Below are 288,358 nucleotides of genomic sequence, written 5' to 3' on the forward strand. Positions count from 1 at the left end.
TCCCCTCTAACACTTTGTAGCATTTGCATTGACAGCAAGAAGAATCCGTTCAGACTAAAATTCAGCTAAAACATTTGAGATAACAGCTACATCATGAACCACAGGAAATAAAAAAGACTCCTACCTGCTAATAAAAACTTCAATTAGAGGTAACCAAGACATGGATCCTGACAGAAAATATTAGCATTTGAATATACTTACTATTTCTCTTTTGAAAAAATACTTCCAGGAATGCAGATACACCTTAACCATTACTCTTTCTGAAGAAGAATATCTTTGGAGAAAATAAAGCCCATCTTAGAACACAGTGTGGGGCTTCTACTCTACACAGACACAATTCTACAACAAAAGCCACATGGCAAATTGCAGGGCTTAAAAGCATCACTTCTTTAGGATACTCTGGAAGTCTTAAGGTTTAAATATTCTTCCCTATCCCCTTATGGTGTTTTGCAAGTGAGAACAAAAAGTTGTTTATTATTAGATCATGATTATTTTTAAACAATGCTCAACAGGGAAATATTCTTCTGCCAGAAGATCTATACACGCTACTCAGCGCAACAATAAATTGAATTTAGAGGATGCATGTTCCTGATTTGAACATGGGTTTGTTGCATGATCTGAAGTAACACGTTCCTTGCCTCATTTTTACAGAATCACAGAAAAGTGTGTATTAGTCCTTTGGATACCTTGCAGTTCAACCTCTTATTCAAAGGAAGACTAATTTCAATTGTTCATGGTGCAGAACAAAAGAACAAGAAGCAATTGTCACAAATTGCAGAAGGGGAAACCTCAAGGCAACCGCTTCTGTTGTGATGAACTTCTTGAGCACAGGAACAAGTGCTTAGAGAGCTCTCAGGAATTCGTGCTGGGAAGCCTCAAAACTCAAATACACCAAGGCCTGCAAAACCCGATATAACTTTGAAACTAGACTTGCTTTATTCTAGGGGCCCTTTGCCAATGGACAGCAAGCACTGTGTTCAGAATTTCCCCTTAGTTTCATTACCAAGAAGCCCAGCTAAACAACAGAGTTGCTTAAAGAAAAATAAATAGCAGTGCTTCATACAGGGCTGAAACAGACTTCATCACTTGAGTAATTAGCCATACCCTGGAGTTTGTGCAAAACACAGATATTTAAGCACAGTTTCTATGACTACCATCATTCTGCTCATTATCTCTGAAGGATTAGCCTGCGGATTCTCTTGAAAAGGTGTTAAGAAGGGGGAATCATGATGGAATACTATTACTTGGGATTTGATGGGTGTTAGGAGTACAGCAAATAATTTTTTTCAGAACATTACTTTCAAGACCTTCTCTATCTTGGTCAAGTGTATTTGTGCTTTTGGCTCATGACTAGCCATTTACAAACCTGCAAAGAGTTTTCCAGACAGAAACAAGTGAGCAGAGTTCAGAACTGCAGCCCAAAGATGGTTCAACATGTCTTCTCCTCCTCCAGCACAGCAGGAAAAGGTCAGCAAGCTAAAGACTCTACTTACAAACAGCTTTAATTTCATTAAGGTTAGGGAAGTGGATGGAAGGGACAGAGGAGATTTCCTTTAAGAATTAGAGGAGCCCAAAGTAAATAATTTCTCTCTACGAATTTTGTTTTTATGTCTGAATCTGTGAGAAGAAGGAGCTGTCTCCAAGAGGATCATGCTCTGTAGAACCAATGCAAAAGGAGCTTCCATCTCCCTGAGGAAACCCATGGACTTCAAAGTGTGTTTTCATTCCAAAAAGAGACTAAAAAGAAAATATCTTGGAAATTTCCACAAGAAGAAATAATTTTTCTCCAATGTCATTAAAAAGGCTTTTTGAGCACTTATGCAATTCAGGTTCTGATACAAAATTTTAGAAATCAGCACGTTGTTCAAACATCTGGAGAAATTAGATGAACTTACATAAGAAGTCACTTAGTGCTGTTTTTTCCCTTGAGTCCTTATTTTGCAGCCATAGCACCAGACAGACCTTGAAAGAACGGGTGAGCACTAAGCTGAACCTCAATTACCCTGGGCAAGTCTTTATTCTCTGCACAGCTGGATTTGAAAGGCTCAGAAGAAGCTCTGCTGTCTTGCATCAAGGAAAAAATCATGGCAAATGAATGATAAGCAACAAGAGCAAAATAATTCAGGACACATTTTCAGGCTTACCAACACAAATGGAAAGAAGCAGCATCTTCTAGATGCTGCTCACTGTGTGCTCTAGTCTTAGGTGACTTCTGCTGCCAGCTTTGTACAACTGAGGCTAGAATGCCTACAGGCTTTAAATGGCTCCCTAAAGTCTGAAAGGGAAACTAGCAGCATTTCAAAGTACTAATAAGAAACTTGGGATTCCTTCTCTCCTGTTATAGGAGTAGAAATTCACAGGAGGCCATCTCCTATTAAACTAGCTGCAGCCATTCTATAGCTCATTTTAAAAAGCCACAGCAAAACCCACCAACCAAAACATCAACACACTGCAAATTCCAGAATACTAATTATTGAAAATTTTAAGAGCAATTGTATGGTTTTGGGACTTTAGAAGTGCTGTAGGAACTTCATAGGGGTTTGAAATGTTCAGTTATACCTTACATGATTTGGCAGCTGCATTAGTATAGTCACAGTGGTACAGCACCACAACAGCCATCAGAGCTTTTCAGAACACAGCATTCTTGTACTCGAGACTGAACTCTCTTGGTTTCTGGGGAAAAAGTGTTCCCACTTGCTCTGCAGATGTCCAAGCAGAAATTAATTTTTAGGAAAAGTCTCTTCTTCTGGGTTGTTACCATACAAAGTACAGCAGAGTTTTCTTAAGCAAGAGAGCTCCCACCCTTCCAACATTGACAGAAAGGTGATGGCTGTAATGCAAGGCACCCAGTCTCCCTGTCCAACAAAGCAATATGAAAAATAAAGGCCTCATCTCAAAGTTCCAAAAACCTAGAGGAGTAGGTTTGATTAAAGTTCAGCCATCTCTTAAATTTCTCCATGCCCAGACACAAAATTGATGCTTATAGGAATTGGTTCTGGAAGCCCAGAAATGGCTCCCTCTGCTGCAAGCCCCAGCAGTCTTTTCAGCAGCCACAGGCAGGAGAACAGCAATGCAGCAGCTGTAGGTGAGAGAACCTATAATCCATGGGAGACTGAGATCACACACTCCCAGCTTAATATTCAGTCCTACATCTTTTTGCTTTTATGCAGAAACAGTTGTCTTCCTGCTTGCTTCCTGACAGCATTTAGTGCCATGGTCTGGTTGACATGGTGGTATTAGGTCATAGGTTGGATTTGATTTCAGAGCTCTTTTCCAGCCTGATTCTGTGATTCCTGGTATTATTTCCTTTTAATTTTTTTAAATATACCTTTAAGAGGCTTAAATCACTATAGTTCCCCCACAGCATGGTTAATGAAACATATTAATCTGTCAAGCAATTTAAGACAACTGATGGATAGCAAATGAACCCAATATTTGTGTCACTGTTAAACAGATTTGGAGTGTACCTCTAGTGGCAGGCTGCATCTCTAACAGGATCAACTTCAGCTTGCTATGTGTCACAAAGTACAAATTGGCTGCTGGTGTGTGCCTGGAGGTCCTGGGTCATAGATTGAATTAAGGAAATTTCTGGGTAATTGCCTAAACAGATTTGGACTGAAATCTTTAACCACTGTTTTATTGACAAAACAAGAATTCTGCCTTCTGCCATTTTTGGGTCACCGGTTCTGTGCTGGCTTTTGCCTACCAGGATTGGAGATGGCTCTTGGTTTGAGTTCTGTGGTGCAATATCTAGGCCATGCTCATGCCTAAATGGACCCTGCCCTAGGAAAGGTGGAGAAGTTGTAAACACTACAAAAACACAGAGAGAAGAAGGAAACTCCATGTTCTTTTTGTGATGTTCCAGAAAATTCCACCATCCAGTGAAAGTGGAGGGTGGGAAATGACATCTAGGAAAAACCTTTCAGTCCTGCACTTCTGGAGAGCAAGAGACAGATACAGGCTCTGTGAAATCCAGAAGCAAAAATGTCCTTTTGGTGGCTGAGTGGATGGATGATTGCAGCTACAGCCAACATTGTACTTGCAGTTAAATCCCCTCAGTACTTTACCCCAACTCACAATGTCTGCACACACAACAGAAGGATGGGCACTCCAGCTGTCTGTTACATGGTTTGTTCTGCATGTTGTAGAAAGGAACATTTTGGAAACGGAAACATCTTCACAAGAGCAAAGTCTCCATTTGCCTTTCCAAATTCTTTCCTTTCTATAAAGCTGAGCCTTGAAGGAACAGTAAGCAGTATATAACCTGATCAGGGTCACAAAGCTTTATGTCCGAGCAGAACAGTATAGTTCAGTTCATATTGGATAAACAAAACTTGTGGATTTGTATGCACACCAGAAAATAGCCATCTAATTCCCTACCTTCCTTTCTTCCCCGTCACTAACATACTTTTTGTGAAAAGATTTAGAGCTCAGGGGGGTTGTATTCTCCTGCAGTGAAGTGTGGCCATCTTAAGAAGCTTATAATCCTAGATGCTAGCACTATTCATGATATTCCCTTGGATCTCCAGGGCCTAAACCACAAAACTACCTGAAAATGCACGTCCCTCCTCACACTCCTGCTCTCTCCTTTACTCTGACAGCAGGCTATGCAACACCCACATATTTGTTTTCCAGTACCAATGCTATCACACTGAGAAGGTACTGTGATATGCTTAGTTTTAAGGAACATTTTGCTTTACAACAGGCTGGCCTTGAATAAAAAGGTAACTTGTTCCCCAACCCAGTAATAACTCTTACAAAGGCAACCTCCACACATGGACCATCCAAAATGGTAATTTTTTTTCTCATGAACAGAGAGCCTCTTCTCAAGGCATTAGAAGTGCCATATGAATCTTTATTCTGTATCACAATACTCCAGGCAATGATAGTATGATGACAAAAAAAGACCCTTTTAACCACCATTTTGGGCTATATTTTCTATGTATGTAATGAAAAAAAAAAGAAGTCTCATACATTTCTCTGTCTTTCAGGAAGACAGATTGTGGCAAATTGGAGTCCCTTTGTATAATACATTACTGAAAGTTGATTGATTAGTTCAAATACTGATTGGCTCAGTATTAATAACTGCAATTATTATGTTTATATTGTGTATAGCCATCTCCTGAAATCTCTGGGACAACAGAAAAATAGACTTCATCTTCTTTAGTATAAGCTTATTAGGTAAGATCGAGTATAATTCAGATTTAAACATTCACTGGTAACAGGAAACTAATCAGATAGAAGGAGGCAAAGATACAAGTTTTTATATCCATTTCTTCTTATTATTAATTCTATAATTGATTATAATTAATTGACTTATAATTCAATATTTTCATTGCAATAATGCTTAAGCAATCCCACTGAGATTCATTCTCCTATGCAATGTACAAATATGTTGACATGACCCCCAAAAGGGCTGGATGGTTGCCAGTCCCACCCTGCACCTGCAGGCACATAACATGATTTAAAGGCTAAGTCTACAACGTTTTTGACAAGAGTTGTACATTTCCTGCTAGCACAAGCTCCTGAGCTAGGAAAGGTGAAATGAACAGGAACAAACATTTTATCATGTTTTTCTATTGTGCTCACACACAATGCAAATTCTGCAGCTCTGTCTCTGCAGCTGAAGTGAAAATAGTTCAATATGGAGCACACATTGATCCAAGCACATTCCCAAAGCCCACTCAAGAGGATACAAGCACTATCATTTTGGCTATGCACACCATCTACCCCTATGCTTGTGAGTGAGTTAAGTAGCTCACAGGCAAAACAGGATTTTTCATTCGTTGCAGTGTTGCGCCAGAAAACCTTTCAGAACTTTAAGTGATCAAAAACATATGGAAATTCTGTGTATTTACACATACTGACACACAGCTTTGTGTGCATGCATAAATACATGCCTCTGTGTGCATACAAACAGCCCCTTGATACCCTCCTATACCCAGAGAATCAAATTTAAATTAGCAGCTTAAAACAAAGAGCAGAGAACATTCACAAAAATTCTCAGACAGGGAACAATGGAGGAGTTGCCCAAATATCCTCATACCTTCTCCTGGGATGCATGGGATGGTCCTGGATGGACCAAAAGTGATACCTCTCAGTAAATCCCATCAGCTTCAGTAAGGCACAGGAAATCCAGATCCTCTCAATATTCAGTCCCAAGGACTTGCAGGGTAGTAGAGACAAGCACCCCAAGACACAGGCCAGCAAGGCTGGCACAGGTACCTTGACTCTCAAGTAACACAATCATCAGCTGTGTCAACTCTGCACACCATTACCAGATCTGCAACCCATTAAGCCCCACCTTGTTTCAATTGGACTAATTAACTACTACTTTGAAGCACTTTTCTCTTAGCTGTACCCTACTGTTGCCAGATTAATTCATACTAACTAGAAAGAAATTTTGTGCTGTGAAGAAACCTGATAGAAAGCATATGTATTTACACAGAATAGCAATAGTAAAACAAACGAAAAATCACCTTTCTGGCAGCTAAAGAGCTGCACAGCATTATATAGGTGTGCTCTTGTACCATTTGGCTCAGCTGGAATCACAGGAGAAAAACACCAGCCTGCTTCAGGGACCAAAACCTTCCTCTGCATTTAATGCTTGCATTAGTTCCTGCAATATTCAGCAAGACCTTTCAAGCTTCAGCTAGTGATGAAATCTGAGCCTTGGAAAACTCACCTTAATTAGCTGAGATGGGCTGTGAGCGGTGACAGCCATGGGCTGTCTCTGGTGTAAAGAGGGCAAAATTGTTCTCCATCAGCACAGACCTGAGCCCACCCTGGCTCTGCATCAGGTTTGGTGATGCAGGAGCTTTGATGGGTTTGCAAGAGGTGAAATGGGGACAGGCACCCAGACATCTGAGCCCCAAAATCTCTTCTCCCTTCTCTGCAAACTGCCACAGGCAAGTCAGGGGCAGCTGGGAGCAGCTCAGCTCCCCTCTTGGCACCTGGAATGGCAACCCCGTTGTCAGCCCCATTTCCAAGTTTCCCATCCACTGCTCTATCAATGGTAAGCTCAGCACAGTGGTCAGTGTTGGCTGCGAGACCAGCACAGGCTCCTGCAGGCTTGATGTGGCATAAACCCACGAGTCCAGAAGTTTGTTTTATCCAGAGACTTAAAAAAATAATGAAGTCAGTCTCTCCTCCTCAAGCTTGACTGCAGCATTTCTAACAACACCTCTCACCTCTGCCTGAGTCTTCAAAATCACTTTCCTTAAAATAAAAGGGTGCCTTTAACACTCTTCTGATTCTTCATGTTAAAATAATACTAGCAAGTGGTTTAGAAAACAAAATAGCTTAGAAAATAAAATGCACCCAGATTTAATTTTTTTTTAAATAGAAAAACCCACAACTTTCATCATGCACCACGGAAGTCAATGGAATATCTGCTGCTTCTTAGAACACTTTTTAAGGCTAGCGTTTTACTGTGAGCAGAGAAAGTCTTAATTTTGCTTCTTGGCCTCATTTAAATTAGCTTTGGGTGGAAGAAGACACACTTTATATAATTAGATATGACATACCCATTTTAACAAAATAAAACCATCAATACATTAGTCCCCACATATGCATTAGCTGGTCAGCCTATTCCATTTAGTAACACTCACTTTCTCCCTGTGGAGCTCCAGCTGGCCTCAGACAGAGGAGGCTTGAACTGTTCTTGGTTTGTTTAGTGCCAGGTCTTTTATCAAGGGAACAGAAGAGACACCTATTGACTGACTAAGAGACATCTAGACTAACTTGTTTTGGGAATCTTCACCTTTAAACCTCTGAGTAAAAAGTGATGATTCTTTAAAGCTGTCGGGTAGTCAGTAAAGAAGCACCATGTCTGAAGTCATTCTTTAGGAAAAGGACAACATCTTAGAAGATAGCAATAAACATACTGTAGACTTACTGCAAAGATAATCCAAATCTCATGTTCATTTGAATAACACGCTTCCCATCATGTTGACAGCCACAGAGATAAAGAGAGGCAGAAGAAGGTGCTACAGGACTCTTTAATATTCCTGTCAGCCATGGAGTTTAATTTGATCTCTTTATTTATTTGCACCTGAAGAAAATTAAATTCTATAATTTCTCCCTTGCTCTGAGACGAATAAAATGTATTTTTCCCAGACATGACAATCAAATGCTGATCACAGTGACAGTTGCCAGCCCTAGTAGTCCGTAAACAAATTAATTCCATTAAGATCTAATGATTCGCCATTGTGAAAATGCACCACTAATATTTAGATTCCACGCATCTCCAGACACAGGCTTTTGAAGCAGTCATGAATATTATTGTGAAACAGCCAGTAGGAATACAAGTTTCATCTAAACAAAGGTTCTTGTCAAAAACAAACTTAATGAAACCCCTACAGTATTGATTTTGCTCATTTGACAAGCAAACAGCATTTCTCAGGTAATCAGCATTCCTCACTCGTATCAGTTTTTTCCTCCTGTCATACCTGTGGTGACAGCCCATCTTTCCATATCTTCCCATGTTAGCTGCCTGCTGCCCTCTGAAGGTCCACATAAAGGAGACTCCAGCCCTGCACTGCCCACTGAATGGCCATAGCTGGAGTTTCATGGTATTTCCAGGTCTCTGTCCCTCTGCATCTGATGTAGATGCAGGACAAGACAGTTGTGCAGCTGCTGCATGGCACGGGCAGTCCCCACTGTGGCTCCTACCTACAGCCCAGTGCTGGAAGGCAGAGGTGGCTAGTTCATCTTTCTGGCTGGTTTTATGGCCACATAGCTTAACTTATATAAAAAAGCTGTGCTATTGCTCTTATCCAGCTGCATTTGACTCTGCATCATCTTTTAGCCTCTGCAACATTGCAGCTCTTTATTTTGAAAATGCATTGTGGAAGTGGACTGTAGAGTGGCCTGAACTTCCTGATGGTCATGAAAAGCAAGGAAGGACTGCTTTGTTATAATTAGAGTACCAAATTATGGAAAACCTAATGATGGTATGAAGTACTAAGGCCTGAACAACAGGCCCTGAGCAAAAGCTGACCTCTAGGTGAACCTTCCAACCACACATTATATTTATTTATTTGTTTATTAACAAAGTATTGTTATATGTGTTCATTTATTGGCAAAACATGTATTTACCAGTCCATATCTAGAAACCAGGTAAGGCTGGTTATTAGGAGAGTGTAGAATCAAAGACAACTTCCTTGGCTCCTCCTTGAGCCCTGGCCAGGGTTTGCAAGAATGCCAACAGAAGAATGAAATTAGAAATTATGTCAGCTTGTTTGTTTTACAGTATAAAAGCTGAGCTACTATCGCAACAAATTTGGGGGAGCCTTGTGTCCTGCCAGGTGGATGTACCATAGGTTTTACCAGTTACTGGGTGTGGTTCTGCAGTCCTTAGCAGTGACAGCTTCCCCTCCACAGCTGATGTCTGGATTTGGATGATGCTAAAGTATCAGGGCAACTGGTGATGCATCTTTCTTAATCATTATAGGCATTCTTTTGCAGCAATGATTAGGTGCATTGCTTAGCTTATCCTTTTGTGATTCTTTGCAATTTTACACTATAGTAAATTATGCTCTTCCTTAGGTTGGTGTCTGGGTCTGCGTCTCTGACCCTACGCACTGGTAAAACATGGTATCAGACTTCAGGTCTTCACTTATTAGACAAGGATACGTGTTTATACAACTTAAAATTTCCAGAATATTGTGGAGACCAAAAGAACAGCTGGGCTCAGAGAAGAAATTGGCAAGTTTCTGATCGAAAAAAAAATCCACTAACCTTTCCCTCAGTTTGCTCTCCTTGAGAAATGTTTTGTCTTTTATCAGGGACAAGGAGAGACAGGCTATTCTGCAAATCCCCAGCAAGTGCTCCATCAAACCATCACCTTTGCTGCAGCTAATTATTTCACTCCAGCAGAGTTCTTATCAGAGTCTGTGCATTTCTCTGCAAACAGGGAAAATAACATGCTGCTATTCCTCTGTGTCTCTGACAGCTCCAGCTATGTGTATCTCACTGTATTCACAGAGAATATCAGTAGTGATGGAAGAAGGAAGAAAAACGTCCTCAGAGAAAAAAAAAATCTGAAGTGTTTCACCAGCATAACCTTGTAAGACTTACACAATAAATATTTTTCCCTTTTTTATTGTGCATATTAATTTCTCAGATTAAAACTGTGCTGTGATGCCATGTAAATCAATTACCACACTACAGGGCTTCAATATTTCAACAGAGCAGTCCCTGAAGAATGCCCAAAAGAAATCACTTCCTTAAAATTATTTTCTTCTTCCAGTACATCTTCAATAATCTTAGCACTCAAACATTTCCAAGCCCTTCAAAAAATATTGTTGAAGATTAATTTTTAATTAGCTTTCTAAAAGACTTCCCTATTACAACACATAAAGTGCTGTAACTCACAAAGAAGCCTTGTAGACAAGCTGTATTTCTTTTTATGGGTTGCAACTTATGCAGTTAATTAAATGCTGCCAAACACATTCTCCCCATTGTACAGCTCTGTAACCTATTAAAACACTTTCTTCTGGTGCACACACGCTGTACTCTTGTAACTATTCTGCACACCGGCTTTTAACTAAAGGATACAAGAATTATTTTTACACTCATCAGTGAGCCACTTAGAAAATGTAGTAAATCTCAAGTCTGGGAAGGTGAACGGCATCTGCGCACTAAAAGCACGAAAAGGCCGCGTCTGATTTCTCACTTCTCTTCTCACAGCGGTAGGGACAGCCGAAGTGACCCGAAGGGCTGGGGCTGCGGGCAGGGGGCTGCAGGGAGGGGACACGCTGCGCTTGGCCTCGCCAGGCGAGCTGCGGGAGGAGCGGGGCTCAGAGAGCGTGGGGTGACTCAGCCCTGCAACAGGCGCATCCCTGCCGGCTCTGCGGCTCCGTGCCAGCAGCGCCACGGCTCCTGCAGGAACAAGGCTCCGAAATACTGCCTCCCAAAAGAAAAGCGACCGCTGCAAGTCCAGTCATGGAAAGCTCTCTTAATGTTTCATTGCTATGTGTTTGTGTCTAAGTTAAGTCAGGTGTGACAGGTTCCTTAGCCGCGTATCACAGATTCACAGTGAAAGCAGCTGGCTGAAGGGAGAAGCTTTCTTATGGGAAAGGTTGTCGGGCTGCTGGCTCCTTCAGCGGGGAATGAAAACACTCAGTGAGGAGCACCTGTGATAAAGGAAACTGAAAAACAGAGTTACCACACAGCAAAGAATTGCAGAAGATACCTCACAAATGCAATTGCTTGGAATTGGGCAATAAAAAGGCATGGAAGACATGGAAGAGTGACTGTCTCCAGCATTTGGAAAATAATGGAAGGAAATTAAAAACTTTTCACATTTTGGAACCAAGTGCAGTGAGGACTATCCAGCAAATGCTGTAATTCTGTACAGCAGGAGCCAGCACAAGTGGCAGGGCAGACTTCTATGACAGGACCCTGTCTGCAAGAGCTGAAACATCCAAACTTTTTCACAAGAAGTAAATTACATCCAAACATGCCCCTGTTCTAAGAAAAATAGAATTTAGAGGCAAAATCAGAAAAAATGAGACTGGATATGAAGGATCCCTTTTTTTTTTTTTTTTTGTAGGAATGATTTGATTTTGAATTGAGAAAACAAAACACAACTACGAGTCTGTAAAATCTGGGAATAAAGAGCTAGATCAGATCTATTTTTTTAAGGGTGCGTGGGTCTGGATTTCATTTAGAGAATGCATACAATAAAGGAATAAAAACCTCTATACATAAAATTAATTCTCAGATATCTTTAATGGGACAGGCAGATTTTTAGTGTTCCACTGCCCAGCTACCAGAAATAGCCATTGTTAATAACTGTACAAATGTTTTTATGAAGTTTACTGACTGAACTAAAAAACAAACTGAATTTACCAGCTGTAGCAGGGAGAAGTGTTGTAAGCAATTGATGTAAATATTTAGGACATTAAATGTTTGGTAATGCAATTGCATCCCACTAGCAGGACATTCTTATCATTATGGTTGAAGCTCAATATTTTAAATAATTTTTAATGGTTCTGGCCCATTTCTGTAAATAGGGAGAGTTCAGTACGCACTTCCAATATGCCTCATGGGAGGAAATACTGTTACAGAGTACTCTGTAAGTTAAAATTTCTTCCTGGTACATTTTTCCCCTAAAATGTGGTACCACAGCTTTCTAAAACAGCTTCCTAAAGGAATACAGGGCAAAGTATCTGTTGACAGCATCCTGGGAGGACAAGAGCAGATCAGAATGAAAGGCTACAGAAAGGCTTCCCCAAAAGGGTTCAACAAAAAGAGATGAAATTAAAGAGATAACTTGAAGGTCACCTAAATGAAATCACTAGGAGAGAGACTGAAAACAATACAACTAACACAGAGGCATGAAGGCACAATGAACTCTGAAGGAACACCCACACTGGCATTGTCATCCTCTGCTCATCTCCATGTCCTTATACAGACAGGAGCTGGAATGTCCCCCTAAGAAGGGATTTTCCTGCTTTAAAAGCCTTAAAATGTAGCTATCATCTTTGCATGATGCATTTACACCAAAAGACAGAGCAAGTTTTCTACAAACACCTCAGAAGGCAACATAAGGCACAGTATATGTGCAAGAAAATGATGAACTTTGGGTGTGAGCAACATATGCCCCCAGAATTCTTGCTGAAATAGAGTGTTACTGCACACAGGCACATTCAGTGGAGACCAATTATGGCAAAAACTGGCAGTAATGCAGTTTTTGCTGCATAGAGAAGGATTACACCTTGAGAAAACTGACCTTTTTCAGCTTTAGCTGTCTGCTTTTCACAAACTGCAGCATTAGCTGCTGATGGCAGGCATGCTCCTAAGAGCACCTGATCAATCTCAGGCTCTCAAGAACCATAGGAAAAATAATGTAAGGCATGCAATATCCATGTATGAGAATTAACTCATGAGAAATTACATAGTGTGTATTTATAGAAGCAATAATAAAATATGAGATAGTTGCAGAAAGTAATTAAAACTGATTTTATTGGGTGGCTGTGGAATTCTGGCTATATTACCAATTCAAATCACCATGGCTTTCTGTAACTGCTGGCTTGAAATTTACAGGTGAGAGAAAAGTGCTGCCAGAGGCACTACAGGCTGACCTGCTTCTAAAAACACACGAAGGTCACTGTGTTAGGCGAAACACAAAGGAAAAATCATCTACTGCACTGGCCAGTAATCTGTTTTCTCTGTCAACCTGTGTGAAACTTCAGCATTGGAAAAAATACAAGGCTAGGATCATGATCTACCTCAAGTACCTGTGTTGTCTTCCTTCTAGAAACGAGGATGCAGAAGAAGGATCTTTTTTTTCAATATTTCCACAAAATGAAGCAAATGTGAAAGTCTTAGAAAAGGACTGAAAACCAACAACAATCAAAAGAGAAGGAAAAATGCCCCTTTGAGAATAGCCAAGACATAGGGGGCACCTGCAAGGTGTAACAAGTACTGATAAGCAGCCCACATAGCTGGGTTTTGCAACACAATAGTAACATTAGATAATTTTCTGTTGGTAGAGTGGAAAAGAAGTAAAGAACAGCAACTGTTGCTTCAAGAGAAGCTAAATATTACAAGACAAACCAGTGACCCAAACCAGTTATGCCAGGAGATGAAGGAGATGAAAGAAAGGGAAAAGGGGGTCTGAGCACTTTCCTCCAACAGACCCTTTCTTAAGTTTCTTCTGTCTTGTATATTCTATTTAAGTCTTCTTCTTGAACCTTACTCACAAAGTCACATAAAAGAAGTTGAAATAAATATATATATCTTATGTTCCAGATGGGGGCTTCAGCAAAGTGACACCTTTCTCCTTGACTAAAGAGAAAAACTTTCACCAAAAGAAATTTAGGAAAATTATGAAATTTTTGAAAGAGGATAATTCTGCCATTTTCATCTCTCTTTTTGGTACTCCACACAAAAATACTTTGGATTTAATATTCCTGTCCATATTTAAAGTCCCTTTACTACCCTTAAGCCTAAGACTGCTTCTTTTTAAGTCAAAGGGAAGCTAATTGAAAAACTGAGGTAATTACATCTCATGGCAAGCTAATTGAAAAACTGAGGTAATTACATCTCATGGCATCTCCTCAAGTCATTGTTAATATCTGGACCTAAGGCTAAAGGAACTCGTCACCCTTCTCTGCTGAGCTTTGACTCCTGCTCCCCGCCCTTGCTGTGTCACCACCAGTAGCCACGCACACAGCAGCAGTAAAATGCAGCAGCAGTGAAGGGCGTGAATGCTTTTCGAACCTGTGCAATTCAGGATGATCAGAAGCGTACAGGAAATCACACTTCATTGGTGAATGTCCCGGGGAGCAATTAGGGAAGAGATACAAGAGCTGACAAAGCACCAGGCAGAGTCTGACCGGAGAGCAAACGTGTCGCTTTCACTCCGTGCAATGCCGTGGCTTTTATCCGCTACCCCCGGCCCACACATTGTCCAGTCCCGTTTTCCAGCCAGGCCGGGCCCGCCGTGCCCCGGGCCGGCGCGCGCGGCTGACATCTGGCGGCCCAGCGCGCGCGGCTGACATCTGGCGGCCCAGCGCGCGCGGCTGACATCTGGCGGCCCAGCGCGCGCTGCAGCCGCCGCCGGGCTCCTGCGAGCGGCCGCTGACCTCCGACCCGAAACGGAGCTCGCCGTCCCCCTCTTGGCCCGAACTCCTGCGTGGGCACGACAGCAAACGTCGCAAATTCGAACCCGAACCTCACATCTCGCAGCGTTAAGCTCCTCCAGAGAGTAAGCGACACTCCAGCAATAGACTGCAACTCCTTGCTTCCTCTCCTTTGCCGTACCAAGGCTTGCTGCTGACAATCTTACAAAAGTACAAGCAATCGACTGTATCACAAGCATTCTTAAAATAGAGAGAAATAGTCTGCAGCATCGTCAAAAAGCATTTTTTTCCTCCGTGAAATCATTCTACTTGCAGGTACTTCCACCTTTTGCCTATAGCAACAGATTTAAGTGAGCCAAGCCTCTCTTGATGAGAAATAGTAAGTGTAAGCTATTAAACTCATCATTTGAATGGGTCCCAGAGGAAGTTTTTTGGTTTGGCTTTTTATTTTTTTAAATGTTGGCAATTATTTTGCCTAAACATGTGAGGAAGGAATCTACACAGTTTACTTGCTCTGCTAGTCCTTTGTCTTCCAGTTTTTCCCTACTTGCTTTCTTTCAGAGAAGAGAGGACTTCCAGACTGGCAGACCTAAAACAAAACAGCCAGATGCTGCAAGGAAAACTCTCACTTAGCTTTGACAAGAGACATGGAAGGTTGGTAAATGGTTTATATCACTTCCCAGCATTCAAGTCCCAACTTTTTTTACTTCTAAACAGCTCCACTAAAACTGCCAAGCTTTTCACCTTAATCATTTGTCTCATATTCCCAGAGCTCAAGCACAGAACCGGAGCTTCAAGGAAACTAGAGATTTTTATGCAGCTACAAAAGCCACTTAAAGGCCCTTTAAAAACTTTTTTAGAGTTGCAAGGCTACATTTGTAGCAATTCTATGCTTTTTTCATTAACTTTTTTATTTGAGGAAAAAAATTGTCAATTGCTTGAGATGGAGTTTAAAGATATTCTAAATTAGAACTTCCAAACCAATTCATCCCCAGAAGCATTTATGCAATATGCATTTAGGGTCTGGTGTATTACACTCTAGTGAACTTCTCAAGAAAATTATTTATACAGAGGCACTTTGACAAAGCTTAGAAAGGGAATTAAAGCAGCACATCAGGAAAATTTGGCCTCTCCTCCTTCCTGAAACCTTAGACATACTGCTAAAAACCAAGGTTAGTAGTAATGTACTTCCACCATGCTGACACAACACAGTTCCCTTAGTCATGATCCAGGGAAAGAAGCTGGGCTCTTAAGCCAGGCTCATGTGTGACCTGTTTTTCCCTCTGCTCCAGAGACAGACTCCAGGTCCCTTGAGGCAGCACCACCCCATGAGCCATCCCTTTCTGTACAGTCAGCATGTGGCCTTCTAGCTTCTGGTCTGGATTGTTAGGGCTTCAGGCCCTCATATGGGATCTCCATCCAGACAAACTTTGTTTCTTGCCCAGCCAGTTTGCACGCAGTACCTCCCCACCCTGTATAGTTCCAGTGAAGAGACCTTGAATTAATGCTGCAGAACTTATTTTCTTTGGTCATCCTTCAACCTCCCCTCAAACCACAAGCTTACTAGTTTAGTCAGCTGTGTTTGCAGTGAAGGAAGCTCAAATGTAGAGCCCCCCAGGTAACTATGATACCATACTGAAGAAGCAAGAAGACACCTCTGTGTGCTTTAAACAACAAATGAAAAGAAAAAAGTTCAATGAGTTAGCCTATATTTGTAATGGGATTCTATCCTCCTTATTTATGCCACTTGCAAGTGTGAGTTAATTAATAATTCTGCTGGCTTGCTGCATACACATCATCATGCCTATTAATCATGCTTGGTGAAGGAACACCGATTTTCCTTATCTGCTTTTGGTTTTGCTACATCATTGCGTGCAATTCTTAATACATTACTTTCTTGTCAGGATTTCTACCTGAGAGTCCAATGCTCCAGTTAATAAACTGGAGCATAAGGTTCAGTGTTCTACAATCCTTACTTTTCCAAGTGCAAAGACAACTTTTTTCCTCAGCTGATGTTGCTGTTCCCAACTTCACTTGTAAGCAGCAGAGGAATTTGGCATTGGGCACATTTCATGATTACTGGGGGAATAAGGAAACTAACTGGCTTTGAGAATTGAATGGGTTAAAGTTCAATTTTCCCTCTAATCAGCAGGGGCAAACAGGTCTTGAATATTTATATTTGAATAGAAAGCAAATTCTGTTGCTATACTCACTATTGGTAAGGGGCAAGGGGGGAGGAGACAGAAATTGCTTCTATTTGTTGCCTTGGGTACCAAAGGATGACTGTTGTTTTTCTTCCCCACAGCAAAACCCCAGCACTTCCACTGCAACTGCAGTTGTCAGAATTTGGACCGTCTCCAAGGTTCACCAGGTAGAGCAGATACATCTTGATTTCCTTTTTAATCTCCCAGCAAGTGAATCTATTGCATGAAGGACCAGTGGACAAACTTCCTATCTGTTAGTAGTTGGTTTTAAGTTCATGGCTTTGTAAGATACCACTTTTCACTTACTATTTCTCAACTACTCATCACATGATTCAAATTATATCTGAAAGTTCATTACAGTAGGTCTTAACCAGCATCCTCATCCACCAAAATGAGCATATCTAGCATACCAAGGAAAAAGCAACTGAAACATCATTAAATACAGAAAATCTTAGGCTTCCAGAACTCCTTCCAAAGGCATTTATAACATTGTTTAAAATCCTACAACATACACAAGGCTGAGGGCACAGAGGAACAACAGCAGTTATTAATGAAATGCAATTGGCTGTACCCTGCAATACAACGGCTCAGCTATCAACTCTCTAAAGTAATTCAGAGAAAAAAGAAGTGTCTTCTTCTGTAACTACTACAGAGCTAAAAATATGTTGAAGTCTGCTCATGATTTGAGTGCTTGCTTCTAGCCTTAAGAAAATGGTGAGGTTAAGAAATTGTTTTTCAGCCTTCTACCCTAAATATGTTCTCTTGAAGTAGATTCCCCTTTGGAATTACACTGTCCCAGGTGAAAAGACTCAGAGCTTTTGCCATCTATCCATTTTAAGCTTTAGTATTATGAACTTGACAAAAATAGGAAAATCACTTTTAATGTAAAAAATCCAAGGAGACACACAAAACTCAGGTAAATATAAGGTGTATCTTTAGGACTCCCTTTCCTGTATAAATAGGCTTATAATTTCTCAGTGATAGGGAATTGTTGGGTTATCAGAGACAAACCAAGGATAAACAGGCTATCAAACATACTTTGACAAAAAAAATCTGGGCTTTGACAGTTTTGCTTTTCTTTTGTCAAAAAAGTATTGAGGAAAAGTCCCAACCAGCAATTTAGTCCCTTCTAAATGCAAACAATATATCAATGACACAAAAGGGACTGACTGGCTGTGACTGCCCCACCATTTGTGTACAAACACAGCAGCAGGTTACAGCCACAGTAACACAGTAGGCTGCATGATCAAAAAAGTAAAGGTAAACAAAAGGCTGACTATTAATCAGTAGAGACTTTGAAGAAAACACCTTGTCAGCTCCTATAGGTGGTTAGCTTTAAGGGCAGAGAACTGCATTTCGGCTTGTTTAAAGAGCCGAAACTTGGCACAGCACGGTGCTACCGCGCTGTTCTTCCATCAACTGCTTACCTCTGGAATTTGAAGCTAGAGGCTTTAAACCATACATTCTTTCAAGCTTATTGACTTATCTCTTACTTACACCCTTAAAGCACAGAGATACTGTGGTGGTGAATGCTGGCAGTAACAGATTCTCTGTCCCTCTGCAGTGTACTACTGCAGGATCTGTACTTTTGGGAGATGAGATCTACAGTACAGCTCCAAGCATTCAACTTCTGCAGCTCAGTTATGAGCCAAGGCTTTCTGTACCATTGTCTGAGCCCTCAGAGACCCATTCAGAGCTCACTCTTCCAGTTTGCAGCAGGTACTTATTTCTGTATAGCCTAGATCTAGATGATGGAGTAACACTTCTCCCTCATCCTTGTGCTTCACATTAATTTATTAAATCCCTTCTCCAAGGTAAAGGTGGAGCTGTTCCAAGAGATAACGCTTCAGTGAAAAAGACAAACTTATCCTGACATTTGAGGCAATAAGCTGTAACATCATTCTTCTTTAGGATGTATTTGCACATTTGCTGCCCACTCATAAATGGGGAGCAACCAATTAATACAGCTTTATAGAAGTAGTATTAATCAACAGTGGTTGAAATAGGATCCTTTCATTCAAAGGAAAATACCTAGTATCCTAATGAATTTAGGGTGGAAGAGAACAAAGAGACAACATTTGTTATATGAACCAGGAAATCAATCCTAAGCTATAATAGCTTTGACCAATCATGAGAATCTTGAAAAAAACCCCAATCAAAAACAAACACTAAACTTTGTGTAATTATTCCCTAATGTGGCAGTTACTGGCTAAATCATTGCAACCAGTTGTGACTGGAATTGTTCCTTGCCAAAGTTAAACTTTAACTTGTGAGAAACCTGTGCTGTGAAAGAAAAGTATGTACAGCTGTGGTGTATTCAGTTCCCAGGCTGAGTTAGAGCTCCTCTTTGTGTGTGAACTCAAGGCATTTACTGCTGCAGCTGTTGTTTACTGCTGAGACGTGGTGCCTTTGATCACAGCTCTGAAAGTGCTTTACAAAAAAGGATGAAGTCCTTGTGCTCATCTTACGGACCAGCGCTACAATGTAAGCAAAGAGAAATTCAGTTACTTTGCCAAGATCAAAAGCCAAACTTGCCCAGGAACCATTGGAACCAGGGTGTGATCTCCAGTTTGTACTGCCTGCAGCTGAAACTTTCCTGCTGAACTCATCGCACTGAAAACTGCAGAAAAGTAAAGCCATTTTAGAAGATGCTGTTCACTGTTGTATTTTCAAGACTAAATACTAAAACATCACAAAGTAATAAGATAGTATTTACTTCATTCAAAGGTAAGCAAAAGTTTTCAGAAGCTTACATCTAACTGGACTTTAAACAATTTGTAGAACTCCTAAAGAACTTGACTTTTACAACCTCAAACATGAATTAAACAGGCTGCATCAATTCAATGCAATTATATGGGCAACGTTTTTAAAATCTTCCTTGAAACAGCACTGTTAATTATTGTTGAAAGTGGCATGGGAAAGGTCACTGAACTGATAACACTTAGATATAGTGTTTTTAACTCTTTGATACTGGACGCCTCTGAGGACAAGCCTACCTAGACAAGCTATTAGACAAAGACTCAATGTAGCAAATTGATTTCTTACACTCGTGAGGATGATTTTATATAAGGATTGAATGGGGCAGTTGAGAAAGGCACACAGGAAAATAATAAGGCAACCTGGACATTGGCCTAAAATGAGGACAGATGTATTTACTTATAAATATGGTAACAATAAAGCAATGAGAGAGAAGAGTGAATTAGACTAGTTTTACATGGTTGTATAAAACCACAGTAAAGATGAGGAAGAACCAAACATCTTAGTATAGTGAACAAGATTATAAGTAAATTAGTATAATTTACGAGAAGTATCATGACCAGAATACAAATCATAAAGGCCAAGCCTTATTAAATATGGGGAAATGATGGAAATGTTGCTTTACTTATCAGAGATTCATATGCTTGCTCAGTAGTCCAAAACACAAGAACTACAGGTTTTGAAGAAAACCTGTGAACTTATCTGAAAAGGGGACACTCCTCAATCTCCCTTCCCCAAACTGACAAAACTAGATTTCAGTACCTGAAGGACTTGAATATTGGCTGAGAAATAAATTGAAAAAATAAATTAGAAACTTTGGATCAAGGGTATGACTTCAAACAAATTCAGTGTGAGAGAAATGTGATTCAAGGGCAGGACCCGGGACCTGGTGTTGTGGAACTTCATACAATTGGCCTTGGCCCATTTGTCCAGCCTGTCCAGATCCCTCCACAGTCTTCCTTCCTTCCCATGATCAACACTCACACCCAACTTGGTGTCATCCGACCTGCTGCCACCTCTTACACCATGCTGAACCAAGACTCTTTAGTTTGAACTTTTGACTTCCTTTTCAGTGAGAAAAAGCTAACTGGCTTGCATTATGAGAATTAGATGCTTGTAGTACCTGTATCTCGCTGCTTCACATGGTCAGGCCTGAACTGCTGTTTTTAAGTACTTTACTTCACATGAAGGCTTTTGTGGACTACAGGATCTCTGGGATTTTTTAGTGTTAACAGCAAGATAAACTTGAAGTGGACTATATGGAAAACAAAGAAATAAAGACAAAACTTCTATACTTGGGCTTCTTTTCAACTGTAACCCAGCCTCATTATTTTCTGACTTCCACAGGTATTCAAAAAAATTCATCAGGTACCACAATTAATACTTTTCAAAACAAGTACTACAATCATTGTACGCAAAAGCTGGAGTAATTGTCTCTTTTTGAGAAGTACTCACTGTATGTGTATTCATACTATACTTTTATCATAGAATTACCTCCAGCAATATCTGTTGGAGCAAATATAAGCCAGACCCCCTCCACTTGCCTGACACACAGCATTGCCATTCTTCTTCCTTGCAAACCCTCAAAGGGTTTTAAAGGGAGAAAAACTGTTCTAGGAGCATATATACAGCTCTAAGAGTATCTCTCTTTGCTTTTAGTATCTACAAGCACATAATATGCAGACACTACGAGTGCCCCTGACTTTCTCTAAGGGATTCAGAACCCTGTTTAAGAAATACAAATTGGTGATAGGCACACTTTACTTCTAAATGTACTGTACAGCTGTGGAAAAAGAGCATCATGGTAGCTCTGCAGGCCTGAAAGAATATACATATTCATTCTGTAGAGTTTCCCTAACTTGGTAAAATGATCAAGCTTGATGACTCCATACTATGACACTCTTAATATGCTTTAGATAGCATCTGTTATTTGCATCCTCTAGCTATAGATGATGACAGTACAGGTTTTCTTCTTAATAGCCTGTTTCTATAAACCAATAGAATTTAGTTAACTAGAGAACCACCACAGTGAAAACCCCCCAAACCTGAAAAGATATGCTAAAAGATAAAACCTAAAAGATATGCTTTTGGTGGGTTCAAGTTGAGGTACAATAAATGAATAAGACAGGGCTATTCCCTTGCTCACAAGTATCTGTCCAACAAGTATTTCTTGTAGGTAAACTAGGATGTTGCTATCTTAGCCCCAAAGCCAGCCATCAAGCAGCTGCATCACAAATAAGAAGCAATCAGGGCCTTGGTGATGAGAATTTTGACTATCAAGAGCAGAGCCACCAATGCCAATAACTTCCAGGGTTCTACAGTGAGAAAAATGAATATTTTGATGAAAGTGTGATAGAAAAGTGAATCACTGTTACTTCTCCCCTAAACATTTCAGGTGGCACACGCACTGAAGGAGACACACAGGTATCACTAATGACAGAGTCAAAAAGGCATACAACATGTGAAGGCCACTTCTGGAACAGTGGTGGATTCCCTTTGGGTGAATACCCTGTCCCTGGAAATAGCCTGCAAGGCTCTCCAGCACTCCCAGGAGCCATGTTCTCAATACTACTTAAGTGATTGGAAAATATATGTCTAGTATGTGTCTTTCCCTTACCTAGACTGCTGGCAGATATACCTGATGTTTGATTCACTTGCTTCTTAGCACAACTACCTCTATCAGGCTTGGAAATAAAATACTGCATCCTCCCAACCACTGATAGCATTTACCAGGCAGAATAAATGGCATCTAGCACAAGGCACAAATGTCACTTTTGGTCTGGAAGGCAGCAGAGAGTAAAAAGGCTTTGTAAAATATTATTGCCTAATTCCCTCTGCCATAAAAGCGAGTTTAGAAACTTTTGAATTATGCAAGTGATTTGCAAAACAGTGAGCAGAATGAACAGTGCTATTGTTTATTTTCTCCTCTACCCCAGATTTGCAGACTTCCACCTGCTTTCATAAGGACTGGCAAGCCCTCAGATGACTAGACCGTTCATGGTGACTACAGCTACACCAAAGAGCTTATGTAGGTGTATCTGAAGCTGGCAGGAAGACAAGAGCACATGTGCAAATTCTCTAGCATGGGGAGAACTCAGTAGCTACAGTAAGAATGGCTGCCCTGGGCACCTTTCTTTGGAGAAGCACTAACAGTGTTCTGCTTCTGAGTTCACAGTTGTGGCCTCTCCACCTCCCCTTCAGAGACAGGAGTACTCATCAATGTCTTCAGCAGCTCTAAGCAATTCAAGTTGTCAGATCCTGTAACTGCATACTTTATGTGGTGGGAGGCAAGACAGATGTTCTTAGATGTAACACAAATGTTTTTAACAAGTCCACTTAGCAGTGTTGCAGAGCATGAGACTTCATATTAGTGACTGCTCAAAGAACTAACACTAAATGTGATAACTGACTGAAATTTGACTAGTTTGGTCACCTGGGGTGAATTGATGACTTTGCTTCTAAAGCAAATCGCAAATATTTTGAACAGATTAAAGCTATTACATCAAGCAGCACTGAACTCAGGCCATCCTGATGCCAAATCTCAACTACTGAAGCAATTCACTAAGGCCTAGATCTGAGAATGGTCATTATGTCTTTATTTTTGAAATCAAAGAAAAAAAAAAAACAACTGAAGAATTGCAATTACCAAAATCACTTAGGAAAAATATTTTAGATTGTATGAATAAAATATGAGATATTTTAATTATAACTTGCTTAAATGTCAGTGGTGGAGTACCCCAGGGCTTGATAAAAGAGCTGATAAGGTTTAACACCTCCATTACCAACCCAGATGTTAGGACAGGGTGTATTCTCAGCAATACACAGACAATCTAAAATAGCAGGAGTGGCTGATGCACCAGATAGTGGTGCTGCCAGGCAGAGAGACCTGGACAGGCTGGAAAACTGGGCTTAGAGCAATCTCATGCAGCAGAAATGCATTTGGGGAGGAACAAGCCCACACACCAGTACACATTGGGGACCAACCATCTGGGAACTGGCTTTGCAGAAAATGACTTGAGAATCCTGATGGACAAGAAGTTGAACAGAAGCCAGCAATGTGTCCTTACAGTAAAGACAGCCAACAGTTCTCTGCATTTGTAATGGTGCCAGCAGATTGATGGAGGTCATCCTACTCAGCACTGGTGAGGTCACACCTGGAGTGCTGGGTCCAGTTCTGGGCTCCCAGTACAATAAAAGATATGGACTTGGTAAAACAAATCCAGTGCAGCACCACAAAGACTGGCAAGGGACTCGCATCTGTGGAAAGGCTGAGAGAGCTGGGTCTGGAGAAGAATCCAGGAGGATCTTATTGTTTACAAATAGCTGATAACAGGGTAAAGAGAGAGGTAGGCTCTTCTCAGCAGTGTCCAGTGACAGGATGAGAGGCAATGGGCACAAACAAAAAAACAAAACAAAAAGCAAACAAGCAAAACCAAAACCAATCAATGAACAAGAAAAAAAGCAAAACAACCCAAACCCCCCAATTAACATGAAATTCGATCTGAATATGAGCAAATGTTTTTACTGTGAGGATGGTAAAACACTGGAAGAGACTGCCCAGAGAAGCTGTGGTGTCTCCATCTGTGCAGATACCCAGACCTTCAATGGACATGGTTCTTGGGCAGCCTGCTTTATCAAAGGGGCTTAGACTGTTTCATCTCCAGAAGTCTTTTCCAACCTAAATGACCCTGTGATTCTGTGAAATAAAAAGTAAAAACATCCTACCTGCATAGCTCTGTATTCCATTCTCAAACTTACTAGATGAAAAGCACTTATTTTGGTAAAAGAAACTATTTTATCAGACTACCTATATAAAGGATGTTGGATTTCTATTAGCATTGGGATAAATTACTCTTATTTGGTTTGTTCAGGAAGAATTTCACTACGTCCTGGCAAGGATACTGGACCTAATTTAGAATACCTAATACTGCAGTCTTAAGCACCACCAACTGCATCAAAAATGTAATAGATAACAGAGTCTCCTTAGCTCCTCATAGTGCATACACCATAGTGATCTGAATAGTTACATTAAAAAAGAAGGTGGTTGGTGACATTGTGGTCTTTTCCATTACCTCACACTTGTATGCAGATCTTTGTATTACCATTGTAACTCTGTGTATAAAATAAACTGCCTCTGCAGCTTGGCTTACAATCTGGGCTCCATACTGACACTCACAGGCCACATAAATATTTGTTATGCAGCCAGTCTCACTACAAACTGAGTGCAGGCATGTCTTTATAAGATTGGGCTTGCAACTTTATGAATTCAATATACAACTCAATATATTTCTATTTGAATTTCACTGTATCTTGCCTGTTGTCACTGTGCAAATGCATACTTCCTAAATGAAAAATGGGCTAATGCACCCATGACATGATCAAGGAAGAGGGAAGTTCAGAAAAGGTGTTAAAAATATTATAAGAAAAATACTGGGTTCATTTGCCTAAAAAATACCCCCACAAACCTAACAAAAAACCTCAAAGTAACAAACCCCTCAAAGAACCAATGGACCCTCCCAACAGAACCCCACAACAGAAGGATGTTATTATTTACCTGTATTCTTGATGCTGAGTTTATTTATATCCACCACTCTATCTCCTCTAAGACACTCAACCAACATTGTAAAAAGCATCAAAAGAATATTATGGTCACATCAAAGGAAAAAACAAGCTTATGTCAAATGTTTCTGCCCACATCAAGTGCAAGATATTACAGGAATGCTCATGTTACTGTACTGGATTCTTAATCTTAGAGTAACAATTACATTACAATTTTCCAAGAACAGGTTGGCCATAGTCTATAGCTCCTGGTTATTCACCAGAGAACTCCTTTGTACATGTTAAGAAAACAATAAAATGTATTTTTCAAGAAAATTCAGGTCACTTTGCAATACAGTAGCTACAAAACATTTATTTTTTTAAATAAAAACATTTAAATCATCACGTTTTGTAAAACAGTATATCAAGTATTTATCTCAATCTTTGTAGTGTAAGCACCTTCAGTTTTATGCTAAAACAATCAACATAAATTATTATTTGGTCAGGCTATCAACCTACATTGAAATAAATATCCTTTTAACTAAGACAGGTCACTTAATGCATACCAGATTTCTGTATCTTTACAGAAAATTTCTCTGGTGAGACATGAATTACCAACTGAAATAATGATCGAAAGAATTGTTTTTTCTTTTTAATTACAGTGAAGACTGGCCTAGAATTTTAAACTATAAAGACAATTATAAAGCACTACAGACTATAGCTTAAAAAAACTGCATCACATCAGGGAAATATTTGAGATGGCTTACCTAAACTGTGTCAGAATAAGAGATGGAATACAAACTCCTAAATTACTTACAATGCACTGGGCTGGCCATATCATATGTCCCAATCTTATGGGAAATTGTTCATTGAACAGGAATAAAAATCTGTTTAATTACAAGAGAGATAAGTCACTAATAAATGAAAACAATACAGCTCAAAGAGCTTTTTATGCTGATACTATTGATAACAAAACACAGGGTGCAAAATTCAACACTTGAAATTATATAAATCTTAAAAATACAGAACTTAAGAGAAGTTTACAAACCAAAATAATTCAGCACCTGAGATTTTCCTGTAGAAAGCCAAACAGAGATACTTTCTTCAGAAACATGTAATACAATCAGCTCCTTTCTCTCAGTATCACACACAGGAATAATCAAGAAAGAGTTGCAATATACATAATGCTCAAAAATTCTAATTAAGCCTTGAAGATAAATGTGCTGTTAATCTATACTTAATATTTGATTAATGACTTTGTTTTGCAAAAACATTCTGTATTAAAACCGGAACAACCTATTAAAGTGTCCTGATGAAATTAAAGTTGAAACAGAAGACAAAGAACAGTATGTGACTTGAATCATGTTGACAGAAAACCAGGAATACAGCAACATAAACAGGTTTAAAGAAAATGTAGGAACAATCTGCTATGCAAGCATTTAGATTTACAGACAACTAGTGGTTCTGTCTTAACTTTTGGTAAACTAATACTTTAAGGAAATTGTTTTCTATTTCCACATTGAGAGCTGTTAAGTTACATTTTATGTGTTCTGCTCCGTGTGATTAAGACTTCATGATTTCGTTTGTATAATTGTATGTCATCTTCAAGGTGGATATTGTAGTGCATACAGTCTTAGAACAGAAACTTTCTTTTTTAATCCCTTGGATTTGAAGCTTTAAGCAACTGTGTATTCTATTTGAACTCCCAGACCCCAGAGTAAAGGAGAAGAAAAGATTTAAACACAAGTCTTAACAAAACAGCATTCAGATGGGAACACAGTAGTTTTAGTCTAACATTATCTAATTTTATTTATGAAAACTATTTAAATGTCAAATGATCTGCAAAATTAAGACTTCAAATACTGGAAAATAAGGGATGTTCCTTTAATTCTGAAAGATGCTTTCATCAAGGAAAGTATACCGTGCATTTGGTTTTATTTAATCATTCACTTAGTGATACTGTAAAAAATTAAACTACTAGTGTTATCAAAGCTAAATGTTCCTCCCCCCACAATTAACTACTTGGAATTTTCTGGAAACTTTCTGTCACTGAAAGCCAGTCAAGCACATCTGTTTCTGTCCTTTGATTCCTAAATATGAGTAAGCAGGCACTCAGTAGTACCTTGGGAAGAAAAGCTACAGAAATTATACTGAAAAATTTAATATTAAATTATAGCAGTTCTAAAATTAAGTGCAATAAAATGCACCATTGACTCACTTAAAACCAATTATCCTTAAAACCCACCAACTTTCTTCAATACAAGGTGCAGCAGAGTTTAAAAAACAAGAAGGGGGACAAACCCCTCTACCACAAACAAAAAATTCAAACTCAAGAATATTGCTTTCAGTGCAAACACTGTAGTCTTCAAAAGGTTAAGAGTACAAATATTTACGTTCCAGTGTATCCTCACCTACAAGGAATGTTGTTTCACATTACAAAGTATGTCAAATACCTTTACTCCAATCACAATACTGAAGTTTACCCTCTCAAATCGATATGGTGGCTGAAACTGAAATGTTTATATAAGCAGTGTAACTTTCTGGAGAAACTAAGAAAGTTCACATAATAACCAAGGGCAAAAACTGCAAATTCAGCTCCTGGTTCTTAACCAATTTCAGTATCAATGCCTGCAAGCAACCACTTCGTAATGAAGAGTGAACAGAGCCTCCTGTACCTGCACCTTAAACACCTTGTCCCTCTCCCTGAACCTACAAGCCACAGAGGCAAGCTGCAGACCACCACTTCTTAGGTGAAACTCTTCTTGACAGAGCACAACCTTGCTCTATATGTCATTCGTTTTTTTTAATGTGCGAAAGTTCAATTTCTAGCAAAAACTCTCAAACCTAAAGAAAACTTCTGTGACACGGCAGAGGGAAGTGGACATTTTACTTTAATCATTCAAAATATACTTACGAAGTTCACCTAGAATACGATTTTGCAGCATTGTGCTTTTACAGCTACTAGCTGGGATACCAAGGAACATTTAAAAAAGGCACCTACTACACTTAATTAGCTGCCCATTTTAATAATTTTGGTACTATTTGTCACAGTACATCAAAAAACAGCAGCACAAAGTGTTAGACAGACAAGAATTTTGTATTTGTTCCCCTTTATGAAGCAAGCAGTTTTAAAATGAAAGGCACTCAGGACAGAAACTCTCTCTCCAGTTCATATATAGATGGCCGACAAGCTTTGCTCTTCATTCTGCATAAAGGCACAGTACAGTCTCTGTTTTGACCTTCCACATCAATATCAAGCAATGAGGGCATGTGGCAGTTAGTTCTTTCCTCAGTATCTGGCAAGAAGTTAACATCTGGATCTACATTGTCCTCTGAACATTCAGAGTCTTTAGAGTTTGGCTTAATAATACGTGGAATGATCTGCCATGCATCGATTTTACTTCTTAGAGAAGAAGGTCTAGGCCTTGAGATAGTATTGACAGCACTTTGCTTTTCATTTGAAACACCACTGTGATTGCTTCTTTGTTGAGAAGATGGGGAGGGCAGAGTTCCAGGAACTGACAGGACCGGGAGTCTGGAGACATCATTGGTTGAAGCAACTCCATTAGCTAGGGGAAAGAAAGCCCAAACAAAGAAATGCAAATTTAAACTACGTGACTTCTTGAATTCCTTGCCATTTGTAAAACTGGGTTGCCATAAACACTAGTGGCTTTTCTTCCACCAGAAAAATGAAGAGGTTTGTACATTATGGGGAATCTCCTAAGACAAGACCAGTGGTGCTCAAGTAACGTGTTTGCATATAGACTCACTGCAACTGGCAATCACAATTTATTTTTTCTTGCTACGAAAGAGATGCAGACAAAAAGCACTAACCCCCCAATAACTGGATGAATATTCATACTGGAATAAAGTCCCATGAACTTCTCCAGTTTTTCTGAAAAATCACACATGCATAGAGCATAATGAAGAATAACATATTTAACCCACCCCAGAATATCAGTATTGAAATTTAGAACTTCTTTTCAAAAACTCATTGATCATGAGCTTATCCATTTACATGTACAGCAGATTTAAAGACATTATTTTGCACTTAAATTTTTATCAGCAGCTTAACTTAAAGATTCTTGGAAGTTCTTAATTACCTACCTGTGGTCTGAAAATGGCTCCCATCTGATAAGGTTCGTCTGTGACCCAACATACTTAACTTTGTGGAGGAATCTTTTGGCACATTTTGAGACTCTTGTTTCAGACCAAGACTTAAAGGCTGATTTTTCAATATTGTCGAAACTGTGTTAGGAGCCAGCTGTATCCTTTGTTCTCTCTTACTTTCAGAAGTTTGAGATGAAAAGTTGTCCGTGGAACTACATTGACCACAATCACCAAGCACAGTGCTTACAAAAGCATCTTCACTATCAGGTTGAAGCAGGCATTTTGTGGAAATGGAGGGCATAGAGAGAAGATTCACAGTATCTGAGGCTGGATTTAAGGATGGAATATTTGTTTCCTCTTTCTTGTACTGCAGTCGTGTAGGGCTGGCACTCCTGCGGAATTTCGAAGCACGCTGAAATATTCCATCACGCTTCTTCCTCTCATCTTTAGGCAAGAGTTCATCTGGACCCTGTGATTTGTTCAGCTCTCTGATATCTAAGCCCAGGGCAACGGATGCAAGGAAGACAGCACACCCATACAGCACTGAATCAGTCTTCTTTTTGTGCAGTGTCCTGCTCAGACTGTTTGTAGGTGTCATTTGAGGAGTACTGTTTGTAGAACTAGCTGAGGTTCCTTCTTCAAAGCTCTCGTGTTCTACTGTGTTCTCTCCCTGATCATCTTTCCAAAGAGGTAGATTAATATAGGCCTGATTGGGCAACTTAATTGGCTTTGGTCTTTTACTGTCCAAACCTTCAGGGATAAGTTTCTTATCAGTACAGGCACCTGTAAAACATCAGATTATTCTTTAAGATTATAATTCAACTGTTAAGCTATTGCACGTCTGCATATGTGCATCATTATTTCCTTTAAAATGCACAAGTATTAACGTTGAAGGATGCTGTACAATCCATTTAGATGCTGTCAGAAGATCAGACTCAGATTTTGAGTTTCAGAAACACATCCTACACCTAAACCTCTTGGTGTTTGCAACACTTTGATAATGCTTTTTAAATAACATGGAAAATATTTCGGTGTATGGATTACAAAAAAGTAATTTACTATACACAAACTGGCAGATAAGATCTGGAACATATTCTTTACAATACTTTCAATTCAGCTGAGTTCCGAAATCCAGTCAGTTATTAGAAATTTTTCCAATTAATTAATTAGGTCATGGTGGTCTGGAGTAAAAAGTAAATTTGACATCTTACACCTAATGACAAATAAAAAGGAGGTATTATTTGACTTGCATGTGTTATTCTACTATAAACTACTGAATGCTAGAGAATAAACACAGAAGCATTTGAAATTCAAGTATGGTAACTTTGTGTGCAGGGTTATAGTAGTAAGCTAATAAATCTACAAAATTACTATTTGTGAAGCCTTGATTTATACCCCTACCACTATACATGAAGATTAAAATGTCTTTTTCCAGCAGTGTCCAAACACTTTACTATTTCCTCTTCCAGATGGCATGAATCTAGCTGCTGATATGGACACCAGGATATATCACAGGCTTTTTTCCTGACACTGGTAACTTAATTTTCTCAGATAAGAGAATCCACAGTATAGAAAAAGGGTGTGCAGAAGTCAAAATTATTACGAATATTTTATCGTCACGCCCCACTATAGCAATGGTCATAAAACGCAGCATGCAGCTATTATGCTCCTGATCCTAAAGGGACCAAATATGTTTTTCCTTATGATTTTACCTGTAAACAGCAATATGTTGTCTAAAACACTTTAGGATTTGAAAACTACATTTCTGTCTTGAAAATTTAGATTATAGGTATTTCTCAAAAAACCTAGGAACTAATATCTGGGAATGTATCAGGGCTTACAGGTTTTTTAAAAACTATGCATTTCTGCAACAACTATGCAGATTGCACAACAATGTCAATGAATATTTAAATGTCATAACAATTACTGATTTAGGTTCTTTTTAAAAGAAACAAAAAAGTGGTGACTGCACACCTCATATACAGAGTAGCCTGCAACTCAAAAACATGGAAAAAATCTGTATATGCTTCTGTTACAGACTATGTGTACACAGACTACAGACTATGTGTGTTTCACACAGACTACGTGTATTTCTTAGTTGCTAATGATGTAAATACAGGGTTTTTTTGCAGAGGAAAACGGTTGGCAGCATGATTTTTCCTGCGTAATATTCCGCGTAATCCTTTAAGGAATTCAAGCAATACAATTTATAACATTGGAGGTGATCTTAATAATATTATATGGCTACTTTCACTTTTTCAAAAACAGCTCTTACCTTGGTCCACAAAGAGTGAAGCTAAGGGCACACCCTTCTGATTTTTCATTAAAACAGTTGACCAAGGGTTGCTGCCATCTGAAAGGGGTCTTACTCTGCAATAACAATAGTTATTTTGAGATTACAGATACCATGCTCACATAAACTTTGTAAGAAAATTACTTCCTTTTCCTATAAACCTGCAGTACATAACTTGAAAACCTTTCCAAAGGTAAAAAGAAAGATGGAGTAGCATTGAATCATATGATTATAAATGTAAACACGTCTTAATGTCAGGTATTCTTTTTATGATAAAAATTTCATGTCTAAAAAGAAAGCAAATGAAAAATGGGCCTTCACTACCTATTGAACAACACAGGTTTGTGAAAACCTGGACAATAGTTTCATTGTCTCAAAGAAATGATGCAAATATTGGAAGTTTATTAAACATTGTGACTTATAAACAAAAATAATATAAAGCCTGTTCCAACTGATTGTCTGTAACCAACTCCTGACACAGGTAACTGAGTGGATATCCCTACCAAGAAAAATAAAGAAAGGCACTATAAATAATTGTATATACTAGAGAAACAAAGAAAAGTATTCTTACTATCTCTGGTTTTGAGCCATTGGAAAACATAATGTGTAAATAAAGCTGTCCAGCTGATTTTCATAACATTTTTACCCTCTGTTTGTCAGCATAAAGGATGTTGCTGGTGTGAACTCTGCCTCACATATGCCAAATCAGTCAGTCTTACTTAATCATGCTGAAAGTACCCAGTGGGGGCCATGCTTGCAATTCCTCAATATAATGTGAGGAAGGGCAAGAAAGATGGGCCATGAATGTCTGGTATGCACTGGCAGCTCAGCATCCCAGTATGCTCCAAATCTCAAAAAAAACTGAGATAAATGGTAATAGATAAGAATCAATAAAACTTTAACATAAGTAGGTGTTTTATCCTCAAGATTAAGTGGGGGAGCTACTCATCAGTAATGTAATTTCTAAATTAATTAAAGGTAGGATTTCTTGCTGTAACTAGACACAGAACTTTTTTCACGCACTACTTATGCCACCAAGAAGGCTTTAATAGTATCGGAAAACCAAAATGTAGTAGACATACTTGTCCTTACAATCTGCACGATCCTTTGTTTGAACTGAACTTGGTCCCCATGTACAACCTTTCTTTTTAAAATTCCTCTTCACATCTTCAAACTCTTCTTGGTGATATGTTGTGCTCCTTCCCCAAGTTCTGTTGCTTTCATCTGAAGTTACTGGAGATTGGATTTAAAAACACAAAACCCACCCATATAAATACTATTTCTAAATCCAAAATATTTTGACAGAACAAAATATCTTCTGCACTGCAAAACCATTTTGACACAGTAACACATAGGAGTAGAAAAAAAAAAAGAGATTTTTTTTTCTTTAAAAAAAAACACCACGCAAACTTCAATGATCCAAAACAAGAAAGAAAAGTAATTTATGAGCTGATGAGAGACCCAGATCAAAGATAAAGCAGCAAAGCAATCACATTTTCCATGCTCCCCTTAACTGAGAACCTTATATTTAGGTAATTCAGACAAGTGAATTAGACTGAGCACTTAAGTTCAATGAATAAAATATATTCTGTAGACAACTGGTATCAAAAGAAATAAATACTCCAGTTGTGACTATGATTAACATTTTCTTTCTCACTACACCAAAACAAATTATACTTTAAAGTGTCTAGCCTCCATTAAATGCTTAGTCTGTCACTGTCTCAGCTGATAAATTAAACAGAACCAGCACCTTGGAAACATAACAAAATCTTGCCTTTTTTCATAACCCCACAGGGAAGTTCATATTCACTTGTGATATCTACATCTTGCTGGTACACATATACACTGTTTCTTCGGCCATTAGCTGTGTGTGTATCTGTTTTTGGAATCACTGAGGAAAAATTAAGAGAACGTAGCAGAGATCTTAGTCAAATTGATTTCAGAAACAGAACTGTTTCCCTCATATTTTTATCTTTGAGTCATAAAGCCTGGATCTATAAAGGCATTAAGCATCTTCTAATGATGGATTTTCATGGTAGGGTTTAAAGGATCCTCTTTCTAGCACCCGACCTGGGAGGGTATATTTTCACATGCCACTGACTAACTGAAGCATTGGCTTGGAGTCACGATGGCATGCTAACAGATACGATGGCGAGACCTAGGAGAAAAACAACGTAGCCAGTTACAACAGCATGATAAATGAGGGGGCATTTACATGTCCATGGTTCTGCTTTTCCTTCACTGTACAGATTCTCCGCCTTCCTCACCATCCACCTTGCCAGCAAAGCTCACCCTGTAGACTGCCAGTGCACTTGCCTACCGTACACTCTCATTTTGAACCACATTCCTATGGAATATGTACCTTAGTGGCTTTCCTTTTCCCTCCAAAACTCCTTTCAAAATCAGCAGCATTTGTTTTAATAAGAAATTTACTAGATTTTTCTTTTAACTTAATTTTTAGATTTGAAAGCTAGACTTGCTCAAGACAAAGTGAAGCAGTCAAGTAACCAGTTGTTACAAACGCCTGTTCAAATCGCCTGTATTTGAGCAAGTCGTCTTGAAACAAAGACACTTTGAAGTTAAATCAAGATAAAACATTATTGTGGGAAAGGGAATTTATTTTGCACAGGTGCAGATGGGTGTGGAAGCTAAATTGTTTCAGCTAGATACTCCTGAGATATCTGATAAGCTTTTAGGTGAAAACCTAAGGATCCAAACCCAGAAGCAGACATGTACTTCTTTTAAATGAGAGCCTTTATGCTGTCCTGTGTGTTCAAGCACTATGAATACAAATGCCTGCTCAAATACAAAAGAAAAAAAATCCTCAGTGGTACTTAGCACACATGCAAGGAGTGGCACTGCAACAGCTTACACAGGGCTATGCAATAAAAAAAGCACACACAGAAAACTCAAGTTTTCAGAACCATGCCAATACCTGACATTTGCTTCATTTCCAAGCATTTCCACACAGAGCAAGAAGAATCAAAGATAAATTGAGATAGTAAAATGTAATTACATATAAACTAAGAAAAGCCTTTCTTTACCTTTCTGCAAAAACCAAAGCCAATCAACCAGAAAAACCCATCACATTTTGAGGACAGGAAACTATTGACAACACAAATGCTCTGTCAGCCAACATCTGAAAAAGACTCCAGTTGATTTTCCTTCCATCTCAAATTTTCATTATAAAAAAGCAAGACAGAGTTTGTCTACCTCTCTCCTTTATCCACAATGTTGCCAACTGTATCTACTGCGTCTCAAACAAATACTGAAGTGCCTGAGAAGACATCACTGCTCCCCTTTAGACATTAACAATGAAAAGGATTTCATAAGGCGGAGTTGTTACAAAGGAGATGACAGATTTGATTTCTATCCAACTTAAAGTGTCAGGCTGGTCTAAAATACAATCAATCTTTACAGACTAGCTACAGAACAGTATGGAAAAAATCCTCATGCATTCTGATTTCCCTTTCTCCTCATTTATAGCTGGCAAAGCCAGATTCTGAAGTAATCTCCCTCACAGGTGACTGTTCTTGCAAGAGAAGATAGCCAACATCCATAAGCACTCAGCTGGAACAGGTTCCACTGATTTAATAGAGAGAGAGAAGCTTAAGGCATTCCTCTCTGAATGTGGATAATTAGACAATCTACTTTGCACAATAGATCAGACAGTACAAATTGAAGCAGTGAATCCTGTAGGAACAGTTTTATATATGTATATGTCATTCCCAAATATGCTTCTCTGCAATAACATGATCATACTCCTGGTAGCTCCACTGTGTGACCATGAACATACCTTCCTTTCTGTTATCAGTATACATACTAATGTAGACCTACAAATGTACCCACAATTTTTTTGTCTCTTTTTCCTAAAAATCTAAAGCAAGATTTCTTCGGGATTTATACCTGTTGAAAGCTTGATGCTCTTTTGACATAAGAAAGCTGGGTTATTGGCTCTTTCTTTGATCTTTCCATCTTACAAGACTCCCTTACTCTCTGAATCTTTCTTTTCCTCCAATACCTACTAAAAACTTGTTTTCCATCTTACTTGGGTCCTAAATGTGATGCTTTGCCTTTTGTCAAATTTTGATTGGTCATTGTTTTATCCCAGTTTACAAATTGGTTCCCAAAGTAATTAAGTAAAGATACAATTTAAAGCATTCACAATCACTTTGAATTACTGAAAATTATTTAGCGTTTTAGCAAGATTATCCCTCCTTTCAAAGAAGTTACAACTGTTAGAACCAATCAAGGGATGTGGAAATCAGACAGAAATCTGCCTGGAATCTGATACTACTACCAACATTTCGGTATGTATATAGAACATCCTCTATTGATCAAACGAGCAGAGACTTACATTGTATAGCTCGAAGACGAGGAATTATTGTGGGGCTACTTGATGGGCTAGAGCTGTTACTGTTTAAACTCCTCCTCTTATCCAGATTGGGAGATGCCTGCACTGTTATCTTGTGCTGGAAATCTGTAAGAGAACAAAGCAAATCAGTTTTAACATTCTGAATAAAAAACTTCTCAGAAGAACATTCTGCTATACTTCTTAAAACCAAGTTATATAATGAATTAGACTTCATTATATGTCATTTATTTATACAGGTAAGAGATATACATATTAAAAACATTGAAAAACTCTAAATGCAACAATTTAGATTTTGAGTCAAACAGGCAAGACTTCACACCTTCAAGTAATAGTCTTGCAAGAACATGAATAACAGCAAGTAGGTCCAAGCGGACCTGGATCTGAGACACAGCCACAGCATAAGCTGTTATTCAATCTTTTGGGTTGTCACAGGAGGGATAAAAAATACCCCTCAGTATTTAATCTCGAATTAATCAATACTCATTCCAATGAGATTTGCCTCATTGTTTTTAGCATGTAATTCATATATGCCATAAAAAAGCAGTAACAAAAAGTCACATTTATACATGACAGAAAATCATGACAGTAAACTAAAGAATTACCAATATTTTTAGCACAGTAGTAAAAAAAACCCAACAAATACTGCGGAGGAAAAAATTTATGAAATTAACCTTAATATGACACTCTAATTCTCATCATCAATGCAAATATATTGTACACTATTCTTACAATAGAATTGTCTCAAAGACAAGTTCATCTGGATGATCTTGGTAACAAGGAGCTAACTGCTATTCTGAATGAAAATATTTATTTTATCACTGTTTCAATTTAAATACAAACAGAACTGGAAACAAAGGACCAAATATTCAATTGAAGCTTGCAATCCAGCATAAATCTAACTAAAAGCCATAAATGTACCATGTTTGTCTGGGAGGCTGTAGGGTGCTTTTATCTTATTTGCTCTTATTTTTAAAGTAAGGAAAAATATTTCACTAGTGCTGAAATAGTACTCTAAATAGTACTGCCCTCTTGGTGTCTTTCTATCTACCAGATAGCTACAATTTGGTCAGACTTGTGTTAACACAGCATCAAGTTCTTAATGCATTTGTAATAAACTGTCAGACTTGACCTGGAAGCCACTGAAAGGAAGCCCACCAAACCCAGGATGCCGGTAATGAATTTGAAATAATAATGAAAGCTTTCCAACCATTGGTGAAACCATGAGTTTGTGTAGTGTTATCTGGTGGCAACATTAAAAAGGCACCTCTGAACCAGCCCCTCAGAACTGAAAGACCCACACTGTCTACAAACACGCCTCCTTTGCAAATGGGGCATTTTAACGCATTCATAGGCAGAATGAAATGCTCTAGCACTCAAATTATACTATATTTGTATTCTGAAATCATCATCTGCTGCTATTAATATGTTTTCTTGCAAGAAATAAGGCACTGAAGATTGTAACTACTGTGTTGTACTTGCAACTGCACTAAGTGTGCAGTTTGGACCTACTGCATCTGCACATCCCCAGCCCTCTCGAAGCATTGTTTTTCTGCTCGGTATTTGCAATTTTAGGGCAAACAGCACTAATCATGATAGAAAGTTCTGGCATGCAGTAAAAAGTACCTTCCTGTCTGTACAGAAATAATGATAACAAAAATCTGAACTTTGAACCAGTATTAAATCAAGTGGCTCTCATGCTAGTGACCTTTCCCTCCAAATGGGATGCACTTCTAGCTGAATCATTCTTCCAGATGAAATGAGGATTCATTTCATGAGAATATGGTATGTGAAAGCTTTTCCTTGTGGGAAGGGAGCTATACAATTCTTACCAAACACTTCTGTGCATTACAGTGCAAGAACCTGACAACAAAATAAAATAGTAGCTAACACTGAAAACACGAACCATGGAAGTGAAGAAGCTGGCATATTTAATCATTACATATACAGTGAACTTTTAAAAAATTGCAGACCTGAAGGCAAACTAATTCTGTGTCCATCTTTCAGTTTTAACCGGCTTCTTTTAAACTTCCCCTTCCTCTTCTTTACATTGGGTTTCTCTTGGTTTAACTGGAATATCATGATATTCAGCTCACGCTCCAGTACATCGATCTCGCGTTCCGCTAACTGCTGCTCACGGCGCTTCAGTAATTCTTCTTGAGATTTTTGCTGAAGAGCTGCTCTTGTCAACTCCTCTTCTCGGGATCGAAGCTCCTGAAGACACGATTCACAAAAATAAAACTTAGTAATAACATGAAGGCAGTATTAAAGGACAAAAGAAGTGCACAGTAGGTTGTATTTCCTGATTTATTTTTATGATGCACTATATACATGCAACATGCCCAATCTTCTGCAAGTCCTCCATTCTCAACAAACCAAGACTGTATTCAGAATCAAGCATTACACACATTTCCTTTAAACTAATTAACTTGAGTCACTCCACTTAAAGCAGGTAAGCAGTAGCAATGGGGACAATACATGCAATCAAAGATTATCAGCTAAAAGCCCTGCAGAAAATGCACTTCAAGTATTTCACATGATGAGAAGCTCTTGCACAGCATGAGGGCTGCTATTAGACAGCTCCTACACTTTAACATAAGGCCAATGACCTGACGAATACACAAATTATTGCCTTTATCTTAAATTCTCTAACCTTTCCTGTTTCTCAGCAACGTATTAAGTAGCACTTTTCTATCTAGAAAAACAATCAGTATTACACTGAATAGGGATGAGTGCAATAGGATAAACTAAGTCATAAGACAGCTGTTTCTTAATTAAATCTAGCAGGTATCTCTAACATCAAACAGCTACTAACCACTGAATTACAGCACACAGACTCCCCAGCCACCAGTCTCAGAAAAGTTTTCTTCTTTATTATTTTTTAATTTTGGAAAAGGGAAAGCTTTAGTAAGGAAGCTAGTTAGTTTTTTGGGGTAAATGAATTCCCAAGGCTAAATAACTGTAAACATAGCATTTTAAAATTATCTTAATCTTCAGTTTCTAAAATCTGTTAAAATACATCTGAAATTTAAGGCCTCCCTAAGTTTAGACCTTCCTTAATAGTATGGGGCGTATTACACAGGAGACAGAAGGAACATTTACAGTCTGTATTGCTAATAACATTGTACGGAAAGTATAGGGAAAGGAGAACTAGATGTGACACATACTATATATGTTTCTCATTACTTTTTTTTTCTTCATACTATTGTATAAATTCCAGTTAATTCAACTCAGAAAACTATCATTTGGAACAAAGCTATGCTAGAAGTTCAGGGTATCTAAAAAATTTATTTCTATTTAAAATGAATTTATTTTTACACTACACAATTTCATAATTGAGGTGTTGCTTGGTTTTGTCTTCAGAACTATCTAATTCTGCTCATTGGTTGTATGTTGTATGTCAGAATTCCTTATTCCAGCAATGCTGTATGCCAGAAGAATTCCTTATTTCATACCCTTAAAGAAAAAACTACTTCCTGAACTGTATTATTTCAGTGTTTTCAAATGAGGGGATGTTCAAATGTTCTTGCCAAAAAGACTATGGATGTCAAAAGACAAGTTGGCACTGAAGTAAAATGGTTCAGTGAGAAGTGTCTGCTCTTCACAAAGATACTTTCTGGGATTTTTTGCTGCTATAGCACACATACATTGCTTATCATGGGTTTAAAATTTAAGTGATATGACTGACAAATTTCATATGGTATACTAATTTTGAGTGAGCTTGTCTCAACACAATATTGGAAACCAATTTTTTTTAAAGATATTTAATAACTTAATTTAGAGACTCCTGAAAATCCTCACTTTCCTCCTCCTCTGTCCACACAAAACAGGGCAACCTAAAACAAGGGTTGAAAGCAGAAACTACATTAATTCAGATTTAGAAAAGAGATACTAAAAAGTTTAAACAGAGAAGATACTTATTACTGCATTAGGTACAGTAATAAAGGTGCATTAGGAGACACTGTTGATTTTCCTCCTTTCACAGCCCTCAAATCCAGGTACCATAAAGCTCAGAACAGGCAGAAACTGAGGGCCTGTACTGAAATGGTAGACAGTTTAGAGGAAGTAAAAGCGTTTCCTCAGTGAGAGATTAAGTATTTACTCTTTTCCAAATAAACTAATTAAAACCAAACTTACTGCAATTAGTTAGGCAATGTTTCCACATCACTCTACAATTAAAACACCCATTGTAAGGAAGCTTGGAAAGAATTCTGTATTTCAGTTGCTCAAGAACATTTGTCAAAATAAGATTGTGATCTTCTCTTCGAGTAGGCGTCACCCTCACTCATTTGCAGTAAGCCCTTGAGGAAATTCCTCTAGCTACAGAAGTTCCTCTTTTACAGGAGGAATGAGACTTCATGCAGAGGATTTTTGTATTATTATTATTATTATTATATAAATATTTTATAGACATTACTTTCACTCTAGTAGCTCATAGCAAAATTGATAATATGGCAAATTAAAACCCCTGAATATATGAAAATCTTGTCTAAGTCAAAGTTACATGTTTTCAGCCTTAGAGAAGTATACCTCATTAGGGTAGATGCCTCTGGAGATGCACTTAACTTAGCAGATTAAAAGTAAATTTCATTTTATTTTTTCCCCTCTCTGAGCTTAACTCACTTTTGCACCCAAAATATGACTCTTCTTGTAAACCTTTTCACCTGCTTATTTAATGCTAGATTTGATTTAGTCACATTTTTCTTAGGAAATCTCATACTAGAGTAACGCCTCCAGAAAAACAGAAAATTAACAAAAAACCTGAACAGGAAGGCCTGTTACAATTGCTCCCAGAGTAAAAAGAGGAAAATGGTTGGTTAAGCAGTTGCTGGAGGGGCCAAAAACAGAGTTATGTTCTATGGCAGGTTGAGGCAAGTGAACACAGTAGCTGGTGACCCCACGGCAAGTAAAAAAGGAAGCCTCTACTCTCTGTAGAGGGACTATAACTCAACTGCAAAGGATGAGACCTGACAGGTCCTGAGGCACACAACTCAGCTCTAGCACTCTGTATGCCTACTGCAGGCAGAGCAGACCACACCACATACTTACCCACTTCTGTGAACCAAAATGAAGAGGGAAATGCAGAGGGTAGAAGAAACAGTAGAGAGGAAGTATGTAATAATACTGCAATCTTATAGGTGATCAGTAAATTCTAAAACCACTATGCCGATATTTCAGTACATGTAAAGAAGCCATGGGATACAGTCACATAACAGGATAAAAGGCTTTTCATTCTCATAGCTGAGGAGAATGTTCAACAGCAGTTGAAAATTTGCAGTCATATAGATTAGCTTAAGGGATAAATCCAATTTAACTGATACATGCAAACATACAAGGAAAAAAAGCACATTTTAAAAAAGAGCCTAGAATGCAACATTTACAGATCTACAACCTCTTTTCTTTGGGGAGACAGGTGTGGATATCTTTCTTTTTCAACTGTCTCTATATTTGCATGAGTACACTGGTAAGCAACAATTCAAAAGTTCAAAGTGTGCTGTATCACAAACATGCATAGACACATACCCTTCCTTAACTGCCATGCAACTGGAAAAATCAACTTACTTTTTCCTTGGTCCTCAATTCATTAAATATCTGCTGAATTTCCAATTTCCAGTCATCCTGCATGGAGTGGAAAGACTCTTGAGGCATTTCAGTCATAACTGCCCCTTCAATGGCAGTAAGCTGTTCAAGAATTAAGGCAAACGATGGTCGGATATGAGGGTCCTGCTCCCAGCATTCTAGAATTTATCAAAATCCCGTCAGTTTGTAATAGCACATAGAACTTTTTGAACAACTACGTGAATTTCAAGTTACTTGCAACTGCATTTCAACTTCTAATGTGTTCTCTCTACCTGCAAGGCATCCCCAGCCCTGTCTCAATCTACAGAGGTGACATCTACCTACCTGTATTCAGAGGATTGTTTTTGTATTAATAGTAAATTTTTTTGTCTAGTTTTAGCATCTGATATAGCAAAACTAGCAATATTGTATGGAAAGAATAAACAAAAAGGTAGAAAAAAAATCACTAAACACAAGGAAATAGCCATTAGCAAGCAATGTTTATTTCTCTCTAAAATATTTCCAAAACATTTTTGACACTCATGAAGAAACAATGAAAATTAAAAGGCATTTGCAATTCTTTTCCTTGGGATTTTAATCTTATCTTGTATTAATCCATAGTAGAATCCCATAATTTATGAAAATTAATGCAATTTCAGAGTAGAAAAAATATCTGTGAAATCAGAGCACAAACTGTACTGTTGCTACTGAAAAACTTATATGCAACACCGTAACACTGTATGGCTCCCTCAGAAACACACCCAACTCTCTGTAACACCAGATAGCTGTGTAAAGAAAAGCAAAATACTTGGTACACAGCACACTATCAAATGAGGAACTTATTTGGCAACTCATGATTATTTCATGCCCCCAAAATGTAACTATTTAAATACATAGGAAGAAACAATGTGGATACCTTTCATTAGCTTTGCAAATGGTTCAGGGCAGGTGGATGGAATGGGCAAAGTAAGCTTATTGACAGCTACTCCATAAGCCACAGCGAGGCCATCAATGCCACGGTAAGGAACTTCTCCTGTAAGCAGTTCCCACAGCAACACTCCGTAACTACAAAAGGTAATTTTTAAACAGTTATTTTCTGAGAAAGAAACAAGAACACAAGAAAACACAAACAAGTATCCATCCAACCATGTACTCAAATTCATGAGGATTTTCCAGTCAAAGGTGAATACCTTTAAGTCAGCTCTACTTTTGTCATTGTGCACCTTTCCGGTTATAGTGATCAAGCAAATTGGGTGCAAATTTAAGACTGGCTCGCACTCTTATTCAAAATGTAAGCCTGAAGCCCCTTCTATAGAAATGCTAGTTTCACATATATCTGACTTACAATAGGAAGTCTGAATGACAGGAAAACAAGCAACCTTCTCCCCACAAAAAACAAAAAAAAAAAAAAAAAAAAAAAACAATAAAAAGAAATCCTCAGTAGAGCATTCAGGCCATTCCCCTTTCCAAATATTTCCCAGTAATTTACCTAGAGGGACATATTTTTTCTTTTTTAAATAACAGTAACAGAAATTACAGAAAACTCCCATCTTTATCTGGAATTTGAATTTCTAATCCCATCATCTATATATGAAGGCCAGTGAACTTGTCACTTCCCAAAGAAGATGCGACAAGTTTGAGAAATTATTTCATGCACACACAATGAATTTCTTCATACTAGAAAAAAATCCCACCCACAAAATAAAAAAAAAAAACAACATTATTTTTAGCAAAAGGTGGTGGCATGAAGAGATCTTTTCTCAGAGTCAGGAACAGAAATCAAGAATCACGGGAATTCCTATTACCAGTAACAATAACCATAAGAACTTCTGCAATGCTCCCCACTCAAAGAAGAGCCGGGTGTTGCTTTTACCTTTTTTGGGTCTGTATGCCCAATGCTTGGCTTGTTCAAATTACTCAAGCCCCTACAAAGGGCAGGGACGGCACACTGGCGGCTGTGGCTCCAGAGCTCCTATTCTGCCACCACTGAAATGGACAGCTTTCACAGTCATTTTTGTGGAAGTGGGAATTATTCCTTTCAGAATGTTAGCCTAAAGTGGACTTTATGACTGGATTGGTTTTTGTTCCTTCCTTCATCCCCCACGCCCCCTCCACTTCTCTTCCTGCCAGGGAACCACTACCTGTAGAACAAGGATACAAAGGATAACCTATTGCTGCTTTTGAAAAATAAAGTAAGCAGGCAAAGGAAAAAACAATACAAACTACCGCTCTTGCCCCTTCATTCCAAGTGTGCCAAGAAGCCACCTGCAAGTTTTGCAGGACTAGACTGAACTCTACAACACGAGAAGAAAAGCATTCTGCACTGGGGAAGTGAGGACTATGCACTCCTTAGGACTAGAAATGACACCTCAAGTGGAGGTGTCAGATGTGACAGGGAGAAGAACACATATCGGTTAAGGTTTTCCATTGATATCTGCTTAATAAGAAGAAGTCAGTCAGCATTATGTAACACCTTACAGCATCACTTTAATAAATAATAAAACAGCAAACTACACAATATCAGCAGTACTTTGTTATCTATGGTCTGTTTGTCTGACAATTTTTGCATCTCATAAAATCTTAAAAACTAATGAATTTACAGTGCTAACACTTCATCAAAAGCTGAAGAAAACAGTCTGCACCTGCGTCCAATAGAAAAAGGAATTTAAAAAGTCTTGAGCTTCTTAATAATTTCCTCCTGATTTTTCTGGCCTAATTTCTGCATTTGTTTGTATACTCAAAGAAGGTTAAAATAATTAATTCCAATTAGTTTTAAAACAGTGGTATTCTGACCATATTGAATACAACACTTCCTGTGGTACATACACATTTTATACCTGATGGAGGAATTCTCCTAAACTACGGCTCATGTGTGTCTTTGGAGAAAGCATAAAAAACTCCCCATCTCTCAGCAAGCACAGACTGTTCTAAATTCAAGTAATTCCCTTGTTCAGACTATTCCATGCATATTTTAGCATGAACTCTGAAGATAAGCAAAATATTAAATTTAACTAAGAAGAAGTCACCTTTTATAAAAAAGTTGTCACACTATCAGCTTTAGTTATATTTACAATTCAAGCCTTTAATCTTAAAGAGCTCTCAACAATGCCAAGAAGGTGGTTGCAAAGTTTTAAACAGACAATACAGTAACAGCCTTTTAATGAAAGCAGTCTTAATGTCAAGTACCAAGAGCCAGCACTATGGTGGGGAAAAACTGTAAGGAGGAAGTCTAAAGACATTATGTTCTTGATAGCTGGAGTTTTTAACTACTTCAGCATAGCAGTTTTTAACTACTATTAGGGAGGTACTAATCTGCCATTATCTAGGAAAACAACTACTTGTTAACTGTCTCAGTTACACAAGTAGCTACTTAGTGTATTAAATTTCACCAGCTCTGGTACAATTGTCTTATGCACACAGCCTGAGCTTCTAAGAAACAGCTTTTCTTTAAAGAGCAAAAGCCATGTCCCTTTCCATCACCAGCAAAAGGCAAAGCCACAACCATGTAATTGAAATACATATTTCTAAACCACAAAAATGAATACACCTCCAAAAATATGTTAAATATTTTATTAAAATTATTTTTCCTTCAATCAAATGTGATTTAACCCTTACTGCATCTCACTCCAGTGAAAACTTGCTGATTTTACATATTTTAGGAGCTGAAAGTCTGTAGGTAAGGTTCTCGAAGCTTATTTTACTCTACAATCCATCTTCTAGAGCAGAGGTTACTAGGATTCACTGCTAGGTGAATTGCTTCAAATTTATACAAATGTTCCAGGCAAGAGCAATTACTAATTCTGCTGTACAGTAGATGCTTCCTGGCTTTGCCAAGGGCTTGTACAACCAGGACACACATTACTCTAAAGACCACTACTGAAGCACACCATCAGCACTTGGAAACCTGTAGGCATATTTGGACTTTCAGGCTCCACACAAAACCAATACTGACACACCACTCAGAAATGTGTGATGATTGACAGAAGGGCAGGGTTGGAACAGCAGAATTCTTGTTTGGGAATTTGGAAGCATGTGTCAGAGTAAAATAAATACAGTAGTTGAAGCTCTGGTCTGGAAAGCAAAAGGATACACGTGCAGGGCCTGGAAAGCACTAGTTCTGCTATCTAGGATGACACCTGAGAACATACAGCCTGGAAGGCTCTGCATGAAAATACTCCCACAACATTTCTGAGCACTGGCAGATTCTGGAAGACTAGCTGGAAGTGTAAGTTGCCTCAACTTGTGCAGCCTCAATTGCTCTTTTTTTGCCTAATCAGAGGTCTGCAGATTTCATTCAGAGCCTCAGCACGCAGTATGTGTAACTGAGGTTTTGAAATTTGCTGAAACATACTGTGTTTTTGTCTTACAGAGACCCATATACTTAAATTGGTAAACTGAAGGCTTTTTAAAACAAAAACCACTCCTGTAACCAGGATATTCTTTATTTGCTTTTCTTTTAAAGAAAGAGTAAAGATAAGCAACAGAATAGATCAAGATGCAGTGAGGAGAAAATGTTTAGAAGCTAAGAAGGTCTAAACTATACTGCAAAAACACAGCCTTTCTACTTAAAAACCTCTCCTGTTAGACTTCCATCATTGAACTAAATACTTACATTTTTACAAGAGAGGCGTGCAGAAGAGAAGGCGAAGAAGAGAAATACTGTAGGTTCCAAAAATGTAAACTAATGTTGCAGCAGAATATAAAATAATTGCACCAAAGCATACCCCCTCAGATACCTAAAATCACAGCAACAAGACTGGACAGGACCTGTAATTAAGCATGGAATACAGCTGATTAGGGAAACGCCTACACCCAACCTCCATCCCGCAAAAGAAAAAAAAAATAAGAAAAAAGTAAGAAAGAATGGAAAAAAATAGATTGAGGCCAAAGATGCTTCCCAACTGGGCATCAACTGAGACTAATACAAATAAAATTGGTTCCAGAGACAAGACAAATGTGTGTCACAAAACAGCAGTGCAGATACAGAATCATCATGAGAATACCAAAAGTATTACTTCATGCTGTAGAATATCATGCATTTAAGCAAAACAGGACCCTATTTAAGAATTACACAATACAGAACATGCATAAAGCAGCAGAAGAAAACAGATGAAAGTCCTCCCCTCCTTCCCCAAATAGCTATCTTGGACCCTTCAGAGCAAACATATCAAAAAGAAAGGAAATGCAGACTTTTCAAGGTGGGGCACAGCAGCTTTTAGAGCCTATTGTGCAATCACTGCTTTTCTGCACTCACAAAACAGAACTAAATTAAAACTGAAGTTTAAATTACCTTTCTACAGTACATGTATCCCACATAACACCACTCAAAAATAGCATCGGTAGTGAGAGCCATATTATTTATATTATCCACAATAACATCTTAAACGAGAAATTCACAAATTTAACACAGGGCATTTCCCACCTTTAAAATTAGAGAGCAAGTAAAAACAAATTTGTGCTGAATACACTCTCCTTAATCCAGCTACTGGAAGCAAAATCTCTGTAAATGTAGAAGCTTCAACCCAGTATTAACTTTTATACACAATCACATTCCAGATTCCTAAAACCAGCACTAATTCAAGTTAAAACCTGGCAAAGTTCTGGTTTGCACATTATTATTATTTATCAGGCATATAAGGCAAGAATTGGTTGGTCCCATTTTTAAACAGACTGAGAGTTTTCAGACATTTAATATGAAATAAACCTACCAAATCAATCCAGATCTATCATACATTAATGTATCAAGAGCACAAAGTTACTAAGACTCCAGAGAAATACTTGGGTATGTTAGCCAACTAATATTTTAATGGTTTCTCTTAATGAGAACTTGCTTTAAAAAAAATATTCTTTATTTTCCCTCCTCCTCCCCCAGTTTGTAAGTAATGGATAATAAATTGTATAACAACTGAAGTAGATATTTTAAAATGCATTTGGTCTTAGAAGAGCTAAGCTAGCCATATGTAGAGGCAATAACCTAGCAAACCACCAAAAAATAATTCTGTCAAAACCCTTAACACAGTTCCACTGAACATGGCCTTCAGCAGAAAAAACTTCTTACCTCCAAATATCACTTCCTTTAGAAAACATGGAGGACTTGATAACTTCTGGAGCCATCCATGCATAAGTTCCTGCTGCACTCATTTTGGTTGTTCTGTGCCACTCTCTAGCCAGACCAAAGTCTGTAATCTTCAGAGTTTTATTACAAATGTCATCATGCTCCATCTTCTCTAGCAGTAAAACTGCAAAAGATTGAGTTTGTAAATTAATGCAATGGCAACAAAAATATACATTTCTGTTACTAATTTCACACACAACTTGTATTGCACAGATAATTGTATACTTTTAGTGTTGAGAAAATATTATTGCAATTTTTATTTGCATGAAAATATTTTTTGATAATTTTAAGCTATTCCAAACTATAGAACCAAGAAAGACCTACAGCGTCATGAGCTTTTTATGCAACTGTAGGAGCATATATTAAATTAGTACAAGAAATACACTTGGAAAGATGGAAAGTAAATCAGATCATTTAAGAAAGCCCAGAATCCTAATATGCCAGATGATGACAGACTGCCAGAAAATTATCCACTTTGCAACCAGATTCTGGAATAATAAAAACAGCAGCAGAAGTAAACCAAAACCAAATGTTAAGAATTCTTATAAAAGACTGATAAAACAAAGCAGCATTATGTCACCGTATAAAATTCTTAATAGCGCACTCCATCCTGGCTCCTACTCATTTTTGAAAGCATGTAGCAACTGAAAGAGGTGCGGGGAAGAACACAAGCAGGGTATTCAAAACAAAATAATCACAGCTACAAGGAATGGTTAATAGACAAGCAGCCATTTCCTAGCCTTCCCCTAGGAAAAGAAACATTTACAAACAAAAACCTAAATAACAATGCCTTGTTATTGAAGAAAACTAGAGGTAATAATTGTTCAAAGTTTCTCACTACAAGAAATGGACACCATTGGGTAAAACTAGCAGATGAGACTCAAACACGTGTCAGTCGTTCACATAACACATAGGTGAACTTTGCAACAAGATTCTGAACTTTGGAATTCTTGGCATGGTATGTGAATATTATTATTTAACATAGATTTAAAAAGCATCTTCACAAATTCACAGAAGTAGACTTGATATAGGGAATTTATATCAAAAAAGTAGGTTTATTTTCATGAAATCCCTGGACCACAAATCAGAACAAAGTTGGGAAACTATATGCCAGGGAAATTAGTTTGCCTTAGGAGTCCCCAGCTGGCAACAGGCCACTGGACTCATATCCAGTCCCTTTTATGTTATACACACTGCACCTTCAGAAATGTTAAAGACTAAGTTATCCTTTTTATGCTGTTGCATCCCACAGTGCCTGACTTGTTCAATGAGACAACATTATTGACAGAGTTGTAGCACCTCTTCAGGAAACAGTGTTACAAGAAGAGAACTGCGTAATTCTCAGTTCTCTTGAACTCCCTCACAAGGAGGGATACAACAGATGGAAAGGAATCATTTTAACACACCATAATTTAAATTCCATATTCAGTTCCTCTGTCACTGTTTGAGAGCAGCTGTCAGTTTTAACTTTCTGTTAAAATAATCTCCTGGGACAAAGACCAAAAATTAAATTAGAAGCATAAACGTGTGGTTTCTAGCTGTATGTAGAGCAAAACACAGTACAGGAAACCCAGTAACAAAAAAAGCAGGCAAAGACTTCCCCTCCTTTACAGAAGAAAAACTGATGACCTCGCACTTGCAATTGAAAGATACAATTCTTACTGGTAGAGATTAACTCTTACAAATATTTCAAAAATTACATCAAATCCAGATAAAAGGAAGAGAACCCACATTCCATTTTCAATAAGCTTCTTAACAGAGCAAGAGAAATGAAGGCCAAAATGGTACAGACAAACCAAGACCTCACCAATGAGAACCACCAGAACAGGTTAAATTCATGCAAGTCCTTATACTTTTATACTTGAATCAAAGACCTATTGTTTGCTGTTCCATTTCAAACATGTTCAGCAGAATTCCTGACATTCCTTGTCAGTCAATGTGACCGAAACCAAAAACAGTCAGTCTTGCAAAAGGTAATAACTGGCATGTGACCAAGTTTCATCCTACAAAGGGACAACATTTCTTAGCAGTTCAAACTTCCCTTTCCGGCTGGTAGCCAGGCAAACAATACCACACACACATTACTTAGCAGCTGGGCAGTAAAAATGCTCAGCATAGCTGAGTAGCACTCTGTGAGAGCTTACCTTGGAGTAGCTTAGCAACCTTTACTATAGCATCCTTCTGCCTCTTCCATAGCTTCCTGGCCCTTGCTGGCTGCTAACCTGGGAGAAGCTATTTTACAACCACCAGTTTGCCCTGTTTACTCAGCATCCCCCTTGTTTCTTTTCCAAACCTTTAAATTGTCTTTTCTGGCTCCAATATACATGGCAATGTTAAGTTTAACACTTTTGGTTTTACTTCAATGTTTTTCAGACTTTTTATTTTCCACGAAGAATCAAGTTCATACTTACATTCTACCTTTGCTCCTGGCAAGCACAGCCCAAAATATTTAGATGTGCAAAGACTATTTGAAAATAAAACCCACCAACAACCACAGATTAGATTAGGTATGCAGAAATGCAGGAAAATCCTATGTGCTTACTTATTTACAAGTAAGTAGGACATAGGATAAAGATATTTATCTAACTCCTTATTTATTTTTACATAAGCAAAACCATATACAATGTTTCTGAATGATTCAAAATCGAAGGAGATTAAGTTTGGTCCAAATGTAAAACTCTACCTTGGCTCCTTACCCAAATATTCCAGCCAGAAATAAAAAAAATGACCAAGCAGTTTAAGGTTGCTTATGATTTCTACCTGCAACACCATTTTCAACTAAATTCTGAGTTATTACATCTCTCTTTGTGACTCTACCTTTCAGCAATGAGATCAAGGAGAAAGCAAATCTGTTAACATCACAAAGCAAAGGTTTGGGTGACAAATAACAGGCACTCCTTGAATATATGAGACAATACGTGCCCAGAAATATTTACAGCAGGGCAACAAAGAGATGTTATTTTCAATAATTCCTGAAATATAAATCAGCAAGTTAAAGATAAAAGCCAGGTAAGTCAGAGAGAAAAATAAAGTGCTATGCAGTAAACTGGCATTAAAAGGGGTAGATAAGCTATCTTGGAATCATAAAGCTTGGAAAAAATCTCCAAGTTCATCAGGTCCAACCTTTGGCCAAACAGCACCATGTCAACTAAACCTTAGCACGAAGTACCACATCCATTCGTTTCTGGAACATTTGCAGAGATGGTGACTCCAACACCTCCCTGGGCAGCACAGTCAGTCAGAAGGTAGTGCCCACTCTAAGAAAGAACAGACCTTCATACTAAAAAAATATGCAGATTTGCATAAGATCAATCATAAAATCTATAGCTATAAAGAAGAGATGAAGGAAGAAGAAATGCCTGGCTGTTCTGACTAACAGAAAACTAGCAAGCTACATGTAGCTGTGCAAGTAGTTCATTCAATTCTAAAATACACTAAAGAAGGCTTAGTTCAGTAGAAACAGGGAGGTATCAATATAATTTTACAAAGCATAACACCTCATGAAATATTGAATGACTAAACCTGCACATGCATGTCCAACAACAAGAACTGAAGCAGACATAGAAAATAGAATAGTTAGGATCTAGTAATGTCTTTTATATAGGTAAAAATCAGAAGAGCTTGTCCTTTTTGCTAGCCTAAACAAAGGTTTAGAGAAGTTATGACAACAGAAGTTACCCGTACCTAACAATAGAATGCAGTCCTACAGTACTGGTGCTCTTAACAACAAAATATTTTCCTAGGTGCTCTGGCTGGTCCAGTTCTTACAGGTACACTTCTGATTAAACTCAGTTCTAGACCTGCAGTTAGCAGGGTAGGGAATTTTATTGTCTATTTTCTCCCATCCCCATTTCAGACATCCTTTGCAGTGTAATACAGAGTTCACTCCTCAAAAAAAGTATCAAGATCCAACACACATTCCTGTTAAATCTAATGGTCCCTGAAACAATATTGCCATTAATCTTTCTTCCTTTCTGCACTATCATTGTTACAGCTGGAATATTTTTCTACTGATTTTATGTCACAATGCAAATATTTAATGGTATAACACTATGCAGGTAAGATGTTTTCCACACTTTTAGAAACCAAAATCTAACACTTTGCCATGGAGCTAGCCAGTACTTCCTAAGTCTGTGTTCCTCTAATTAGAACTGACCTAGCAACAATTCTTTGCCACACCACTACTGTTTCCATGCAAAGTGTTCTTAGTCAAGAAAAGCACAGAAATTGTGCTTGAAAAGGAGGCACGAGCCCCAGGAAAATCCTCCTCAAATGCTCCCAGTTGCCACTCCTTTTCCTGTGCCATTCCCATCCCATCAGTCCCATCTCCAAACTCTCCACACAGGCAATAAAGCTCTTTTTAATGTGAGCAGAAGCTGAAATATGCATAAAGTAGCAGACCAAGTCTGGCCAGAGTTGAACAAGAACTGCATTCTCTGTGCTTTTGAACTTGGGTTGAAATTTTATTGGGGAAAAGGAAAAAGTAAGCAAGAGCCTACATATAGACCGATAAGCCTGAAATAATAGAACACGGCACATCTAGACAAAGCAGATTCCTGGGGGCGCAGGTCTGGCAAACTCAAGTACAGAACGACACCCCCACTGCTACTTTCAAGACTAAGCTGAAAGCCTGGACAAGAAACAGAAGTACTAATTTAAATTGAAGGACTTTGTTTAAAGCATAATTCTAAATAAAAGGCTCACATTCCTGCCTCAGCTTCTCTCTTTTTTATTAGTTAAAATTCACATAATTTAAGAAACAGTATTTACAGCAAGCCTGAGGGAGGCCTGGACAAACATTTTAGGCAGGACATCTAGGAAACCTATACCTAGAACTAAGGTCTTCAATGCTACTCTTTTAATGCAGGTTATTTCCAACGGTGTTAGTTTTCTTTTTGGTTCCAAGTACGTATAGACTGTATTTATCCAAACTTATCTAGCCAAAGTCCCCATTTAAGACAACACTTCAGTTGAAATTTTTTTTAATCCAAAGACTTCATACAGTTAAAGTCAGTTTTATTGCATGAACAATGCGTTCCAGTGTTTTCAGATGACTTTTTTCAGTTACCACACATATAAAATGATTAACAAGATATTCTGAGAGAAGCCAAAGAAAAGGATTTAACACCTTTTCGGTAGTTCAAATGTACTGAATTCAAACTGCCTTCTAATACTTAAAAAAAAAATCCTGAAATATTGAAGTCCATTCTATCCCACCTATCATCTTTGTACTTTCTATTACACCCTCTTTATATTACCTATTTTGTTAGTACTAAAAATAAAACATTAAGCAACTTATTTTCCCACGATAGTCAATTGCTACCAACCATTTCTTGCTACTTTATCTACAGTTTGCTAAACAGGTGACTATCATGGGCTTTGCAAATATAAGCTATTTAATACCGCAGCTATTTAAGTTACTATGATTACAGGTAAGAATGCCTACATATCCACTACATTTACCACCACTGATAAAGTCATTCTTAGAGAATACTATAAAGGAAAGAAAGTCGTTATGCTGTACAACTCAATTTGCAAATAGAGATTGTCCAGACAATGCTGCTACTGTCTTTCTTCCCCCTGCACTCAGCCAGTTCCCTCTCCAACTGTTTGCAAGCAAATCTGGTTCCTGTTTGTTCACTAAATCAACATGCAACAAAACCAGCAGGGTGACCCCTGCATCTTTACCTGGAGACTAACAGGCAGAAAAAAAACCTTATTAAATGTTGTATATTCAATTAATGAAACACAATACCTTGTCCATATTAAGAGACCTACCTCCATCATTTGGAACTGTTATTTGGCTCCAATTATAATGGGAAATTAAAATGCCAACATTGCTTATAGAAGCCATATCCAGATTTTAAACTGTACATTAAGTATCATAGTGCAAAAAATTAGGTGTGCAAACCACAAATTAAATATCTCAGTGAGAACATTAACAGATCAGAAACTCTTCTGTATATACAGAAGATTATATTTTTGCCTATGCAGCACTGCTTTTTAAATACATTCCTTTTCTCCCATGGGTTCTCAGGATGGGTTCTGCTATCTCTGTAGCTACTATCTGTCAGATTGTGATGGTCTCACCAGATTAAGTTCAGAGGTCACCATCAGCAAGGGAATTTTATCCTTTAAACACTGATTACACATAAAGGAGACTTTATTCTATGGATACCGTGCTCTTCTATTATCTATGTAATTTAACAGACGGCATACAACCAGTTCTTAATTTTCACACTAAACTGAAAGGAACAGTTTGTACTTATATGCATTTGTCTAAAAATATCCAGATTAAAAAAAAATCCAAAACAACCAACAACCCAAGAAATGTACCTCAAAGGAGCCAACATATACTAAAAGAAAAAAAAAATCCTGAACAAAGTGTTCCCAGTTGGAAAGCCAAAACAAGACAAGACTTGACACAAAAAGTCCTCGACATCATGAATTGACAAATACACACCAACCTCATAAGAAAAGCACTACATATCCTACATCTCACTGTAGGATATGTGGGAAAAGAAAAGCACAAAGGATAAGAATGACTAGGAGTCACCTGCCTTCTGAAGAAAATGGAGGGAGAAGGAAAGAGAGGAAAAGGGACAAGAGATTTCAACAGCTCCAACACAGCTTGCGTCACCATTTTTTGCTTCCCCTTCACTTCTTTAATAGCTATTATTAAAGCAACTTTGGGCAAATGGAAACTTGAGAGAAAGAAGCAGTTTTAACAAGTTATTGGCACAGACTACAGATGCGGCAAGTTATTTTACTGCATGCCATTTGTGCTTCACTTGCTCTTCAGATAGGTCTGTAATGCAAAACAGAAATTTCTATTGTGCTGTAAGAGAAGTACTAGAGGTAACAAGCATTTGTAATTAAACATTCAAATAAATGTAATTTAAATACTAGATCAGCAGTAAATTCTGAAAATTTAGGATTTGGATAATACATCAGCAAAAAATCAAAAGCAGACCGGACACCAAACATTCTCAAGTTCTCTTTAATAAAATATTGAACTTAACTCTCCTATTTAAAAACTAAATTTAAGAAAAAACAACCTCATTAAAGCAATTCCTCCATAATTTCACAATTACATGGAAGTCAATCAATACTGAAAACTTAGCTTTAAAACTCAAAACACTCAGTTGTGTTCTATCTACCAGGAATTTCCTCACTTATTTGAAACAGCATAAAAAGTCTTTGTCAATATGTAACATATCAGGTACAGTTTCCTCCAGGAGAAACTTGGAGAAAACATTAATTTCCTGCCTAACCCAAATTTAAGACCTGGCCATTCCCTAAATCAATATGTGTCATACAGCATACAGGCAGTGCAGATGAAGTTTATAATCTCACAAATGGCATCCAGGGGCAAGAGCTGACAGAGGTTACCTTCCTTCAGAACTAACAATTTAAGTTATCTATCATTAGTCAAATCACCTTTTCAGTATTTCGTTTTGAAGCTATGAATATTTCATCCAAATCTGGCTTGGATTTATAGTTATATTTCTGAAGTCAATAGAACATGACTCAATGCAGTTTGATATTTCAAGCTAATCAGAAGAATACACAGCTTCTGAGTACACGGAAGTATTTACATAGTTGGCATACTTTTCCTGATCATAACACATTACACTCCACAATTACGAACTTCCTTGTTGCTTTATTTTTTGTAACTTATCTCAAAGGTGCATTTGATGTGTTAAAATTAGAATATTTAATATTAAAAAAAGTCACATCAAAATGATCAAAATGAAATAAAGTTTAATAGAAATACATAGATACATACCTAAAAATTAAAAAGACATTCTATTTTCAAAGGTGACTTACTAGCAAAGCTGAAGTAAAGAGGTGTAGTTTGATGTCACAACCAAGACAGTAAGAGCCTGCTGCCACTGAAACACTTACCTTAACCTCCTCTTCATTTATAGCCCCTCACCCTCTACAGCTTTTTCCCCCCAGACTGAGTCTAGCAGCTGGGTAGTCTTGGGAGACTCAACCAGCCAGATAGCTCAGCAGAAAATGAAGCCTGCAAATAAACCAGCTTAGAGTAGCTTCCTGCTGAATCTCTCCGAAGTTTTAACCTGACCTACTGACCACACAGGCAGAGACTGAGATGTGTAGATTCTGCTGACAGGTGGAAGGGGGAGAAGCTGCCTGGAGGTGGCTGGGGCAGCCTCCTCATGTATCTAATAGCTGCCCGATGAACCCACTGTGGCACCTGTTGCAACAAGTGGGAAGTCAAGCAATAGAAACAGGTCAACTCTTTTACATGTAGTTTTAGTCAGAGATTTAAAGATAGGATCCAGCTTTGCTACGTTTTTTTTTTCCCATTATAAAATCCCCTTTGACGAAATCTACTCTTGGAAAGAACCCATTAAATAAACCAAAACCAACTCCTGGGTCCCTTTGAAGATGCCAACTACTATGAATCCAAATTCTGGTTGTAGATATTTAGTCAGGTTTAGTCATTAAGTTCTGTTAGAATTTCATCAGTTAACAGGAAAACCTGCTAACACAATTTCTATGAGGAATCTTAATAGGTTACAATTTATAAAGCATTTTTAGGTTGTCAGTTTCTTTTATAAAGAATATTTGAAAGAGTCTTGCTGTTTTAACAAAAAATAAAAAAGCCAAACAACCTGTTACCCACCAAACAAAGCAGAAAAAAAAACCAGACCATTTTTGAGTCCACTTTTTTTTTTTAAATACAAAACTTGGGAGGAAAAAAAAATCCCATCAAAATAGATTCTGTGGGGTAGGATTCCTGCATTCCATCCTTGCAGTTTCTTCATTACCCTCTCAGGGCTGTGCATTTTCAAGAACAGCAAAGTTCTTGAAAGAAAGAAAACACTTATTTTGAAATGAGAACTCTACAAACTTCCCAGTGCTGTCCTCTTGAGAAGAGAAAATGAAAGGGAAGGCTGATTGTTTGTCTCAATAGCATAACATTAAGCAATGAGTTAAAAAGTACAATATTTTTCCTTTCTACATAATACAGGAGGAAATAAAAGCAATTAACTTCAGGAAGAACAGTGGCATCTAATCCTAATAGAAAAGAAAATCACAAAACTGTCTGAACATTTAGAACTAAAATATAAACAGTTCCAAGGGTTAACTTGTCCCATAATGAACCACAGCAATGAAGCATTTACTCCTACATTTCTGAGAGGGAGGGCCGACTTATCAGCTCTGAGTTAATAGTACACCTGCCAAAACACAGATTTTAGTCACTATGAAGAGAACAAAGAATGATTATGTAGCCAACACTGGCATGTCTAGGACTGATTTAACTGGAGCTATGACCCCCATCCTACACAAAAAAAGGTTAAAGCTGGCAAGAAGCTCCAAGAAGGAAGAACACTTCTGTGGTGACATTATACAAATATGTAATTTTTCTGACTTACCATATTTAATCCATGAATTTAACATGCAGTAAGAGGGCTAAAATTTAAACATCCACTTATTTTCAGTGACTGGATTGAGGTAGGCTCTTAGTAACATTTGGTCAAGCAAGGTAAAAATGATGAAATGTAGTTTAAAGCTGTCAGTCCAGGAATGTACATTACACCAGTTGATATTTTTGTACTGTGAATATATACAGCCAAGTAATTTGGTATTTATCTGTTTGTAGCTATATAATCTGTATTTATGTTTACTTAATGCCCTAATTTTGCTTCTAATAAACAAAGAAATACCAAAGCTCAAAAAAAAAAAAAAATCTGCATTTGCAGAAGCATTATTAGTGAAAAGTCATTGAAACAAATTTCAATGCCTTAAATTTAACAAATAATCAAAAATAAATTTCAAGGTCAGAAATTACCCTGCACTGCAACCACTCCTTGCAAATGTTTATCGTACAAGGTCAGTCTGTTTCAGAACTTGAAACACTGAAGCAAGTTTAGAAGAAAGTTCAGACTCAGTGGTAAGAAAACTTAGAGACTGCAAACAAAAAGCCATTCTCTTCTAAGGTCAAAGAAACCACAAAACAGCATTCAACATCCAAATACAGTTCAGTGATGTGTTGCTTCTCTATTCTTTTGAGGTTGCAGAACATTTTCATGAAACTTTTAATATTTGCAAAGAGGGTCCAAAGACATGCTCTGTCCCTGCAGCTCCAATGCAGATGGGGGAATAATCTGTAACTGACAACTGAGTTATATCTCGATTTCTTCTAATGCTTGGATAACACCACCAATGTCTAAATCCCAACCACACTTTGCAGTCAGTTTATTTAAGTACAATACCTCATTTAACAAGTGTTATGGTCAGCAGTTAAACTTATTTTTCACTGTTTAGGGGAATTAACAAAATTGTATATGTATTTTAACAGCTAATGGGAGGTGTTTAGCTGTCTGGTTTTCCACTGACCTTTGTGGAAATGGGTTGCTTGCTCGGCATAATTTTCAGAGGCAAAAATGTATATGAACATATCTTTAGGGTATTAGCTATAAAAAAAAGAGCCAAATAATGCTTGAAGTCTTCTTTAAGACACAAATATTAAAAACACTCTTATCCGAAGTCCTACATTTCAATTTATAATGCTACCCCAAAACAGAACTCTTTATCATCAAAAACAGTGAGCAAACACAACATACAGACTAGAATGTGACTCCCCACATTCTCCATGAAGAGGTCACCAGAAACCCTGGTGCAAATGAAAGTCCTGGAGAAACCTGCTAGGAATGAGTATAACAAAGCAGAAAAAAAAAAAATCTTCCAAAAGTTATAAAACAGATCACTTGGTGTTTTACAATGACAGAACAAAGACAGAGAGAAGAAGACATGAAAAACCAAGTTAGATCCAGAGAAAGATCAAAGTAATATTATTCTGGACTAAATAATTCAACCTGTTAGAGATGCAGTCTCAACACCAAATAAGAAACAACTCTCTACAGCTGTCAGATGGACATAGTTGGGAAAACATTACAACAAAAGTCTGAATTAAAAATGAGTTATAAATAGGGGTATTAAAAGTTCATGAAGTTTTAATTAATCAAATTACATATAGCTAGTGTTTCAGCCCAGAGTCTTGTTTTCAGCATAAAGCACTACATGTAAATATACTTCAGCCTTGTTAAGTTTGAGGGACTTTGTTCTAAATTAATGAGTAATCTTTCTCACCTGTTAATGTCCAGACTTGAGACATAGAAAAACATCAAACAGAAGCAAAATTAGAAGACCGTAATTGCAATGAAATAAATGGCAACTGTAGTTAAGTCTTCATCTACAAATAAAATAACTGCTGGATATTATTCCTCCTCTGAAAGCTTTGACTGTAGAAATATTGTATTACAGAGCAGTAGTTCACAAAATTTCATTTAATGGATATTGTACTAAAATCATAATGTTCCTGAATATTATTTTTAAATGCTGAAACACATCCCTCAACTTGAAATTAGGCCTCTACAACATTTTAACACTATAGTAATTAACACTTTAGTTATTTCTATGGTGAATCGAGACAATTGCAGCAACCAGTTACTCAAAATTGTTCTCTCTTGAATTCCAGCATCTTTCTGGACATAAACTATACAACATATTTATATGCAACAAGCATATATATCAAGTGAATATTAAAACAGGTATAACACATAGCATTGCCTTTGATGAACTGGAAAAAGATAATACTTTAGCTCAAGGCTGCTAAGCATTTGATGCTGCCACAGAATCCAGCTAACCTTCAGGGCCTCTCAAAAAAATAGAATCCCTATCTACATAGTCCGAGCACACATGAAATAATGAAAAAAAATTTACTGGGAGCAATGTTTCATGAAACACAGAACTGTTTCATGTGACATAAGGACATTCAAAATAAAAATTTCCTGGAATTCAATGGCACACTAACTTTAAGTAGATCACAACGTTCAAAACAGATGTTGTTTCCCAAATTAATGAAATTTTGCAATCCTACTGATATTTGCATGAAGGTGGTTTGATTTTGGTTTTCTGTGGGTTTTTTTAAGAATACTTAGCCAACAAGGTTATAAAAACCAGTGCTCCTTCCTGCATATACACTTCCAGATGCTTCAGGATGTATGACCAGCTCTTAATGTTGCAATGCAGCAGCATTATTCTTACAGCAAAGCACAAGGCAGGGCTGCCGCCTCTCAGAGATGGGATAGGAACATGGTACACCTGGCATAATTTCTAACTTTATGTGATTTTAAGTAATTAAGAACAATGTAAAGCATTTAAATACCGTGACTTCCTATATGAAGGCAGCATGGAAAACAACAGCCTACTGATTTTAAAATGCTAAATAACTTCTGGCCTACTATTCTACCTGATTGACAGTTATCAAAGTGATGCCACACTCTCAAAGACGTGGTTCCAATGAGTTTTATGAAAACCGGCTGCCTTCCGGCAGAGGAACTTCAGTTAGTTCTGCCAGGAAAAACATCCACTCCCCTCCAGACCTCAGAGACACCAGCCACCAGCAGCTTAGCAGCTAGCCAGGCAGTACAAGCAATGTCAAACCAATTACAGCATATGCAGCATGCTACAGGAGGTGCCTGAGTCACCCAGCATTGGAGATAGACACCTTGGCACAGTCAGGCTTAGCCCATCAGGGACACTGGAGATGTGGAAGCCAACAAGAGACTGTAAGTTCTACAAATGGGAGTGCCAAGAGGAGGAGACTGAGATGCAGAATACATCAGGTTTTTTAGTTTTGTTACACCACAATAGGTGAGCAGTAATTGGCACAGTGCTACCGACAGAAAAAACTCCAAGTTTCATGGCCATCAGTGGGCATCTTGAAACTTTCAAAGGAAGTTACGTTGAAGCTCAAATCTACTGAAAAGTCATTTCTCTTCTCTCTCAAAACTACCAAAGACAATTGCAATAATATAAGAATGTAATTTTGAATTCTCTTGGTAATTGTACAAGATTCCACATTTCAAACATTTAATAACAGCTGTAATTGTGATGTGAAAAAGTCTTAACCTCTTCAAAACAGTAAAGAGACAAATTATGCACCCTAGTGATTTCAGAACACATAAAATCAGTTCAGAAAATGGCAGATAGGCTTAACTCTAGTTTCTTACTCTTCCTCTCCTTGAACAGCTAGCCTAAAGTTGCTATACAGAGAAGTTTGAGAGAAAGCAGTTTTTACTAATTCTGGAAAACATCTCCATCTTATTTTAGAAGGTGTTTAATAGAATAACTTGAGCAATTCTGCTACAAATAACCTGTAAAAGCAAAGAACCAGAGATAATTTGTTCTTGCTTTTTTTCAAACTCCAGGACACCTTGCCTCAACAAAAGCTACTGAGTCAACAGTTCTGTGAAAACACATTACACTTCCTTTTAAGATTTTAAAATCAAATGGTTTCTATTCTCTAACTGCTACTCATTATACTAGTTTGAAGAACATGACATTACAGTGGGTTGCTGTCTCGTATGTTTGATTCCTTGGAATTCCAAGTAGTTCTCATTAGAACTGTCACTTCCATGGCCTTATTCAACAACCCTTGGAACTCAAGCTGACCTCAACAATTTCAAAAAGCAATATAAACTCAATGCCCTTCACAGAGCTGAGGGCTGCAAAGGACCCTGGATTGTTGGAGGAGCTGGTGAAAACCACAGCAAACTGAACCCTGCTGGCATATCCATCTATGACAAGTGAGCACAGAGCTCTTTATCAGTACTGTGTTAGTACACTTAACCTACACATAATCAACTCTGTAATCATGGATAGGTCTATGCCATAAGCAAGATATTCTGAACTTATTGCAATGCTTCCTACAAGTACACAAGGCTGCTGCACTAGACATAAAGCGTGTTTTTTTTAAAGGCAGAAGTAGCGCACAGTCTGAAATCAACCCCAGAATTCCAAACCTCAATTTTCTCTACCCTTGACTCAGAAAGTGAAAATGTGGCATACTCTACCTGAACATATTACTAGCTTTCTTCAGGATACAATAATCAGGGGAGGCTATGCTGAGCCCTTAAACTACCACAGGTATTGAAACTAATGGAGTGTCCTTGCTCAGAAGCAAGGAATTTTATCCCATCAGAGAAAAAAGTTGCCCTTCCAAAGAGTCAGAAAAACAGCTGAGATGTGGTAAAAAGACACAAATAACTATTAGTGTCTAGTCTTGTAGATGAATTCCTGTCTTTTATTTCCAGTAAATCCTAATTTTTTTTCATAATCAGCTGGCATGCTTAATCAAGAATAAATTCCTACCCAGAAGACAGAGTTAGAAATATTTGAGTATTTTCACAATTTTTAAGACATTTTTTCGGTTAAAGCATCAATTCATTCAGAATTCCTTGACTAACAATGATGGCTTGAAAAAAAAAAAAAATTCTTCCATGATTTTTATTCAGATTTTAGATTAGGTAAAGCTCACGTCTTTAACTTTAGATTATGCCCTTAATCTATAAAGTAAATTGAGGAATGTAAGAACTGCTTATGAGAAGTTATCCTCAAAACAGGCCATGATCTTTGTCAGTGAAACTTCTCACCACTTCAGCCACACAAGATTTTATAAAGCAACAGCTTTATTAAATTTGCAAGGCAACATTAGAGACCATGGTTACTACGTTCCATTTAATCACACTTATCTAAAGCTAAGATTTCTTTACACCTTTGTTTTGTCTGCTTCTGAAAAGCCTGAAAATTTAAATCTATTTTTCGTGGACTCCAGGACTGAAGAAACTCCCTCTGCTGTTAATAAAATTCATGAGTTACATTTTACTTCCCTGTTCAGCCCTCAAAACCAAGTTTGTTAGTTTTCCTCTCCAATATGGAAAACATTTGTTTACCTATTAATTGCCCTTACTCAGGCAGAAACACAAACCTTTTCCCAGCTCCCAAAAGGAAACCAATGAAACAAGAGCATTCAAACCTAGATTGTCACTGCTGTTAATAAAAACTGGCTGCTCTCATGGCCCTTCTGTTTGTGGCACTTTCTCTTCAGTCCTGTCAATTTGGCATCAGTGAAACTACACTAGATAAGCCACAGAGATCCCAACTCCATAAAACTGCACTAAGTAACATGCTTGCCTTGGAGATGCTTGCTATTGCCTGCCAACCACAAGCCCAGACATATACCTTTTCTGGATCAAATACACTGGTAGAAGGGGCTCCCTTTCCCTGGCTGGAAAAATTAGTTCCTGCCTGCTTGCTAGGGAAATAGTTTGAGAAGCATTCCTTTCCACACCATATTAAGGGCAGTCATTTTTCTATTTTATTGTCTGAGTAAGAAAAAACATCCTTCTTAACAAAAATGACTAAGCCAGCACAAAACTGATACATTCATATACTACCTAGAGCTGCTTAAGGGTGAGCACTGACTCACCACCACTAGCAGTGCCTGGAAAGCAGCTACGAGCAGGTGAGGAATGGGTGCTGCCAGACCCCTGCCTGGAGCTGCAGCCACTGCAGAGCTGTTACTATCCATGCCAAGCAAATCGCTCAGTCAACCCTGGCAGCATTCCACTCCCACTGTGCAAGACTGCAAAAGACTACAGAACAAGAATGAAGGGAAATTTCAATGAATGGATGAGTTACCATAACAGGGGATACTGCCATGACTTGCAGTCGTTTTAAATTCATGTTGTTAAACAGTATATGGTACCACCAGTGCACCATTGTCTTCTAACACAATCTTTTAGGTGGAAGGTCAAGAGACATAATTCTATTTAGCACATTCAGTACTTCTTCAAACTAAGAACTTTGTTTGAAGTATCTTGCTAAGATTAAGAAATACAGGTGAGAGACCTAACTAGCTCAAATTAAGTACATCTGCAACAGGAGTTAGCAATGAAAGCAGTGAATAGGCACATCTGCTGAGGTTATAATCAGAATTATATATTTTTTAAATGCTCTGCCATTACCCCATCATATGAAAAGATGATAATGGTTATCAGTTCTCAGCAGTACCCAACTCAGCTCCCAGTGTTATGCTAAACCACAGGGTTATGAATTTATTTCAGACACGAACTTTGTCACTGAACATGCTTCTAGCATGCAGCAGCCCACTCTGTCTAAGGAAAGCCACTAAATAAATACTCCAAGTGCAGCAGCTCGTTCTGAGCACAGCAGCAAACTAAAAGGGCACAAGCGGGGCTACAGACCACTTGCTAGAAATAAAGGTGTTGGCCATGACGCTAAATGTCCAAGATTTCACCGCCTGTGCTACAAACAGAATCACAAACACAGCTGAGCTAGGTTCTTTCTTTATCAAACAAATAGTGAGAGTATTCTCAGAACAGTCAGTCCCATGACTGAGCCTTGTCTTAACAGCCCATGCATGGTGACCTTCAAGACACACAGCCTCTTAAACAAAGTGCTTCAAACTTGAACGAAGCTTTTTTATTTCTACTGGACTACTTAAGGACTCCTAACTGGGAAAAAAAAAAAAAAGACTAACACATTGCTGCACTTTTGGAGCATTCAGAACAAAAATGAAAGAGTTGAGATTTCGGGAAACACACAGATTTCCACCTTCAGGTCATCATTTCTAAACACAACTACAACGGCAATCCATAAACACTCCAGCTTTCCAAATGCACAGTGGCCAAAATCTCAGATGCTTCTGTATTGTCAGATGGACCAAGGAGCCATTAAGCACAAATTGAGCAACTCCCTCATTGCTGCAGGTGCAGCCAAGGGATGAAAGCAAATCTGGCATCTGAACAACAGTTTCTACTGGTTTTAAGGTACTTGTCTTTTCCACCTCAATGGTGGCTAACTGGGTAAATTTTAACAATGTTAAATGCATGCAGTGAAAACCAGAAACACATATGATTGTTCGGCAGTGAGAAAGAAGTGATACCCTTATTAAATCTTTTCTTTACAAGGCGCTTGGTTCCTTGGGTAAGTTTTAAAAGGCAGGAGTAAAAACAGCCTTGCACATCTGCAATTGTGGTTGCGCACAGGATTTTATCCCGCTCAAAGGGAGCTTCCCTCCGAGGGGGCAGGACTTTGCGTGTGCTGAAGGTACCCCCGGTTCCTCCCGACCTTTCCACGAGTTCGTGGCCAGCTCACAGCCCGGCAAACCGACCTGCCGCTTGCCCAAGCTTCTGGCACGGGGTGCCCAAGTTGCGACATCCATCCCCCGGTGGAACAGGGCTCTCGGACGGAGCCCGTCCAGGCCCGGCCACCCGCCTCCGCAGCCAGCGCCGCCACGCCGGGCTCACGCCGGGTCACCCCCGGCCCAGCGGCCTAGGGCGGGGACATCCCCTCGCCGTCGCGGTCCGAAGGTCCCTCGTCACCTCCCCCCAGCGCCCCGCCCGAGACTCACTGTTGCTCGACTTGAGGTCCCGGTGCAGGATGGGGACGATGGCCTCGTCGTGCAGGTAGAGCATGCCGCGGGCGATCTGCACCGCCCAGTTCACCAAGATGTGCGGGGGGATGCGGCGGCCCCCGCGGGCGGCCGCGGCCCCGGGGGCGGCGGCCAGGGCCCTGTTGAGGGATCCGCCGCGGGCGAACTCCATGACGAGGCAGAGGTTTGGCTCTCGCAGACAGACCCCGTGCAGGGCGATGATGTTGGGGTGCCGCAGCATGGAGAAGAGCTTGGCCTCCTGCCGCACGCTCTCCGCCGTGGCCGTGATGTCCTCGTCGGGGTCCTGCCGTGCCGCCTTCACGGCCACCTCGCGGCCCCGCCAGGTGGCCCGGTACACCTTCCCGAAGCCCCCAACGCCGATGATCTCCTGCAGCTCCAGGTGCTGGAAGTCGATCTCCGTTAGGGTCCCCGCGGGGTCCCCCCGCCCGCCGCCCCCCGCCGCCGCTCCACCGCGGGGCTGGCGGGTCACGTAGTTGGCCGGGAAGATGCCGAGGCGGTGGCGGATCTTCCCCGCCCACCAGCCGTCGTCGCCGGACACCGCCGCGTCCTGCGACAGCACCTCCACCACGTCCCCTCGCCGCAGGCTCAGCTCATCCTCGCCGCTCGCCTCGTAGTCGTACAGCGCCGTCCACAGCGGGCACGGACCCCCGCTGCCACCGGCGGCCGCCGCCGCCGCCCCGGCGCCCGGTAGAGCCATGGCAGCGACCTCAGCCCCGGCGGCCACCAGCAGCAGCGCCGCCGACGCGAGAGCGCCCGCCCAGCCGCATCCTCACCTGCCGCCGCCGCCGAGCGGGAGCCGCGGGAGGGGAGGGCGGGGCGCGGGCAGGGGCGGGGCCTCCCGGCCCCGGTCGCAGCCGCCGCCGCGGGGCTCCGGCGGGGAGAGCGCAGGCGCGCGCGGGAAAGGCGGGGAGGGCAGCGCCGGTGCCCCGCGCCCGCCCGCCCGGGCCCGCCCATTGGCCGCCCGCCGTCACGTGGCGCGGGTGCGGTCCCGCGGAGCCGGGGGACGAGGCGGAGTGGGCTGTGCCCCCCCTTGGGTCCCTCAAGGGCTGCGGGTCGGGCTCAGGGCTCGTGCCTCCGCCGCAGTTTCCCCTCTCCTTCCTTGTGCGGTTTTGGGGCGCCTTTGGAACAAACCCCAAGAGGGTTCTGAAGAAACCGAACTTCCTCGGTTCGTGCTTGCTCTGCCACCTGCCTCCGCCGCTCGTGGGCTGTCTCACGGAATGGGTCAGGTTGGAAGGGACCACAGGCGGTCATCTGTTCCAAGCTTCCTGCTCAAGCAGGGCCATCCTAGAGCACGTGGCACAGGATTGAGGCCAGGTGGTTCTTGAACATCTCCAGTGAAGGAGACTCCACAACCTCTCCAGACAATCTGTTCCAGAGCTCAGTCACTCTCACAGTGAAGTTCTTCCTCATATTCAGGTGGAATTTATTGTGCGTCAGTTTCTGCCTGTTGCCTCTTGTCCTATTGCTCAGCCCCACTGAGAAGAGCCTGGCTCCGTCCTCTTGGCACCCTCCCTTTAGATACTGACAGACATTGATGAGGTCCCTTCTCAGTCATCTCTTCTCGAGGCTGAACAGGCCCAGCTCCCTCAGCCTGTCCTTGTGAGAGATGCTCCAGGCCCTTAATTCTTTGTTGCCCTCCTCTGGACCCACTCCAACTCTCCCCTGCTCACCACGCTGTCCATGCACAGGCTGAGAGAGTCCCAGCCCTGTGTGGTGTGATCACACAATCCTTTCAGTTAAGAGGTTGCCTGAAAATAGCAAATGCTGGGTATGTGCTATTTCTGGATAAAGATTCTCCTGGTTTTAAGTGGAAAAATCGTATCACTTTCTAAACTACAGTTGTCGTTTCCTTGGAAGTTGGAGGGAAGTGTGTGGGCTGGGGACGCCCTCCCGTCTCGCCAGTGTGGTGGGAAACAGTGGTTCAAAGTGGAAGGAAATGAGTTTTCATGCCAGGAGCCAATCACTGTGCTGTGGGACCTGTGGTTATGGATGTGGCCTCCTCAGCAGAGGCCCTGAGGAGGACAGTAAAGGCTCAAGAAAGGTGTAAAACTGCACTGCTGCGTTGAATGACCTGATGCGATGAACACTCAATGTTTTGTAGAAAAACCTACATTCAGAGCACCATACATCTCTACATAAACACATAATTTGCAGCTGGATACCACAGAAGGAAGGTTTGAACATAAAGACAGTAATTTAAAAAAATACAGTATTAAAAAAATCATAAATTCTTGTTTATCCCTCTGTATTTATAGCTATACACCAGACAAAAATACAATTATGCTAAAGTGACTTACTGAACCACATTAACCAAAAAGAAAGAATGCAGAACCAGCATGTCTATCAAGTCTTCTCCCATTTCCTTTAATATAACATTGCCTTGCAGCTATTCAGAGAGGTAATTACAAGCCTTTCCCTTATCTGCATATTTGCCTTATTATAAAAGCCATAAAGTGTGTTGTAATACAAGTGTTCTGCCACACAAATTCCACCTTGTACTTTGTTATCTAAAAGAATCTGCAGGAACTAATTAAGTGTGGAATGTTTTGGGTCAGACAAGGTATTGGTTGCAGTACAGTCAAATGTTTAAATATTTATCTAGAGCTATTATTCCAAAATTTGCTTTCTGAAGTGCCACTGTCCACTAGCAATCACTGCACTAGGGTTAGACTTTGTGCAGTGTTTCTTCAGCACCCAGCGTTCCAGGATTTTGGTGTATATTTCCAATAATGGAAATATTATGACCCGAAACAGTGTAAAGTGCCCTTAACTTTCCTGACGGCACCACCTAGTGGAATTACCGGTTAAAAGAGCGCCGTACAGGCGGCTCAGACCTTCACTGGCATCTCTCTGTTGAGAAAAGAGGTCCCTTTTTTCATCTTTGGCACTCCTGCAACCGTGTAGCTACAATACTGTGCATCTACGTTGTGTCCAGAACACATATCCGGACCTGGAGGGTACAGGAACCCTTCATAACTGCAAGTATCGTTATACCAAAAAAAAATACTTGGTGTCAGCATTATCCAAAGATGAGGATGAGTTCAAAGATTCGAGTGATGTGTGGACAATGTCATGGTTTAACCCCAGTCAGCAGCCAAGCCCCATGCAGGCACTCACTCACTCCCCCACCAGCAGGATTGAGGAGAATCAGAAGAGTAAAAATGAGAAAACTTGTGGGTTGAGATAAGACAATATAATAGGGAAAGAAAAGCCATGCTCACAAGCAAAGCAAAACAAGGAATTAATTCACTACTTTCCATGGGCAGGCAGGTGTTCAGCCATCTCCAGGAGAGCAGGACCCCATCACATTTAAGTTACTTGGGAAGACAAACACCATCACTCCAAGTGTCCCCCTCTTCCTCCTTCTTCCCCCCACTTTATATACTAAGCATGATGTTATATGGTCTAGAATATCCCTTTGGGCAGTTTCAGTCACCTGCCCCTCCCAGTTTTTCTTTTTTGTACCACCTCGCTGGCAGGACATGAGACACAGAAAGTTCCTCGATTTAAGACAAACATGACATAGCAACAAACAAAATATCACTCTTTTATCAACAGTATTCTCATATAGAATCCAACACATGGTGCTGGACCAGCTACCAAGAAGAAAAATGACACTGTCCCAGCCACAACCAGCTAAAACCAACAAGTCAACCTAATATCAATTGCAGTCTGCATTATCTAGGCCTTCCACATTGTAACCTACATGAGTTAGAGGTCTCAAAAAACAGAAGAGAAGAGGTTTTCAAGAAGCTTTCTATTTGCACCCTAGTTTACCCACCTTTCTATTTTGGAGCTATGCATGTAAACAAAATTATTTGCTAGTCTGCCTGTGAGAAAATTACTTCAGTAGTTTCTGAAACTTAACATTTTTAATTATCATACATCAAAACATTATTATTAGCTGCATATTGCACTTGATTCAATCATTACAATTGGTTTAATAAACTTTGACATCTTTGAAAAGAACCTGCAAAGGATAAAAAAGATCACTCAACAAGGCAGAAGTTTGGGCAAGATGTGTTTACAGCAGTAGCACATGAGGCACGGCCAGGACTGTGCCTCCTTCATTCAGCTCAGGAACAGCTAAGGAAACTTCCTGAGGTCACAGTGAGCAAGTATTCAAGTCCCAAGGCTGTAGATCCTCAGGTATCTAATGGTGGCAGTGCTGCTGAGGGAGACAATTCCATTCCTCCCCTGCTCCCAACTGCTTGTTCATAATGCTTTATCATCCCTCCCATCAAGCCAAAACTAGCATCCAGCACAGCCACATCGCCTGCAACATCAGGAAGAAGGCTGAGGTATGTGGTTCATGAGCTCACAATTACTGTAATAGCATTTGTGGTCTCTTGCCTTTGTAAAAAAAAATCCACACAAAGTACAGCACAATGGCATGTTTGGTCTGTGAAACTGAAGCCAAGGTCAGGAACAATTGAAGCAGGGTAAATTTGGTGATGTATGCAAGATGATAGATGTATCCATTACATACATGCATCCTTCACAAAATTGACTGCAATAAAGGTCTATACATGTGCAACAGTCCCTGGAAGGGGCCGGTGAGACACTTAAAATTGAATTTCACTGCTATTTTCTGATGGTCAGGGATGGGAGGTGGTGAGCACCGTGTGAGGTCAGCCCTGGTGCTCACAACCCACCCTTGCACCCCTTCCATCGGAAGTGTCCCATAAGAATATTCCTGGTATCATTATGCTCATTCTTCACCGACTTTAGTCTCCCCTGCTCAAGGCTTCCAATCAGCTCCATCACCTTGTCAGCCCCCCTCTCGCCCACTTCGCCTATGCTTCCCCCAGCCCGCCCCTACCTCCTCACTCCACTAGTTTGAGGTTAGCTGCATGAAACCCTTCAACGAAGGCAGACTGGGCTTTTCCCTAAACCCACTCTTGAAAGAATCCGAATTTTTTTTTTTTTTTTTTTTTTGAGGAATTTCCCCCATCCCGCCCAAAACACATCTCAAGTCAACGCACAACGGGTGACACTAAAGTTGGGCAGAGCTCGCAGATCGGAAACTCGTGATGTATCGGGCAGGATCAGTGAGAACCCGGAGGTGGGGGAGTGGCCGGCGAGGAGCGCAGCCCAGCTGGCGGCCGCCGGGGCTGCCCCTGTGCCGCGCTCTTTTTGCACCTGTGAACGCACCTCGCGGTGCCCGGGGCGGGACGCGGCCGTGACGGACACCCCCGCGCCAGAACCGCCCCCCCTCCGCCGCTTCTCGGCCCGGCCCGGCCCGGCCCCGCTCCGCCCCGCTGCCTCCGAGCGCTGCCGCCGCTCCCGGCAGCCGGGCGCGGACCCCGGTGGGGCGGCGGCCCCGGCCCCGCAGCGGGGCAGAGCGGACGCCGTGCCCGGCGGGGGGCGGCCCGTGACGGTGCCCTCCCGGCGGCGGCGCCCGGGGTGGGGCGGGCGGGAGGGATGCTCGGCGTCGCGGGGCACCATGGGAGAATCCGCGGGCGCCCGGCATGGCGGCGGCGGCGGCGGGCGGCTGAGGGGCGGCGGTGGCGGCGGCGGGGGGCGGCCATGGTGTCGCCCATGGTGTCGCCGGCGGCGCGGCTGGTGGGGCAGGGCGTGTGGGCGGCGCTGACCGGGGGCTGGTACCACGACCCGGAGCAGGGCGCCTTCACCAACAGCTGCCACCTCTATCTGTGGCTGTTCCTGCTGACGCTGCCCATGGCCCTGCACCTGGTGAGAGGGGCTGGGGGGCGGGCGGGAGCGGGTGCCGGGGTGGGAGCCGCGGGCCTCGGCCCGCAGGCGGCGGCAGCGAGGGCGTGTGCGCTCAGCCGGCTGTAAACTGCCCTCTGGGGGGCTTAGATATTGGGCATTCGGGGCTTTACCTGGGGGTTTTGTGTCTAAGGGTTAACGGGGTGAGTCCGCCGGCTGCGCTAGGCAGGGGCCGGACCCTTATCCCTGCCGAAGGAGTTGGGTAGGGGTGCAGTGATGGCCTCTGCAAGTGCTGAATGACCCTGGGGACCTTTGTTCAAAAATCTCTTTTGGAGACAGGTGTTTTGTGGTTTTTTTTTTTTTTTTTTTTTTTTTTTTTTTAAGTTTGATCCAGTCTTACTCTGCCGAGAAGGGTAAATAAATGGAAAAATCCAGACACCATGGAATTAATAGGCCTTGCTGAATGTCACTGGTGCATCACATGGCTTTTTGTGACATGCAGCTCCCTTTGTCCTGAAATTTAAACTTTGCAAGTGGTAGTAACTATTTTCTTTGCTGGACTTTAAATTTATTTTCCTGAAAAGCTTGAAACTTTTGCTCTTGTTTTTGTCTGTTTTCCTACTGTGTGAGAAAAGCTTAAAGTATGCTGGATCATCGAATCTATTTTGGTGTGTCCTTCAGTGATTATAGGGTAATATTGCTTCCGTTAGAAGCAGTTTCCATTCATTTGGTTCCTGGAGTGACTCAACTAAATTCTCAAGTTCTAAATAGGTTTCTTCACCCTACATAGTCAGATATGGGCCTGATTATCAAAAGGAAAGAGCATTTATGAATCACCTTGCAATCCCGGTGGAAACCACATCTTGTATTTTTAAGTATGAATTGGTATTGGATTTTGTGGCATGGATTGCAGTGAATTCCTGTAAGAATGGCTCATGGAGTTAATGAACCAGAAGAACAATATGTTTCTTCTGATTGAGTGCATATTTCCTATGCAAACTAGCAAGTTGTAGGATTGTCTTGTATTGTAGGATTTGCTGTCCTAGTCATAAATGTGATTAAGAAGGAAAAAAATTGAAGGCTAACTTTTTTGTCCCAGTTGATATAAGTATGTATCTGGAAGGATTCGTTGTGGGAAACTTCTGAACTGAAGAAGGTGTGGGGGTTGCACAAAAGAACACTGGACTGTAGGTCAGAGCTAAGGTAAAAGTAATTCTTTAAGGGGAGAAAATGTGACTTATCTACGGAACTCTCTTGGGCATCATGTTTACCTGTCTAGATGGACTTGATTTTTCTGCAGACTGACTGACCTTCTGATGAATCATCTGGTTAAATGTAGGACTTATGTTCTTGAGCTAACATATTGCTATGGGAATTCTTTGTCCTTGATGAGAATAAAGCATTTATTATGATGGCTGCCTAACTATAATTATATTCTTACATATTTTCTTGTTTTCAAGTGGCTTGTTTCTAAGGCTTTGTAAACTTTATGTAAGACATCTATTCTTGCCACTTAGAAACTTGAACCTGCTTTTTAGATAAAGGTTTTTTCTGGTTTATGAGAAATTTTATTTGTAATATTCAGCAATATTTGGGGTGATATTTATGTTACATACTTAACACCAATATTTTGGATTCAGCAAAAGCAGTCAGTGATGTTTCTTGAAATGGCAAAATGAAAACAGATTAGAGTACTCCTTTTTAAATTTTTCATTTGCTTGGGATAATCTTTTGTTGAAGTCAGGAAGTCTCTTTGAAACAGTGTGATTTGAATTAAGTGTCAAAACTCATCCATCTGTTTTTAGTTTTTTCACAGTGGCTCAGCAGAGGCGTGCTGATGGTAGCATTGAGGAGCTTAAAGTATCAAGTTGTTTCTGTTGTGTGGATTGAGAATTTCTTTCTCTAGCTTATTCAGCATAGCTTACTTTGGTACTAAGGATTCCTTAATTAGCTTTCCCCACCCCTGAAAATGCATCTCTGTGTTTCCATTACTTTGTTTTCTTTATCATTTAAGCATTAAAAATGTACATTGGATATTTGGAGCATCATTGCCGTTCAAATCAACTTTCAAAATTGTAATGAGATCTCTTCTAACTGTGCCTTATCAACTTTCATAATATATTAAGAATTAAAGTTATCTTGTTCCACCAAACAGTTGAGGATCCCTAGGTGTTTTGCACATGAAAATAGTGATAACTTTTTAGTATTCAGCCCCAGTAAAACACCAGTGAACTAGAGATGCAACTTCAGGAAATACTTGTGCTATAGCTTATTTTACAAGCTGCAAGAGAATGTGCATCGTATTTGGGTGACTGCCCAAAACAACGTACTGAATGTTTCTCCTGCCTTTTGTTGGACAGGGAACCCTTGAACTTACAGGCTTGTTACTTCTCACACACTAGATCTTCAAATCATGCTGTGGTAGGAGAAGTACAACATGGCAGTATAAGGGTGTGGGCACATAAATTACTCAGAGGTAAACTGTGATAAAACTAGCAGTGTGTCAGCTGCTTCCAGTCCCACTTGGCTGCCTTTTACCCCACTCTGTCTCTCTGTAAAAGTTAAGAATACATATATCTCTGCAGCAGAGAGATAGGCTACCCTGTTATGTACTATATTTATTGTGTGGTAGGACACACTTAGAACTCAATGTACACCCCTGGAATTTTATTTGCTACCTGCTTTCCCATATTTTATATTGTGTGATGGATATCTCTTAATATTGATTCACCTTAATTAACAGATAAACACGGATCTTTGGCCCCAGTGTCATATCTCCTATTCATGTCTCTGTTGGTAGTGGCTGACTGAACATTTGTTTGGTAGTTCCCTTATTTGTGTTCTGTAGCACACCAGAGACAGTGAGGCCCAGGTGCAGCACTGCCTTGCTTTAGATGCCTCAGGGGCTCAAGCAGTGGGTGGGATGCATCTGGGTCTAAGCATCCTTTATCATTCAGCCCAATTTACAAGGCGTGGTATTTTGTTCAAAGGTTACATACCTTTATGTACATATCTCAGTCACCTCCACCTTTGTGCTACTTGAATAAGCCAATAGACACGTGAAGGGGAATGTGGCTGTTCTTCTGAGAACAATCTCTGGGTAGGCAGAAGGCCCAAGCAAAGGTGCTCCTTATGTGGTGATGTCAACCCTGTTGCATTTGCAGCAGTAAGTTGGGCCACACTTGGGGCACACCAGCCTGCATTTCTGGCTGTGACCCCACGCTATTCTGGTGCACGGTACAACAACAGAAGCTACTGGAGAACAAAAAGTACATTATGGTAGAGTTTTTAATGGGACGAAAGAACGAAGAAAACTAGGGCTACAGCTTCCATAGAAACCTGTGGGAAGTCATGAAGCCTGCTTTCTAATGAATTTGTATTTGTGGATTTTTTTTTCATAGCTTCTAATAAGATGTCAACTCAATTGAAGCTTTTCCTGTCACTGGGGTGGCATCAAAAGGTCAGAGAGCTGTGTGGGTTCCTCTCACTAATGGAGGAGGTATGCTGCTGTGACCTTGCCCAGTGGGGTGTATTCTCTTAAAGTTTGCTGAATAACTTTTTAATTCTTTGTCTACCTTTAGCTGAGGGGATGGAGGGAGATGATGAATACACATACACATGGTGTGATTATAAAACCTCATTTTCATAGAAAACCAGGCTAATTATAACTATTAGTGCATCAAAAATGACTCTATCATCTAATTCCTCAGTGGCCTGTAACTTAGTTCCTCCTTAGTGTGGATTTGATAGCTTTCACCTGTCTGTCCCTGAGAACACCAACTGCAGTCATATGACACTGGTACCTTATGCAAGAGGCCTGATTCAGAGAATGGAGGGCTTTCCATTATCATCTTTCTCCTAATTCCTCACGTCGACAGGGAGCAACCTGCTGGCTTGCAGTACTCAGCCTGCCCCAAGATTCAGAGTATTAAAGATGCACTGGCCATTGGCAGTCTTGGTGTGGTGAGCACACTGAAACACAGCATGTCTCGGACAGATAGGCACAGAGACCACGGGCTGGCTCAGGGCACAGCTCCTGTAGGTCTGGTCACAAGGCAGGGATGAGGACATGCAGCACTCAGCATTTGCTAAAACTGGCCCTGTTTTCCACTCAAAAATCTAGGAGCTTCCTTTGAGCCTCTCTTGTAGCATGGCACGCATAGGCTGAGCTACTGGAAATCTATTTTTGTTGTGTCCTCTTGACATTATTCATATAATATTTATTAAGCTTTATGAATGTCACCTATAAAGCATTTCTTTTCTTAGTGGGCCATTCTGAGTTATTATTTAATAATGAGTGGTTGATATGTGCCTTTTAGTGTATATTTGAAGAGATTCCTTGGAAGGTGAACGAATCTCTCTTAAACAGTCGCTCTTTGTGAAACCAAACAATTTCTTGCTCATTTTATAAAAACATTAGTCATAAACCACAAATTCTTTAACCTCAAGTTCTTCAACCTCATCTACTAAGCCTTATACCCTGAGAACATGACCTTGCAAATGGATCCTCTCTCTGGCTTGAGTTCACTAAATAACTGAAGGGTATGCTGGGAGTTGGTATTTACACAGAACCATGAAGTACTCTTACCAGACTTAAGCCTCAACTTGTAGAAAGTTGTGTTTGTCTTATTAGGGATCACTGGTAGTACGTATGTCCTAAGTAGCTCCTCCACTATTGTGGAATAGATTCTTTGTATCTGAGTCAGAATAGTCATAAAAAAGGATTTGCCTGAAAATTTTCACGTGTATATCTTGATGGTATGAAGTCCCAGTGAGCCAAAAGCAGCATCAGAATTGCATCCCACTTGCTTGTCACAACACAGAAATGATTCAACATATTAATTTCAACATCAAGATAAATGTGGTGACTTGTTCTAAAGATGAAATAAGCATGCCTTGTTCCCATCCCTTTATCTGTGTGATTGGTATGATTTATTTATGAATTTGAAAAAAAATATTTAGTCCCAAAGTAAAGACTTTTCTTAAAAATTGTCTTCAGCAGGCTTTTAGCAAGTCCTGAGTATTGGAAACCTTTTTTGTTTTTGTGTGTTGCTTGGGTTTTCTTGTTGTTGTTCCTGTGTGAGAATGTAGTAAATTTCTGTTTAAATAAATCCCCTGAAACTTTAAGAGAGATTAAATTCACTGTGAGACTGCAGCTGTGTAATGACAATACATAAGCATGTTCCATGACTATAATGGTAAAGACTTGGATACTTAAAGTATAACTGCAACTGTCCATTGCTATGATTTGCCCTTTACTGTAAGGAAGTATTTGTATATAAAAAAGTTGTTAGTATGTCATGTCTGTGAAAGAGCTTTACAGACTATAGTTGAACTGTAATTAATTTTAATGACTAAGGGCTGTGGTGCTCATCACAGATCATCAAACAGATCACAGAGAGCTGCAAATTAACAATTATGTACTTTAGAAAAAGAATTCAAAGAGGTTGTGTCATTGTTTAACCTCAGCTGGCAACTAAGCATTGCCTAGTCAATCGCTCATTCCTTGAACATCGGCCGGAACAGGATGCCTCTCTGTGTTTTTATTCGTTTGTTTTGACTAGTCCTGACTAATTATTTAAAATTCCTCAGTGGATAAGGTATTTGGGAAAATGTTGTGAGGCATTAGGAAATGGACATCAAACGGCAGTGTTCTACTGTTGAGTCGTAACTGACATATAAAGTAAGATGACAGAATTTTTCTAAAGGTTTCGAGTTTGTAGATAACTAATGTTTCATTTTGTGTCTGTATTTTTATGAATTCATAGTTCAGGAAAGGCTGCAGCTGCATTAACATGGGATGGCAGTATTTTGAAAAGCTTTATAATGTATGTCAATGGTGAGATTTTGCTGATTTTGATAATAAATAATATCCACAGCTAATAAAAAGAAGAATAGATCTTGTGAAATGGTTTGAAACTTGAACAAACCCTTAAAACTTTTCTGTGAGCAGAACTCAATACATATATTGTATTTAGAAGTTTTAGCAGCATTTTCTCAAAGCAAACTGTTATCATTGTGTCCTCATTATTTCTTTCTGTAGGCTTTTCCAGCAAATGCAGTGACAGTTTTTGTGTACTGCAGCTCGGTGACAGTTTTCTTCACAGTAATAAAGGTGATCAGCTACCGTTTGCATCTTATGTTTGATAAAGGCGAAGTAATTCAACAGAAGCTCTCAAGAAAAAATGGAAGGCAATGTAAAGATACAGAGGTTCAAAAAGGAGAAGCGGTTCAGTCTTCAAATTGTAGGTAAGGTTTTCCTTGCATTGCTGGCACATTATGTAAAATGGGTGAGTTTGCACCATGGTCCTGCATGGCAGAAATATCTGTTGAAAGCAAGAATACTCCTTACAGCTGTATAAAGAATGACACTTTCAAAAATTGCTTAATGCTTTTCAGCTGGGTAGCTGAAATGTTCTTGTGGTGAAGCAGGCAGAGCTGCACCTGATTCAGAGGTTGGGCAGCAGCTGGGCACCATGAAGGTGGCAGAGGAGATATGTACTGGAGGTGCTAATAGATGCTGAAGAAAACGTGGCAAAAGTTTTCTGGGGAAGCCTTAAATGGTTGCTCCTTCCTCTTCCTACTGTGCTTACCTGCTGGGAAGAGGCAGGGAAGTGGCAGGCACCTGTTGGTAAAGAAAATGCTTTAATATCATGGCTTTGGAAGTCAAAGCAACCTCATGTTGCCTTTGTGTGCTTTTAGTAACTTCTCTCTCAGATCACACCTAGATGTGCAAGTTGCTTTTCCCCCTTATGTTTTACTGTGACTGCTTATGATTCTTCTGTGGTCCTGTTCATGAGGTAAGCTAGTACTGCTTTTATTTCTCAGGGGCATTTGGTAGGTTGTTGTAGCTTCTCTACCGAGGAGACAAGTACTATTAGTCTGAGCTGCATATAATCAATAAGGCTGCTTCTAGGCTGTGATGGTATTGAAGGTAAAAACAATAGTGAGATGGAGACTAGTACTGACATTTTCCAGATTTGTGTATTGGTAGAATGTTCCTGCTGGTTGTTCAAGCTTGAGTCATACAAAGAAATGAAGCTGTCAAGTGGCTTTAGGTGATACCAAGTGTTATGACAGATGTGCAAAATGCTGAAATAAGGTATCTAAAAGTGACAGAAGCATAGAAGTGTCCAAAGCAAGCTTAAATTGTGTAGCTTTGTTAAAACTACCAGTCAAGCTTCAACAGAGAGCTCTGTATAAAAGACCTTTGGGTATTTTTTTATTCATTTGCAGTTGCTATTGTTAGCTCTGTGCCGGCTAAGTAGTATCAAGATTGTGTTCCTCTGTGCTGCTGCTCTTCTGTGTCTTTACACATGCACATCTGTGCTACACTCCTGGCACTGATATTGTTGGGACATTCAAGGTCTGCCTCCATCAGGACTTTTCTGAGAAAAGCCTCTGTGTGTCACTAACCATACGACATTTTTATATTAGATGGGGTTATGCCTTTCAGATTGTTTTGGCTAAGAAGTGAGGGTAGAATAACTTAAAAGTTGCATGTTAAATCACGTGACTGTTCCTCCCAGGTTGATCTGTGTATGCACAACAATCCATTAATTAGTACTTGGTCAGAAAATGAAGATCTTAATATTATTTTGACTAGATGGATGACAGAATTTTTTAAACAGACCTTGATAGTTGACAGGTTGGTTGAACAATTTTCTGAAGGCAGTTAACTAAAAAAAAATGTTTTGGAAAGATGATAGAGACCCCCAGATAAATAATTTTATAGCTTATGTACAGCTTTAGAATTTTAAAAATAAATTTTTGGTGAAATAAGCAACCCCATGAACAAATAGAAAAGCCCAACCCCATGCTTTTCAACATTTCACTGTCGTGTTTTTCTGGTTTATTTTTTTGGATTTTTATTGTTAAAATGAATTTTTGTTGTGCTATACCTAAGAAAGAGAATGTTTATAGGTTATTGATAGTAAACTTTGTCCAGAAATACCTGCTTATATACATGGAAAACCTAGTAGAACATATGTGTAAAAGGAGTTAGTGGATAGTTAATGTATCCACAAAGGAACTGATCAATAAATTGTCTTATAATATATGAAATTAGTAATGGTTGTATTTTTGCTTTGCCTAGACCAGAGCAAAAAGTTTTTCTGGTCTAACGATTGTATTAGTACTCTCCTTCTTGCATTTCAAGTAGGTGGTTATGGGAGATTTCCAGATAAACAGGCAATTAGATAAGGCTTACATACTCCAGGACTTACAAAGTAAAAACTGTGAAAGGAGTAGCTTTTGATTGTCATATGTCTAAGGAAAAACCCCAAATTGACCTTTGTGCCAATAAATCTGTTTGTGTGTTAGGCAGGCTAAATGGCACTATATAGGCATAGGGAGGTTGAAGAGATGTCATTGTATTTCTCGTAGCTCTACTTCTGAAGACACCATGATCATTTTACATTGAGGCGTTTTTATTCTTTTGGTTTTATCAAGTTGTCTTGGTGAGGAAGTGCAGAAAGGTGTTACAATATTTTTACAGTCCTGTGCTTTTATCATTGGAGGGGAAAGAAGTGCTGTTACTTCATTGTGCTGTGCTGCTTCTTCCCATTTTGTTCTCATTCGTGAGCTGTTTCCCAAAGCTCACTGTGATGCCCTGTGGTAAGAAGCATTGACTTATCTTTTGTGTGCTTCCCCTTCAGCAATAACTCGGGGGATCATGTCGTCAGTGAGACCAGCCAAAATGGCTCTACCCAGACAATTCCTGACAGTTCCAGAGTGCAGGCCCCCCACTCGCAGGACTCACCTGGAGCCACGGTTAGTATGTGCACTCCTCCAGCAGTGTCCTCACCTCCAGCAGTGCACACTCACCACACACGGTGTTGTGTTGCCAGGTGCTCATTGCTTGCAACACAGGCCTGCTCCAAGCAGGAAGGGTCATTCCATGCATCTACTGGGTATGCCACTGCTGCTTGTCAGCCTTGTCCTAAAGGTTTGAGCTTTGCAGAGCTGGAGCTATCATACATAATGCTGCACTTCTTAGGAGGGCTCTCTCTGCTCTGTAGATAGCAAGTGGCCTTTGTAAATCTTGCCAAGAGCAACTAGTTTTTTTGGGCTGCTTTGAGAGGAGGGAGAGGCTAATGAAATCGGCATTATTTTGTTGTCTCTGAAGGCATCTGCTCCTGTAGCATTAATAATTTGGTTTTGTGTAACTAGACTTATGCTTATAAAAGGAACCAAAACCATCTCTTCAGTATTTAAACGATGCATAAAAGCCATTTAAATCTAGGAGGTGTCAAGAGGAGGTTAAAAGTACATACATTTGCACTCAACACCATTGGCTGTGCTTAATAAATCAAAGGTATATGAAGTGATGAAGGTGATGTATGTAAATGTTATTAAAGAAAAAAAATAGGAAACACTCATGATAAGTTGAAGAAATGTTCAAAAAATTAAGAAACAGAATAACACTGTCTGTGTAATCTTAAGCTACTCCCCTTGCATACTGTGATAACATCTTTAATTATGTGATACCATGCTATTTTTTTCTACAGGACTCCTGCCTCAGTCAGTGCAGAGGATGGTTAGTGATTTCTGAATAAGTGGCTATTTGATACTTCATTCTGTCTTCATATTCCTCCACGCCCACCCTTTATTCCTATTTACTACAAATTATTCAAATCCTGATCTGAATCAGAACTATTTCTTCATTTCCTGGAGTGTTTTAACCTTTTTGTAGCATCTGTGTGATTCAGAGACATTAATAGTTCTTTTTGTTTGGTTGGTTTTTTTTATGAAGTAAAATATTTTTCACCTTGTTTCTGTCCTACTCTCCAGTATTCTGGTATTTGTCCATTCTGTAAACCTATGCCTCCTTGGGATCTCATCCTAGTCTCCCACTTCCAAACATGTCGGTTGGGTCTTGTCAAACCAAGTGTCCTGTTCTTGCTGCCAGGATACCACCATGAAATTTTAGAGAATAGTAATAATTTGCTCTTGATATTAATGCCTGTCAGTCAGAAGAGAGCCACAGTCATTTTTTTCAACTTTTTGTTCTTAATTGCACTTAGGCTGTTGAATTTAAACCCCTGAAGTATTCCTCTGGGGTGTTGTGTTTCGTTTTCAGCTCCCCAGTTAGTTTCCAGGCACATTGACCTGCTGATGAGAATCCCAGCAGAGACTAACAAGGTGATTGAGGAGCATGATGTATGAGGACAGGCAGATGGGATGTTTCAGCCTTTGTAAGGCTCAACTCTTTTGTAACCATACAAGTAGAGCTTAGTGCTGTCTTCAGTTTTCTAATAGTAAGCACGTGTAGCACACTCTTCTCAGAGGTGCCCAGTGGCAGGATAAGAACCAGTTGCAGCCATGGAAAGCTACAGTTAGATCAATTACATTTCATGTATTTTGTGTGGGGTTGTTTTGGTTTATGGTGGTTTGTGTGTTGTTTTTTTTTTTTTCCCTACCAAGTGAGTGGTCAAATACTGGATGAAGTTTTCCAGAGAAGTTGTGAAATCTCCTTCTTTGGAGATTTTCAAAGCTCTGTTGGAGATGACCCTGAGCTACCTGCTCAAACTGTACCTGCTTTGAGTGTGTGTGTATGGCAGAGGGGATTTGGACTAAATGACCTTCAAAGCTTTCTTGGAATCTAAACAATTTTATATTAATTTAATATCTCTGTTCTCTGGTTTTCCATTGAGAAATACTTAACCAATGCTGGAGGTCAAACTTTTCATTCTAGCGCTTTGGAAACACATAGCTGGAAAAGTGGAACAGATCTAATGTGGAACGTTCTATTCCTTAATGATTAAAAAAATATATCTGGATTAGGCAATTTTTTTTTTTAAAGAACATCTTGCTTTTCTTTCCCCTCCCCCAAATCACACACAATTTCAGTGATGCAATTTGGAGCATGATTGTTCTGTAACCATCTCCCTCACCCACCCCTTGCATTTTGTGCAAGGTACATGTTCAAATTCCAGTGATTTTAAGCAGCTTACCAGTGCTGTCATTAACCTTTGATTAGGTAGCTATTGATAGCTACATTGATAGACCTTTTTTTCCCCAACAGAATTTAATAAATGACCATGTTAATCTTGTGTGTTTCTTTTCATTTTTTTAGGACCTGCCAACACGGGAAACTATTGAAGATCTTAGAGGTATTTGGACCGCTTTATAAATCCCCTAAACTGTTGCTTGGCACAAAAAGTAATGGCACAGGGGACCCCATGGCAGGTTCTGTTGTGCCTCCTATTAGGATCTGAGTTGAAGAGCCAGAACTAAATTTCAAGGGTATTCTAACAGACTAAGCTTTCTCTACTGTCATCCAAGCTGTTTGGGATGCAGCCTTTTGAGGGGTGTGCAAATAGCTCTCCCCATTTTGATTCAGGGAGATGAAAGAGCCTTGCCTCACATTCTTAGGAAGCTCTGAGCTTCTGTAAAGCATTAAATTAGTAAGCTAACACTTGGATTGCATCTTAGAACCCTTGAACATGTGGCTGTAAATTTCTGTTGTGGCTGTCAACCTTTAGCTCTGTGTTGTATATTCCAGTACACCTTACTTTACCTACATTTCCAGTGCTTGAGATGTCTTAATATTTTACATCTTATTTTGTTTTTGTTAAGGCTGATCACTATATCCTGTGTGACCATTTAGGAATTGCAGAAAGTGATGTAGCAAACCTGCAGCATTGGCTTATTCTTTTTTTCACCTCTCCCTATGTGGGGATAGTTCTGTAAAACATTTTGATTTTGAAACTAGCTGTTTCTTCAGCTATTTTGACTACTTAAATAGACACGCTGCTACGCTTGTCCTGACTTGGAAGGGGTCTATCTTGCTTTTGTAGTATTTCATATGTAGCTACCAAAAAAAAAAAAAGCCCTCTTTGCTTTAGAACTGTTTTAATCAGCTGCATCATCTGTGCTTCCTTTGTTCTGCTCTTGATCAGGTTTTGCTGGTTAAAGATCATACTTTAATAATGCTTAGTGTTCATGTGAGACCTAATGTCCAAATGTTTTTTCCTAGGTGTTATGGTACTAGAAGATCAGACTACACCACCAGCTTCATCTACCTCACCCTGTATCAAAGCAGATACATTACCTGTTTCTGCAACCTCTGGTTCAGTTGCCAGCTCATCAGCAATAGCAAGAAAACCAGCTGCTATGGAAACATTTCCTGGTGATGGAGTAAATCAAAAAGGATTTAATGGACGGCCTTGTGGCCACTATGGATCCCAAGATATTCTTGTGGACAGAGACGTAGCTAAAAACTTCTCCAATATTTCTTCATCACAAGGTGATATTTTAAGGACTGGAGTTTCTTCAGAGCCATGGGACAGTGAAAATTCAGTTATTTCAGACCATTTAAGTAATCCTAAAAGCTACAAAAGAGAGAAATTGCCAGATGGATCACCACAGACAGGCTTTACCAATAACTGCCCACAGTGCAATGCTATTGCAACCAAAGAGCACGAGCACATGGAAAGTTCTTGCAATGCTGGTAATAGCCATGAGGACCTTGATTGCTCAGACAGTGAGACTGCTGTTGCAGTTGTGGACAATTCTCTTCCCGGAGACCAGCTGTGTGAGCCCATTAAAATTGTCATCACAATGAGTACTACACCAAACACCACCCTTAGTGACCTACCGGGCTCTGTCCATTTACAGGCCCTGGAAAGTGAGAGGACAAGCTCAGCCCTTGACTCTGGTGTAGTTAGAGCAGGCTGGTCAAGTCAGCAAACTAATGAACAGCTCAGAATCCCTGTTATCACGTTTGACCTGTCTGATGACAGTAAAGCTAAGCCTTGCTCAGAAGTTAGTGAAAGTGATAGAACTCCAGAAATGTTGAGACCAGAGCTGTCATCCAACCAATGCTCTGGCTATGAATCGGGTGATGCAGTAAAGGAGCTCAGCAACCCAGCAAATTCACCTCTTGAAACTAACACTTGTTCAGATCCAAATCAGGAAAATGCTTTGGAAAATGTCCAGACTGTGGATTTAAGTTCCAAGGAAGACTTGCATAACCTAGATCCGCAGTCCTGCAGAACTGCTCATGAAAAGAGGCACATGCGGGTGTTGAGTGTAGACAGTGGGACAGATGTGCTTTTAAGTAAGAATTTCGTGGAGGTATCTGATAAAGAAAAGACCTTACCAACCTCTAAATCAGATCTAGAAGCTAAAGAAGGTCAGATGCCCAACGAATCTAACTTTCTAGAATTTGTCTCCCTCTTGGAATCCATTAATACCTCAAAGATGAAGACACCTAATCAATCCACTGTCAAAACAGAGACAACAAAGGAAAATGGCCTTGTTGGAGGTATTATGCATGGATTACAATTCTTTTGGAATAAAGATGTTGTGAAGAGTTTGATTACTTAGAGCAGCTTAGCTGGATATCTGCAGTAAGGCAAATTCCCAGAGAAAGACTGGTTTTGCTAATAGAGCCAGGGTAGGGCTGGACTTGGTGGGACAAAGTGGTATTAATGAAAGTGTGTGATAGTGTCAGCTGCACTTTTAAAATACTTTTATCTTCTTGAAGAAAACTGTTTTTCTTCTTCTAGGAAACTAGTGATAAGCTTAGTATCCATTATGTATTTAGTATTCTGTACTAAAATAGTGTGCCTGGATTGTTGGAGTGCCAGAAGTGTGCAAAAATGTGTGTAGCTATAGCATTACACCTGCCCTTGCACATCTTACCAGGTGCATGTTGAGGAGTTGTCTGTGTGCCTCAAAGTATGAAAGCTGGAATTGTCCCTGGAGATGGTTCAACTTTTAGCTAATGTGTGCACACACACATATATTTCTAAATTTCCTGAATGGTTGTGGGTTGGCTTATAATTAAAAAAAAAAGGTAAAAATTCTCAATGGGGAAGAGTTTTGATTTTCAGTCACTTTAAAATATTTGCGTTTTAAGGATGGAAGTATGGCTGTTTTCAGTGAAAGCCCCCAGTGTTTTAATGAAAAATAGTATATTCCTGTGCATGTTTCCATTTAATCAAGAGGGCTTTTATTTAGAACAAAATCAGTCACCTAACTTAAAAATCGATATGCAGTACAATTTATAGCTCTTGTATAGAAATTTCTGGTTTTTATCAGCATTGTCATTGCTGTCACTGAACTCTGTGACCCTTTTCTGTTGGGAAGGACTATTGTTTGTAATGTCTCTAGCAGCCCTCCAGCAAAATTAGTAGGGCCATGTAATGAGGATGTGAGATACAGTGCAGTGAAGGCAGATGCAATCTCGGGGTACTTCCCCAAGTGATCAGCACAATTGTTTTAGAAGATCTGAGTCAAAGTGAAATAAGGCAATCTGTATCTTCCCCTTCTCCAAAATGTTCGGTTTACTTAAGATCCTATAATAAGCTGTTTTAAGAAAGCCAAAGAGGATGCAGTCTCAATATTAGTTTGCATGGAAGGTAAGAAACTTGATGGTACCCTAGAAGAGCAGCTTGGCCCTCCTGTTTTGTCTGCTTTGCCCTGTTCCACCAGCTTGCTCCTGCAAAAACCTTCCATTACATGAAAAATGCCCAACTGACTTGGAAGGTTTTTAAAACTATTGTGGAATGTGTGCTTTTATCTTGTTAAAAAAAAAGTAGATTTATCTTTTCAGTGGGTCATTTTCTTTTAGATTCCATTTACCTTTCACTCTGTCTTTCTCTAAGTCTGTCCTATCCAATGTATTACACCCCATCTCATTCCATCTTTCACCTGGGTTCATTTTTGCTTCCACTTTTTCTAGTTCTGTGCCTTTCCTTTCTCAGTTTAGGCACTCCCCTCCTGTGCCACCTCCTTATTTGTCTTACTCTTCATATTGGCACACTCTCTTCTTTCCTTCTTATGAAGGAATTGAGAGCAGGGTAAGTGCAGGAGAAGTGAATTTTGCTTTTCCTAGACCTGCTGCCTCTCTTCTGGGTTATCTTACCCATCTCTCCCGCCTTCTCAGGCTGTTTATTCTTCACTGCAGTTTCTGTCCTTCTCTGTCGAGTTTATCAGCCTGCCCTGCTGGCTCCAGTCTGTGCTCTGGTTGCCCAAGACAAGTGCTGAGCAAGCCCTGCTTCTCACCTGAGCCTGCTGAGCCCTGCTGGATTCCTGGGGTGCAGTCACCTGCCTGCGCAGCAGCACGCAGCAATGTGAGGGGTGCAGCAAGCCGATTGTGATTTTTTTTTTTTTTTTTTTTTTTCTGATCCTCAGCCAGAAAAAGGAGTGTTTACCCAATAATTGTACTTCTGAGTGATGTGACTTAGCTTGAAAATAGAATTTTAGAGGTAAATTTAAATGAAAATTAAAAAAAGAGAAAGTGCAGCTAATCTATAAAGGCCTTTCAGATAAGTACACTCAGGTAATATGAACAGTCAAGGTTGCTGCATGAAAGAAAGCAGTGAGTGATCAGAGTAAGTCAGACTCGGATTCCACAGTGAAAACAAAACCCAACCCCCAACCCCAAAACTTACTAATGTGTGTGTTGTTATTGTGCTTTAGATCTAGTTAACAAGATTCTTAATGAGGGAAGAGAAGAATTCTACTCTTCCCTCAAACCAAACTCTCATTTAGTGACTTGAACTGAATTTCATAGAACCATAGAATGGTTTTGTTTGGAAGAGACCTTAAACATCATCCAATTCCAAACCCTTGCCATGGACAGGGACACCTTGCACTAGGTCAGGATGCTCAAAGCCCCATCCAACCTGGCCTTGAACACTTCTACAGATGGTAGATCTGCATCTGGTCTGGGCAACCTGTTTTGGTGCCTCAACACCCTCAGAGTAAAAACTTTCTTTCTAATATCTATTCTAAATCTTCTTATTTTCTGAAGTCTGTATTTTTGTGAGATAGTGAAGTTGAGCTGCATACATGTGTAATTGTCTCCGTTTGCATTGTGGGCTCAGCAAGTATCATCCAGAAACAGTCAAGGGACTGGAAAGAGGGTGCCCTGCAGGAGCAGGGATGGCAGCTGTGGATTCTGCACCTTGAACTGGTGCTGTGGGAAAAAGGAGATTCAGTCTGAACTCCTTGAGCTTGGGAGAGGTAGTTCAAAGGCAGTTATTTTTAAGAGCAAGTAGGCTTTGTTTTCCAGCCTAGTCAGAATGTGCTGTTTGTTGAAATAAATTACCGTCATTACTGGCAGCTTCCCCTATGCAATACTGAATTTTAGGAATGAGAGCCTTTAATTTGTTTACAGCCTTGCAATTGCAAATATGCTTTAATAATATAGTATCTTGGAACAGATCTGAATAAACATTATTCCCACATTAGAGTGGTTGTTAAGTGTGTGTGTGGGAATACAGAGTCAAGCTATGTACCAGTTGTTTTGAGGGAGGAGGTTGGTTCTGTTTGGTTTTTGTTCTTTTAACCTTGCACACTGTCTAATTGGCAAAAGTTAGCAATATATGTCTGGTCCAAATGAGCATGAAATGCACCCCAGAAAGATTTTTATTAGGCAATGTGAAAAACTTGGCAAATTCCTGGAAAGCTGGATATTCAGAGCTGTGCGAAAGAAAGCTGATATTTTGCATAATTTGTGGAAGGTGGAGAAGTGTGCTCATCAGAGCAGTCTGGCAAGTGAGTGTATGTCATGGATGGGTCTTTGTTATGGGTGGTCCCGCGCAGAACTTGGGTGTTCTGTGGAAATAGAAGAGTTATCATCCCGACCGCATAACCCTTTGCCAGTAGACAGCTTGGTAAAATGCAGTACAAGAAAATTAAAGCCTTTCTTTACACTTCTAAGGGTGCCAGATTTAACTTGTTAAAATACAGGATATAAAAGCTCTAAGAGCTATTCTATAGCCACTCCACTTCTAGATTGTGAGAAAATACCACTGACACTGTTGCTTTAACTGACTGTCAGACCAGTGTCCTTTCAGTTTTGAATCACACTTATACCACCCACATGATGAAAGTGTGTTGTAGGGCAACTGCAAAATTTTTTTCAGTTTTCTAGAGGTGTAAGAAAACCTGGGTTTACTGGCTGCTTTGTGTCCCTCTGATGTGTCTTGAACCAAGTAAGAGCAGTTGTGCATCACTTACGCAGGGCAAAGCCTCCTGTAGGTCCCCTTTGGCACAGCTGGCTTGTAATCTAGAACAGGCAGTATTATCACCCAGGGAGCAAAGCCTGCCGTGGGAGTGGTGGGGACTGGCACAGGAGAAACTAAACCAGGGCTGCATGGCCCGAATTTAGATGTTTTGCAGGCTCTTTTTAGAAAAGGTACTCATCATTCTGGGCAGTGCACAAACCACAACCTCGAGTGAGTTGTTCTGGATCCCAAGCAATTACCCTTCTCCTATAAAAAAACTAAAACATACTCCTGTGGGTATTTTTAGACTATTTTTTTTCCCTGGTATGTGGGAAATAGGACTATCACATGCCATATAGTCAGGGGGAAGAGGGATCTTGTGCTTTGAGTCACTGGTGCAGTTGACAGTCATAGTGGGAAGTGACAGCAGGTGATTTTGCTGGCAGGTGGGTAGCACCTAGAAAATAAAGCCCTGCCTTTATTGTGCTAGCTCATCTCTTGGAGCAGCTGTGTATCACCACTAACTCTTGTGCCAGAGAGGGGCTACATGGCATGTGATGTACCTCTTTGGATATGGAGGAGCCTGGTTCCATTCTCTGACTCTGATGCTCAATGTGTAAGGCTTGACAGGCTAAAATTTTAAAATTTCAGTCTTTAAGTTGGAGAGATAGTAGTATGTATGATGACAAGTCTGATATCTGCAAAAAATATGTTATTTCAGAGGTCTGTATTCTGATGTAATTGGTAGGTATAATGATTAGGGTACTAATTCCTAGCTCTGCTGCTGACACAGGAGATTGTTTCAAGCAAGTCACTTCCTGTAGCAGGTACCATGCCTATTGCTAGTTTTTCCTGTTGCTTCAGGATTAATGTGGCAATCCTCATTAATGGATAATGCCATGTGCTGCTTCAGTGTCCATGCTGAACTCTTGTAGCAATTATTGGATGATGTGGTATTCCCTGGGCACTCCCATTATTTGGTGGATGACCAGCTTAAATGTCAGTTTTTTCTTTTAATGTATTTGTGGCATAATAGGCAAATTTGGGTTGAGAAGAAAGTGCATAAGCTAGATGTTTCTGCTAAAGCAGTTGGTGAAGAAAGGATTAGGGAAGTTCTTAGGATTTATAATCCACATATATGAATGGCACAGTTCAGCTTGTAGAACTTTGGTTTCATGCTGGTACTAACAAAAGCATAGAGCGATTTGAAATAATTTCTTTGTGGCTGAACAGGCAGCAAATATATTTTAAAGTGAAAATTTCTATTTAGGAGCATAATGTTGAAGAAAGAAGATTCTGTAGAAAAGCAATTAATGAACAGAAGAGAGACAAGCTTAATTAGCTTAATTCTGCTTGCCCAGGTTTCAAACCAGATGGTATTTGAAATTATGACAGCGGTGGCATTTTGTTTTACAGGAGTGAGCTATGAAGGCTGGGATAGGGATATGTAAATAAAAGCTGAGGAAGAAGGTTTGGAAGACTCCAGTAAGGGGCCACAAATAGTAAGAATGTTTTTGAGGAAAGTTACAGAGCAATACAATTTAATTCTAATTACCTAATAATAAGGCAGCTTTAAGGTTGAGATACACTGATAGTTGGTTGTCATGATTACTGTATCAAAGAATTAAAGAATGGTTTAGATTGGAAGGGACCTTAATAAATATCATCTAGTTCCAACACCCCCCCCACCCTTCTCGCTGGGCAGGGATGCCTTTCACTAGACCAGGTTGCTCAGAGGCCCATCCAACCTGGCCTTGAACACTTCCAGGAATGAGGCATCTATAACTTCTCAGGGCAAGCTGTACCAGTTCCTCACCACCCTCACAGTGAAGATTTCCTTTCAAATATCCAATCTAAACTTCCCCTCTTCCAGTGGAAAGACATTCCTCCTTGTTCTATCATTACACACTCTTGTAAACAAGTCCCTCTTCATTTTTCTTGTGGTCTCTCTTCAGGTACCAAAAGGCTGCAATTAGGTCTGCCTGGAGCTTTCTCTAGGCTGAAATCTCAGCCAACTCTCCCACCCTTTCTTTGCAGGAGAGAGGTTCCATCCCTCTGATCATCTTGGTGGCCCTTCTCTGGGCTCACTGTATTAACATATGTACAAAGGCTGTTTCATTTTAGCTGTAAAATTGTTCACAGCCTCCTCCTAGAGTAGAACAAGGGTTTGTCTATAAAGATGATCTGGGATGCTTCGAATCTGTTCTACAAGTGAAAAAGTTACACGGAAAAAGAAAGTATGGTACTGTAACTGCTTTTAAGTTGGGAGCTTATTTGTCAGCACTGGGATGATATACTTGTAAGTAATGTTGATATGCTGTTAAAAGTTGTTAGTGCAGAAAAACTGTTTACTGAAAGTATCTTATGTATGGGACCTGTATGAATTGTTCCTTTTCATAAGTATTTTACCACGGTAACTTAAGCTTGTGTCTTGTGTTCTGTCAAAATATGAAAACGGTGTACAGACCAAAACCTGGCTGTTTATGCAGGACTATTCTGAATCACCCTGCCCCAAGACTGATTTAGCCATGAGTTCTGATACTTACACCTCACATGTCTGAGTCATGTGGCATATAATTTCCAGATAAATTATGTGGTTATTGCAGAGCTTAGGTCTGATCTTGATACTACTGTGAGCCCAGCCATGCATGAGCCGGAGACGTGTGGAGCAGTGGATAAGGGTAAATGACACAGGGAAAAGTGCAAGTACACTGCCATGTCGTCCTCTTTAGTCTGCTCTTGCACTTGGGAAAGGTTTTTCCTGGTGTTTGAGCTTTGCCAGCACAATTTCCATGCAGGGAGCGTTTGGTGACGTAGAGCCGATTGCGTACTCTGGCAGGGCACTCCTAGTCTAGACACCTCTATCTTCATTTAAATACTGAAGGTGTAAGTCACCTGGAAGAAGATGAGTAATAATCTTGAAAACCAGTCACAAAGCCATCATGGCCCACTTTTCCAGTGCTGGAAGTACTCATCACCATGGTATTGTCTGATTGGCAAATAAAGCCTGTAAGAAGCAGTATGTTTAGGGTTTTGTTATTATGACTCTTTACCACAGTAGGAAAAAGAAGTCTGCAAGGCTTGTGGTTTGGAATGGAAAAGTGAGAAGCATATTCTGAAACCACTAGATAATCAGATTTAAAAAAAAATTTAATTGTTCCAGCCCTAAAGCTGGTTTGGGGCACTATGGGACCAATTAGGTTATTTAAACCACAGTTTCTGATCTCTATCAATTATTCTTACAGCTTGAACAGCCCAAGCCGTTAGGAAGGTCATTTTGATTAGGTATCTGTGGCTCCATCACCACCCACAGGTATGGTTACATCATTAAGGGGGTGCTTCAGTAATGACACAGTTTCTGCTTAAACTGGAGTTTAAGTGTTTAAGTCTTTAACTAGGAGAGGGAGAAATTATTGTCTCTTCCCCTAAATGCCTTCCCCCCTGCCCCTAGATAGAATAAAATAGACCTGGGAGACCTATTGAATTTTGCCTCCATGCACAACAAAGTATTTCCCTACACCCAACTTGTGCTCGTTTCATTGTTTTTTTAGCACAGGCACTAGGGTGTAAGGGGGCTTTGTCCTGTGAGTCGAAACTGCTATAGAGGTGTTTTAGCTCATGAAGGTGGGTTTGTTTATAGAAATAATGTGTTGGTCAATCAGCTGATGCAGTTGGAGGAAAACAAGACAGATGATCTGAAAGGTCTGCATATGCAAAAGCTTGTTTAATTTTTCAGTTTTATCAGCTGACCTTTTAAAAGGTAAAACATCTCTTTATAAGCATTCATTCTGTTTTATCCTTAGACCAAATTAGATATGACACCACTGTTTCATGACTGGTGATTCTTACAGGTTAGGATGGTAATTATATTGATGAGGTATGGAATTTTCAGTGGGGCAAAATTTTTGTGGTTTATTCCTTGATCTGAGGTGTTTAAACAGCAGGTATTGCAAGAAGTCTGAGTAAGTATGTTTCAATACACTTTGCTTGGTGCAAAAAGCTATAGGACTTAGTAAGGCATATCCAACAAGCACCCCTTTTTTCCATTTAAAGCATTTAATTGCACAACTGCACAGGGTGCTGATGAAATCATTGTCTTAGTTGCACTTGAAAACCCTAACAGGTAATTGTTTTGGTTTATAAACAAAATGCAGTTGAAAAATGTTTCACTATTCACTACAAGTATGTTGTACACATACATATATGAAAAAAATGACATGCATGTGTGGAGAGGCAATATAATTGTACTCAAAGTAGTAGAAATTGGACAAATACTTCATGTGTATTTTTAAATCTATAGTTCTGTATTTTCCAAGCATAGGCTAATCTGCTGTGAAATTGTTTTGCCAGTTTGCCCTTCGTCCTGCACCAGGTGTGTGGCCAGTGGGAAAGAGAGATTAGGCACCTTTCTGCTTTCCTGTCCAAGAGCTCTATTTCCTTTGAAGGTGCTGCTTTCCCTTCTGTAAAGGGGAATGGGCCAGTGCTTCTGCTTTTCCACTGCCAGCGTACACAGCTTGGGAACAAATTACAGCCCCCAGGGAAGCAGCCTCTTACCATTCTAAATTAGGAAGATATTGTTTCCCTCTGAAACAATAGGAGAAGCAAAGCAGAAATTCTCTCGTTTGTCCTCTACTTAACACAGTGTGTTCTTGAAACAGCCCATTCATAAGGGTCAGAGTACCTCCTCATCCAGATTTGTGGTTGTATTGTTTTACGTAATGGTAGTGCTTTCCATAAAACTAGCAAATACTGCAGTGTTTTAGATTTTCATTTTTAGATGCTCTTGTTCAGTAGTTTACGAATGAAACTCTCGAAAGCTGTCTGTGGAGAGTGGCTCTACTTCACTGCCCTGTTTTCCAGATAGCCAGATGACGGAGAGAAAAGAAGAAATGGTGGGAACAGAAAAGCACTGTGAGCAACTTCCTAAACAGGAAAGATCAGATGTACAAAGCCAAGATCGTGCTAGTACTAGTCCGGTGCTACCAGAGTCTGCCAAATTTGCAGCACTGTAAGGCCAGTTTACTTTACAGTTTTGTACTTCAAAGATATGATGTAAGCTGTTATGTTTCACTGAGTAGAAATGACATAAACTTTTAATTAACCTCTCTTTCTTTTTGTTTTATTGAGAACAAGAAAAAAGTTCCTCATAGTAGTTTTGAAACATTTTTGTGTCAAGTTACCAGGGCAGCAGGCAAAGGCAGATAATCTACCGAGTAACTTCTCAGCAAGACAGTTCTGTCTTGCAAGTAATAAGTGGACCTGAGGCGTCTGTGCAAGATGAGCTCTCCGTGGATGCCATGCACGTGTTCATAGATGAAAATGGTGAGTTTATCTAGTTGGGATAATTGCAATGCATGAGGAAATTTCTAAACACTTCAGATGTCCTGGAAGACTATTTCCTTTGTCTGTTACCGGTTGCATGTTTTCCTGTGTGTGTGGAAAAAAAAGGACTTGGTAATTTAAAGTCAGATGAGCAATAAAGAGAGTTTTCCAGATCCACCAATGACCATCACAGACCTGAGCCTTACACAGTGCCTGAAGTTTATCTTGCAAACATCATCCTCAAAAGATGCTGGCTAGGCCAGAAGACAACTTCTGTCCCATCAGAAGAACCCCTGGTGTTTTCTGCCTTACTAGAGGTTTTGCACTGACCTGGCTGGGCAAAATATGACTCCTCTTTACAGTTTTGTTCTTCAGCTGGCTCAGACTGACCTCTTGGTATGGTGGTGCTTGTTGTCATTTGGAGTTGTGATCTACTACTCCTTTAAAGAAAATTAATGAGTGACCTAGTCTTGCCCCCCGCATATAGTTGGGATCACACTGCTCTGAAGCTGTTCTTGGAGTCTGAAGCTGTAGAATGGGTTTGAGCCTTGTTTAGTGCCCTGTGAGGTACTGACTCATACCTCTGAAAGACAGCTGTCCCAAAAGCCCTGTTTCCTTTAAAGTTACCTTCCAAACCAGCATGGAGTGCGTGCTCATGATAATGGGTCTGTGACCCTGGAGATACTTTGATTTTCTTCGTGTTCCTCCTGACTCTGCTGGCAGCCTATAGCCGCAGCTGTGCTGTGCCCAGAAGGGCAGCAGCTGCCAGTGGGGCAGGTGATGCAGCCTCTGGGTCAGCCAGCACCCACCCTTGGCTTTATGCTCTCTCTGCAAACAGGGAGGAGCTGTGGCTGCACTTGTAGGAGAACGTTTTGCTGCTGTGGCTGCACTTGTAGGAGAACGTTTTGCTGCTTTGTACTTCCTGACATCACCTTTGTGAATTGAAAGAGGGAAATGTGATTTCACATTTTATGGTGAACTCTACAAATTGATGTGCTTTGTGTTTAATTTACATGCCTTTTAAATTTTCACTGTGACTTCTGTGTTTCGATTTTTCTCAGGTTTTCAGTTGTTCAAATGTTAATTTGCTTTCTGAAATCTAAAATGACCCTAATGCACAGACTGAAAAATACATATTTATAAATGTGCCTGACATAGAATGTGTATTTTATAAATTTTTTGTGTACACAAATGATTGCATCACTGAACTGACATTTTTTCCCTCTGTATTTTCTAAAGGAGAAATCAGATCCTGCTATTTAAAAGCTGGCTGTCAGAAGGAAGGAAATTTTAGACATCAGCTATCAAATTGTGATTGTATGTCAAATGCTCAGTAAGTAAGCCCTTATTTTTAGAAACGTTGAAAGTTTTAATTGCTGGAAACAATGAAACTGTAGCTGTAAAAGATGCATATGAAGGGGAATAGTGGTGAATAAATGTGCTAACCTTTTCTAGAGAAGTCAAAGTGGAAAATTTTTTTTTGCTTTCTGCTAAAACACTGACAGCTTTATAAGAATATAGGAAAGAAAAAGTGAAAATGAAAATCAGAACTATGCACTTGGCTTTATTTATTTTCTGGGAATAGCCAAAGTCAAATGTAGCTATTATAAATGAAATTCTAAACAAAGTAAGTGGGACTGTCCTACCAACCTTGTCTTGTTTGCTTCCCATACCTGTTGCATTCTTTACAGATTTTTAGTGCTGTGTCTGTATCAGTCATTGACCTGTGGATTCTAGCAGCAGAGCCTTTCCGCTTGCATTAAATCTCTAATGGTAATTTGCTGCTGCAAAGATGAGCTGATCCAAACAATTTTCTTTTTTTGAAATTTCTTTTTTTGTATATTTCCATATAAATCCTGTATTTGTTACTATGGTTTCCACACTCTTCCATGTAATCTGTTGTTTGCATATCTGTAAAAAGAATTGTAGCTATTCGTAAGTATTTCAATGAAATAATTTTTGTTTTCATACTATTTTACAGAATTTGGAGAAGTCGAGGTAGGGAGTGAGAATTGCCTTTTTTTTAATAGCAAGCAAATATTATTCTTCAAGTGTTTGGTTTCAGTGGAGGTTTTTAAAAAACTTTGGACCATGTTAAAAACCGCTTTAGCATTTTAGATAGAATGCTAGTATGAGAGACATGAGAATAATACTTTTATTTGTCAGTGGGCAAAGAATAAAAAATAAGAAAAAATAGAATAGTAGAAATAATCTGTTTTGAGCAAAATAGACCCCCCCTCACCCCGCCACCATCCTGGTGGAGTTCAGTTTTGACCTAAAAAATCAAACATTTTACTTGGATTCTATTTATTTCTTGCAACTTTCTTTGTTTCACCTTGCACAGAGCACTCTTCTGCTCCCTCTTACTCTAACTATGAATTTGAATCTGTCCTAAATTCAGAAATAGTTTTCTGTCCCCTGACTTTTTTTTATCAAAGAAGGACCTTCTTTGATAAAGAAGGAAAGTCCTTCTTTATCAAAGAAGGAAAGTTCAGATATTCATTACAGGCATTTACATGCATGTAATTTCTTAAGATGAGCACCTTTGCTGGAAGTCTCAGAGTAAAGTGATAGTTCAGACCAGGGAATGAAACAGACCAGCAAATAGGAGTGGGTTCCCAAGACTGTTTCTTTGTGGGAGTCAATGGGAAAACACGAACATGAGCTTTTCCAAGAAGAGAGCAGCATGAAGGAACGTGCAAAGCAGAAGTTAATATGAAAAATGAGGAAAGGGGACAAAGAAGCTTGAAGTATGCTTAAGCTGTTTTTTTCAGGGGCAGTTTGTAATGTCTAGGCCAGAGAGATTAGTGAGAGCTGTTTGTTCAGTGGGCGGTTTCTACCATCTGTGAGTAGACTGAAGTGCAGGAAGGAAGGAGTTTTTGTATTTTCTTCAGGTGTTCACTATCAAGTAGTTTTGTATTTAGACAATGTGGAGCACTTACAGCATATAGAAAATGGAAGTGCAAACCTGCTTTAAGGACAATACAGGAATGATGCATCTTTCCCTCTCCTCTGTCCCCACCTGCAGGCTTGCTCATCAGCTGTGTCATGTTAGTTTCTTTTTTGCTTTTTAAAGATAAATCAATAATCAGTGAAGGAAAGGCTATTATTGAAGAAAAAGGCAAATAGGATTAAAAAAAAAAAAGCACGAGGTGCAATCAACAAGTGCTTCACTTAATCTCTTCTGTGTGTCTGTCTGGAGAGGGTCCTTAACAAAAACTATTGCATTGAGGGTGGGCCCTCTCTGGAGATGTTCATCGTAAGAGTAGTCCATACCAACAGGAGATGATGCTGTTATGGAAGGATATTAGAAAAGAGACACAGAAAGCACCTCTGAGATGAACATGACTAATCTACCAGCCCATGAAAAAGTTAACTAAGGAGAAGACAATGATTTTGACAGTACAGCTTCATGAGCAATTGAAATGGTGCAGAAACATGCAATAGCTTTGGCCTGTTGTCTGAATTCTTAAATGAGACATCCAAATTAGATTTCATGTGTCAGGAGATGCAGGACAAAACTAATGCCTAGCCAAAAGAGGTGTCATCCTCCTTTCATAGGAGTGGGTGGATTTTGGTCTCATGGAGCTCATATTTCAGAAATTAGAATAAGCACAAACAGCAATAAAAAGGTTTGCAGTAGATATATATGAGCTCTTAAAACACTTACCACCAATCATGCTTGCTTTATACTATTAAGATTAAGCAGCTCCTAAAGGGAAAAGATCAAACTGAGTTGAGCAAGTGGAGTAACCATGTGGATTTGAATGGACTGTGCCCTGATGTGCTTCTTTATGAGGAGAATTGACCCAGGACAAGAGGTCTCTTGCTTTGTGGGAATTGATGGGAGAGGCAGCAGACCTGTTGCTGGTGTCTAGGAGCTGTGATGCTTCTGGGATGCTGCAGTTGTGAAAGGGGAAGGAATTTTGACTGGAGAGGGTATTAACTGTGGCTGGTTTGTCAAGAGTAAAGTAATTGCCTTATGAATTGGCCATAGGTAACTATCTTTTAACAGTGTTATGCAAAACTGAAGTAGATGTTTAAATATTACTCAAAAAAGTTCTAAACTTTAGGGCAAACTAATTAATGTTTTATGATCTTCAATTCAAATTCTGACTTTCTATTTCTGTCTACTGAGTCCTACTATTGTCTTCTCTGTTTGTAGGCTTAAGCATTTCACATCAGATTATTAGGAACTGAAATTAAAGTAGTATTCCTATGGCCCATTTTATCTTCTTGGCATAACATCTGAAATTAATCTCTCACAAATAATTCACTGTCACAGAAGTGAGGATGTGTTAGGTTTTATTTTTCTTCTTTGTTTTTGTGTGCTTCCTGCTTTTCATTTGCTTGGGAAAGGCTGGATGTATAACAGTGGATTGCAATGTGCCAGAGAAAGCAGATGTCCAAATCTGAAGGAGTCTGTGATTTCTTCCTTCAGACACTCCTTGACATTACAGGCAATACTGTTAAAGGGGATAGACTTTGTCTTGTCACCTCTTTTTGATTTTGCAGTGTTATGAGATGTTCTTTGGAGTATTCTCAAGTTTATAAATATTAATATATATTCCATCAGTTTCTACTTATTTTCTTTGTTTGGTTTTGGTTTTTTAGCTTTATTGTTGGCTTTTTCAACTATAGTAGTTGTTCCTAATATTACCTGGACCTACAGTCTTTGTCCTGGAAAATTTTCAGAGCTTCTTAAATGTAATATGAGCACTTCCAAAACTTTGCCTTAATTCTATTAAAGATTAGTGAAAATCAGAATTTTTTCAGATTGTTTTTGGTCTTGGTTCTTGCCAAATTGTCTCTCACTTGTCTAGCAGTCTAACTTTTAAAATATTTGAAGACCTAGCCAAGTTAAATCTTGAGGAGGTTTATATGTTGTAATTATCACCAAAAGCAGGTAATTCCTTTTCCATCATAATCTCCACTTTGATGGGTGATTCTTGTCACTGAGTTTGGTAAATTATTTAAACATTGGCAGGACTGATCAAGTCCCCAGTTATCGTCAGTGTAATTACCCTGACCCCACTTTTGTCTGTTGGCTTGCCAACAGCACCTCTTGCCAGCAGTCCCAGTGGAATGGGCTCCCTGCTGAGCTAATTGCATCTAAATTTGATGCTCCCATTACTCTGCCAATTTCACCTGTAGCCATAAATTGCTTTGTGACAAAAAGTATAAACTCTATTCCCAGCTCATGGATTACGTTAGAAATTAGTACAAAAAGACCATTTGAACCAATTCTGAAGTGAGTCACCAAGACATGTGGTGGAGCCTGGCTTTCTTGGAGGTGCACAGAACACCTGCTTGCCCCGAGTCTTGGTGCGACAAAGCCATCATTCCAAACATCCTCCTTTCCTCCTTCTTCACCTAGATTTATATGCTGTGTGCCATATTGTAGGGAATGTCCCTTTGGTCAGGTGGGGTCAGCTATCCTGGCTTTGTCTCCTCTCAGCTGCTTCTGCACCCCCAGCCTCCCCACTGATAGGGTGCTGTGAGGAGCAGAGAAAGGCCCTGGGGCTCTGTGTGAGGGCTGCTCAGAAACAGCTAAAGCATACCTGTGTTGTCAACACCATTTCCAATAAAAATCCAAAACATAGCTCCCTAATACTAGCTACTATTAAGAAAAGTAACTCTGTTCCAACCAAAACCAGTACAAACAGAAAGAAGGATTACCTAAGTCTTGGCAAAAAGCACCTTTATCTCAGGTGGAGATTCTCCTTGTTGTATGGCGCTTGAATTTTCATTTGTAAACTTGCTCTATAACTTTAAAAAAAATATTCCAGTTTGAGCCTTATTCTGCTTTCTTGGTCATGTATCTTTTAATTTATCTGTAAAATTATTAAAACTTTTTGTAGGATAAAATTATATTCATGTGTGTTTCATTACTACACGTGGCTCAACCATACCAGTACAATCATGCATCCATATTGCACTTTCCAGACATGTTCTGTCTGAGCAGTTGATCCTGTGAACTCCTCACTTTTTTCAGATGAAGCTCTGACACTGAAACCAGGCTTCTAAAAAGCTATATTATAGTTAAAATGTTTTGCAATACAGTTAGAGACCTCCATTTAAAACAATTGCTTAGATTTTTTTGCTTGTTTTGAGAATAATTTTAATTTTGGTATCATTGGGGCCAAAAGTTTTAAAAAAAGTATTTGCAGCAAACTAGTGGCTAATAAGAACTAAAAACATAATTTAAGGTACAGTTGTCAGTACAGCTGCAGAGTGCTGGTGTTTCTGGCCCTGGGCAAAAGAGAGAATGTCAGATCAGTGAGCTAACTTATTTGATTTACATTCTCACCCCAAAATAAGCTGCTTGAGTGTGTTATGCTATATGAAAGTCTATCTGAATGACTTAGTGGTACTATACGTCTCCTTCATAAGTCCACTAATACTTAGTATGTTCACTGCTGGAAAATTCCCTGAACCTGTGAGGTTATTTCTCACAGGAGAGAGTAGATTTTTTTTTTTTTCTGGTGTTTCAAAATGTTTTAGAATGACCAAAAAGTGTATCCCTAGAGCATCTTTGTATTTTTCAGCAAGGTGACCCAAATAAAACAATCCCCCACTGCTCCTGTAATAAGCTGCTGAATCTTAAAGATTTCTTAATGCTATTTGTCAGGTTGTGCAGTTCTGCAGCTGAGCGTGTTTTGAAATGGATGCGACAAATATTACAGAGTTCTCTTTGGGATTCAGTGATTTCAGATGAACTGCTCCCGTGGGCATAGAGCTGCTTGAACACAGAAATGAGCGGGGGTGTGCACTGAAAATGGTAATAATGTTTGTGTTGTAATGAAGCCATGGATTTTTCTGAGGAGTACTCTTTACAAACTCAGTAGCATTTTCCTGATGGCTTGTCAGGGGCAGGAGGAAACCCTTGCGTTAAGCTTGGCCAGTTAAAATCCTTTCCTTTTTTTGTGTAGGGGTTTTTAGCCCTGGTTTCACTGAACACTAGGCAGTGTTTTGAACAGAATGAGACTCAGAGGTGAGAGGGGACCATGCTGCCACATGATGGCAGCAAAATCCTGCTCAGGACTAAGAGCTTATTGAGTGCTTTATGTGTTGGGGCTGTTTTCTCTTCTATACCCTGCCCTCCCATAAGGAGAGCAAAAAGGAATGTTTTAAAGTATTTTGGAGATAACACAACTGTGGAAGCTATTAATGCACTAATTCCAATAAGGCTGCACCTTCTCAAAATGCGTCCTCTAGTTTATTAGCTAACAGATACTGTGTGTTTTTAAAGTTTTTAGTATATTTATCTTTGCTTTGAAATGTAATAGGCTTGCAAATTTCAGTTTACATGCTTATTAGCAACATAAAAGTATCTGAATACTGGAAAGTAAGAGTGTGCTGAATAGACCCCATTCTTAACATTTGAGTAAGAAGGCATTCATCACTTCCTGCCTTCATATTGACCACAGTGCCTTTGGGAAGGTGCTTTACAAGGCCTTTCTGTCCATCTACAGTAGCTGACTTAATATGTACCACTGCTTGTTTTGCAGTCTATTGCAACACTGCAACAGTGATCTCTTTCCTGCCTGTTATGTCAGTATATCACTACATCCAGCTTTCACATTCTGTAAACTCAGTCTGCCTTATTGTTGTTAGGGGTGTTATTTTTGCTAGTTAAAACAAATGCCAAAAATTGTCCCCAAATCCTGTAGTAAAATGTGTATAAATACACATTTGTACTACTAGCAAAATATGAAGATTTAAGAGCGATTTCATCTTTAGCTTGAGCTGCCATCAGATGTAAGCACTGAAGAAAGTTAAGATGCACATTCTGAATTAATTTTACACTTCATGAAGCTGCTAACGGCTTACCAAAAACGTGAAGAATGCTTCCTCTGGGTTTTTTCTGTTTCCTGTGATTGGATTTGTCACATAATGATCCACTGCTAATGCAGCTATCACTGGCTTATTTCAATCTTCTTACATGCTCTGAGTTGCTTTTTAGTGTAAGTCTTGTTATTTGATTATTTGGGAACTGTAAGCCATCATTTTCTTAAAAGAAACAACATCCACAATTTTAGTGGCTCTCAGTGTCAGTCTTGAACTGTGCCGTACTCTGGTCAGATTGGTGCTGGCAGCTTTCTAGTGGAGACCTAATGAGCAACATCAGTTCAGACAGCTTGAGTCACAAACTGACTGTTTTGAAAGAGCACAGGGGTATGGGTGTGTAGAGTTCCTGCTGTGTTGTCAGCACTGGCTGGGTCTTGTACAGCCACATTGCTCAGGTCTCAGTTCAGTGTTTTTTGGGTGTCCCTCAGACCAGTACTCCAGAAGCAATTGCTTTTGGATGTGCAGGAGGAGACATTTCCAACTCTGAGCTGCCTTCTGGCTCTTCACAGCCATAGTTGCTTACCATCACCTAAGGGCAGTATTTTAGGGAGTATTACACACAGCTTTCAGCTGTATTATCTATTATCACTTTGGATATTTATTGCACACTGTAAGCTCTGTAGTGAGCCAGACAGCTGTCTTCAGGTAGTCCAGTGTGATCTTTCTGGTTTTTAGCATGTGAGGACCTGTTCTTTCTCCAATATGCAGGTTGAAATGAAATTTAACCGAGACCTGCAAAACAGCTTTGTTAACAGGGAATTCTTTGTGGTGTACCTGTATAGTGAATTTATGGGGGGTTCAGACACAAGGCAAGCTAATCCTAACAAAGGGGATGATTTAGGCTGGATTATGTTTGAATGGCTCAGGCCAAGTTGGTGGTGGTGTAAGGCAACAGGCTAAACAGAGAGGGAGAAGGAAGATTTTTCCAGCACTGTGTGGTTATACTGAAACATTCTATGTGTTGTATGATTCCTCCACTACCTTATGCTTACTGAGTGTTCTTACAAAATTTGGATTATGAGCAAGAAAAAAAATTCCTGGTTTCATACCCAATTATCAGTAGAGGGTGCTATGTTGCTTTTGAATTTGACCTGTGTAGGTTATATGTTTATCAAAGATATTTTTAGTTAATAATTTATTATTCATAATTTAGTTCAATTATACCTTTGCTTACATTAGCAGTGAAGTTTACTGTGATAGGTCTTGATAATATTAATTTGATTCTGCAAATGAACAGATTTTCTGTTTAGCAAGATTCCGTGTTATACTGCGATCAGCTCTGTTATAATGATTTTATGATTAGAGAGTGTTTGTTCCTATTTATATATGGTAATAAATTTATAGAATCTAGTTTATAGGCTTACAAAAACACAAACACCATCATTGCATTTCTTACTGGTGTTTGCTGTCACTATGATGGCAATGTCATCAGATGAGATGTACAGGTTCTAAGTAGCTGTGCAAGCAATTCATCTTTGGGGATAGCAAGTCAATGTCAGAGGGAGGTTATGTGGAAAATAGGGATAAGGAAGACAAAAGCAGCAAACAGGAACTGAAGGAAATGGAGGATCAGGAGAGAATCAGAAGGTACAGAGAAACAAGGCTGATGACTGCCAGATGACAGATTCTGATTTTGGAATTGTTGCTTTACTAGCTCTGCCTTCACAACTTCTCTGCCCTAATTGCTTTTTGAGACTTAGAAAGTTTTCCCCACAGTCAGTGTCCTGGCTGCTTGTGGTCTCCTCTGCCACTTTCTGAGAGGCAGAGTTATGGATTTTTAATGTAAACACAAAACAGACTATGGGCACTCTTGGCTTTTTGGTTAACTTCAAGTCTGGTGGGAGATGATTTGATCTCCTAGGTTTATTCTTGGAAGAAGCCTTATTAGTAAAAGATTTTTGATTTCTGAGAACTGATAGACTCCTTTGGTATTCTGTTCCATCCATCTGTCCTTCTGCCATTTCCGTTTTTGGTGAATTTGGGATTAAAGATGTGGTCTGATCTCAAAATACTTTTGGATTTTATAGAAAGACAGCTAAAGATGCAGCAATTTAATGACGATTGAATCTTCATTTAGGAAGGCATGAGCAACCACTGTTTTATATCCATGCTCTTTTGCTGAGTCACCTTTTGGGCAGGAATTCCCAGGCTGCATAGACTCCTGCATAGACTGGGCTAAATTTGCCTTCTTCCTGCTGTGAACAGGGAGACTCAGGGTTGTGCCCATAATGACAAGGAATGGGACAGCTCATCCTGAGGAAGCAAACAAAAAAATCCCTTGCCTTCCTTCTGACTGGACCAGGTTGCTCTGTAGTCCATATCTGTGGGAATCTTACTCCTGGAGACATTCCTCAAGGCTTCCTCCACTTTCTTCCTGCTTAAATCTTTTGGTTGTGATCCAGGATCTTGGATATGTGCCCATCTCTTCTGTACTGTTTTGTTAATAACTGCTGACAAAGGAGATGAGTCTTACGGAAGCTGCCTTGTGGCTGGGACATCAAGTGGATTGTGGTGGACCACATTCTCATTTGCTAGCACTGTCCAAAGGGAACATGACAGCTTTCCTGACTCTGTGGAATGGATCATGCTGCCGTCTGTAGCAGGAGGAGTGTGGAGTGCAGAGGAAGCCATTAGGGTCAGGAGCATTTCTGCTCAGCTGAGAGTTCTGCTGGAGTGGCAGATGGTGAATAGCACGTCTGGAATTCAAGCCTGATAGCAATCAAGGCTTTTAAAACATAAACTACCTGGCTCAGAACCAGAAGCAGGATGGCTCCTCTGCTGACATCCCAAGGCTGATAGTGTTCCTGCTGGTCCAGGCAGAGCTATCAAATCCTGGAGGGGAGGAGAGAGAGTGTGCATTTCAACCTCTTGGTGTTACACTTCAGCCCTTCTTTTAAGTAATTCAGACATTGAGATGTGTTCCAGAACAATGCTACCCACTGCAGCTGAAATTAACAGCCAGTCATGTGCAGGACAACCACAATTTTAGCACTTTAACAAGGGTTACCTAGGAGCCTTTGGGAACTGGTGACCAAAGGCAAGGAAAGTTGAGTTAACTAAAATTAATACAGTGCCTTTGGGGCAGACGTAGGGTATGTAAGAGGAGGGTTTTAATCTTTGCACTACCTTAGGCTTCCTGGCTGACTGTAGGCAAATTGCTCTAGTTTCTTCCTGCTTGTGTTTATGCAAAATAAGAACAACAGATATTGACTACCTTGCAGGAGCACTTAGGTGCTTTCACTTCATGTAGATACGAAAGTAGTTAAGAGCCCAAGGCGGGTATCCAGAGGCAGTGGGGCAATGAGCTTGGAGCAGAGTGCCTGATGTATAAATCCCATTTGGAAAAGAATTAGAAAGAAGTATTCAAACTAGATCTCTTCTCCAAGTAACAATTATTTCATTTCAATAAAGTTGTCTCTGTAACTCAGTCAATCAGGTCATTCTAACACCATTTCTGCAACCCAACAGGCACTGCTGCTCTAAGTGCAGATTTTTGCAAGTGTTTTGGTGCTGTACTATAACAGAAAACTGTAAATGTGAGGAAAAACGATAAATAGTATCTTGCTTAAGGCCCTCCCAGGGTGAGTTTACACTCAGTACACAGGGGATATCTGAACTAGCCTTATGCGAATTAGCTCATGTATTATTATCTTGTTAGGGCAGAAGAAAATTCTTGTAGCCTGAATTCTCAGCAGGGTAAATCAGTACTCACTGAATTCGGTGCAGGTGAAACTAGACTTAGCTTGGTACCTAAGTGAGCTCATTGGAAGCTATTCTGGGATCTCTGCAGTATCTATTTTGCAGTTTTGCTCCTGTAGAAGTGCATCTCTAAACTTAAATTGTCAATGGACAGAAAAAGGCACTTCTGAAGTGTGATTCCTTGAGGGTGTTCATCTCAGAATGAGAAAAGCTGTGATACAGAAGTATCTGTTTCTCTGTGGTGGATGTAGTAAATCAAGTGTATATGAATTTGGGTGTTGACTACTTTGTGGATCTGTGCTAGATTTCAGATATGAAGGTGGAAGGTTCCCAAGTCCTGTGAGCCAACCAGTAGTGTAATTACAGGGTTTCTTCTGTAATATTTCAGAATTGTTAAGAAAATATTGCTGCTCAAAACAGTCTCGTTCTTTCCTGTCCTCTGTGCACAGTGAAATACAGTTCAGCTCCTCCAGTACTACCACTTCAGAGAGCCAAGAACCATCTTCTGGGGATCAAGCAGCCAGCGCGCTTCAGCAGCAGCTCCTGCTGATGGTGGCCAGGAGGACCCTTTCAGAAAACCCACGGGTACATTGTTATATCTGGGTTTCTAGCATCTTGATGAACTGCTCAATAAACAAATGCTGCAGGCTTGTTCCTGAGACAATGTTGTTGATTTTGCTATACTGCTTTTCCTGGTATTGCTCATGTGGGAGAAGATGTGTTTTATGTTGATGGATGCAACTCAGCTGTTTTCTGCTGACACTGAGTAGTGTCCTGGGGGACTATTTAAAGACTCTGTCACCGAAAAAGTTCATCTTCTATCTTCAACCATAATTCTTTTGGAAGAGGACACAGCTGTTAGGATTTTAGACACACCACCAGATTTCAATAGGATGAAGTGTTTATTCCAGATTCATTACTGTCATAAAACCTCATGTCTGGTTTCACTTTTCTGAACTAGGCAACCAGACCTCTGAATGTTTGCTGTGGAATGTTGAAGCCACCTCCTCAATGAAGCTAGTAAAAGAAAAAGGCCCTCAGACTTCAGTTTGCATGGTCTTATGTGGACATGAGCTTCACAGTGTTTGGGGGTCTGTGACTTAGGGCTATAATCTGTTTTTACAATTCCTTGTTATAATACCTTTGACTATCTCTCTACCATGGCAAATTCTAGTTTGGTGTTTATGAATAACAGTAAAATGACAGTTAATTTCCTTTCACCTTAGATTTCACACAGGAGCGTTAAGCTAGAAGTAGCTTGCGTAAAGGAACTATTGTAAACTAAAAATCAGTAAATTTTCCCAAATAATGTCTTTCATATTTGGACAGTGTCTTCCATCTAAAGTCTCTGATGTTTTCCAGATATTTATAGTCTTGTAAACTGCCTGTAAATTAGAGAATAGTTGTCATTTCTCCTTTCTCTTTTAGGAAGACTGCTCCTCAAGGTCATTAGCAAATTTGTAGCCAGGCCAGGCAGTAATTTCAGAATGTCCTGGTTTCTGAATTTTTTTTTCTTAAACATGAAATTCTGAGCCTACATAAGTCAGGAAAAGCATTGTCATTGATTTCAATGAAGCTAGGCCTTCAGGCTATTGCTGACACCATATAAATTTATGAAGTGAATTTTTATAAGCCCTTTCTTGATAGGAGAAACAGTTAGACTTGAGTGACTTGCTCAGGGCTAGTCAGAGAGTTTCCCAAATTCAGCTCAAAAATCTGACTCCTGCCTAAGCCCTACAAGACTCACACAGAGGATTTCATCCAAAGGTTACAGTTCCTCAGGAGCCAAAATGTTCACTTATGCACTCAGCTAAAGTCGCGTTAGGCTGTTCTGGGGACTCAACGATCAGATCCTCAGGTGTTTTTAGTGAACTCTCTGCCACTGTTTTGATTTTTTTATCTAGTTACGGCAAGCAATCTACATTAGATGTGTGAAATTAATGACTGCAGCAGACTGAGTTTTGCTTTACTTTCTGTTGGGTAATAGGACCCAAGAGAAACAAAACTGTGCCAGTATTAGCAACTGTAATATTTTAAAACATGTTTTTTTCTTTAAAAAATGCCCCAACCCCATGTTTAAGTTACTTTTTAAAGTAGTAGTAAAAATACTAAAATTTGGACTACATAAACTATTTTCAGATTTTAAAGTCAGTGTAGTGAAGGGATTGCAGTTGGTCTCATGGCTTTTAAGTTGCTCAGAATTTTTAATAAAGGAAAGAATACCAAATAGCCCAGCATCCCCTTGCATGTCTCAGTGCTCAGAAATATGAGGGACTGTCCTGCACTACTAGCAGTTGAGCTCCCTGGCCCTGCATGGCTGTACGGTTTTAGTCAATTAGAGGCATGAGATAAAATGCCTAAACTTTAATTTCTTTTTCCAGAGCTTATGCTAGCCTGTTTCACCTCATGTTTGCCAGCAGACTGAGGATACCTGAGTTGTTTCCCAGCTGATGCACAGTAATACATTGTCATGTGTAAACTCTGTGTAAAATTCCTTTTCCTGGAAAGGGAAGATTAAAAATTATTCCAATATTCAGAGAAAAAAAACAGTAACAATTCCTTTGTGCAGGTGGAAAGGTTGTTTAAAAAACTCTGCTTTGCTAACAGTTATGATTCTAAAATCAATTGCTTCACACAGAAATCCCCTGCCCTGACTAGGAATGTTAACCTAACATAAATAACTCTAATGTCGACATTGCCTAGAGTTCCATAATAAGTATATTTATTGATTAATTATCTTTAAGGAGGGGCAGGTAAAAGGCTGCTTAAGAGGAGATTGAAAACCATTGGACTTCACAGTAATTTGAAATCTCAAATTCTTCTTCTTGGAAGAAAAATGATTGATTATTCCCTCTCTATAACATCAGTAATGATCTACTTTGGAAAAAATCACTGCTTCACAGAGATTTTTTTTCATCTATTGTCTAGCTTTGCAGGCTTGGCTGAAGGTCTCCAGATAGTTGGAGGGGAGTTGTAGAGAAAAGTTGGAAAAAGCCTTAGAATCTGGTAAAAGCTATATTCAGAAGGGTGGATTTCTGATTATGATGGTATGATTAGAGACTCTCAAATTAGTGCTGTTTATGCTATTTGTGCTTCTTTGAAATTTTTTTTCCTCCTCTTGCTGTTCTTGAGGCACACCTGATGTGATATTCAAAGCATCTCTGGAAAGATAAACAAAGCTGTGTTCTGGAAGAAAAGGTGATAAGTCACACCTTTAGACTTTAAGGACTACTTACTTTTTTTTTTTTAATTTAAAAAGAAGGATTTGTCCTGTCATGTTTTTATATTGTTCTGTAATTAGCCTGATACATGGGAAAATCTTCTAAAAGATACTTTTGACATGTACTGATCTGGACTGAAAAATAATTACTTTTTAAATGAATATTTAGTATTACTTTTTAAAGCATATTGTCACTATTGAGCTCCATAATTAATATAGCTTCTATTCATCTGCAACAGTTATGCTGGTGTGATATTTTTGTTTCTAATTTAAAATTAAGGAAATAAATATGCTAATATGCTCCCATTACTCCTTTTAGTAAAAAAAAAAATAAATCTGGTACTTCATGTAAATTTGGCCTTTTGGACTCCTATTTTGCTGGCAGCTGTGTGAGAGAGTTTTGTGTATTTCTCATTTGTTTTTATAGCAGCCCAGCCAGGACCCTGAGGATTCTTCATGTTCTTCAGCACAACGGAAGCTGAACAGGCAGTTTTACAGATTTGTTATATTCCCTGGCAAGTGGATTAAAGTCTGGTACGATCGTCTTACCTTGTTGGCATTATTGGACAGGTAAGCTTTTTCTTTTAAAGCTGCTCTATGTAGTGTTAAGGTGGGTGGCTCCTCATGTCCACAGAGCAGTGCTGACCACTAGAGAAGGAGGGTTCAGGCTAAGTAGATAGTTGTGTTTTTGCTTTAAGTTGAAGTTCAGGATTGGTCTTGGTGATTCTTGCTACCCTTTGTCTTCAGGTAGAGACTTTGATTCATGCGAGAGCCAGGCTTGTAGACTAGTCTATAATTTGACTCACAGATGTTATAGATCCAATGATTTCTGATGAGAAAATCAGTAGTAGAAGGGTCCCAGGGTATTGTAAACCAAGTACTCCAATGTTTAAAAAAAGAAAATGATTTATAGAATGGTATTTAGGTGAAGAATTTTTTGAGCTGCTGCATCTGTTCCAGTTCAAGTTTATTTGTCTCTGCTTCTATTGGGGATGCAGTGCCATATGGGTTGACATTGGCTTCACAGCAGAAATTTCAGATGGCAGTTTTACCAGAATTGAGGCTGCATGTCAGGGAGCTTTAAGTCCAGAGCAGATAGTTACTTATCTATGGTGTCTTATCTCTATGTTTCAATTGCATGGAAATATTTTCTGCTGATAAGCTCTTTTGTTACGGCCTGAATATTGACAGTGTTTTTTACCTCAGCTTACATGTTCTAACAGAACAGATAAATAAAACATCAGATGACAAATTTGGTCTTTCATCCAGTTCTCTGCTGTCAGATGTATATTTTTAATTAATGGAATGCCTTATTTCCTCATTTAAAAGTGTTTGGGTATTTGATTTTATTTGTAATTGTTCATGTGTTGGGTTTTTTTTTGTTTTGTTTTTTTTTTTGTTTGGTTTTGCTTTTATAAGCATACACTTCTCTACACTCAAATCATCTCCCTGCTGGAATTGTAATTGGAAAGTGAGATGGGAAGGGATATTAGACTTCAGTGCATATGGCTTTTTTTCCTATAACATTTTAGCTATCATTTTGGGCAAGGTTTTTGGCATGGGGATGAAATATTGTTGAACATGGAAATGTAGTTAAGGGATCCAATGAATTCTGATAGCTGCAGCACTGACAGCTCATACCAGCTACAAATGCACCTGCCTTGTTCTAATGAATCTATAAATATTTGTGCTTCTCCAACACTTTTATTCACATAGGACAGAAGATATAAAGGAAAATGTATTTGCTGTCCTTTTAGTAGTTCTTGTTTCCCTTCTTGGATTCCTGACTCTGAACCAAGGCTTCTGTAAGGACATTTGGGTTCTGTTGTTTTGTCTCATAATGGCCAGCTGCCAGTATTCTCTCCTCAAGGTAGGATTCAAGTTCATAGCCAATTGCTGAATTCTGTTCTAACTTCTACAAAGAAAAAAAATCCTGTAAGCAAACATCTTCTTTTCTGTTTTGTTTTTAGAGTGTTCAGCCTGATCCTGCTTCGCCCATACATGTAAGTCTCAGTCAGTAAAACCAGTCTTTCTCCTCTATTATCTCTTGTGTACTGTGAAACAGCTGGCTGTTCAGTGCAACACAGGTATTAGTCATTTGCTGTTCTAGCTGATTTATGAAAAAGACATCTGTGATTTCAAGACTTTGTACTAGGTTTATTTATTTTTAAGCTATTTGAATTTATCACTGCTATTAGAAAAGTGCTTTTTCTTTAAGTTCATATGTGCTGTAAAGAATTTATCTGTACTATCTTGCTGATGTTTGATCCTGTGACATCGCACAAGCCTTTTCTTTGCTTTCCTTTAGAAACAGACAGAAAAGAGCAGAAGTTCCAGACTAGCAGCTCAGTCGTTGCTCAGTTGGGATTTTTTTGTATTTTTTTTTCTTTGAGACTGGGGATTGATCTTTTTATTTTTTAAATCTGCTACTGAAGATTTATTTATTAAAAGTATTATTAGCTCATCAAATGGCACAGGTGTTTTCCCTTTGTTACAGTATCGTCACAGTTTCTGTGCTTGTGTCCTGAAAAAATCGCCAAATCTTTGGGTGAATGCAGGATGTAAGAATCCTTGCTGATCGATATGGTTTTTTTTATTGGATATGTCTAAGAAATTGATCTCTGATGGTGCCTACCACCTTGTAGAGAACCACTTCTTCACACAAGTCTGTCCTTGTTATAGGACTGTTCTAGAGGCATCATCCTACAACTTCAACCTTACCATTCCACCTATCATGGTGTCTCAGCGTTTTTGATTTCTGGATCCTGGAAGACCCATCAGTGGCCATAATGCCTTTTCTTTTCTTTTACACTGGGTGCTAGTTGCTTATGTTTCTTATTTATTTCTTTGAATATTTTTGAGGATGCCCCCTCTTCCCTCAAGTTTCAAATATGGCACGTTGAAAACTTCAGGTCTGCTGGATCAGTTCCCTTTGGCAGGGAGCAATTATTTTTGTCAGTTTAGAGGCTAGAAGTACCAGCTGAACTTGAAATTGATGTTATTTATATATGTATACTGCACACTTCACTAGCTGGATTTCAGAGGATTCTCAGTTTCTTTTCCATGCCAATTATTTAGGGGTGAAGTTATGGTGGTTTTGGTTATAATGCATTCATAGGAAATACCTGTCTGCATAAAAAATAGAGAAAGGTAATAAACAGCAACTTGCCTATTGTAGGATAATATTTTCAATGCATTAAAGAAATGGTCCAATCTCAGTGAAAAGTTGGGGGATCTTGTGAGTAAAATAATATAATTTGTCAGCTCAAATCTGTCTAGATATATTAATGTGAGCTGTAATCAAGTAGTTTGCACTTAATCATATGTTAGTAATGTGTACATTTGTTTAAAGTGGGTGGCAAGCAGTTTAATAAAAACTTCATTATGCCCATATGTTTTTATAGCGTTAAACACAAGGTAGTGTTTAAACAGAACTTTTTTTTTTTTTGTGCAGAATCCAAGTCTGAATTTCAGGTTCTCACAGTAGTATTACAAGTGTTATTTTCTGTATTGTGTAAATCATGCAGCAGTGGAAAAAAGTAACAATAGGTGTATTCCTATCTTCTTTTTCTTTCCTAAAACTTTATTAGGGGTACTCTCTTGCAAACTTTTTGGTGCACTATGCAAACTCCTATAGAAATAAAATCTAGAAAGTTCTTCCACTAAGGGTTTTGAAGCTGGAGGTGTTGTCATGCTAAAATAGAAGATTAGCAATTTCTACAGTGTAACTTTTTAACACAACAGGTATTTGTAAAGGCTTGCTTGAGCTACTAAGCACCTCAGAAATAGGAGAATGAGAAGGCAAGAAGAGATACTCCATGTACTGTTTCATAATTCATGGGACTGCCTTCAATTTAAAGACAACAATGTCTCTTGATGTTAATATAAGGATGCAGAGCAACTGAGTGATTGAAGAATAATCAGTATCACACTCATGAATGAAAATGCAGATGAGATATTTTGAGTATGAAACAAACCATTATGAGCCTCACATTTGCACAGTGAATTAAGTTCTGTTCATGGATCCATGAGTAGCCACTAATGCGTTATGTTATCCATGGCTGGATCCAACGAGGTTCCAAACTTCTTCCCTATATCATGTGGAGAGTTTGTTTCTGCTTAATGTGATTTTGTCATCTCTAGCCTGTAGCATTTTGAAAGACTGCTTTAAAATAGCATCCAGTGAGTTCAGAAAACACAGTACCTGGAGATGCCATAAGCTCTTGTTCCCAACTCCTCCTGAATGTCAATATATACTTGCTGCTGTTGAGGAAAAGATAGCATTTTTTGTTGCTGTAGGTTTAATACTGTTGCTGCTACAAGTTGGGAGTCTAATTTTCCTGTCAGCTGTAGCTGTAGCCTTTCCAGTCATGGTCCACTGGGAGCTGGTGGCCTTTAGGTTCTGTTTACACAGGGGTGTGTGGTTCTGAGATGGTGAAATTTGGGAGCAGCCTCCTCACTGCAGTGGTGGAGAGAAGAAAATCAAGACCATTCCAAAGTGTGTTATATTTTGCTGTTAGTGACCTGATACAAGCAACCTGCTGGTGACTTCAGGGTACTAAAATTCAGAGATCCAAGAGATCCTTGTCATGTGCACTCAAAGATTTTAGAAAAACCTTAGGCAAGGTTTTACATTTAGTAAATGGCTCTATAGAAGGATCAGGAGAGCTTGTCTCTAAGCACCTCATAAGACACCTGTATAGCTCAGCATCTAGCTTGGGCTTACAAAGGCATTTGAGCTTGAAAGATTGCAGTCATGCTCTTAACAAGATTTAGGGAATCTCTTGCATAAATTCATTGTCTCAGTCCTGTTATGTCCCAAAGCAGATAGCTAACTCAGTTGTGTACCTATCAGAGGCAGTTTCCTAAATCCCATAAGGCACTTATAAATTACTTGTAATTTGTCCCTGTAAGCTTTTCTGTAGAACTGAGCACATACACTTTTCGTTATATATAAAAGCTTTCTGTCTTTCCCCTTTTACATGTGTGCACCCACAAACAAACAAAAAACAAGCAAACAAATCAAAACAAAAAAAAACCACTACCTATTAGATCTTTCTAAAATTTTGCTATCAAAATGCTTTGCAGTCAAAACTACTGTTGTAGTGAATGGAAGTGTTTGTGAAATTATTCTTTATTGAAAGTCTTATATTGTTTTAGAAATAGGAGATGCATCAGTATTGTGTTGGTAAGATGTGATTGTGTATCTGAAACATATTAATGAGAAACAGGGACATGAAAAAAAGTTATTTTTTTCAGCAGATTAGGGGAAAGGAAAAGCTTTCACTGACATTTTTATCAGTGAAGGAAAAAAAAAGATTGTTTAACAAATAAGATGTAAAATATAAAAGGAATTCTGCTTCATTATTTAAATTCTTCTGAACAAGAATGCAGAGTGGAGTCATTTCACCAACATTAAATCAGTTTTGCATGTCAAAATCTGGTGAGCTTGCCTAGTAAAACAAAATGAACCCTTTATATCTAAAATACCTCGTTAAACAAGTTGTGCTGCCACATGCCCATTTTGGTGAAGGCTGCCTAGCTTTGTTGGTCAGTGGCAGGTACAGGAGGGCTTTGCTCCTATTTTTCTGTTTGTTTGTTTCTAAAACCTTAAAAAATTAAATTTTATGTCTATTCCCTGACTGTGACTTTTGGGAAGTGATCCTCTCTTTCCCAGAAGTTGTCCACTCTTGCCCTCAAACCAGTCCTGTTCCAAATAATGCCCCTCACATGAAGCATGTAAATGAGCGTGAAATACCACATTAATACTTGCAGCAGTTCCTCTGTCTTGTGTTGTGTTGCATGTTCCCCGGATGTGGGGACTGGAGTATTTGCTGTGCTCTAGGAAGCTCATTCAGCTTGAGCACATCCCAAGTAGTGCAAGAGCTGTGCTGACACTGCCCTTCTGAGTGCATTGCTGCTGCATTGCTTTGCTTCTGTTTATAAGATTCTAGAAAGATTTCAAGGTTTTGTCTCATTACCCACCACCACCACCTGAAAAACAGGGAAGGTAGTATTTGCTCACATTTTGCAGCTTTCAGAACACCTCTGGAATCTGCTTCCTCAATTGTAAGTGGCATTACTGTAGTTAGCGTCGTAAGAGTGACTGAATTAGTCTATTCTATTCTAACTAAGATAGAAGTGACCTAAATGATCATCCAGTGGCTCTGCCTGACCACTTCAGGGCTGCCCAAATGTCAAAAGAAGTTGTTACGAGCATTGTCCAAATGCTTCCTCTAAACACTGACAGGCTTGGGGCATCAACCACCTCTCTAGGAAGCCTGTTCCTGTGTTTGACCACCTTTTCAAAAGAAATACTCCTACTTAATGCAGCTTAGAGACATTCCCACATATCCTGTCACTGGATGGCACAGGAGATCAGCACCACCTTCTCCACTTCCCCTCCTCAGGAACCTATAGAGAGCAATGAAGTTGTTCCTCAGCCTTGTCCTCTCCAAACTGCACAAGCTTGAAGTCCTTAACTGCTTCTTACAGGACATTCCTTCCAACCATTTCACCAGCTTTTTTGCTCTCCTCTGGATGCCTTTTTTGTGAGGCCCAAAGCACACAGCACTCAAGGTGGGGCTGCACCAGTGCTGAGTACAGCAGGATAATCACCTCTTGACTGGCTCATGTTGCTGTGTTTGATGCACTCCCAGATGCGGTTTTCCCTCTTGGCTGTTGGCCCTCACAGCGGACTCACATTGAACCTGCTGGTGAGCAGCACCCCCAGGCCCCTTTCTGCAGGGCTGCTCACCAGCCACTCATCTCACAATTTACACTTGTGCCCAGCATTAATTCATCCTAGGAGCAGGATCTAGCGTCTCGTTAATCACTGCCCCGCATTCCAGTCTATCTAGTTCCCTCTGCAAAGCCGCCTGACCCTCAACAGAGTCAACAGCACCTCTGGGGTTGGTATCTTTGGCAAACTTGCTAAATGCTGCATTCAGTTCCTACGTGCAGATCACTGATAATCTGTTAAGCAGAATTGACTCTAGAACTCATCCCTGAGGAATTGCACTGCTGATGGATCCAGCCAGATGCGGCCCCTTTCACTGCAGTTCTTTGAGCTCTGCCCACCCTTCAGCCAGCGCTTCACCCAGTGCACCATAAACTTCTTTAGAAGTCACAGTTAAATACGCCCTGTAATCCTAATTGAGTATGTCAGAGTTCTGCATGGAACTGCAAGGTGTGTGGAGTTAAACCTCTGGGCTTGTAGTCATCAACTCTGTATTACCCAGCTGCCTTCAAATAATCACTGTGCAAAGATAAAACTGGCTTCCATAGTTCAAGAGGTAAGACAAGAATGTTACAGAATGTAATCATGATAAAACAGCCTTGAGTGAATATCAGGATGTAAAGCATTAAGCAGTTGTTTAGGTGCATATTTATTGGTCTCTTTTCCTAAGGCACAGCTCACATTTACATAAATGAACTCTAGTTTAAAACAGGCCAGAAAATAATAGCTTAAATTATTTTTATTTTTTAAAGTTGTATTTTATCTTTATAATTCTCCAAGGATTGTTTTGTGGACGTGTGTCCTATTAAAAAAAAAGCAGTAGTAAAATTGAAATTGATTAAAGAGCAAGGTTTTGTTTCCCTGACTTGATTCATATTCCATGGATGTGAGGCACAATGTAAGCCCACCAGTTCCCTGTAATCTGCCATCTTGTTAACTGATTGATCCCAAAAGAGAGTACAGATCATTTAATAGCAATCTAACATGCGAGCTTGGCTGGCAGCCAAACAAACTCAGCCACATTTTCAAGTCAGTAAGTAGACTCAAAAAAGACATGATCTTTTATTATACTCAAATTACGTTTTTCAAATAAGAACAGTTGCATGGTAGCTTTAAGCAAGGCAAACTTGGATTCTTGTCACTTTGCTTCTGGCTTTTCACACTCAAGGAATCTTTTGACTTATCACTGTTTAAAATGACTTAGTTACCCTTAAGCTTGCTACCAGGAGAGCTATTAAGGTTGTTCTTAAGTGTGTGTTAGGTTCCCTGGCCTGCAGCCCCACAATAGTGTTTGTAGGATTAGTGGGAATCAATTGTGTGAGAGATGTGTGTGAAAGACATCAGATGAGATTCCTTCCACATCCTCATTCCTTTGGATCATAATTTCAAAGTGCTTCATGAGAAGCAGACCAGAAACTGCTGATGAGTGTCACCCCCTTCAGAAGGCATGCTGATTTGCTGTCAAGTGGTTCAAAGAAACAAAAAATTTAATTGGTGAAGAAAAATCTATCCCCCTGTCTCACACTGTACCAGGGATATGCTCAATTATATTTTTTCTTCCCAGGGTCAATTAAAAGTTAAATTAATTTTATATTTCATGAAGTAAAAAAAAAAAAGTCAAGCCACCTGAAGCAGATGCTCAATTAAATAAAATACATGTAGAGAAAAATTCTTTTTCTACTGAAAAGAAAGATTCAGACAGATTGAGGTTTTCTTCTCCACAGAAAATGACGACTTCTGGAATTAGTAAGTTTTGAAAGGTCCAGAAGGGTAGGTTTTCAAAAGCATAAATGGTTGCTGGAGTCAGTCTTAACTGCTCATTGTGTCTTTTGAAAGTCTCCTCTGGAGAAGATGAAATACCTTGTCACATTTTTATTACTAATTATTATATATAAGCCATTAAAATATTTTGTCTGACCCCTGACTCTCTCTTCAAGTTAATGCAGTGCATGCAGTAGGAGAATGAATATAAAAGTTTAATTTTTTTCGTTTTTCTTCCAGGGACACAATAAAATCATAATCTACAGCAGACCTGTATATTTTTGTATATTGTGTGGCCTTATTTTGCTGCTAGATGCTGGATCTAAAGACACAAATCTTCCTGTTTATACAATGTATGGCCTGAAGCTCTTCTCACCCAGGTCTCTCCAGTCAGCCAGAGACCATGTAATAGGTGAGTCAATATTTTTCCTAGGACTGCTAAAAGGAATTAAGTGAGTGTCTGTGTTTTCCCATGTTGCCAATCAAATGCAAGTTATGGAGGCACAACCTGAAGTCAAATTGATAGAAACATTTGGAATGACTAAAGATGGGCCGGGGGCAGCTGTCAACCTTCCCTTATGTAAAAGGAATTCTTAATGAAATGAGGCTCATAGAAATGTCTCCATAGAAAACTAAAAGTCACTGATGTTATTAGCAAAAATCATCATCTGTGAAATGCTGTTCATCTGTATAACAGCTTGTCTGTGTGGAGCAGTTACTGCAGAATAACTTGAGTTTTAAATTTAATGCCTGGAAGCTAATCCATGCCAGTTCCTCAGACGGACATCAATCTTCTGATAGCGAAGAAAGTGCTTTATCTTGGTTTAGTTTACTCATACTGTCCATGTGACCAGTTAGTGAGGAGCAGCCACTCTGCGGTAGCTCTTTCAACCTGTTTCCTTCTAGAATCATGTTCTGAGGCTGCTGAGGACATTCAGATACTGCCCCAAGACAGGTGTGGTGATCCCTTGGCACTGATTTGGAGTGGCCACAGCTGACATTACCCTATTCTGTCAGGACACTTCTTCCTGTTGCACACCACACTTACAGTCTCTTACTGTGATGTTACACCAGCTGAGCCACAGATACAGGGGCTGGACTGGACTCCCATGAATAGTGCAACACTGCTAAGGTACAAAGTGAAGAATTGTGAGGTTTACTGTAAAAGTTGTGAAAATTTCCCAGAAAGCTGTCTTGTAGTGTACCAAAGATGGCCTGCTGGTTTGTGAATTTAGAACCAAGAGAACCTACTGTAGCAGAAGAAAATAATTTTTGTGATATTGTATATGACCTTCAAGGTCTTTGTTCACCTGTGACTGTTGTACTTGCTTTTTGCCATACTCAGGTCAGACTTACTACCTGAAAGGCATACTGTTTTTAGGAAAGCCTCCTGATCTTAACAAGGGTACTATGCCTCCCAGTTCTTCTCACCAGAAACAGGGGAATGTGAAGAGCTGCATCTCACTTATTTTAATTAGCTTCTTTTATTACTTTCATTTGGTCTCATTTAAGTTTGTCCTTACATCTTATTTTCTCTGTCTGTCAAAGGTGAGCAGTAAAAATGCTGATAAATAATTCAACAAGAATTCTAGATGACACTTGGGAAAGAGATAAATGAAAAACTATAGCAACCAGCATAAGAAAACAAAGTGTTGTTATAAATGTGTTAATTTTGGCTGGTCTCAAAAGAGATGGCAGAGCATGTTCTTGAAGCAGGAGGGGGTGGGAGAGAGAAGAAATAAAGGCTAATCTTCCCCAGCTGGCATGTGTTAAATGAGAAAGAGAGAAGAGACCCTTTCCCTTTGCTTGTCCCTGTTCTTGTTTTGCCATGGTGTCTCGATTCAAGTGATGTTTGGTGCTGTGCTTCGGCTATTCCTTGCTTTGTCTCTATGGGAGCCCTAACTTCTGGCTGCTGTGAATCCTTGCAGTTGTTCACAGTGCAGTGACCTCTGTAAGCCATGGCAGTGTGGCATCCTGTGCTATCTTGCTGTGCTTCTAGAATAGATTCTCTTAGGTAATGAAGGTATAGAAGTATTTTGTTTGGGCTATAAAATAATGAGGGGAAGTGGATGGCTCTGAATACCAGTCTTACAATTCTGCCTATTTGCTAGGTAGTTTTTATATATTTTTATTGGTTTGTCATCACATGGTTACTCTTTAATTTATATTTTAATCAGAATTTATTGTGGTGTTTGGAGTTGATATGTTTGGAAATAAAAGAATTAAAAATAGAACATACCAAAGAGCTAGTGTGATGCTGCATATCATACTCTGATAAAAGTCTTGAAGCAAGGTCATAAAAGAAATAATTGCAGTTTGTTAGATGTGTAACCTAATTACTTATGAAACATGGTTTTTAACGGGTTCATTTATTTTCAATCAACTTATGATCTAATTTGGTTTTATTTTAAATTGGTGATGATTCTGCTATTGTTTTATATTTCTATTAATTGGAGTTTCATGACTTTAATTCTGACTATGGTTTTCATCTTGAATTCCTTATTTCAGTTAACATTTTTGCTAGATTAACGTATGAAGTAAGGGCACAGACAACCAACCTCAGTAACTGGGACCTACAGGTGTGGTTAGTGACAAAAGTAGTTGTGCATATATGATAGTTCTTGTGATTAAACCATTTTCATTCAATAGTTAAATGAAATTATTTCACAGACATCTCAGAAGACTTAAGAATCAGGAGGTGGCAAAATTTTTTGGTAGTGAGTCCTCTGCCTGCTCATTTTAACAGTGACTGGGCTTCTGTCAAGGGAAGAAAGCCTGTGGATATTATGCTCTCCCATGTTCAAGAGTGGGAGAACAAAAAAACTATTTCTCACTGAAATAATTTTTTTTTTTTTTTCTTGTGAAAAAAACACGTTTTACTACTCAGATATTTAATTTTTTAGTAATCTTTTTTCTAAATGTCTAAAATGTTTGCAATGTGATGTTGCTATTCTACATTGCTCAAAAGACACAAATTTTCCAAAGTCATAATTTGTGTTTCCCCCCTCACATTTATGTGATACATGCTTGTTTAGAGGAAGACTGCAGTGTTAAATGCAGCAGCTCACAGAATGATCTCTTAGTGGTCCAGCTTTTAAAGGTGTTGTGGGTCTCTATGAAAATGTGTGATGCTTAAAGAAATTCTTTCTGGAATTCATAATGCAATTTCAAAGGATTAATCAGCTACTTTTATTGTCTGCTTCCCACAAGGGGAGCTGCTGCTTCTAAGTTCAATCCTTTTGTAGGTGACAACTGTTTATTTTCCTGTCCGCTGTGCTCCTTGTTGCAAGATGAGATAAACTAAGCTGCCTTAGCTGAAGAAGTTGCTAGGGTTGTTCAAGGTATTAATAGAGAGTGGGTGAGGTGAGGACAGTTTTACAGTCAACTAACTTTTCCCTCCTTGTTTACATTTATCTTTATATATCTTGGTGTACTGTCAACTCTTTAATCTCATCCTTCCTTCCGTTGCTCTTTTCACTTTTTTGAGGTTGCTACAGCAAAGGCAATCATTTGGGATGTAAGCTTGTAGTCTAAGATGAGTTCTGACAGTTCTGCAAGTCTTTTGCCCGAGGAACACTATCTTCTGAGAGTTTCAGCGGTGTGTTTTTGGGACAGTTAATCCATCATGGGTCCTGAGCAGTCCTGCTGAGCAGTTTTCTGTTGTGCCATTGCCTGTCTTCAAGAGTGATCCTTGCTTGGCTTGGCATGACTTGGTGGAATATCTGAAAATGTGCAGAGTAATACAGGAAGAAGAATTTAATATTGGCATTTTTATGTAAAACACTGAGAAGAGAGCATTTCCTTATTTTCTTACATATGGATGGATGATTTGTGCCAGTAGTGGGAAGTAATGTTGAAGGTGCATTGTGAATCCAAGTATATTTAAGTGAGTGCTGTCTGCATTAAGCACTTGAATATGTCATTTTCTCCCCTGTGTTGGGCTTTCTCAGCAAGATTTACAGTATTAGGTAGCAGTAATGTATAATATGGTGAAGATAAAAGCTGTCAGATCAAACTTGGTGTATTGTTTCCTTTTAGCTCAAGATGCCTTATTAAGATGAGCTGGCAGATGTAAAATTAGCATTCAGCAAAGAACACAAATCCTTTTGTTTCCTCCTCAAAAATCTGACTGGGGGAATGGGGAGTAAGTTGTTCTAGTGATTTGTTTAATTTGCTTTTTATGAGAATGAATAGGAGGAAATTGCAGTCTTCCTAGGATCTGAAGTAACAAATCCATACTTTTTACAAGGAAGAGTGGCTGACACACTTTCTGCCATACAGAACATCATGGAACTAGCACAATGAAGCAGTAAGAATATGATTAACAATATGATAAATGTTGATTAATATGATTATGTGTGTGTATCCTTGAACATTTACACTTGGGTCAAGCGTATGTATAGATGCTTTGCTAGAGGGCATTTTCTGTGGTGGAGTTGAGAGTGAATTAATGGGGAGGAGGACTGCTGGAAGTAAACAGGACTGAAGACTAGCAGCATGATTACCTGAATTATGACTCCTCCTTTTCCTTGTATATGAGGCAGCCATTAAAAGTAGCATTAAAATTTGCATTTCTATTCAGAAAGAGAGTATGTAAAGCTGAAGACTGGGTTTTACCCCTGAGTTTCTTTCCTGTTTTTAATGTTCTTTCACTACTGTTAAAGTCTGTTGTGCTGGAAGCAGGTGGAATATTCTGGAGAAGCTTCGCTATAGGTTTCTCCCATTTTTAGGGGCTGCTATAAGTGTCTGCTCTTGATTGCTGGGAGAGGCAGGATATTGTGATAGCCAAGATATTTCAGATCTTAGCCATTAAAATTTTTTGTTTATATTGAATTGTTGTAGCTGTTCTTGAACCATCTCAGATTCAAGGAAGAAGTTCCAAAGTCTGCAAATTAAAATTTCTCTACTTTGAAAGGAACAAATATGAGCTTGAAAGTAATTGAGAAACAGTAAGGAGGCTATGCAATGCTATTTTTTCTGCCACTGTTTTTATCCAAAATTAATCCTAAGGCTAACTCTGAGCTTTAGTTTCTTATGTGTAAAATAGCATTATTTATTTTGAATACATGAGGAAGAAAGTGTAATCGTTGCTGGTAAGGTTAAGGTATGCTCACTTGAATAATCTTCAGAATTTATTGCAGCAATTTCTTATTCTGCTGTCATGCTGTCATGTTCTTTATTTTCCATACATAGAATGTGTGGCTGTGTTCTAAAATACTTTTTTTTTTTCCTTAGTGTTTTTATATTGCTTTCCTGCAATTTCTCTTCTTGGACTTTTCCCTCAAATCAATACCTTCTGCATATATCTTTTGGAACAAATAGATATGTTGCTTTTTGGTGGTTCTGGTAAGTAGCCATATGCCATCTTTCTGGGCTTACAACCTCAAATTAGAATATATTATTGCATGTTACATAGCATAGTGCATTTTAAAGCTCAAACAGCTAATAGTATTCATCTAACAGTGAGGTGAATACTTTATAAGGCCCATTTGATCAGATTTCTTTTTGCTTTTGAAAAGTTGTGTACAAGTTTTTAAAACTATAAGTTGCAAATTATGGTTGATATCAAAGAGCTCTTTCCTGGCATATGTGATGTGAATCTTTACTATATTTGTTAAAAAAGAAAACCTTTAACTTTCTTTTTCTGTTAACATCTAGGAAAAAAGTTTGCATTTTTCCACAGAAAGGCATATTGACAAGACATTTGATGTGTGATAATTTTTTGTGTGTTATTTCAGTCAGAGATTAAAGAAGGCCCTTGAGAGATGAAGTATCGAGATTTTTTGTTGCTAGTGGGTTTTTTTTTTTTTTGTTTTTCATTATAGCTTAAGTAGCTGGAAAGACTGAGATGCATCTACACTGTAGTCTTAGTTTGGGTCAGAAATAAAGTTCCTCTTTTTTCCCACTTCCCACATGTCTCTGTTTCAGCTGCTGCTGGTTTCGTGTCTGCTTTGTACAGCATTTCCCGAAGCTTTGTTGTTCTGATTGTCCTATATGCCTTCTGCTTCAGTGCAGTGAAGGTAAGCCAGAAAAACAGCACTGTAACAATTCAAAATTTCAAGCTGGAAATTGATGTAATCAAGGGAGACTAGCATTGTTTGGTCCTACATTGTTGTTGCTTACCAAGATAAACTTTGCAAGCCGTGCTTCAGTTTCTGCATGTTAGTTACACTGAAATAGACCAAAACTGTAGCAGAATTTTTTAAGTAAACATGTCTCTAATACCTGTGATTATTTGCCTCTTATATGTATCAGTGTGAAATGATCCACTGACTTTTCTCTACAAACATAAACGGCAGCCTTGACTTAAAAAGCTGCAGTCTCTGTTGACCAGCATACCCAGGCCAAATTTGCTCATAATTCCTGGTGAGGTTTTTGCTTTTGCTTCATAACAATATGCCTAAGAACTTAAATGTTGAGCAACCAGTGGACCATCTAAGTAAGTAATGTGTCTGCATCCACAGGGAAATGCAATTTAGGAATTTAATTCTAGCCAGATGACTGGGTTTGCTACTTTTCCCCCTAATATCCCACAATTGTTACACTAGGGATGTTGGAGAGTGTGCTTATAATTCGGTGTCTGTGAATTTGTCAAGTCCCTTCCTGAATGTGCTGGTCCTCTCTGACTCCACAGTTTTGTGCCAGCGAATTCTAGACGTTCACTGTGCTCTGTGCAAAGCAATGCTGTCCTTCAGTGGTTTTAAGCGGATCTGCTAATTTCACCAGGTCTTCCTGATGCCTAGTATTGTAGGATTTGTGGAAAACCTGGTCTGCATTCTTTTCATCTGCTGCCTTTACAGTTTTTCAGGCATCAGATATATCACCCTCAGCCATCTGTTTAAACTGAAGAGTCCCAGCCTTTCTGTGCCTTCCCTTACTCTGCTGCTGACTTCAGATGTGGAGAGTCAGTTGTGTATGGTGCTTAGGTTGCAGGTGTGCCACAGCTTTCTGTGCTGGCATAGGACTGGTTCCCTTACCAGTGATGCCCAGTTTTGGACAATATTCAATCTAAAGCTTTTTTTATTTTTTTATTTTTTTTTTAATTTTAAAGTGTCTATGTCCTCTGCATGGGACATTTAAAAATGGCAATGAAATTTTGTCTGCCTTCAAGTCAGCTGTAAAATTCCCAGTGAACACAGCAAGACCAGTATTTTGTGTTAGACTTGTAAGAAAAAGTACCCTCTAAGATGACAACCTTTTGGCAGTGTTTCATTGAGGGCTGGATACTGTCAGTGTCCATGCAGGGGTTGCAGCAGGATGTGCTGTGGTTGAAAGGCTGCCCTTGACATCTTGTGGGCACATGTCAGAGGAAGCTTTGTGGTGGCACATGCACAGCACACACAGAGAACCCAATAGGTTCTGCAGCTGCCAAGGCTGTATCATGTCAGCACCCAGGCTGGCAATTTACACAGATGGGAGAGGCACTCAAGTATTCCTTTAAGGGAATTCTTTTAGGAACATCAGCATTTCTAGAGTGGCTTTCAATAATTTTTCACTTGAAATTTTCAATAGGAGCCTTAAATCAAAGAAGGACAATTCTAATGCCTTAATGGTTACCTGCAGATGATCAGAGCTGGCTGTGTGTTCTTAACCACTCCCAGCAGTAAGGTAAAATGTGTTAAACACATTTGGCGGCTTGAGTCCTTACAAAATAAATTACAGCAACTCAGCTGCTGTGTTAAGACACTTGAAATTAAATGCCTTTGAATGCGTGGTGTTCTCCCAGGGAATCTCTTGTCACCTGGCTCACCCACTTTGTCAGTTGTATTGGTTAGAGCTGACCCAGCTGTGTGACTGATGCTACAAAGTTTAACTGCTGCTTGTGCAGTTTCCTGCAGAAGTAGCCAGTACTCTTGCTACTGCTTTCTGGCTGTATTAACGATTCGGAAACTGGCAGTGGGATGGAGAAGGAGGCTCTTCTTAAGGATGAACAGAGTGAGAAAATGGGTAACTGGGATGAGAAACAATGATAAAAATGAAAAGAGCCACATGGAAGGCAGGAGTTAAACTACTGTTAAACAGGCTAATACCTGGGGAATGATTTTTTTTTCTTTTTTATTCCTAAGATTGGCAGTTGGTGATTCTCTAGTTGAGAGTAGGGAAGTTGTGTTATGGATACTTCAAAAATGTTTCTTGTAAAGAGTAGGGGAAAAAAGCCACTTAAAATAGTCTACATACTCTTTTCTTAGCATAATACTGTAAATTACAGCATGCAGGTGGCTTTGTAGATAAGCAATCTCCTTGTGGATTAGGCTTCAAACTGCTTGGAAATATGCTTTTAATGCTACCCTGAAGTTGAATGCTGTGAAAGATTTACAAGATATCTGTTGTAAATTACTAATATTAAGTTCAGACTTTCTGTTCACACAGAAGTTAGAGTTAATTTGAATTTTAATGGCACTGTTCCAGTAAAGGCACTTCTGAGAAGGTTAATTTAAAGCATGTAAAGATGATTCCTCTTGCTTCAGCTCATAATCTCAGTCTACCGGGGTACTTGAAATTTCATACATTTTTTCTTCTAGAAATTATGAAATAAGCACTTGTGTTAAACATCCTTGTTCTTCAGTCCTATCCAGAGCTTTTTATTTTGAGCTGATTTCTGTAATGATGCAAGAGAATGATTATTTGGTTGATGGAGGAAGAGTAGGAATGGGCTTAATCTGATCCTGAATAGAGCCCACTGTGAAATGTGGTCTAATACCCCTGTAAGTAACTCAAGCTGTTTTGATAACTAGTGAGCAGCAATTTGTGATCTTAATCAAGTGAAGATTTTAACTTTTGGTGTGCTAGAAATTGCAGAGTTTAACTCAAAACTGAGCAAATGCTGTAGTATGTTTTACTGAGGTGTTTGCACAACAGTGGTAACATGGTTTACTTTAAGCTAGAAGGAATGTCTCTTCCATCCTTGCACTTTATAGCTGTTATTTATTTTTTATTCTTGTTTTACTCTGTTCATTTTGATCAGTTTGCCAAAACCAACAGAGCAAAATTTTCAGTAATTATGGAGGTCAAAAAAAATAAAAATCGTCATAATCAAATTTTTTCAGGGCTGGGAAACATGATAGATTCTATTTGGCAGAGGATTTCTGGGTTGCAAAGCATGTTGTTTTGGCTGAAATGTAGCATCCTCAAATGTCAACTCTGTTTATTGGCAGAACATCTTATAGCTCAGCAGGTGTAACTACCAGAGTTCTATTTCCTGAAATAAATTGCAGAGGAGAATGGATCTCTAAGTGATTTTGTGCTATTTACTGGTGAACAATTGCTCACATCAAATGCCCAGCCTGAAGAACATTCCAGTGGTATCAGGCTTGATTCTCTCCTTCCTTAAGTGGTTCTTGCATTCTAGTCATATTCTTGCAGGGTGAAATAGTCTAACTTGCTTTCTCAGTGTACATTATTTATTCTGAAAGAAAATGTATTACTCCTGAAGAAGTTAATTTGGAATTTACTGTACTAGTTTTGTTTTTTTATTAAAATAAGACTAATTTTTATTTTATAATTAACCTGTGTTCTTAAGTGAGTTTTTCTTGTTCTTTTTTAGAGCATAAGCTATTTATACATACAATAGTTTGATTTAGTTGTGCTCAGATTTTGAAATTCATTTTGAGTAGCAAATTCGCAGTTATTGTTTGCTCTAGAACTTCAGTTTTAGAAAATTAGGAAGTAGGAATTGTTTTGGGGTATGTCCACAGAACTGTGTAAGTACTCAAGGTACCTTTCAGCATGTGAATATAAGCCCTGAAAACTGAGACTAACAGGCCTGTGCTGAAGTCCTGTGCCTTGTCCAGACTGATTTTGCTGTTGAATTATGTTGTACAAGACCAACTGAGAGCCTTTGTGAAAAAGCAGCTGTGGTATAGATGTATCATTTAACGTAAATTTAACTTACCAGTTTAACTTAATTCTCATGGATTTTCATTCAGGTAAGTTGCCTGAGGAAAATTATTACACAGTATTCTCAGTTGAGAGTTCATCCTGTGACCTGCAGACAACGTTTGGCACGTCCGACAGGTTCATCTGGCCCTGTCACTCTTTCTGAGTGACCTTGCAGTGCCTTTGCCATCCCATGACCAGAAATATTTCTCTCTCATGGCTAAAATGCACATAGCACCTAAAAAAGGATGGACATATCTATAGTCTTGTGTGAACGATGAGGGTGCAGGTTGGGTCAGGTGTCAGGCTGCTGTCATGTCCCATCACAGGCCTTGATCAGAAGCACATGGCATGTTCTGGGGAGTGGCTGCACACTGCTCACCTGGCAGACCTGGGGTGTTTTTTATGTGGCCAAATGTGCATTTTGACAAAACTAAAATAAGGGACAGACTGTCACCAGGGCAGCCACAAATGCTTTGCAAGATGACGATACCTGTGTGTGTGCTGTGTGACTTGGACACTTGGAGGAGAAAGAGGAACATGTTCTTCAGAGGTGACTGGGAAGCAAACGAGTCCCAGCTGCTGTGGCCAGGCAATGGCTCCCATTCTCATAGCGCTCCTGAGCAGCTTTGCCCTTGCTTGATATTGGTGTGGAGGAGCTGTGAGTCTGCAGCTTGTCAGGACCTCCTCTTGTGGTGCTACTGCTGGGATGATCAGTTTTCATTTTCTGTAAAGCTGTCACATAAAAAAGAAACCCAAAATTGGTCACAGTAGGAAGTACAGAGTAATGCATCTGAAATTACAACAGATAATTTCTCCATAAAAGGCATGAGCACAAAATAGCTGGTCTCTGTCTGTGTATTTGAGGTCTTGAGGACTGATGGGCAGGACACTGTTTATCGCTGCTGTCAGTGAAAGCAGCATATTGTGAATGGAACAGGTTTACAAATCTGTCTGCCCTGGCTGGTGCAGAAGTTGTTCCCTGTGGTGATGATGTGAAGTCACATGGATAGATTTCTGTTGTGCTATCCCAGTGATGTAAAGGTGATTTGGTTACAGCTTTGAGGTACTGTAGAGCATCTCTTCATAAACCTTACCCCATGACACATTTGTATCACGAGTGATAGGACACCAGCTGCTTATCCATCCTTGCATATAACACTGTAAACCTGGTTTCAGGCGAGTACATAGGTAAATGTCTTAGATACGGAAGTGCAAAAACCTGAGTTTCTTCTGCTTGCTTTGAAATTTCTTTATCTCCCAGACCTCTGTTTAAAGATATCATCACTCCTTATCCAGTTCTTTCCAGGTCCTCTGTGAACTTTCATTTACTTTTGCTAATACAAAGCTCTAAATCCTAAGCATGGTTATATCAGCTCTTTTGTTCATTCCTTGGATTCTTACATCCAATAGCAGCAATTTTTCAGCTCACTACTTTTTTTGAAGCTCTTGGCTAACTGAGCTTAGTTTAACATTACCTGAGTTCACTTCAGCCAGGCTTTATTTTTGATCTCATCTTCAATCCTGTAATCTTGAACAGAAATTGGCAGCTCTAATAGCTACCTTAGCTTTGATATGTGGAAGGGTTTTCTCTTTTTCCAGGAGGAGGTGTTCTTATTTTTCATATATTGCATCCATCAGATTGGAGACATGGGAATTTCTGTGCCATGTTTTTCACTTGACTGGTATTTCATAATGTACTGATTTTTGTCTCCTGCTCCATCTGTTTTGTGGTCTGTGCCTAAATATTTAAGAGATGTTTTAAAAGAAGTTAGGTATGCCCTCTTACTTTTTTTACAAGTATTTGGTCTGGAATTTAGCCATCCTGATATCAGTCTTTAGCATTCCAGTGTTCCAGGGTTTTGCCGTGGGGCAGAAGAGCACATCCCTGAATGTTTCTGGAATCAGTCAGTCCTTGTCTTCTGCCTTCTGTTCATATCAGTTAGTTTGGTAGTTTGGATTTGAAATGTATCCAGAACCAGTTAATTATATGTCATCCGGATATTTTTTTTTTTTTTTGTGTATGGAACTTGCAGTTTATCTTAATCAGCCTGGGGGAAAAAAAATCAGATTTTTGGACTTGGATCAGAAAAATTAAACTGATGTGAATATATTCATATGTGGCACACCAGCTTTTTCCAGTTGTATGTAAATGTATATTTTTTGAAGTGTACGTTACATAGTTTCCGTTACCTCATACCTAAAGAAAGTACTTTCTGGTGGCTTATTTATTGCTTCACTGGACAGTTACTAAAAATCCTGTGTGGATTTTAAGCTCTTCTCAGCTCACATTGATGTAGTTTAGTTTGTTTAATGAGTTTGAAACTCATTAATCAGAATAACAGTGCTCCTTGCTTTCTTTCTTCAGTGATGCAGTCTTCATCTGTGTACTAATAATTTTGAAATATTTGTCTTAGGGGTTTATGGTGGGAAAGAGTTGCAAGAATACATCTCCTTCAATCTCCTAAGACTGCCCAAATAAATTTCTAGACAGCAGTGAATGGGCTCATGTGTATAGACAGAATTCCTCTATATGTGAGTGACCAAAAATAGAAGTGTAATATTATTGGACAGCTTTATTTCTGCTGCATAGAATACTCTCAGTCCTTTTGGTGGTTTTGGAGGCTTTTTTTTTCCTAGTTTATAAATCCCTGAGGTTCAAGCAAGAGCTGTTAGGGGTGTTAATTTTGGAGTATTCCTAGATACCATGCCTTTCAGCAGGTGAAGTTTGCAGCCATAGTCAAGTATTGCACTGTAGACATAACTTGAATAGTTATGATCTTAGTTTTCTGTGTATAATAACTTATTTTCCAGATAGAAAAAAGGAATTATGCCTATGGAATCCAACATGGAGGAGCAATCCCAGGGTTGCTCTCACTGTATGTCACTGTACAGGAATGTAGAAATCTGCACTATTTCTTTAGGATAAACTCACCATTATGTGAAACATAACTATCCACGCTTCCTGCCTGAAGCTGCTGCTCATCTTGCTTTTTAGCCAAGGCATTCCAGTCACAGACTGGGATCTGTTGTGTAAGGTGCTGTGTGTGGACACACATGGACACCTCTATATCAGTCCAGTCTTCATGAATTTTAAATTTCAGCAAGGAAAATACAGTCCAAGATAGCAGCAATTGCAGAGAAAGAGGGCCAATGTTACTTGGAGTGGACGGTGATACCTGTATTCTGGTAACTTGTCACTTGTCATGTTTTTGGAGATCATCTGTGAAATTAATGCTTTGTTTTCCTTGGATGATGGGAAGATAAGGCTGGAGAGTATCTCTTCCTAGAACTTATCTTAATTCTGTGTAACATGAGGTTCAGTAATTCACATATTTTGGTTGTTAGTGTTTATTGAAGAGGAGTATCCATGGTAATATGGTGTTAAGCTTATAGTTAGCCTTGTAGAGAACAAGTTCTTACTATTTTCTCATATTTTAGGGGGTGAAGAGGGTTCCCTTTTATGATCTCTTTCAGAAAGTCAGTGTTTTGGATCTTCAGAAATAGGAAGATAGTATTTATTTCCATCTTTACCATCACACGTGTGGAATGGTTGACCATCAGCCCTTCTGACTTATTGCTTGATATGTGAGCAATAGCACAGATCCATGATGAAGCAGCAGTGTGGGGGTAAGGAGAAAGAGCCAAGAAAGTTTATTGAATTGCACAAGAGGCTACGTGACTTTTAAAGGTCTATTCCAACCCAAGCCATTCTCTGACTCTGTAAATAGTGATGAAATCGTGAGTGGAAAACCAGGTGTGTGAAGACCAACTGGAGTTTTTCTCCATGTTTAAAAATCCAGCCACTATGCCAATGCCTTCACGTTCAATGATGCTGTCACTGCAGCAATCTGCAAAGTCACCGTTGAGAGGAATACTCTGAAATAAAAAAAAACCAACAGAAAAAGTAACAAGAATTTCTACTCAGCATATTTGGTTCTCTCTTCAGAGCACTTTTTGCCTCTGGAATAGAACGTATGATTTATTTGAGCATATCTTTGAAAGATAAGTGTGTTACATGTGGGTTTTTTAGGAGAAGAAAGGATTAAAAAGGATAAATAATGTGGGACAGAAAACTACTAACACTACTTTTTAAAAATACGTTTGCCTTCCTACCTCTAGCAGTGCTAAAAGGCTCATAAGTTCAAAGACACCTTTATCACCCCTTTTAGTGGATTGTTTTGGGATTAGGCAATACTGTGGTTGGAATGGAACACCCCCACTCCCACCACTGGGTCTGTTGTAACTCATGGCTTTTATGCTTAACCCTATAAGTCTATTTCACTTGTTTTAAAAATGACTACGTGAGTGTCTGCATCGAAGCCAAAACCGTATATGAAAGCACTACATGTCACCTCAACCCAATGAGGTAAACTAGGAGGTGAAAGTCCCTGTCTCATATGACAGATAATACCAGCTTCCAAGAGTAAAACCTGTTAGTCCTGTTTTCCCACTGAGAAGAATCATTGTTCAATTAGCAATTATATATATATATATTTTTTTTTAAATTTAAAGCTACCAGTCATAATTTGTGGGGTAGGAAAATGACAAAATGGAAGAGGGTACATCACACTGATACTGGAGAAATGACACCTTTTTTCATTCTCATCTTTTCTACAATGTTGTGTAGCATTTTTCTAGAAAATCCTGTTCTCTAGGCACATAGTGAATATTGATGCCTATCCTACCTGCTTTCCTGGCTCCCTGACGTGTGAGTTTTGAGGGGACAATGACAGTTTGGAAATGGAGCACAGACCAGACAAATGCAGAGGCTGTGTGTAATATACAGAAAATATGGAAATAGAGTTCTGAAACATTAATGTGGGGATTCAGCTGTGTATAGCTTTATAGTAAAAAGAAGGTGGAATGATTTTTCAAACTGGCCTCTGATAAATTTCAGTATTAAGAATATTGTTCAACTCTTGATAGTATTTGGCTTTCAAAAGAAGTTGCAGAGCAAAGGGGCAGTCATGTACTAGTAGCTGCTGGGAGGATCTGTACACAGTTGTGTTGCCCTGAAAATGCAGAGGATGTTTGGATAGGCTGTGATTCAGCCATTCTCAGAACGTTTTGGTTTCAGTTAATTTTCTTCAGTATTTTGAAGATATGAATTGAATATGACAGGAGACTAAGCATACCAAAAATATATTTGGCCCCAAAACTGGCAACAGTGAAATGAAGAGTAGGATGGTATGGTAAAGTTTAAATTGTCAAATAAATGGTGCTGGGTTCTTTCAGTAATAGCATGTGAATCTTTCTTTTATTTGTAATTACTATTTTGGGTAGGATTGTTTGATGGAACCAGGCTCTTCTGTCTTTTATCTTTGTGATTTTCAGTAGTATGATGAGGGCAAGATGATTGTTGGAATTAAAATTTCACTTATTTGGTACTACTCTTAGGGTAACAAGAATTTCAGAGTTAAATTGCAAAATTCCATGCTGCAATGGGTTAGATGTTTAACACTTAAAATTAGCTTGTCTTAGGTATTCATTGCACCTGAAAGAAATAGTGTTTCCTAACATGCTAAGAAATTATGCATATAACTGAGCAAAATAAGACTAATAAACCTACTTCATCCTCTGAAAATATTGGTGCTGTACTAACTTTAAAGTTTTTAAAGCAAGAGATAACCATGCAGAAGAAGTCTTATTTACACTAGCCTGAAATTTCACACATACTGCAAGCATTGCTTCTCAAAACCTGTTCAGAAAGTGCTCTGATGCCAGGATCTGGTGAGTTCACATTTGGCTGATCAGGTAGAAGTCATGTGGAGGCAAGGAATACAATTAGCAAGTGAAATGGATTTGTTCCAAGTTTCTTTGTCCTTCACAGATGAAATTTGTGTGCTTCACAAATAGGACTCAAAACTATGTCTTAGGATCCCTAATTTGTACCTGAGGATGTCACAAATAAAGCTAATCTTGATAAGCGTTCCTTAAGCTTTCTATTTTTTCTCTTATTCTTTCTAGCCAGTTTTAGTTGTTAGAGTCACCCAGAGAGAGTTACTTATCTCAGTTATATCCAGAGTGTGCTGTCGAGTGTGTCAGTTGACTCTCATTTCCCTCCTCAGGGTTGTCACACACAGTGGCGAGTGTTCTTCCTCTCTGCTGTGTTAGCATCCAGGCAGGGCCTGGGTGGGATGCACAAGGCAGCAGAAAGATGTCTGAAAGAAACCCCACTTCATGATTGATCTACGTGATATTGTCATTTGTTGTGTGCAGTCTGGCTACAGGTCAAGTGACAGCATATCAATTTAGCGTGTAGCTAAATACACTGCAGTTGATTTCACTTGGATCTCATTTTAATGAGAATTTTCCTCTAACGCTTCATTGAAGAGGAAAGAAAACCCGCCTTTTATGTGGTTTCCTAGCTAATTGCTGATTATAGGGGAGTTGAACAATATGACCGCAAAACATGCCTTTAATTGCAAGGTTTTTTCACAGTAGTAATCTTTGCTATGAAAAAGGATTTTCAATCTGTGGTAGATGGTGTACAAATGTAGATGTTGTGCATGTAACATTGCATGTATGCTGTATGGCTTAACCTGCTTATTTTGGCTTTTTAAGTTCTGCATTCCTAACTTGGCTTTCTGTCATCCTCTCAGGAACCCTGGGATGCACAGCACATTCCAGCGCTGTTCTCTGCTTTCTGTGGTCTGCTAGTTGCACTTTCTTATCACCTCAGCAGACAAAGCAGCGACCCATCTGTGCTGATGTAAGTTGCCTGTAAATGTTTTTTTGCTGATTACTCTTTACAGCACACAGGCAGAGTGATGCCTGGGTTTCAGAACCACAGGGGTTGCTTCCTGAAAGTACTGTCGTGAGGTGAAATTCCTCACCATGTCTGCATTGTTGGTATCAGTCCCGTATATGAATGAGGTGCTGCAGTCAGATCACCAGCCGGGCTGGTGTTCTTTAAGCAGCACTATCCAAAATCTCTGAAGCAGATTTTTCCCCTCTGGAGGTTATGTGCTTTTGCCAGGTTGGAGGACAGTGATTTAGTTGAGGGGAGTTCAGGCGACTGGAGTTGCAGAATGTGCATTGGTTAGCACTGGGACCAGTAGAAGGAACATTTAATGTGCTGGGAAGATGGCTGAATTCCAGCTCTTGCTGAGGATTACTACAGTAGGCTATGCCTCTCTGTTTGAGGTTCCATCCTTCCTTTTGTTCTCTGACACAGTCTGCTAGAGGTAACTGAGGAGAGGAAATGTATGCTAAGTGCTGACACTGCAAAAAGGGAGATGAAGGGGAAAAGTCCCAACATAGTGATCTGCATGTTGAGGTGATGTGTGAGAGAGAGACCCGATAGATCCATAGCTCAGGGGCAGCAAAGGTGAATTTCCCAGTGAGGAAACTGTGATATATGGCTGTTATAGGGGCTGTGGGGGTCAGCAAGCAGCTGGGCAATTACACCTATGGCTGTGGGGCTAAGCAAGCCAAGTGGGTTTTGTGCCACCAGTATCAACATGCCATTTGGAATTCTGCTTCACAGGCATCTCAGTTTTATCCTAGGATGAGAGTGCAGAGGGCCTGTGAGAGTCTCTCACAGAGAGAGGTTCTCTCCTTTGATTAATGAGGTGAGGCTCTAGGTTCATTATGCACAATTCTGCAATGCAGAAGAGAGAAGGGGGAAGTGGAGAATTTTTTATGCTGTTCAGGGTTCTATTTTTTTCCAAGTAGAGAAACTTGGAAAAAGCATAGCAACACTGATGAGGAAGGAAAAGATTTAGAGCACTAGTAGGAAGTTGTCATCCCAGTAAATCTTATTGAAGAGTTGAGAAATTCTTTACCAAAAAATTGAGGGAATCTTGACATTTATACATTGCTAGATCCTGATGTGGCAAAGCAGTAAGAACTGCTCGCATGACTTGCCGTGAACTTCACCCACAGCCTACTGTGTGTGACATGGATCTCAGGGAGACCTTGATCAAGCTTTGTGTGGATGGTGTGTAGTTTATTGGTCATTACAGTATGGAAATTATGTATGGAAGGAAGTAAAGCTGTGTGGTGTATTAGGGAGTGTTCTTAGCTTTGGAGTAAAATATACATAGGTGAATTGCAAATCAGCATGAAATTGTGAGTTCTTTCAATTTTGAAGTAATTTAAATGTATCCTTTTCTCCCACTTCCCAGAAAGGACACATGAGTTCATGAACCTCTTTAATAAAACAGAAACTTTTCTTCCTTGAAACTTTTGTTTTAAGGAAGTAATCTTAAACTATTAAATGCATTTTAACTTGTAAATCTAGCTAGCAATTTCATAACATTTGCAATGAAATCTTCGCAACTGAAGTGGTTCCTAAAAATCTAAAAATTAAGAATACATGTACAACATCAAATGTTTATTGCGCAATTGTAAAAATGCATCATCCTTAAAAAAAGATTTAAGATTTTTTCTCTAAAGAGCTCTGAACTTCTTTTAAATAAGTTAAGGAGATTGGAAAGAGTATTTAAGGTATGGCCTATGGCATAAAATTCAAGATGGATGAGGAGATAGCACATAAATCTCAAAGACAGAATTAATATACAGGTTGTACAGAACTGGCTTCCTTAGCCATTTTAACATGGGTCTAAAGAGCTCTCATATTGGTTTCAGCTTAGCTGAAACAGAACTAAGAGTCATAAATGCAACAGTACCCTCTCTGCTCATTCCTCTAAATGACTGAGTCACATTGATTGGGCTGCTGAGACTCCTCAGGATTCTGATGAGGAATTTCTGCCCCGATCACAGGTAGAGCTGGTTTGTGTCAATCTCCAGCTGTACAGAGATAGGAATGCTAATGTATATGTGAAGAAGGAAATGTGAGGCTGTTGTTCCTCTTCTGTCCTTCAGGAATATTCATATCTGTTGCACATGTTCTGAGGTATATTAACTAGGAGTCTTTTTTAAACAGGTCCCTTATTCAATGTAAATATGTCCCTCACTATCTACGCCAGCGATTTGAAGATTCATCAGAAGATCCACTCCCAGAAAAAATGAGAGAATCAGTGGTAAGGCTTTTTCTTTCATTATTTTCTGTTCAAAGTTCTCTCATCCATTTTGCCTACTGAGGAACCTTGTAAATATTGTCATTTAGTAATTTAATTTACTAAAAGCACAGATAGATTATCTTTACAGTGAGGCCAGCAGTGAGAAGAGGATACATGCCATTTTCCTTTCTGAAGGGCTCCTTTGAAGGGCTCTGCCACATTGATTATTTAATATAGTCCATGAGAAGTGCACTCTTAGAGCTTGGGGAGTGGTGCATCTCTCATCCCAGTACACAGAGAACTAATACAGGTTCTGTGCACAGAGTTTCAGTCTGGCAATCTGGTGTATCCAAGGTAGACTGGATTGCTCAACAAGCATTCAAAAAGGTGAGCAGTCCTGCCAAACTCTCTGTGTGCACTGCAGAGGAGCAGAATTTGGTCCACAGAATTACACGTGTTTGAAACAGCTATTATTCTTTATTTTTCTATGGCTAGAGTTACCTGTTTTTCAGGAATGCCTTTTCTGCACCAGGATATACTCTTGACTGTGTGCTGTCCACCACAGCTGAGCCAAGTGGAGCACACTGTCAGACTTGGCACCCAGAGGTGGAAGAAGCACATGAATAGTGCTTAGGATAGTATGGGAGAGGGAGGTACATGCCTGGTGCCAGCATTGCCATCTCATCATCTCTTCTTTGCTTGGCAGGCTGTTTATTTACTGTCTGGCAGGAAGCTGTAAGTTTGTGTCAGCTTATTTCTCACTTCAGCATAAACATCGTGAAGTGACCCATCTTTCTTTTTGTGTCTTTTTATATTAAAAAATGTTTGCTGTTACCCCGGGGAGGTTGATTTCATAAGGCGTTCATGTGGGAAGATCACGTTTCCAGAAATGCGAATGGGTGTTTGACATTTATTAGTCATGTGAGCTGTTCTGCTTCCTGCTGTCAGACAGCTCTTCCTCCTGACATCCCCAGTGCCTGCACATCTGAGCATTTGCAACCTAGGTTGCTATTCCTAAACTTCTGAATGCTCTCTGAAATCCAGGAGAAGTCAGAGAGTCTCTGGAAGATAGAGTGCATTTTTTGACCCTTAGACATGATATGGGAGTCCGTTGTTCCTATTGGCCTCCAGATGTCCCTTCAAAGGGATGCATCTCTCATGTACGTCTTGAATAATTTCTTAGGCATTTTATAAGGTGTTACACAGCCTACATTCAGCATATGCATTGATCCTACACTACCAATGTTTTCTACTTTTCTAAGCTGCTTCTTAGATTGTAATTTTTACTGTGTATAGTGTTATTTTAAACTGCTTCCTCTAATAGAGCCTACATAAGATTAAGGGATATGGCTATTTCTTGTTGCTTGTATTGAGCTACAGTTTCTTGCAAACTAAACTGTTTGCAGCAGTTGATACTAAAATATGAGTGTGCATCTAGAAACAGAGTAAACAAGTAAAGTATTTTTGTTAGAATTTTGCTGTGTTCTGTGGTGTTTTGCTGTAGGTTATTGCGGTGGTTCATTGACATTCTGTTCTTGTACACAGGGACTGTATGGCAGATGTAATGGAAAGCTTCTCGTGCTCCTGTAGTTCTGTCTTTTGCTGATAGTGCCTTTCTTGGAGGAATACAGAGTCTGATGTCATCTGTTCTGCAGATGGAGCCCAGCCCAGGGACTGAAGCAGTTACTGCAGCTGTCCACTTAACTGGTTTCTTTTCACAGTGCAGAGGGAAACCTTGAGCAAGGCTTTAAAATATTGAAAACAAAACCCAAAATTAGTGGAAAAAAATCTGCATCTAAGATCCTGGCTGTATTTTCAAAATGAAGTAATTCTGCAGACTCTCTAACAATTTTTATATCAGCGACATGGACAGGGATCTGCTGCCTTAAACTGACACTGCACAGCTGCACTTGGGTCCTTGAGCCAATGGGGTGGAAGGTGCAGAAGTACAGGGATAGCTGCACTGGGATTTTCCAGACACAGTAGTTCAGTTCTTCTCTTCACAATGCTTCATTCCTGTCACACTTTTTCATTTTGTCACACTTTTAGGATTAATTAAGTGGGCTTCCTGGCACCTTTGCTCTCCAGGAAATGCCTGGATTTGGGAATTGGCACTTTTCTGCTCTGTACATTTGATACTTTATGCTGCTGCTGCTATGAGGCAGAGCCAGCTTTCCTTCAGTGTTGCTGGAGTTTGCTAGTTCTTTGCCTTCATTTTTTTTTCGTCTCTCTGGGCTTCCTTCAATCTGTATAGAATTTGTAAGCTGAAGTGTTTGCTTGCGATGTCAATTAGCAGTGCTAATTTGGAAGAAATTAGATGAAGAAAGAGAAGGCAATTTCTGATGAATGTGGGCTCTTTGTTTAACCCCTGTGTTACCTGGTACCTCTGTCTCAGTTAAACATCAAGGAGACTCCCACTGCTATCTCACCAATGCAGTGCTAATAGGGCAAGTAGGGAAGAACTGAGGCAGGAGAAAATGCACGTGCATCGAATTCAAGGAGCACAACCAAACCATAGTCCCTGCTGACTTGCTTCAGCAATAGCAGTCATGTTTAGGATGTAGGACTCGGCTGACTCTTCAAAACCAATTTAAAATAACTTCCAGAGGTTTTGGAATGGGATCTTCAAACTGTTCAGAAGCTGGGTGAAACAATATACCAGTATTTGGAAGAGGTTGCATGACAGTAGCTCATTTTTTCTGCTCCCTTGCGAGGAGAGTATTCCTAAACCCTGTCAGTGGCAAGAGATGACAGGATGCCACCCAAGTCAGCCTTGCCTTGTCTACAAAACACCATTTAAATAAGACCCATTTTAATCAGAGAGCCAGAGGCATATAGAACCAAATCGCCTTCTCAAGCAGCTGAAAGCAAACAAGGTTAATATTGAAAATGAATGTATTGTTTTCTGGATGGCTTTGCATTGATATTAGGAGTAATAAATACAGCATATCTAATGTTTGATTGCATGACTTTTACCCTTTTCCTTTCCTTGAATAACTGTGTAAGAATTGCCAGCTTTGGAAGCCTGAATTATGAAGCAGCTGTGATTGATAATTGACCATTCAACTTTGAGAATGGAGCTTCCTACCATTATAATTAATTTCTGTAGGCATCCACATGGCTGATTACTAGATTAAGCAGTGGCCTGAGGGTGATAACGTTTTACATTCAAACTCAAGGTTCCTTCCCGGTCTTTAGTACAAACATTTAGGTAGCTAATAAAAGGATTTGCACAAAGCTCCAAAAATCTAATTGAAAATAATGGTTGATCTTGATGATTTTAAAGATATTTTCCATATAAACAATTCTATGATTCTGTGATAATAATTCAAACAAAAAAAAAAAGTGCCACTCGAATGTATTCTGCTTGTGAAAGGCATCAAAGGTAGCAATGTTGGTTTGGAATTTCTTTTTTTTTCCCTTGAGTGTAACATGGAGAGTGTAGAATGGCTTTCAACCCAAACTCTACAGTGACTGTCTCTCACTGGAGAGATTTGAACTGTGAATAGAGTTTAATTTTTACATTTTTGGACCAATTGCAGTGAAGGGCTCAAGCATCATGATATAGAGCTATTCAGTACTCAGCTCATAAGTTCCTGGCCTTGGGAATGATATCCAAAATCCTGCTTTAGACAGTTTAGTCCAAGGTAGGCACATGCTTTTCAGCTGCCTTCCACGGGGAAGCCAGGAGCCACAGGTCCACCTCTAGCAGGTCGATGCCTGGGGTTTTCTCCTGGAGAGTAGCTGTGAGTTCCTCACAGCCAGAGAGATAACTGCCATTTCCTGGGGGACCCTGTCCCCTGTGCAGTGACATGGAACAGAAGCAAGCACTGCTCAGCTTTGTTTTAGAGGGAAAAAAGCCTGAATTTTGTGAGAAGTTTGAAAGCATTGGCCGCATCAAGAGGGAGCTCCTGTGTGGACCATTGTGCCAGTCAGCAGCTGAGTAGTATATTTACATTTTGAGACAGTTCAGTGCAAGGACAGAAGGACAAACCTGGACATATATGATACTTTAAACACCTTCAATATTGCCAGAAATGGGAAGCAATTGTCAAATTTGGGGTTGAATATCTGAATAATAATAATTTCCTTAAAAACATAGGCCTTTTTCTGTATAGGATTGTCAGAAATGATGAGAGCACTGTAAAAAGGACAGTTGCAAAAGGAAAGATGGGAAATACAAGTTCTGGGTAATATAATTTGTGTAATGTGTTCCTTTCTGAATGTAATGCTTGAAAAGATTCTCTTTGGTGATCTGGCCCGGAATGGAAAGTTAGGATGCCACCTCTCCCCAAAATGTGCATTGTTATCACCTCTGCTGATTTTACGGCTAAATTCTAAATATTTTACATGGTTTTTAAAGTGTCAGCTTCTTCAGTCATCTGATTGTGAGAGAAATCAGCCATTTTATAATAAGCCTTTTGGGTTGTACAGAAGAGCTTGTGAATGTGATTGGAGCGTGTTTGTTGTTCTTAGAAGCTTGTTTTAGATTACTGAGTAGTTGAATTCAGCTGTGCAGAAAATGATACTTGATCAAGACTTTTCATGCTGTGTATTCACAAAAGGGCTGAAATAGTGCCATATAAATTTGACACCACTTTATTTTCTCAGATACTGCTGTTTTACACAGATTTTATATGCAACATCTTTAAAAATATCTGAAAAGGTTAAAACATAATTTCCATTACATGGATTGGTAATAATTTCGTTATTAATTTTTATTAGACTGTGTTTTTTTCAGTAGTGCTACTTGCTAGTGAGAGAACTGAACAGTGAAGTCCTGTGGGGACAGGCAGGGAGCCAAGGTTTAGTCAGGGAAGAGAAGGCTTTTCCTGTGAGCTCCCTCACATTGTGGTTCTTCTATTGAATGCAGCAGCCAAGGAGCCAGGCTAGCAGGACTGTGCTTTGGAAAGGTGGTCAGGAGGAGTTCCAAAGGCCTAACTGGGCTCCCACACCTTTGCACCACATGTAGCCCATGCAGAGTACAGGGCTGTCCAGAGAAGGATGGCTCTCAGAGTGGAGGGAGCACCGCTTTTTTGGAGACAGTTGCATACTCCTGAGCAGCCTGGGAAGGGCAAAGATCATGGTGGTTGCTTGAGATTTCAGCTAAGCTGTATTGGAGTTTCCTGGGACAAAGCAAAAGTACTTTCAGAGCCTGAAGGCTTTTTAGTCCTGCTGCATTTCAAAGGGCTGCTGCTGTAAATGGAAGTGCTGGTGCAGGTGACCTTTTACTGAGAAGCATCTTTCATAACAGGGAATGATAGGCAGCCTAAATATAGAGGTTGCTACCAGCTTCCCTGGTAATTCACAACCCTTCTGTTCTTCGCTTGTTCTGCTTGCTTTCTTTTCTATCTCCTTTTTTTGTAGGTTTGCCATACTATCATTATTTTATTTTTCTTTCTTTTTCTCTGATGAGATTCATTAAGCTTACCTAGATTGCACCACCAGGAAGTCAGATGAACCTCTGGTTCTAACGAAAGGGTTGCTTTTCACATGTGGTTTCTAGGTATATTTGAATTAAAACATAAGTCATCTTCTAAATCAAGAACTACAAATAGTTTCTCATTTGGTAACTTAGCAGCAGAATTGAGTGCTGAACCTAAATGCCCTTCTCATAAATCCAAGACAAGATTTTCATTTACTCACAAAAGCATTTGGGTGACCTCTGAAGTACAATTCAGAAGACCGCACAGATCACAAGCTATCTTGTTTATTTGTTTACTGAGAATGACATTTTAATCGCAAGAAAAATGTGCTGTAAGGACAGTGATATTTGCAATCTTTAGAAACAAAGTTACTCCTACCACAGTTACAGATCTTTACATAAAGGCAGATGTGTCCTTTCATTATCGTTCAATGATAGTGGAAAAAAGCCTTGTCTGAAATCCACAAAATCTTGCTGCAATTTGACTTCCAAAAAAGAAAATCAGGAAATGGGACATGTCACTTTAGAACATGATAAATGTATTAATGTTGTGTCTTAGAAGACGTGACGGAAAAGCATGACTTTTTTTCAGTAATGCAAAAGAAAGGGAATAAGAAATATTAGTTCTTGAAAATAGGAAATGGAACCAGAATTTTGATTCCCAAAAATAAGAAGGTCATAATGGAAAAGAGTTATATTCCTCAAGCAGCATCAGATTCAGTATTAAAATGTATTGCTTTCATTTCTCCAATATTATAACTTTGTTATTTAAAAATATAATTCAAAATCAGGCGTGAAGAATTTAAATGTGATTACTTCAGCAGACCTGGAGTGTGGAGAAATAATTTCCCAAATCAGAGTGGAGAAAATGCTTTTGTATTAGGGAGTGCCGATTAGCCTTATCGCAATGCAGAGTGTAAGTAATTGAGAACACAATAATTACTTTGGTTAAAATAGTGCTGCCTTACTAACTGTGTCTAAAATAATTATTTTCACAGAAAGAAATCTTGAAATCGGATCTTATTGTCTGCACAGCAGCTGCTGTTCTGTCATTTGCTGTCAGTGCCAGTACCGTGTTTCTGTCACTAAGGGTGTGTATCTATTTTTTTTTTTCCCCCTAAGGTATTATGTCTCTTATGCAAAACCACAGGGTGCTTTAACTGAAATGAATAGATGCTGTGGGAAGAGAAGTTAGTGGAAATGCATTTACTGGTCACGATAAGGCTGTTATATCTGCAAAACAGTTTGTTTCTAGATATTTGTATTAATTTTAGTATTACTTATTTGACATCTCTTTCCTTAAACAGCTCATATGACATGGAACCCAGAGGACAGAATGAATAAGCCTGACATTTTGCCTTTTTTCCTCCAATTATGCAGGGAAAAAAAATGGTTAATTGTGTGTGCAAAACACTTATGTCAAAATCCATATTCACCTAGCGTCAAGAATTTGAACATAGGAATAAAAATAGTTCACACAAAAATACAGTTATGGAAACTGTTAAAAAAATGTTTAAAAAATGTATGTAAATTATAACTATGTTTCCTTTTTCTCTGCTTTGGCCCAGCCATTTCTCAGCATTGTGCTGTTTGCTTTAGCGTGGACCGTGGGATTTGTAACACATTACATCCTTCCTCAGCTCCGCAAGCATCACCCTTGGCTGTGGATCTCCCACCCCATACTCAAAAGCAAAGAGCACCAGCAGCGGGAAGTGAGAGGTTTGTAAGACAATCTTTTCTAAACAGTGGATTCAGTGACTTCCAGCTTGCCTTGGTTTGAAGAACTAAAAATAAAAAAAACTCAGAAGTAACAGAGCTGGGAGAATAAGTGATCCTTTTACTTTTGAGTAGCACACGTATCTGATTATTTTAATTTTTCCACTTCATCACCAGCAGATCTGTGAACCTGTAGGAGTTGTCTTCTCAGGCCACTGCCCAGATGGGCTGAGGCCAGGCAGACACGTCTGGAGATGGCCTAGTCTGATGCTCCTGCTCAGAGCAGGGTCAGCTGGACCAGGTTGCTCAGGGCTGTGTCCAGTTTTTAATATTTCAAGTGTAGAGACTAAATAAACTTTCTGGACATAGCATTGAGTCATTCTTACAGTAAGAAAAGTTGCTTCAAACTGTGGTATTTGGGTGGATTTTGGTGGGGGTTTTTTTCTGCTTTTTTTTTTTTGGTTTTGTGTTTTTTGGCGGTTTATTTGTTTTGGTACTGTTTTTGTGGAAATGGATTTTCAATTTGTGCCCATTTCTTTTGTCCTGTCTCTGGCCACTACCGAGAACAGAGTGGCTCCATCAACTTTACTTTCCCCCATCAGGTATTTATACCCCAAAAATGCTGCCAATCAGGCATTCATAAGATGCCCCCAAGGCTTTTTCTTCTCAAAGTTAAAGTAATCCCAGCTCTTCTGTTTCTCCTCATATGTTGAATGTTCCCATCCCTTAATCATTTCACAGCCTCTATGTGATCTTTCCTGAGCCACTGTCTGATCTGCCTTTTGTTTTACATTACTGTTACTTGCTGTGTTGCTTGACATGGTATAGTTCATGCCTAATACATTGGCATTCTACGTAATTTAAAAACTTAAAAGATTGATGAAATTGAGGCAAATTTTTTCTACTTTCTGATGTGTTAGCAAATGTAGTGCAATTTAAGTGTTCTAATTTCAATTGTAACACTTTTAGAGAAACATTACGATTGAAAAGAACTGAAATTTTCTTTAAGATTTTTTCTTGTTGATGTCTGCTGGCTTCAGTGGATGGTGCCTTGATATACGTGAATACCAGTCAATATTTTAGTATGTCGAGATCTGATTTCCTGTTCTGATAGAATTATTTCTGAAGCAAGTAATGTGTTATGAGAAGGAAAGCTTCCTCCCTCCACCCCAGTTCTCTTCTTGCCTTTGCTACCAGCCAAAAGCTTGCTTGTCATTTCTTGATGGATCCCACGCCTTAATAATTCTCAATATATGTTTCTGAAGTGTTTGAAGACAGCATTTGCAGTACAGTCTGTTGAGGGACTTTAGTCTGTTCTTCATCTAGACCACAAAAGAATTCAGATCACTCTCTGAAAAACCATACATGAAAAATTTAAATCTTTTTTATTTAAAAAAAAAAATGTGTTTCAAAACATTTACTTTCCAAACAAGGGTTGGGTATGAATAAAATACCCAAGAGACTTGATTGAAGGCTGCCTTTTAACTTTTATTGCAATATGCCAAGGAAGTTATAAAAGAATATAAATATTATTAAGCACCATGCCCAGCTGAAAACAGTGTCCGGGAGTTCCTGTCCCTGATAACCAGTAATTCTGATAAATACCCAAGTTGCACTGTTTGTTTCAGCACTTAATCATAAAAAACCACTGTAGGATTTCTTTGCCTTGTCTTGATTAAGTCTGTCTTCATTTGTCAAAAAACATAGTTTTCCTAAATGCAGTGACTCAGCATTCGAAAAGGTTGAAGTTAGAGACCTGCTGGACTGATTTCCACAGATGGGTTTCCTTCTGTTTTGAGATCCAGCTGCGTTTCTTATGCTGCCTATTGTGGGGAACAGGCTTTTTTTGCTTCTTTTGCAAACCTCATTTATATGTGGCACATTCCTGTACTTTGGGGTCAATATTATTGCAATGTAGCTGGTGTTGTGTGTTAGAAAACAAGAGTGAAAAAATAATGTGTGTGTATATATATATATATATATATATATATATATATATATATATATTTCAGTCCCTTAGGCTGCTGCAGAGGTTTTTTATCATGTCTGAGATGAGACAGACTGTGGAAAAGGTAATCCCTTTGATAGATATGTCTCACGGGCTGTCTTCTTTCTTTTGTTCTGTAATAAAAATGTAGGAACTAAACTTTAAGATGTTCTCTCTTTGTATAGAAAGAGAAACTTGGAAAAAGGACAGTAGTACCCCATAGTTGTCAGATGCAGACAATGAAAGGACAAGTACACAAAATAAGATGTCTGTGAGGAGTTTTTACTGTATAGATTTTAATTCTATTTTTTTTTGACAAGGGTAGTGCTATTGAAAGACAAATGACTACTTGCAATTAGACAAACAACTGGCAGTGACAATTCCACAAGTTTATTACTCGCTTTGTTGCATAGACTTTGGATGAGTTCCTCAAACTTCAAGGTGTTTCACAGAATAGCAATTATCAGACCAGTTCTTGCAATGCCACTGTGAGATAACTCAGTTATTACTTGTCATTGTCTTGGCTGGCTGCAGGATAAGTCAGGATGTATCAGCTGATGGTATATAGATGTGTAGAAATTAGTACGGGACTAAATGAGAAAGAAACCCTGATATACTAGGCTATTTTTTCTTCTCCTTTCTCCCTACTATTGCTTTTGTACCCCACAGGTTTGTGTAAGCCATTTGCAAATCATCCACATCTTTCCCTGGGGTCCCTTCTGAATGTGAGCTCTTTTTTCTGTCTCCATTGTCTGAACAGACCTCTCTCTGCTCCTGCACCTGCCTTCTGTTTGGTTTATGTGATATGCTTATCTCTTTACTGAAGCTTGAGTTCTTACAGAGAGCTCAGCTTTGGACATGGCTGAAGTTCTTGAGCTCAGGAGAAGGAAAGAGGAATGGGGAAGAACAACTAGGTTCCAAAATAGACATTTTTCTGTGTGTATGAACTTTTAGGAGGTAGCCTTTAGGTAACGAAGAGGGAATATTTTTATGTTACAGCAAGAAACAGAAGTTGTTTATATTTTCTGAAGGGGGATTTTTGCAAGAGCATTGCCTTTCCTTAAGGTACTGGCAAAACATGACTTCAGCCTAATTCAGAAGGATTGGTTTTAGATCTTTGTCTTAGCCTGTGCAATATGAACTGTGCCTGTAGAATGCAGAAATCCACTGAGTCAGTATCTCTTCTTTGTCATTGAAAAGGTGCGTATGGAAGAGGGGTTGTCTACATATAATTGTTTTCATTTTGCAGGGATGATTATTGGAGATTCAGTAGCTGGCATTTTTATTTCTGAGTTAATACCAAGTTCTGCCTTTTTGTGTTCACTGTTTTTCTAATAACCTTGTCTAGCTGAGCTTTGAGGAAAAAGGCATTGTTTTTATCTGTGCACAAGTGTTTCTGCACCCAATTCACCTAAGTTCTCATCGCAGCTGAATTGCATGGAGCATTCGGTTTTTGTTTAATACTCATAGTAAGCACTGTAGTATTGTTAGAAAAGTCTACTGCAAAAAAGAAAGAGCTGTTCCTTACAGAGGAATGATGTGAGATGTGATCCTGGCAGATGCTTCTTACAGTGTCTGTTTAAGTGTTTTGAGAAACATCTATGACAGTTTCTAGCTCCTAATATTTCTTCAGTCGTTAGATCTCAGGGGGTTGTTTCATTTATCAGTGAGGTCAATGGTAATTTACATTCTAATGAACAGTGTTTTGCTACTATAAGATGAGGAAGTTGAGGCACAGAGTTGATGATTCAGCAGGTGATTAGGTGAGTAAGTGATTCAGCAGGTCAGTGCCAGAGCTGGAGAGGGCCTCTCTGGGGTCATTACATCCACTGAGAGTACTGTTTAATATACTGACTAAATAATTGGATGATGTAAAAACTAGCATCTATGTACTATCTTTTATTGTTTCTGAATGTGTCTCAGGAGTACAATTATAAGCAGCAAAACAGATACTCTCTAAACTCAGAAAGCAAACTGATTTCTCTATTGCCAAGGATTTATGAATTCCATTGTTTCATAAATTAGTTGGTTGACTATATTTATTAATGTGAGCTAACTCGTGTCTTCTATGGTACTCCAGTGCAAAAAATGCTGATGATTTGATGCCACGATCTGTTATCTGAATTTCCATTTCAGATGCTGCTCATTTGATGTGGTTTGAAAGGCTTTATGTGTGGCTACAGTGCTTTGAGAAATACATTTTATATCCAGCCATAATACTGAATGCACTCACCATTGATGCTTTCTCTATTAGTAAATACAAGAAGCTTGGTACACAGTAAGTAGATTATAACTCAAAGCATGTGATTAGTATAATATTTGGTTTTAGACTGAAGACTGAGAAATGGAATTTGTTTTTAAATAAGCCTGTAATCTTGTCACAGTTTGCTTTCATGCATATTAGTTCAAAATACAATAATCATTGGCTTTGCTGCAAGAAAAATGCAAAACTACCTTATCACACCAAAATATGTCTCCAGTGAGAGAGACTGAAATTAAAAGATTAAAGAGCTATATATAGATATATATGGAAGGTCTAAATGTCAATTAAAAGCAAGACACACTATATCAGGCTGCAGGTGTTTGATGGGCATAAACTCAGTGGGGTAACTAGAATTAATCAGATGAAAATGAGAAATCTAGGCTGGATATCAGGAAACATTTCCTAACTGAGGATTTTTAACACTATGCCATAGTCTCCCAAAGGAGTTATCAGAAGCTTCACCACACAAGTCTTTTAAGGCTGAGTGAAATATTAAACAGTGTAGAAAGGTGGGTAGTTCTGCATTAAGAGTGGTTTCAAAAAGGTGGGGGTACAGGTTTTGATGAAGTCTGATGTCTTAGATATTGAGCAGAACTGGTGGTGCTGATCCATGGTCTCACAGTATGATCCTTGCAGACAGCCTTTTATGGTAAGTATTTTAGTCAGTGACTTGCCTATTGCAGATACTCAGCAGGCTTAGTGACTGCAGTATCCCCAGTGAGCAGAGTTTCTGCAGTCTTTTTATCAGAATGATAGTGATGCAGATGATAAAAACAAAGACACAGCCTTGGAATGTTCCAGTAGCAAGAAAAACTGCTGGGAGGTGGGGGAGAGTTCCTTGGTGTCCATAATAATACAGATTCTTAACTTCAAATATTATATAAAAGAACTTTGATGTAAAAATTGCATGTTGATTTAATTATTTCTCTCTCGAGGAGCAACACAGCTTTAGGAACTACACAACCATATGGAAAAGGCAGCCCCTGCTTTTAGGCAGCCCCTTTAGTTTGAAACTTAGACTAGGGCATTAGTCAAATTTTCTGCATATTTCTCCCAGACAATTACTTTTCCAGAGAGACTCTCACGAGTCACTCATTGATAGCCTCTGTAGTTCCCCACTGACCTTTTTTTCCCCTCAGGCACTTGGAAGATGCTACAGCCAAGGTGCTTCAAGAGTTCAGGTGTATTGTCCAGGGTAACACTGAATCCACACTTATCCCTCTATTTAGTTCTGCAAGGCTGGGAGAATTAAAAGTAGTCAGAATGCCATTTGTTACTAGCTAGCAGACGTGACTGAATTCATGCACGGAACAAATATGTAGGGTTAGGAAGGTGCTATTTTTACATAGTCATTCCTCCAAGCTAGATTGCACTTTAAAGTATCAACTCCCTCAAGTGTTTAGAAGAAATGAGTCAGACCCCCAGAAGTCTTGAGATTAAAGAAAGTAATTACATTTGTCTGCCTCTGATTGTTTGGCCTGTGGGGGAATACCACAGCAGTCTTTTCCTTCCCCATCCCCCTTGTGTCTGTGTGATCACCTGTGTAAAACCTGCTTTCTCCTTTTCCTTCTAACTCTGGTCTATGCATGAAACTCCCAATATCACTTTTCCTTTGGCTCTCCTCTTTAATACATTCTCCCTACAGCTGCCGTCCAAATGCCACACGCAAAGCATTCATCTTCATATCCCACCTCTTTCTGAACTCTCTAAACCCCTGAGGCATCCTGGATTCTCCTTGCTACTTCCACATACAGTGTTATTGAGGGTTTTAATGCATAAATACATGTTTTCTGTTGCTGGAACATTCTTAGTTATTGACCACCCAAGGATCAGACCTCATCATGCTGTAGGGAAGGGAAGACTCTCCCACTCTGGGTCTGAAAGTGTCTGAGGTGGTACATTTTGTGGGATTTGGTGTTGAAGTTTTCCTCAAATTGAATTTATCTTCTAAGGAAGCTTCACCTAGCTTTGTCATTTAAAGGACTGCAGCAGTTTGCTTCTTGAGGAGGCAGAACAGCTCCTTTATAGTCAGGAGTTTTCTTGAGCTTTCCAGACCCTGGTGTGCTGGTTATTAATAGGACCCCTGCTGATAGTGCCTGCCCCTGTTACCTGCCAAAGAGGCACTGGAAATCAGCCCCCCCCTTCTCATGCTCCCTTACATCTTTTCCCAGGAGTTAAGGCTCCAGGAAAACCACCTTGCATGACAGTATTCTTAAGGAAGAAGGAATAACGAACAAATTATTTTTTGTTACCTCTGAATGTATTATTTTGTAAAGTGTCATTTTTTGGTGAAAGTTTCATCATGGTAACAGGCACAGTGACAAAAAAGTCTTCCTTTTGCTCTATAATCTATAAGTTTCCTAGTGAAAAAAATTCCATGTTGCAAGAATTTTCTTCTTTCTGATAAATGAAATACAAATGAAATACATCTGGTTCGTATAGGATACACTGGGATGGCTTCTGTTGGCTTCAGAATCTATTTAGCTTAGTCATTAGGTTTTCCATTCAGAAATGTGAGGCAAATTGAAAAGAACAGCTTTGACAAGGTGGAAAATAAGGTCAGCTCGGTGTTTCATTCCAACAGTAATGCCCTGCTGATCCTTTAGAATGACCAGCACTGAAAATAAAGTTGCATCTGCATTACAGGAGATAGACAAAAATGAATAAATGTCACATAAAATAAAATCAACCTGGAAAAGTGGAATCTTGCTAGGATGGTGAAAACCTGTTGAGAGCTTTCTAGCCTGCCAAGTGTCAGTCATGGCAGCAGGTATTCTCCTGGTTAGCAGCAGGATGAAGGAGAACCTTCCATGCATTTTGCAAATACCTGGCCTATTTTCTCACTCATTATACATTGAAATCCCCACATTTTGGAACACAAAAAGGCAGCACAATTTCTTTTCATCTGGTAAATTACTATGGAGAATAGTCAACTTTCTGATCAAGAGCAGTAGTAAGAATTTCAAACACTTCACATCTATGTGTATTTCTATACAGAATTTTGGCAGCACATAATGAAATTACAAGTAAAATTATAAATTCTGTCATCAGGTGAAATTTCTTGTAATTAAAAAAAAAATGGGTTTAAGGGTTTTTTTTGGTTTTTTTTTCAAATTACAGTAATGTATTAATGAAAGTGCCAAGGTATTTCCTGGACTGAAATTTTATTTTAAGAGGGATATAAAAATGTCTGGTCTCGATTCTTGGGTTTTAATTGTCATTACTACTCTTTTTAGCTCAGAGTTTGCTCTTTTTTACAACTTAAAAATGTGTCATAATGATAAGGGAAAAATACAAAATTTCACATTTGTAAAATAAATGTGATGATTTCTGATATTTCTTCTGTATCCTTTTAATAAATCTGTAGATTTAGATATGCATAGCAATCTAAAATACATCTGGTACAGATATTTGTATTTAAGAGCTTCCTAATTTGATGCTGTATGACTTGATTAGGTTTTTCTCTCTGCTATTCTTACAGCTGTGACATTATTCTGATAACAGTTGCTGGGATGAAACTCCTCCGCTCCTCATTCTGTAATCCTATTAATCAGTTTGTTACTTTGAGCTTTACTGTGATCTTCTTCCGATTTGACTACAGAGACATTTCAGAAAATTTCTTGCTGGATTTCTTCATGATGTCCATTGTGTTTCATAAGGCAAGTTTTAGAGCTCCTATAATTTCTTTGAAAAAAATATACTTTCAGTGTCACCTGGCTGATCAATAAGTGTTAGAACTTTTTAGAAGTAGTAAATTTATACCTAGACTCAGATTATTGGTATTATAGAGGAAAAAAATCTGTTAAATTGAAAAAAAGGCTTTGATTAAGTGTTTTTTCTGGCTTTGTGTGATGTTTTTCATCTACTTTTTGTTCACGTGTTGCTATATAAAGTTCAGAATTGTTTTCAAGAAGAGAATCCTCAATGAGTTTGAAAGAGCCTCTTGGGTCATTAGTGCAGGACTGCCCTCCAGATCAATCGCCTGGTGTTTTTATCTTGGTTTCCTTTGAATGCCTCTAGTGGTTGACTCAACAACTTCCTTTGGGAAATTATTCCATTATCTAATCACCCTCATGATAATAAATGTTTTTCTAATGTCAGCCTTAACATTTTTCTTTTCCTATTTTCAGTCTGTTATCCTTGTGATGCTGCCCTTAACCTTAACCTCAGTGCTCCTTCTTCTCTATTGCATTGTTAACTCTTGAAGTGTGCTCCAGTTGAGTTTATTAAAAAACTACCAAACCCTTTCTGCATCAGTCAGGTCAGACCCTGTCTTTATTTGGAATCTAAAGTATTTCACTGAAAGAATTAGGCCTAACTGATACCTTGAGAAAACATGAGAAACTACTGAAGATTTGAAAGCATTCATCCAGGGGTAATTCTAGTGAGGTGTTTGGTTTTGTTGTTTTTTGTTTTATTTGGGTTTTTTGCTCAGGCTTATTTGCTTGGTTTCTTTACCTAAAATATTCCTACTATATGTGTGAGAATGACCCAGCTAGCATCCCTTAGTTGGTGAGAGAAGAAAGACATGGTTCCATATTGATTGCTGCATGTGCTGTGGAGATATTTAGCCTTTCTACACAAGGAGCATCAGCTCATACTGCTATCTATGCCTATCTGGAAGTTTCAGACTTCTGATGGAAGGGTCCAGTTAATTGGTGTTATATTGGGAGTTCCCAGTCATTTAGGGAAAGAGTGAAGGAGAAATGAAATGCTTTTCCTGGTTTATTTCTGTGCTGCTGTAAGGGAGGATGAGAAAGGAGGAGTTACAACTTGGTGAGGTAACTTGAGCTCCTACTTTTTGCTAACTCTTGGACCACACTCCAGCAGAAGCTTCACCTGCTTTGAGCCTTCACCCTCGGAACTGTTGTTCTGCTTTCTCTCTGCTGGGGTGAAAAAGCAAGGGCTGGGGAGGAAGGGCAGAAGAAGAGGACTAGAAGAGTTGAGACAAAACTCTGCTTTAACAAGATCCCCCTCCACCATACTCTGATTCTAAAACAGGACTAGAGTAATTTTTTTAAGCTTCTTAGCTAAGAGTGAAAGATAACCAGCGAAGGCGATGCAGGGTTTGCTCGCATTATGCCACTTTTCAGTATTTGTTTCATTACCATGTTCCCTAGAGAAAGGGGTAAATTTTTGTCTCCAGAGAAGTTTATCACTGTGAGGTCGCATGTCTGAATGATGGTGTACTTAGTCCTAAAACTCATTCTCTAAAAACCTTTTTACAGGATAAAAAAATCAGCATGCCAGGATTGAAAGTTCCACTATTTAATTCTTTTGAAAGTGTTGAGCATATCACAAAATACTTCTGTGAATTATTGCATGCTTTTGTAAGAAAGAGATATGAAGTCTTTTCAGTAGAATTTTTTACAGTTACTTGGGTAGATTGAAGCTACTGTTCACAGTAGAAAGACTAGTGTTAGCAATGAGAATGAGATAATGAAGGATGCTTATTAAATTAAGCAGAGATGTTTGCTAAAATAACTACTGCTCTACTAGACTGAAGGCTGTACTGCAGACATGTATTGAAAATGTGTTTTTAGGACTGATCTTCCATCTTCATATCTAACAATATCTGAAATTTTGCAGGTCATTAGTTCAGCAAGTAGAATTGTCCTTGTTCCATTTAATTATTCTAAGTCAAACGGTTGAATTCTTTATATTATAAAAGCACATGCACAATTTCACAATAATCATTAGATCCAATATGAAAAATTGCATTGCAAATTATAGCAATTAAATACCTTTTAATTTCAAATCATAAAGGGCATAACTTTTCTTTATCCTAATTAAGATTTGAGCTTTAATTAGCTCAGCGTTGTGGAACTTCAGTAAAGGATATGATCACCTGAGGATAACGATAGTGTGTGTTTATTTCATACTATAGTCTCTAAGCAAGCTGCATCCACCCTTGTTGCTAACAGCTTTATGGGTCTTCACAGATTCTGTCTGTATTTCAGTAATTTTTATGTTTGCACTGATTTTTTAAAATACAAACAAAATTGGAAATACTGTCTATTGCTGTCACCTTTAGCTATGCAGAGTTTATTACACAGCCATGACTGATTTCTGTTTGCACGTTGAAAATGTCAGTTTGCCACTCTCTTAATTAGGGAACATTAGAAGCGCTGTCTTAGTCATAGTGATGGCAATTTTTAAGCAAGCTTACCCCATAAAAAGCTTTGCATGCACTCAAAACATGGTGCTAATATTTTTTCTTCTACCAGGTGCTGGGGAAGAAGGAATCTCAATTCAACAGGCATTCACAACTGCACTAGTCACTCTTGATGCACATTATATGGAATAAAATTTTGCTAATAATGTTTGGTAGAGTATTTCTAAATAGCTCACTGATTGTGCTTCCCTTGTTTTCCCCATTGTGGTGTTAATTTAGTCTAATTTAGTCAAATCAGAAACTCCAAATGAGCATACTGCTTCCTGAGCAAGCTGGGACACGGAAGTCCGAATTGCTCCTCACGGATTTTCATCTCTCTTGGCCAAAACACCCACACTGAGGTAACACAGAGAACAAGAGAGTCTACTCAGTTCTATTCCTGAGAAATTTTTTATTTTTTGTCTTTTTAATATCATAGGACTTACTAATGTGACTCAGTCAATTAAATTCTTTAAAAAAATGATTAGCTATTTACATTTTGACAATTTACCGAATGTGAAAACACTAAATGTTGATTTAGACATATGCAGAATGTGCTATTTTGTATTTCAAATTGCCTTGGGAAGGCAGCAAGATAGACATTTAGGAAATATTTTCTTGCTTTTGAGAATGATTGCAGCTTTTAATTCAAATGAAACAGTACTTCTCCATCTTTCTTAAACTAAGACTTCCCGTGTAGTGAGACCAAGTTGTGTCCTTGACTACAGCCTGGAGATCTTCTGTCCAAAACTCCTGTTGTCTCTAATCTTTAAATCAGAGCTGAATGGCCTTTTAAAAGTTTGTGGTTGCTCATTCAGCATGTGTGGGTGTAATGCTCTGATGCATATTCTGCAGGAAGTCAAACCAGATAATCGAGACAGTCTTGGTCTACATGACTCCATGTAAACTTTTGAAATGAGCCAGTTGTTCTCCCTGGATGTTTTAGGAGATAATGTCAGTGCAAAGGTTAATAAGAATGTTCATATTAGGAGAAAATGGAAACCCACAAAAAAATGAGAACATATTCTTCATAGGCATAACAAGGATGGAATATATCATAGGACTTAGAATATTTCTTCCTAGAATTTTAACACTAGGAAAAAAAATGAGACTCTTTCTTGTAATAGAGTAAAAAAAATTGTGGAAATATTAAATTATTTGAGTAGTTTATTTGGAACTGATGAAAAGATGGACCTTTCTTCCATTCTTTTGCTGTCTACTGACATAATATTTAACTGAGGAAAAGCTCTAACATATGCAAAAGCTATCAGAGGAAGAGCATATGGATGGTTAATTGATATAGCTCATCCAGTCCATTTTTCTTCAGTGTGATAAAAACAAACAAAAAGTAAAACAGTAATGGACCCAGCACTGCCTTCTCTGGCAGATGTGTGAGATGCTTTTGAAGGGTGTCTGGAGTAGCTGCTCAAGAATGAACCAGTATTTAAGTGTGAAGTAGAAGTGAATGCAAATCAGTCAGACAGCAGGGATATCAGTTTGGAACTGGCTGAATGTTAACAAGGATGCTCAGGGCAAGACTTGTCCCAAGCTCTTTGGCTGCGCTCTGTTAAAAATGCGATTTTCCGTTTCATCCAGTGCCACAGGCATCCTCTAAATTTTGCTGGTGGGAAGGAGTCATAGTATCTCCCTGAACTGCTTTTGGAACCCAAGCAGAGCTGATGTTGAGCTAAAGGAGCAAAGACAGCAAAATCCTCTGTACTGTGGCTGTGGATGCTCCTGGCTATAGTATGCTCTTGGCTACTACAAAAGCCTAGTGGGAGGTTCTTGCCAGTCCCTTCACTACTGGGAGCATGCTGCTAAACTGGCTCTTACCAGCAACTTTTTCATCTCTACAGCACAACAGAGAAATTGTACTTGTACTTTGGAATATGGATTTTTGACAAATCTGTGCAGCTTCCTTTAAGCTCTGAAGAGTGAGCCACCCCTAGCTTACACACTCATCTACCATACAGATCTAAATGGGAATGATAAACCCAAGTGCCATTAACCTTCTGAAGTACAGGACTACAACTTTTTAGCTCTTTCACTGTCTTATATGTTACTGTCACGTAATTTAATGGCCTCCTAATTTGTGTGTGTATATGAACTAATTAGCAATACAAAAATATGAAATCACCTTGTATTTTCTTATCATCAAGTCTTCTGAGGGTTCTGAATTTGTCTTCATGCATAAGGCAAAATAATCAAAGAAGCAGAGCTTGTTAAATTTGCCTTCATTAACACTGAATTTATTTGCCTAAGTACTCTTTTTCCTGCTGAGCTCACTTAAATATACAATTTCCCTGTTTGATATTTTTTCTTCTTTCCCAGAATATATTTTCCAGCTAAAAACGAATCCACGTTTTTATAAGAATTTTTTTTCTCTTTCTGTATACTTCTTTCTCATACAGTATCCAAGACCACATGTTTATGAAAGATGGTCTTTGTCAAAGTAGATCCAGCTAATGCAGCCAGTTTGTAGCAACCTGGCAGACCTTTGTTGATCAGGCTTAACTTTCAACATCTGCAACAAAATCCCTTGGACAGGAAAGAAATTGTGTGTCATCTTGTTTTCCTTCATTTTATGAGAAACTGCTGCCAAGTGCATTGACCTTCTTGGTGTTTTGTTGAAGTCAAGTAATTAACCTATTGGATCTTTTTATTGCCTTTATGGCAATAAAACTCTTGGTTAGTTGGCATGTCTCATTGATTTAGGTGCGACTTATAATTCAAAAGCCTCACTCTTTTTCCTTTCCTCTTCTGATTTTTCATCCTTCTCTAAATCTGATGTTTCACTTCAAAGCTTCTGAGTCTAAGTCATTAATTCATATTTTAATCCATTCTTTGCCATTTGTGCATACTGAAATCCGATGTCTTAATCATCTGTACCCTCTTAGCTCACAGCTGTTTCCTCAACTTTTGATATCTGGCATATAAACCCTTTTAAGACACTTTCTGCTGAGTAAAATACCCAAGGCTACATCTGATATTTGACAGGATAATCCCAGTGGTATTTTCCATAGACTCCTTAACTCTCTTGGGCACTGTACAGTTCATGTTTCCTCTTAATATTGGAGGAATGGTTTAATTGATTTTTTTCATTCAGCCTTCTGTCACTGACCTCTTTGTCAGACTTCATTCATTACACTATTCCCAATTTACATTTTCTCTCTTTTTTTTTTTTTTGTTCTTTTTTTAAATTTTTGCTAGAATGGGGCAAGTGCATTTGGGGGTTCAGGGAGATGTACACCCACTCGCTGGGTCAGTATGGCTCAGTATGCACTGAGGTCTATGTTCATGTGCATTCGTGCTGTCTGTGTTGATGCAGGCGCTGAAAGAGAAATCTGGAGTATTGCAAGCTTGGTGTTTTTTCTTATGCCCACTTTTACCACAAAATGCTAGAATGGCTTGGGTTGGAAGAGACTTTAAATATCGAGATCCAACTCCCTTGCTATGGGCAGGGACACCTTCTACCAGATCAGGTTGCTCAAAGCCCCATCTAACCTGGCCTTGAACACTTGCATGGTGGGGTATCCACAGCTTTTCTGGGCAACCTGTTCCAGTGCCTTATCACCCTCCTAGTGAAGAATTTCTTCCTAATACTTTATCTAAATCTCTTTTAGTTAAAAACCATTCCCCCATCTCCTATCACTTCAGGCCTCTATAAAAAGCCCCTGACTCCAGCTCTTTTGTAGGTCTCCTTTCGGTACTGGAAGGCTGCTTTAAAGTCTTCCTGGAGCCCTCTCTTCACCAGGCTGAACAGCCCCAACTCTGTCAGCCTTTTCTTCATAGGAGAGGCACTCCATTCCTCTGACCATCCTCTGGACCCACTCTAACGGGTTCATGTGTTTCTTGGGCTGGGCACCCCAGAGGCCGATGCAGGGTTCCAGGTGGGGTCTCACCAGAGCAGAGCAGAGGGACAGAATCCCCTCCTTGGCCCTGCTGCCCACGCTGCTTTGGATGCAGCCCAGGACACGTTTGGTTTCTGGGCTGGGAGTGCCCGAGGCTGGGTCATGTCCAGCCTCTCAGCCACCAGCACCCCCCAAGTCCTTCTCACAGGGCTGCTCTCCTATCCATTCTCTGAGCAGCCTGTATTTGTGCCTGGGATTGCCCCAACCCAGGTGCAGGACCTTTCGCTTGGCTTTGTTCAACTACATGAGGTTTGCATGGGCCCAATCAGTTTGAAAAGGAAATTTCTGGGAAGATACAGTCATGGCAGAATCCATGCCTGTGAAGGCTTTCCTGAAAATGCATGAATCAGTGCAGCTGATGAGTGCACTCCGAGCTGCACTGATTTATTTTGCTTGTCTGGCCCTCTTCATATTAAGCTGATGAGCTCTGATCTTGTCCTTTTTGCCCACCTTGGGATATATGCGAGTCTGTTTTTTTACAGTGCCACAGGTTCCTTCTCTGAGCTCTTGCTATCAGCTGACAATGTAGGAAGAAGCCACATCTGCCATGAGCAGATCCAGGGCTCTGTTAGGTTTTATCATTTTCTTGTCATAATCCTTACCATAATTACATCTGGCTAACATTTAACTTCAGTTGTAAGGCTTTCAAGGCTTGCTGCTCAAATCGCTTAAACCATGCCTGTTTTGTACAGTGTCACTGTTAAGTGCTCAGTGTTGTGCTTGAGGAATATGTTCTTTCCTCCAATGTTTGATATCAGAGACTTGGACTGATTATATTTTGATCCTCTTGTATGTATTGCATCAGACAATGATTTTGGAGCCCGCTATATAAAGGCTTCAAGGGTCTGTAAGCATGTGCAGATAAAGACATCCTAGAAAGTATTTGTTGTAGGTTCAAACACAGCTGTCCAAATACACCACAGAATGTCACAATGACTTAAGACATAAGCATTAAAAACCTTTACTAAAACTAATGCTCCAGAAAATCTTGTTTTACAGGATTTCATAGGTGAAGTTTGTTAAAATGGTATTAAATAAAAACCCAAAAGTCAATGATTTGCAAAGCAAAGCCATGAACAATAATAAAATTATTCCAAGTTTAATTTTATGTCCTTAAACGCATACATACTTACAGCTTTTCCCTCTTGATCTATATTCATTTTTATTGGCATACCAAAAAGAAAATAAAAATATACCAGTAGGTATTAGAATTTAATTCTGAAAGCTGGAGTTTCCACTTGATCAGAATTAGCTTAACATGAAGAAGTAAATATTCCTCTTAGAGTCTCAGTTCAAATAATCTCAAGGTCACAGGAGGAATCTAAGGATGAATATAAAGAAATACCTGTTCAAACTAAATAAATGCTTTTTGCGCTTAACTTTTTTAATCTCAATTTGTGTTGCATGTAGAGCATATATATATATATATGACCATTATTTTTGTTTAAAACCTGTGTGTGTGTGTGTATATATATATACACATTTTTTTTAAAACACAGAAAAAAATCAAACTTAGCAATAAAATGGTAATGTTTATGCATTATTTAGTCCCAGAGTTGCCAAGAAGTCTGCCCACACAAAATCCCAACAGATGCCAAACACATAGAAGGGCTGCCAAAAGCTGAGAGCATTGCATAGTCTCCATCTCACAATGAGTCATTTAAATTCAGGTGTTAACCTCTGCCTAGTTCATTAAAATATACCAAACTGAGAAAAGAAGATACCATTTTAGTGATGTTTCAGACTCCACAAATCTTTAGTTTTTTATGTATTTAACTAATTTCCATTACATTAGTTTGCAAAGGTACCTACATTTGGTTAAGTGAGAATAACCAGATTTAAAGAAAATCGTGGGAAGATGAGTCTTTGCCTTTGCTTTCTTTATAGCTCACTGGTGCACCAGAAGTCTGTAGAGGCTTCAGAACTCATAGAAGACTTAAGGATGATTAAGACAAAATGTGTGTCCACATAAAATAAACATGAAAGATGGATGCATGTTCTGCACTTTTACTTGACGGTAGTGGGAATGTGCTGGTTTAAATTCACCAAACATGCTGATAATTTAAAGTCTTTATCAAAGACTTTAAAAATAGTTTACTGTGTAAAACTGCCACATGCATAAAGATATCTAGGAATATTAGAACTTTTATGCCCCCTAAATAATATATAAATATATATTATAAATAATATATGAACATATAATAGTTTCTGCTTATTGAACTGTAGAAAGCACTGACAATCAGGCTTAATAAAAATATTCTTTTATGAATCATTCTAAACTGAGATTCAGAAGTCTTAAATAAAAATTAATCTTTTATATATGTTTTTGCTAGTGATTGTGAAAAGAGGTTTAAAATTCACCATAGACTATTTTTTTCACCTTCACTTTAGATGGGAAGGTTCCCGCTTTGTATCTAGCACTGTTGCACCTCACCCTCATTCAAACAGAACTCTACTGGGGATAATTTGTGTTTCACAGAACCAAAAAATGGTTGGGGTATCCCATCAGGTTCCACGGAAGTAGGTTTTTTCTAGTTTGGTTTAATGTGCCCTTAACTAATCCTTTGCTATGTAGGTTGTCCCAGTTTCTCCATGCTTCCTCACAGCTCTCAGGGGCCTCTGGCTTGAAGGGTCACTAGTAAAGCCCAAGCCAAGGAAGGCATTGAGTACTTCTGCCTTCTCCATGCCCTTTGTCACCAGGTTCCCTGCCCCATGCATCAGCAGGTCCATGGGATTTTTTCCAGTTTGTGTTTTGCTGTTGATACACCTGTACAAGTCCTTTCTGTTTCCTTTTACTTTCCTCAACAGATTCAGCTCTAGATGGGCTTTGCCTTTTCTCTCTCTTTCTAATTTATTCTGTTTTCTTTCTGACAATTTAAAAGAGATGAAGGTTTTCCTCTTTAGCTCATGTCTTCATATTACTGAAGGTTGAAATGCAGCTAGTTGTAGTTGAAATGAGAATAGCTCAGCCTCCCCTATTTATAAAGGCAATTTTTAACAGCTTCAGTTTCTTTCTGTGAGAAAAGCTCTGTGAGTTCCCCTGTCAGATGTAGGAGGAAGCATATTGCAAATTGGATGAAACTGATAAGGAGAAACAGTTTCTCAGATCGTTTCAGCAAAATGAAAAAGTGAAAATGTAAAGCCAAGTCCTCCTTTCCTAAATCTCAGTGTTGTAGTTGGTAGATGACATCACCTTTAGCAATTATAGTTAGAGATGTAAAATGCTAATGGCATATTACCCTGAAGGCATTTTGCAGAACATGCCCTGGAAGCAGGGATTTAAGAGGTAATAGAGGCACTTGACAACTCTTAATGAAAGCAGTAGCCTGAAAATCACACATTTCCAGGCTTTTAAGTGCAGTGTTGTAAGGCTTTCAAAAACCAAGAGAGGTTCACTAAAGCATTCTTGCTTCATGTTCTCGTGAATAGAAATGAGCTCCTTTGCCTGTCTTGTGGAAGTGTTAGCTGAGAGGAAAGTGTTGGAAGAAACAGCAGCAAGTTCATGCAGAAGCAGTAGGACTTGTTAGATGCAACAGGGAACCTGGGCTCCATGGGCCAAGGTTTGCAAGGTGTAAATATTAAAGAACAACTGAAAATTATATATTGGAACAAGGAGCCAGAAGGGTGTCCTCCTGGATTTGGTTTCCTAGCAAATGCAAAACCTGAGTTTTATTTGAGATTTGAAAACCTTTTGATGAATTCTGTGCTTTGAGCACAGTTAGGGTGTTTTATGACTCTGTGATGTCAATCTGTAACTGGCAGAACTTTGCTGGGTTGTGCTGCTGTTTTAAATTTTTGAAGTTTCAAATGAAGCCATCAGATTTTTCCAGCCCTTCACTTAAATCTTTTTGCAGATAAAATTTTTCTTCCAGCTGTTAATTGTTATGTTTCAGATAAATAAAAATGAAGCAACCCCACAACCTGCTAAATAAGACTGAAATAAATAAATGTCCATTTGAGTTTCAGTTCAGTTTTACTTGCCTACTTTAATGCTGCACTCTGCAAGTCACGTGTAGTATTTTTGACAGAAAACAAATTTAGCAAGATATGAGTTTCTCAGACTAAGTAGGGGTAACCAGGCTGTGCATTGAAGGGATTGTAAAACCTTCTTTTTATCAGTGCTTTGGTGGTTTTAAATGGTATATCTGTGCAAAGTAAGTGTAATCTATACTTTGTGTATGGCTCTTAATTTGAGTCATGCCAAAGCAAAGAAAGTGGGTGAATCACTGCTTGCATCTCACCTGGAAGGTTTATTAGTTGTAACTGGAGCTAGGGTGACACTGGTTATACCGAGTTAGTAGCTGCTGTTTGATGGTTTTGTAGCACAAAGACCAAAACAGGTCAATGCTACAAGTGATTCTGACTTCCCTCACACTTGATATGCAATTGTTTACTACAGTCTGTGGAGAAGCTCAGTGAAACATCCTGTAAATGCATTGCCACTGCATATACAGATGGCCAAGTGGGATTTTGGGGCTGGTGACTTAAGGAGCAGTGAAAGGAGCTGGCCAGAGAAGGTGTGTCCTCTCTGACTGCCAGCATGCTCGTACATGAAGTGTGCCCAGAACCGTGCTCTGTCCTGAGACCTGCTGTCATGGGGGAGCTTGTGTCTGGGCTGATGAACTCTCCCAGTCTGTGTGCAAGGTGCAGGTATGGAATTGCCATCTAGAAATGAACCATGGAGGGTTTTCATTCAAAAGGATTCCTGGAGATTGTTTGGAAGTGTGTTAGCTGGGCCAGACCAGGACCTTCCCAGATGCCTTTCTAACAGTTTAAAAATATGCACAATATCAGTGCTCGAGAATATTCCCTGGAAGCATTTTAATATACAAGTGTTGATACAGTCTCAATGTCCTTCAGGATGTTGGCAAAGTCTTGTTTTTCACTAACCCAGAAAAAAATTACTCTAAGAAATTCAACATACATTTGCTATATGAGCATGAAATATTGCATATACTCCTGTTTCACTGTCAAGTTCTCTGTGTGTTGAGCACTAATGTCTATTGATGGCCAAATCTTTCCTGACAGTTTGTCAGGAACTCATTCTGCAATAGATGAGACATAAGATCTGTTTTGGCCTGGTGCCAAGAGAAATGACGGGGGGGGCGGGGGGGGGGATATATTCCAGGGGAAAAGTACACATCATTCTTGAATCAGAATCTGCTAGTTGCAGCACCAAGCGTATTTTACAGGAAGCAAAAGTAAATTCATTGTGGTTTTCAGTTTGTACTGCACAACAATAAAAGCTCATATTTATGCAATGTTTTTATGATACAATGGTCTTGAAAATGCAGCTACTGTTCATTATTAATGCCATGCATATGCTTACATCATGATAGCTTCTCCCACTGAGTCAAAAAATGGGAATTTTGTGTTCTTGAGAAGTAAGTCTGATTTCCATGTGCACAGCCACATGTCACACCCTGAACCTTCTCTGTTCATGGTATCCAATTTCTCCTGGAGACTCCTCTCCTGTGAGTGTCTCATTTGTGGTCATATATAGTTAGTGAGTATCACAACCTGTTCTCCCACTTTCTAATTAGAGCAGACATACTTCTGAAAGGTAATCTGGGAACTACCTCAGTATGGTGGTCAAAAATGTACCTCATTGCAAGTTCGAATTTCAAATGAAGGATATACTTTAATGCCTTACTGAAGTAAGACCTTAATACCCATGAAAGCTAATAATACAGTATAATTTATCTCATGTTTATTCCAGGGCACAGTTTTTAAGTGTCTCTTTCAGATACTAGTTTTGAAATTATCTCAGTGCCTAAAAAAGTGACAATGTTTTTCTTTTTTTCCTTTTTTTTCAGCTGTGGGACCTACTGCAGAAGTTGCAGTTCATCATGACATACATTGCTCCCTGGCAGATTGCCTGGGGGTCATCGTTCCATGTTTTCGCTCAGCTCTTTGCAATACCTCATATCCTTTATAAATCTGTTTTTCCTTATTCTTAAGTTCCTCTTCATATATGAAATTTATTTGCAGTGTTTGAATGATATTTGAAATTCTTAGGTTCTTAGGTTTGAAAATTTTGGATCATCTTCTGAGAAACAGTTTTCCTTTTTTTTTTTTTTTTTTTTTTTTTTTTTGGCTGCATAGAATCTGAAACTGGGAAGCTGAACTCTGACTCAACTTGGTGTGTTTATTCCCACCCAGCCACATTCTGCAGATTACTTACTTCCCCAGTCCTCAGCACTGAGTTTTGATGCATCCAGAAAGAAATGTTGTGACAGACATATTGCAGGGCTTATGGCTGACTGAGCTCTCAAATATTAGTTTCTTTCTCACTTGTTTCTAGTTGGTATGTCAGATATAAATTCATTTCAGTGAGCCAATTTCTGCTGCAACTGTATTGATTTTTTTTCAATTTTAGAAGCAGCTAGATGTTTACATCTTAATGTAAATTTTTTCATTGGGATGCTGAGGAATATTCTCCTTTTTAAGCTTTACACTCTGTTTTGTGAATAACAATATGTTTGTCAGCACCAAAGCAGTCCTTCAGAAACAGTCTGTTTGGTGCCTGTTCCAGGGCTGTCTACAGGTTTGTGGATATGGGGAGTAAAACACGGAGTTCAATGACCTCCAAATGACCTGTCTGAAGGGTTAAAAACTACATATTGAATTTTCAGAACAAAAATGACTCAATTTAAATTCAAATTCAGTTAGATACTTGATTGAATACAGAAAAAAAAAACCCAAAAAACCAAAAACCAAAAAACATTTTAACTGGACAAATTTAACTGTATTGACATTGAAGGCATTACCAGATACTAACTTTTAATTTTTTCCTTCCCTGCTAACTAAAGTTGTGGAAGAAAAGTTGACAAAGTGTTTCTAGTTCAGACCTACTGACGAGTTCCCTTTGTACTGTTCGTTAGATATACATACTTAAGTCTTTGTCCCTTTCATCCCACAGGGTTGGAGTTTTTTTCCCCTTGAGGGATTTCTTCGTCTGCTCTTTGCTGTGAAACATAAGCAATGTTGAGTAACAGTGCTTATGTTTCTAGATGGGAAGAATAAATGGAAGCCTCAGAGAGAGGGACGTGCACACAGAATAACTCCCAGAGGGAAAGTTTTAGATTGTCTCCTTATAGAAGGAAAGCATTATAAAAGCAGTGATCTGTCCGAGGAGTTTTAGGTTATTTGTAGTAAATTCTTCCAAAGTTTTGCAAAAAAAAAAAAAAAAATCATTTCTGTTGGGGAAGTATATATGAATTTATTTAGCAAAACATTTAAGATGGAAGATTATATTTCAACAAGTTTCCCACTGGACACAAATATTTTCTGCAGTGGTAACTTTACTCTTGATAAAATTACCAATTAAATTTTGCAAAATGGAAAGTAGTTAAACCAGAGTTTTGTTTGTTTACAGAGTTATTGCTAAAGTGATCTAGCCTAGCTTTTTATTATTTATATTTATTGTATGCTTTGTAAATGCAAATCTGTCTTCTAAGGCAGTGCTGCAATTAAGATACTGGTTAAATGCTGAAGTTAATATTCCCACAACAGCAATAACTCTGCCTCTTTGCACAGTAATTTTATTTGTTGTTATCATAACCCTGCAAACAGTAATGATGAATGCATGTTGCAGTTTACAGAGGTACTAAACCTGCCATTTCTTTACAAGTTAATTATTTGTGGCTCTTAATTGCTTCAATCAGTTCTGCAAACAGGATGTAAATTTTTAAATTTTGAAGTGCCTGGGTGAACTTTTGCTGCAGAGCTCAGTGATATGAGTAGTTCAGTATACTTTACTGCCTTTGAGTGCAGCATGCAGGGCATGAAGGGCAACATGTGTGGAGCTTTGCCTGATGGAGGTTGTAGAGTCTCCACCATTAGGAATCTTCAGGATTTTAGGTGACTGTCTATAAGGAGTCATACAGGTTTAGCTGATCTTGTTTGTGGCTGCTAGATGGACTAGGTGACCCTTCAAAGGCCCTCTTAATCCTAAAAGACCAGGAACAGGAATGGGCTTCAGACTTAGGGATAGATCTGCAACTTCACTTCTAGCATTTAAGTGGGTAAGATGAGGTTATGCATTTATAAATATCAGCACACTGAGAAAGTCAGTGTAGTTGGTGGTTCAAAGGCAGAGTTTACCTAAAAAAGGAACAGTGAAATTTGGGAGGAAAGAAAAAAGAGTTTGTAGTTGAGATTATCCTCTTTAGGAGAGTTTCTGCTTTGGCTGTTTCAGAGTTACAGCTCTAACATCAGAAAACAGAGCCCTGTGACAGTCAATTTTCCCATCCTCTAAGTGGTTGTGTGCCTGGAAGGGACTTGTAGTAATTGCAAGTAAAAATGTGAGTTTTGAGAAACAGAGGATTTGAGCTGGCCTTACTGCATAGTTTTGTGTTAAAAGAAGGGAATAGGAGATTTTCAAAATGTCAGTCTTTCACTTACTTGTTTTGAAGCTGGTTTGAATTTAAACAGATTTTTAAATTGCAATAATTAATCCTCAAAGACACTGTTTTATTTAATGTTGAAGGGTTCTTAGCTTTGAGGTTTTTGTTCTCAAAATTTGATTTTGGCCATGTCAGAAAGAAAATACATTATTCACAAAGAAACAAGTTCTGCTTCTAGACAATGTAGCCTAACAAAAATGGTACACAGGAAACCTGACTTGGGTCAGGTTAAAGGTCAGTGAAAGAAAGTATGCCTGTAAGTTTTTGATACTTCTTTTTTTCTTAGACATAATTAAAGCATTGGTATTTAAAGTAAATAAATAATGACCTAATACAGACAAATTGGATATCCTCAAATAAAAATCCCCCTGTGACAGATAATTGCCCACTGCACATGTTAGATATACGTAAGACAGATGCTGTCACTTGCTCTCATGACAAACTTACAGATATGAAACAGTTAAAATCACTTTTCACAAATCAAATGGGTAGTGTCTTCTACTGTCCATTTAGTAGAGCATTATGTCTTCTGAGAAAAAAAGCCCCCATTGCTACGGGTTATGTCTAAGACACAAACAGTTCACAGTGGTGTGCGAAATGTCTTAGATCATGATGGTGGCAATTTTTAAATCAATCATTATATTAGTACCAACTTTAAAAAACTTGGTTTGCTGCCCTTATCTGTCCTCTTTGTTCTCTCTTCCTCTCTTCAGCTCCCATGCCTCCTTCCCTTATCTGACACTTGTAAATACTTGTTCATCTTTCACAGCCAGTGCTTGGTTATGACTGCAATGTAATGTGACAGTTCAGCTTTTTTGATGCACTTGCTTTCTGCTCTGTGCTTTGTGTCACTTTTTTAAACTTTAGACTCTCAGAGCAGCTCATTTTTCAATCTCTCTAATGCACAAAGACACCATTCCAGACCACTGTCTTTTAGAAAGGTTGAGAGATTTGAAAGGTATCTTTTGGCAAATATTTGTTTCTAGATTTTGCAAATGGCTTTGAAAGCATGGCTAGCTAGCAATTCTATGGAAATTCTGTACCAAGAATGATGCTACTTTTGTTAAAATGGGTTTTTTGTGAAGTCTCAGGGATTGTGGGACACACGTACAGTATATTGCTATAAGAGGGTAAGCTAAAAGCCTCTGGTTATTGGGTGATTTTACCTGAAATTTAGTTTGAGATGTGCTTGATCACGGTCCATTGGTAGTGGTTCCTTTAGTTCATGGCTTCTTTACTTTGCAGCTCCCTCCCAAGAGAGGTGTAAGGAATGACAACTGGTCTCTTATGCGAGTTTAAAAGTATTTTTTCTTAAATTTCATGGATGTGGTATGAATTAATGAAGAATTTAAACCTAACATTTTATTTATGTTCCTTTTAATTTGCATCTTTTTCAGTATCTTTATCCATCTCCTAACTTGCTTTCCGGCAGCCTGAAATATGACTTTACATTTGAAGTAAACTATGGATTCAGGCATTTGTTATGATGTTTATGTGTGATACATATTATTCCCCTGTCCTCACCTTCTCATTTCTTACATATTTCAAAAAGTATGAAATGCGGATCATTTTTTAGCTTTCGGCTAGCATGGAATAGTAAATTCTCAGTAAGAATCAATGTGAAAGCATGACTTTGAACCAGGAGGTTGGAGTATAGAGGCATAGTTTCTGCACCTACCAGATCATTCCAAAACAAGCAGAATCCCACAGAATGGAACACTGGACACGGTGAAAGCAAGAGTCCAGTGTGGAGAACAAATAATTTCCAAGAGATTGTTTTTTTCCCTCATGTGTGTGTGTTTTAAACTCTGTGTCAGACTCTGGAAAGGCACTTTTATGTTACAGAACGTAGCTTAGGTAGCTGGAAAAGAGTGTTTGCTGCACTACCTATGCCTAGCATCTGTCCTCGGGCAGAGATTAGATGGGGTCACCCCAATAGTAAAACTGTAGCATTGAAGAGCCACCGACTACGTGCTGGTAGTGGCTGATTTGGCACTGCCTGCCTCCCTCCCTTTTCGTGTTAACTTAACTTGCAATTTTCAGACTCTGCTATGCTTTTTTTTCAAACTCTGGCTGCTTCAGTCTTTTCTACACCGCTCAGTCCTTTTCTGGGTAGTGTCATCTTCATCGCATCGTACGCACGACCAATCAAGTTCTGGGAGAAAAACTACAAGTAAGACTATTCACAAATTTCTTCCCTTGTTATTTGTAAAGGTTTTGCTCTCATTAGTTTCATTTCTGGTGGTATTTTTTGTTTCCAAAGGTAATCCTTAAATTAGGGCATAGAGGTTAATCTTTGAATCTTGTTTCTGGTGTTTTACTTTCCCATGGTTATTTGGCTATTTCTGAAAATGTACTTAAGCAATTATCAGTATGTTGCAGATGAGGTGTCATGTTGCATTTGTTGTACAGACACACAGTAACGAAGCTGTAAAAAAGAAAAAAGCAGTAAAACTCCCAGTTGTCAGCCTTTTTTGTCTTGCTAGCTAGTGTTAGCAAATAAATCTGTGAAGCCTTTGGCACTAGCAGTCAGACTGCATAAATACATTTTATACTAACTAGGCTGATAAACTCCTACCCTCTGGGATGCAGCAGGTAACTCTGCAGCTGCAGAACTGTGATAGAAAGGGAAAATTGCATTGGCCGAGTCTGGGCTTGGCCTCACCAGTGAGAAGGGCCACACACTTAGCATGCCTCTTGCATTGGTGCTGCTGGTGTATCTTAGTTTGAAGAGTTTTCTTTTATTGCATTTTAACTTGTGTCAGTGAGTGAATGTGTACTCATCTATAAAGAAATTAGTCAGACAAAGCCAAGTTATATAACGAGGTTTTGTATTCATTTCTGAATGTGATGAGATTTGTGGAGACCTTTCGAGAGGAACTGAATTTTGTACACTGGGACTAGATCTTAAAATTCTCTCTCACATCTTTTTTACTGGGTCAGCAGTTTAATTCTTTCAAGGGAGCGAAGTGGAGGGCAGTTATGGGAAGGCAGGAAGCTACCACTGATCCCACAGACAGCTATACATTTTTGGATGGAAACTTTGAACAGTATTATGTAGGAAGTGAGGATTTTAACATTTGCTACATTTTACTTCATCAGAGCATTTTGAAGGCATGCAGTTCCCTTTCTAGGTACCAGTTAGAGAGCCAACCTCTGTTGAAGGCACATCACTGCCATATAGTTAGGTTAGTGTCAAGCCTTTAGGTTATAGTCAAGGGAAATGGAGTAATTTATATTTGCTTATGGTTTGTCTAATCTTTTGATTCAAAATGAACAGTGGATATTCACAGGAAGTATCTAAAAATGGTTGATACTCAATATTTAACAACGGTGTGTGTGTGACTTGTTTTCATCAGTAGTGACCATCTGTGATTCCCACTAAGGGAAGAACTTGATGCGAATAGTTTTGCAAAGCAAGGTAATTATACATGAACTATAAAACCTCAAGTGCAGAAAACCAAACCCTTTTAATACTTTAATCCACCACCGCTTGTCCTTTTAGAATAAGCAGCAACTACAACTTTGTTTTCAACCAGAAGGCATATGTTATTCTTTGCAAAAACCTGTACTTTTTTTGCTTGTTAGAAATCTTCTGTGACCTCACTTAAAACAAATACCACAACCTTGCCTCTTGAAAACCTTTCAGAAGTAGGAAACAGCCTTGTAGAAGTTTCAGGTTTGTCGTTGAAGGGAAATAAGTCTTTTCCTGAACCTGTGGCATCTCAGAATATGTACATGGAATGAGTCCTAAATTTGTATTCATTTTGTCTCTAATACTTCTGCTTCTCCTTTGCCTTACTTCCATTTCACATGAGGAACTAACCAGAACGAGTGAGAGTTGGACTGAAAAATTCCTGGTTTATTAAAAGGACACTGTGAAAAAACAGAAAAAGGCAATGAAGGGGAGCAATTTAGTATTAAGAATAAGGAGATTTTCTATAAAATACTTCAAATAATTGAATGAACTGAATTGACTTTGCCTTTTTGCTTTGAATTTTGCTCTTTCAACATGTAAAAATTTCAAGGGGTAGCATAATTGCTTTCTTTTTGAGCTGTGGAGTTAGATAGGATTGGGAACTTGAGCTAGAATGGAAAATTGTTCTGGCTCCTGCACATCTGCTGTCTTTGGGCTGCAGTTCTTACAGCCAATTGTGCACTGATTTTTAAGGTTATATTAGACAAAACAGAACAAACACATGGAGAAGTTGCTGTACAGATTTCTTTTTTGGAGTGCATTGACAGTTTCCCCAGCTCAGGGTATTTCTAGAAAGTAACAGGTTCACTGCAGTGTTGTCTGAGTTCATACAAAGCAGAAGATCTTGGAGATTTTTTTTTTTTTGCTGTTTCCCTACTCACTGCTTGTTGACAGGAACTTTGCCCAGGGGAAAGCTACCTTCAATGTATTTTATATAGCTTTTTTTTTTACTGCCTGCTTCACATACTCATTTTCAAACACTTTCTTGCTGTATTGATGACTACATTAAATTCTCATATATTAGCTACAAATAATTCATTTACACTTACGTGAAGTTAGATATTGTCAGTTCCAGGGTTACTTTTTTTAATAATTTAATTACTTAATTGGAATAACTGAAAACAACTTTGACAAGCAGTCTAAGTATCAAAATTGTTTTTCTTTCAAGTCATAAATTAGATTGTTTTCTTAGATTGTTATTTCTGTACTTATTGTAATCAGTATCTGCACACTTTTCTGTTGTCAAGCATACTTCATTCCTGTTTCACTTAAGGAAGGAATTTTTTTGCATCTCGTTTGGGCCAACAGACTGAAATTAGATGAGGACAAAAAAAAAATCCAGTTGTTTTTTGGTAGAGTGAATCCAAAGTTGAAACTTTGAACTTTAGCAAGTACAGAGTACCATGTTTATTAATAGAACAGGGCTACTAGGCCAGTAGTCTGAGTGCTGAGCAACTGATCCATCTGTTCCTTAAAGGAACTGTTCCAACAGGAACTGATCCATCTGTTCCTGTTGGTTTAGTTGTCCCTACCTAGTGTTTTCTGAGTGCACACACATGTATCTTGTGTTTCCAGGTTTCTCTTAGTCCCACTTTATCTGTTGGCTAAAGAGGAGTTTGAATCCTCAGGTTTCTTTGACTGAGCTTCTTCTATTTTAGATGATGCAAGCTGGAACTGAAAGTCTTGACAAATTAAAATTATGTGTATTTTTTCAAGGAGCTGAAGGACTCAAGTGGATAAAAAAAGAAAAAGTGATTCATTTTGCTAGTAAGCAAACTGTGAAATTCCTAACAGGCTCTTCAAAATTCAGGTCTCATGCTGTGCCTGTTTGGGCTCTTGTGGTGTGTGTGCAGAGCATGGGTGTTCTTCCCTGCAGTCAGCAGATGCTGTTTGTTTTTAGTGTGCCCTTTGGTACTCACTGCAGGCAGAGCCTACTACACCAATACATCACTGAGGTCAGGGATCCTTCAGAGGAGAAAAGGAAGGGTGACTAAGAAGAAGAAAAAATAACACATTAAGGAAAGTTAACGAGAAAGAAGAACTCTTGCAATCACAGTTTTGCAGCTTTTGCTGTCTTTGTTGTTGAAAAGAGAGGGGTGTAAAATGAGAAGCTGGGCTGCTGCTCATAAGCTGGTTACCTTGTGGGAATTCAACTATGAGAATTTTTCTCTCTCTCCCTCTCTCTGTTATTTTTGAATTTGTTTTTTTACAAAGGAAAGTTTGCCATGACACTGGTTTTGTCCAGCCATTGGCCTGGGTCCCACTTCTCAGTTTGAAGACTGCTCTTTTAGTCCCTATTTTTACAGCTGTTGGAATGATTAGGCTGTAGATATCAGAGAGAGAGAAAAGGAAATAGCAGTAAATCTTGTTTAATGTATAGGCACTTTAAAGCTTAAAGTGTTTGTCCAAATGCTATTGTTCAATTCCTCTGCTTTTGCTTTTTTTTCTCAAATACTTTGTCACACTGCGGCCTGACTCTGTCCTTCTCCTCCCTTCCTCTTATCTTCCTTTGTATCTTGGATATGACAATGACAGAACAGAGTAGGAAGTTTACTTTTATTCCCCAGTGGGTCTAACAGCTGGATCACATGGAACAGCCTGTTTGTTCTCTGCTGCAGCTGTGACTTGTCCCCACAAACAGCAAACTGCCACCAGGAATCTGGAGATTTCACTGTTTACAAGCTGCTTGTCTCTCCTGTACCTTCCTGTTTCTACTCTTCTGGTTCAGTGCCTATTTTTGGGTAAGGCACAGCTTGCATTTGCTTTGAAGTGCCTTGAATGAATTACAGTGCGGTGTAACTGAATTAATTAGGTGTCTCTAAAGAGGCTGTGATTAAATTGCCAGTTATCTCAGACTGGCATTACAGGATGCCTCTCTGTGTTTGGGACTATGTGAGCAAGCCTTTCTTTTCTCCATCTCTTTAAAAAGTGTATCACTGTGTTATTGTTCCAGTCATTGTGGTCTGGAAAATAACCACCTGTAGGGTTAATACAGCTGGAAATGGAGGGCGAGGAAAACCTGCCCTGCTTCAGATGTAGTGCAGATGGCTTTTTCTTCTTTTTTTCCTGCTAGCTCACTTGACCTGCCCATCACAGACCGCCTGCAGGTGGAATGGGAAGAGTTTTCCCAGTGTACACGTAATTCTGGTTGACCTCACATTATGCACATGTGTGGGAAAAGGAGCTGTGAAAAGTACCTGTCTGCTCCCTCCCTTTTTCCACATAAAATATCAGCCCTTCCACTTCCAAATGCTTATTTTTAACACATGCTGGTGCCTCTGGTTTCCTTGTGAGCCTGCTCATCTGTTGCAGCTGTTAAAACCCCTGCTCCAAACACAAAATATCATTCACCCATAACTGTCCATGGGCCTTGTTTGGGATCTGCACACTCAGACTTTTCAAGCTGTTCTTTTTAAGACTGGATTTCTTTTTTTCTTAGTCTTTTTCTTGCTGTCTTGTTTGATTTTCACATGTTTTTAGACCTCCATAGTAGTGATGTTTACAGAGGAACAACTGCAGCAGACGTTTATAGCTCAGTAATGGTTTGGACTTCGATATATAGTGAATAGCATAACTTTAGCATTTTTCCTCCTTTTTCCCCCTAATTGACAGGACACAGTGTTTGCCTTATTTTGTCAAATATTATCTCATATGTTATGTTCTAACTACTGTCACTGCCCTACTTAAGCGTTCAAACTTACTTAGGGCTCAAACTTTCTTGAATATTTCCAGCTACCTGGTCTGAAAGCCACATTGTAGCCTTGTTTTACTGTTCATTGCAATTATTTTAGTTTCTTCCAAACTGATTTCTCTGCAAATTTTTGTGTTTCTCTCTGGCTGACTCTATTTCTGTACTGTTTTTATGAACTGACTAGAAAGAAGCACTGTATTTCTGTTTGCTCTAAAATGAACTGAGGTACTAGTGCCTTTGTTCACAGCTATTACTAACTGATGAATGCTGGTCCCTTTGGTGACTGTGGTTCTTCTTAGAGAGGTCTTCACTGAGTTGGCCTCAGGGCTCCTTCAGGCTTTTATTGAGAGTTGAGTTAATTTAGAACTCTTCAAAATAGTATAAATAAGTATCAGTGTGCAGATAAACCTGAAATGAGTGCTTATTAGTGCATGGGACTTACAAGTCAAAACAAATAGGACCAATGAATGGACAGATTTTGGCCTTTATTTTTGGATTGTTGCCTCCAAATCAGAAAAGCTTACCAATCCTATTTACAAAGCACGTAGAATTTGGTGAATCTGTCTTTCTGGAAATTTCAAAGGTGCTTAGTTCTGTGAGAGCCCAGCCTGGTATATTACAGCCTATACTGAGGGATGTTTAGGCCTGACTTGGTATCCTTGAGTATAGCATTGATGCAGTTTTAAGTGGCAGTCCCTGGCTGGCAGCAGTGCAAAAGCTGAAATATTAGCAAGCTGCTGCCAATTTTCCTTTGTTTTTCTTCTCTTAAGGTTGGCAGATTTCCCAATAGAGGTGTTTTTTTTTTTTTTTTTTTTTTGAAAAATGTACTCCTTTCTTTAAACAATGGGTATAAACAGGTCTTTGGGAAGTTATGCCCTGTTCTCCGGGGGCATTTGTGGCCATGGTTCTGGCACTGGGGGAGAGAATAGAGAAAACCAAAACGTTTGAAGAACAAAGAACATCTTTGTGTGTACTTCAGCCTTAGTTCTTCATGAGCTCTCTGAAATTACATGTTATTCATTAGACTTATTCATCTGACTGTCTTCTCAAGACCTTTCCCTGTCTGCTCCCTGCAGTAGTGTGTGACCACTCTCTGTTTTGCACACCACCAGTACTGCCCACGGGCCTGTACCTGCACCACTTACCTGGTTTGGGAGTCTTTAATTCCTTTCAGTGTAGGGCTTTGCAGAGTGACAAAGCCCACAGCATTCAGGTGCGGGGGGTGTTGCTTCAGGTACAGCCCCAAGCTAAAAGAAGCCCTGCTAGAAACTCCCTTCCCTTCAGTGTCTTGAGCTGTGATCTCCTCTAGAGCAAGGGACCATGTGTGCCCCTTTGGCTACCTGCTGTAGCACAGAGCTGTGCACACCTGCTCTCTGACCCAGTCCTCACATCATCGCTTAACTCCACGTGGGGAGTCACTCCTAGCTGGGAAAACGTGAGAAAGAATGGGCAAGGAAAACCAGGTATCTTTAATCAAGTAGGTTTGATATTAAAATAAGTGTTTTCTGAGTTGCCTGGAGTTTTGCACTCAAGGGAGGCTATACAAAATTCAAAGATGTAGTTTAACTGTTTGGCAATCTCTCTTTAACTGGTAACATCTTTTTCTCAAATTTTTGCCCCTGGCAGTCAATAAAACAAATTGAGGCTAATTGAATAGGAGCCATATGTGTGATAATTAATTGGGAATGTATTCTGATTCAGTATCTGTAGTTCCCTGCCGAGTTAAAGATGCAGTCACAACTCCAGTTCACTGAATCATTCTAAGAGGACAGAGTAAAGACAGAAGGGAGACATCAGAAAGGGAATGCATGCTGAGATCAGGAGGAACACAAGTAGAGATCAAAACCATAAGTGGCATAAATGGAAAGGGAAAGGGGTGGGTGGGCAGAAAGGAAAAGGCATGCAATGAAAATTCTGAGGGGCTAACCCAACAGACTTGGGTAAGCAGGAACTCAGACCTAAGAAGGAGAAGAAATCATGAGCATGATAGAGGAGGGCTTTTAAATATATATTTGGAAAGGAAGGCAGCAACAGGATGTAACAAACAATAATGGACTCCCATCAGAAATGAGGCCCATGTAATGTTTTAAGGGTGTACATTAAACATTTAATGTTTTAAGTGGCTATACAGTAGCACTGAAGTTTTATAATGCTGTTCATCTAATAATTAGCTTCCAAATTATGTAAATCTAATGAGATCGAGTTAACTCATGAAATTTCTGTCATGTCGAATATTTTGAAACCCCTTGAAATGGGTTGTCTGAATTTCCATAAGAATAAGTGTTCTCAGCAAGTGTTCATCCATTCACTTGGATAATGTAGATCACGTCCTGTGTTGGATTTAACTGAAATGAACATTTAGGGGCAAGCTGAGGTTCGGAGTACTAAATCTAAACCTTACATTCAAGGAAATGCTTATTCAAGCCACTTTTGTCAAAATGTGAAAACTGGTAAAGCTGAGATCCAGGAGGAGATAGATGTTCAGCGAGTGTAACCATTCTAACTGAGGTGTTACATTGTGCACAGGCAGTGACAGGGAACAGTTCATGCTGCAGCATGCTTGGGTCTTGATTGTCTCCTGATATACAAAGGTATGCGCTGGACCCAGGTTGCCTTGGGGCTTGTAAGAGCAAAATGCAAACCATCTCTTCTTTCTGAGATAGTGCAAAATGCAGAATTGTGTCGCCATTGCCACTGAGAATTGCCTCTGAAACTTGGTGCTAGTTGGGACTAGGTAAATACTGGATGAAAGCTAGTGGGATTTTTTTTCTTTTAAAGTCCTTTGACTAGCAGTGTTTGCTCTCAAAATATCAGAGATGTTTTCAGTCTGAAGATTACTGTAGAGGATACCAAGATGAATGCTGTAAATTATTAACATTCTCAACAGTTCTTGCAGTAAAAAAAAAACAAAAAAACAGAGGTATTGAAAGTTATCCCTCTTTTAGACTGGATTTTGTACAACTGCAAGTAGCACTAAGATTTTTGTTGTTCTTCAGTGTAGTGTCACTGATGCTGCATTTGCATGTTTGCAGCACTGGAACGGCTTGGTTAGCTTCTGTTTTGCCTCCTTTCATCTTTTGGTGAGAAATATGGGTAAGGAGAGCCCTTTAGTGAACTAAGCTAGTATTTCTGATACAGGCTGTCTTTGGAAGACCAGTCTTTGTCTTAGTCTTGTATTTCCTCATACTTTCTTGCCATCTCTTCCTTCGAATTTTATTATTAAGCAGTCACATTGAGTCTGAAAGTGAGAATTAAAATATCTTGAGTATATGCTATTTTAATATTGCACACTGAAAAAGCATGAAAACACTTTGTTATCTGCAGTAAAGAATATCAAGAATGAATTCTGAAATACCTTGTTATCCTTTCGTCCTTTTATGATGTTTAAACAATGTTTCTCTCTTTGTCTGGAGTAAAGGAGAAAAACATCTTGGCCTCATTTGCTGAAGCAGCTCCCAACATTTGTTTTGGTCTTGTTTTTTTTTTTTTTCACCTCCATCTGTTCTCACTCTCTCTGGTGAAAATTTCACCAGGACATTTCTCATCACCTCCTTTCTACTCTCCAACTCCTTGCAGTTTCTCAGGCTTTTGCTGCTTCACTCTTAGGCCCATCAGTGCAGAGCCCAGGTGAATCAGTCCTGTGGAGCTCTTTGCCTAGGGCTGGGCTCAGTGTAGTACCTTTCCTATAATCTTTGTGTTGGCTCATGATGGGAACAACAGAAGAATAATACTCATATGTACTATTTCAGATACCTGTTTTTGTGCAATGTCATTAGCACATTTGCTTTTAAATTAAAACCATTTCTTTCAGCTGCAGACAGCCAGGTCCAGCTGTGAAGCAGAGTCCTGTGCTAAACCCCATCCTCAGAGGAACATTAGGAACCTGACCTTTTTTACATCCTCAAGAGTGCATACAAAAATCCTCTGTGTAGTTGCATAATCTTTCCACTTACAAAACTTCTTCTATTGCATAGTAAAAAATAATCTGAAGACAGTAATTAAATGTCTTTTAAAAGAAAAAGCACATTTAGACAAGGGGAAAGAAATTAAATAAGACAAAAGCAGAAATATTGATGACATTTTAGTAAAGCATTATTGAGTATTTTAAAGCACACAGATGCTTAAATCACCTGGCTTACAAATAAGAGGTAATTTCTCCAGCTAAACCTTTGAATGTCAGAGCACTAAAGTGGGCTGTTTAACCTATGTTTGGGCACTCAGCTTTTGATCTCGAGTTCACACCTCACATTTTCATCCCCTTGCTGTACAAGATCAAAAATACAGAAATTTCCTGACAAGTGTTGGAATATGCCAAATAAACATGCTGATTCATCTCAGCAGATGACTCTGGTTTTAACACCCACTTAAACAACAGCAGCCAAAAAACAAACCAAAACCTCAAAAACATTACAAAAACAAACAAAAAACCCAAACAAACCCAAGAAGCCTCAAAATCAGTTATAAAAACCTTTTTAAGAAAATAAAGATGCTCTAAGAACAGGAAGTAGTATTGATAATAAGACCTTTCTCTGTTTTGGAAGGATACTTCAGCAGTGCTGTCTTTAACAACTGGGACTGTTTATACCTTAGCCCTGCCCTGGTTTCCTCGTGTGCAATCAAAGGCACTCTTTATTGCTGTTAGATGAAACAATGGCCCAGTCCGGGAAGGAGAGAAAGAAGAAAGCATTAAAAAAAAAAAAAATCAGAGTGCGTGATCGGGAAGGCTTCCCAGAAAACCTGGACAGGGGCATACATGAAGGGGCTGTTAGCCCTTGCTGTTAAAACCACACAGAAATAATTCTGTCTTTTAGATGAAACTGATTTAAAACTACTTCAGTATCCTTCCCTTTCCAATTAGTGTTATTGTTTTTACCTTTGGTATCCTTCAAATACGGATGGGTGCCTGCTTATTCTGCCACGTCGTTCTCCTCCTGCCTCACATTGTAGACAACTGCTACTTTTTTTTTTTTTGTGCTAAGCCTTTGTTTGTGGAGCCAGCAGTATTAGGCATTCACATGAAAATACTGACGATTTTTTTTCCAGATTCCCATGAATAATCATAGGGCTGCAGCACAGTTAAGTTTCTCTCTTTTAAATTTGCCTGTTAGATGTCATCGAAGAGTGGATTAAAATTCATTGGACACAAACAAAGAAAAACTTTGGATCAACCCTAGAAAGGCATCTCTGCATCTCCCAGAGGGAAACTGGGAGATGCAGTCTCTTTGTTTTGTTCTCTTTCAAAGTAGAGATCCTCTTCTACACAGCAGGAATCCTGGAAATCTTGAATTCATGTTTTGGGGGAAAACTCAGCAGCCGCAGGGCAGATAGAACAGCTGGAATTTCATTTTGATCTTCTGGAAATAATGATTTATTTAGCATCATCAAATCAGCAATGATTTATTTATTTTCCTCAATATACCTGATTCTCAATATGTATATTCCCCAGACTGCCTTGATCCCCCTCAGCCTTTTTTCTATCTTTCTAAGGAAATTGGGAAACTAAGTGGGAGAAGAAAATCTTTCTGGGCAGTATGTTTGGGACAGAGAATATAGGAAGTGACCTAATTTTTTTGCAAAAGGAAGCAATATTTTAAATGACATGAACAGTGCTAAACAAACTAGTGGGTTATCTCAGTGTCCATGTAAATGGGGAATTAAAAGAGCATGAGATAGATATTTCAGGAACTAAGCAGGATGTTGACTTTGAAATTGCTGAAGACTCAGCTGAAGACAGTCCAACATAATCACTTTTTCTCTAGGGTAATTGCTGGAGGAACTCTGCTTGGTTTGCATAGAATAATGCAATTCAGGAAGAAATTCAATTACTGAGCTAATTATCACATTGGATGAGTGGTAACAACCAAATATAAAGTAAGAGGCCACTGGAGGAAAGCCCAAATCACCTACTAATCCCAAAAGTTCACAGTGAGAGGTCCTGGTTGAGAAGTAAAGGTGTTGCTGGTTTGTTAGGTGTAGTGGATTATAGTTTAATCCAATGCAAATTCCCATTGCTTTCAAGAAGATACAAACACAGCTTTGGTTACTAATAATTGTAGAAGAATTTTAAAACCCAGAATTGATTACTGGATGGCATTTATTCAACTAAGCTGAATTTCAGCATTGAAGTTTGCTTTATAAACTGTCTATATTACCCTTGGTCTTAAAAAATGAAATAAAATTATACCTCATAATAGCTGTATAAAGATTTGAGTTCTAGTTGTGTTTGAAAAGGTAAATTCTTGTCTCATGTCCCAGAGCTCATGTTTTAGCTGCTTAAACAAAGCCTTAATGGAGCCTGGTTTTGTTTTGTTTTGGTTGGGTTTTTTCGTTTGTGAGAGCCGTTCTACTTCCTAGTCAGGCTGCATCATCTGAATTGCAGTGTCCCAAAGCATTTGTGATTTTCCCTGATTGTTTAATGCATCTTTCTGTCAAAAGAAAAAAAATAAGGGGGGCAGGGGAAAGAAATAGACCCAGAGCTGCATGCTGGGCAAAAGGATTCCTGTTTATTAGGAAATTAGAATTTTCTGAAGTATTGGCTGTTTTTGTGGGTCTCAGTATGCCTCCACAACAGAAATGGTGAGAAACTGGGGTAAAGAATAGTATTAACTTTTACCTTACACTACCACACTGATTTCAGAGGCACTGAAAGTTAATGAAGAATCTCATAATCTTAAAACATACACATTTGGAAATCAGCAGTGTTTCTCTGCTGAGAATAGAAAATTGATTAAATTCCACAACCTAATGTTTATGCTTACTCTTGCATATGCAGGTATATATCAGGGTGAAAAATTGTGACAACCTTTTTAAAGTAAAATGATTCTTTATATTCTGAACTGCTTAGAAGTTACTTCCCCCCAGTGCCATTTTCTGTTGAATAGGAAATGATAATTGCAGTTGCAATGAGCTGAGCCATCCAGAAGCAGGAAGATAAATAATACCTCCAAAAAAATGTTAATCTATGTAGATAATATACTTACAATTATTAATTACAAATAATTTTAATTAAGACTCTTATTTTCTCAATCATACTTTTTGCAAAGTAGAGAACGTGCCTTTTTAAGGAAAAAAATCAGTTGCTTTTGGTAGAGAGTAGAAATAAAGCAAATCTGTTCCTCTTCTGTCTACTACATGGAAACCTGCTTGTAATTTTTCTGTTGGTCAGTTTTCCACAACTTTTTTGGGGAGGCTGTGGAGACTGGATGAAAAGACTTTGTAACACGTCAGTGGCATCGTTCTCCCAGTTGGATTCAGCATGAACTTATACACAAAGTCCTGGAAACCGCTACTGAGTCTCTGCTGTGTTTCAAAGACAACATTATCTTTACACTATCCTTTTTCAGTTATTTATGCTGTTTGAAAACCTCCCTTATAAGTGATCCCTCTTTGGTGCCATCTTCCTTGGGGCACATCTGCAGTTTTCACAGTGAGTAGTTAAATTCGGGCTGTGGGGGTTGACTGGCCAATCACCACCTTGTTCAAAATCTCCTCTGGGCCCTGTGCTCCCCACACCATGAGCCAGACCCCAGCCAGTCCCACCCAGCCATGGCAATCTCACTGCAGTTCCACCAAGGACACATGAGGGACACACCTGGGTGTCTCCCTTGGATCCCATGGCAGGGAAAGTGGTGGTGTGGCTCTTCTGCCCTGTGCTTGCAGGCTGTCGTACAGATGAGGCCCTTGCCACTGTCACAAGTGACCTTATGCTGACTGTTGTTTGGGCCTTTTCCTGTTTTTGATTTAATCTCATTTTCCAAGGAATGAGAGATCATATTTACATATTTGATAGATAGATCTTCTGTTAAGGCTTTTGAGGCAGTATTTTCAATGAAATGTCCTGAAATCCTTATATACCCATGCCAGAGTGGTATTTCAGGGAAATTGTTGTTTACTATAACATTTTTATTAGCCAGAGTTCCACTTTTATCCCAAGGACCTTTGGGTGCTTGGGAGATGCTTTGGACTTGGTGTTAAATATCCCTACTCACCACAACAATCATTCTCTTCTGTTTAACACATGCTGGCCCACAGTGATTTACTCATTCCTTATTTTCTGACTTTAATAGTGTCTTTTGTTACAGTTAGTAATAAAAGCTCAATTCAATCTACCTTTTTAGTTGCTTTCTCTTTTGTAATCATTTTTCCTGTGTTGTTTATATTCCACTGCTACAGCGAAAATGCTGAATAGGGAATGTGCCATTCACAAGGGTGACAGGATTAGTGCCTGTATGAACTAAGGCCCTCTAATTTGCTCTTTTTCAAGCAGTAAGAATGACCAGGGACTCTCCTGTTGCTGCCTAACTAAATATGAAACTAAGTAAAGTACTTTTCTATTGTTGTTTTTCCGTAGATGGTACACATGCACAGAAATGTTTTTACCCAAAGAAAACTCCTTGAGTCCAGCTGTTTCCTTTAAGGCTTAGAAGGAAAGAAAGACTGCTTAAATAGTCTTTCTGCTCACTGTTTTGGTGGCACCTGGCTGATCTGTTTCTGGAGCCAGTTCAATTATTGAAGTACAGAGTGTTGTGTCAGATGCCAAATTCTGAATGGACTGTGCCCCACAAGAAGGAAAATGGGCAGAAAGAGTGTGCTGATAAGCTACAATATCAATAGCAGTGCTGACCTGAAATAACTATATATGCCTGATGAATGGACTAGGGTGAACTGCCTAATTATATAAATACAAAATGAAGGATTTTATTTAAACAAAAAACGTGTTTATTGTGAGAATTGTTTATTTAATAAAAAGAATTGGCTGTAAACATGTCTTTATTTCCAGCACCAAAAGATCAGACCATTCCAACACCAGACTGGCAATTCAGATCGAAAAGGATGCAGGTATGGCCTGGGAGTTTGGGTATCTTGCTTGATTTGCAAAATGTGATGTATTTACACTGGTGAGGCTTTGCTGGGAAAGCTGAAGAGATGCAAAGTGTTTAAATGTTGTGTGTACAAACCAGAGCATTTTAAATGTAGCAGTGCACCAGTTTGAGTTGTGTCACCCGATACATAAATTTACTCCTCAGTTATGTGTAGCTGATCACACAGAGAGCTGCTGGGCTGCCTATTGCTTGGTTAATCACAACATTGGTGTTTGTGTGGAATGTGCAGCAGGCACCCTAGCTAGACTCAGAGGTCAACTGTGGACAGGGAAAGGTTTTGGGGAAAAAAGCAAGTTAGTGGTGCCCCTACCATTGAGCAGTTTGGGCTAACAGGTAACTCCTCTTCCCCAGAGAGAAATCTTTTTGAGAGGGGGGAGAAGGGAAGTTGGAAAACTTGCAAGAGGAAGAAGTAGGAAAGATGGTGGGCTGCTCTGTTGGGTCTCAGTGCATTAAATGAGCACCAATCCTTGGCCATGCAAAGCAACTTCCTAGGCCAGTGAGACTGGGAAGTGAGAGCAGTTTTTGGCACATCAGTGGACATGGAGAACATCTGATACATCAGCTGGCACTCTTCAATGCCTGGTGAGACAGAGCCCTTTTTGGGGGGAACTGATACGAGTGTCTCATGGCAAAATTGCATCCCAATGAGAGAGACCAAGTTATCAAATATGTGTTCTTCCACTTTAGTGTTCTGTGGCCGATTTTATCTTGCCACTGAGATGGCAGGGGTTGTATTGTGAAGTTAGACATTTAGATTTTAATTATTGCTGGTTTACCCCCACCCCATCCTTTTTGTCCTTATCCATTACATCAGTAACATGAACAAATACATGTCTTCAAGCAGAAATGGATGTAATCCAGGGTGTCCAAGAAGACAAGAGAGGTATTAATAGTTTGAAGCATGAATGGTGGTTTTTAATTATTTATCATTTAAGGCAGGGAGCTAAGATTTTTCATAAGGCCATTTTGTCATCTGATAGCAGTGTCCTTTAGCATTATTATATAGGCTAATAAGTGATTTATGTTTTAAACCCTGTAGCAGAAGAAAAGCATTTCTTTTGTGTATGTGCTTAAAAGACTCATTTTATTACTTGCTTAAATTTTGACCAAATACACTCCAGAAGGTGCACAGGTGAGTGTGTCTGTGTGGACATGGGCACACATGGACAAATGTACCAGGGCTGGGTGTGTAATGGCCACGGGCACAAAGAGCAGTGTAGTTACAAGCCCTTTCCTCCTCTGGTGTCAAGGAGCAATTTGTAGGGGAAGCCATAGCCTCTGCAAGCCTCATCTTATGGGTTTTTTCTCCTCTATGTTACATCTCCTCCTAAATATACACAAACATAAAAATGCATGACTGCCTGTGCGTCAGTATCCACATACACTCCCACGCATACAAATACACCTGCAAGATGTTGGTTTGTACATGTATTTGTGCACCAGCTTTTTAAGAGTATTGAAGGTGGGACTCTGATGCACAACAGAAAAGGAAAGCAGTTCTCATGTCAAGCATATATTGTGTAAAAGAGTACAAGCACAGGACAATACCATGGATTATGTAATTGGACAATACTTGGATTGTGTGGCACCATGATAGCATTTGTGGAGGGTTCAATCTCTTTCACAAATCACCATCATAAAGTGCCCCTTTTAATCCAGTTAAAGGCTACAGACCTTTAAGAGATGACACTTCTAGACTGTGATGGGGTGTTGTTCACCTGGGCATTTGGTCCAAGCCATGTGTAATTGAACAGCTACTATTTTTAAATTGGTAGCAATTCTGGTGATGCATGTTTCATGCTTACTCAGTATACTGAGTAAACTCTTTTAAAATCAGTATCTTCATCTTAAGTTACCAACAGATTCTTCATGGACAAAGCCTTGAAAAATTACTGGAGGACTAGAAGAAAAAAATCCCAACAAAATTATTGGTATCTGTGTGACCAAAGTATTTCAAAATCTCAGAAAAAAACATTTAAATTTAACTACATGTACCAAAGTAATAATGATTTTTTGTTTCTGTACATTAAGAATAGTATATAGACAGTAACTTAGCATTGCAGAGACTTTTAGGGGACTGAAAAAATTCTTACTGTTGTAAATCACGGAGGTTATTTGACTGAGTCTGAAATATGTGTTATCACTAATGTGATCTTTTATTTACAATATTCCTCATATTAACCTGATTCTTTGAAGGGCTACCTAAGAAATGTAGCTTGTGTAAAGTATCAGGAAGATATCATCTAGCTAGAGGAAGCAAATTAAGGTATGAATGAAAAAGAACATAAAATTTAATGCAGAATGGCTTTGTATAATTTTTTTTTTTTTTACAAATGTGTGCTGCTCTCATTGTAGGAAATGATGACAATAATCTCAACTCCATTTTTTATGAGCATTTGACAAGATCTCTGCAGGAATCTCTTTGTGGAGATTTGATCCTGGGCCGCTGGGGAAACTACAACACAGGAGACTGTTTTATTCTGGCATCGGATTATTTAAATGCCTTTGTGCACTTGATCGAAATTGGAAATGGCCTTGTCACCTTTCAGCTCAGAGGGCTCGAATTTCGAGGTAAGGATCCATGATGATTTAAATAGCAACAAAACCAGCATTAAATCCTGTCAATCTTTTTAATCTATCACAATTCCACAGTAGGACATAGAGTTTGAGAACCTTTCTCTTTCTACAGATACTTGTCTGTCTGAAAGCTTGGTACTTCTTTGTATCATTATATGAATGTTGTTTTGAAATCTAGATGTTAGGAAATTTGGAGCCATGTTCTGCAGTGTCATAAGACTTGCAGAAAGAAGGCTTGTTGAGTGGTTTGCTTGGTTCACAGATCTTTTGAGTAATGCTTTATTATGTTTTCAGATTATTTATTTTCCTCCATAACTATGAAAATTGGAGTTGTTCTTAAAATTTTTCAACTCAAAAAACCTTGTTTGGGAAACAAACAAACAAAAGAACGAAAACCAAAATAAGACTCCTTCCATGAAAAATAACCTGTGTCAAACTGTGCAAGAAGCCAGTGCTGAGATGGTCTCTGTCACACTAGAACAGCGGAGTATAATCAAGGTGACTTTTCAACAAGGTTGAGTGTGAGAAAATAAGCAACAGACTGGCACTTTGAATGCACTTAAGTGTGGGAGGATTAGACTAGGAAATAACATGTGTGGGCTCAAGTCTTGACTCTGTGACAGACTCCATATAGGATGTTGGACAGGTTGTGGTGAATGCTTCATGTTCACTTTCCTTCCTGTGGAGTGAGGATGAAGATAACACTCTTGTGTCCTCAGCAAAGTTATGTGGAAAGAAAACAGTAAATACCTGAAACAGCTTGGTATTGTAGTACCTCATGAGATGCCTATTCAGAACAAGTGCAAATTGTGAGGAAAAACAACTGGAAAGGAAGAAAGATAATTTGTTTATCAGCCTTTTAATTTCTTGTTGTTTATGATGATTGTTGAGGAATACATGGTCATGCATGTGTGGTTCTTAGCCTTGCTTCAACTTCCAAGAGATCTGTGCAAATATTCTTGTATTCATCTTCTCCTTCAGTGTCCCCATTGTGAGCCGTGGTGCTGCTGTGTCAGGGATAGGTACTTGACTTGCAGTCTAACTTCCAGAATTTATCTTTGCTGATTATCTTAGTTCAGTGTGGGGTTTGAAACAAACAGAAGAAAGAAATCTTCCCGCTTAAATTTCAGGAGTTTTGTGAGGTGGATTTTCTTTTTCATTGTGCAGTTGCCCCTTACTGCTGAGTCCCTCTCTATCATCACCATCACCAGGCAGGAGAAGAAAAGTAAATGTTGGAAACAGGTGAAAGCATATGAAGGGATGCTCAAGCCACGTGCTAGCTAGGTAAAAAGACTGGGGCCTAGCAGACAGGAATGAACTGGAAGTTGAATGGGGAACAACTGGATAGTTGCAAAGTGGTTTGGGAAGACTTTCTTTGACGTTGAGCCAGGATCATTCACAGCCAGCAAGTGCCATTTGGCACTTGGATCTGAGAGCAGAGCTCAAAAATTGCAGTGTGCCACCTGTCGAGGTATCTCTGTGTTCCCTAAAATCACAGTTTAATTAATTAAATGTGTCTGAAAATTGACCTTTCCGTGCAGATTGCCTAATGCTGTTCAGTGTTAATTAACTGCAGTTAATAGTGTTTTACTTTGTGAATAGATCCAGTATGTCTGCCAGCTGCAACAGGTCTTTAAATTCAGCTGGGACTGAGCTCCACAGCCTCTAATGTCTTTCACAGACTGCTGTTGAGAGCCAGCTGAGTTCTCAAGAGGAATATCCTTTTTTCCCCGTCTTTCTTCCACTCCTCAGGGAGAGGCTGGCATCCTGCAAAGCAGCACCTCTTTCTTACCTGAGTCCTGGACAGGCCTGGACCAAGAAAGCAGCAGCAAACTGAACTGGAAAGTAATGCCAGTTACTGGAGGTGGAGAGGACTGTGGAAATGGTGGTTTCTCCTAGGTTATCTCATCCTCAGTAAAAATCTATGTACTCCTCACCCTCAAAGTATCACTGGTGGAAGAGACTGCTCAATACTAGAGAAGGAGATAGTAGGAAATAGGAGAAAAATGGGCTCACTCTCTTCTCTGAACCCACTGGATAACCCTATTTCAAGAATAAGACAAAATTTGTGGTTATTTTGTGACCTCAGAGACATGGTATGTAAGGAAGTTTTCTCTGGTCTTCAGAGTGTGTGGTAGAGGAGTTGTTATGGGAACAGAAACTAGAAGTTTGTGTATTGCTGTTCCGTTGTTTGGCCTGGAACAGAGAAGCCATATAGGGTGAATAAAGGAACTTACCTGAGACAAAACCAGCTCAAACATGTGGCAAGTGCTGTGCCCTGTGAGAGCTGAACCCCACTGGACTGTGTGGAATGACTGCCAGGGAAATCACACAAATTACAAGCCTGCTTAAGGATGGAGGGGAGAATCCAAGGATACAAGAGGGGATCCAAGAGGGGTTTCCCAGAGGGGAACCAAGCACAAGCCAGATAAGGATGCCTGGATCTGATGCAAACTATAACAAAAGCCTCATGGACACCAAAGTGTGAGCAGGTAATCTGCTGTGTGCCCAGTGGAGACTTCGTGGGGTGATGTGCTGCTGCCAGAGGGTTGTTTGTGTCTCCAGGTAACCCATGAGGGCGGTGTGCTTTAGATAAACTATGCTGCAGAATTGTGCCCTTCCTGTACGTGGTTTGGTCCTTCTGCCAACAAGGAGCTGGGTTGCTCCGGTGGGGCTACAGGCCACAGCGGTGCCCAGGCACTCAGGCACTAGTCTGAGTAAAAGGTGCCAGAGGGGCTGACCTGAATGCAGAATTTCTTAAGGGGATGAACCAAGGCTATTCAAAGGAAGTTGTGTGAGAGCTGAGACTGAACTTCTGCCTTGGAAGGCATTCTTTGCTCCTTCCCTTGAACAGATTGCTGCCTGCAGGGGCAAGAAGGCAGAGCAGGCTTCCATCAAGCAGCACCAAGAGACATCTCTGTGTGGACTGGGCATGTTCTTCCCCATTTCAAATCTTGCAAAGGGCTGGTGAATACAGCCTGAATATTGAATACAGTAGGATTTTTTTTTTTTCTGCAGAAGTGAGAGAACTGCCCTGGAAGAAGCTGGTGGTTTACAAAGTCAAGTGGCAGTTATTAAATACCAGACTCTGCTTTGGGCATCCTGCATTCCTATTTTTAGTTGTCTGGTCATGCACTCTTTTTTACAGGGGACCCTAATTCCTTTCATTGTACAGAATGGTTTCCCACAACGGGGAGAAAAGGGCTAGAGGAGGAACTTGTAATCTGTAATTTCTGAGCTTTGGCTGCTTCATTTCAATTTCAAACAAGTAATTTTAATTGAGGTCCCCAAAAATCTGCTCTTCCTTAAATAGGAAATCTGTGTTTGCTTTGGAAATGAGTGAATCACAACAGTGTTCTCTGTGACTGTTTTCTGTTTATGACTAAACCAAAAGCAATATTTGCATTGTGGAGCTCTGGATTTTCCTATGCGTGTTTCTCCTTGTGGTAGCTGAAAGGCTGTGCTGGCTGGTAGTGCGCTAAGAAAGCGTCACAGAGCCTTCTGAATTTAAATGTACTGTAGCAGGAGGTACTTGCCGCCCCACAGTTTGCAGTCCATCCTAACTGAGGTTTGGCATTGTAAGTGACTGATCCAGATGCCTTTCTAACTGTTTGTAATAGAAGCATTTGTCTCAGCTTTTAAATGAAAAAACAAACCCAACCAAACGCCTGCAGGCAGCCTAAGAAGGTACAGACTGAAAGAAGAGCAGACTGAAAGAAGAGATTCAGCAAATCTGGGATTCCTTTCATCTGTCTTTAGTCCTGTTTGTATTAAACACTTTGGATGAATTAGTTTTTCACTCTCCCATTCTATGGACGAAGATGGGGTGTGCGTCCATTGTGTCATTCATCCTGAATATAAAGCAGGGGGAGGCCCAAGACCTCCAGGCGTTGACAGGAAAAGCCCAGCTCTTCCTCTATGGACAGCAAAGAGAAGGTAGAAATGAGCTGAAACTGGGGGAACGCTTCCAAGGAGCTGCACAGTGGTGTGGGGGAATTGAGCCCTTTGGGAACTTAACTCTGCTGGGTGTGTTAGACCACAGCAGAATGCTAAAAGCAGCCTGCCAGAAGAAATACATAACATATCATTTAATTTGAAAGGAGGAGATGGGAAAACCCACAGTCAGGAACAAACAGAAACAATGTCAAAATATCTCCCTCTCACGAGTTCCCTGTAGAACAAGGGAGGTTTAAAATGTTTTCCTGTTTAGTCTGTGTGTCTACAGATTGGCTTTTGGGGAGTATTCAATTAGCATTACATGTGTAGAAACTACTTACTGATGGTGTTGCTGAAGTCTTCAGGAGCTGTTTTCTAAATCCTGTGCAGTATTCTTCAGTCATTTAACAAATTTCTAAATCTCTGCTGTGATTTTTTTTTTTGTTACTGCATGTTGCACGTGCAATATTCATGCTTCACTTGGAACTTCATTATATGAATCAAGGCATGAAGTACAGAGCAGACACAGATGTAGCTGTACACAGTGGCAGACAGCTGTGGCAGCAGGATGGGATTGCCCATGGGGCTCTCTGTGCTTATTTCCCACACAAAATGGTGTATGAAAGCAGCCAGTGCAGGCTATGTGCTCTAGGCACAGGACTGATGTCTAATAAGGACAGTTACTCATTTCTGCAGCATGTGTGTGGTGCATAGTTTTATTGAAGTAGCAAGTGCATTACCAGTGTAAGGAACATTTTTTTTGTGTTTGATTTTTGTTTCTGAAGGCTCTGTAGCACTAGGAAGAATCATTCTTTATTTGAAGAGTGGTTGCAACTTTTATTTTTTTACAAATATCACTTCTTGCTGTTGAGAAATAAAAGTGCCCATGTTCATGTTTTTCCTGAGACCACACTTGAGGTATGTTCAATGTATGTACTAGAACATTAAAAGGTATTGATAAATTACAAAGAGTTTGGACAAAAACAGCATTTTTTGACACATCCCTTGGGAGAAAAGGTTAAAAACCAAAAGTGCAGTGTTTGTGGGAGAGAACAAAAACTGAGAGACAAAATTCTTGGACATACTAGAAACATGGACAGAAAGGATGCAAAGGGGTTTCTTTAATCTTGGTGATTTAATTGGGAAGAAGAGCATGAAACAGGGATGAGGATACTTTATGTTAAATGCAGGAAATCTGTGATGTATAAGCCTTTCTAGGTGTACAATGATGCTCCAACAATGGAAGCTGTCTATAAATTTTGAATAGACTTAGAATACTTTCAGTAGCACGTACTAGAATAAATATTTGATGTCTTTTTTCCTTTTTCTTCCTTTCACAATTTTATGTGTATTTATGGGTGCACTGGAGAGGACTTATGGAAAGAAGGAAAATGTTAAATGCAGTGCAGCCTTTTTACTGAGAAAATATCTTTGCCAAACCCAAAATATTGCCTCTTGCATTGCACTGCAGAGGATGTGACACGAGAGGTTTTTGTGGTATTTCATAGCTGCAAGTTTAACAACAAACATCTTTGGAGAACGCTACCTCCACGTGGCCTTAGTGTGCCTCTATGGGCCAAGAAAATGAAAGGTTTCTGAGGAGAGGGGATGCCTGTTATTGTAGCAACTGATCTGGTTTGAAAACCAGGCTTTTCAGACATACAAGTGCCTGAAGGAGCTGAAAGCCAAACCACAGTTTTATACCTAACAGCTTTGATGTTTGAAGAATTGATACTGTTTTTTAAGTCCTGAAATTTTTCTTTGAAACAAGCTGAGACTATCAGAAGCTATAAATTACTGTTCTTTATCCCAGTTCCACAGGCAAAAGAGCAGGAAGGAGCCAAAAAAGTTGAAGGTTTCCAGAATGTGTCTAATTCTGAGGTTATGACTTCCATTTGTGAGCTCAGTTCATTGCTCTTTGAAATATTTGGTTTTTTGTGTTTCTAGAACCACATCTGATGTGTGTTTCAGTAGAGGATGGCCTTCCAATGGCTGTAATTATGCTCATTGTGCTTTTCTTTTTTGTGTGATAACTTACTGCTTGTTAAACTGCTATTCTAAGCAGAAGATAAATGCTGGTTGAGAAGGAGCCTTATCCATCAGAATTTGGGAATACTTGGATTTGTAGCATAAGCTTGTTGAAGCAGAACCAGACAATTCTACTGTAATACATTTATTGGTAAGACATTCTTGTGCTCAGTTTTGCCAAACAAATGGTGGGCAACCAGGTGTTTGTGTGGAGTCATCTGTGAAGAGACCTCTGCATGGCTTAGGAAATGAGTTAGCCTGGGCATGAGCCCTTTCTGTGTAGATTTGCACCTTGGTTGCTTATTTGTCAGCAATCCTCAGTGCTCAAGCTGTTGCTGCCTTCAGCAACAATAATTAGTCCCTGTTCTGGATGTGTTGTTAAACTGAAGTGTTTTATGGTAATTAAAACTGCTCCTAGAATACTTCTAGTAGGTGGTTGTGTAATGGATTTTTCTTTCTGGCCTCTCAGATATTGGAAAATGCTTTTCACTTCCTGAGTTTTCAAAATTGAATTCAAAAGCACACTATGGTTTCAGCCTTTAATTCTAGAAGGCTGGGTGATCATTCAGTTAGGTGTATTTTATCCTTTTGAAGCAAGATTAGTCTTCAGTTTCAATTTTCTCATTTCCATTTAGGTCAAATCATTCTGGCAGATCACAGGTTTGTCCTGAAATCATGATGTGTCAGGAAAATACAAAGAGCTCCATGTTCTCACCCTGGCTTTCTCCTGAGCTCACACAGGCTGACCTTGCTTTGTTCAGCTGGCACATTTTTTTTTACACTGATGGACTTTTGGCAACTCTCCGGTGTTAGATGTCTTACAAATGAATTGGTCACATCTATACTAGCAAGGGTCAGAGTGAATGACTAAACTTGAGTGAAGTGCATGAGATTATTTTCCTTCTGCAGAAAGAAATGTAAAAAAATGTTTTCCCTCAGATTTTGAAATTACTAATTACTAGTGAAAACATTTTCCTCTATTTTAATATTTAATGGTACTACACTTAATTAAATTGCAGAAGTGAAGTGCATGTTCTGTTCCCTGCTCTTTGGTTTTGTGAATAATTCTTTCAGAGTTGCTTGAACTTGCTAATTTTTTGAGAAGCAACATAAAAATTGTCATTTAAATCATCAGCTTATAGCATATACAAAAATGTCCAGGGCCAGCCTTCTGTAAAAGACAGACACAAATGCTTGACTTCATTTACTGTGTCCTGTCCCTTCTGGCTCAACATGTAAAGCTGAGCCCATGCTCTTAGTCTCTGTGGTACCAGTGTCTGGAGTAATGAACCAAAAAGGATTGATGTATGCACTGGTAAATGAAATTTTACAGTAAAATGCCAATCTGGCATTGAAATCCAGCCAGTGCATGAAGGACTAAAGCAAGGCTCCATTAAAGCTGAGAGGAAATTACTGGCAGTTGTTCTAGAACTGACTGCAGGAATTAGGAGGGAACCAACATGTACTTGAGTATCAAGCCTGAATGTTGTCTTTGTGGACTTGAGTCCTTTTACTAGATGTTGTTTGGAAATACTTATCAGCAGGAATGAGGATTTGGTGTTTTGTCAGAGCACTGGCCATTGCTCAGGTTACACTGTTAAGAGAAACACCCCAGATGCTCCACAAGCAGTGAAGACACCAAATCCCCAAGGTGGTCGTGCCCAAGTTCATCAAACAGGTTTCGTTAATCAAGTGCTTGTTTGCCAGATGTTGAAGAGCACTTCAATTTATTCTTTGGAATAAATCCATAAAACGACCACATGAACTCCTTTGGTTGTTTCGCATAGCTTTTGTAATAACACAGTTCCTCTTAGAATGACTCTTGCTCCTCGAGTTCAACATTGATTGCACCCCCTGTAGTATAATTTTAACTCTAGCTGATTAAAATTACCTAGCAAAGACAACCTGGAAGCATTTTAACCTGTAGAATTAGCTAAAAATGCAAATAATGTTCTGGCATCATCTTCTGTTTGTTATGCATGTGATGACAATTTCCTTTAAACATTGAAGGTCTCTTGAATTCACCTTTTCTTTGCTGTACCAGCTTCCTTGGCCCTGAATTTTACAAAATATGTCCCCTAAGAGAACTAGTAATTACAGAAACTGCAGTAATAATATTTGCCATTTATTGAAAGAGGTAGTAGAGAGAGTAAAGCATAGAAATAATAAAAATAAAATAAAAAAAATTTAAAAGTAAAATACATAGAAAAACAAAATATAAAGCGTAGAAATAAAATTGGATATTTCCATACCAAAAGAAAAGAAAAAAATATATTAATAGTTATATAGACTGGGAAAAGGCATCTTTAAATCCTGTTGTAGTAGAGGGATCAGGGACAGTTGTTCATTGTATTTTTCATTCTCCAACACTTGCAAACATTTGGCAATCCTTCATTTTGCACCTGGGATGAAGTTGTATCTTCTTTTAAGTTCAGTGTAATACTGACAGACCTTTAAAATTTCAAAAATAAACATAACAGTAATAGTAACAGTGCCAGCATGGAACATTTGCTTTACTCTTTTCAAGCAATGTACTAAGGAATGTTTTCCCTACTTCAGTTTGAATATGATGTCTTCTGACTTGATTTCACAGAAGCATCTGCTGACCCAGAGCAGTTCTTGGGTTTTTTGCTGTCAAGCAGTAAGTGTTAATTCATGTAGAAATCTGTGAAATATGAAGCAGAAGCAGTCCAGTTCATGTCCAGTCCAACTGGAAATGTCAGACTAATAGGTCATGTTTTGTACTTGGCAGTATTGAAAGGCAAGATGTTTATATTCGGATGACCTGAAGACTTTTAATAAATTTTCATATTGTATATCCCTGAAGTCTTAGGAGGAATGCATATCAGTGGGTGAGCAACACTGAGTTCACAGTGTAAATTTTCATTCATGGCAAACTGAACAGAAAACCCTGGAATATACTGAATTTTTTTTCCTCCATCTCTGAGCACTACGATCCTGGTTTTTCTCATGCATTTCCTTTGGATTTTTCTTTTCATTTTTACTTGTATGTTTTGCTTGCTGCACACATTTTACCAGATGCACAGGCAAAAAAAAGAAGTAATAATACATACTTTAGCATATTTTGTTGTGTTTTGAAAGGTTTTTCTTAGTGAAGAGAAAGAAATATTCTAGATGCTACTTCTGATGATACAAACTGAAGGTCACAGGTTGTTGACCAGAGAGTTGTGATGGGACTGGAACAGGCAGTTGGGAGCACAGCAGTTGTCATCATGCTCCACAGAAAGGCCTTTGGGATGCTGTGCTGCTCCAGGCTCTCTTTTGGGGTGCTGGCAGACTACAGCGAATTGAAGCTGGCACTGTGTTCTTTCCTGGCTGAATGTTCAGGTGATAAACACAGCCAAATTCTTCTCCCATTTACAGTGACACAACAGGTCTGTTGGTCCTGGTGGAGAGGGAGCTGTTGAACTGCAGTGCAGTCTCACATCTTCCTCTCCTGTCAAGTCTGTTTAGAAGTTGATGGAGTCAGCAGTCTGTGGGGTGATACTGAACCTCTGGCAGAAGGCTTGTGCAAGGTGTGTAACTTGGATCACAGGACATGCCCTTGAAAGATGGTTTATGTAACAACTCAGTGGGGAGTAAGTTCTGCAGCAGCCTATGGAGAGTAAATTTTAAAAAGAAGCATAAATCAAGAACATAAAACTAATGTATTCTGAGAATACTGGGGGGAGCACATGGGCATCTGCCTCAGTTTTTATTAGTAGTGCCCTACATAGTATAGAAACTGCATTCATAGATCTCAAATCCACAAGGGCTTGGCTTGACCATCTCGTGTGCACAGCACAGGAAATGAAAATGCAGAGTCTGCATTATTGCTTCTGCATCTGCCTCATGACTTCTTTTTGAGGTAACATATCCTTTTTAGAAAAATTTGCTCTACTTTGATCTAAAGCCTGTGTAATAGACTAATTAGAAAGCTGTTCTGTTCTTGTGATGTACTGCCACTAGTGCTGTTCATTAGAGTTGTTTGATCCAGAGTAGCTTTTACTCCAGTGGGAGAGAGAACAGCCCAGTAGGTGTTATTTTTAGAACCTGCTTTCCAAGATAGTTTGCTAAAACCTAGATTTTACAAGTGCTCTGACACACTAAAATCTTTCTTTGGGTCCACTATGTCAATTGAAAAAGCAGACTGAGACTTGGATCAATTCGCTTATTGTGCCTTACAGAGTGAGACTCTTTAGAACTGCTTCTTGACGAGTTTTTATGAAGGCAGAAGCTGTGGTCTGTTGTTTGTCTCAGCTCAGAGCCCATTAGAACTAGAACACTGGATAAGGCTCTTTTGGCTTTTATAGGTGATAGTAGTAAATGAGTAATGTACAGCCCTTTATTTGCTGCTGCAAGTAAAGTTTGTTGCCTTATCTCAGTCTTTTAGATTTTTAAAGTGCGTACAACCTTCAAACATACTTTGAATGTGAGCTTGCAAGACATCCTTTGTTTCCTCCTCCCCCAATAACTGGCAGCATGCTCTCTTTTTCTTGCTGCCAAGGGACATACTGCCAGCAGAGAGAGGTGGAAGCCATAACAGAAGGAGATGAAGACAACGAAGGCTGCTGCTGTTGTAAGCCTGGGCACTTGCCTCACCTGCTGTCCTGCAATGCAGCCTTTAACCTGCGCTGGCTGACGTGGGAGATCACACGGACCCAGTACATCCTGGAGGGATACAGCATCATTGACAACAACGCTGCCACAATGCTGCAAGTGTTTGATCTGCGCAGAATCCTTATCAGATACTATATCAAGGTAAACTCTTTGGTCAAGTGCACTTTGTTACTAGGCAGGTTTGTCAAATAGAATGCTGTTTATCTACAGAAGAAAGAGCATTTGAAGTTTTTTGCTTTATGTTTATCCATCTGCTCTACAGTCTGGCAGTCAGACTGACTTGATAGTCATCATAGAACCATATCATAGAACCATAGAATCATTTAGTTTGATCTTAAGATCATCCAATTCCAACCCTCCTTCTATGGCAGGGACACCTTCCACTGGAATAGGGATAATTAATTGATGTCTCCCTTTGCTAAATTCAATTCTGATCACTTATACTTACAGTTAGTACAGAAAATGGCAAGCATCCTTCAGTGGAGATCAGGAAGGTGAGTTACCATCCTGTAGTGATAAAATCAGGCAAAGTGTTCTTACTTATGTTCTTATGTTCTTACAACACTTCACTAACTAACAGTTTGTTATTTTTTCTTGCCTTGATCTTTCTACTGTTTCTTTTTTTTTTTTCTGGAAAATAAAAGAAAGGTATTAACAAGCATAAAGTTCTTGGGAAACTTCTGAAGAGCTGTTTCTCAAATGTACTTTTTTAGTAGTGCAAACCCCCTACTTACCTTCTGTTTTACATATATATCATAACACATTTGACATTGGTTTATTACATTGATTACGCATCAGTTCATTTACACCACTTCTATTATTGCATTGTTATTAAGATCACAATAGCCACACAGATACTAATTTGTCAAAATAATTGAACCTTATAGTCTAGTAAGACATCTTCATCCTCTGCCAAAACAATTCCCAATCCAGAAAATGAATAATTTGTTGAGCTTTATGGTCTTCTACTGAAACAGTAGTGCTGCTTGCTGTGCCACTGGTACTGCCATGAAGACAGTTGCTAAAGCTCGAAACCATCCCTGACATCTCCTTTTTACTTACATGTCCACAATTGTAAAAATCTGTCAGCTTCAGAGAGAGACCTGTTGTAAATAAGTTAATCACCATTTTTTGCAAATGAACCAATGTAGTAAAAACAAGCTCATTGCCTTACAAAGCTGCTTTGATCATGCAGTTGATTACTTCTGGGATTTCATAAATAATTTTGTAGGCAGTACTGCCTGGTAACCAACCTGCTTTGTTTAATAAACTAATTAGAAATAAAACTGCATGTGAGCATGATTTTTTTCATTTTAGAAGTGGTGTTTGTGGCTATAAATTGTTTTAAAGCAAATTGTTTTAAGCTAAAAAAAAACAAAACAAAACCCTAACTCTTCTTTAATGAGTATGTTGCTACAATTGGTTTGCTTTACTTTAAAAGGTAACCTGAATAACTGGAACATAAACTGGTGTAAGCTGGCAAATGACTCAGCTTTTGATGGGGAATGAGATTGAAAAAATCCCAGCCTAAGCTGGAATCAAATTAGCATCTTCTTAGTTTAAAGCAGTGAAGAATTTTGCTTTATATACTGGAACTGGTTTTGTGCCTTAAAATGAATTAATACACGGAGGAGTTGTGGGAAGTGTGAGGTTCACCACATGGGATGTAAGAACTTAACTGAAAGGTAGTTTAGAGCTTCTGGTTCTGGACACACATGAGAAGCAGCAGACATAGGTAAGATGGCTTAGACAAACTTCCATCCCATGTGATACAAGTGTGGTTAGTTGATCCTGTTTGGAGTAGAAGGGAGCGGGTTAAATGCTGTCCACATCACGGAGGTGTGCTGTGGCTCCATCTCCGCTCTATGCAGAGCTCATGTGCACTACTGATGGCTCTGAAAGCATGAAAATCAAATCTCTTCTTGTTGGATTTAGTTGAGCCAGTATTATTATATTGCACTGACAGAACTTTATTCTCAGAAAGGTCGGTCTTCATTCTCAGGCTGTCTTTTTAATCTACTTCTCTTTTTAGGGAAGAATGAACAGAAGATAATAATAACCTGTTGGCACCTTCAGTATTGGCCTGGGCTGGAGCTCCCTTTACTGAAGGGAGGGTGCACTCAGGAAATCCCTTCCCTAGAATGTCACTTCCCAAAAGAAAGTCATCTGGATATTTTCTCCTTTTATTTTTAAAGTAATTAGTTTTTTCCATAAACAGGGGCTTTAAAAAGATTTGGTAAAATCTTTTGTACAGCCTTGGAAAGTGAGGAGATTATAATATGTATTAGATCAGCTTTTTTCCTGTTTATTTAATGCTTGCCTCCAAATAAACAGCATCAGACACAGAGGTGAGAATTAATTCCTTCCCCACCTCTTTCTTCTGGGGGAATCTAGATCAAGACCCTGTGCAGTTTCACTGTGAACATTCTAAAAGTCTTTCACGCTTTCTTTTTAACAGTATGAAAGTAATTGCAAGAAGAACTATAGATAAGGCAGTATTCAGGTCACATAAAACACAAACTCAAAAATCACTTATGCTGGAGTTTCTGCAGGAACTGCACTTCCATTGCATTGAGCATTTGGATTGTTTCTGGTTTATTCTCTGTAGCTTACAATGTTGTAAATATTTACCATATTGTTTCAGAAATGCCATATAGCTGAGGAGGTACTTGTGTGTAAAACATATCTTGTAAGAGTTACCAAGAGCAGAATTTAATTAGGTGACAGAAGATTTTGTTGTTTCTGTGTCTGATTGCAAGTCTGATTTTTTTCCCAGCTGAATCAGCTTCTTTGCAAACACAGATAAAGGTAATAAAAAAAGCAAACTCTATCTCAAAAATCAACAAAGAGCATATATGCTTTGTTTTAGTTCTTCTATCCTTCAAGAATAATTACTGTATTGGTCTTTTAAACAACGAGTTGCATTGAGCATCTTATTCCTAAATCATATTTATTTCATTTGCAGTTTCATTGACAGCCTAGAAATGCATACATTTCTTATTATGGAAGGATTTTTATTCCCCACAAATAAAGTTGGTCAGCTCCTGTAGCCCTTCTGCATATATTTTGAAATATTTCCTGCCCAACTACTGTGATATTTTTCCCTTGTGCCTCTTCGATCTCTTCTCAATATATTCTTATTTAAACATCTTTTAGTATTCAAGAAGTCTGTGTATTCACTGAGTATTGTGTTTTCAGCTCCTATTGTTTCTGCATGAATCTTTTTTAAGGTGTGTATTGTTCTCCCCATGCCAAGAAATTAAGGGTCCATCCTGTCTGTGTCTGTCTGACTTGTCTTTTTCCTCTGAAGCTTGATTCTTCTCTTACTTTTGTACAATTTGAAAATTAAACTGTGGAGAGCTTCTGGGGTTTGTCAAAGGGCTGGTAGTGCTTCTGTCCTCTGTAATCCATCATATATTATTTTTGTGCATTTATTTGCTTAGCACTATTTCCATTGACTGTGTAAAGTACAACTACATCATCTTCAGCTGTATATACTTGCTTCTCATTTGCTTTGGTATCCAACTCTAAATTAATGTTACAAAACATTATATTGGGACTTTCCTGCTGATAGAACACACTGGAACTTCTTAAGTTTCATATTCTTTTGAAAATATGCTCTAAGTTGTGTTTGTGTAGATTTTTTTATTACTTTTTTATTTATTATTATTTTAATGTGTCCAGACAGAGCGGTTAGAAAATCTTAGAAACTCAGGTACAGATATGAGATACGTGGGTTGCTGCTTTCTAACATTTATGTATTAGGTTAAAGAGCCCCTGCTGAATGCTCCTCCTCCTTCAGTGCTTTAAAAGCAAACTCAGTTACATCAGTTATCAGCTTTTTAACCCAACATGTTAGAAAAAATCTATTTTTCTTTACCTGCTGCATTGACAAATAACAGACTTGGGTCATAAACATCTGTTACGTCTCATCTTTGTGGCTAATAAAGAATTAGGAAAGCATCATCTCCAGAAAACAGTCCACCCTGGAAAAAGAGTGCCCTATTTTGAGGGACCATCTACTACTATTTTTTCAAAACATGCCTAAGCTATTATTGATATCACCTTCTCAGTGATAGACTCTAGAACCCCACTAATATTGACATGTTTAAATGGCGGAACTCTCTATTCCTATTGTTGTATGGATTTTCCTGGAAGGCAGAAGGATATTAAAAATACTACTTCTTTTTCTGTTGTCTGCTATCAATATAAATTGTCATCTTTTTAACTTGAACACTTTTGTGAAGCAATAATGATGCTAAGTAGTAAAATGTAAGAAATAGCTATACTATTACAGTTCATAACAGGGTCCTATTTGGCTTATTCTCTTCTGTGTAAAATATGTCTGCTTTAGTCAGAGTTCAGAGTGACTAACGTTCATACATTTTGTCAACAGAGTATAATATACTTTACAGCAAGTTCTCCCAAAATCCTGGACTGGATAAAAGATGAATCCATCCAAAAGATACTGCAGCCGTATGCAAAGTGGCATTATATTGAACGTGACCTTGCAATGTTTAACGTTAACATAGATGAAGATTATGTTCCGTGTCTCCAAGGAATAACAAGAGCTAGCTTCTGCAGTGTTTATCTGGACTGGATTCAGTTCTGTGCCAGGAAAAGGGTGGAGGTATGTGTCAGTTCTATTTTTTTTTTTAGTAGTATTAGTTTTAGTGTTGCCCTGGTTTTTATAAGTGTTTTCTTTTATAGTTCTTTGACAGTTTTAAAGTTCTCATAAAACTTCTTTAGCCTTCTGATAATGTTTACATATTTGAGAGTCAGAGTTCCCACACAATTTCATGTATAAATAGAATAGTTTACATATTTCTCTGTGGGTGGAGAGAAATGACTGATTAATCTTTAGACCAGTGTGGTTGGAGAGGTGGTAATTCCATCCTCCAATCCACGGTCACCTTTGGAATTCTTTAAATACCAGATGTTTAAATAAAACGGTTTCTTTTTCTCTTTTGAACTTACCAAGCTTCTGTGTACTCATTTCGTGTCCAATAGCGACAGTTCATGTGATATGAGTGAAATGGTACCTGGCTGCTCTTTTACTTGCTCAGGATTAGTAGAATAAAATTTATTTCATATAAGCTTTTAGCTTTAATGTAAAAGGAAAGCAGGTTTTATAGAATGGAAAAAACATATTTTGGAAACTACCCGTGTGCAAAAACTGGAGTCCTAAGGAGCATCAGTCTTTGAATATGGACCCAATTCCTTACTGTGCAAATTTCCAACAATGTTAATTTCGTCAGCTCTAGAAAGCACAGATATATCAAGTGCTCACAGAAGTACTGCTAGAGCAGGCTCCATTCAGAGAATGTCATCAGAGAATAACAGTTCAGTGTTGCCAATGATTGTTACATTTGCCAAATGTCTGTGATGTCTGTGTATCCTTTTCAGAAATTTGCTTATATTTGTGTGCAGTTGTAGGATGGTAGGGGAGTGCATGGCACGCTCACTGCTGGCACAGGTCACCTCTGACAGCTCGTCACTGAAACGTGAACCACACCACAGAACCGTGTGCAACCACTACAGCTCTGGAAGGTCAAGGGCAGATGTGCAGCTGTGCATTTGCATGCTCTGAGATTACTAAGATTACTGATGGTCAGCAGTTATTTGTCAGAAATGCACTACTGTATTTCTGTGGAATAGTCAAAATAGCCCAGAGGGAGAGTACAGTTTCAAACAAGCATATTGCCTCCATCCAATTTTCTGATTATTGCTGATAGTAGCAAAAGTGGAGAAGTGTCTCTTTCCTGGCCATGACGTGCTGTATTTGTGCATTTTTCCACTCAGGATCACAGACTGCATGTCCCATTGCTGACCTTACCTGGTGTAACATCACTGAACCTTTCCTGAAACATCACCAAATATTTCTGCTCCACTTTGGTTCCTTCTCATGTCTCTGATGCTGAGTACCATTCCACCAATACTCCTGCATACCATTATATTGATATTGTTTTCATTGAATTGTTGTCTGAGCCCTTTCCAAAATACCATCTTCTCCTACTGGGAATACTTCACTTCTTTTCTTTCTCATCTCCATGTCTCAGCTCCCAAGGTCTGATGCACAAAGAGTTGCATGGTGCGGGGAAAGCCGCTGTTAATTGATGCCTTTCCCCTTGTTCTCTGCCTTAGATTTTCAAATTCAATAATAGATTTAGGGATGCCAATAGACTTGAAACATGTAAGTTAGGCTTCAAAAGGCAAATTAATGCCTGCACTGGTGCCACACACATACGTTTATCTTTTTGTTACATATTTTACCTTTGTTTTTTAATTCATTGATTATAGAGAAGCACAGTTCATGTAGGAGGTGGGATAAAAAACCCCAAGTTCATTCTACACGTAACCCAGAAAATCAATATATTTTATAGAAGGAGCTACATTTCTCCATTATAATTGGCTTCAGTTTTGGAGTCAGAGAAAGCTGGAAGAAATCACTCATTGCGTGGATGCATGTATCCTCCTGAAGATTAACTTGCATGAGGGGTTGTTCCAGTTTTTTCCTCCTGCATGGTAGCAAAGTTTTCTTTGTGAAAATTTCATTAAAAAACCTCTCCTGAGCTAGTAAATGTAAATGCAGTATTCTGAGTGCTTGTTAAAATGGGCAGTCAGTGTCATCAACCATTTAGATAGATATTATTATTTACTGGAAGTGTGTGCCTCTGAACTTTTCCAAAGGTATTGTACTTCTGAAATCTGTGGTAAGGTTTCACAGAAACTGTGTTCCATGAAAAGGGTTTTGGCTGTCTCCAATTGCAGTGTCTCCCAACAATGAGGAACCTCCAGTTTAGAATGTCAGATCTGGGAGGAGTGTAAGCAAACAAAAATCCCACAATACAACACCACCACCACCAAAGCTCCTTTCCCTTGGGATCTCACTACCTGAGAATGAAATGTTCTGTTTCCAGCCAGTGGGCAAAACAAGCTTGCATTTTGCAAAAATCCTCTGATGGTGATGGTCTTCCTTCTTGGTCTGTTTATTTGCAAAGAATGTTTTGGTGTGCAGGTCCAGGTTCATGCAGATTTTATGAATATCACTATTTGTGGTGCTTTTAAATGTGATGTTTGCACTTAGAGTAACGTGCTAATCTTAAAACTTTGTAGCACCTGGACAGCGATGAGGACTCTCCTCTAGTGACGCTTTCCTTTGCCTTGTGTATATTGGGTCGGAGAGCTTTGGGAACTGCATCTCACAATATGGCCATCAGGTAAGCTTTAGGAGTCCCTTTTTCCTCATGTTAAAACAAAGATCTATTTGCCTTTTTTCACGTGATGTGGGATCTCAAGAGAAGATTAGATCAAGGTAAAAATCTCATTCCTTCATAAAATGTTTTCTGTCATTCCTGGTCATCTTTTTCTTTGTGGTTGGCTAAATAACTGATTATTTTATAGGGCAAAGCAGAATTTGTGATTGAAAGAATGGGTACCAATGGTTATTACTTGGGTTCACTCATGCCTGGCTGCTGGAATGCTGTTCTTCCTCTGGCATTCCAGCAGAAGGAAGAAATCTACAGAAGAGAAAGAAACTGTTGTCATCTGAGTTGTAGTTAGCTAAATAATAATAAATGAATATGAGTTCTTCTCTGTATTCCTCAGGGGTGTATTCCTGTTCACTGTGCCACTTCATTCTGGCAACTAAGGAAGGGAGAGCCTCTCACCTCCTGAGGCTGCAGCTTTGTCTGTTCTCACTCTACCTTGCTCATTTGTTCATTCATTCTAAACACTTCTTCCTAGGAAGTCTGGTTAATTAAAATATGCTTCACTGATATTGTTTCTAAATATGCTCTTCATCTTTTCATTAGGGATTCTTCCATTTTTACTGAGAGTTCTGAGTTGTTTGGGTTTTATACAGTATAATTTACACTGAGCTATAAATGAGGCATTTTAATAATGAAATAATGATTATTTTAATGGAGTTTAACTTCTCACATAATTTTAGGGGTTTATTAGATTTATTTGAACCCTCTGTGTGCACAGGAGTTTATTAACAATGGAGAAGCTGAATAAATACAGCTTCTAAGTGACCTTGCTGTGTTGGCACAGAATGGTGAGCAAAGCTACCTAGACCTCTATCAACATACTCCTTAGAGAGGATTTGTCTTACTAACAAGCAAACAGAGACAGCATGTGTGATTTTGAATGCATTTTGTTAAAACAGTCTTTTAAAATATTCATTCTAGCTTTGTTACTTGTTGAGACTTTTATAACATTTTGTTTTATGTCTTCCCTGCACAATGTTTGTGGCTCACGTGGCTTATTTCTTGTTGTGCTGATGATTTCTGCTTTCTAAAGTGGCTTTTGCCATCTCTTTTCTACTAGTCTTTGTACATTCCCTTCCTGTAGTAGTTTTCCTCTGGGCTGCATTTCTTCTCCCTTCATTCCTATTCACTCAAATTAGTGTGATGTTAGGTAGGTAAATCATTGGTATTTTTTAAATTGTCCTATTTTTTTGATGATCCAAATTTTAGAGTTTGGAGGCACGATGGGAAAGTTTATGTGCATTTATGATATTTGTTCGAGAAAAGATTAAAGTGATTTTGATCTGTGCCTGCAATAGATAGGTCACAGCCATATTAGGAATTCATCTGAAAATAACACAAAAGCTTCCTAAAACTGTCATCACGTTGCATGTACTTTCCACTGGATCTTAAAATCTTCATTACAATGCTTTGGCTCTAGTACAGATACAATAACAATGTCCCCTATTTGTACTGGCTTACATGGCTAGTAGCTAATGGAAGGGATAATATTATCAGAGACTTTCCAAAGCTTAACATGGAAAGTATGGATGTTGAGCATAATTATTTGTATAGTGTTCTGTAAAGATTTTAATAATAATTTCAGGAGTCAGCTATATCATGTCTTTTCAAAATCTGACAAATAGCAATGAACTGAATTACTTCCTCTCTTTTGATAAGTGGACTCTCCATATTTAACAATACTTTTTTTGGGGAGGGAAGGTCTACAGAAAGGCAAAAACTGGGGTAGTCATCTGAGGTGCACAGCTCTGTCCCTTTTTTTAAAATCTGTTCTATATAATCTTCAATTAAGCCCTGGTTTTCTTTTTATTAAGCAAGTGCTCCAGGGCAGTATCAAATCACTGTATTTTTAAAATGTATTTTGCGACATGAAAGGGACTAAGTGGAAGCTTCTGTCGGTATCTTTTCCAATGCTACTTCACAAAAGCTTTCCCTGGAAAAGTTTCACTGTGGAAAAACTATGTCACTTCCCCACCTGGCTAAATTACCTTTAATGCATTTCCACAGTCAGAAGGATCTGGAGAAATAGAAAAGGAATCTGAGTAGCACAGTTGAAGTTATAAATTGCTGCAGCTACAAAACATTACTTTAGTTTGGTAAATTACATTTCTTCTTGTCTTTCAGAACATATATATTTTATCTGACAAAACCAATTTAGTAGAAATCATTAACTAAGAAGCAAGGTGGATACCCCCCTGACATCAAGACCTTTATCAACAGAAATCCCCCAAATACATTCACTTGAGCATGAAGGGCACCCTACTAACGGTGTTTATTGCATCAGACAGATCTGCACAACTTGTTTAAACACAAATGAGCAGTCGGTCAGTGAAACTCCAGTACGAATACAATTATACAGTGAGCATGCCAGGGGGAGGAGACTTTGTCCAACGTGTGCGATGCTGATGAGGCCAGAAGGAGATGCTCATGAGAATTGTCTTCAGGCACTCCTCTCTCTGTGTTTGGCAGAGCACAGCAGCTCTCACCAAGGGCAATCTCGAGTGTTCTGCTGATCCTTGCCCCCCAGCTCTCACACTGCTGCAGGTCTGCATTCAGTCACAGGGGGCAGAGGTACTTGAGGTCCTCAGAAGTGGGAGGAACGTTTCCTTGAGTGATGCTTCACAGTCCTTTTCTTTGAAAAGGTGCCGTGATATTTCGGGGACCTTTCAGAGCCTAGTGGTGCTGAAGAGGGTTTTAGTTTTCTCAGGAATGGTCAGAGCAGGCAGTCCCACAGCCAGATGCGTGCCTGAGAGGGAGATGTACCACATGTATGAGGTTGGAACCAGATGATCTTTAAGGTTCCTTTCTTATCCAGGCCATTCCATAACTCTGGCTGTTGGGGTGTGGCTAATTTTGTCAGAGGTCAGGGCTCCTAACACATTTTGTCACACTCAAATGCTGGATTACAAAAATACAGATTTAGATTACTCTGGTAAAACTCTGAGAATGTACCTTGAACATCATCTCAGGACTTTCTGTTAATTCTCTCTGTGGACCATCTTGTGTACAACATTACTAGAGCTTTTGGGATGAGTTTGGAGATGTAAGGGCCAAGTAGGCATCATATTCTTCTCACTGTATTAAGCATTTCAGATGTTCAGTGGAAGCAAACCAGCCAAGAATCTGCTGTGCTCTGCAGCTCATGTTTCGTTCTCAGAGGTGACTGTGCAGGTTGTAGGAAACTTCCTCTGGACTAAATCTAGTCCTTGCTGTGTCTTGGAGGAGTGACAGTCATCCAGCTGCTGTGCAATGGAGCAAAGGTAATGTTACCGTGGGCTGTGCACTACAGAGTCGAGAGTCAAGTTTACATTGTGTATGCAAACTATCAATTTGCACTCATTTACACATGATTTTGTCTAATCTATTAATCAGCAAATGTCACTGTGTAAACCAAGATTTTAAATGCTCTTATATAATGTATGTAAATAATTATTCACTGTACCTGTTCATGTAAATGTCAGTAGAAACCTAACATTAACACTAGATTACATAATAAATGCATTCATTAAGGAGGCAGAATATTGCAATGCAAATCACTTGCTCTTTTAAACTGTCATTAGGAGGCATCCTGCACAAAATGCAATTTGAAGAATGACATGACATTACCATTAATTTATTCAAATGTGGGTGATATGTTTAGTTTTGTATTTGTTTAAAAATACAGAATAATTCTGTTCAGCCACTAAAGCTACTAGTAAAGAAATATTTAGTAAAAATTTCAAATTTGGAAAAATACAAAAATCTCTCAGTAAAGCATCTCTCATCAGATACTTCCAACACTACCAAGATTGGCTGCTCAGGTTCCCCAGGCTCAGTTTGGACAAAAAGTCATTCCAGGGAAGGCCTCTGCCTGGAGGAACTGCTGCTCATTTTGAAACACGGGGAAGAAGCTGGCCTCACTTGCCCCTTCCCACTTGGTTACCCCACTGCACTGCCCAGCATCTGAGGGAAGGGGGAGACATAGTGGGCATGGACCGTGGCACCACAGGGTGCTGCACTGCTGGTGGGAGTTCAAGCAGACAGTGCAGCTTGATGTCTGCCAGGGCTGAGCAGGGCAGAAAAGTTTGACACTCAGCTCACAACTACTGTCATCCAAAATATCCAATTAGAAGGGTTACCACTGAAAATATTTCAGGTGATCTATGACATTCAGGTCATTACTAGCTCACAGACATGCCCATTCCTTTATTCCTCAAATAAACCTACAGTTGACACTGGAGAAGGTCTGCAGATGCAAAATACACACAGAGGTATTCACCAGCTCATTAGTCTGCATCCATACTGATTTCAGGCTGGCACTAAATGCTTTTAGTTTCAGCTGTCAGAGCAGCGTAAGGAGTGCAGTAGGAGGGAGTATTTGCTTTGGCACTGTTGCCCTTCCTCTGGTGTTTGTGGTGCTACTTAATCCCCACTTTTCTGCACCTTCCAGGGGCTGACAGTTCCCGTGCACCTACCAGTCTTGTTCTGAAATAGCTTGCAGTTGTGACAGCAGCTTTTCAGGTTGTTAGCTCAGAAGGTTGGAAATGTTGCCAGATACCATAGTTATGTCTCTTACAGATTAATGTTGTTTCTTTGACATGTAATTTTACCTTAACATGGTTTTAAAATATTTTGAACCAGCCTGTAACTACAGCAGATTACTAATTGAGGTATGTTAAAAGTGGGCCAAGAAAACAGCAACAACCTTGAGTGAGGTCTGAGATCAAAGTGGATGAGAGTCAGGCCTGAGATCAAAGTGGTTGACTTTTACAGCTTCATAATAATCTCATTAGTGTCTTCAGGAGAGAGCATAACAATGGGAAGAATAACGAGAGCTGTATCTTATATGGATTAAGGAGGGTGCATGTTACAGAAGTAATGGCTTGAGATAGTGTCACATTATAGGCAAAATGTACCCAAAAGCCTCATTACAACTGTCAGGAGAATAAAAGATGCCCATGGTTTTGTGAATACAGCAATCTCCTCCAGACCGCTCTGGTGGAAAATACAATACATAAAATAATTGACTCTCAGCCTCTCACAACTACTGCCACCACTGATTTGCTCCTTGTAGCAGTCATGTTTGTTCTTAAAAATCCCCTGAGTTAGAGAACTTATTATGCAGAGGGATGACAAATGGATGAACCTCCCCTAAGCCCAGGGAGAGCTGTACATGCTTCCCCCTGCTCCCTCTGCTGATGCTCAGCTGTTGTTTACGTGGCTGTCCTAGTCCCGGCCGTGCCTTCAGCACATCCTGCAGCCTGTTTAGCTGGTGCTGATGGCCGCAAGGCACTTTGATGTGAATGCAAACTGTCTGTCTGCTCTGGTGTTCAGATTTGACTCTGAGAGCCTCCCAAGATATAAAAACCACTTCTCTCTCCTGCCTACTCCTCCCTTCGTCCCAGCCAACTTTTCAGAGCAAATACAGGGCATTATGTGGGGCGAAGCTATACTACAGATTCAGAGTTCAAGGTAGCTTTTAAAATTTCTTCCTGGGAAGAATATTTAGGTACAGAAAGTTTGTTTTTTTCCAGGCAAGGATTCAGCTGTGTATGCTGATGTTGTCTCGTGGGTGGGCAAGTGAAAGGAGTCTTCCTGATGTGTAGCCTTTTCAAAGGGGGCAATAGTCACGTATTTCACCATGCTGGCTGCACTCACCATTCTCCCCCCACCCCCACCCTCCCAGCTGGCTCATTCTAGGGCTTTCCTAGCTATTAAGCAGGGTTTGAGTATATTATCATTCTCTCAACTGTGAAGATGATGGATTGAAAGTCAGTGGGGACCAGGACTCAGTCCTTAAGGACACATAATAACTCCCACTGAAATCAGTGCTTGAATGTTTTGAAGATCTGAGTGTGCCTGTCTCACATAGGCATGTTTTAATACATAACTTGGTACTAATAAATGCAAATCAGTTAAGAATTCATAAAAGTTTCTCTGTACTCCTTATGTTCCCAACAGTAGCCCTGCCTTTCTGGGTAGTTTTGGTCCCACTGCTTAGTTGATTACATGATGCTTTCGTGGAGAAAATCGGTATCCAGCTGTTTCTCTGGTAACAACATATGTATTTCCACTTTAATTTCTAAGACACACTACCCACCAAGAGCAAAATTAGAATGCCTTTCAGCTGAAGCTGGCCAGGCATTCTCCCAGTCTCTTCTTCCTCTATCTGAGAAGAGAATATATTGAAAAGATTTTTTTCTTTTTTATAAAATAATTAAGAAAGCTCAATTTTGTGGAAAGATTGTGTGTCCTCTAGAGAAAGGCTGAGCAGTAATGAAAATTACTAACATCTTAATATAGCTTCTCCCCAGAGTCTTTACGATCTAAAAGACCAACTGTTGTAACAGTGAGTAAAATCTTAGCAGGTAGATGAAACCATGTCCTGTGGGTTTGCAAGATATGCCTCTTTTTAATAGATGGTTGTTTTCCTCAATTTTGAGACCACTTCTTTAGAGCAACATTGGGACAGCAGTCACCTACAAGCATTATACAAGTGACAGTGAGAGTCTTGTAATTCAGGGTGGAGATCAGAGCTGAGAGCTCATGGTTTCTCTTCACAAAGCCCTTGCACAACCATCTTCTAACAACTACCTGATGTTGTAGCTTTTACCTTGTGCTTGTATCTCAGGTCCAGGTAAACCATCATGCAAGGCCAGGCAGAACTGCCTACATCTAGTTTCTTACATTAGAAAAAAGAAACCCAGTGTGTATTGCTTTAGGGCTCATTGTTTGAGAAGGAAGCACCTGTTGGTTGATTCCTGCTCTCACCTGGTTTGCTGAACAGTTCTGAAATACAGTATTCTTGGTACATCTGCTTTAATGTTCACATTTAGGTTTGAATGCCGTGAGAAAAGTCTTAGATTTCCTGAAAGGGTTTTTTCCCATTATTATTTTTCACTCACAAGGAGAAGTGCTAACAGGACTGATCAATAAACTTCCAAATAAGGAAGCAGCTTCTGCTGGCTGCACATGGAGTGCAGCTGGCACTCTGACCTGGTCTCTTTGGCACAGCTGCAGAGAAGCAGCACCTGAGGCACCCTGTGACTCAGTCATCCATCCCGAGGACATCCTTCATTCCATTCTTCTCGTGGCCAGTCATTTACAGAGCACACAGAAGGAAAACTGGTTCTCCCAAGGAATGTTTATTTTGTCAAAGAAACATGATGTGACCCCTGCTTTACACCCACCGCAGGCACTTGCCCTGGGCCAGTGGGTCACCGGCCACTGCACAGGTCAGCAGGAGGCTGGTGACTGACAGATCTGACTTGCAGAGATGGGAATGACTTCTGGGAGTGACTGCTGCCTTTCTCTTACAGCTTGGACTCTTTTCTTTATGGGCTCCATGCACTGTTTAAAGGAGACTTCCGGATAGCAGCCAAAGATGAGTGGGTCTTTGCAGACATGGATCTGTTGCATAAGGTTGTTGCCCCGGCAATCCGAATGTCTCTGAAGCTACACCAGGTAGGACATTTATTTATGTATTTATTTTTAACATTTACTGTTGTGTTTGTTTTCTTTGGAAAATGCAGGATACCTTAGCAACTGTCCAAAGGAGGAAAAAAAAATAAAAGAGGGAAATTGAGTACTTGACACCTTATTCTAAGAAACATCCTTTACCAAGATGGAAGAGTTTGGCATTTATTTATTTTGCATTCACTTGATTTTCTTTTCTGAACCCCCTAGCTGCCCATTTGAAACCACTTTGCAGAGCTTGGCCCTGCATTTTTCATCAAAAGAAAGCAGAAAATCTTGTCATATTTTGCTTGTGTGGATACTATAAAGGTGGTTTCTAGATTGATGGGAAATACATTGATTATGCTGATTTCACTGCTAATTTCAAGTCAGGCTCTGTAGAGCTTGGAGTTGATTTTGTTCCTGCTCTGGCACATTATGATTTAATATGCTTTTATCATTAATGATATTTATAATTGTTCTGGATGTTACTGAACTGCTGTAAATTTCTATCTGCTTCTTTGGCACAATAATTTTATGGTGTTATCGCTGGCCGTGGTGCTGCTGGATGAAATTTCAGTATTGTGGTATTTGCTGATGGATTCCCAGTTTGTGCTATTGTTGGTTGGGTTTTGTGAACAGAATTAAGAATTTTCACAAGAACTGTGAACTGTCCTAGGTGATATCTCTCGCCAATTTACCATAAAACTCTGCCTCCCATAGTTTCACACTCCATTAAAAAAAAAAAAAAAAAAAAAAAAAGGATAAGCTGGTATTCTCCAAGTGCCTTTGTCCAGTGTAGTCATGAGATCAGAACAGGCTACAGTAAAACTGAAATTGTACCTTTCTATATCTCTGTTAAATGAACCTCCCAAAAGATACTCTTTATCAAGTGTCAAATCACTTGGAGGTGACCAGCTAGCAACTGTTTGGAAGCCAGTATTTTGTTTACTGTCAATAGTTTTTGTGTTTTCATGAATGTACCTGACCTATTCAGTACTTTTTCCTGTACGACCAGGACCAGTTCACGTGCCCAGATGAGTATGAGGACCCAGCAGTTTTGTATGAAGCGATCCAATCCTTTGAAGAGAAGGTTGTGATTTGTCATGAAGGGGACCCAGCCTGGCGCAGCGCAGTCCTGTCCAACCGGGAGGAGCTGCTGACTCTCAGACATGTGGTAGATGAAGGAGCAGATGAATATAAAGTTATCATGCTCCACAAAAGCTACCTGAGCTTCAAGGTGATCAAGGTACATATGCCATCTTTCTAATATTGCAGTAATTTAGGGCTTGGTAACTAGTACTATTTCTGAGTAATGTGGCCAAAAGGAGAAGTTAATTGTAGCTTTTAAAGTAGGGACTGGAGGCCAAAAGAGCTCTCTTCAGTTGACTTCCATTTTGCCACCCGTGTTTGTGTCTCTGAAATAACATTCCAGGCTTTACGAGGGGGTAGCTGCAAAAGTTCATAAAAAGCTGTTGGTGCAAAGACATCATGATGTGTTTGCACACTCAGCCACTGCCGTTCTACTTAGATCCTGTAGTTCTGCATCTTGAGTAGCCAATGTTTTTGCATGATCTGCATGTTTTAACCCACCTGCAGGTCAACAAGGAGTGTGTCAGAGGGCTTTGGGCTGGCCAGCAGCAGGAACTGATTTTCTTACGCAATCGTAACCCGGAGAGAGGAAGCATCCAGAACAATAAACAGGTGTTGCGGAACTTAATTAATTCTTCATGTGATCAGCCACTGGGATATCCAATGTATGTTTCCCCCTTAACCACCTCGTACCTTGGGACACACAGCCAACTGAGGAACATTTGGGGGGGACCTGTCAGTTTGGACAACATTAAAAAGTGGTTCAAATCCAAGTGGTTAAGGTAGGTGTTAAATTTTGACTATGCTGATAAGAGACCCTGCAGTGTCAGTTTCACTGTGTTTTCTGTTAAAAGAGAGTAATTCTGTATTGTTATCTATGAGTAAAAAAAATTAATTGCAAGTAACTCAGAATATAACAAAACAGTGATGCAAATAGAACAGAAAGAAAATCCATTAACTCATTCATGACAAAGCTTTCTACATGTTCAACAAGAGTCATTCAAATCACACAGCACTACAGACACTTCCCTCATTCCATGGAATTTTACTGTTTATGCCATCTAAAGAAGGGTATATTTTCTGTAACTCTGAACATGAGTAAATGTACTGGTGGATTTTGGTGAGTTATGCTCCAAAGCTTCAGCAGTTACATATCCACCCCCAAGTTATTGTTCTTAACCAAAGCACACCTAAAAATGTACGTGCTATCCACCAAAACTGCCTGACTTCCCCTAGCTATTCATGATCAGTCCCTGACACTGCATGTCCAATTCCTGCTTGCACTTTTCACACAGCAATAGCTCCCTTGCCTCATTCTCTGCCCTGTTGCCACTGCAGCTGAGGAAAGGCAGGGCACCATGGAGACGCGATGGGAGCCAGCTTGCATACCAAGACCTATGTTAAAATGTAAATATTATAGCAAATGGCTTAACATGCTAGTTTCCCACCATGCAGCCCATCCCTCTGAGCTCTCCAGCCCATTCCTCTTTGCTACTTGGTTACCTCATGCAAACTTTAATCTTGGGAGACCACTGTAACATTAGATAAAGAGCCTTAAGGTATTTCAGTGTTCCAAAGCCAATAAACACAGACAAGGGTCATGAACAATTGTCTTGTGTCATATACAATTTTGTTCCAAGAAAGCTTATCACACCATCGTCTTTGCCATCTCATAAAATGTCAGAAGACCTGCAGTGGTGTGGGAGACAACACTCTTTGAGGGCACCTAACAGTGGTGACACAAATTTTCATGTGCAACAAGTGGCTGACCCTGTGTGTGTGTTCCTGCAAACAGAATGCGAAAGGACTGCCATGCAGCAGCTCACCATGAGAGAGGCAATGTTGAAGAGGTGGATAGTGCAGGGGGGTCTTCATCTAGCAACAATTCCACAGGGAATTCAAGCCAGAGCAGTAGCTCACAGCCCACCAGGGATGGAACCCCTCAGCTGCAAACTTCATCTCAAGAGGTCCACCAGCGGGCAGGTATTTGCACAATTTACTTGCCTTTCTCTGGAGGCTTCTCCTGGGGGGGTCACATGGATAGATGCCTTTGGGGAGTCCTCAAATCCAGTGGAAAACTAATTTCAGAAAGAGAGTGCAGTTTGTCTCTCCTAATGAGCAAGAACCTGTAGGAGATGGCTTCCCAATATTGTTCCAGGTATTTACGGGGAGAGTGTAACACAAAAGTGATTCACCAAAGGTTCCACTGTCAAAGTACATTATGGGTAATTTTTGGCCTAGCAGGTGCCACTAAGAATGCCATAATGAGAAATGCAGATGGGAGGGAGTGTATACATGCCATGCAGGGAGCCTGTACCACGGTGAACCTCTGCTTATTGTTGGCTGGGAACAGCAGAAAGAAAGCATGCAAAAATCTTAATTATCTTGGAAGGACTGTGGCAATTTATTTGAGGAATTGGTTTGGCTGCTCATCAGTGCATGTGGAGAACAAACAAATGGAAAATAGCTTCTTATGTCTATATAGCAGTTACCAAGAGAAAATTAAATGTTGCCAATCATTCTGTCAATTAACAGCTGAGCCCTTCTCAAATTATGGATTCAAAAGTATTTCAGACACATTCGCAAGGTGGAACTAGTGGCCTTTACATTGGAAATGTATGTTAAGTGATAAGGATAAGCAATTGTTTGGACAGTCACATCCAGAGGGTAGTGGTCAATGGTCCAGAGTCCTGATGGACATCAGTGACAAGCGGTGTCCCTTGGGGGTCCATACTGGGACCATTGTTATTTCATACCTTCATTAATGACATAGACAAAAGCATCGAGTGCACCCGCAGCAAATTTGCAGATGACACTGAGCTGAGTGGTGCAGTTGACACACCTGAAGGATGGGATGCCATCCAGAGGGACCTGCACAAGCTCAAGAAGTGGCTCATGGGAATCTCATGCAATTTAACAAGTGCAAGGTGCTGCACTTGGGTCAGGGGAATCCCTGGTATCAACACAGGCTGGGGGATGAACAGATGGAGAGCAGCCCTGTGAGAAGGACTTGGGGGTGCTGGTGGATGAGAGGCTGGATGTGACCCAGCCTCGGGCACTCCCAACCCAGACACCAAATGTGTCCTGGGCTGCATCCAAAGCAGCGTGGGCAGCAGGGCCAAGGAGGGGATTCTGTCCCTCTGCTCTGCTCTGGTGAGACCCCACCTGCAGTGTTGCATCCATCTCTGAGGTCCCTGGACAGGAAGGACATAAACTTGTTGGAGCAGGTCCAGGGAAGGGATACTAAGATGATTACGTATGAGGAAAGGCAAAGAGAATTTGGTTTGTACAACCTGGAGAAGAGAAGGCTTTGGGGTGACCTAATTGCGACTTTCCAGTACCTGAAGGGAGTTCACAAGATGGAAAGTGACTTTTTACAAGAACATGGAGTGAACAAGGGGGAATGGCTTCAAACTGAAAGAGGGTTTAGGGGTTTAATTGGATATTAGGAGAAAAATCTGTTCTGTGAGGGCAGTGAGGCACTGGATCATGTTGCCCAGAGAAGTTGTAGATGCCCCATTCCTGCAAGTATTCAAGGCTGGGTTGGATGGGGCTTTGAGCAACCTAATCTAGTAATAGCTATCCCTGTCCACAGCAGGAAGGTTGGAACTAGACAAGCTGTAAGGTCCCTTCCAACCCAAACCATTCTAGGATTCTAAGTTTGCCAATGGGTCACTGAGAGATCAGGACCTGTAATGTAGAGAAAATCAACTCTACATTTCAACAAGTTTGTGGTATTATTGTATAAATTAAAGCAGAGAACTTGACAGGTTTGACACTTGTTTCCTGTTAGATCATTTTGACCTATCATTAAAGATAATGGGTAGGACTGGAATAAATCTTGCCCTGAATATAAATCACATTGCAAGAATAAAATAACTGCAGCTTTTAATTGTGTCTAGGGTTAGAGGAATCCCCATGTGCATACTCCTAACTTGACACAACAGTAATTAGAGTAGCGAACTTAATTGTGATATAATGATCCTGAGCATACCATACAATAAAGTAAGTTAATTGTGAGTTGTTTAAAAGAACATATTGACTGGATGCCCAGAAAAACATAATCAAGAGACAAAGTCACATTTAGATAAGAAAAGCAACCTGGCTTTTGTTAAGACATGCACAACAAATCCAAGGAAATAGTAGCAAATGGAAATCCATATTCACTCCTAAGATACTGTAGAGAATGAAACAAGAAGATTTTTTGGCTCGGGCCATTAGGGACAAAAAGATGAAAATGAGCTTGTGGCTGTTTATTTTTAAAGAATATTTAGAAGCAACAGAAATCCTAGCAGGAGTCTTGATCTGTCACTGTATAAAAAGGCAGAGTTGCCAATATGCAATATGTAGAAATGAGAAAATAAATGTCTGGTTTATTTTGGGAAAAAACACAGATAATGCATTTCTATGATCTGATAATGAAACAGTTCCTTCCATCCTAACAGCTACAAAGAACATGAAAGAGTGGCTATCAAAGCTATATGCTTAATAGAGCAAAGTCAAATGACTCATTCAGGAAGGGTTTTTAAGAGAGCTGGTTAAAAAACAAGCTCTGTTCGATCTTCAGTAAGTATCAGGACATCAAGGCAATACCACAGCACTGGAAAATAACTTATGCTATGCCTGTTAAAAATCATAATATTGTTCTCCTGCCACGTGCAGTCCTAGTGTCCTAATTTAAGGACATTTTTAGATTGGAAGCACTTCAAAGAAGAGCCAAAAAATGATCAAAATTCTGGGAAATAAGTCCTGTATTGAAAGATAAAGTGCTTTCCAGCAATTGGCATTGTAAGAAATGCCTTGATCATAGTCTGTAAGTGTTTACCTGGGCAACGAAAAGTGACCAAAGACCATTGGTCTCAGCAGACTTGGATGTAACAAAACTAAACAAATTCAAATTTGAAATCAAGAACACATTTTTAATATTAAGAGAGTAAATAAATAGTGAAACAAGAGGTTAAGGGTTAATGTGGATTTTCCATGACTGGAGATGCTGGATACATTTTTATAAATTACAGTAGCAATTCATAAAACCACACAGGAATTAATTCTGCAGAGTTGTATGGCCCATGCTATATAGGACAGCAGACTAGATAATCATAGCAATGCCTTCTAGATTAATAAGCTGTGCATCAAGCACATTTAACTTCTTCATATTTCATATTGCGTTTTGCAGCCCGGTACCACTGAGTCTGCAAAATTGCAAGATGCAATGAAAGCCCAATATAAAAGTGCGACCAAAATCAGGAGCACTGGAAACAGGTGGGGTTCTCCCCCAAAGTTTCCTTATTTCATGATGTAGTTTACAGAATAGCCTTTGTTTTCTAAGTGTTTTCAGGGACAGAGTTTTTTAGGCGTAGATGCGGGTGGTCTCCTGCTCAGTGCTCCAGCCACTGCATTCAGAATGAATATAGAATACTTTTGGACAGGGGTCAGCTTCGCAATTTAAATCACAGATGTTTGGCCACGTTAGCCACGGTGCAAAGTAACACACCACAACCCCTCTGTTCTTAATTCCAATCCTTTCTTTTTATTTAAGAAACGTAACCTCTTGAAATAACCATCAGATGTAGAAACCAAAGCACTTAAGCAGAAGCCCAGGGTTTGAAGAACCTGAATCCCTGCAGAGGCAAAATGCGCGCACAGCCGTGGACACGGCAGCCAGGCCTGGCGCCCCTCACAGCATGTGAAGGACAGAGGACACTGGCAGAGCAGTACACAGGGGCCATGGAATCACAGAATATCCTGAGTTGGAGGGGACCTACAAGGACCATCGAAATCTAACTCCTGTCTCTGCAAGGACCACCCCAAGAATCATATCCTGTGCCTGAGAGCATTGTCCAGGAGCTTCCAAGAGCCATATGTGTCTGTCCCATCATTCTTCAGCAGAGATATTGGGGCTCTTATTACTTAGAAAAATTATTTTTTTATTGTTTGAAGTATAAAAGTAGAGCTAAAGATACATTGTAAATTAGGTGTGAAAATGTCTAACACTTGCCAAACCAACTAGGTTTTAGCGAGCTCTAGTTAGGTTGTAGCCCAGCTCTGCTCATCTGACTCTGTGCCAAGTTACCTAAATTCTCTTTGGGATAAGGATACTAGCCTCTGAAAAGTAGGTCTGTGGATGTAAAACATCATGTTTCATCTATATGATGTAAATGACTTGGATATGAAATTCTGCATTGCTGGAATCTGCATGAATTCAGCAGTCATGTTTTTAGAAGATAGTGTGAGATTTATATTCCTTTATGCCAGCAAAATTTCAGCATTTGGAGGAGTTCAGGTATTGGGGAAAACCAAAAAAAAAAAAGAAAAAGAAAAAATTACCAACAGCCTGGAAATGCCTGCCAGAAAAAACTTGTTTCTGTTGATGGCTCTCAACAGATTTCCTGGCATCAACTCCCACCCTACAGCTATAGCTAGGAAACCAAAATGCCAGCTTGTGTTAATGTTTGGAGTTTCCTAGAGAGCAAAAAAAACCAAGCAGGCACTTTTGTGACTGGGTATTTGCTACGTATGCCTGGCTTAGAGCCTGTCTACAGAAACAGTGAACTTTGCTGGGGCCTGTGGCACACACCAACCCATGGCAGAATGCCTGGGTACAAGCTGGCAACTGCAACTGGTGGGTTCACTGGCCAGTATTTTATGATTGATTTTTCATTCTATGACTATTCAAATACACAAGCATAAGAAATACAGAAATTGTTTGCTTGAATGACAGAAGCTGTTGATATAAATGTTAAATATGGGGATGTATTTGCATAGGAAGGATTTGTCTAGGCATGTCAGAATGGCTTATCTAATCTACTTCCTGTGGCCAGAGGTGGCTGCATTGAGATGCTTCCCAGAAAGGGACAGGAGTCTTATGTGGGTCTCATTCAGACCTCTAATAGTATATCCTACCTAACAGCATTCACATCTTTTCAAGTCTGTGGTGTACTGTAAACATCTCTCTTGGAACTCAGAGTTTACTGTTAGTCTTAAAATCTGTCTTGTGGCTTGAATGCTGTATTCTTCCACTTGGCTGAATTTTCAAATTCTCTCTCCCCATATGCAGGAATAATTCTTTAAAATGTGCCATTGTTTTAACACAGAGTTTTTGGTTTTATTGTTGCATTTAATTATACCAAGCCATTTAAGGTGGATATTCAGCATTCCATTAGTGTGGTTGTCAAAGGGGAACAGAGTTACAGCAACACTATGCTCAGTCATTCACCGGGCTGATTAAACTGTACATAGCAGAACCGCTGTGAGCCTGTGATTAGAGTGCTTTGCTTGGGGTCTCTTCTCATTTCCCTGTCTTTTGACTCAGTGCACAACCTCTAGAGCTATTTTGACCAAAACTCAGAACACCTGTAGTGGAAAACACAGAAAGATTGGTAGGTTTAGGCGTTCGTTACTTTTGCTGTTCCTGGAGTTCTTATGCTAATAAAACCAGTAGTAATATGCCAACAGTAATACGTACACGTGGGACACTGTCAATAGCATGGAGTTCATCAGAATGCCACTTACTTAAATATATTAATCTTTCTTTTGAAGGCAGGAGAAAACCCAGGAGTCAGTCTGTCCAGGCACACAGTGCTTTAAACCAAAGGCCCCCTGCTTCAAGTCACTCTGGGCCAATTGCAGAAAGCCGGCAGCCTTTCATCCAAACGTCTACATCTGCCCACGAAATTGCCCAAAGGCTTTCTAGTAGTCAGCTGTCATTCCACAACTCAGCAACATCTGTGTTTTCTCAGTCCCCTGCTGTTCCTGTTGCTGGCCAGCTGACTGTGCAGGACCGAGCTGCAGCAATGCTCAGGTCCAGCCTGGCCTCATCCACCAGCTCAACTCTCAGCCTGCTGTTCGGCAAGAGAAGTTTTTCAAGTGCTTTGGTGATTTCTGGGCTATCAGCTGCAGACGGAGGCAACACGAGTGACACTCAGTCATCCAGCAGTATGAACATTGCCATGGGGCCATCTGCCAGAGCAGCGAGCCAGGCAGCTCGGGTAAGGCTGAAGCTAAAACAGCAGTACTGAGTGAGAGTCCTGTTCTGTTCGCCTGTCTGGTTCTTAACTGTCCTCACCCACCACTGGGTTTCTTCCTTCTCAGTGGCCAGAGAACAGTTTTTTTGCAAAACAGTGTTGGGATTTTGCTGCATCTGAGAGAGACTGTTTAGTATTAGTGTGTCTGTGAGAGTGTTTGTGAGTAACTGATGGGGGGGCTGTTATGCGCACACCTGGAATTGCAAACTGGGGCAAAGTTGCTTTTCCTTTCACTCAAAACTTGGACTTATGTCTCCAGTTTCTGCAGCCCAGGTGATGAGTACCATCACAGCAGACTAAATAGCTCCTTCCTTGCCTGCTTTAAGTCCTATGCAGTGATGCCTTGAGAGGCTGACCTAGAACAGAAACTAGACAGAGTTAAAAGAATAAAGTAGGTATTTATTAAAAGGCCTTAAAGGATACACCTTGGGCAGTACAAGAGCCTGGCCAGGGCTACACCCAAGATGGACCCTAAATGGATGACTGGTCACAAGGTTTCACACTTTTATAAGTTTTTGGTCTATTTACATATTGGGGTTAATTGTCCAATTACAGCTTCGGGTTATGAAGTCCAATCCTCCCTGTCTGCTCTCTTCAGTTCCGCACATTTTGGGCCTGAAGCTTGTAACAGTTGTCCTTGGTCTCAAGCTGGAAAAGGATTGTTTTGTCTACCTACTCTGTGAAGAGAACTTACTAGCACTTAATATGAAGCTCAGAGCTACACACCTAGGCAGAGTCTCAAAAATATGAAAGCTAAAACTTAAGGCATGAGCAGGACTTAAAATTATTTTATCTGTAGGAAAAGGAATGGCTTCCCCTGAATAGTGCACTTGTTCTGTCCCTCTCTCTGACCAGAAATTCAATCTTAAGACCTGAAACCTGGTTGCTGAAAGTTAGTCAAAGGAATCCTGTACGAAATGTTTACCAAAGGAAATCAGTATGCCCTGTGATTAAGCATTTTCTAAGAGTAAAACACTACACACAAAAAACCTCTAGCCTTCTTCCCAATATACTCACAGTTTTATTCCTATCTTCCCTGAAAAATTCAATTCACGTTGTAGAGTTACTATTTTACTATTTAAGTGTATTTATTTAACTTTGGTTGCCATCCATTGCTGCCCTGAATTTTGAAAATTGACCTCAGCACCAGAAAGCAGAAACATGAAAAGATGGACTAGAAATAAAGGGTGACTGCAATTAGACAACATAATTAGACAGACTTTTGCATTTGGCCTATAAAAATGGAAACCAAACTGGTGACAGGGGAAGACTGCAGATATAAGTCCCAAGCATTTTCTGTTACTATGCTCCTGAACTGTGTATAACTTCCCTAGTTTCCAAAGAGTTCTCCAAACCTCAAGTGTGAAAAGCTCCTTGGCCTGTGCGTATTTTGCTCTGAACCCTAAAATACCATGTGTGGTACAGTTCCCTAGAGTTTCGCCATGAACTTCAACAGGAGTCAGCTGAATGCTACTCATCTGGGTCCAATCCTACTTTGTTACAGTAACAAGTATTAATATTTCCTCACATACAGCTGAATATAGTGAGAAGGCACAAGGAGAAGGCACAATTCCAACTCTCAGGAGTTTATGGCCTAATTTGCAAGAACTCAGCCAGTCTGTGATACTGAGTACTAATGGTAGGATTCACCTTGTCAAACTTCAGGCTATCTAAAATTTGGGCATGATGTCTCATTAGGTTGCTGTTAAGGCTTCTGTTTTCAGTGAAGAGGCCTGCATCCTCTTCATCCTTGGAGCTATTACGAGGAAATTCTCCCCTGGGAAACCTGTATTTCTCTGCCAACCATTGGTAGCCTAAATGACACAGCAGGACCACATGGTGAAATTTAGATGAGGTGAATCCTGGCCAAAGTGACTGCTCAAAGTCCAGATGCCCGTTTGATTGAAAGTGGTAAAGAGGAAGCATTTCATTTCAGCGTTCACACAGCAAAGTTCTGGAATGCTTTCATCCTAGTGGACTCCTTACAGTGGGGTGGCACTGCACTTAACGTTTTCAGACTGATAATTGCATTCCAATTTTGATGAAAAGGTTTCTTTGTAAGTTGGATTTAAAATTTGGTGTATAAAGCAAGCTCCAGAGCAACCCGATTTAACAACTTAGAAGTCAGCCCTGCTTGAAACAGTAGTTTGGACTGGATGACCTCCAGAAGTCCTTTTCAATCCAAATTCTTTTACAGTTCCCTATACATGTACATCTGTGGTACTAAACCTCCAGCTCCTGGTCTGCTTTTCCTTCCAAATTTATGCGTTACACAAAGTGTGACAAGTACCTCTTCAGAACTCCCTTGTGAATAATGCATGTTAAGAATCCCATGGAGTTTCACAGAATGACATCCCTATGTCAATTTTTAAACTCTTTGCACCCGTCACTTCAAAAAATAGCTGAAGTGTTACTTAGAAATTTCCTAAACTAGTTGACTTTTTCTTTCTTACTTTCCAGCAAGTCACTGAGACCTGTGAAGCAACAGATGCTACAGAACCAAGACCCCAGCGGGAGGCGGGTCCGGCCCATGCACTATTCATGAGTCGGAACCTGGAGTGCAGGAGGGCCAGCCAAGAAGATATGGCCCTGGAAGACACCGCTTCTCAGCAGAGCCTGTCTGAGGAGCAGTAAGGAGCATTCCCAGCACAAGGGCCACGTGCTTCTTAGCATTAAATACAGAGTTAGGTCAGGAAGCCGCACATGGGTTTAGGTTCTTTCCAATGTAATAAGCAACCTTCAAATGTTTATTTTTCTAACTTCCACACAAGACTATTAGAGGGCAGATGTTCTTCAGCTAATGGCCTTGACATGGGTAGGGTTGGAAGATATCCTAAAAAAACACACAGTGCCACTTCATCTCAGGTTCTTGTAAATCCTAGAACAATGAATACAACCTGTTTAACTTTCCTTCCCCTGGCATAGTTAGAATCACAAACAAATACAGTAGGAAATATTAATACAACTCAGTGAAAAGCACACAAAAGATATTTCTTTCCTGCCACAACTAAACAGCTGATTGCATGCAAACTAATTGAAAATTGGTATATAGCAAGAGGCAACTAAGAACAGAAGCAATGAATACATAAAAGGACAGTACAGTGTCCTGTAACATTAGAGCTAAATCTGATTTTTTTTTCCAACAGCAAATCTCATTTTTCTTTGATGTGTTATGCAGGTGCTAATGCTGAATAGCAACACAGCATCTCAGACTGATATACTGCATGCAGCCATACTGAAATACTGTGTGAATGAGCCACGCTACACCAATTAACAAAAGTCAAGTGTAAGAAGAGAAAGTATCCAGTGCATGGAAAGTCTTCAGAGCATATGGTGCACCTTATTTGCAAAGCAGCTTTGCATAAATTAGGTATTATCTCGTGCTCCTGTTTGGTTTACAGCAGTGTTTCTCAAATTCTAAGCAACAGTACCCTTAGGAGTCACAAAAGGGCCATGGGGACACAAAAGTGCAAAGCAGGCTGTAATTACAGTCTGGAAGTGTTTGTGTTAGGAAGGGAACAGCTAAATACCTTTAATTGCTGGACACAGCTCACTGTCCATAAACACTTGTAGCCAGTAATTACAAAGCCTTCTGATTTCCCTCCCCCAGAGAAAACTGAGCTGCTGCCAATAAAGACAGATGATACAAAAAGGGAGGCCATGCCTTCACAAGGTTTGAGAAACACCAATTTACAAGAATGCATGACTACTTTGAAACCCAAAAGGCTACAACAAATCCTTCTTCTACTAGAGAGTCTAAACAAACATGCGTGTGGTTTTTTTTTCAATTAAAAAGAATTGCAGCTATCAGTGTCTTGCTGTTCCTCTTTACTGTAACTACCATAGATTGTTTCTAAATCTCAACACAATGATGTGCAGCCAGGCTGTCTTGTCCCAATTAACAAGATTTAACAAGAGATGCTGTAGCTAAGTCTCATTACTGTTAGGCAATACTCAGTTGCATTCTGAGCTTCCTACTGTGCCACACTTCAGATCTCAGTAGTAGAACTAAGTAAGACTGAGTGAAAATAAAATTATCCAAGTATGTTTTGTGCGGCAGCTGTTTCTTTGTCTTCTGTTTGCAATTGTCTTCACTTGCTTTCTGCCTTACAAAATTAAGAAACCTATTCTTTTTTACTTCACGTCAGATCTTGATGAGTTGATTATTAATAAAGCTTAGCACAATCTAGGAAAAAATTCTGATGATGTTCACAAAGAGAAAAGCAGAATATTCATATGCAGCCCTCTAGACACACAGTCATGAGTGCAGTTCAGGCCCTACTAATGTCTCCTCTAGCATCCAGGTAAGATGTGGAAGAGGAAATTGAATTCAGCTGCTCCCTTCTGACCAGTTCTAGGAGATGATGACTCTTGTCCCACCACACTGTTCATGAAGTGCTTCATTACAAAGAGGTAGGCTCCTACTGACAGCTACCAGCCCCATTTCTGCTTTGGGGGCTTTTGCATGGCAGTCCACAGGATAAAACATCAGTGCTTTGTCTTCCTGTGTGGAGGCAGGGCAAACAGGTGGCTCTGAAAAGCACCAAGAACTTTCCCATATTCACCTAGCATCACTTAGGCCTCCAATTTTCACATCTTTAAGTTTGAATCAATTTCCATCAAAAATAAGTAATTCTAGTAGTCCCAATCAACCTAAATTATTCTGTGTATCCAACCCAAGCATACTAAACTAGATTGGGAAATGACTGCATAGATTCTTTCAGCAGCAACCACTGTATTTGCTTAGCATGGATTGAGGCCCAGTGACAGTGCCTTCCCCCAGCACCACATCTTCTGCAAGACTCCACCACCTCCACAGATTCTGGAACTGCATCCTAAAATAATGCAGCTGCCTCACAGTTCCTGACTTCCCACTGTCCCCTGGAGCGTAACTCCTTGGGGACAGCAGTTATGCCATGAAGTCCTGACTCCTGCTGCACAGGGTGGCTGCCAGAAAGGGCAGGTTCTAATGCCTTTGTGGAGTCACAGCGAGCATAGGAGTAAAGGTAAGATTCAAAAATCAGTTCCTTTTTTGTAGCCATGTCTTACATAGTTTCCATTTTGCCTTAAAGTTGCTATTGTAGCATAGTGGGTTGAAAAAACCTAAGAGGTGACCACTAACAAGCAAGTGTAACATAGGAAAAAAGAATCAAAATTAGCACAAACTCTCCCATGTAACATTTCTCAGTATTTTTGGAGATAGTCTGCTGTTACAGTAATAAGACTACTGCTATATGCATCAGTTTTAAATATGAGACTGTCCTACAGAATAATCTGACGTAATGGTTAGAAATGAAACCTGCAACTAGACATGAGGTTGTATTGATTAAACACAACTTAGACTCCCCCATTTTTGCATGAGGTGGAGATACACCCAGTGAACTCTGCTTGAGACAGAAGGTGCATTTAAGGGCTCCGATACACACTAAGCTATTAAATAGGAACCTAACCTTTACACAAAACCTAATATGGACAATAAGCTGCTCCAAACAGCTCTGCATAATACCAAAAGGCACCTGAGTCCTCAGCACCAGTGCCTACATACACATGAAGGCTTTGAGTGACACCTTTACTCCTGAAAAACAGCTTGATACTTAACCTCACATACAAGGTGCCTCAGAGTTGCAAGATGGATGTACACCATTTTTGGAGCAGGTTTTGGCCTTTAAATGAAAAGCAAATGCAATTTTCATTGCTTTTATGTCATCTGTGACCCTGCTGATGGGTTTCACAATGCTGAACACTGTTAAAAATTGGCCCTAAACCTGCTCAGGCTTAACAGTTTTCCTACATGTCTGATCTCTTGCTACAGCTATGATGCAGGAAGGATACTGCCACCACCATGTAAGGACCTTTTACCAAGAGTTCCATCAGAGTTTTTTGCATCAGGCGCTATGCTTGATTTTTCCAGAGCTGCGGAGGCCACTTACCTTGCTCAGCCTGTCCAGAATGTTTTTGTTTCTACAACATGAAAATAGTGACGTTCCCATCTTGTTAGCAAGCTGAATGCATCCTTTGAGGAAATCAAGTGCTCAATCCACAAGACCATTTGTACATGCAGTTCTTTCATAGAAAAGTCAGAAGGGATGAAGAGATGGAGGCCTTTTCTGCCTCCCCCCAGCTTAACCTCAGATAACATCACTGCTGGAAAGAAACACTAAGAGTGATTTTATTCACACTGCCTCAGCAACCATAGAGGAACATGAACAATACAACAGGTTACAGGAGGGAGGATAATGAGTTTATGGTAAAATAAACATAAATACAGTACTTCAGCCTTCGCACTGAGCATGAGATACTTTCCTCCCTCATATTTTGTTTTCCTAAAAATTTCCTTTCTCAAATAGACTCTTGTTTACGTCATATAGTGAAAGCCAGTTGCTACACTCAGAGTGGTGAAACATGGCCTGAAGATCTGACAGACTTTCAGTAACTTTTTACTAAAGCCAAGCACAGGCTGCTGAACTGCTCACGTCCACCAGGAACACTGGCAAGCCCCAGCCTGACCTCCAGCCCAGCTGTTTCCCACCACAGCAAGCCAAGTAGGATCCAGTGATGAACATAGTCTGCAAAGATCATTCCTGTTCATCCAAAAATAAAAAACAGAGGTGCTGGCTGTTCCCTCCATTTTGTAGTGTCATGCAATTTCTCTGTGAGGAACTGAAGTCCTTGTTGCAAAGTTTCACCTCATTCCCATAGGCAGAAAATCTTCACTTCACTGAAGACGAATCTCAATGAAAAGGAGTTACAATGAATCTTCTTCCCTTGACATGATGCCTAGATATGAATGATATTCTGACACTATTAAGTTCTTAGGACTCTGTGATGTCATTCACAGCTTTTTATAAAAACTGCTTATTAGAATAAGGCAAGAAATGTCACCTGCATTTGTCTCTAGCCCACCAACTGATGGCTCTTCTCTTACTGGAAAATTTAAGTTAAAGATTAGCTGAATTTTGTGCAGCTCATTATTGAAGATTAGAAATACCAGTGAGATTCTCCAGCATGTGATAATCATCTTCTCTTCAATGCATTTTTTTTAAAATACCCAATTATTGCCATATTTAGATTACTCCCTGGATTAGGAGCTGGTACTTAATTACCATGTTTCACCAGTGCTTGTACATCCTTAAATCTGCAATGCAGACATATTACTTATAATTAACTTTGCAGTAGGTCCAGTATAAAAGATTCACCTCTCTCACTCAGTTTTACAAGTCAGAAATTGCCTAATGCTTGATAAATAATGCAGACCTTGTTTATTCCATGCTGTGTACAATTTTATGCTGGAATTACAAGACTTCTGCCAAAGACATTCTTGATTCTCAGGCTCTGAGACGGTAATTGGTACCTCACATTCACCCCTTTTTTGCACCAATTAAAACCTGCAGGTGCACTAATGTTGTCATCTGGAATCTAGCTGGTACATCAGAGGTACTTTTCACCAAATATGTGCTATTAATAAAATTGGCCCATCAGGGGAATTGTGAATGCTCCATTTGCTGTTACAATGCTGTCAAGGCCTTCCAAGTATTTTACTAGTGCAAGACCAGACAATAAATTTTTACCTTTTAAGTAAACACAGGTTTTCATAAAAACTTACATGCAGTTGGAAATACAACTTTCTCACTCACTCGATGTGTATTTGAAACAGGCAAATCTTATCTTCAGGACCATCTGAGATTTAAAGGCCAGACATGACTGTTAAGGTCATCTACATTCTCCTGTTGAACACAGATGACAGAATCTCTCTTTATTTCTCTTGAAAAGCACTCTAGCTCAGAGAGAAAACGGGCTTAAAAAAAGGATAACAAATTAATGACACCAATCTTGAGACAGGTAGCAAAAAACAAGAGACACTGATGTCATTAGCAAAAATATGCATTAGTTTAAAAGGGCTGATATTTCACTCACAGTTCCAGAGAAGGAAAAATCCACCAAATTTTCTAGTGACTATCTAGCCTCGGTACAAAACCATGAGACAATGGATTAAAAGTACTATAGGCACTGATCAAAAGTTCCTCAAATTTCTTGTTGTAATTGTTTGGGGTTTTTTCCTCTAACTCTACTAAATGATGGGACTACAGTAGGCATCATGGCACTACATGCAGGGCACTATATCTACTTTTATGAGGAGTAAACACCACTTCAAGGCATCTCTCAGCAATACTGGCTGAACCAGAATTCAGAAGACTGACTCCTAACAGAACTCCCCTCTTTGGCCTCTACCAGAGAAATGTCCAATCTCTCAATTTTTTATTTAGCTTTAAAGGTCACTTCTCATTTAAGACTCAACAGTAGTCCCACTAAACTGTGCTAGATTTTGGATAACTCTTTAATCATTGAAAGAACTATTCTTTTGCAGCATATTTTACAGCTTAAGAGACTTAACATTGAAACAGGAGAGCATCCAACACTTAGGTGCAGAGAGGTTTCTGTTCAAAAACCTATGGCACACAGCCCCTGACAAAGTTTACTTTGGTCCCAAGTCCTCCACATCTAAAAAGGTGTTGTGTCTGAGTAGAATGCCTGAAGTAATTAAGAGATTAGTGTGTCTCTAGAGCACAACGTTATTTTGCAAATAGCAGCCAGGAGCTGTACACTGCCAAGTGGAGACTCTTAAGAGGAGTTTTCTTTTTCCCCAGATATGATGAAGACAGTACTACCATCTAAATGGATTTGGGCAGACAGGTAGTCCTAACAAGGCAGTGAGGCAATGAGCCCATGGCATCCTTTACCATGGCATGCACCTCCTACCTCCTGTGGAGGTGCAATGCTTCTACCAAACCTTTGTTCTGCATAAAGGAAAGAGAAAGAACATTCCCCCTATGCTCCTAGGAGGTGTTTGCAGGGCGTGTGTAAAAATACCTATCGCCATCCAGCCCTATACAACTCTGGGTGTCAGTTTTACAGAAGTAAATCAATAAAATGATACTTGAAGATGCTTTTAAATAGTTTTCTCATTTTAACAGTCATTGAACTGAACAGAAAAAAGTTAAGAAACAACTGAATTTTTAACAACTTTCTTCAGCCAGATATGACCATAAATTTTACAATGAACAGTGTGCACCTGGGAGGGAATTCTGTTTTCACAACATGCAAAACTGATTAACTGGCAGCACTTTTGCTGAACATTTTGAACATTTGCACTCCTCACAGGGAAAAACACATTGTCTAATACTCTCAAACACTTCTTATTTCACCATTAAGCATGTACAGAATTGAATAAGGCAAAAAAACCCAAACAAACGTAAGTATCAATAAACAAAACAGATTGTAAAATTAATATAGAAAAATGCAGTATTAAGTCAATCGTGACTTAACAAATGCAGCATGAAAAACACAAGATTTGATTAACTTCATGGACTCGAAGATTTTTATATATATTTTTTGTAAGGGGGTGTGGGACAGGACTGCCACCAGAAAATTGAAAATTAATTCAAAATGCAGTCCTCTTATCAATTAGTGCCTGGGTCATGTAAGAGAGGGTAGATTTGGCTATTTTTCCTCCCAATATGGAATTCATGCCTACAGGAACTTTTCTTGAAACTCTGGATAACCCTTCTTATACTGCAACTGCAGACAGGGTTGTCTGGGGGTAGGAGGAGAGAGCCCATCTGCTTATATCCTCTACCTGCTGATTTGTCAGCACCCATGCTAAAACACACTTAATACTACACCTAAGCTGGGTCACCAACAGCTGCACTCCTACATAACCAGGCAGGACTCATCTACATTTTGGACAGGGTTATGTTCTGTTGCACCAGGGCTATGTTGCAGATATTGAACTGATCTGAACACACTCAGAAAAACTAAGATCTCCAACAGATTTTACAGCTAATTGTTTTCACATGAGTTAACTCGGATCAGAGTTGACCACCTGACTTCCAAACACCCAGATTAGAACTGGATGTTAGCTACACATCTGTTCAATTTTTTTAATTCAGTGAACTGAATAAATTACAATCCTGCTATCCCATTTTAAAGCACTATCAGCTTTACCCTGCTTACCCTGGTGGCTCCAGTAAAGCCTCCAGGGGGCTAAAGCAGGAAGGACAGACTCTGAACCATCCATGAAATGTTGTAATGTTTTGTTGAAATGAAAGCTTTAGTGTTTACAGGACAGAAAAGGTCTTCATTTTCTACAGGATTCCACAGCTGCCAAGATGTCTTGCAAAATGTTGTTTCTGTTTTCCTTACTTACCTAGAGAAAGAGAAATTAAAACTGATGTAATTTCATGAATAGCTTCTATACCAGTGTTTACTTCAAAAACAAATCAAAGCAAAAATTCTAATGCATTTCTTTTTCAGTGCAGGAATGTTGAGTGTCAAACACCTGCCTTCTTCTGCTACTGAGAACACAGTATGCTAAACCCACAAAAGCCGCAGTTGAATATTTAGTGATCTTTTGATTTAATTGCCTGTGGTATTTTGCAGTATTATTCAGGGCTTGAGTAACTAACAAGAATCACTCAAAGAACCAGCATGTACTTTTGTCATTACTAGAAATCCTTTTCAACTACCAAATTTAACCTTCCTAACATAAAGTGAAGTGCTTATGCCTTCATTACTTGAAAGGGATGTATTTATTAAGATGACAGACCTAGTCAAAAACATCTGCAAAGAAAAAAAAATTAAAACAGGCTTAGCAACATAACTCTGTACTCTGAGAAACCTTATTCCTACAGGAAAGAAACACCTTGGAAAATAAATAAAACTATTTGAGAAAGCTGGGGTGTTCTGTAGCACACTGAGATATGCCTTTGGCTGACCAGTCCATGGAAATGCTGGGCTTTAAGTCCAGCATATGTGAATACAGATGACTTTAAACTGCCAAACAAGTGCTAGTGCTTGCTAGTCAGCTCAGCTCCCAGGGGCACAGAGCTGGGGGCTGTGTGTGTGTAAATTATCCCTTCCTGACAGACTGGGTCCTGATCCAGAGCCCTGTGACCCACAGTGCCATGCATTACTCACTCAAATAAAACCTGGGGAGGTGACTGGGGTTGTAAAGAGGTAACAAACAACTGTGAAGCATCAGCAAAAGTTTCATGTTAAAAAGTCTAAGAAATTTTCCCCACTGTTCAGATCCCTGCAGAGAGGGCAGGAAGAAATCAGACAAAGACACATGAGTAGAAAAAATAAGTAAGGGCATTCATACAAATTTGTAGAAAAGCTGTTTGACAAGGAAAGAGACACAACACCATGCACAGCATGAAACCAGCAAGGTTCCACTGCACTCCCTGTATCTGAATTTAGTATGTGAGCACAAGAGTTTGTATCCCTTCCAGTACTACAGTCAATAATGAACAGGAGAAAGTATTACTATTATTATTGTTGTTGTTAAATAGGTGACAGTTCTATCTGAGGAATTTGGCCCAAGGAGCTACCACTATTTACAGTCACACACATTTTATCCAAGTGCTGTAAACCAACACTGTAAAACCTACAGAGAGTGGTCTCACCTACCACTGAATTCAAGACAGCAGACCAACATGGGACTAATGAAAAAGTGACACTGAAAAAAAAGGTGGGGGGGAAGAGTAATGAAAAGGAAGATCTGTCTGAAAATGTCACTATTCTTACTGAGAATCAGTCCAAGCTTTATAAGAAAACCCCACAAAAACAAAGAGAGCGAGACAACAAAGAATGCTCTTCAGTAAGGCTATTGGGACCCCAAGGTAAACAATACACAGCACAGATGAGCCAAACTCTAAATCTCACAGCAAGTGTACTGATATCCTGACTTTCAAAGGACCTTCTGCACATTTAATAGCTCTTCCCACTCCCTCCCTGCCAACAAAAACAATACTACATTTTATCTATCCTTTTTCCATACCTATATGCCAGAAGTCCAGTGAGAGCAGCAGAGAGAAAGCGCCAAGCGCTAGGAAATTTTCACAACTGTTTTACAAAGGCTTTTTGATAGATATAAGTCTCCTCTTAAGATTTGGAGACATTCTGTGCAGGCAGCTTTCCCAGAGAGAACAAATCTCCCAGTATCTGTACTGAATGTACAAACAGATGGGTATGTTTTTAGAAAGGAGTTGAAAATAACTGTAGATGCTGCTTATATTAAGCATTTATGTAATTTGGAGAAAATTGCCACCTAAACTCCAAGCAGGCAACTATAGAGGACAAAAGCTTTCTTCCTCTAACTGTTAAAAACACCATCAAGGAAACCACTCGTGTACAATCTGTTCAAATGGAACCTTTTCTTCTCCCTATCCATTTCACTATTTTCTTTCTTAATAGGCATATGCAACCATACTTCACTAATGCGTTTCATGCAAGCAAAATTAATAGATGGGAAAATAGGAGAAAAATTAGTATCTGCCAGCTGCTAAGGATAACCTGATCCTATTCATGCCACCATGTCTGCAAAACTACACAGACACAGGCAGTGCAAAAAGAGCCTCTGTAGTTTCACTGGAAAATTTAGTTCTCCGCAAAATGGAACTGGGTAACAATAGAAACAAATATCAGAGCTCCTATCATTAAGTGCCCTAAACATAATACATTAAACATTTGGGACCAAATGCTGAATTGCTTTTAGGGCATCTGGGCCCACTTACACCAACAAAATATGCTTTCAAGACAGAAGGGACTGTAAAACACCAAACAGCTGTTCTCTCATCAGAACTGTCCTTGTGACACTAGGAGCAGGACGAAAAAACTGAGATCAGCTATTTGAATGCAGCCTAACTCCATATTAAGTGACAAAGCAGGCAGAATATTTTTGGAAGTTAGCCACCTATTTCTGTACTCTTCCAGGCACCATCCAAGTTAGTAAGAAATTACTGACTATTAGCTATTTGGACAGTCCAGGTTTCCCCATGCCACAGCCCTTGAAGAAAACAGCTGGTGACTCAGTATCCACTTCAGCTACTAACACCTCTGCTCCCCACGGGCAGGTTCTGCTCCTGCTCATGCACACATTTGAACCAGCTGGGAAAGAGCATGTAGTGTGTCACTGGAGCAAAATAGACAGATGCTCTCCTGCACAAGACTTCAGCTTAGCAGGTGTGTGACACTGGGAATGACTGCAGTCTGTCACACATTTCACATCCATACTTCTGGTTAATGGATTCACCAGAGATGTCTATTTAATTAAAGAAATCTGCATGCCCTAATCTCAGCAGCATGAACAGAATGGGTCATTGTTTTAGTAAGGACCTTTTAGCTAGATAAAACACTATTCCACTGAAATTTACAGAAAGACTTTTGCTGGCTGGAGTCAGTACCTGAGAGAAAGATTTATCAGCAGACTGATATAGCTGAAAACCCAGGGCTGAGTGGCCCATGCCCTCTGAATATCACCTGATAAAAAAAGAGACCGTAGAAGCCTCAAAAGCTTCCTTGAAAAGCCAAATGCTGTCTTCTAGCCCCGTTTCCTCTCACGAGAGGACCGAATGCATGCACCATGTCGTGCCATGACTGCAGCCTAAGCACTGAATGACTGGTACTTCCAGCAAGGCTTCTCCATCCTCTCTTCCCCAGTCCCACCCCTGTAAAGCTGCTCATACAAAGTTCACATTTATGTGCATTTCTGTTCAACAGCCTGACTACAAACACACATCAGCTCGGTAGTGGAAAAACCTGGGGGTTTATCTCTGAAAGGAATGAGGGGAGTTGAATGCTTATGCAAGGAAAGGAATAATCTCTCATCTTCGCTCCTACAGTTGCTTTAGCATTTAGTTAAATCAGCATTTAATATAAAAACAGAAACTGAAGATGATGATGGGACCCTCAATTAAAGTAAAGCCAAGGAACTCTGAGTACTGCAGGTTTTTAAGTCAGCTTTGAATAGGAAACAACATAAATCAAAGGAGTGAGAGGTGCCTTTGTTTTTGTGAAGCATCAAGGACACTTACTGATGTTAAGGAAACCTCACACATGCACTCCTAGGAACAGGCTAAGTTTTGCTGTGGTAAGTTTTTGAGAACTGCCCTATAACAGATCAGAAATGTACTCTGAAGCCCTAATATTCTGAAAAGTATGCCTGTAAAAGTAACATAATGAATTCCAAAATTGGTTCACTGACTCCAGAGAAAGTATATTCCATTTACAACTGTCTTTCTTCTATAAATCATTCCTGCAGACTCCACTGCTGCTTTTTTTCCTTTTATTTTTTCCTTGAATATGACTACTGGTAATATTTCTGCAAGCCAGTGTGGAAAAAAAAAAGAAAAACTTAAAAATCTGACTGTACTTTAGAAGATTTAACTCTTAGGAATAATGAATAACTATACAGTAATAATACTACAGCAAAGAAACCTTTTAAAACAACTATAGCATTACTTCTGCAGCCCCTCACAAGCAAAGCCAGCTGTGTGAGACGGCTACAGTTAGTGCCAAATGGGATTTTTTTTTAATAAGGTGAACACCTGCCCATTAAGAATAAAATGGAACTAAAAAACTTATATCATGCAAGCTACCCACAGCAATCAATTGGCAGTAACAGTTTTTAAACAGAGCCAAATACAAACCAGTAACCTAGAACAGAAGGCTCTTTAAGGATATTAAATATTACTCACATTGAACACTTTAACATCTTTTCTACTTCTTATTTCTTCAACAAGATCCAGTGGCTTTCCCTTAGGTATTGGAATAGTTCCAAGCACCACAGTCCCTGAGCCAGCCAGCGTTTGACGAACAGCTTGAATAAAAGCCTGGCTGAAGAGTTCCATTTTACCAATCTCATCTATGACACAAATTCTTTTCTCTGTGTCATCACCATGGTTTACCTGTGGAAAAGAGCATCTGTAAACAGCAAAACTTAGAACAAGCAACAGATGTAATCTCTATGCTGACAAAAGAAATACCTCCAAAAGAAACAAATTCAACTGTAATACTGGGGAAAGCAAGACGTCAAAGCTACTGCTGGTAAATGACAGACTTACAAATCTGTAATTTCTTTTTTAGGACAGATTTTTGGAAGGATGGAAACAACCATACAGTAAAAATACCAACTACAATAGGAAATATTCTTAACATCAGATTTTCTTTGAAGCAGAATTCTCACAATGGTCTCATATGAGCTACTTGACAATTAAGAACTGCACTTTTACAAGCAGCTCTCAATCATTCTGAGGGTCAGCAATTTTTAAAAACTCTTCCCACTAAATTATGCATGTAGTGATTACATTTGATTATGTGATCAGTAGTCACACAAAACAGGTATCTAGAAGAAGGCTTCCATTAAATCTAGATTTGGAAGTTTCTCCTCTTGTAGTGGGGATGATGGAGCATCTCACTCAGAGCTACTGACTGTCTTCAAAGGTGTCTGGAAAATAACCAAGCCATCTGCAAGGGTCTCTCACATTAGAACAGATATATATTGAGATATACCTTATTCTGTAGTCCTAGCCACTAGATAGTAGGAGAGACACAGTTAACCACATTTGAGGCTTCTTTGTTTTTTCCATGAAGTGTATGTTGTGCCAAACAGTGCCATGCTGCAGGCAGTTGGAGCAGCAGGGTGATTGCTATTGAGGGAAAGGCAGCTCACAAAGCAGAGGAACTCTTCAACTGTACTGCCTACCCTACTTTGCTGAAAGTGACTGAGGACTGTACTCCATTATTTGTAGAAATGGGAGAAAATCTACTCAATTCAAAACCATTCCAGATCCATGAATAGGTACCAATACAAGCCATATAGCACAGAAACTTAAAAAAAAAAAAAAAAAAAAAAAAAGATCGAAACATATCCCCTTGTGAAGGCAAAGTATTTGCTTATTTGCTTCTGGGAAAGTGAAAGAACCGTATAACATGCATCCTAAAATCCTTTCAAGCTAGGTCCCTACTGAGTAGCTGTTTTATCTAAAAATCCTTTCATAGATCAGTGAGCCAAAAAGCCAATACTAGTCACTAGGTCACATCTCAAGGAAGAGAGTATTTTGCTTTGAAAAAAAACTATCTGTCCTACATGATAAAAGTTTGCAGAACCAGAGAGATCTTCCACTGCAGGATCTAGCCCATTCTCATTCTCACTAGAGTGAAAAAAGCCTTAAGAGCTGAATCTGTCCTCAAGTATAAATGGGCATGTGTTCATTCTGTGCTGCTCTCTCATCAAACCAGAACATACCTCTGATGCTCCTACCCTCATTCTTTATTTGTCTCTCCTTATTTCAGTTTTCTCATCTTCCTCACTCTCCTCTTCCATATTTGACCATCTTCATGTGTGACCACATGCCCACAAAACTGATAAAAAGCACTTTCTATGAGCAAAGGCACATTCACTGTGTGACTCTGCTGGCCCCAGTTCTTCTCTTCACTTTCTTGTAATTGCAGAAAGCTATATAAATAATGGAAAAAATTCAACACTGCTAACACTTTTCTAGGAAGATCTTTGCTGGATTTCAGTGGTAAAAGGATTCCAAGTACAGCACTGGCCTAATGAATTATTTTTAAATAAAATATCTTTCTATCTACTAACATCGTAAATATGGTTACAGTGAAATTTAACATATAAAAGTTGTCCCATTTTTTTATTACTTCTCTTCTCCCTTGCCCCAACATCCTTGCTTTCCTACTCTCAGATTTAAATGTTCTTTGACAAAAACAAGAATCAGATCCTCAATCTCATTTTTGCTCCTTGGACTTCTTTGGGCTCTTTGTTTTACGTTCACCAAAAAACTCCTTCTTTCTTGTCCCCTTGAGCTTTGGCAGTGCAGAAAAATCACAACAGGATTTTTTTTAGTAGTTCAGTTCAGCAGCTGCTACAGACTGTTTGTGGTATATTATTGCCAAAATCAAATCTGTTCTTGCTGAATTTTGGAGAAGGGAAAGGTTGGAGTGAGAGAGAGGAAGGAGAAGAAAAAAAGCAGTGGCAGAATATTAGCAAAAGGATAGTGTGGGAAGTCTTGACACAGCCAGAGCACTCCTTGTGCAGCAGGCTAAATCCCAAATAATCAGGCTGGTATTATCACTCTGCAGGCATTTATACAATGGTAATCAAAAATACTCACTGGATTCAAGAAACAATTGGTTCTACTCTCAGAAGATCGGAATCAGAGGAAAAGAGGGAAAAAAAAGTCTGTAAAGAAGAGCAGCAGCAAAAGCCTTCTTCTTCACTGATTCCATCCAGTTCTCTGTGGTATGCCACTTATGCATTTTGTTTGCTTTCCAGTAGGAGACAGTAACATAGGAAGAAATTTCCTACCTGCTGCCTCTTCAGGTCAAGGAGGTCCTGCTCACAGGACTGCAATCTCTCCAACACCACAATAATGACATGAGAACAAGCCCAATTTGCCCCTCCAGCTTCCTGATCCTGACTTACATCAGAACTAGCAATACCCAAGAAATAGGCCATTAATTAGTATCAAAAACTAGCTGTGTAAAAGGGCCTTCCAATAACACTGACTATCATAAAGCACACATTTATCAGCAGCTTTCATAGAATACTCACATTTCTCAGCATAGGTAGAACCAACTGCTCAAATGAAACAAGGTCTACAACATATTGTCCAACCCGGTATTCACGTCTTGAAGCAGAAGAATCAGAACTGGGACTGAAAAAGAGATACACAATTCCTTCAAAGTACTGAGTTTATTGAGAATTCACTGCAGTCATTTCAAGTGAATTTATAAGAAGTTATCCAAATAAATCAAATCCCCTTAATTCTTCCTAAGAAGGAAGGGAAAGAAATTCTAAAACATGCAGTAAGTCATACTGCAGATAGCTTGCTGTCAGAAAATAAATATACCATACTCATCCTTCACAACTGTGCAAGCTCAAATTTCAACAGTGTATAGAGGACAATGGCATTTAAAAGTCAACATGTATATTTACACTGAAATCAAAATTCATGTCTGCAGCTTAGATCTTTGAATTTTGTTATGTGACACTACAGACAGCATCATAGTGGTATCATCTCAGTATGGACTGCAAAACCCTTCATCTTGGAAAAATACTCACTTTGCATGTGCTGTAGCACACTGTGCTAGGTGCATCTTCGTTATTAGTAGAGTGCAAATTATTTTCACATCAACTCTGTGTGAATGAGATGCTAAGGTCACATTGGACATAGACCAAGTTTTGCACTAAGTATGAAAAGCTAGGTCTAGTGAATCAGGAGAGAGTGTGAGGCACTCTGCACTTCAGAGGCCCCCTCTGGGGCTCTGAAACCCTTTTCTTCTTGAAATTCAGACAAGTTTTGTGGACCAGTCAAATGTTCTTTAAAACAATGCTATATGCAATTTCCCTTTTCATTTTCCACTTCTGTCTCCATAAAACAGCTAGTGGAAACACAAAAATCTTTCTCCCTGCCCACAATAAGCTACTTAACTGCATCCCAAAGGGACTTAGACACAGTAAAAAGCTCAGCAATGTTTCCTCTATCTGGTGTAAAATTGCCAGTAAGGGAGAACACCCCTGCCCAGCACATTTTCAATATTTCACTGTGCAACTGACACTGCCTACATATACAAAATAGGTATCAGCCAGGACACAAAAACCAAGCAAAGAACTTGACCCTGAAAGCCATGTGTGCTGGAAATCACCTTCTGGAGGAGCATTTAACATGCTCCAGGTCCAAAGAACTGGAGTAGACACATAAAACAATAAGCTGCTTACAGTTATTAAAACTTCAGTACCTGACTCTAGATAAAGGTCCTCGGTTTCCAGACAGAGTGACAACATCAAATCCTGTTCTCCTGCCACCTTCTCTAACTTCCTGTGTGTAAAATCCATCAACGGGAACGCCTGAGGATTTTAGAGCTTGAGTGACTTTCTGGATCAAAGTAGTCTTTCCAACCCCTAAAAATAAAGAATGGAAAAAAGCACACAGCATTAATCTTCTTCTGCTCTAAAAGCCCATCTTTTTAAATGCCACAGTAATGATTCAGTTCAGCGGGAACATTGATTACTTTTGAAGGTTGCAAATTACTTTTTCTACATAGTAGGAAAGAACAGAAGTATCTTTTAACATTCATGCTGCACTGACGCTGTAAAGCTTCACAACAGAATGGTAGAAATATCCTAGGCTACCAATGCATTTGTTAGCTTAGATGATGCATGAGCAGGCCACAAAACTTACCACAAGGCAAGTGGCACAAAACTGATATCCAAGCTGGCTGGAAGACTGACTGATGAATCTCCCTTTCTACCACTGATATTCACTACTTTTAAGATCAGAGCTAAGTTCACCCCCTTTTTAGATCAAAAGGTCAAAGCTGACTGCTATTACCAGATGCCTGGTAACAGACACACTTCTTCCACCGATGTCCTAGAAATCAGAAGCACTCAATGTCCCTGAGATACCAAGTCTTTACAAAGTCCCAACAACAGAAAAATGCTTCTTCTGGTAACTGAATCAAGAGACATTTTGACTAAATACAGAGAAAAGCCTGTTTATAGTGAGGCCATTGAAGCCATGAATTAGGTTGCCCAGAGAGACTGTGCAATCTTCACATACTTTTAGTGTTTTCAAGACATGGCTGGATAAAACCTGAAGCAACCTGGTTGGACCTGATAGCTGATACTCCTTTACACTTCCTCAAGTCCCTTTTTACATGAATTATCTTCTGACCCTATAATTTCATTTTCTTACCCTAAGACAGGTCCTTAAAATTCTCACCACTTGATATCTCCTTGCACAGTGTGATGCATCTTTTACAATGTGAACACTGGCCATGTTCCAGACATCCTTTCAGTTTTTCTCCTCTGCCATTGAACAAGTACATCCCTCAATGATCTCCTTTTAAACTCACCTTTATTGCCTCTCTTTTATTTACTGCTATAACTTCATTTTTAACCACTACTTTAAAAAATTCAGTTGATAGAAAATAATCCTGCAGAATAAACCTTCGAATTCCTGGAGATAAGGAACACAGACCAAACATGAGATGCCTAAAGACGACAACAGAAATCATTTCAGCATGCACACTTCAAATTTCTAATTTAGACTTTAAGCAGATTTAGGAACTGCTTTCCTAACAATCAATACCAGTGACAAAATATTCTGTGGCTTCAAAGGCATGTAGTCAAATGCTTAAGCAAACTTTTCAAATTTGAAAAAAAGGACTTTCTGGCAGCTGAACAACAGAAAAATGACAAATGTGGCACCCTCAGTTATCTAACATCTTTTCAAGGCCTTGTCTCTTGTAAGTGAATTTTGCTAAGTGAATTTGCTATCTCTAATTATTTTACTTTCATTCAGTAACCTGCCAAACAAGCTAGAGTGATTCAAACTAAGTTTAAAGAAGCTGGAAGTTAGGCATTTAGCTAATCAAAACAGTACAACCAATTTCAGGTAAATTAAAAGAGACAAGACCTAAGCAGCCCTAACCTCTGCATCTCCTGAAAGGCTGCCTTTATTCAAGTGGTTGGAAAGCTAGTGTGAAGTGGGTGGAAAGTATTCCTATCTCAGCCCAACAGCAAGCAGCATTTTAAATCAATTCCAGTCAAGACAGGCATCCGCAAGATGTTCACAAAAAGGAGAATGAGACCCACTGCTTTATTCCCACAGCACAAAGGAAAGTTCTGCAGTTATAGCAACAAGTTAATTTCTTTATCAACCGTAGAGTTTGACCCTCACACTATGTCCCACTCAGCTTCCACAATAATCAGGTTCCCTTACCATGACAAACTACTTCACTGCTTCAATCAAAGCCTACCCATCCGGGACACCAGTTATTACCCACGCCTGCACTTCACTGAAGCTGGAAGTGCTAAACCACTGCAATTAACTTATAGGAAAGATGAGCTCTCAGAAATTATTAATCGCTGCAGTTTATATTGAAGCAGGATTAGTCGTCCAGGAAGTGTTGTTTTTTTTTTTTTTTCCCCAACACTGAACTCCAGGGCAGAAGCCAGGGACAAACAGCAGCGCCTGGAAAAGTGCATGCCTTGGAGGACTGGATGGAGAAGTAAAGTGGCACTTGATTAGGAACAAACTAATTAGCGGAACAGCTCCGACCTCGACACGGGGGAGGAGGGGGGCGGGGGGCTCCGGGCCCGCAGCCGCAGAACCTCGGGCAGTGCCGGGCCCAGCTGCAGCTGGCGGCGCTCCCGGGGCTTCCTCGGAGCCCAGGGCCCGGCAGCAGCTGCCGTCCCCCGGCTCTAAGCCCCTCACAGCCCCGCCGGCACCGCGGAGGGCCGGGCCGGGCCGGGCCGGGCGGGGCTGAGCCGAGCCAGGCCAGGCCAGGCCAGGCCGTATCCCACGGCATCCCCTCGGCCGCGCCACCGCCCCTGCCCGGCTCCCCGGGCTCCTCCCGCCCCCGTTACCTGGGGGTCCCGTGAGAAACACGTGCTTGGCCATGACGCGCTCCCCACTCCGCCCTCACCCCCGCCCGGCGCTGCGCTCCGCTCCGCCCCCAGCCCCCCTCCGCTCCGCCCCCAGCCCCCCTCCGCTCGGCTCCGCTCCGCCCCGGGAGGGCGGTGCCCCCCAAGGCTTCGGGCACGACGGGCCCTGCACGGCCCGAGGCCGCCTCGGAGGCGGGGCCAGGCAGAGGCTGCTGCCGTGGTGTATACGGGAAGATGGTCACAAGCTAAGGTTAGGGGAGAGGGGAAAAAAAGCAATTAGTTTCCTAGTTGAGGGCCAGCGTCTTCTTTATCCAGTTAGCTGAACCTGTCACATGTCTGAGTTATTTTAATACAGTAATGGAATGTTAAGGTGTGGGACTAGACCTTAAAGATCAGTCCCAAGGCTCCCTGCCATGGGCACGGAACACCTCCCACTAGAGCAGGTTGCTCAAGGCCTCATCCATCCCGGCCTTGAACACTGCCAGGGTTGGGGCATCCACAGCCACCCTGGGCAACGTGTTCCAGTGCCTCACCACCCTCACAGTGAAAAAAATATTTTTAATATCTAGCCTAAATTTTCCCTCTTTGAGTTTGCACCCATTACTGTTTGTCCCATCACTACATTCCTGACAAAGAGTCCATCTCTGGCATCGCTGTATGCCCCTTCAGAGACCAGAAGGTTGCTGTAGGTCTCCACACAACCTTCTCCAAGCTGAACAGACAACTTTTTCAGCCTGCCTTGGTAGGGAAGGTGCTCCAGTCATTTTACCAACTTTGTGGCCTTTTCTGGACTTGCTCCATTAGTTCTTTGATCTTCTTATGGTGCGGACACCAGAACTGTACCAGAGGAGACCCCTCCAGATGGAGTCTCACAAATACAGAGATATAATAATAAACTCTCCCTAGAGATTTTTACCTGTTTTTAGTAAGCAATGTGCTCCAGGGTGTAGCAAACCAGCAAATTAAAAGATGAATGGTTTGTCTGATACCTCGATGCAGACAGCAAATGTAACTAGGGGGGTTGATATACAACCAGGGGATTGTAACAAAGCTAAGCAAATTGAGAAGGTCCAGCAGGTTTAACAAAGACGCTGATAGACATCTGCATCCCAAAGTGCCATATGCACGTGGCCTCCTTATTTGTTTAGGCTTTCCTGATGGGGTGCAGTAAGAGAGCAGGGAAAAGGATTTTTTTTTTTTTTTGGAGGACTATGGTGCTCAGGCTTCTGTCTGGGTGAAGTGATGCCTAAGCACCAAGAAATACTGATTCCTGCCTGGCCATAAGCACCAAAGTGGTTACCCAAAAATACTGGGCTATGAAAGGGATACATTCCAATTTCTGTTCGCTTCACTAGAATGGATCACTTCAGGTTCAGCCCATCATCGTCAGGCTTTCATTTTAAGTAATTTCTCAAGGAGTTAAAGGTTTTTCATCATTTTCACAAAGATAATGTGTATCCTTGTCAGCCAGATGAAATGTGCACATCAGCAGGTAGAGTGCACCTCACAGTAGATGGGTATTTCCATAAATTGAACAAAATATTTTTGACCACTCTTCCCTGTATTCTTTTATATTCTTAGAAGGAGTGACTGCATGTGGAACATGTTTCATGCTTAAATACTTAACTAGAAAAATTTGACAACTCTGACATGACTCTTGGGAGGTCGGATGGTCAAGAAGTAACAAAGCTTCCCTTGTCATCTAAAATGAAAACTGCATTTTCATAGTTTACATTCCAGTACTTTGTTCTGGTGGCTTTTTAGGACCAATCAAATTGTGATGTCAACTTACAGCTTCTTGTTTGTCAGGCATCTTTAGAGAGAACTGCAGAAAAGAACTGCATATTTGAACGGACTATTAACACAAGAACAACACTTGACAATTGGCTACTTCACCCTTGCCCTGAACTTCCTGTGCAGAGCTTACCGTGATTGATTTTACAGGTAGGTTTTCTGTATAATATTAAACTAAATCAGTCTCTTGGCTGGTCTCCCAGGCAGGCCAAATAAAGAGACCCAGACAATGTTGTTTTGTTCATGTTGAGTTTTACTAGGTTTTACAAATCAACCCTTTCTTTTTCAGAAGTGCATGTGGAGAATTTTAAGGCTACCACTACTGTTTGACAGAACCCTTGTTTTCTGGTATTCTAAGAACCCTTTCATCCCATTTTCCGAAACAGGACTCTCAGAGTTATGTCACTGTGTGGTTAAGTCCTTTCTCTTGCAAACAGATGTGTAAGCAAAGTAGTTGCAGCACCAGGGTATAAATTAGTTAGCATTTCACTTTGGTTTCCATTGTAATTTCTACTATAAAATGTTTTCTCTTTCTGAATACTCTGTCTAGGTTGAAGGCATTTAAAAGCATGAAAGGTATGAAGTAGTTATGCCAGTTGTGCTTTTGTAGAGTTTTGCTGTTAAGAGGACCTTATGTTTGCTACATTAACTGGAATTTTTATGCATATTTTGTCCAAGATTTATTATTTAATGTTGTTCCCTTTGATATATTTATTCTATAATCAGTGACTGCATAGAAGATGCAGGTTGTTCAAGAAGTACGAGTTGCAAGGCACAAGTTGTTTTCTTTGTAGCTGTATACTGGAACCAGTAGTGTTTGGAGTCAGCCTGTGTGCTTTCCTGATCCTGCTGGGATTTTTGCATTCTTGGATAGAGATGGTTAGCTGAAATAAGTAGAAAGAGCACATACCCTAGCAGTGTAGATAACTCTAAACGAAAATAGGTAAATGAGTTTTTGTCACCAGAGGACACAAGGAAAAACGATGCACCACAGCTTTGGTCACCATGAAGAGACTAATTTATTTTTTCTGACTCCAATCATTTATAGTTCTCAAAAGGTGCCAGTGGATTGGAGGGTGAATGTGCCACCTCTCCAACGGCAGTGGACAAACTACCAGTCTATCAAATTTCTCCGCCTCTATGAAAGAATGCAAAACAATAGATTGTTTACAGAAAGTTGCGTGAGAAAGTTCTCTACAAGAATGTAAACTCAGAAGGCTTTAGAAAATCCTAAGAAATCAGGGCGATAGGTTTTATTCCTTCCAGGATGAGGAGAGAAGAACACAGCTTTTCCTCTTCCAGTACAGGTAACTTAATTAGTAGTAATTTATTCCTAAAAAGTTTCCAGTTCAAAATGTTTTCCTGACCAAGTGCCTATACTCTTTTTTTGCTAGGTGAGGGTGAGTAAAATTCAATTCTTGCTGAATTGAATTGTATGACTGGGCAAGGCCATGAAAGAAGTATTTACAAAAAGACCCCCTCTGCAATTCCAGGGGCAGGCTGTGATTCTGGGTGATCTGTGGAGACCTTGGAAGGAGCTGTCAATCATTTTTATGAACTGTTACCTAAGCCTAGGGAAGCTTGCATTTATTGCTGGATGTTGACTAAAAAATTGGATAGAGTCCTAGACCTTTATGTTGAATGGGATAAAATTAATTAACTGCAAGTTTCCAGACCAGTGACTAAGGAAAGAGGCCATTTATGATATTTATGGTATTCCCTAGAGTAGAAGCTGGAAGGAATGAGAGTGTAATCTACCATCTCTGACCTGCCTCAGTAGGCAGGAGTTTACATTTCAGCACTCTGCCTTGGGGTAGGCACAGTACCTCATTACAGTTTCAGCCCTTGGTTTATCTAGTGTTAGGTTTTGGAGTTTTTCCCCTGATGGAAGAGAGAATGGTCAAGTTGGAACCCTTTTCTTTCTCTCCAGTAGAACTTGTCTTCTTGATTCACAGTACCTCCAGTAGGTACAGCATTTTGCTTGCATCAGGAGAGCGAGGTATGCTTTCTAAAATAATAACACTTTGTATTAGAGAGTTCCTTATTTTGTCCTTGTTCTCCCCTGCAGAGAATTCTCCTGCTTGCAGATAGTGGGTCTGGCTGTATACCACTGGCCATCTAATCATATTAGTGATTGTATTTCAGAGTTGACTTCCGTTTGGCCTGTGGAGCAATCATGGCATCAGCAGGTGTCTGAGAGAAAGCACTGAGCATCTACAGCCTGACCATCTTTAATCTTAAACTTGACAGACAGATAAGCCATTAGCTACATGCAGAGCTTCCTCTAGACAAAAACTATGGTCCTCCTTCTATCAGACATTTACCTATAGAACTTTTTTGTGTGGGTTATGCAGTAGAAATCCTTTATGTTTGTTCCATCAATGGTTGTGTCCCCTAAAACAGAAAAAAATTCTGAAAGTATTTCCTGAAAATAGAAATAAATAATAGAAATAAATATATCAAATATTATAAATAAATATATGGTAGTTGGTGAGTGTTTGTGAAATTGAATTTACCATTGTAAAGCAACAGAGAGCAACCAACATTCAAAGAATGTAGTCCTCTGTCTCTGCCAGTACAGCATGTTGAACCTTCTGGGCAATTGCAGAGAGAGGGGAAAAACTAAAAGTCCAATAAGTTGCTGTACATTTTTTAAAATGTACATGGCTGAATATAAGAGGAGGACCCTTTTAATGAGTTATACAGCATAAACAGATCCTTTTTAGTAAGGAGAAAAGTAATGTAGAGCTCAATCCATAGCACAAATCCATAGGAAGCCAGGTTCATTGTTTCCATTCTCAATGAAATATCTTGCTGGTTTGCTCTTCTGGACTGCCACCTCCTTCTTGCAAAAGATAAAGAGTCTCCCTGAAACTGCATGACATTTTGTATGGTATTCTTACAGTTTTACTAGAAATAGCAAGATGCATTCATTTTGGAAAAAAAATGCAGCTTAGTTTGTTATGGGATGATAAAACCAGATTTACTGTGATAATCTGTTATTTTGACAGGGATACTGACCTGAGAATTTCAAATTTCAACTGAATTGTGTCAGATATCAATGGAATACTCTGCAATTGAGTAAGAACATTGCAAAAGAGAATAAATTTAATTGTATTGCTAAATTTTTCATTGCTGTTTTTTAAGGTGTAACAGTTTTGTCAAGCAAATGTCATTCTTGTGGTTGTTGATTTGAATAGTCAGGAACATAAGTGAATTTCTATACTACTTTGAGTGACAGTTGGCAGAGTACAAACTGCTTTACTAAAAAGCACATTAGGCAGTAGTTCCTACAAGACAGTTCAGAGAAACCTTAGGATGAAGTGAATTCAAAAATCACAAGAAAGTGAAACAGTAATCTCCCACTGGGGCTGAGAGAATACAAGGAAAAGCTAAGCCAGTTTGACAAGCTGTAGATATAAATGTATTTAGAAGAATATAATTTTCAGATTTCTACTCCTCAGAGATGCTCCTTTTTTGGGTAACAGATTTTATACCTAAAGGATGCAGTGGTGAGCCTGCAGTACACTGACAGACAAGTGTAAGGATGTTTCAGGAAGGCCTTCATGTCTTTGCACCTACATGGAAGAGGTCAAATATGGAGTGATCATGAAGGCTGTTAGTCGTTGCTGAGTCTGGTAGCTTGTGAGAGGAAAGTCTGCTCTAGCTCCATGCTTCCTCATTCAGCCGGTAGTGAGACTGAGCACATATTCCCAGCAGACACACAGCCGCACACAGTGTAGCTATTGCATACACAAGTGATTGGCCAAGCCGATCAACATAACAGAAAACACAGCATAAACAATAGCAATGGATTCACCCCGCTCCCCTCCCTCGCTGATCAGTGTGAAAGCCCTTTAATAGAAAATGTGCATACATGTATGTATATTGTCGTGGCTTAAGAATGGTACTCCCACTGAGGCTCTCCAAACCACACTGCTGCTCTCTTTCACTCCCCCATGTTCCTCCCACCTTCTTGCTGCAGCAAGATGGAGGTGAGAATTGGAGGCACAAAAGGGAAAGGTCATGGATTGTGATAAGAACTGTTTACTGGAAACAGCAGTGACATAAGAAAACAAACAGTAACAGCACCAGTTACAAAAGTATACAGAAAGAGAAAATAATTCACATGCAGAAATGTTCACCACAGATCCTGGGACAATGAACAATACGGGAGAGCTTCCCTGCCACATTTTTTCAACAGGAAGGAACCCTCTCTCCCCAGAAGAGCAAGAGTTCCTTTCCTGTGGCCTGAGGTGAGGTGGTACAGAATAACATCAGGGTCCTGGCCATGCCCCTTCAGCCACATCCCTCCTGCCTACTTCAAAAATTAACCCTATCCTGCCCAAAACCAGCAATATATATATATATATATATATATATATATATATATATTTATACACACACACACATATATATATACACACAATATGGATTCATTTAGATCCATTTAATGCCATTTAATGCAACATGAACAGGACAGCCAGAGGATCAGGCACAGCCAGCATGGGTTATTTAAGGCAGGTCCTACTGGACCAACCCGATCTACTCCTGTGACCAAGTGACCCATTTACTGGATGAGGGAAAGGCTATGGATGTTGTCTACCTAGACTTTAGTAAAGCCTTTGATACTGTCTTCCACGGCATTCTCACAGAGAAAGTGGCTTCCCACTGTGTGTGTGGATTGGTATTCTCCTTGCTGGGTAGATTCGTTGAGTGGCCATGTGGGGGTTGGTCTCCCAGGCAGCAAGTGATAGAACAGGAGGAAATGGCCTCAAGTTGCACTAGGGGAAGTTTAGGTTGGATATTTGGAAAAATTTCTTCACAGAAAGAGTTGTCAAGCATTGGAGCAGATTGCCCAGGGAAGTGGTAGAGTCATCACATTCAAAAAACATGGTTATGGCATTTGAGGACATGTTTTAATGGTGAACATGGTGGTAGTGCTAGGTTGGTGGTTGGACTTAATTTAAAGGTCTGTTCCAACCTTAACAATTCTATGAATCTGAAAATTGCTATTCAGATTTTCTTCTATTCTGAATAATTTAGCATCAGTTGCAATTTTTGTCACTCTTCTCGATATAATTTGTGATGAAGTTGAATAAAATAGCCCTTAGGGTGGATGCAGATGGATATCTGGTGATGAACTTCATGTTTATGAAAAATGTCCATTTGCCCCTACATTTTCTTTCTTGTATTTTATGCAGTTATTTATCCATAGTAAGATTATTCCATGGCAGTTTGGCTGTTCAAAGGCCTTAGGTGAGTGGCCTTTCAAAGGCCTAGTGGAAACCCAAATGAACTTTTTCATTAGGATTATCTATTTCCATATGCTCTAATAAAATCTAGGAGAGCTGTGAAACATGACTAATTTCTTGCCAGGATCAGACACCACATTCTTGCATTAGGTCTCCAGACAAGGATATGTCAATAGATTAATTCTTGCAGACAATGAGGAAAAAGCAAGTTATATGCCTGGTGCATCAGCTTCAGTAATTTAATTTCTCAGACACTTAGTATCCCATTTGTTTTTTAAATTAGTTATTACTTTCAAAAGTTATTAAGTCTGAAGAAATAGAGAGACAGCATAACTACAAAATCTAATTTCCCTAAAACAGAAAGTTTCCAGTTTTTCCAGCCTTATTCACACTAGTGATACCTTGAAATTACTTCAAGTTAGATTTTATTATCCAGTAAAATACTAATCAACATAAATGAAGCTGTCAGAAAGCTACATTAAAAAACTGCCATAAATAGTTCTCTTGTTCTTTTGTATATTTAATTTGGATTAAAGCTTTTGATCATTCAGGGTCAGTAGAGACCATTATGGCTATGTACTCATATCTGTGTTTTATCAGATGCCAGGAAATAGTGCCCATTTATTCTGTATGAAGTCTAATGCATTGTGGTCATTTGATGGTCCAAGTGGGATGCTGAGGAATCTACCAACACATTTCAATAAAATAGCCCAGTAGGTTATTACCGTCATTTAAAATTTGCATTTCTCTTTCTGGTCAGATTTTTCTAGCTTTGGATTTCAGCCAGTGAATCTTGTTATGTCTTTGTCTCTTCTAGAAACTGGACACTGTTCTACTAATCTGGTACTATGTGTACTTACATTTGCGACACTATCAAAAAAATGCTAGTACATTTCTTTTGTTCCACCCTCCTCCTCACTGTGGTGTTAAAAGGGACATCCTGTACCCCTGTGCTTATTGTAACATTTTCCCAAGAAAATTAGGTCTCTGGTAGTTACTCTTCTATTTCTTCTCTTTCTACCAAGAAAAGTACAAGGGAAAGAAATTTGCCAGCTGAATAAATTCCTCCTAGTGCCACCTATATTTTTGCTCTGACACAAGGAGGAAAGTCACAGGGAGTAAACAAACAGTCTCTCCTGTGCTAAAATCTATACAATCTCTGGCATGGCTGCCAATCATGTATTGCTTGATGTGAAAAACAAAACCCTATTTCATCATGAGCAGTTAATGGTATTGACATTGCTGGATAGCCAATTCAGCTCAGTATTACTGGAAAAAATGTAATTTGAGCAAACAGATGGATGAAATTCATTTTTAAAATTATAAAACCATCTTCATGGCTAGCATTTTCTTTAGTTATCATTTTTTTGTCATGTTTTTTTTTTTAGTATAGCTACATTTGTCATGTTACTGGTAATGTAGTTAAGTTTAATTTCTCCTATAAACCCTTGTAGAGGGCTGTTTATAATTCTGTTTGTGTCATTACAAATTCTGATTCATCAGTTTAGATTGTTGTTCTGAAGTCTTGGTTGCTGGAAACAGTGATTTTCCTCCTTGCCAGGAACTGATTCTTTTCTTTCTTCCTTCCCAGAAGAAAAGCTTGTTATTTACTTGTTCATAATATGTGCTTTGTCTGCCTGACTTATATTTGGAGTCCATTTGTAGCTTAGGTGTTTTTCAAATAAAAATCTTCCATAAGTGAAGCAAGTAGATCAACACCAAGTGAGTAGATTTAGCAAGGCAATGCATTTAACATTTAAAATGTAATAAAGGGTGGATCTCTGCTTCATGACCTTGTATCAGAGGTTGGCTATCATTCTGCAAACACTTAGGTTTGTATTCAGCCTTGCCACTGTTATGTGTTCATGAACCAGCGATGTCGTGGCCTGTTCCTAGGGGTGGTGGAAGGTTTCTTCCTTTTAATTGAATTTGAAAATACCTACTTTTGTGCTAGGAAACTTCTCCCCATTTATTATTTTTCCTATTCCACTGTGGGGGAAATTAGTGTTAATCTTGAATTAAGTCTAATTATTGGAAATTAAATTTTGGAAAGTAGCATCTAAAGATCACCTCAGCATTTTGGTGTTGAAAGGAGAGCTGACTGATCTGACTTGTTGAGTTAATGAGAGATTATGTGACAAAGAACCTTTCTTAATTAGGGAGACCGTGAGAGGAAGAAAAACATGGAGGGAAACAGATAAGCTCATTAAGATACTCTTTTTCCCCCTCAATCATAAGTCTCTTTACCAACAAATTAAAACATCAGACTAGTGTTGTGCTGAATGAATAACAAGAACCATTCTTTCTGTGCTCTTTTCCTAGGTTCCCAACCTGAACTGAAGGGCAGCACCTTTATAGGTAGGTTGATTGCTGTGGTGGTGCATAATTTTCATATTACCTTTCTTTTTTTCTTCGACTCAGCAGCTGACTTTGCTCCTGTTATCTCTACAGGCAGTCCTGTTCTTTTCCACCTTTATGGGAGAAAACAGCTTATATAAGTAAAGATGACGGGAACAAGACACAAACTGAATTAAAGAGGGTAGTTGAACCTAGTGAGAATTATCCAAATGTATTTAAAATACAAATGTTATTCTATAAATGCTTTTTATTCATGTTATTTGATTTTAAAATCCTTCTTGTTTTACATTGGGTTGCATTAAAAATTTAGCAGTTACCAACTTTTTAATGTAACATACCTGGAAACAGCACTGTCAAGTTCAGCTTAATGGTTGCTAATGTTTTAGAGAGCAGCCTGAGTATACATTGAGATAAACTAAGGGAGAGCCAAAAGGTCCAATGGGGATTTAAAAACAAATTGGAAGACTGATACCACGATACATGTTGGAAGTTACTCTGTTAATCTCAGCATCCCGACTAGAACATGGTTTTGATTATTTACGTTCTGTTTCTTCAAATTCCCCACTATGTTTTGTACTTAACTGTTGTAGCACTTGGCATTGCCTGTCCTAATCCATTTTGTTTGGGATGTAGCAATTCTCATAGCACAACATTTTCCTCTAGAAGTGTAAACAGCTTTTCCCAGTGTAAGTTGGCAGAAGAGAGGACACTTATTCCCATGGTATGCACAAAGCCCATAAATGAATCCTTCTGGATGAAAGATTCTCCATAAGCGTAAGATCATTATCACAACTGCTATAAAAACCTGAATGCTGCTTGGAGAGTCTTGAATATACTTCTGACACTCTTTCCTTGCTGGTAGTGCTAGATCTTCAGTGCTTTTCTTGCTCTTTAATCCTAATTTTCTGGAGTTTTATTTAAAGTGAATAAACTGGGAATCCTGGCTCCCACAATTAACCATTCTGCAGCACAAACTGGTCCCAGCCCCTTTTACAGGAGGTGCTATTAGCTGTTATAATACCTGTATCAATCAAAGCAGCATACAAAGAATATATCACTATTGAAAGTAATTTACATCTTAAGTTTGGTATATAACTCCTCAAGGGATTTAAGCATCATGCCTAGTGAGCAGTGATACTAAATGTTCTCTAAGAATACTAGTCACTGATGTCTCAAGTTATCATGATCAATAGTAAGCCAAGTTCTGGCAAATAGCTATGTCTTATGGAAAGTGATACTAGTGCACACTGACACACACACACATACATATATATCCTGCACGTTGTCCTTCTGCTAACTTGTTATCCCTTGACTCTTATTGCCCTCTTCTGCATTTTAAAATTTTTTGTTCTTGGGGATTTTTTTTTTGTTGTTGTTGTCCTTTCCTGCCTCATAATTAATGCTGCTGTAAAGTCATTCCTTCCTGGCAACTACAATCCAAACAAAAGTTGGGCTTTACCTTACACTTAAGCTTCCTGTCTCAAGGGCTGGAAACGCTGGGTGATTGCAGTTACATCCCATCAGTGTGAGACAGCAGGCTTGCTACTGCCCCTGAGCTTGCAAGTCTGAGCCCCTGTGTCCTCCTAACAGGCTGATAGAGTTTCTGGCCTTGGAAGAGAAGGAATTGTTTAGACTACAAGTGTGCTCTCTCCCCTTCTCACCTGTACTTGCTCAAATCTCGTAGTCCACTGACCTCAGTAAATGAAATGGGGTTCAGGGCCATTCCTATTATGTCATCCATGATTTCTGCTTCCACTATTTTCTTCCAAAGTTTTGTTCAGAACTTTGGCTGGAGGCAAAACCTGGTGGTCAGATAATTGTGGATATTTGGGGCTTAACACTGTATGTTCTTTATGCTTTTCTTTCAAGCACTATTCATTATACAATCCTTTGTATTTTACAGTGCTTTCCTTTGAAGTTCTAGATGTGATTTACACAGATTAATCTAATTGGGATTAGATTTACACAGATTAACCTGATCGGGTAGAACAGGTAGAAAGTCGATGCTACAGTTTTACAGATAGTAACAGAAGAGCATAATTGCACAGCCTGGGACATGAACTAGCTTTTAGTCATGTGCTTTTTTACTGTAGGGCTAATTGTAGTGTCTCTGTGGTCTCTTAGGAAAAAGATGTCATGGCTGCTGCCATTATCTTGCCAAGCCTCAATTTCAAATAGCACAATTTGGTGTCTTCAATGGTCTTGTGATTATTTATTGTAATTGTCAATGTTCTCAGGTTTCCTTGTTGTTATATAGTTCTTAAATAGGCTGCTTCTATTATGTATTTCATACCCCAAGAAAGGTTTGCATGTCTGAAAGCTTATTCAAGCTTTTCAAAAAGCTGTACCTCTTGGTCTAATAAAATAAGTTACATTGACCTACAAGCTTTGTCTTGTCCTTAGCTGTAGAATTCTTTTTGTATTTTGTGTTCCCTGAATGCTGAAGAGGGAGTCTCAAACTGGGCCATAAAGTTTCCATTAAATGCACCGTGATGGAAGTTATGTTTGTAGTCAGAATGTGGCAGCTGGTTTTAAGTTTCAGACTGAAGTTGCGTGGAGAGGACAAGGTAATGCAGGCACACAGTTTGTGCTAATTGGGAGTGGAGCTGCGGCTGAGCCTCATCCCCAATGGGCTGCAGCTGTGAGGAGCAGGTGAGCAGCATTGAAGGTAATGAGACCTGGAGTGCCCAGGTGCACTGACCGATCACCAGAGGGAACAGAGGGCACACAGGTGCAGTGCATGAGCGATCAGGGCTATAAAAGGCTGGGCTAAAGCACAAGGGGTGCAGGTGTTTGAGGTTTTCTAATGTAGTATGGGGATGGTTTGGATACTGTGATCAACTCAACTGTGATCAACTCAACTGTGATCAACTCAACTGTGATCAACTCAACTGTGATCAACTCAACTGTGATCAACTCAACTGTGATCAACTCAACTGTGATCAACTCAACTGTGATCAACTCAACTGTGATTTATGCTGTGACTAGGTAAGGTTGTTTCTGGTGATAAAGACAACATCTTTTTATCCTGTCTAATCTCTAGTTGCAGTAATTTTGAACCTTTCACAAGTAGCAAATTCAGGGGAAAAGAAAGATAAGAAAAACAAAATATGACGTAAATAGTCTTCTTGTTCCTGCAGTCTATAAGCTGGTGATAGATGAACTTTCAGGGATTTAAAATTCAGTCTAGGTGAGCACCCAGCACTTCAGATTGTTATCAGATGAACCAGTCAAATCTAGAGAGATCTTACATAGGTTTACCATTCTGTGCTGTTACAATGAAATAACATGAGGATAAATTTCTTAATTGCGTATCACCATTTGTTGTATCAGAAGAGAAATTGGAAGCTGTTTGAATCTGGACTGCATGTTAGTTTAGAGGGGCAAAGAAAAGACAGATTTCCTGTTTATTTGAATTATTTTGTTCTTTCCCACCAAATATGTTGGCTTGGACAAAACACCAAAATTTAAATACCTGACTGTATTTATATGTGCAGAGATGTGTGCACTTCTGTCAAGGATACACTATTTATCTGCATGTCTATGTTATAAGAGAATGCTCAGAGACACAATAACAAGCATTTTCAGTATATTCTTATTGTGCATAATGATCAGCCAAAGGTTAGCATTGTAACCATTTTGCAACTATTTGCAGAACATTAATTATTTCTTCTCACTTCAGTGTGTCATTTTAATTAATTCACATTAGAGAATAACATTCAAGTTTAATTTACCTAGTTCAATTTAATTCTGGGTCCTTGTTAGAATGTAGCTTAAACAATGACCGCATCTTATGAAAATACATAACAGGAAAATAACATCTGCTGTGCTATGCTGGCAAACACCAAGGCTAATGAATGGTTGTCAGTATCAAAACAGATGTCTGTTAACAGTTTAAAAAATATTCTTTACCAGTCTAAGTAAATCACCAAATTAATTTAACTCTTATTTGTAGTGTGTGGCTCAAGTTGCTTTTCTATGGTGAGGCATGATGAAAATATTGGTAGATTGAAAGTTTTATGTTCCCCTTAAGAAGTCCGACTTCAGTGTGGCATCCTATTCGGCTTGTGGAATCCATAAAAACAGCTTGATTTGTTGAGGATTATCTTGTCAGTAGAAGAAGACTTTCCTAATATGCTGAATACATTTATCTGCATAGGAGTATTGCAGTTTAAAATTCTGGAGGGTTTTCCTTGGAGTGGAAAAGGAGCATTTAAAGGAAATACAGATAACTGTATCATACAATCAAGTGAAATAAAATGGAAACAACTTCAGTTTCTCCACTCCACATGTCATGTTCTTAGCATGTATACCTTGGATCTTCTTAGATATACCCCACTTCCCAATGTAAGCAATGTAACACCAACACTCAAAACAATGAACAAACTGCACTCAACATCCATAGGCCTCTCTTCCATTTGTCTCTCCTCACTCAAGTCATATTAAATTCAGTTCCTTCTTTTTCCTGGGATGACAAGTTATTTTAAACCTTTCTTGGTTATCCAAGACAGTATTAGGAAAGTTCATTTTCTAATGAGGAGTCTTATTTTTTCAGCTGAGACATTCTGTGTACAGAGTCCCAGGTTTGCAGGTAAGGATGGAGCCATGACTGCAGATTCTAAATTATTTCCTTGAATGTATAGAATTTTTTAACCTTGTAACAGTGTCTCTAGCCTGTCAAGTTTCATAGCTCTAAGTACACTTTCATGGAGTTGTAAGCATTACACAATATATTTTGACCACTTTTTTCCATAATGGTGACACTAATACTTGAATAACTTCATCATGATGTTATTCTTTTTCTCCAAAGCAAACAGCATTTAAGGAGATTAATTGATTTTTAAGAATGAGTCAACAAATTACATCTTGTGTTTCATCTTTATCGTACACAGAAAATTACTGCTACAGTGTGTCAGTAATTCAAAATGGCATATAAATAAGACTGAAACCAGCAGAGATCGTAGTGTGGCAAACACTGCTCATTATTCATTTTACTTTTATGGACATCAAGAGGAATTAAAAAGGTGTCTGTAGGTGTTACTGAGGCTTTTGCTGTTTTGCCAGAATAATCCTTAAGTATTGCACATACTTAAACAGTTACAGAGGTTATGAGTAGTGCACAAGTGCAATGCCACTTTTCACCACTTGCACTGTTAAAACTTGCTGGATTGCTGTATTATTGCTGAAAAGTGCAGTCTAGTTTTGTATCTGAAGCTTTAGATGTATCTTCCTCTTTGTTGCATGTGTTGACTTGCTCATCATAAAGGCTTCTCAGTAAGATGCAATAAAACCCATGGGAATAAATTTTTCTGAATGATTTTCTGTCTCCACAAAGCAACTTTTTATGAACTACTTACTGCTTCAAAACTATGGATTTGGGTTTTTTTTTAATCCTCTCATCTGAGTTTCTAGCAAGTGTGAGGCACCGATTATCTTGTAGAAACCACTGAACCCTGACTTCTTATTTCTTTGATGCTTCTTATGTTGAATTGCTTCTCCCAGCTAAGAGTAGAAGCAAGGCAAGGCAGGAACAGGGTACAAGGAAAGAGAATTTCCTGTGCTTAGAAATTAAAAAAGCCATGAATTATAGTGTATCCCACAATTACAGTTTATGGTGCACTAGATGTATGTGGAATTCTGGAATAACTATGCTGTGTAAAAAGTTGGTTTCTTTGGTTTCTCTTTGTTCTTCTTTTCGCACAGAATCAGTTTTAAAATTGCTTCCTTCTGTTATGCCTGGTAATAGACTATGCATTTTACAGCATCACTAAAACCAAAAGTAAGAGACAGAGAATGTGGGCTCTGAGCAGAAAGTTTGGCTGTGTTCTGACAGGATGGCAGAAAATCATCTTCTGTTCCCTTTTATTCATGTGGAATTGTAAGAACCTCTCTTCTGTATATGTTGTCCTGTGTGATGGAGATTTAGGTTTACAGAGGACCTCCAAGATTGTATCCCAACTTCTGTCTCTCTTTGCCATTGCCAGTCTGATACATTGGCCTTTTTGGGTGATGCAGTAGGGATCGTCACAGCTGTGGTGCTGCCTCTTGCTCTGCATTAAAGCTGCACCAGGGTTAGCAGTGTGTTCAATGTGAACATAGACTAGAGTCTATGAAAAGCCTAGGAAAAGTGGAAAACAGTGAGTGAGTCACCAGGAACTACAGCATTGCTGCAGTATTGGAGGATCCTGATGATAGACTGGTTGAGTTGCTGACAAAATGTCTAGAAAAGAGAGTGTTGTCCTTGGCTCTGGAGAAGAATTATTTAAGAGGCATGTAAGGAAAATAATTATTATCTGGAGAAAAGCAGACTTCAGAAAAATAATCTGCTTGAAAACTTCAAGTTGAGTGGAATGTAAATCAGTGGAACTTCATGTTCAGGGTAATCAGTTTCTTTAGTTCTACTCCTCCGGTCTTCCTCGTGTGTTGCAGAACATAGTTTGAAAGGGAGAGCTGGTGGCAAGATACACTTAAAATAGTGGCAGACAGACAATAAATTCTATATATTTCTTTGTGTTTTCCTATCATATAAATACAGACATGGTTGAAGACCAACTCTGACTTTCCTCAGAAACTTTCTGTCAAAAGTATTTGCTAAATGGCATTAAACAAGAAAAACCCAATCGCAACAAAAGCTCATCAGAAATAGTAGCATTCCTCTTTTTATAAAAGCTCATGTGATTTTTGAAAAGTCTGTATTTGTAAAGACTGTTTTGAGGCATAGTTCATAATAAAGGTAACAGTAATTTTTCTCCTCTTATTTCTTTCCTTGATATCCTATGGTCTGAGTAAATACCAGAGCATATGTAGCTCCAAATTTAAGCTCTTTATAATTAAAATTAGCTATGAATTTTGTATGCTTATTGCATGTTGTAGCCACCAAATATCACTTTAGGCAGTGTCCTCAGTTAAAAAACTGTGAGGCTTGAGTTGCTTTTTTAAAACAAAATAAATTGAGATGAGCTATGAAGAGCGAATGGAGGAATAGCCTTTTGCCTGTGTTTGATACCTTGGTGGAACTGTGGCACATCTGTCAATAGCAACACTGGTTTCCTTTATGCTGCTGGCCATCTTTTGTATAGACAATGTACCAGTCTTGCTTGCAGTTTAAGATTAAGGAAGATTAAGTAATTCTCATCTGCAGAATTAGTTTCCCTCTGTAGCATGCAGAAAATATAAGACATTGCATGGAAGTTTGGAGATGATAAAATTGGTGGGATAAAATAAATGAAGAAGGTATTGCATTATAAACTAGGAGCATTTGCACACGAAAAATGAAAACCTCTGTGTTTCAGAAGCACAAAGATGTTGATCCCACTTAGACGGTGGGAGCTGCATCTTGAGAAAGAAAGCTTCAGAAATAGCAGGGAAGGGCTAGGGACTGAGGGATAGTTGGTTGAACATTTACTCCTGGTTTTATGCAGAGACTGAGTAGCTATCACAGTCCTTGTAGGCAGTGTAGCAGAAGGAATCCAGAGCAGAGATAGAAAAGCACTTTCTGCCATTATACAGCCTGTTACTGGGTTCCTTATCTGTGCTGGTGTTAGTACACTTAGGAAGGATGACATGAGAGAAAAGTGGTATAGAAAACTCAGTAAGTCTCCCAGATTAAAAGGTAAACTCTCAAATTTACCAACTGAGGTGACATATCAATCTTAATACACAGGAAGATATGTAGTATGGCAGTTTTAATGAGCAGTTTTAATAGGGGAATTGGATCAATTCATATTAGAAATAGAGTGCCAGATTTTCTAATGGGATGGTAATTAGCTCCTGGGTTGTAGTAGTCATGATGGATTTTCCATCACTTCCAGGACCTTAAATCTGATTGTGCACTTCTCCATACAATTAGTTTTGACTGCAACTTATTAAAGTGACTTGGGAATTGTTGTGTGAGAGTGTCTGCTCTGGCTAGATGAGTGTTTTCTGTTTTAAACTTACTTGTAGTTGATGTACCATTCCTAGTCAACAGAAAATTCCAAGGTTCAATTTTACTGAAAGTACAAACCATCTTTAAAAGTGCAGATCCATGGAATACATCCACTGTGTTGAAAGGAATAGAAACACTTTCCCTCATCTCTCAGGGTTACTTTTTTTTTAGATTGGTTTCTGCTCATCCTGATCACCTATGTTCTCAATGGATCTCCAGTGAGACCTGGCAGATCACCAAGTTCTTGCTTCTGTTTTTGAATAACACTTGAGAGTGATTCCCTGGACTGTTTCTTGGCCCTTGTGGAGAGTCCTGCAAATTCCACTGAATACTGCCATACTACTTGTAATGTAACAGATTGGAGATGAAATCCAAATCTCTTAAACTTTGTGTACAGCTGTGAAAGAATTTGATGCTGCTAATTTGGGAAAGGTTGTTCAGCATTTCTGGAGTACTCAGAGGTTGTTATGATTCTTCTCATTCTTCAGACTTTCTGTAGCTGTAGTTTTCAAGCTGTTTTTGTTCAGTGTAAAAGTATATTACTTTCAAAGCTGGCTATAACAAAATGAAAGCAAGTTCACTGCTTCAGCAACATAACCTGCAGTGGTAAGGTCTCCTCCACAAAGAGATGGATGTCTGTGGGATGCATTCTGCTCTATGATAACTTTGTTACTTACATGGGATTCTACCAGTGTGAGGGGACAATGTATTCTATGGTGTTCTTCCCACAGATAGGCTTGTATTTGATAAGAGTGGCATGTCTCACAGCCAATATGGTTTCATGAGAGATGGAAATTCTGCTTGTCAAGCCTGATTTCCTTGTATGGCAGGGTAACCGGCCAAACTGATCAAGGGAAGTCAATAGATGTAATCTTTGATTTCAGTAAAGATTTTGATAGTTTCTCTCCCAGGATCCTTCTGGACAAAATGTTCAGCAAACAGCTGGATAAGAACATCATGAGATGGGTGAGCAGCTGGTGCAAAGGGTCAGGCACAAAGTGTTACAGTGAATGGGGTGACATCAGACTGGGGACCTGTCACTAGTGGGATTCCACAGGGCTCCATCCTCAGCCCTGTGCTCTTCAACATCTGCATAAATTACTTGGATGCAGGACTGGAAGGAATACTGAGCAAGTTTGCAAACAATGCGAAGCTGGGAGGAGTTGTTGACTCCCTTGAAGGCTGGGAGGCCCTGCAGAGGGCTGGGCAATCACCAACCATATGAAGTTCAACCAGGTGAAGTGCTGGACTCTGCACCTGGGATGGGGCAACCCTGGATGTATGGACAGACTGGAGAATGAAGTGCTGGAAAGCAGCACCATGGAAAGGGACCTGGTCAATGGCAAGTTGGACATGAGCCAGCAGTGCCCTGGCAGCCAGGAGGTCCAACCCTGCCCTGGGGGGGACCAGGCACAGCATCACCAAACAGGCAAGGGAGGGGATTTTCCTGCTCTGCTTTGCACTGGGTCAGCCTCACCTCAAGTGCTGGGGCAGTTCTGGGTGCCACAATATAAGAAAGACATTGAACTGTTAGGGAGTGTCCAAAGGAGGGCAATGAAGATGGTAAAGGGCCTTGAGGGGAAAGAATTTAAGGAGCAGCAGAGGTCACTTGATCTGTTCAGCCTGGAGGGGAGACCTCATTGCAGTCTACAACTTCCTTGTGAGGGGAAGTGGAAAGACAGGCACTGATCTCTTCTCTGTGGTGACCGGTGACAGGGCACAAGGGAGTGGCCTGAAGCTGTTTTGGATATTAGAAAAAGGTTCTTTACTGAGAGGATGGTTGGGCACTGGAACAGGCTCCCCAAGGAAGTGGTCACAGCCCCAAGCCTGACAAAGTTAAAGAAGCATTTGGACAACACTTGTCACATGGTGTTGCTCTTTGGGCTGTTCTGTGCAGGACCAGGAGTTGGACTCAATGATTCTTGTGGGTCCTTTCTAACTCAGAATATTCTGTGATACTGTGTTCTCAACAATGCAAGAGGGAGCTCCAGGAGAATAAAAATCATGGTTAATTTTGCAAGATGTAATGCGTCTCCTAGGCTACTGCTTTCTTCCCCACTTCTCCTTTCTTTTCTGCTCTCCCTTCTCTCCCTACTGCCTTGTTTTGACTTGTACTCTCTGCTTCATTTCTGCTTGCTGTGCTAAAGAGATGCCATCCACAAGAAAGCCTCCTATCAAAGCACTGGGCACAGAAAAAGTTTTGGTAGGATCCAGAAGCAGTCTGAACCTGACCGGCTGAAACAATCATCTAAAGATACCAAATCATCCATTATTGTAGCAGCTTTAGTTGCATCTGTTCCATCTCATAGGAAAAAATACCTCTGAAGGGAATGATTTTATTATCTGTAATTTTAGCTAAACACTTTACTCCCTGTCAGAGTAATCTCTCCTACTTTTATGAGTCACTATTGTAGCATAAATCTTTTAATATTGTGGTTTCTGGACTAACTTGATGGTGGCTCATCACAGCAAGGTTTTTGCTTGTTTGGGTTGTAAAACCAGTGTTTTTTCAATCAGTTTGGTTTGGATGAAATTTTTTCTAGTGAAGTCCTCAACATGGGAAAATGTGCTAATTCTCAAAGCTGTGTGAATAGCTTCCCCAGGCTGCCCAGAATCAACAAGAGAGTGGTGCAGTAAAAGAAGTCACTTTTTCCCCTTGAACATTTTAAATGAGCGGGCTCAGAGAAAGAGTCTCAAAGCGACTCCTGTCCTTCTTTTTATTATAGCCCTGTTCATTGTTGTGTTCAGTTCACATGTTAGTCATGTTTCAAGACTAAGGTGATTGTGCAGACCGTGAAATCAACTCAATTGATTAGAGCATGGTGCTAATAATGCCAGGTTTGCAGGTTCAAGCCCCCTGTGGGCCATTCACTTAAGAGCTGGGCTTGATGTTCCTTGTTGATCCCTTCAAATTCAGAATATTCTGGGATGCAGAAGATGAGAAAATCATCCATTCAGCTTCATGGATGTAGTGACTTACTTTGTAATTTCTAAGTTACTTGCATCTCTGGCTTCCCATGGTCCTAGCTGCAGTCAAAGGATGGTGTCTCCCATGCTTGATAGTCCTGCTCTTCTCTCCCCACTGTTCAGTCCTGGGCTGATCCTATCTGAGAGCTGAGCAGTTCTTGGGGAATGCATCTCTACAATTGTAATAAGATGCCAAAGCTATAAATGACCTGACTTGGTACTATCTGCTCTAGGTTTGTGTTTAATGTGCAAATTACAGTTCCAGAAGGGAGAAACAGCACAGTCTTGGTATTGCAACAAGGCTCAAAGTTACAGCAAGGTATCTTGCAGTGCTGACCTTACTTGCACTGCAAGTGGATACAGAGCATATGAGGTCTGCCCTTGGCTCCCAGTGTGTGTTGTGGACATGTAGCCTGACTACCTTGAGCAATCTGATTTAGTTATAGAAACCACAAATTAAAGCAACAGTATTGCTTACGACCTTTTAGGGCCTGTAAACAAAATATTAGCTCTTCATAACTCTCTTTCCCCTGTTCTTTTAAGCATCCATAGCTAAATGGTTTGTCCCCAGCCTTTCATCAGTGTTCCTCAAAGGCCAACACCACAGAGCACTACACACAGCCAGCTCTGCTTGGCTGTGAGCTCACTCCCATTGATAAAGACTGACTGTCCTACACCAGTATGTGTTAATCCACAGAGGCCTACAAATCTAGTTAAAATATTCTATGCTTTTCTTGTGGGGTGAGGATGTGAAAAAAACCCAACAACTTATCTTCTCTATTCTGGTACACAGGATTTACATTAACTAGTTCTCACTCTGTCTTAAGTCTGTGAAGGAAGTGGAATTTTATCTTTCTTTTCTGGCTCTGTAGACAAAAAGTCCTTGCATATGCAAGCAGCCATCAGAAAATTCCAGCAATACTTTCTGCGTTTTCCACAATTGTGGGGTCTCTGTCACACAGTATATACTGATTTACTGTATTGGGTTTTAGAGACCTTCTGCAAATCCATTTAATACTGACCATTTAGGGTTCAGTTTTTATTGGAAGTTTTTAAAGAACATGGTGATGTAGATTAAGAAATATTTCCTGCCCCTTCATTCAGGGAAGATACTATTTAAGTAACAGCAAAGATGAATGCCTGTACATAGCAAGGCAAAGGCAGGCAAATTATAGAAATTGCAAGTCCTGCTCCTAACTGAGAAATAACAATTCAGTCCTGCTGTAAAAGTCTATTTGGTTTAGGTTGGGGGTGACTTTGTGAGGCAGTCTGCTGGTTCTGGCTCCTTGCTATCTCACAGCAGCCGCAAATCCTGTGAAGGGTGTAGCTGTAGAAAAATCTATAGGGGGGTCTTTATCTGGGGACAGAAGTGTTGTGTCATGCTGGTTTCTCAGATTGGATTTTGAAAGTGTTTCTGATGCTAGAATTTTTTTTTACATCTCAGTGCAATGTGAAGGGGTACAAGAGTATCTTCTACCTCTACACAGCCGTCTTTTCTTCTTACAGCATTTTTTTTGTAAGTCAAGCAGGTTTTTGGGTTCATGTCTACTTGCTCCATGAACAACTTTTGAGGTGGACCAATATGTTTAGGCAGATTGGCAGGAGGGTATTGATCTCAGGGGTGTAATAATCCTACAAGCTTCAGGAAGAAGCCAAGGAGGAGGCAGAGAGACCCCTTACTAGTGTTTCCACAAGAAAAATAAAAATATGATGTGGGAAACATAGTAAAGGTAAGAAGACTTCCAGAAAGCTGTAAAAGCAGGCCTCAGAGCAGAGAACTTTGAGCTAGCTGCAGCTGCAAAGACTGAAAGTAGAAGAGTTAAAATAGTACAGCAAACAAGGACATGAAACAATAATTTGAGTTTTAGGCTTGGCCAATATAGACCCTAAGTCTATAGAAAAATATGCCTAACAGGATAGTAGACGGTTTTGAACTTAATAATGGAGTATTGTGTATTGTTAATACAAAGCATACAAGCAAGCATTGTGTGAAGCAGGTGTAGGTGTGCTTTTAGTGATTGGCTGGAACAGTTGTCTGTAAGCTTCAGCAATATGCTATTGGCTAGAAAGTATTTAAATGCTCTGTAACAAAGAAATCTTTGGCTGCAGCTGGGAACAGCTCATGTCTTGCCAGCTTTCAATTTTCTTAACCATGTAGTGAGACTGATGCTGCAATAAAGCTCAAGGAATGTATCCCAGCAGTCCTGTCCTGTTTGTGCAAACCTCCAACACACTGTGGGACAGACTTGTGCCATTTTAGACAGCAAGAGTACACTTAGGAAAAAACTGTGTAATGCCACACTCTTGGTGGTCTTCTTCACTTACCCAGTGGTGTGTTTTATTTGCTAGCATCTGTATCAAATTTTGTTTAAATTGTCCAAGGTTTTAAGAAGATATGTAGAGGACATATGTAAGATACACACAGGAAGCCTGACTCAAGTGTAAACTAGATGCCTCTTGAAACTGGCAGTGGATAGTTCAAACTTCCCATATGTCAACAATTAAAGAATAAAGAGCAAAAGTAGAGAAATAGTAATAAAATATTTCTTCAGAGGAGTGTGGTTTAAAGGGAGGCTGTACTCTCAGCATGCAGCAGATGAGACCAGTATAATTTGGTGCCATGTTTTTCTTCTTGCTGTTTGATATGTTATCTCTCTGGGACAGCACCATACTATAATTTCAGATTGTAGGTTCAACATGATAGAGCTCCTCCCAGAGGTGCTCCCTTGAGCAGGTTGTGTGGTGCTGTGCAGTGTTTGTCTTTGTTGTTTTTAACCAGCTTCATTATATCTCTTCTCTGGACTGTTTCCTGCAACCATTTCAAATTGCTATGAGGCTAATTCACGGGTATTAGAATAATGTGTGTTTGGTATGGCTTCTTGTAGGAAGTGATGTCTGCTTTCAGCATCTACAGGGGGTTATTATAAACAGTTCAGACTACTGGAAAGAAAACATGTGTGGTTTGGATTCCAATTTATTATCCAAATAGTGCCATTTAGTTCTAGATGGGAAACAATATGGAAGTGTTAGTTTAAATGTCAGATCTAACAGAAGTTCCTCCACAGCCTGGCACCCTAGTAGGCAATTTCTCCATTCAGTCTCTGCTTAAGAGTAGAAGCACTTATTGCCCTTACCCAGAGGTGTGGCGGCTGCCCATATTGTACCTTAGAGTAGAAATGAGCTGTTGCCTTCCTTAAACTACCCCAAAAGTCACTTATTTTTTAATGGAAACAAAATAATTCAGTGGACTTTTTAGTTTGATTACACATCAAAACTAACAGCATGTTTGGCATCTATAGAGAATTTCTGGCAACAATGCAGCAAATCAGAATTTTGTAAGAAGAACATTATTAACATATTTATTACCTGATTAATATAACCAAGAAAGAAAAATGTGAATACTTCTCTAGGAGATGGCACAGGAAATAGTGTTTTCTGATTGTGCATCTAAGGAAAACAAGCTTAGATATGACCTAAAGAATTATTTTTGCGGGTTATGGTTTTTTGGAAATACATTTCCTTTATTATCTGTAGCTCTTGTCTGCCAGCCCAATGTACTATAAACTGCTGTTCTGATGACTGTCAGTGCTATTGCAAATATAATACTGGATTTGTGGGAGTTCTTACTGAAAGTTTATTTGCAGTTTAATACCAAAGGGTCAACTTGAAGCACTTGGTGTTAAAAATCCCATTTGTTTCTTAATGTCAGACCAAAATAAAAGCCAGTATTTATTTTCTTCCAACTGTTTCCAAATGTCTCCCATCCACATACTTTTTTTCTGTTAGTTGTCTTTGGGTTTTCTGGATGTGAGTGCTGTGCCTTGGGCTGGGTGTGCTGAAAGGTTCTTTAAGTCTCCTGAGTTCCATTTCTTCACACACACATTCCTAATCACTTTGAAAAGACAATAAATATCAGATTATAAATTAGTTATTTGCATCTGCCTGCTAATATTACAGTCAGTATGTAAGAAGCCACCTATTCTTGTCTTGTATGTAACAAATATGGACAGATAATCCAAGGTGCTCCAAAGAACTGGTCAGGGAATTGCTTATTTTCTCATGAAAATGCTTGATTTTTATGAAAAGCAACCAACCATAAAAAGTCACAGATCCCAAAACTATCTAGGAATTTTCTTTGAGGTGAAAATATCTTTTAATTAAAATTTATTTATTTTTATGCTTTACAATGCAGGTTGTTGGTGGTTTTCTTTGGTTGTTGGGGTGGGGTTTTTTTGGTGGTTTTTTGTCTTTTGTCTTTTTTTATTTTTTTTTTTTTTGGTTTGATTTTGTGCTTATGGCAAGTTCCAGAAATTTCAGTTTCTGGTTTCCTTTGTTTGAAAAAACTGTATCCACATAGATTGAATATTGTTTATTGAGGTACATTTTATAAGATTATAGTACTAAAGCCTTTTTAAACATTAACTGAAGCATTTTTTAAACTTTAAAAAAAAAATTGGAAGGCAATTTGACCAAGTCATGCAAGTAAAATACCCTGTCCTTTATTAGAAATGAAATGTGGAAGTTTTTAGATAATTGTCATGGTTTGACACTGGTGCGATGCCAGCGCCCCCATGAAAATATACTTTTTAAAATAATTGCTGTGAGATGTGATCAGGAACAGAGCAGAGCAGGCCCAAACTTAGTAACTAAGGAAAGAACTTTATTAAACTACTACTACTAGGAAAACTACAAACACTAAATCCTGGATGAAGACTTCTCAAAACACCCCTCCTCTTCCCACTTAATTTCTAAACAAACTTAACAGTGAGACACTACCCAGGATCTTAATCAAGTTGCCACCCTTCAGATATTCAAACACTCAATCTTTCAAGGGAGACAGGAGTCTCTCCTGTGCCACAGACCCCCCCCCCAGGAAACCCAATTGCCACCCTTGTGTTTCCATGTCACACATGGCGACCGCCCGGAGAAAATCTGCCATGGTGACACTCTCCTTTCCATGTCACAGTGCTCTCACCACCGTGCATGGACAGACTGCTCATAGGGCTCCTTTAAGGATGCTTTGCCGTGGACCAAAAGAGACAACAGTTCAGTTTCTCATTTTGGGACTACAGTCCCCCCCATTTTCCCCTGGGGCTGAGGGTCCAAGAACAGAGGTCTTCTGCTCCTCTTCTTCTTCCTTGAAGATAGAGGGCTTTTCCACACCTTCTCTCTACTCCTCTGCTGGTAATCACTGAAACAGGTCTCCTGGCACACCAACGCACCACCCTAAGTGCAGCTTCTGTTAGGAGAATTTGGTTCAGTCTATGGCTAACAAGAGAAGTCCAGCCCCAAGCCACTCCATCATCTCCTTCCAACTCAAGAATTTCTTCTTCCATCATTTCGGGTCCCAGACTGTCTCTCTTCTACTTCAAATCAAGGAGGAGTAATATTTTACAAAGCCTTCGTTTCTCAGGAAAGGGTTAAAAGCTCAGACTCCTTCTGGACGGCTGATATCTCTGCCCAGCAGCCGGTCCCAAGGCCAAGGCTGGGCGCCTTCCCCCCCCTTCTTTCTCCTCCGTGCCGGCAAAGTTACAGGTGCCGTCTGGACTCTCTATCTCTTCCCTCTGGGGGGGGGGAATGACAAAGACATCTCCGCTTCTTTCCACCCTTCCGTCCACAGGAGCTGGCTCGGTTCCAGTCCTTCTACCCCTTGGCTCACCTCGACCAGGCCGCATGGCTTCCCCTCCCCCACCCAGCCCCATGGCTGGGCAGGGGAGGTCTGCACAGCACCTTGACCGGAACCAAAGAGAGCGAGCTCTTGGGAGTTCTTGCTTTTAACCCCCTGTGTTCTCAGAGGCGTATCCCTATCTTCAGTGGTCACTTCAGGTGCCAATATCCAAACTTGACCACTGATTGGTTTGACCCAACTTCCTGAAGGAAAAAAAAAAAAATCACTTCCATGTCAAACCACGACAATAATGATCAAAATATTTTCCAAAATGTGTGTTGTACTGTTGTACTTCAGCATTTCTAAGGCAGCTAAAAGGTACTGTCCAGTTTGTTGAGTGGAAATTTCCAAACAGTAGAATAAATTGGAAGGCTTGGTTATGCTATATGGCATTCTGTGAAAGTATTTTATGCCTATATGGAATGAACCCAAGGTTTAAAAAAAAACCCCAAATATAAGAATATGATGTGTTTTATGGGCACTACCCAAAAAAGTTATATGCCAAAAATATGCAAATATATCTAAAAGGCCTGGGGGCAGATGATGGAGAACATGGTATTAAGATGTTTCTCTACCTTTGACTGTAAAAGTTGAATTTTTTGGTCAAAGAGAAAAGTTAAAGTTCAACAAACTGTAAAATGGGATTCATAAATCCAGTATGTTAACAAACTGTGGAGGCTACTTAGAAGGATGGCTGCCTAGCACACGGGAATAAGTGAGAACCATTGAAGTGAATACATAAAGGGCTTCTGCTTTCCTTTTGCTAGAGGGAGATGACCTTTGAATAAAGGTGAAGGAAATTCAGCAAGGTGGGGAATGCATTCACCCAAGTACACACTAAAGTTGTATTTCTCAAACTTAGGAGCTTATAGAAAGGCAGTCTTGAAGAGCTGAATCTATGTTTTAAAAACAATTTTTCACTGCTAGGAAATATTTCTGGGAGGCATGCATTTATTTGCTTTTACTGCCAGCAGTTGCTCATGCTCTAGAGCAGGTGAGTCAGTATTTAGACTTGTAGCAAATATTTGCAGATGATTTTCACTCTCACAGTCTTGTGGAGCTTAATAGCTGCTCCCAGTGGAGAAGTGCTAATCAATATGGCAGTGGCATCAAAGGGGCTATTTAGTGCTGATAGCTGTGTAGGCATGTTTTGTGTGGTTTCAGACACAGTTTGTATGAAAAAAGGGAAGGATAATCACATGTAGATGGTAGGCCCAAATAGAGAGGCATGTCTGAAAGCAAAATTGAGATATCTAACAAATTCAAGGAATACTTGTCTCTAGAGTCCTACCATGAGGCAGGGTTTACTCCATCTTTGTCCTACCCTGCAGGGCTACTCTGAAATGAAAACTTTAAAAATAAACACAGTGTAATACATACACAATAAATGTAAACAGTTTAACTCTTTCAGAATGGGGCTCAGTAGTAGGTGTGATACACAGGAAAGAACAAAACAGTGTTTTTTTGGTGTCTTTTATCCTAGCCTAAGTGAGATGGACACATCAGGACAGCTTGACCTCTGAAGTCTTTCATTCTTTCCAGTCTGTTGATACTAATGAGGCTCTTGGGCAGAATGATCTCACCTCTTCTGTCATATGTTCACTTCATTCATTCCTGGCATCCTCTCTCTTTGCTCTCCACATGAAAAGCTCATTTACTTGTTGTCTTGCTGGCTGTAACTGCTGGGGTTCATTTCCTTTCTGTGCATTTTCTTCAAAAGGCTTGAAATGTCACATAGCTACATGTCCTGCTGAGATGCTCTTGTCTTATTAATGTACCAATGGGTGTTTTTTAATGAGAAAACATGAAAGTACCATGAGCTTCCTCTGCACCTCTCCAGACTGATCATGAGAAATTGATCAATTGTGTGAAGTCTGCAAAGACTTAGGAATTAATTTTAAGTCTGTTTGGGCAAATATGCACGAATAAGTTTATTCTTTAGGAAATTGTTTGGAATTGGCTTTTATAAATAGCATGTTTTGATGAGGGCTCTGAGGCTGAACACAACCTGGCACAGTATCCCCAGAATGATATGACTAATGAATTCTCCTAATGTGATAAAGGCAACTTGCATCACAGAGGCTTGTATTAACTGTTTTCACTGACTTCTGTCTCTTGAGTTAGTTATTTGGAGCTCATATATATTCTCTAGCAAGAGCCATCAGATGCTCATGGGCTGCATGCTTGCTCTCACTGCTAATCTCCTGAGGAATTGATGCAGCATAGACCCCCTGACTAGGTTCTCCCTGACCAGGTTCCTCATCTCAAGACTGGGCTTGTAACTCTGATGGTGTGTGGTTGTTCCTTTGTTGAAGGCTGAGGAAAAAGTCATCACCCCAACAGTGCTCTTGAAGAGAGCTCTAGTAGGTGTTTTCTTGTGAATTTGGGCGCTTTACTTTCAACTCTACAACATCAAACTCTTGGTCTAAGTGATGTTTGCTTTGGCTGCACTTTTTGTTCCATGGTGTTCATTGTATATGAAAGAAGGCAGGAGAGCAAAAAAACTGAAAAAGGATAGGGATCTGTTTAATCTCTGTACTGTGTTTTAAACAGGTCTGGAGAGACCTGTCTCTCTGTCTACAGTTACACTGTGTGAGGCAGGCCCATTGGAGCTTACTGAAGGAATGGTTTGGTGGTTTCCTTAGTGGAGACTTTCTTCTCTTGGTTCTTTCTAGCCACCATGTATGGGCTGTGCATGACTTTGAATTAAGGGATGTGGCTGGTATCAGTAGGAATTGCAGCACTTCTAGAAGCAGGGCAAAATACCCAGGACCACAGATGATTTTAAAAGCCTCAGCTTTGGGTTAACAATAGGGTAGTTGCTATGGCTAGGTTTTGGGGGGTTTTTTTGGTTTGTGATATCATTAATTATTTGTGCCTACATTACTTTCAGGAGAAACCGAGGCACAAATTCTGGACCTAAGGGCTTTCTGAACAGTCACACTGCTGATATGAAAAGGTGAGGACATGTGCTAGGCTGCATCTGGCAGCGTGCCTTTGACTGCTGTATGACTTTCCTGAGCAATGTCCCCTACCAAGATACCTCCCATGCTGCAATGCATGTCCCTGCTGCTCCAGAGTCTCCCTGTGCACAGTATTGCATAGTTCCAGCCCCAAAGTGAGGACAGGAAGGTTAGAACTAGCTAATCTTTAAGGTCCATTCCAGCCTAATCCCAAAGCTAAGGTTCTATGAGGCTATGCCAGATGGAGCCACTCAGCACAGCCATTGCCCTTGAGGCTGGCTGGATGCACTGTTGGGCACTCCGAGCCAGACGTGTCTCTGCTGCAGGCATGTGAGAGCCTGCACTCTCAGCAAGGAGCAGGTCCTGTGCTCCATATCTGAGATTTTCTGGGGCCTGCATTATATTGTCCACTATGTAGCTGAGACTAATCTGCTTGCATGAAGCAGGAACAAATGGGGCAGAATCCACCTTCTATCACCTAGAAGCAGTTCCGTGTTAGAAAATGCAAAGAGCCACCCAAAGGCACAAGAAAGGTTCATCTAATCACTATTATGTTACTGGTGATAGCCAGCTGGGGAAGCCTGGAGAGGAATATAAGAACACAGCAAGCCTGTAGTGATCCCTCCACAGAATACTTCCCCAAAATCCAGGGATTTATGGCTCAGGTACAATGGCGGTAACTTTGTATTCAGGAGTCCTTGACAGATTTTCATTGTGAGTTTTCCAGTTTTGAACATATACGCACTTTTTACATCTATTCCTATTAAGATGTTTTGCAGCTTAACCATGTATTGTATCATCAAGAATCTCTCACTTGCTTTGAACTTCTTGCCACCTGCAAATTTCATTTAATGCCCACAGTGGGAATTACACTTTGACACCAGGAGATCCCTTGCTGAGCATGTGATGTGTACTGAAATGTGTGCTGCATGGGCAAATGGGAGTCATAAAACTGGGATGCTTTTGGTCTGCTTTGTGAAGGCATGTCAGACTACCACTAAAACTCATTTTCCACTGCAAGAAGAGCTTCCAAAGAGTGACTCACTTTGTACTGTCAGGTAAAAAAAAATAAATCCTGAAATCTAGTGTGAAGCCGAGGGGAGGAGGTGTGGGAAAGGCATGATGAGGAAGTTTCAGATGAGATCTTGTCTTGATACATGCATTGAATACTGTAACCTAAAATCCATTTATAGTGAGGTCAAAAGTACAGAAGAAAATAAAGCACTACAGGAAAAGTATGGAAGGGATTTCCTTTACAAAAATACATCTCAAAATGTGAGACCGTCCTTGAAAATAAGAACAGTAAGATGTAACAATAGAGCACAAGACTGGATAGAGAAGTTATTGATGGCAACAGATCTTTAAATTACATAGAGCAGTGGGGAGCATCCAGTGCTAAAAGATAACACATGCATATCCACATGTTCTTTTTTAAAATCTGGCTTCCTGTGCGGGTGAATTAATTTTGCAGCAGCAAAATAAATTTTGCCTAATCTCTGATTTTCATTCCAGATAGCATTTTCCTTTTTCCAGCAGACAGTAGTTACAAGGATGTCATGCAATAATAGTCATTTATTGGTATGAACTGGTGCCTTGGCCTTGCAAATGTCATAGTCCTGACTCCTGTGTTGATGAGCTGTGCTGTTTCTTTCTGGGTTCTGTACCTTCAGGTTTCAGGGGATTACCTGCATGAGAGAGACTTGTGGAACTGAGATCATTATAAGCGCACCCTGTGTGCTCAAATTCAGTTTTTTTATTATAAAAGCATATAATTAATTCCTTCTATTTCATATTTGTGTGTGTGTATCTAAGCCTTATTGTGGTCATAAGGAAAAGGGAAACCACTCACGCGCTTCTAAGATTGAGGTTTCACGATGCCTAACATCCGTACCTTCTTCCACTTACAGCCCCACACATTTTGAAACAGAAAAGCACTGTTTTGGTGGGTTCACACACTGAAGTCTGGGGAATTTCAGTCATCACGGTAGTATGCAAGCAAATGTAGAAACATCCATTTTAAGGTGTTTTACCCATTGCTTTTCTTGAATGCCATTCCTGCCAGCAGGAGTCTGAACCAGACAGTTGCCACTCAAACAACGCAAAAAATCTTCACTAGGACTGTAAATATAGGATCAACAGATACTGTGAGAGCTTCTTGAATCCACTTCCCTTAAGTGTTCTGACCAGATGATTGTCTAATGTCTTCTTAAAAACCTCCACTGATGGAGATTCCACATTTTCCACACAATCTGTGAGTGCTAAACTAACCTTCCTACTAGAAAGCTTTCATTATGTCAAATTTGTATCTCCCTTGTACAATTAAAGCCATTAGTTCTGTTCTATTGCAACAGGCATTGGGAAGAGTTCCCTCCTTTACAGTAGCATTTTATGTGTATAAAGCTTACAGTTTTCTCTCTGCCTTCTCTTTTCCAGATTAAATCTCCCCCATTCCTTTGATTATAACCTGCTGTTATCTGGATCTCTTCCTTGAAGTAGGCTACCAAAAATGGATGCAGTAATTCAGACCTTGCCTTAACAGCATTTCATGAAGTAGAAGTTTTAAAGATTTCTTTGAATGTATTTCTATAGTTTAGTATGTCATTTAGCTTCATCCATCTAAGGGTAACCTTTGCTACCTTTGTGACAGAGTGGAACTGTAACGGGAATGGCAGACCTGTGTTGCCGAGTCATGTGTGGTCTGCAAGGGGAGCACGTATTGGGCTGTGTAGGGTACTTGGAAGTATTCCCTGTGACTGGAGCCAGAGAAATGGCTCAGACACTAGAACTTGTTCCTCAGACTGAAGTGTGGGAGACTCATTTTCAATTTGGATTGACTCCTACAGTTCTCCTTAAGAAACTGAGCTTGAAGAACTGGGATGAATGCTGCTGCCAACTGAAGGCAGCCAAGTAGTCACTCAAGCTACCACTGTAAGACAGGGCCGTGGTTTTCCTGACCATCCCTGCCACAAAGAGTAAAATCTAGCCAAATGCTCCTCATTTGTAGCACTTGTATTTAACTACAAAGGCAGCACTATCCAGCCAGAAATGGTCTAAGCCGAAGATATCCAAAGGGACAATTTCTGGTGAGTGAAGTCCATTGGTTATCACAGAGATGGAGAAACAGGACTGCTGAGCAAAGAATCATTGGGACCAATTCTGTGGTGCATAATACTCTAAATATAAAACACTATCTAGAGCTAGTCTTAGATACTGAGCTGTGTGTACAATCAGCACCAGGGTTGCACAGCTCCATGAGAAAGCTGCAAGGACCGCTTGTCTTCCCAAGCACAGACATGCATTTGGAGCTGTACACAAGCTCTTCTATTAGTCCAGCCTATGAATGAATAAACACTGATAAGAGATGCTTAAATGTTGGGCCTGAACTATGTTTTGACAGCTGTCACATATACTGTCTCCTGCTAGGTCTGTCTTTTAATTACATCAGGTTAACACAATGTTTCACCTGTCACCCTTGGCTGATAGCAGAAAGGGATAAATTTAGTCGTGGAATGAAAAGGTTTAGCTTTTCTCACTGCTAGGATGCAGTGCTTGCTGCTTTCCTCTTGAATCACTCACTACCCACAGTCAGTTATCATGGTTAGAAAAAGAAATGTCCTGTCTGAGGGTTAGCAGTGGCTCAGGGAATTGGCATGTGCTTAATATGACATTGTGGTCTAGCAGCTAAAGCATTTTTAGCTGAATCTGCAGCATGAGTACAATTGTAAATCCCATGGGTTAACTGTATTTTCATCACCTAGAGGTGTCTGAGAACTGACTGGAGAATGAAAAAAAGTAGTCTTAGCTCTTGATCAATTACTTAAGCTGTGTATACATCTTTCCATAGCCACTTTAGTGTTGCTGCAAATAGGAATTGCTCAAATATTCCTAGAGAATAAAATGGAGAGCCTTCAAAGTTAGTGTTTTCTCTACACACAGACTTCTAGGTGGGAGATATAAGTAATTACCTTTAATGGCAAGTTTATGGGGGCAGGATCAGTCTGCTGGGGAAGTGATTCCATATCACAAATCTTCAGTGAATTCTGTACTGTTGCTGGGATCTTGTATGTGAATAACAAGCCTTGGAAATACTCTTTGCAAGTGGGCTGGCTGCTGTAGAACAAAGATTGAAACCAGTTCAAAGAAAAGTATCCGCTAACAGCTTGGAATATATTTTTAAAATGACCCTGGAAAATGAATTTCCTTTGGCAAACTTGTAACTACGAGGAACTCAGAATAGACTCTTTGCTGACTGCTGCAGAACTGTATTAAGATGGAGCAAAATATAGTAAGGTGCAATAAATGTTACAACTTGCATAGAGAAGTTCAGAGTATTGCAATGTTTTCCAAATATAAGAATTCTAAATTTAAGGAAGGCTGGTTAGATTTTCCCTACCTTCTACTATTCAGTAATGTGCAGTAACAGAAAGTAATGGGCACACTTAGTAGTTTCTTTGAGATGCATCATTAAGTAAAAATAATGACATTCACGATAGTGATAATTCACTGGAGCTGACAATTTGTTATCCTTATGATGCAAACTTTATTTTACCTTTGGCTCTTCCCAGATTCAGAAAAGGGAAAGGGCTTTTTTTTAAATGAAAAAGGAAAAGTAGTTCCACTTTCATGCATTCCAGCTCCAGCCAGTTCTGCAAAAGCCACTACAGTGGTGGTCTTCTGGCTGGCTGTCAGCCTGACACCTTTCATGGTCAGCTGGTGACACAGGACAGACCACAATGAGGGGCTGATGTCAAGCAGGGAAATTGCAAAGGACTGTGTGTTAGCACAAAAGTCTGAGTTTCCAATTTCTGTCACACAAAATATCACTATTTTGTTCTTATTTCTTTTCTTGTTTGCATTCTAACACTCCTTCTTTGCTTTTGAGAAAGTTCGGACATCACTGAGATACCGAGATAGCAGGCAGAGCACAGGTAGTTTTTCTCAGAGAAGTAATGACTCTTGTGTTTGTCTGAGCTGGCAGACTCTCTTTTTTTGTTGTTGATTTTTTTTTTTTTCCCACCATTTGTTTCAGTAGCCTGAAATTACTTCCCCTATTCACCATCACTGCTATGATAGGTCTCCTGTTTCCATTCTGGACTGCAATCTCTCTCACAGTGAGGGAAGAAACTGTAGATGACTGAGCATTCTCTATTCAGAGAAAAATCACTGTAGCAAGAATATTTGTATTTGGGAGAGACCCACAAGGATCATTGAATCCCACTCTTAAGTGGACGGCCCATATGGAAATTAAACCCACAATCTTGGCATTATGAGCACCATGCTGACATCCCTAAAGGAGATTCCCCCTCCCCCACCCCTTGCTGGAAGGAGTTGTCTGCAGGTCAAGTGGGTGAGTTGGAACAAATCACAGAGGAGAGAGTGAAGAGTCAGTTTGGGGTCATCTCTATTCTGCCTCCCTTGTCTCTTTTCTTCCATTTTCTAGTCTTATTTGAGTTAGCTCTTTCAAGATCTTTCCTGAGAGCAAAAGGGGGAAAAGAAAGCACACCTCTCTCATTTTGTCTCTAGCTGTCAGCCAAAAGCTAGTCAGACTTTAGCACCCATGAAACTGTGAGGAGTAATTTCTCTGCTTCTGTGCTAGTTCCTGCTCATCTTGGTGAAATGCCTCCTACCTTTCTACTTTTGTAGAAAGGAGAAGCTTTCTGAAATGCTCTGCATACTGACATATACCCAAAGCACTTTCCTGGAGTGAGAAGAGGTTTGTGATAGCATGAGTGTTATGGAGCCTGTGCATGCTGCAAACCTGAGACTTGCCAGCAGCAAGAAAGGAAAGGCCAGGACACACAGTGTGTACTGCGGCTGCTCAGCTGACTTCAGCGTCACCTCCCCACAGCCCTGGAGCCTCGTACAAGGGCTCGAGGGCCCAGTTCCAGCCAGCGGGCTGTGGCAGTCCATCATGGCAGTGGCACTGGTTTGCTCTTGCTCACTGTTCCAAGGAATGGTAGCCCTGCCCTTAAAAATCCTGCCTGCCAGAGCTGCTTGGATACTGCTCTGTGCTACAGTGGACAATTGCAGCTATAACTACATGCTGGTGACTGCTGCAAGAAGCTTTGACTAAAAAATGTGCTGGTTGTTAATGGTAATTCTTTTTTCCAGGGCTGGCTGGCTGCTGGCTGGCTTCTCTGAACAGATTTCAAACTGCAGTGTAAATATGGAAGAAATTCTGCAAACTTACCAGGAATATGGGGCAAAGCTCTTTCCTATCTCATCTGTGCTTTTGTCTTGTTCTTTCTTCCAGTTTGCAGAGCCCTTTGCTCCTTTTCTTGCTGTATAGTAGATAGGAACGTTTGGCTTTTTGCAATCAAAGCAGCTAGGAGGGTCTCAGTGGGATTATTTTTACATGTAAGCATTGCACAAGTCCAGCTCCGGGAAAAGAGGCCAATATTTTCTTTAACACATGCTGATATAAAATAGGAACAACTCTTCTAAAAACTAAGACACTGAGATGGCCTTGAATTAGATCCAACGGCCTCAGATTAATTACAAAACTATATCAGAATAAACGGTCTTTTATAGTTCTGCTGCACAATGGTCCCTGGACTTAGTGAACCTAGATGTCAACTATATAGATAAGGTTGGTCCATATTGAAGCAGAAAAAAGGGCACATTTATCTTACTGTGAATTAAGGGTCTATTCTTTGTAAAATTCTGCTGTTACTTTACTATATTTTAATAAATCTAAGAGCAAAATCGGATCTCTGCTACTGAGGAGAGGATGTTGCAAGGCATATGCAGCTTGTTTCACTCAGTTGTGCTCCTTTGCCAGAAATTTGTCTCTTCTCTCCCAAAAATGGTGCTGTAATGTTTCTTGTGCTAGAGAAACTTAGAGCAGATGCCACAAAGGTCATCTGTCCTTCTTCTCATTTAAAGGCTGTCGGGGTAGAGCCTCTATTAACATTGTGAGTTTTAACTTGCAGAGTGAGAACCTGAATAAATTGTAAAGAACTCCCATTGCCTTTCACAAAGAGATGAACAGTCCTTTTATGCTTTACGTAACTGCAGCGTGCTTTGGAAACAAGGTTACATCTATTTCAGTCCTTGCGACCGAGGTAGCTCAGGCAGCCCTAACTGCAGGCAGGTTTCCAAGCAGCGAAAGGAGTTGGGGCCTGCAGCATTTTGGGAAAGACAGCATTTGGGAATGAAGGAGCCCCAGGATCTATACTTGCCAGGAGCCACACATTCACACAGATGCCTGGTACTCCTTGTCGGTTGATTGGCACTGTCACCTGCCAAAAAGGAAGCATCTCCTGCTGGCTTCCTACCAGCACGCAGAGTCTCTAATTTAGGAAAGCAGAGTACAGTCTTGCATGCCAGTCCTGAAGAGCTACCAACCCTGATGTGGAAACAAGGACAGGCAAATCTGTAAATCTCTAGCCAAGAATAAAAGCACACTCTCTTCTGAATGGAAACATTTTCAGTGCATGGTGAGATGAAGGGACTTCATTAAGCCTGGAGGAAACTCGGAGATCTGCTGGCAGCTAGAAAGTGGTGAGGAGATGGAGCCAGGCTCTTCCCAGAGGTGCACAGTGGCAGGCATGCAGTGACATCAGTCACACACTCCAGTGAGAAGCACTGGCTTGATACAGGAACAAAAGTATCACAGCTGGGGGGATGCAGCATGGGGACATATTATCCAGGGAAGGTGAAGGGTCTCCATCCTTGGAGACCAGTCAACCTTGCTTAGCCGGACAATCACCTGAGCAACATGCCATCCCTTTGAAGGTGTCCCTGCAGGGAGTGGAACGCTGCGTGAGACAAGCTCCATACCTCAATTTTTTAATTTGAGTCCAGGTTACTACTTATGTTATTTCTGACTGACTGACTGTGGAAAGTCACTTCACTCTGTTTCCCTCTGCTTCCTTACCTCCATATTGGAAATAGTATTTTACTTACATGAAGCTTATGTCTTTCATTTTTATTGATTTTTTTTTTTTTTTGTTTTGCTCTAGGCTAAGCTTGAAGTTATACAAACCATGAAAAAACCGCCAATCTCTAGGAAGGCAAATACTGAAAAAAATGGCAGGCCAGTAGTTCAAATACCCTGCCACTGCTGTAACACCTTAAAAAAAGATTTCTTGATAATAGGGATTGAAATTTTAAAGTATATTAGTCAATTTTCCCCCTTTTAAGTCTCCAGAAACAATTCTGTCTAAATCTAGATAAGCACCATTAAGTGGAGCAAAAATAGTGCCATCTGGTTATTCTCAATTATGTCCACATGCAAATTTGCTTGAGATGATGTAGAATTGGTCCAGTCTTAATTTACACAGAGCTTGTGGGCATTTGCAATGTGAGGCTGAATTTAAACAATTATAATAGCCACAAGTGGAAGGCACCACAGGACAGGATGTTCTGGTTACAGACATGGGAGATAGTTCAATTTCCTAAATGTCAGTGATGTAAAAAAAACATTTCTACTCTGTAGCCACAACTTCCTCCTTTTCCCTTAAACATTCCACCCATAGAAAAAGCCACGCTTTTTCCAGTAGTAATGCTGGAAATACTTCATTGCCTTTCCTGCAGGCAAAGTTTTCTCAATGTATGGATGCATGAGAATGGTCAGATAATGAATGAGCCAATTGGCTGAACATCTGCAGGTACTCTATAATGAGAACAGTTAAGCTATTTTCAAGTCATTACCATATTACATTAATTTACTACAATACTATTAATTAGAATTCATGTTCTAGAAAGGAAACAGAGCAGCAATTACACTGATACTTAATGACCTGTATGAAAATGGTAAATTTCCTCATGTAATTAATTTAAAGCTGGAAGATGGGGGGTCAGACTGCTCCACAGTGTAACTCCAGCCCTTTTGCACTTTACCAACAAGAATGATTATACTTGTTACCTTTTGTCTTGAAAGAATGATTATTTGCATCTAAAAAAAGCTCTTCTAAACAACTCTTCAATAGATGTGCCAAAAACTAGGTATCAGGCAAAGTTCAGTTCTCACTGAGAAGTCTGAAATTTGATATGATTTTGGGAAAAGACTCAGTAAGGTTTGTGACTAAAGCTGTCAGTTGACCTCAGCAATGTATATTTTATAGACAAGATTTAGCACTGATTACTGTATTGAATAGCATTTAAAGGCTCTCTTTACTTATTTTCTAGCCCCTCAAACTTTGACAGAAGTAAATATAAGTGGTTTTGAACTATTTGATATTGAAATTCTCAAATTCTATGACACAGTGATTTCTTCAGGGTATGTCCTTGAAAAGTGAAACAGATGTGTCCTGCCTAGCTCTCCAAGGAGTTACAACATCAGGTCCTGTCTGTCCTGGGGTGCAGAAGTCTTTGCAGCTGTGAGAGTTTCATGAAGCAAACTTTCCTTGTGTGCTCAGCACAGACCTGCTTGGAGCCCTGAAACAGAACTGTTTGTGTGAGCCCAGCCAGTTCAGTCAGGAACCTCTGAAACAGTTCTTGCTCATTATTTTGGGCTCCCTTACAAGTGGGAACTCTGGATACCATCCAGTCATGAATCACAGCATTGTGAAACAAAGTAAAGAGAAAAAGCTGCAGCAACTGGAACACGTATGAGCCGCTATCTGTAAGAGCAATAGAAACTGGGTTAGACAGCTCCCGTCCATGAGCTATCATCCACTATAGGCTAAGTCCACAGAGCAACCCATGGGTGTTGATGTTGGTCTGAGGGAACTCTGGGCCACAGCTTCTTCCAGCCCTCCTTGATCATGACTGATACAAAAAGGATAGTTGTGATGCACATTATACTTCTGTAATACATGGCCCTAGATCCTGGCTGCTTGTCCAAACATTTTCTACTGCATGCTTTTTGTGGAAAATGCAGAATCATGGCCCTGCCCATTTACAAAGAATTATCTAGGTGAGAAGCTACTATACTTACCCAGGGATCTTCTATAACAATGCCTATTTTCAGATTGATTTTCTTCCCCTGGTGAGGGAGGAGAAATTGTGGGATTTCAATGATTCATTTTACTGAGAGACCTGAATATTTATTGTTGTTTCAACTATAAAAACGTATGGAGGCTGGAATCTATCCAGAGAACAGAAGGCTATTTCTTTTATTTCCTTACACTGCATGGGGCAGTTGCAGGGGAATATTTCCATCCCTGTTACAATAAGCATTTGCTTGAGCAACAGTGGGGCACAGAAGTCTGCAAACTTGAAGAAAAACAGGATGACAGTCAAAAGTCAGAGCTGAACATTGAGGTATCTTTTTTTATTTAAGTGCTTGGTTTTCTAATCTTCTTTCTATCTATGCAATAATAGTCAAAGCCATTAAAAAGAATATCTTAGCAACTCAGAACTTCAGGTTGTAGTCATCTTTACATCTGCTTTTCTAAGGATTGATGCAAGGATTCGGTGTATTTATTTTTAATTGCAGTATGTTACTATGTGTATGTGTCATGTGCTTACATGAAACTACAGATGTAACTAACATAGCCTGTATGAAATCCCAGGAAGGCAATTTCTGTTTAAATATTAAACATAGTTTAGTCTCAAGTGTTTTAAATCAGGCTTAATCCCTTTTGCCTCTTAACCAGGCTACAGTACCCCACCATTTAAAAAACAGTTTCATATACCTGAGTAGGGAAACATAATCTTGACATGCTGCCCTGGTTGTCCTCCTAAACTTTTGAGGCAAGCTTTCAAACCTTCAGACAGGCATAATGGAAAAAAGAAGTCAGAAGGCACGTGGCTTTCTTCTTGAATATATATAAAAAAAGGATGATGGGATGTTGCAAAAATGGATTTAAGGATTGTACCCAAAGCTTTGTGATACTTCAAACTAAGCCATTGTAAACGTTCTCATTTGACCTTTTGCTTAGTCTCTCTTGGAACTTTTCCTGTAGACTCTGTTGCAGAAGAATTCTGAGACAGAAGTTCCTTGGTGAGGCTCTCATGTAGGACTCAGTTTCCAAAACAAATTGTGTTCTGCATTAGTATTACTTTAATTGTTATTTCATAAAAATGGCAATGTGCTTGAACAACTTTTCCTTTTAGTATAGATGGTAGAGACTCAGAAAATAAAGCTGCACTTCTCACTTTGAGGGCTATCTGTCCAGAGCCCAATATATTTTGAAATGTATATCAATAATTGAATCAGATTTGGAATGAATTTGTTCCTTGTAAATTTGGCACTAACTGCTGTGTCCCTAATTACAGGAAGTTCCTTGTGTTAGGGTGCTAAAGTTTACTGGGGAAAAGGAGTCTCACATTCCACCATTTGTTGTGTGGATTTTCACGCGATGCAGACAAAAATCCCAGAACTCTGCATAACATGATGGTCTCACTGTAAAATCTGCAGTGGACTCCTCATGAATGCATCTTGCCTTGGCAGGTTTTTAAATTCAGAAATATTTGGTGATATATTCTCTGAAAGCTTAATGTTATGTCCCAGGTGTCTGTCCGCCTCAACAAAGCCATAACTTTCCTCTTGCTTGCTGCTTTTGATGATTAAACAGAGCCATCAATCCATAAGACACAAATATGGGAAACAAAATGCTTGAAATAATTTTTCCCTACCACACAAGTGAGAATTTGTTGTAAGGATCTGAGCCCACACAGCATTATGGATAATAATTTTAAATAGTCACCTTTTTGACACTTATCCTAACCCAGTTGTCTGTCTTACCCTTAGGGTTGGCACTTTTAGTAGATGAGATAACAGCTGCATCTCTGTGAGAAGCCTTGTGAAGGGCAAAATATTTGTTAGCAGTTGCTATTTTCAGCCTTGCCAGAATAAACAAAGAATGAGGCACCTGCAGTCATTTCTTTTGAAAAGTCAGCATAATTTGTACATGCTCTGGGGTCAGCAGAGGAAGGCACAGGGAGGATGGGCAGGCTTATGCATGAGGCTTTAGGAAGATCCTTGTGGAGGGACTGATGTGCTCTTCAGCTTCGACATATGGGACTTGTAGGTGATTAAAATAAGTACACTCACTCTTGTAGCAAGGGTGAGGAATGCATAGAGAAACAGAGTACTTTGAAACCATTAATGCATCTCAGGACAGCTCAGTGTGAGATCCATGCTGGCTATAAACAAGACAGCTAGCACAAACAAATTGGGGGAGTTCAGTCAGAAGGCAAAAAGAAAACAAGAGATTTTTTGTTTTCTTACTTCTTTTTATGATTAACCACAACTAGACTTCAGGACACATCATTTTAGAGCCTCATTGTCTAAACAATGTATCTTCATCTTGAAAACAATTAGGCATTGGGCTTAACATGCCTCAGAGGGTTACATAAACTAGATCCAGGATAACTCCTTACCCAAGAAAAACATGCCTGACTGTGTGGGAGAGCAGATGGCATTTAGGTAAACTGTATTTGCAGGAAACCCCCCGTGCCATAAGATGGCAAATGGCTACTGTCACTGCTGTTTCCTTGCTTGGGGTTGTGGGAAGCTATGGAAAAAAAGAAGAGCTTGATAAAGTATACCAAATGCTGTGGGGATGAAGCAGAGTGTTAATCTGCAGAGAGTTTATTACAAGGGTCAGACCTGTTGTACACTTACAGGTGCCTGTTGCTGATGTGCCACATCATCATCCTCTATCCTGGGCAATGGGGGAGGAGTTAAGGGGGATTTGTGTCCTGGCAAGGGAAAACCAGGAGTCAGTGAAGCCACAGGTAGGTTTGGATGGGGAAGAAGTGTCTACAGCTACTCCCCATCACATGACTGAGGGAATCTCTTACTGGGAAGAGCTGTGTGGATTGGGTTAAACATCTAAGACTCTTAAGCAATCTCATTTTGAAAGGCAGTAGGAAATATACACCAAAGTGTGGCACTGAATTTTACACCAGCTATTCCTTCAGTAGGAAGATCTTTGTTGTACTGATAAAGGTATGTGGAAGAAGAGTGGTATAGCCCTGGAGGCACCCACAGGTCTTAATGGCCCTGGTAAGTCTTACCTGGGACCAACATGATCCAGAGCCCCTTTTCAGTCCTTGGGGTTGTCAGTCCCTGCTCTAGTCATGCTGCAGCAGTGCTGGTCTCCATGCTGATGTAGGCCCATGTCCTGGCTTGTCCCTTGGTGACAGAGTCCAGGGAAGAAGTTGCTGCTTTGAGTGAACTTAGAATGATGGATTGGGGATTCAGTGGATGTTTCTGTGGGTCTTAGGCTATTTATTTCTGCATGCTGAGAGACCTAGAGGAGAATTAAGGGAATTAGACTGGAGCTGATCTCTCACAGCTTCTTGTCTGGGTTGGGTTTGAAAAAAAGTTATTAGTGTCTGGTTTCTGCTGCTATGCTTACCTGAAGGTTAAATTCTGTATGAAACTTTTTTCCCAGGTAGAAGTTAAGAATTAAGAATGAAACGCTTGTGACTCAATATTTATTATTTAAAGATCTTTTGTGAAGAGGAAGTTCAAAACTTGACTATGATGAATAACTTGTATTGTTTCTGAACTCAGAGATATCTAAGGGGAAAAATAAATGTCTTTTTATAGAAAGGAATTCTCAGGGGACTAAAAGAGACTGGCAGAAATGATATATTCTGCTTATTTGTAGAATCAGTGCTAAACTACAGAAGATTTTAAGGGGCCAGTGATCTCTCTTTCCCTTTCAGGTAGTTTTGCAGTGTTTCATAGCCTTTCACAACTTAATAGTAGGTTAGGGCATTGTGGGAAGGTAGGAATGGAGGTGTCTGATCAGTGAGCCAGCAGCTATTCCAAAACCAGAGCTCTTCTAGCACTCTGCACTCAGTAACTTCATCTCTTTATTTGGTCGGCTCATCCATATATATGAGCCCCTCTTGCTTTAAAGAGAGCATGTTCAACTGAGCTTGTGGAGAAGCAACTTTTCTTTTGGCTTGTAGATCATTACTGTTGCCAGTGGAGGAACTTAGGAAAAGAATCAGTCATTCAGAAGAATAACATTTACTGAGTGCCCAATGCTTTTGGCGCCCAAAAGATGGACAGAGCGCTGTTCTCGATCAGCCCAGAAAGCAGAAAAGGATGCTACTCACAGGCTCCCAACCTATCTTTGTATTAATCCAGCATTCATCTCAAGACCTAAAATTCACCACAGTAGTGCTTGAAATAAAGACTGACTAATGGTTTGTGTCGATTGCTGGGAACAATGACTATAATTTAAAGGAACCTAATTTAAACTTACAGTCCTTCTTAGTTGAGATCTGGGATATCTCATCCATCGAGTCACCCTGAAAATATCCCCAGTGCTTCAAATGTAGTTAGCCTGATCTGATTTCTTTTCCAAAAGTAAAACTAAAGTGTTGTTAATTATCCTTTGCTTTTGCCATCTCTCTTTTGCAAGAAGGGCTGTTTCCACTGCAGGCTCTTCAAAAATAAAGTCAGAAGGATCTGAGAGAATCCCATGTGTGCTTTTCCACAGGATAAAAGGAGCAAGGGTGTCTGGGGTGCAGCTGGCTGAAATGATTAGTTTAGCACTGCAGGGATCATCAGCGTGTTGTCAAGGTTGTATCACTGGACCAATGCATCCAGTAAAGGCTGCAAGTACACTGACGAAGGGGTATTGTACATGTGACCTTTTCTTAGAGTTTCTACTGAACATTTAGTTACACCCAGTACAGCCTACTTTATAAAGTCCTAGCTACAACAGCTTTTAAAACTTGGTTAATCATTATTTAACTAAGTGGTTAGTCCCCAGTGAAAAGGTATTTTCAGATTATCTTTGAAAGATAGGCTTTATTGTGCTCTGGCTCTGTGGTAACTTCTCCAGTTTGTCCTCTGTTGAAGGGGAATCTGTTTCATAATTTATAGCTTCTTACTCTTGAATTTGCACCACCTTTAAATTTGGTGCATCCAAAGGAAATTAATCTAAGAATACCTGACTCAATGCATTAGTGAGATGGCAGATTCTCCATATTTTGCCAATCTTCATCTCCCCACCTCCTTGCTTGCACTAAGGACTAGCTCCTGGAATTCAAAGTTGCTTCTGTTGTTAAATCTGAGAGGTTCCAGCTAAGAGTCGACATTAAATGACTCTATCTCCACTCTGTAAAAGCAGGCAACCCGTCTCTTTTTGCCTAAGGGAGAGTAACGTAGAAGGCAAAGCTCTTGTTGTTGCCAAGAATCCTCCAGTCCAAGAGCTGGAGAAATTTGACTTAGTAAAGAATTTTTTAATCTTCTGTTTACAAGTTAAAAATTCTCTTTTTCTATAGTACATTCAAGCCTGAATAATGTAATAGGGAACTGTATTATAAACTCTATATCTATGCTTAAAGCAATAGTTACTGAAATCTCAAACCATCTGAGCAAATCTGCTTCAGAGTTGGCTCATTGTACTTTATTCTTTTGAAAGCAGAAACAAAGTTTAGAGTCAAAAGTTAATTTCTTATGATATGCCATAGAAAAAAGAGCATATCACACAAATGTATTCTGTGATAACCCAGTCACTATGGAATAGCTTTCTATAGAGAAAGTATTAAGAAAAAACATGAGAAGCTCTTGTATGACATCTAAGGATTATCTATGAACAGTGAACTCAAACTGAATCACAAAATGGAAAATACATTTACAGGTGGTGCTGTCTTTTTCCCTTGTGAAGTAGGAATGGACTGAAATTATTGTGGGGCAAATTTGAAGTTAAAAATTGCAGTTCCTATTCCAATCATTACATGTTTAAGTGTGTATTTAAAGGATAAATTTTGTGTGTTTAAAGCAAAATTTATTCTAGATACAGAAGTTAAGTATCTGATAGATATTTTTAAAAATTCACTATGAATACAAGACTCAGAATGATTTATTAAGCCCACTAAAGCTGGAGTCATGCATAAGCAATAAGACATGCTGTAGCTTTGTTCTAGCTTTGCAAATTCTGCTGCTGGTTTTAAAGTTCCTAACTTTTAAATCTCTTTCTTTACTGAAATGCAAATGTCAGACCATATGTTGTTTGCTGTATGTTTTCTTAACAATATTACTGTTCAAATGTTTGTTATTCAAAAAAAAATCTTTAAGTACTCTCTTCTTGCACTCTAAAGAATCTTATTTTAGTTTTATAGATTCCACCAGTGTTTGCTGAGACATAAAACCTAACTTTTGACTTTGATCAAGCTGTCATTCAGCTTTATTCACACTGACGCTTAATACACAGTAGTTTTTCAGATAACAATAAATTGAAAATGTTGTCCTTAAGAATTATTTTCTAGGTATGAAAATGCCAACTGAATGGTCAAAATGAATGAATGGAAAACTCAAAAGTTCTGCAAAGCTATCTGTCTTTTGTGTGAAGTGTGTGACACAGTAGTGTCTTGAATCCAAACAATTTTAAAAATTAAAGAAGGATGTTGCAGATTTTTATTTGGAAAAAATATAATCTGAGTCCAGCTGTGAAAGAGCCTGTACAGTTTTGAAAATGTTTAAATGTTGGTAAGAGAGTAAAAGGTAATCAAGGGATACACAAGTGAAAATAAATAGTGGAGGGAGGTTCAATTCAATGATTAAGTGAATTGATTATACTGGATTGAATGAAGAGGAATTCTGGAGGTCTCAGATCCAAAAAGAGGTAAAGAGTGGAGACGGTTGGATCTGTAAGCATGAACACTTCTGCTTTATTTTTGAAATTCATATGAAGAGCTGCAATGTTTGCCCTTCCAGATACATTCAAGACTCTCTGTTATGAAAGCTGGGATTTGGAGGGGCTCTGTCCTTTGGGGAGAAAAGATAAATTTGAGATTATGCCCTTCCATAGGGAAAACAGGCTTATACCAATCTCTCCTAGATTATGGACTGGAGCCTGCCATAACAGGAAAATGCCGCTCTTGAATGGGGAAAAAAAGGGAGGTGTACTGCTGTACACCGGCATGCACTAGGATCTGTGGGCAAGGCCTGTAGGGATTTGGGTCCTTTTCCCTGCCCTTTCCATATGAACCATTGGATGCCTAGCCTGGCCTTTTGGTGTGGTGAGCAGAGAGCAAGCTTCTTCCAGTCTAAGCCAAAAACACCACACTGACATGACACTGGGGGACTGGGTAGGTACATGCTCTGAGCTTGTCCCAAATTCCCAGTAGGGTGCTTTACACCACTTTGGGAAACCTTTTCTGTTTCCAGTCTGGTCCCCAAGGCTACATATCTAATAGTAAATACAGCAGGCTGTGTTTACCTTCCAGCCCATCGTCAAGTGGAAGAGTCTCAATCTTTTCAAAATCTTCACATTCTTTTTCCTCTAGACAGGGACAGTCTTCTGTAGCCTGTTTCCTGGAAGCTGGCCCCAGCCCAAGCTGGCACATGTGGGATAGAGCTGCTGGGTGCAATGGGTGCAACTAAAGCCCAGCTGGTGAGCTGCAAGCTCTTAAACAGCATGGCTGCACATGTACCAGGGCACAGGCTCTGAGCCTGATTAGTTTCTTATTTTTGACATAGCCCAGGTACTATGTCACCATAAGCATTTGAATTCCTTTCTGATTTGAATTCCTATGTTGCCAGCAAGAGCTGGTGCTCGATGCTCTTCCTGATTACACCTGGAAGGAAATTTCTTCCTAAACATTGATGGTAAGAAATCTTTACTGTAAGTAATTTCCAGCCTGCACAGAAATACATTTTCTATTTAGTGGAAATGCAACTTTATTTACTTCTCTTTAGGCTCTTGAACTGCATGTCTTGTTAGTTTGATAGCAGTTAAGTTAATCCTGTGAAGGCAAAGTTGTTCAGGGATTTGAAGGGGTGCTATAGTTTAATGCTATCATTATTAAGTTTTTGTGTATTCTGGTGAGTCTACCTTAACAATGACTAAAGATGAGTAAGAAACATAAAGGATTTCTTTAGTCTCACTTAAAGGTTAGTTTTTTGTTTTTTTTTTTTTTTTTTTTTTTTTTTTCCCATTCAACTACACTTAGTTTTATTAGAGTTTTGATTGCTTATAGACATAAGCCACTGAGGTATGTTTTGTTCCGTTACTCATAATTTGTTTTTCTGGACAGTATGTCCTTACTACCAATTACCTTAATGTTGCCTGTTTCCCTTTCAAAATCTGTATGGGAAAATGCTGTAACAAATAATCACATAAACATTGTATTAGTGCTTGAAAATTGACAAGGAAAGGAATAATAGCCAACATGAATTTGTCAAGAAGAAATTATATCAGATTAATCTATTTTTTCTATGACCATATAGATAGTCTGTTGTGTTGGGCAGAATCAACAGATGTCACAAACCCTGACATTAAATGCTCTCACATTCCTGCAGATAATCTGGGGAAACATGCTGTGGATGTGAAATTTCTCATGTGGCTGGTTTTGTGTTCTTTGTGCATAGTTCTCCATGGGTCACTGATCAAATGGTGGTAAGCAGTAGTGAGGCATTGTAAGGGCCTATTATAACTCTGGGCATACTCAGTCTTCATTAGAAATTATTGATAGAAGAAGGAGCATGGGTATTATACTTGCAGGTAATACTAAACAGGGAGACTGAAAGGTGTGTGAGGTCCGAGGTCCTAGAGAAACTTCCACTGGAGTGTCAGTGTATAGCTTAGGATACTGTATCCCAAGGAAGATGGGTATGGCCTTTATTGGAAAGCAACAAGAACAACCAGTGGCCTGTGAGGGAAGGCTGAAAGAGCTGTGGTTGCTAGGTCCAGAGAAAAAACGAGAGGAGAGACAAGTCCTAAGTATGCAGAAAGCTCTCTTAAAAGAGGAAGGGGGAAAATGGCTCTCTTTGTCTCTGGCATACAAGGGGGAAAATAATTTTATTTGTGGACTTAAAATGTATCAGAAGACAGTGAGGTTTGACCCTGGGAAAACCTTTTAACATTCAGGATAATTAAGCAAAGGAACATGCTGCCTGGGGAAGATGCATAATCTTTCTTACTGATTTTTCTTTTTTTTTTTTTTTCTTCTAAAAAAGAGCTAGAAAAAAATCTGTCAGGACTGATATAGTTACAAGCTGATTTTTGCCTTAGGGCAAGGGGATGGGCTAGATGAATTCTTGATTTCTTCAAGCACTATTACCTATAGCTCTATGTCACTGCTGAATTCAGCACTTCCATATTCTTGTCTAAAAGCTAGCTGAATATATAGGGAGCCCGAGTTTTCACTCAGACTGCTCCCTTGTGCTTTCCTCTAATCCATAACATGAAGCCCAGAAGGGGTAGATCTAATTATGTTTTAGTTTACAGGCACAAGTATTAGGGAGGTAAGAGATAAAGAATCTCGGGTGAGAAATGTCTTGCCTTTCCAGTGATGTCCTGAAAAGTGTACTGAGTTCAGTGTTGTTATGCTCCCAAATGGCCCGTCTATGATTGCATTAGCACAAAGTATCACTGTCTAAGAAGAGGTCACATGCAGAATTCATTGAATTAAAATTTAAGTCAGTAAATGAGGGCTTCTAATGTATTGGCAACATTATCAGTAGCAAGATTGCCAGCATATTAGTGACTGTGATGGATTGACTACTGGGGAATTCATTAAATTTACAAGTCTCCTCAAATTAATCCACTGGCTAAAATACTAATTGCTGCCTTTGGGAGCACTTTGGCTATTTAGTTTCCAAGCAGAGCTTACTATGAGAAAAGGATTACGCTACTGATGTTTGCTTGAATTCAGGAGTAGAGTCAATTTATGTTAGGGTTTTTCAACATTGACAGTAGTTTCTGTTTGTACAAAGCTTGCTGCCTTACTAAACATAGGGCCTAAAAGAAATAATTTTATATGTGAAAAATGGATTATTTAACATAAAATGCCCCAAATGCATAAATATAAACATTAACCAACATTATATTTATGCAATGAAGCTCCATCTAAAGGCTGTGATTGTTTGGTTGTGCAGAGGATGGCAGTGATTTCTGTCTATGCAGTCACTTTTGCTAAAAGAGAATTGCTGAAGCTTTAAAAATGAATGTAGAGAAATCCTCTACTTCTTGAGTTGATGGATACTTCAAGGTTAATGTTGCAAAGCCAAGTGTATCTGCATATTTGTGGAAGTGCACTGGAGAAATTCTCCAAAGATTGAAACTGCAACTCTTCAGCAGTGTGGATCTGTGGAATTTTCTTGGATTAGCCCAAAGTGCTAAGGGTCACAATCTGGATTTAATTTTCTTAATTGCAAATTCTGATTATGGTTTAGACAACTGGAGATGGTAGAAGCAGAATAGACCTTCTCCACGTGCTTGTGATTGAATCACAAATTGGTTTATTGACTGAAAAATTGAGATCTTTAATAACTTTCATGGGTCAGTACCTGCAGAGCCAATGCCTTTAGTGGAACTAGAATTATAATTCAACTGTAATATAGAAAAGACGAACCATTCTTGGATGAGGTGACATTTTTTTTGATAGACCCTTAGTGTTCTATACTAAATGTTAAAGATAGCAGTAATAGTTACCAATGGCTGAGAGAAGACAGGAAGTTTAGGGCTTCTTCATCTGGTACTGATGAGCAGCTATTTTGGGACCCTGAAG

At 39.6% G+C, this 288,358-nt stretch overlaps 3 protein-coding genes across 11 annotated transcripts; 1 reads left to right on the plus strand and 2 right to left on the minus strand.

Annotated features, from left to right (window-relative positions):
- Positions 1 to 25,448: 25,448 nt before the first annotated feature.
- MAP3K21 (mitogen-activated protein kinase kinase kinase 21) lies at positions 25,449 to 65,653 on the minus strand. 2 transcript variants are annotated; one of them, XM_068185059.1, is made up of 11 exons: positions 64,797 to 65,653; positions 47,486 to 47,666; positions 42,344 to 42,492; positions 41,431 to 41,606; positions 37,842 to 38,082; positions 35,854 to 35,976; positions 33,247 to 33,387; positions 32,579 to 32,729; positions 31,479 to 31,573; positions 29,201 to 29,986; positions 25,449 to 28,662 (listed from the first exon to the last, which is right to left on the minus strand). In XM_068185059.1, exons 1-11 carry the CDS (start codon positions 65,533 to 65,535, stop codon positions 28,238 to 28,240), a joined length of 3,207 nt encoding a protein of 1,068 aa, XP_068041160.1. In that variant the 5' UTR covers positions 65,536 to 65,653; the 3' UTR covers positions 25,449 to 28,237. The 2 variants fall into 2 exon arrangements, with proteins under 2 accessions (XP_068041160.1, XP_068041161.1); XM_068185060.1 differs by lacking the exon at positions 33,247 to 33,387 and having other exon boundaries at positions 64,797 to 65,652.
- A 4,613-nt stretch (positions 65,654 to 70,266) lies between these two features.
- Positions 70,267 to 221,851, plus strand: PCNX2 (pecanex 2). Of its 3 annotated transcripts, none has more exons than XR_010997378.1 (34): positions 70,267 to 70,532; positions 76,552 to 76,757; positions 79,166 to 79,280; positions 81,586 to 81,622; positions 82,489 to 83,778; positions 92,333 to 92,480; positions 92,649 to 92,794; positions 94,034 to 94,127; positions 104,794 to 104,929; positions 107,992 to 108,134; positions 109,281 to 109,434; positions 109,535 to 109,567; positions 116,305 to 116,476; positions 121,300 to 121,410; positions 121,993 to 122,084; positions 132,546 to 132,655; positions 134,834 to 134,930; positions 141,333 to 141,425; positions 141,903 to 142,053; positions 146,174 to 146,315; positions 149,782 to 149,959; positions 162,182 to 162,290; positions 166,817 to 166,946; positions 180,722 to 180,780; positions 183,180 to 183,395; positions 193,873 to 194,126; positions 198,382 to 198,615; positions 201,102 to 201,205; positions 208,555 to 208,699; positions 209,709 to 209,939; positions 210,290 to 210,394; positions 211,578 to 211,765; positions 217,322 to 217,770; positions 220,267 to 220,313. XR_010997378.1 is itself a non-coding variant. In XM_068185061.1 (34 exons), exons 1-34 carry the CDS (start codon positions 70,368 to 70,370, stop codon positions 220,438 to 220,440), a joined length of 6,381 nt encoding a protein of 2,126 aa, XP_068041162.1. In that variant the 5' UTR covers positions 70,269 to 70,367; the 3' UTR covers positions 220,441 to 221,851. The 3 variants fall into 3 exon arrangements, 2 of the variants coding, with proteins under 2 accessions (XP_068041162.1, XP_068041163.1); XM_068185061.1 differs by having other exon boundaries at positions 70,269 to 70,532; positions 210,290 to 210,564; positions 220,267 to 221,851; XM_068185062.1 differs by lacking the exons at positions 70,267 to 70,532; positions 76,552 to 76,757 and adding an exon at positions 80,018 to 80,046 and having other exon boundaries at positions 79,208 to 79,280; positions 210,290 to 210,564; positions 220,267 to 221,851.
- A 4,886-nt stretch (positions 221,852 to 226,737) lies between these two features.
- NTPCR (nucleoside-triphosphatase, cancer-related) lies at positions 226,738 to 239,138 on the minus strand. 6 transcript variants are annotated; one of them, XR_010997380.1, is made up of 6 exons: positions 239,033 to 239,138; positions 236,401 to 236,563; positions 235,214 to 235,310; positions 232,341 to 232,550; positions 229,643 to 229,811; positions 226,738 to 228,010 (listed from the first exon to the last, which is right to left on the minus strand). XR_010997380.1 is itself a non-coding variant. In XM_068185063.1 (5 exons), exons 1-5 carry the CDS (start codon positions 238,972 to 238,974, stop codon positions 227,942 to 227,944), a joined length of 783 nt encoding a protein of 260 aa, XP_068041164.1. In that variant the 5' UTR covers positions 238,975 to 238,997; the 3' UTR covers positions 226,738 to 227,941. The 6 variants fall into 6 exon arrangements, 4 of the variants coding, with proteins under 4 accessions (XP_068041164.1, XP_068041168.1, XP_068041167.1 ...); XR_010997379.1 differs by lacking the exon at positions 239,033 to 239,138 and adding an exon at positions 238,731 to 238,997; XM_068185063.1 differs by lacking the exons at positions 229,643 to 229,811; positions 239,033 to 239,138 and adding an exon at positions 238,731 to 238,997.
- Between the last annotated feature and the right edge of the window lie 49,220 nt (positions 239,139 to 288,358).

This window comes from Anomalospiza imberbis, chromosome 3 (genome assembly GCF_031753505.1).
Source record: "Anomalospiza imberbis isolate Cuckoo-Finch-1a 21T00152 chromosome 3, ASM3175350v1, whole genome shotgun sequence".
NCBI lineage: Eukaryota > Metazoa > Chordata > Aves > Passeriformes > Viduidae > Anomalospiza > Anomalospiza imberbis.

Excerpts from the sequence above, each read along its gene's own strand:
- NTPCR (XM_068185063.1), bottom strand. The coding sequence starts at position 238,974 with ATGCCGTGGGATACGGCCTGGCCTGGCCTGGCCTGGCTCGGCTCAGCC. Across the intron at positions 232,551-235,213 it reads TTCTACCTATGCTGAGAAAT|GTAAACCATGGTGATGACAC; the intron begins GTGAGTATTCTA and ends TCTTTTCCACAG. Across the intron at positions 228,011-232,340 it reads AAGATGTTAAAGTGTTCAAT|GTAAGTAAGGAAAACAGAAA; the intron begins GTGAGTAATATT and ends CTCTTTCTCTAG.
- MAP3K21 (XM_068185059.1), bottom strand. The coding sequence starts at position 65,535 with ATGGCTCTACCGGGCGCCGGGGCGGCGGCGGCGGCCGCCGGTGGCAGC. Across the intron at positions 47,667-64,796 it reads GGACCTCAAGTCGAGCAACA|TTTTACTGCTAGAGAAGATG; the intron begins GTGAGTCTCGGG and ends AATCTTTTGCAG. Across the intron at positions 38,083-41,430 it reads AATTGAGGACCAAGGAAAAA|GAGCTTCGATCCCGAGAAGA; the intron begins GTAAGTTGATTT and ends TCGTGTCTTCAG.
- PCNX2 (XM_068185061.1), top strand. The coding sequence starts at position 70,368 with ATGGTGTCGCCCATGGTGTCGCCGGCGGCGCGGCTGGTGGGGCAGGGC. Across the intron at positions 70,533-76,551 it reads TGCCCATGGCCCTGCACCTG|GCTTTTCCAGCAAATGCAGT; the intron begins GTGAGAGGGGCT and ends TTCTTTCTGTAG. Across the intron at positions 104,930-107,991 it reads CCCTTTCAGAAAACCCACGG|CAGCCCAGCCAGGACCCTGA; the intron begins GTACATTGTTAT and ends TTGTTTTTATAG.